This window comes from Eleutherodactylus coqui, chromosome 8, assembly GCF_035609145.1.
Source record: "Eleutherodactylus coqui strain aEleCoq1 chromosome 8, aEleCoq1.hap1, whole genome shotgun sequence".
In the NCBI taxonomy this organism is placed as follows: Eukaryota; Metazoa; Chordata; class Amphibia; order Anura; family Eleutherodactylidae; genus Eleutherodactylus; species Eleutherodactylus coqui.
Genome location: NC_089844.1, coordinates 29,009,808 through 29,264,719, shown reverse-complemented (window position 1 = coordinate 29,264,719; position 254,912 = coordinate 29,009,808). Strand labels below are relative to the sequence as shown.

At 44.3% G+C, this 254,912-nt stretch overlaps 2 protein-coding genes and 2 long non-coding RNA genes across 24 annotated transcripts; 1 reads left to right on the top strand and 3 right to left on the bottom strand.

The window, feature by feature from the left end:
• Positions 1 to 18,622: 18,622 nt before the first annotated feature.
• On the bottom strand, positions 18,623 to 45,791 carry RAB17 (RAB17, member RAS oncogene family). The gene is made up of 5 exons (XM_066577781.1): positions 45,644 to 45,791; positions 42,479 to 42,630; positions 28,012 to 28,137; positions 25,717 to 25,810; positions 18,623 to 18,744 (listed from the first exon to the last, which is right to left on the bottom strand). The coding sequence occupies exons 1-5, from the start codon at positions 45,789 to 45,791 to the stop codon at positions 18,623 to 18,625; spliced, it is 642 nt and encodes a 213-aa protein (XP_066433878.1).
• Positions 45,792 to 52,995: 7,204 nt separating this feature from the next.
• On the bottom strand, positions 52,996 to 75,147 carry LOC136576248 (uncharacterized). Its single transcript, XR_010786324.1, has 3 exons — positions 75,105 to 75,147; positions 54,440 to 54,609; positions 52,996 to 53,055 (listed from the first exon to the last, which is right to left on the bottom strand). It is a non-coding gene; the product is annotated as an uncharacterized lncRNA (long non-coding RNA).
• Positions 73,175 to 194,870, top strand: LRRFIP1 (LRR binding FLII interacting protein 1). Of its 21 annotated transcripts, XM_066575388.1 has the most exons (27): positions 73,175 to 73,777; positions 136,253 to 136,339; positions 142,863 to 142,880; positions 146,797 to 146,844; positions 148,415 to 148,459; positions 154,946 to 154,993; positions 156,191 to 156,247; positions 156,502 to 156,564; positions 158,837 to 158,920; positions 160,466 to 160,510; positions 160,651 to 160,710; positions 162,506 to 162,583; positions 163,491 to 163,595; positions 163,882 to 163,917; positions 165,662 to 165,787; positions 167,846 to 167,917; positions 168,098 to 168,268; positions 169,765 to 169,857; positions 170,135 to 170,227; positions 170,906 to 170,998; positions 173,623 to 173,734; positions 183,586 to 183,635; positions 185,679 to 185,778; positions 186,060 to 186,119; positions 189,949 to 190,028; positions 191,293 to 191,397; positions 193,562 to 194,870. In XM_066575388.1, the coding sequence occupies exons 1-27, from the start codon at positions 73,688 to 73,690 to the stop codon at positions 193,670 to 193,672; spliced, it is 2,130 nt and encodes a 709-aa protein (XP_066431485.1). In that variant the 5' UTR covers positions 73,175 to 73,687; the 3' UTR covers positions 193,673 to 194,870. The 21 variants fall into 21 exon arrangements, with proteins under 21 accessions (XP_066431485.1, XP_066431487.1, XP_066431465.1 ...); XM_066575390.1 differs by lacking the exon at positions 186,060 to 186,119; XM_066575368.1 differs by lacking the exons at positions 183,586 to 183,635; positions 185,679 to 185,778; positions 186,060 to 186,119; ... (1 more) ...; positions 191,293 to 191,397; positions 193,562 to 194,870 and adding an exon at positions 174,526 to 180,283 and having other exon boundaries at positions 73,176 to 73,777.
• A 49,414-nt stretch (positions 194,871 to 244,284) lies between these two features.
• On the bottom strand, positions 244,285 to 250,835 carry LOC136577454 (uncharacterized). The gene is made up of 3 exons (XR_010786476.1): positions 250,768 to 250,835; positions 247,697 to 247,839; positions 244,285 to 244,454 (listed from the first exon to the last, which is right to left on the bottom strand). It is a non-coding gene; the product is annotated as an uncharacterized lncRNA (long non-coding RNA).
• Positions 250,836 to 254,912: the final 4,077 nt, after the last annotated feature.

Here is a 254,912-nt window from a genome sequence, read left to right as displayed (position 1 = left end):
ACTATAACGTATACCTTGACTCATCGCTTAATTTATGCAGTAAATAATTTACAAAACGGCACATTAAGCCATGTTCCCACATTACGGAAATCCCGTGGAATGTCCACAGCGGGACTGCACAGAAATTCGGCGAGATTTCCGCAGCAAAAAGGCAGCTTCAAAATGCCGCGGGTTTGAAGCAGTTGTCCGCCTGCATTCCGCTGTGGCCATCTCTCCCCATAGAGAGGAGAGAGCCCACAGCAGAAACTCGTCCATTTTGCTGCTTAGGCTTGAATTCAAGATTGAACAAAAATTGTGGTGCAATTCGCCCCGTGTGACCCCAGCTTTACTTTACTGGTTGACTCAGTGTATGTTCAGCGTAAATAGATACAAGACACAGAGCGGTCTGCGCTCAGATAGAGAAGAAAAATGAAAACTGACTCCAATCAGAGAAGACGTCACTTGTGATCACTGGAGGTAACTGCACTGTAAACACTATCACTGTGTAGAACTGGTGTCAGACTATTATCTGGTGACTACATCATTTAGAAGTGTAGTGGACTTCAGCCACTATATCTGAGCCTGTCGTGTTATAAACGTTGCCTATAGATATTTTGTTTCCAATGGGGTTTTTTGGAGGTGGGGTAGGGACAAATCATATATCTTAGCATTTGTACTCCTAATTAATCTTTCCAATAGCCTGACACTTAATGGGGCATTTTTATCTTGGCTTTTCATAGCCAAGATGTGAAACTGCTGCTATAGTTACCAGTCACCCAGTCGTCAACTTCGAAAACAGACAAGCACTTCAGGCCAGCACTGTTAGCGTGGTTCCTATTGAGATTACTAGGAGCTAAGGAAACAGCGTAGCACGCTCTAAGAGTAAGGCCTCCCTCACACAGGGCGTTTTATACAGCGATTAGCGCTGCCTTTTCAGCCCAGCGCTAAACGCTGTACAGCACTGCCATTCATTTCAATGGGGCTGCTCACACAGGGCTGAAAACGCAGCGCCTCCCAACGCTGCGCTTTGACAGCGATGCATGTTCTATTTTTGGCCGTTTTCAGCCCTGCGTCACCCATTGAAATGAATGGGCAGCGGTTTTAGCACTGCTGAAAACGCGGCAACACTTGGTGCCGCGTTTTTAGCAGCGTTAACCGCTTGCCGATTTTCGGGGCGAGGGCTTGTAATAGAAGCCCTACCCCGAAAATCTGTCCCAGCTAGGTAGAGAAAGAAAAGAAAGTAATACTCACCTAGCCGCTGCAGTCCGGGTCGTGGCCGCTGCAGTCCGGGTCGCGGCCGCTGGTCTCTGCACCTGATCCGGGTTTCCTCGGCACTGCCAAGTTCTCAAACCTGGCCTCCGGCAATAGACTTGGGAGTGCCGAGGAAACCCGAAACAGCTGCAGAGACCAGCGGCCGCGACCCGGACTGCAGCGGCCGCGACCCGGACTGCAGCGGCCGCGACCCGGACTGCAGCGGCTAGGTGAGTATTGCTTTTTTTTTTCTTTTCAGCATTCTTGGCTGCGTTTTCAGCCGAGCTGAAAACGCAGCCAAAACGCTGGCATAAAGTATGCCAGCGCTGCTGAAACGGGGCGGAATCTGCAGCAAACGCAGCGTTGCAAAACGCTACGTTTCTGCAAACGCCCTGTGTGAGGGAGGCCTTACGGAGACAGCATAATATGCTGATTCTATAGCTCTCATCCACTTCAAAAAGAGCTACGCAAGTAGCACAGGGCTGAAGCAGTCAGGCGGTCAGAAACAGAGGGACGGGTTTTCCCATTTTGGACATGAGAAGCTGATATGGAAATACCCATTTAACCTCTTTTGTGGCACGCCCGGAAAATCTCCAGGGCTTGCTGCACTGACCATGCAGTTAAACTCCGGAAGATTTTCATGGACAGCTCTAGTGCTGAAATGCTGGCCAGGACTCACAGTTATTGTGCCACTGAACACGTTTGCCACTTCAAATTACAGGAAAATCTCCGGGGCTTGCTGCACTGACATGGTAATAATAAACCTGCCAATGAAGGGGTTAAGAGACCCAGCAATGCAGTAGAAAGTTCCAGGCAGAACTGCTGCACCAGGGCCCATGAGCCTTTAACTACACCCATGTTTGCACTTCTTCTCTTTCTGGAATCCACTCCTGATCTTGGTTTTAAAAAAAAAGATCTAAAATACAGTGAATGGGGCCTAAGACATATGCACAGTAGGGATATTTCTGTACGAGTGTCACCCAATAGACTCAATAGGTAGGGCTACTTTTCCATGGCCTACCCTGTAGATGCTATGGTAATGATGAGTGAATGTGAGGCATAGCGTGTAGTTACATAATACATACACAGGAGGCAGAGTTGTTTTGATAACAAACCACACCACATCAGGCTAAGGCTGGGCTCACACGGGCGGATTTGTATTTCGCGCGGATGATCCGAGGTAAAACGCAGGCATTGAAAGGCATGCATTTTTAATTTTTCGTTCACACTTGTGGATACAAATTGCATATTCCGTGAGCGGATGAAAAATCCCAGCATGCTTTATTTTACCAAGGAATCTGCGTGGTTGGCCTCCATTGATGTCAATGGAAGCCGTCCGACCTGCAGCCCATATGTACTTAACATTGCGTATGGGCTGTAGGTACTCATATCATCACTAAGCGACGGCGTGGGAAATACAAATAAATAAAAAACTGCACAGCGCATGACCGCCTGCGAGCCTCGGGGGTCATCCGCAGTACAGTTATTGGAGGCACGCAGGGTCAGCGGCCGCGCTCAGTGGGCTTCCTGTATGCGTAATCCGACCCGATCCAGCCCAAGAGACTTCACAGTATTGTATGTTTAGATGGTCTTACCATACCACAAATCCTTCACCTTCATACACAACTCCTCAATCTACAGGATCTGCAGTTAACATTTTAGCAAATGCAGTGAAGGGTCCAGCGCATAACCTTCAATAAGATTATAGGGTTCCCTGTTTACGTAAATGTCCTTTAGTAGCTCTGCTTAGTTTGCAAAGTACAGAGGCATAGTGGTATTTTATGACATGGTCCTTAGCGTACATCTGTTGTAAGGACAATAGACTGTAAGCTCCTATGAGTCAACTATTGAGTCTTGTTAAGTAATAATAATACCGAGGCATAGCCAGGCTTTCCTGCACCCAAGGCAACTATGCCCCATGGCATCCACTACCCCCATTTGAACTCATCTCCGCTTACTGTGTTCCTTTCAATCACCAATTAATATAAAGTAACTTAAACTGTAACATACTTTTTTTTAGCAAGTCACAGAACATAAGAGTGCTGGTTAAATCGCTACATTTACCGCTAAAATATAACTTATTCATATTTTCAAAAAAATAAAATAAAAGCTCTAAATCAGGGTAATAATCAAAAATCTGATAGAAACCCTTAGCGCATCCTAGTACTACCCAGCCTAATTGGAGCACCTGTCCCAAAAAGGGCAAACCTGACTTCTTCCTGCCCTATGGTAATACTGCATACTGTATAAAATAGTATAGTATGAAGTATTTGACATTCAGGTGGGGTGGGATAAAGAGCCAATCAAGCCATCCTAAATAAAAAAAACAGCACCATATGACTAAGCAAGGAGTACGCCAACTATGAGTAAATGACACCTATGCCAATTAACTGAGTACCACCAAAGATATAGGCTAGGACACATATTGGACGGCCAACAATTGCTGCCTTGCCACACTACATTGGAATATAATGAAAGTGAATACCGCAACATTGTAATTCGCAAGTTGCCACTCCCTGACAAGCGCAAGATGTCCAAACTTGCTGGACTTCATATGATTGTAGAATCTTGGTAAATGATGTTCCAACATAGCACAGCAATACTGCAAACTTTGGCCGTACGATGCGTGTTATGGCCAAAGTTACCATGTAGCACTAGTGATATTGGTGACACCCCTAACAATAAAGAGGGGTGACACAAACTAACAGAGGGCCACCAAATGACAACATGTAATTAAAGGATAAAAAAGGCAAGCAACAATAGTTAGGCATTATCACTCATAACACCGTTGAGTAGGATTTCCACAGTGTAGAAACAACCTGACAAGCTGTTCCTTCCTCCTCCTGTCCATCTAGCACCAAGTGACAAAAGGAAGAGATAGCTTTGTGCTATCAGATTGAGAGGGCAGGAGGAAGCTTGAGCCACATCCCCTCTCTTGAGCCCTGCACAGCACCACTGCCTGCTTCTGTGGCTGTAGTGTCAGTGGGGCAGAAATCTTCTGTAGCTAGATACTCCTGCTATTGGTTGATATGGCAGTGGTCCACCAAGCAATTGTTGACTAGCATCACTGTATGACCGGCATGCCTACAAAACAGTAATTAGTAAGTGTGCATTGAGGATATTAGGCATGCTGGCTATGTAGTGGGCAACTGCCTTATCAGCTAGCATAGTAATCTGCACCTGGGGCACATGCCCCGCCTGCCCCCACCCTTCCTATCTATGCCATTGTAGAATAATAGTGGTCCTTTGTTATACTAGCTGTTGGTAATAAATACTTTTCCACAAAGATTTTCCAAATAAAACCATTTATGTTGTTTTCTAAACTCATGTTTATACAACCCGAGTAACGGAAACTAATGTAATGCTGCACAATTGGAAATGACTGCTTTCTTTGTAGACTTGTAATGCAAGTGGTTTCTCAAGGGTCTTTTTTAGGTTTACATCCTTTTTTGAAACCTTGTTAAAAATTTACTTCCTAACAGCAACATCACTATACAACCCTTCAAGTACATTTTGAAAGGCAATGCTGTTGGAAGGATATACAGGGATACAATATATGTACGTACCGTAGGTGCAAATGAGCTCATAAGGAGGTGTAACGAACATCTTAAATGCTCATTAATACCATGAGATGAGAAAAGACTTGGCCTTTCCCTTTCTTTATTAAGAACTAAATGGAACTTGAAAAGATAAGAGTCACATGTGAGTCATTAAAAGCCACTGCTTGAGTTGGTTAAAAAGAAATTAACATAATGGATTTCAGGGGCTAGGTATATGAGTGGAGGATGCAAGTACTGATAGAGGGGCAAGGGGCTGCTACTGACGTCAAGCCACGGACAGCTAATATAACCAGATTGTGAGGGGAGCAGGCACAGGACTACAGCCGGGGAGCGATTCCCCTGCCACGAAAAACTGTGAGTACAATGTCTAACCACTTACTATTACCTGCTTTATATAAGGTGAACATACAGCAACATACACTTTTACCTATACCAAGATTCAACACCCCAGGAGCTAGACATTCTGCTAATTAGCAACACTGGGATAAAGATTAGCCTTTAAACTAGCTTCCTTACTATTATTTTCATTCAGTGCATTTAACCACTGAGCCAGTTCTGCCCAATGTGTGATTAATAGGAAATGATCACTGAGTAATATGTTGCAAAAGTGGGTCCAACTGATGATAGTCATTGTGCATGGCACATGGCATTGGAATGTGAAGTCACTTGAAATCTCCTTCCCATGCTAAGCTGTGAACCACCAATGTTAATGTGCAGATGCATATGTTGTAAGTTCATGTACGCATTCGTAGAGTGCTGCATGGTCTACTATGTGTGTTATATGGTTGTGACCAGTTGACGAAAAATGTTTACTCCAGTGGGAAAGCCATATTAAGAAATAACATACATAAACAGGACTCATTTATATAAACTGATACAAAGTTAATATTTGTATACTGAAATCCAGAAGAGAATCCATATGAGTTCCATCATTGTCTTCCCCTTACAGACTGCCTTATGCCCTGCTGCTCTTCACCGGCAGTCAGTGGGTTCAAGAAACCTAGAATGAAACTGGTGTGTGCTTCTATCTCCTGCTTGTTGCTGCTGTGCTTGGCCATACCTGAGACTCAAAGCCGAGTACTACAGCCAGCCCTAGAGATTCGGAGTGAGTACTCATGATAAAAGGAGTAACATGTAACAAATACTATTATGCTACTATACCTATTGTATCTGTTTATGACACAAGCAATTTGCTACAAAGCTCTTTTTCTGAACTTGCACTTGTCTACTATGATGGCAATGATGATTAATGGTGATTACTGTGTGCCAGCAAGTTGATTTTGCCACTTAGCAAGCGTACAAATGAGGCTTTTTCCAGAGCACCCCATTTCTTGCTTGGTTTTTCTGGATTTTCTTAATGGCATGTCTATTATTTTTGCTGCTTTCCTCCTACTCGTCTTACGTTCTTCCAAGAAAAACTGACTTTTCCATTATGTCATTTTCACATTTGTCCAAATGAAGATCATTTCAAGGTTATTTGCACTTTAACTGGAAGGCTCAGCTTTGATTAGTCAAGATACCACTTGCTAACAAGAAAGTGCAGACGCAACAATAGTTTTCCTGTTCCTCTTTATTTGGGTTTCGAAGCATAAAGAGTTACTGTATATGTAATACTATAACATATTGGGCTGAGTTTTGTTCATATAGACAAACTGTTACATTTGAGGATATTTGATGGGGATAAGTTTCCCCGTGACTTTTTTTATATTGCTTGCTACATTTCACTATTACCCTGTTTCCCCGAAAATAAGTCTGGGTCTTATATTAATTTTTGCTCCAAAAAAATTTAACTTTTTTACATGTATAGCTGCCTGGACACTATTTAAATTGACTTTTTTAAGTAACTGTGACTAGGACTTATTTTGGAGTAGGACTTATATTTCAAGCTTCCTCAAAAATCCTGAAAAATCAAGCTGCATGCTCAAAAATCCTGAAAAACCATGTTAAGGCTTATTTTCTGGGTAGGTCTTATTTTCAGGGGGATTGGGTATCTAAATTAAAAATCAGTATTTTCCAAATATATATCTTAATTAAATGTTGAAGATTTGTCCTTTTGCCCGCCTCTCACAGGACACCATATAGCAAGGTGGTTAAATGTTTATTTTTACTTGATCCACAGTCATTAGAGTAAATGTGGTTATACAATTTTGAAATTTTAGAAAATTAAAATGAAGAAAAGACAACAACTTTTATTTTTACTGCCACTGTACATTAAATGAAACTACAAAAAAAATCATATACCAGCAATATAAAAATCATACAATGTTTGGGTAGATCATTACCAGTATATTAATCAGTATTTTGTTTTAATGTTATACAGTATATTAAAGGGGTTTTTCATGATTTTTTTTTAAACAGCAGGCAATTGGAAAAAAAATATAAAACAGCCCATTGTCATCAGCTCTAGACCCCTGCCCTTCCTGCGCTGCATAGCCTGTTCTCCCCACCTGCTGTGTTTCTACCTTGCATTTGGTGATATTCTGTATACAGACTGACTGCTGCAGCCCAACGCTGTGCATTGGCTGCAGCAGTATACAGAACGTCACCGACTACAAAATATAAACAGAGCCAGTGGGGAGAAAGGGAAATGCAATGCAGGAATGTCGAGTTCTAGAGCCAGCGAGTATATGTTCTTTTATTAATTATCCCCATAGCCTGCAGTTTGAAAAACAGAAACATCACAGAACTCTCCTTTTAGGGTGTGTTCACACATAGCTGATTTGCTTTGGATTTTGTTGCTGATCCGCAGCAGATTTCAACTCTTCAATTAAATTCAAATTGCAGGGATAAAATTTGCTGCAGATCTGCACCAAAATCCAGAACCAAGTGTACACGCAACGGGAGCTAAAATGTGTTCAAGTGATGCAAGATGTAAAATAGATCCATTTCTAATGTACTTCTGTTTTTAATACAGAGCACCTTACTTGTCATTTTTCTCTTGGTTGTGATTGATAACGTAAACCTATGATAATCAATTGGTCATGCAGGTGCATTGTGGTTCTTCTCATCATCCTGCTTTCCGGTGTCACTGCACATGCCAGATACTACTATCATAGGGGGAAACTGTGGGTATCATGTGACAACATGGTGTCACATGACCACAGACCTAAGGAATCCTGGGGGGCTGCATCACTGAAAATAAGTGGATTACACATGGGAAGTGAAAAGGACTAAAGAATGTTTATTAACCCCTTGAGTGGCGGGTTTCCTACCACCCTGTCGTGCCCACCAGGGCAGGTATTTTAAAATGGTCTAATCATTGAATTTCAACTAATTTTGCAGTTGCGTCTCAAGAGCCATAACTTTTTCATTTTTCCATTGACACGGCCATATAAGGGCTTGTTTTTTGCGGGACAAGTTGTGATTTTTTAAACAGGGGGGAGGAAAAAAAGAAATGGGGAAAAAAGAAAAAAAGGGGCCATGTCATTAAGGGGTTAAATAATGTATTAACTTCCTTCTCTGGGTCATTACGACGCATAGATACCACATGTGTGATTGTATTTTTGATTTTTTACAAAGTAAAGGGAGACAAGTGTTTTTATTATTTTTTTTATAAATTTTTTACTTTTTTTTTTTTTTATTTTTATTTTTTTTGTCCCTTTAGGGGACTTCCACAGGGACCCATCAGGACCCCTGATCACATTCCAGGGGTCCGATGGTGACAGCCCTTTACATGCTGCAGTGACAGCCCTTTACATGCTGCAGTCACATAGACTGCAGCATGTAAAGGGTTAACACAGCAGAGATCGGAGGTTTTCTCTGATCTCTGCTGTAAGAGCTAGTACCTAGCTGTCCTCTGACAGCCAACAACCAGCTCTCCCTGCCACAGAGACCATCGGCTTGCTTCTGACAAGCCGATGGTCTCTATGGCAACCTGTAAACAAACCAGTGCAGGAGGTTGCCGGCAGATCGGCAATATCTTCTGCTGGTTTTTCAAAGCCCTTGCACTACTCTGTGTGGGTCTGTGCAGGCAGAGCACACTGTCACAGCTTGTGGCATTGTGCTCTGCAGCTAACATAGTGATACATAGCCCGGAAATCTTCCGGGCTATGTTGCTATGAGCAGTGGAGCTCGTCCCGGAAAATTTCCGGGCGTGCCACTCAAGGGGTTAAATAAGAAAAATGGACTATTAGGCTCATTTTAAGACGAACAGGTGGGCTGCATCACTTTATCATTATTGCAATAAATGGAAAACCCCATTTAACCCCTTCATGACGCAGCCCTTTTTTTCCCCATTTTCTTTTTTTCTTCCCCTCCCTTAAAAAAATCGTAACTCCTTTATTTATCCATCGACGTCGCTGTATGAGGTCTTGTTTTTTACAGGACGAGTTGTATTGTTCAATGGTGCTATTTATTGTACCATATAATGTACTGAAAAACTTTTTTAAAATTCTAAGTGGAGTAAAATGAAGAAAAAGCGATATACCGCCATCTTTCAGTGCGTTTTGTTTCTACGGCGCACAAACTGCAACAAAAAAGACATGATAACTTTATTCTATGGGTCAGTACGATTACTACAATACCAAACTTGTATAGTTTTTTTTTACTACACTACTCTTTTTTTTTTCAAAGACATTTAATTTTTTTCAATTATTTTCTGCCGCCATCTTCTGCGCGCAATAACTTTTTTATTTTTCCGTTGACGTAGTTCAATGATGGCTCATTTTTAGCGGGATGTCCTGAAGTTTCCATTAGTACTAATTCAGAATACGTACGACTTTTTGATTGCTTTTTATTGCGTTTTATCTGGGAAACAGGGTGACTGAAAAAGTGCCTTTCTGGCATTTTCTATTTTTTTTTCAGACGACATTCACAGTGTGGGGTAAATAATGAACTACTTTGATAGATCTGACTTTTACGGACGCGGCGATACCAAATATGTATTTTTATTTTATTATTTAGACTTTTTAATTATAGATATGGCAAAAGGGGGGTGATTTAAACTTTTTTTTTTTTTTTTTTTTATAATTAAAAAAACTTTATTGCTCTTTTTTTCACTTTACTTTTAAGTCCCCCTGGGGGACTACAATATGCGATACTTTGATCGCTCCTGCAGTATGACATAATGCTGTAGCATTACGTCATACTGCATTCTGACAGGTAGCCTATCAAGCCACCCCATGGGGATGGCTTGATAGGCAGTCTCTCAAGGCAGCTTTGGGCCTTTCAGAAGGCCCCCAGCAGCCATAACACCTGCACGCCTTCCCCGATTTCACAGCGGGGAGGGATCGTTTGGGGGCTTTAAATGCCGCTGTCAGAATTGATCGCGGGTGTCAGCTGTAGCTCCGCGACCTTTCTGCATACATACCCCAACACTCCAGGACGTAAATGTACATCCTGGAGCGGGAAGGGGTTAAAGGGGTTTTCCTGGAATTTATTATTGATGACCTATCCTTAAGATAGATGATCAATAGTTGATTGGCTGGATCCGCCACCTAGGAACCTCACTAATCATCTGATCCTCTGACCCGCTGTCAGTGCAACAGGGCAGACGTTTGCATTGGAGCTGAAGCCGGGAGTGTATTAAAAGGCATCACTCCCATTGAAATCACTGCACTGACAGTGAGCTGGTGGGTCAGCTGAAGATAGGTCATCAATTTCGCCCAAAAAACCTTTAATGTGATGTAATTTGTTCATATTGACAAAAAGGATAAGCTGACAGAAAAACAATTTAACAATAATTTACTGGAATGCTTGGTTACATTTAACCATTTTCAATCCACTGTCTGACGTCTTCAGACATTCTGATTGAAGGCTGTACAGCTCCAATGTCGGAAGACCTCCGGCAGGGTATTCTTTCTGCATATTACTAGCTGCTCTGTTGTCGGGGGCCTGTTCAGCATGTCCCATACTGCAGTGCTGGCTCCAGCCAGCAGATGGCGCCATTGTATAGTGGCAGAAAGAGAAAAAACCCTAGAATACCTTGAATTTAAAATTGGATTGCAAAGGGTTAATTATTACTGCAAATATTGGTATTATTCCAGTGCATCCTATGAGAGAGAGACCCATACACCACACCATCACTACAAACAGTCTTGGTATCACCAAAAGGGCAACAGCTGTAGCAACCAGCTAAAACTACGCTTTTCTTCCTCCCCAATACAAAAGAGAAGCCATAGACGCCAGTAAGAAGTAGACCACTTCTCCTTCCCTCAGAGAAGCCTTAGACGCCAGTATAAAGAAATATCCTTTTCTGCGCCACAAACAAATCGTGGCCTCAAGAAGCCCCCCCCACACACACACACACACACACACACACACCTTCTCTATTACATGGGCAGCTACAAACCCCATAACAAAATACCTGTTCACCTATGGTAGTCTAGTGCCGCATTAACTGCAATAAAAGCATGTCTTCAAATGAACCAGTATACACTATATATTAACCTAAGTGTAAGGGCTGCAATATTACTTATAGCTTCATTGGCCTTTTGTTTTATTTCTGACTAGCTTACCCGTCAAGCGTTGCTGCGAAGACAGACAGACATACATTCATTCGTTTTTATATATCTAGATAACAACCAATCACAGCGCAGCTTTCATGTTACCTCAGTGGTATAATATATAACAACCAATCACAGCGCAGCTTTCATGTGACCTTAGCAGTATAAAATATAACAACCAATCACAGCGTGGCTTTCATGTTACCTGAGCAGTAAGAGAAATAACAACCAATCACAGCGCAACTTTTATTCTGCCTGAGCAATATAAAAAATAGCAACCAATCACAGCGCAGCTTTCATGTTACCTCTGCGGTATTATATATAGCAACCAATCACAGCACAGCTTTCATGTTACCTTAGTGGTATAATATATAACAACGAATCGCAGCACAGCTTTCATGCAACCTCAGTAGTATAAGAAGTAGCCACCAATCACAGCACAGCTTTCATGTTACCTCAGCAGTATAAGAAATAGCAACCAATCACAGCACAGCTTTCATGTTACCTCAGCAGTATAAGAAATAGTAACCAATCACAGCACAGCTTTTATTTTACCTCAGCATTCTCAATATCCAGCAATTGTCTTGCGAAACGTTCGGCGGATGCATCATTTTCTGGTTGAACACTCATCCCGTTGCTCGTAATGCCTTTTGCTTTCGTGCTTGAGATGGAAATCGAACGATCTTTGTCTGGGGGGCATAACTGTCGACGATGCTCGCACGCGCGCCACCTATCATAGGATAGTTGTACTATGCCGGTAATCTTCCCAGGAGTGTACTCAGCAACTTCCCAAAGTCTCATGGTGATTGGATGAATGGTGTAGTAATGCATAAGGGACAGACAGACATTCATTTATATATATCAGGAAGTGAGAGAATTAGATTCCGTACGTAAAATTTGGACGCTAATTGTTTTGCGCTTAGAATTGAATAATCGAGTTGGGACCCATTAGTTTTTCCTATTTATGACATAATCAATGCTCGTGCCAAATTTCAAGTTTCTATGACATTGGGAAGCGAGAAAATTAGATTCCGTACGTAAAATTTGGACGCTAATTCTTTTGCGCATAGAATTATTTAATGGAGTTGGGACCCATTAGCTTTTCCTATTTATGACATAATCAATGCCCATGCCAAATTTCAAGTTTCTATGTGAGAAAATTACATTCCGTACGTAAAATTTGGACGCTAATTGCTTGGCGCATAGAATTGAATAACGGAGTTGGGACTGATTTGCTTTTTCTATTTATGACATAATCAATGCTCGTGCCAAATTTCAAGTTTCTATGACATTGGGAAGCGAGAAAATTAGATTCCGTACGTAAAATTTGGACGCTAATTGTTTGGCGCTTCGAATTGAATAATCGAGTTGGGACCCATTAGCTTTTCCTATTTATGACATAATCTATGCTCGTGCCAATGATGGAAATCGAACGATCTACGTGTGGGGGGGCCTAACTGTCGGCAACCCATGCAGTACTGGCTTTAGCCAGCATATAGCGCTGTTGTGTAACGGCAGAAAAAGAGTAAGCCCCCTAGGAAAACCAGGATACAAATTGGATTGGAAAGGGTTAATACAAATTTGTATAAGGTTATTCTCCAGGGTTTTTTATTCATTCATGGCTATGATACTATTAGCAGAGCAGCACATAGGTGAGCGTTCAGCGTGCCGAGACCAAGAAGCTATTACTTCATAATTTGTAACTAAATTTCATTCCATTTTTCCTAGGTCTGTTCCCTAAAATGTCAACAGCAGCACAGAGGAGAAGTGGTAGGTCTATCCATACATAGCTATGTGTTTATATAGCGGACTGTCAGACTCATTGAAATGAATGCAGCAGTGCCGCGCATGCGTAGCCAGGGCTCCATTCCTTGTAACATCATTGTAACAAGAAAAGGGAGATAAGGGTTTCCCTGTTCTCAGGATTGGTGCGGTGAGATCCCCACTGACCAGACTTTTATCACCTATCTTATGGACGAGACAACCTCTTTAAACATGTATGACCAATATGAACAACTGTAACAGACAAGATGGACTAGAATGTGTATGGTTGCGACTGCTAAACAATCATTCATCATACGATCAAGCAGAAGGCAGCATCCCTGTTCATCACTTCTACATCGGAAGAGAGTTAGGGCACGTTCACGGTGTTGTAGTTTCCATTCTAGTACTCTATTAACCCTTTGCAATCCAATTTTGGATTCAGGGTTTCCTAGGGGGTCTTTCTCTTTCTACCATTATACAATGGCTCCATCTGCTGGCTAAAGCCAGTACTGCGGTTTGGGACATGCTGGAGAGGCCCCCAACAACAGAGCGGCCAGTAATATGCAGTAAGAATACTCTGCCGGACGTCTTCCGACATTGGAGTAGTACAGCCTTCAATCAGAATGTCTGAAGACGTCAGGCAGTGGATTGGAAAGGGTTAGGGGAGCAGGAAAATGGAATATCCCCTGGCCGAATGGATCCATCTTATGGCAAAATCAAACAGACCCTATAGGTTATATATGGTATCCATTCAGTTGCCGTTATGGTGTCTGGTATTTTCCAGGATGAAATAGCACTGCATGCTATTTTGTCCTGGGTTTTAATGGACAATGCAGATTTGCATTGGAGGCAGATGGAAAAATGTAAAAAGTTGCAAATTTTTGTGCCGGTATACCATGCACCAAAATTTGTAACTTTTTCACACTAGAAAACTGGTGCAAGTGGCTTAAAAATAAATTCATCTCATTAGTTCTGACAATGTGAAAGCAATGAAGAAGGGGTAAGAAATGCTTGTTCTGTGACTGAAGAGAAGGGTATGTGGGCCTGTAAGCAATACAGAGGCAAGTATGCAATGGCCTGGAGGTGTAATGAAACCTTAGTGTAAAAGAGGCAACATGCAGGGACTTTTTAAAGCCAATATCACAACACCACCAAATTTAGCACAAAACATCTGAGTGGTGCAAGCAACACTCACAGTCGTAGATAGAGTATCTGCAGTATAACAAACGGTTAATCTGGGTAAAATATGGCATTATCTGGACGTTTTTTGCATTACAAAGGCACCGTTTGGCACTACATGGGCAGAATTAGGCTCTATGTGTGCATAGTTCTGTTCCTGTGAAAATGGTTTGGCTTGGGCAAAATATGGGTGTATGTTGGCAAAGTCCAACATATCACTTTCTGTACAGTTTGTGGAACTATATGACAATTATAAGGCTCAAAGTAGACAAAGTATTCACTTTCTGAGTATTGTTTAGACCTATGTGGGCAAAGTATTGCACTATTCAGGTATACTGTGTATTTATGCAGTAACCTAGTTCTGTATGGCACTAATCGGACTCTTTCTGAGAAGAGATGACTAAACTAAACCTGTAGAACTCAAATTCGAATCAAATTTTACTTAAAGTTTAGTTCAAACCAAACCAAAAGTTCATAAACCCCCCTAAAACTATTATTGAACACTGTCTAAGAGCCATGGTGGTGGAGGTCGTTCAATGAATGTAGCTGAAATTGGAAAACTCCATGCATATGTTGAACATAGAACTCCAACACTGTAACTACTCCAACACTAACTACTCAACAAACATGTTTCTTCTATCTCTGGAGTAAGTGAAGGATAAAAACAAGAGGAAGAAATACAAAGAGAACATACGAATTCCATGCAGATGTTGGCCTTGGTCAGATTTGAACCTGGAAGACCAGCGTTGCTAAACAATACTGCTAACCATTGAACCATCCTACCACTTCTTCGTTGTTCCTCTGCTGCAGGAGGAGAATAAGAACAAGAAAAAACACAAACACAGCGAAAACATACAAACCCCATGCAGATGTTGTCCTTGGTCAGATTTGAACCTAGGACGCAAGCACTGCAAGACAACAATGCTAATCATAGAGCTTCATTCATTGAAGGATCACCATCACTCTGTGACAGTGTTTAATAGTAGTTTTCACGATTTTTTTAAATGAACTTTTGGTTCAAAGTAATTCGGATAGAACCAAACTTTTTGACAAAACTCAACTAACCAGCTGAACTGAACTCTGAAACGTTCGCTCATGTCTATTTCTGAGCAATATGTTCCTCACAGCCTTTGTATGGCACTGTGTAGGTGGAACGTGAACATACTGTACATAATATATGTGTTACTAAGGCAAAAGCCAAAGTTTAGAGAGAACTTGCCACCAAGTTCATGCTGTTCTAAGTTCATAATGCCTGTGGTTTGGACAGGTACTCAAATTGCAAGCATGTACTGTAATGTGAGTACCTAGACTGACAGGTGACAGCCGGAAAAACGCATACATGCCTGAAATGCATATGCTTGTGGTTTGGAAACCATGAACCTGGTGATAGATTCTCTTTAAATGATCTTCCTTCTTTCCAATGTAGGAGGTATGTCCTACTTGATCATAAATAGTAATGCAGGCATCACTAAAATGGGAGCGTTGGTACTATCACTCATATGTGGGCACTTATTACAACTGACAAGTGCATGATCCATGTATTTGCATCTGCCGACATGACTGTGTATGATGTGATCTCCTTCCACAAAATCCTGCTGTTTGCCATTATCGTTGCATATGTAATTGCCGCTCTTTCTAAATTTTCCATTGTTACTCCCATCACTGTTATTGTATTATCAAAGATACTTTACCCATTATACAACTTACTAAATGCATTATTTGCTCTTCCTATTTTCTTGCCACAGATCCTGATATTGACCCATCATGGTACACTGGCCGTGGGATCCGTCCTGTGGGCCGGTTTGGTAGGAGAGGCACTACCTGGGAAGACACTCAGAAGTCTATGTACAGACCATTAGGGCAGATGTGTATTCCAATAAAAGACAGCACTGAGCTGAATGATGACATCTAAACCTGCATGTTTGGTGTGAAATCATCTTTTGCCTACGTACTGCATATATTTAATAGATAAACAGCCAGAGACATCGACAAAATGGAAGTATATATCCATATTTGGGTAAATGTACGTATTGTATCGGTGATACAGTGTACATACATGGTCTCATGGGTTATATAGTCTTCCCGCCTGTGCTTGTGGTAGGCGGGCTTTTGTAGCGTTCATCATCTCAGGATCTTCCTCATACAGTATATGTGCTACACACTACTATAGAGTTATCAGCGAAAGTTGATTTGAGAAGATGGACAGTTCCTCGTAGGAAAGCCACATGCCTAGCAAGGAAAAGCCCCAATGTCACCAACTTGCATTATACCTTTACCCAGTTTTAAGCAATCATGTGAATAATTGAGCAAACATAAGGTTCTGAGTCGTTGGCTCTGAAGATGGATCCATCGTAGCTGACATTATTAATTACCAAACAGATCCCAATAAATTCTGATACATCTCATTATCAGGTTTCGGTCAGGGTCTCAGTAGTTTTGATGGTGTTGCAGACTATGGATATTATACCTGTCGTCTAAAAATGCAGGAACCCCCAAAAACACACAGAGTAATGAAAATATGAACAGAAGCCTCAGTTGAGGTCTGTTGTAGCACTGATCTCTCAGATTCAATATTATGTGTTTAATCTGTTTATTAACTTTCATATAAAAACAGTACAGTTAGAGACATATAATGACATACGTATTGGCTATTACATTAAAGTGCGCTCCACAGAATATTTTGGACAAAAAATCTAAACCAGATAAGATAAGGGTAGAGACTTTCCAAGTCCAGTAGAGTCTGTCGAAATGAGACTTTCCAGCAAGTAGACTCAATTATATAAGTGACATTGCGACTGCTGCTCAATCGTCTTGTAACAAAGTGTTTGTGGACGTACCCTTATAATAAACCTCATCATGAAAAGTTTTGCTTCCTATAACCTGGTGAGACACCAGGACCTACAAGCATAACATTGTTATAACAAAGGGGAAGAATAAAGCAAGACTAAAGGCCCATTTACACTGAGCAATGATCGCTCAAAAATTGCTAAAAAGCGATCGTTTGATCGATAGTTGTTATGTCTAAACACATGGCCATCGTGCACTTTTCATGCACTGCTAGCTGATCTTTAAATTCAGCTCAACCTAAAAATCGCTGTGCGGTCTTATCAGCAGTTCTCCATGGGGAGTGCTGATAGCATTGTTTCCCGTTAGAGAACAAAGGAGCTGAAAGCAGATGAGAGCCCTTGTGCTGTTAACTGCATTTAGCTAAAGGCTTCATTTGCCTGCTAATAAGCTATTAAGTAGCTGAGTAGCTACTTAATAGTTCATGCAAAATTATCGCTCAAAGCTGTTACTCAAACTGTCCTTTGAGCGATCTTTGAGTGATTATCGCTCTGTGTAAATGGGCCTTAAGGAAGTTAACCTTTAAGAAATTCAAGTAGAATAGTAAGGAAAGAAACAAAATGCTAAATAATTAGATAACTGCATAAAAATGTACTATATTAAATTTATTTATTTTCCAAAAAGGAAATAAATAGGTAAATAACAAATTTCAAGTAGGTATGGAGTGGGTGGAGATTTATTAATATGGATGTACCATAGTTAGAGATAAACGAGTACCAAAATGCTCGGGTGCTCGTTATTCGAGTTGAGCTTTTCGTAATATTCGAGAGCTCTATTTGAGTTACAAATCCCATTGAAGTCAATGAGGGACCCGAGCAAGCCATGTACTGCTGTGGACGTGCGCACACTTGCACGTCGCAGCAGGAAGTTGTAATGCGGGGAGGGGTCGAACTCAGCGTGGCACTCGTTCGAGTATTAAGCTCGGACAAGCATGTTCACTAGAGATGAGCGAACGTGTTCGGCTCCGCCCCTTTTCGCCCGAACACCGAACTTTGCGAGCAATTCCGTGCTCGGGCGAAAAAAGTTCGGGGGTCGCCGTGGCAGCGCGGGGGGGTGCGGCGGGGAGTGGGGGGGAGAGGGAGAGAGAGAGGGCTCCCCCCTGTTCCCCGCTGCTGCCGCCCGCGCCGCCGCGCCTCTCCCCGCCCCCCGGCGCCCCCCGAATCTTTACGCGCGGACACTGAGGTCCTCGGTAAAGCCGGTGTCCGGGTGCGTAAGTGTTCGTTAAGAACACGTTCGCTCATCTCTAATGTTCACTCAACTCTAGCCATAGTCTTTTCCCTTCATTTTCTATTTTTTCACATTTATGAAAACTGTAAAAATAAATGCATTCTTTTTTCCTTTCAAAATGGAATATTTTTTACCAACCAAAATAAAAGCACATTACTATAAAAGACAAGTGTTAATAGAATTATGCGTTCTCTGTTGACGTAGTCTATGTTGTTGTGTTGCTCCCATTTCTCCATTCTTTAGTCTAGTTAATTGACATTATAAGTAGAATCTATTATTCCCTAGAAAGGACATTTAATACTCTACTAATATTACCTGTATTCTATATACCAATACGAGTAGAGATACCACCCAAATGTTGCCTCTACTGCACCTTTATTGGTAATCGCAGCACCTTTGCCTTACACTGGGGGGATGTGTTTCTTCAGGGGTGATATGGGAGTCCCGCTTTTGTTGCTCGTCCTTATTTTGTTTTTTCAAAGTCAGCAGTTTCCTGGCTGCGGATAGATAAAACAGGAGCTGGATGGGTAAGATTTACAGGAAGCATCAGACCATTAAATATAAATGTGCATTAAGTGGTAACTATTTGGAACACAGTGAAGAGTGAAGGATGTGCCTGGTGTGTAAAGTATGAAGAGTTCCTGTGCAGGAGATATAGAACGTGGAGAAGACAATGACGGATCTGAAGATTCTCCCTGTGGAATGCAATGTATCATTTATCTTCTCTCTGTCTCCATTATACACCACAGTGATTGCTGCCCTATGTTCTGTTTATTGTTAATACGACACTAGAGATGAGCGAGCATACTCGCTAAGGACAATTACTCGATCGAGCATTGTCCTTAGTGAGCATCTCCCTGCTCGGAAGAAAAGATTCAGCTGCCGACGCGGGTGAGAGGTGAGTTGCAGTTGTGAGCAGTGGTGAGCGGGGGCGGGGGGGGGGGGGGGGCGAGAGAGATCTCGCCCGCTGCCGGCAGCCTAATCTTTTCTTCCGAGCGGGCAGGTACTCGCTAAGGGCAATGCTCGATCGAGTAATTGCCCTTAGCGAGTATGCTCGCTCATCTCTATACAACATGATACACATTTGCGTATATATTGATAAAGTGTTGCGGTAAATACATGGATACATTCTACACCGCCACACTGTCCCACTCTAAATAGGATGCAGATACATCACATTAATTACACAGTATTGAATATATATATATATATAATATATATATGCATGTGTTGAAATCCATAAGAAAAGAAATAATGTAGAGGTTAGTTAGCTCCATGAGTCGCCATCTTTCTGGGTAATAGGGGTGGCATGTGCATGAATTTACCCCAACGCAAAGGGTCTTCTTTTCTAGACTATCTTCAGCTAGTTTTATTCGCAGCACTTCACATAATAGTGTAAAGTAAAATAGATTGTAGGCCCGCCTGGCCACTCACTAAACATTTAATGTCCCTCTCTTAGAGCTCCTGCACACTTGCGTTTTTCTTGTGCGTTTTTTCACGCGATATCACTGCGGTTTTTTACGCGATTGTCAATGGGACTTTCTAATGTTAAAAGCACATCGCAAGTTGGTGCTTTACAACATTGGCCATTTATTTTTCTGCTTGTTCAAAAGAGCTTGAACAACACATTTTGAGACTCCGGTCAGCTTTGAAATCAGGAGATACCTTGGTGATGCAGTATAAATACCTTGTGTCTTGTTGCTGTGCTCAGTCTTGCCATGGTATATGACCTGTGATAGGAAACTGTCTTCCACAACCTCACCTTTCCAGCAGAATGTGACTGTTTCTCACTCAGTTTTAACCCTCCTAATCCTTAATTATATTTCAACCTACAAATAAAAATTATGATGCCCTTGGCTCTTTGGTATAATTGTATAATCATACACTTGACTATTCTAATAGAAAATCCCTGTCTTTCAGCGTGTGTACCTAGAAGCATTGATGGTTTTGAAAGCAAAGACTGGTCACACCAAATATTGCTTTGATGTTTTTGTTCATTCACTTATGTTAATTGACAAAAATAAACTATTAACAGTTATATTTTTGAAAATGTTCTAATTTTACAGCATCTCTTCCGTATCTGCCTAAAACTTTAGCACAATAGTGTATTTTTGGGTTGTAGAAGGAAACCTAGCTACTTTTATTAGAGGCATGGGGAAAACAAACACTTCGTAAGGGCTCAGTCAAATGGGCGTATTTTTTGTCGTGAAATGAACGCAAAACGCATGAGTTGAAAATTCATGTGACCAAAGTGGGCGGCACGGTCAAAAAAAAAAAAAAAAAAAAAATGCACTTGGGTGTATTTAAAATTCGTGCATAAAGTGTGGTGCCATCGCTATTCCCTGCTGCGACTGTGACAGCTACAGCAGGGGATTCCTTGGATGTGAAACTCCTGGATGCTGTCACATCCAGGGGTTTCACCTTCTAGTCAATGGGGCCGGTGGCAACAGTGGCGGCCCAATTGAGAACATACAGAGAAGATCATGATCCTCTGCCACAGCTGTGACAGCTGTGGCAGAGGGTTTCTTCATCTCCGCGGGGAGTCCCCTCATCAGTGTTAAGGGACAAGGAGACTCCCTGTGGAGACAAAGAAATCCCCTGCCACCCCTGTCACCAGCTGTGGCAGAGGATCTCAATGCTATCCCACTAAATTTAGCTACAGCCAGCTCCATTGAAAGCAATGAGATTCTGGCAACCCCCCATTGATTTTCAGGGGAGGGCTTGAAATATAAGCCCTTCCCTGAAAATAAGCCCTTGGTGAAAGAAAAAAAAAATTGCATACATCACCTAGCGGCACTGTCCAAGGTCCAATGCATCTTCTTTCTTTGAAGACAGCATTGTACTAAAGCATTTTCTTCTGGCAAGGGATTTAAAAATCCCGGCCAGAAGAAAACTCTGCCTCAGATTGGCTGGGCGCTGTGACCGCCATTGAATGACAACTGAGCACTGCTTGTAATTGGTCCCTGCGCTCAGCCAATCAAAGGCAGAACTCAGCCATTTATTGAATTCAATGAATGGCTGAGCGCTGCCTCTGATTGGCTGAGCACAGGGACCAATCACAGGCAGCGCTCAGCTGTAGCTCCATTGAATTCAATAGGATAGTATTGCGATCCTCTGCCACAGCTAGTGACAGCTCAGGGGACTCGCCGTGGAGATGAAGAAATCTTCTGCCACAGCTGTGGCACAGGATCACGATCTTCTCTGTATATGGTCAATGGGGCCGCTGCTGCTGTCGCCGACCCCACTGACCACAAGGTGAAGCCTCTGGATGTGACATCATCCGGGGGTTCACATCCAAAGAATCCTGATGCCACTGATAGTTGTGTTTTGCAATTCGCAGTCCTATTTTTTACCGGTGCAAATTTTTTCCGCAAGTAAAAAGAAAAAAAATGTGACCGCTGCCATTGAAAAAAAAATATGAATCGCAAACGCAAAAAACATGCGCAGTGAAAAACGCAGGTCTGACTGAGCCCTAAGTAGGGGTTCCAATTCTAGTAACAAAGCTAACTAGTGAACAACAATGCTGCCCCAATTTTTAATCAGCTGGGGAAAAAAATTATACTAATTGTATTACACTGTTCACTCAAGTACTGTATATTGTAGCAAGGGGGGGGGGGGTAGGTTCACTTGCCTCGGGATCGCTGACCTCTCGTATCAGAAATGGCGCACCACACGGGTAAACACGGCTCAGGAATAGCGTATCTCTTTGTCTGGCTCTTGCTAGCGTTTATTTCACAGCATGTCACAGCATAGCACTTCACATCATGTCCATAAGCACCCCAACTTGGGGGGGATTCCAGGGGAGTCATCACTGTCGGACTCTTGCCTTTTCAGGCCACCAGCCTGCAGCACCTTCCTATGCTGCGCTGGTCCTCTCTCTTTGATAGGAACTGGCTTTTCATCTGGTTCCTGCTCCACCCCTTGGTTAACCCTCGTACCAGAAGTCCTTTCTCTGGGCCTCTACAGGCCCTTCTGTGTACTCCATTACTACATACCCCCCACCCCCCTTCAATTCTTCTACTTGCTGTTCCAAGGCTTTAGTAGACTTTTCTACCTCGGAATCTGACTTTTGCATGGTAGTATTCAGTTCACTGATGAGTTGGTCCTTGGAGCCAGCATCCCTGTGATCGGCTTCTACCATCTGGACCACATGTTTCTTCACCTTCTGGGTTTGCTTTTTGAGGTCATTATACTCTTGCTGCTGTTCTTCCCAGATTTCTGCTGCCACTTCTGAAACCTTTTCAGCTTCAGTAGTCTCACTTTCTGCCTTCTCCTTGGCCTCTTGTACTTCAGAGGTCTGTTCAGTGTGCATCTTTTGCTCAGCTTTCCCCTTAATGACTTTTCTTTGTTTACAGATGGGATTTCTTTCCTCCAGACCGTCCAAGTCTTTACAAACTGTTCACCTGGAGTGCCCACGTCACCTTCACATAATTTGGTATGTTTCACCACTTGCGTCTTGTTTTTACAATTCTTCAGTCCTGCCACCGGTTGTTGGACCACGCCCTTGCATTCTCTTTGTACCAGAGCTTGCTTTCCAGCATCATTATTGCAGCTTTGGCCTCCTGGCCGTTTGAACACTGCCCACCGCACAGCCGCACACAAGGCCTCCTGGCCCTTTAAACGCTGCATACAGCAGGTATTGCACACTCGGCCTCCTGGCCCTTTAAACGCTGTGCACCGCAGGACTGCTCCCAGCAGACATCCGCCTTTTGCTCCTGCTGCTTTGTGCGCCACTCTAGATCATGCCGGCGCATCCTCCACCATATGTAGCAACGCTGTCTGCACACTGTCACTTTCAGTGACTTTTACTTGTAGCTCTTGGAGCTGCATTTCCACTGTATTTCTCTTGCACTCATATGCACACTTGTCTTCCAACAACCCCTTCACCTTTTGGGTAAGCTCAAGACACTCACTTTTTAATGTTTCTTTCACTTTTTCAGTTTGCTTCAACTGCTTGGACAGTTTCCCCACAACTACAGCATTACTCCGTTCCAGCTCCTGGATCTGGGTTCCATGTACTTCAGCTTTCTCCTCCAAGCTCATCTGTAGCTGGGACACCAGTCTCTCATGCAGTGCTTCCTGGTTTTCCTTGTTACCCAGTAAGTCTTTCAAGATCTCTGCTTGCTTCTCTGCCTGACTGGAAGCAGCTTTCTCTATTTCCAGCTCTTCCTTGAGCTGACTTATGTGGCACTCCAAGTCACCATTTTTCTTGGCCAACTGCATTTTCAACTCTGCAACCTGATTCTGCAGACCTGTAGTTTGATTTGCATCTGTAGAAGCTCTTTCTAACTCGCAACATGTCATCTCCAACTCTTGGGTTTTCATTTGCAGTTTCTTACAGTCCTGTTTATACTGTGCCTCCAGACATACTCTGCAATCAGCCTCATCTCTGGCTACATCTCTTCATGGACTGTTGAAAGATATCCCTCCAACTTCTTTTTCTCACTTCTCATTTCTTCTAAGCTCTGTTCACACTGAACATTCGTCTGTTCCAGCAACACCCGGTGATCAGCTCCCTCCTTAGCCAATCTCTCAAGATGCTCGTTCTCCTTTAACAGAGCTGCACTCTTTGCTTTCAGCTGCTCAACTTCTTGAAGAATACTTTCTTTTTCTTTTAGGAATTTGTCTGTCTGCTCCTCTGTTAACCGCCTTTGCCTCTTGGCCTCTTCTCCAAGCAGACACAAGATAGTCCTTTCTTTCTCAAACTGTGCGTTAAGTCTTTCATTAGCAGTTTGAGTTGCTTCTTCCAGAAACTGCATATACACTTGCATTGGTGCAAATCCCTCCTGAATTTTAACCAAGCGTTCTCTTGCTGTCTCACCCTGAATCTCAGGATCTGCACTGACAACCTCACTTGTCTCCCTAGTAGCATTGGTTTTCTTCTTTTTTCTCTTTGCAAGTTTAGTACGATCTATCCTTTCTCTCTCTAAAGGCCTAGTACTACTAACTTCAGCATTTCTAGTCCTACACGCACTATCTTCACTCTTCCTTCCCTCTCTCACTAGAGGTATACTTGCACAGGCTCATGGGCGTTGGCTGCACTCATTGCACCCTGTTCACATCCTGACTTCATTTGGGAAACATATTTACACATATTAGGCACAGAATACATCCCACCATCCCCCACAGATGACATGCCGGGGTTAATGGACTTTTCTTGCACCACCCGGTCAGCAACACAGTTGTCAGACAACTCTTTCTTAAATGTCCGTGCACACTGTGCGGCTTTCATGGTATCATCATGCAACATATTATCCACAATACAGTCAAGTCCATATCACACAGAACGCACAGTCTTTTTAGTAGTCTCACCACTCCATGGAACGTGATCACATTCCTTTGGCGGGGACACCTCCCGTTGTGCCCTCAAAGCGCTGTAGTCAGCCTCCAACACCGAACAGTGGGGTTTTTCTGCCCACTTTGCCACTGGACACCCGTACATACAGAATTCCATCTAAAACCCCCCCCAGCATGGCTCTTTCTGGTTGCCTCCTGCACCGCCCGCCATCTTGATTGTACAGTCCATAATAAACACACAAGTTCACTAACTTGCCTTGTAGAGGTTCTCTGTTGCCCTACAAGGCAACCGCAGCTTCAGCCTCCTGGCCCTTTAACCGCAGCTTCGGCCTCCTGGCCCTTTGAACACTGCCCACGCACAGCCGCACACACGGCTTCCTGGCCCTTTAAACGCTGCATACAGCAGGTATCGCACACTCGGCCTCCTGGGCCTTTAAACACTGTGTACCGCAGGACTGCTCCCAGCAGACATCTGCCTGTTGCTCCTGCCGCTTTGTGCGCCACTCTAGATCATGCCAGCGCATCCTCCACCATATGTAGCAAGGGGGGGTTCACTTGCCTCAGGATCGCTGACCTCTCATATCAGAAATAGCGCACCACACAGGTAAACACGGCTCAGGAATAGCGTATCTCTTTGTCTGGCTCCTGCCAGCGTTTATTTCACAGCACGTCACAGCATAGCACATCACATAATGTCCATAAGCACCCCAACTTGGGTGGGAGTCCAGGGGCGTCATCCCTGTCAGACTCTTGCCTTTTCAGGCCACCAGCCTGCAGCACCTTCCTATGCTGCGCTGGTCCTCTCTCTTTGGTAGGAACTGGCTTTTTATCTGGTTCCTGCTCCACCCCTTGGTTAACCCTCGCACCAGAAATCCTGTTCTGGCCCTCAACAGGCCCTTCTATGTACTGCATTACTACAATATTAAAGGGCATTTGCACCTGAAATTTCTATTTGAGCATGTATAAAGTAGATGGGAAGTTGAAGCAGTTCGTGATACATTTGTTAACCTAGAAGTATTGTCATTTGAGCTGGTCATTTTTCTAAAGGTGACAATAGGAAGGGCAGCTCTCTTGGTTGCCCTCTTTGGAGGCTATATTTTATTTTCATCATACTATGTATGGCAGGTTCTCCTTTTAATGGTAACACTTGTATATGATATAGGTAGACTCACCCACTGATTCAAAAACCTCTTTCACGCCATCTCCTGTTTTAGCTGAAGTTTCCATAAACAGAAGTTGTTTCTGTTCAGCAAACTCTTGTGCATCCTGAGAATAAAGTAATTAATTGGAGTCAGTGATGAACAAGTTACACGATTTCTGCAATAGATTAGAACTTGACAATTGTGTCAGATATCTGCTTTGGATTGATATCTTCATTTCGTTTGTGAATACCTTCAGCCTGAACCTACAGACAGTCCATAGGCGTACCTTGAGCATGTAAGTACAGTTTTTATGTGACTGTGGCACATAAATGGCAGTGATGTTTTGCCTGAAGGTGTCATAGTCAAATTTTATGATCATTTGAATTTTTACACAGCAAGAGCCTTTGTGTATCTCCAGCCCGGTGCATCTACACTCTGTGTACGTGGTAAAGAAAACAGGGGAACTAATATTCTCTACAAAATTTCTACTCACACCCTTTACCACCACTATAATGCTTGACCTACACAAAATGATGTAGATTCAGATTAGTCATTCCGGTAACTCTCGAAAGAGCGGTCCGGAAATATGGTTTTCATCCATTATAATACCTGAAAGTCCAAGCCTCTTTTCATAGGTCCGTTAATCGCATTCGCTTAGATGCAGCATCTACTCAAAAAAATAATAATAATACTTCCAGATGTGAGCAAAACTTAAAGCTGCCCATACACATAGTATAAGACTCAGTGGCCGATTTTTGCTATTTTGAATGACTATCATTTAAAATTTATATGCAAAAGATCTTTTGCAATGGCAGATGGCAGTGACCTGTTGTGTTGTGTTATTTTTTTCTTAGCTACTTTGGACCAGCTCGCTCCGTTTTTTTTTTCTTTTTTTAACTTTGTAACTCATTGGCCAGTTAAGTCTGGCATGTTGCTGGTGGGATTATTAGTGCAAACTATCCCACAGATGATTGATTGTTTATTCTGCCAATTAAAATCTTGTGTGAATGGGCAGCTTAATCCAGCATTCCCAAGTTATCCTATCAAGAAATGTGGAAATTGCTGTCAAACTGTCCAATGGGTAGATCATCTTTCAGACTCATCTGGGCTCTTTTCCCTTCTTCAGTATATTCAAACATGCCCATAATGATGTTGACTGATGTCTCCTACCACTGGACATGCCGTATATTCCAGATTACTCCTGTGCTGCACTTGGGGATTTAAAGCACAAACTTGACATAATTGGAGAAGATGAACTGAAGGAGGTGTGTAACCTCGCATACGCGGTGTAGGCACAGTCTATTTGTAATGCACAACATGTCTTGCAGTAAGTGAGCTAGATATCAATCAACATCATGATGGACGTGTTTGAAAAAGAAAGGGGAGAGAGTCCAGTCGACTTCAGGATATAAACCGGCAACTGGATAGTTTAACAGCAATTTGCATACCGTGCAGGAAGTACTGAAAAGTAAATGTTTTTGGATTGGAAAAAAAAATGGACAGTTAGTTTAATCTGTAAATCCCACGTTTTATGATGGAATTACTTGGGAATGTTAGATTAAGTTGTCAGGCTTCCGGTAACAGAGTGGAAACGCTCTGTGTGTGTAATACCGCCACCTCCTGCCTGTATTTGTTATGTACAGCTAATATATAACAAGTGCAGTATCAACGACTCAACCAAGGATGTAAATCCCATGACACTACACAATGACAAAGGACAAAACCATACCAGATTATTAAGAGCTCACTCAATGTGCCCAACAAACTCATATTTCATATTACAACTTGGTTCCCCAGCTGTAAACCAACGCTTGTGGCTGCAGGTTATACTCTCTATTTGTAAAACTAAATAACCTGTAGAAATTCTTCATAATATCAAGATTTTTTAAAATCTCTAAATGCTGTAAAAAAAATTGGGAGGGTTGGTTGGATTTAGCATAAAATGATTTGTATGGGATGGTTGGGTACAAGTGCGGGCTCCGAGTCAGGTCAGGGCAATGTACTATGGTTTGTTTTATGAAAACTGAAAAAGCAAATATAGTTTATTGAAAAAAAAACAAGAAAATTGCTCTTTGGAACTATTGCCCATTAATTGCCAGTGAATACCAACTAACATGCTCCATGCCCAAACAGGAGAAATGCCCCAAGCATGTACAGGTACACCGTACAAAGAAATCTTTAATTAATTGAAGTCAATCTGGTATTTCAGCATGTTCTCCTTCACACCACCAATGGTAGCATTTTAAAATCATTAGCAAACCTATATTAGATATTACAGTTATATTACAGGATGCTGATCACAGCTCTTTGGTCGGTATACTGTACCTCTCTTGACACCTTTCTATCATCTTGCAGATCACTTTTATTTCCTACCAGAGCAATAACCATCTCTTCACTGGGGACATATTTCTGAAGCTCCCGAAGCCAAAACTGAGCTCTGATGAAAGTCTCCTGACACCAGAGGAGAATGAATGTTAGTAACAATTACAAAATTATATAAACAGAGAATAGATGTTCACCCCAAAAACTTTACTAATATAATTCATGAGGCCCAAGGCAACTGTCATACAGGACGCAATATTCCGCAACAGCAATGTGGAATATGCCCTCCTGCAGAATATTCAGTCCCAAAATCCCAGTAATGTGCAGATTTTGATGTAGGATTGAAAATAGCAGAATCCAGCAATTCCTCATCAAAATCTGCAGTTAGCAGAGCGGATTTTGGTGCCAGTTTGAGGAACAGCATATTCTGCAACTCTGTTGCGGAATATTCCGTTCCTGAGAGGTCAATCATGGCAGACCAATTTGATCAGCTTCTGCGATGAAGTAAGCTCTAGGCTGTACCAGGGAGAGTCTATTGATCTCGTATATCTGGACTTCTCTAAGTATTTGACACCGTGCCACATAATAGGTTAATATATAAAATGAGGCCGCTCGTATCGGGTGAAAACGTGTGTATCTGGGTAAAGAATTGGCTCAGAGATAGAAAGCAGAGGGTGGTAATAAATGGTTCGTACTCTGATTGGGCCACCGTCGCTGGCGGGGTGCCACAGGGTTCAGTATTAGGTCCCATTCTGTTCAATATATTTATCAATGACCCAATAGAGGGGCTGCACAGCAAAATATCAATATTTGCAGATAATGCAAAATTATATAAGACAATTAATACAACGGAGGACAATGTGCGGCTACAAACGGACCTGGATAAGCTGGGGGCTTGGGCAGAAAAAATGGCAAATGATGTTCAATATTAATAAATGTAAGGTTATGCACATGGGCAACAAAAATGGATGTTACCAATATACACTAAATGGGGTACTGCTAGGGAAAAGTGAGATGGAAAAAGACCTGGGGGAACTAGTTGACTGTAAACTTAACTGGAGCAATCAATGCCAATCAGCTGCTGCAAAAGCAAATAAAGTCTTGGGATGCATTAAAAGAGGTATAGGGGCGAGGGACGAGAACATTATCCTCCCATTATATAAGGCACGTGTCAGGCCTCACATGGAATACTGCGCACAGTTCTGGTCACCGGTGCTCAGGAAAAACATTGCAGTGCTTGAGGGGGTTCAAAGAAGAGCAACTAAACTAATGCATGGAATGAAGGGACTGGAATACCCAGAGAGGCTATCAAAATTGGGACTATTTAGTCTAGAAAAAAGAAGGCTAAGGGGTGATCAAATAACCATGTATAAATACATGAGGGGACGATACAAGGATCTCTCCCATGATCTGTTTATACCCAGGACTGCAACGGTAACAAGAGGGCATCCGCTACATCTAGAAGAAAGCAGGTTCCATCACCAACACAGAAAAGGGTTCTTCTTTACTGTAAGAGCAGTGAGACTGTGGAACTCTCTGCCTGAGGATGTGGTGATGGCAAAATCCATAGAGGAGTTTAAGAGGGGACTAGATGTCTTTCTAGAGCGAAAGGATATTACAGGATATAGGACATTAGGTGACCATTGGGTTATTGATCTCAAATGTTGATCTAGGGTGTACTCTGGCTGCCATTATGGAGTTAGGAGGGAAATTTTTTCCTCAATAGAAGCTAAATGGCTCTTTGGGGTTTTTTCTTTGCCTCCCTTTGGACCAACAATCTGTTGTAAAAATGTTGGCAATAAATTGTTTTACTACTTTTCACATTGGTCTTCTCCGATATGTGTTTATTCTGTTTACAATTCTGTGTTGTGCTAGACTATCCCCTTTAACATATATGCTTTTAACTTTGAGATCTTCCTTGGTGTGCTTACTGCTATGGAGAACCCAGTGGTGGAAATGGGGAAAGGAGCGTGATGTCTGCCACAAAATTATGAGGAGCAGCCAGCCTTGGACGGGTTTTTGTGGGCACTAACCACTGCATGCCAGACACCCCAAAAGACCTGTCCTTTTGGAAATTCTCTGACCCAATCAGCTATTAGCCTACCTACAGTAAATATATGGCGCTTGTTCCTGGCTTTAACCCCAGCTGATAATAAAAATACGGCGGGGATTAAAGTCTCTGCTTCTGTAATCAATTAGAAGCAGGACAAGTTGTCAGCTGTTACTCACAGCTGATAACCCGGGGGAGAAGGCAGGAGGGGTTTTTAACCCTTTCTGCCTCCTCCTTTCTTTAGTACACATCACTCAATGAGTGATATGTACTAAAAAGTGAAACTATAACTTCCACCTTTCAGCAGAGGTGCAGGGTCGTAGCAGACCCTGATCAGCTCTGCCAGTGACTATTGTCACTACAGGGAATGTTATTCCTTGTAACTGTGGCTTCTATGGATGCCCCAGCTACAGTGGGAAAGTGTCAAATAAAAGAAATTTAAAAACCTTTGAATGTCCCCCAAAGGTCTTATATGACGTCATGGGTGACATAGTAAAAAAAGTAATTAAGTACATAAATAAAACAAAATTACAGAATAAAACAACAATATATACATAAAAAAGAAAATAACCCAAAGCCGACGTCAACCAAAACAGTCGCTATAAGAGCCCTGCAATCCAAAACCATACATATTATATCTCAAAATTAAAATTGAAACAAAATGAGGAACCCGTTCCCATACTTTATTTTAGCATAAATATACTAAGCTAAAAAAAAAATTTTTTAGCTTTCTACCGCCGATAAAACTAAAAAACGCTGAAAAAAAGTAAATGAAAATGAAATTTAAAAAATAGTCCTATATGTCACGGGAAAAAAAAACGCAGCAAAAATAATTTTAGTAGCTAAAAGGAGAAAAAATAGGGAAGTAAAACCACTACGTGGCTAAAATCCCTAAAAAGTACCTGGTCTTTAAGGGGTTAATCACAATTTGGCCCTTATCAAAGTTGTTTGGATCGTGACATTTCCATTTTTCTTGTTTCCAGCACATCAACTTCAAGAACAGACTGTTAATTTGCCTGCCTAAGGGCTCAGTCAGACGGGCATTTTTTGATGCGTATGTTACTTGCCTTTGTAATCCGCATCTATTAGAACCAATGCTTCAATGGCAGCGGTCACATGCCTGATTTTTACCTGCGCACAAAAATTTGCAGCGGTAAATATAGGGCAGCGGATTTTAAAACACAAATAACTGCAGTATTCCGTATTTTTTGGATGTGCAACTCTTGGATGCTGTCACATCCAGGGGTTTCACCTTGTGGTCAAAGGGGCTGGCGTCAGCAGCGGCGTCTCCACTGACATACAGAGAAGATCGCGATCCTCTGCCACATCTGTCAAAGCTGTGGCCGAGGATTTCTTCATTTCCACGTGGAGCCCCTCATCACTGAACACTGTGACAGCATTGACAGCGGTTGAAGAGGACCGCAATGCTATCCCACAGCCGGCTATCGCTACAGCCGGCTCCATTGAAAGCAGTGAGATGCTGGCAGCCCACGCAGTGATTTTCAGGAAGGGCTTTAAATATAAACCCTTCCCTGAAAATCATCCCTAGAATGTGTAAAAAATAAAAAAATATATATAGTCACCTCTCCGCCGGTACTGGGGCTCAGGCACATCTAGCCGCTTCTTCTCCTGAACTGCTATGAAGTGCTTTCAGCAGGCAGGGATTTAAAATCCTCACCTGCTGAAAGGGCTGCCTCTGATTGGCCGAGTAGTGTGACCAATCAGAGCCATCACTCAGCCATTGAATAACAGCTGAGCACTGCCTGTGATTGGTCCCTGCGCTCAGCCAATCAGAGGCAGCACTCAGCCATTCATTGAATTCATCCATTCATTGATCAATAAATGGCTGTGCGCTGCCTGTGATTGGCTGAGCGTTCAGCTAATCAGCACAGCCCTTTCAGTAGGCGGGATTTTAAAATTTTGGCCTGCTGAAGAAGCTTCACAGCAGTGCCGGGGAGCCAGCTAGAGGACGCGCCTGAGCGGTGGAAAGGTGAGTATATATATATATATATATATTCTCACCAGCTGAGGATAATTTTCAGGGAAGGGCTAATATTTCAAGCCCTTTCCCGAAAATCATCACCGCGGAGGTTGCCTGCAACCCACTGCTTTCAATGGGGATGCAGCAGCTGTGATGTAGTCCCTATGTTTTCAATGGGGCTGGCGCTGCTGCCACTGGCCCCATTGTAAACACTGAGTGATATCGCAGATTTTCTTTCTACGCTGCAAGGCTGCAGTGAAAAAACACAAATGAGTATGAAACCATTGAAAATCGTTGGTTTCATAATTATAATCATCGCTCTTGCATCGCAGGAAAAAATATCGCTAGTGGGTAAGCATCTCTAAGATGAGAGATAAGCTTCAAGTTTTCCAATACCAGTTCAATGCCATCTTATATTCAATATGATAATAGAATAGATAACCACATTATTCAACTAGATAACCACATTATTTTCCATTTCACATCTTCCTTACAGTTGAGTGATGGCAAAGGTCTTAATTTGTACTGAAAACACTTGTTAGGGGTTTATTTAAAGGACAATAATCAAAGGAATTATATTTAAAGCTCTGGCAGGGCTGGCGTGGCTTGCCCTAATCTTACAAAGGATCCACAGTTCTAACTATAGTCTTGATGTAATGCAGTGAATTTAGCCAGCGCTCTCCACACTTACAGGGGATTCATGATATTCCTTCTCTGTGCTAATATTATACTATTCTCAATATGACATTATTAAATTAGGAATGTCGGCCTTAGAGAATTGTGTTGGTTTAGACTCAGCCACTATCTCAGCCTATCTGCACATATTGCTAACAAACAGTCATTAGTCTAAAGTTCTTCCAGCAAATGATTTCTATCAAAATGATTCTTTGTGGGGGGCGTGGCTTGGATATGGAAGCGTGAGCACCCTCTGCCTTAAGCTCCCGCCGATTCCGATAAAAAAACCCCGCTTAAATGAGCATACAGCAGCCTAAAGCCCCTACCTCCACAGCGATGGGACGCAGGAGAGCCTCTAGCCGCTCGGCGGCACCTCCAGAAACCGGACTGGCAGGTATCCAGCGCTTCCTCCGGGTCTCCAGCGCGGCAGACGCCGGTCCCAAAATGGCGCCGGACCGCATGTGCAGCTCCCCCTCATCCCCTACCAGCGGCAAACAGGCGCGCAGCACAGCAAGCCGCGCCGGGGATCGCCGACACTCCAACTCAGCGGAGGAAGAGGGAGAAGAAACAGCGCACAGCAGAGCACCAGTGCCGGCAGACAAGGTGATTCCACACCAACACGCAGGGTCCCTGGGAGGGGGGGAGAGCAGAGAGGAGAGCGATTTGCCCTCCAGCCCAGACAGTGAGCCTGCACATAAGAAGAGCACGAGCGCTGTGAGTGACAGAGCCCCTGCACCACAGACACCTTTATATGAAGGGGACAATATATCTGCTCACCATATACAGGGCCAGGACAGCAGACCCAGAGAGAGCCCAGACCCCAGCAAGCAACGCACTACACATGCCTGGTTCTCCACTAATGTGAACATGCCTGAAAGCAGCTACTTTCAAGAGGGGAACCACAACAGCACACTAATGAGGGGACAGGCTGACAAGCATAAAAAGCTTCCCACACCACAAAGACAGAGGACCCCTGACGATTGGGGCCAGGGCCCATCAGAAACCAGCAGCCGCTACCAGGCTGGGGGCCAAAAAGAGAAGGCCAGCCACAATTCCTCACCTGACCATGACCCTCCAGATGACCCAACACAGGAAGACGCATGGGATTGGAGGGAGCATTTAAGATCACTACCCACAAAAAGTGACTTCCACAGGCTAGAGAACTCCCATAAACAAGCCTTAACTCTAATACAACAAGAGCTGAAGCATGTTGGCCATAGGCTCCAAACAGTGGAGGAATCTCAGGAAGAAGTGTTTACGTTGCTAGACGCTCACAGCCAAGTCATCAAAGCCCAGTCTCTACAACTGACAGACATCCTTACACACCTAGACGACTTGGAGAACAGGCATCGACGCAACAACATCCGCCTACGAGGCCTGTCTGAGGAAGTGATGCCCCCGCAACTGGAAAACTGGGCACGCAACATGTTCAGCTCTCTCCTGCAACGCGATCGATCCAATCCGGTAGAGATAGACCGCATCCACAGAAGCTTGGGGCCCAGACCAGAAGACCCAGGAAAGCCGCGAGACGTGATATGCCGGATCCATTTTTATAAGGACAAAGAGGCGATCATGAAAGAAGCTCGAGACAACAATCCAGCCCTGAGCCATAACGGGTCCCCCATAACAATCTTCCCGGATCTCGCCCGGCGCACATTACAACTCCGAAGAGCAGTGAGACCACTTCTAAATGCGCTACGAGAACGCAACATCCTATACAGATGGGGCTATCCTTTCCAATTGACAGCTACCAAGAATGGCAAATCAGCAACATTTAGAAGCCCAGCGGACTTGCCAAAATTCCTGGGAACTCTGGAACTCCCCATGGTGTCAATACCTGACTGGCCCACACTACCAACGCTACCAGTCACAGCGCCAGGGAGACATGGCAAGAGGCTCATCCAGAAAAAAGAAGGGGCAGGGGTCGCCCTGGAACCACCCCTCCTACCTGATACAATAAGGACGTACGCCACAGAGGCAGTCATTACGTTAAACCAGGGAGTTACCCTGCTCGTTGTGGTCCACACTCGGAAAGGCTAAGGAAGAAACAAGCTACTGAGTCCGACCAAGCCACGAGAAGGCTGTTTAAAGTTTTGAACGTTATCTTAACAAAAAGTTGCGGGTTCTACATAGATCCCCCATAAGGGGATCCCCATTTCTAAGTTTATACGGTGGAAGAAGCGGGAGGCTTGCGCTCGAGTCTCCACCCACCTCCCCTAGTAGGCTAGACGCCACTAAGTGCCGTCTAATCTCTGGTTCACACCAGACGAATACCTACACACGAGAATCTGGGACACTTTTCCCAGATTGGCAGATTCCTACAAATCTGCCACCCTTCCAACCCCCCTATGTTCACCCTCTTCTTCTCTCCCTCAACCCTCCCACCGGCGGTGGCCAAAACTAAAAATTTTCCAACATGACGAACACATCCTTCTGCACTTTCAACGCTAGAGGACTAAACTGCCCCTCTAAGAGAGGACAGATCCTTGCCCACATGCGCAAAAAACGTATCCTAATAGCCATGTTCCAAGAAACCCATTTCAAAACCGGCAATGTGCCGAAATGCAACAACAGATCTTATACCCAGTGGTACCACAGCACCCACCCCGATAAAAAAACATGTGGCGTCTCCATAACCATACACAAAAACCTCCCCTACAACCTCCTCGCTACCGAGGTTGACCCGGAGGGCAGGTATCTCTTCCTAAAAATAGAACTAGGAGCGAAAGTAATTACATTAGCTAATGTTTATTTCCCTAATTCAGGTCAAACAGCATTCGGGATTTGAGTCCTGGGAGAACTAGCTCGATTTGCCTCAGGAACCGCGATTATCCTCGGAGGGGACCTAAACGTATGCATGGACCCACGTCTTGACTCGTCGTCAGGTAAGTCTGGCGTCTCCCTGGCGGCTACACGTAGACTACGGAAACAGCTGACTGCCCTTAAACTCGTTGATCTCTGGAGGACTTTGCATCCGGAGATCAAGGACTTTAGCCACTACTCCTCCGCACATAACAGCTATAGTAGACTAGATTATTTATACGTCTCACATGCTCTCCTAGACCTAGCGCCCACAAGCTCGATTGGTAGGATTGTATGGTCGGACCACACACCGGTATATGGGGCTCTAGAGAAGAGTGACATAGGAAACTTACAACGCTACTGGCGCCTGAATGATAATCTTCTTGGAGATTCATGCTGCCTAAATGAAGTACGTCAGGTTATCAAAGATTTTATAGAAATACACAAGACAGACGAAACAGCCCCACCTATTAAATGGGAGGCCCTGAAATGTGTCATCCGGGGGATCTTTATTTCACACGGCACCAGACTTAAAAGAGAGAGAGCTGGTAAACTAACAGATCTTTTAACAAAGCTAGACATTGCAGAGCAAGCTAATAAAACTAAAGCAACACCACCCCTAGGCACAGAGATCTCACTGTTACGCCATCAAATCCTAGCCTTGATGGACCAGACCTCCCTATGCGCCAGAGATAAACTGAGAGGGGGATACTATGAATACGGGAATAAGTGCAGCGCCTGGCTGGCGAGAGCGCTTAACCCGCAGGAATCACATTCATACATTTTTGCGCTTACCTCTCCTGAGGGAAAGAAAGTCCATACAAGCACAGAAATAACTGAGTGTTTTCACAGATATTATAAGGACCTTTATAACATAGGAGAGGGCGGGAAGACCCACGAGAAACCCGGAGACGCGGGTATGGCTGCGTACTTGGATGAGTATGCCCCAGACCCCGTCCCCAGCGAGGAGTCGGAGAAACTGGAAGTCGACATAACGGAGCAGGAAATATTGGAGGGAATACAGAGTCTCAAAATCGGTAAAAGCCCAGGACCCGACGGGTTCACACCCAGATTTTATAAAACCTTTGGGGACCTGCTGGCTCCCCTAATCACCCAATCATTTAATGCAATCTCCAGGTCCTCCCCGTTCCCACCCCAAGCACTACAAGCAACCATAATGATGATACCGAAACCAGGCAAAGATCCACTTCAATGTGGAAGCTATCGGCCCATATCGCTCCTAAATGTGGATACAAAAATTTTCGCCAAAATAATTGCCACGCGACTACAACCCCTCGTGCCAGGGCTGATACATGGAGACCAGGTGGGGTTTGTCCCGGGCCGCGAGGCAAGGGACAACACCATACGAACGCTGTCACTGGTTGGAAGAGCCCAACGTGAGGGGACACCCCTATGCCTTCTCTCGATCGACGCAGAGAAGGCATTCGATAGGGTGGATTGGGGTTTTTTAGCGGCCACCCTCTACGTGCTAGTCATGGAATCCCTCGCAAACGCGATAAGACAAAACACAGGCATAAGAGGATATCAAACCCCAAATTCCGAACACAAAATTGCATCATTTGCGGACGATTTGCTTATATACCTGACCGACCCCAAAAATAGTATACCAATCATACTACAAGAGTTCAAAAAATACAGCCAGTTTAGCAATTTTAAAATAAACATACACAAGTCGGAAATTCTAAATATAACCATACCTGCCTCAGAAACCACCAGACTAAAATCTACCTTCCCGCTGAGATGGAAAGAGGACCATATTAAATACCTTGGAGTCCATATCCCCTCCAAATTAGACAATCTATTTAACCTCAACCACGAAGCCCTCTGCGCATCGCTGGAGAGGGATCTGGGGAGGTGGAGATCACTAAACCTGTCATGGTTTGGCAGGATCAACACGATTAAAATGAACGTCCTCCCCAGGTTCCTCTACCTGTTTCAGACTCTGCCGATCCAGGTCCCAAAAAGCTTTTTCACAAGACTGAGAAGGGCACTGACGAGGTCTGTTTGGAGTAATTCCAGAGCTAGGTTAAGCTACAAAATCCTAATACAAAAAAAGACAATGGGGGGAATGGGACTCCCTGATCTCACAAAATATCATAAAGCAGCAATAAGTAAGTGTGTGCTTGATATAATGCTACGGAGAGATTCAAAACGCTGGGTGGAACTTGAACAGGACTCAACCCTATTTAAAGCACAGGGAGTGTTCTGGCTGAAAGGGAAGCTAGGAAGAAGAGGGATCACAGTATCACCATTCCTGGATACAATATTAAAACAATGGGATAGCTTCGCAGCTAGATCAGGGCTGGTATCAATACCCGGCCCCTGGACACCGATAGTAGGTAATCCAGGCTTCCCGCTGGGAACACGGGGTTTGCCACTCCTGGAAAGGTTGGAGATGCCGGTTCCTAGACTCCGAGACGTAACGAAAGAGGGTAGGATCAAATCAATAGAAGAGATAGGAGGAGAAGGAGCCCTGGTAGCCGGTGCGTGGTTCCAACACATGCAACTAAACCATTTCATCCAAACGCAAGGTCAGGCTTCAGAGTTAACGCAGCAACCCACACCATTTGAAGAGCTATGTGCGGAGTCTCCTGACAGGAGAGGTGAAATCTCCGTGGTCTACGACATGCTGATAACTGGGGAGGCGCGAGACACTGAGATGAGATTCAAAAAAGGCTGGGAAAGGGATCTGGGACGACACCTGGAGGAAAATGACTGGGCCAAATCGATAACTATGACTCATAAAATGTCGATCTCCGGTAAATACCAAGAGCTAAACTATAAAATTCTATCTAGGTGGTACCGAACCCCGGAACGCCTGGCTAAAATGTACCCCAACACCAGTAGTAGCTGTTGGAGATGTTCGGACAGCCTAGGGTCGATGATCCACATATGGTGGGCTTGCCCAAGGGTCTCCCCGTTATGGAAGGAGATAAACGCCCTATACAACTCTCTCACCCGGGGAAAAATATCCCTCACCCCGGAGATCGCCCTTCTTTCCATTCTACCAGGCTCTATAAAATCAAACAAGAAGGGAGTACTCAGATTCTTCCTATTGGCTGTAAGACAGGTGATACCCCAGTTATGGAACTCCACAGAACCCCCTACACGCCTGATGTGGGTAAAAGCCATGGACGATATCATGCACATGGAAGAACTGAGGGCTAGAGACGACTCTAAATACTCCGAACACTACGCCACATGGCCGACTTGGATAAGCTTCCGCTCATCCCCCAAATTCAGCCCATGGGTAACGAACGGTGTGTTCCAACCTTAAACATTAACAATAAATGCTAACATGACAGTTGACATCTGCACCTGGAAGGCCGCCGCCGGCTGGTCATGCCCCTGCCCATTCTGACCCACATAGGGCCGCAAACGAACCCCCCCCCCCTCTACCTCCCCGATAACCCCCTCTGTACCCATCTTTTTCTCTCACCCAATGTTGTTCTCACCTTATTTTTTTCCCTTTCATTATTTGCAAGGTTGGCGCTGGAGCTGGAAGCCCGACGCCAAGTATATAGCTGGAGTTGGGAGGCTCACCCTCCCCACCCAGAAACCTAAGCCCATTAAATTCTAGGTTATTTGGTTACATTATATTAATAAATGTTAAGTAAGAAGGCACATATATCTGACTTGGGTACACCTAAGGAAGAATCTAGATAAATAATTAAAGGAGAAAATACAGATGTTGAGGGACTTCCGACAATACTGTATTGCGCCAATGATAGTTTTTATTAATATTTTCTTTTCTTTCTTTCTCTGTTTGTTTGTTGTCTAATGAGAAATTCCAATGCAAATATGACTGACTGTATACCTTACTGATTTTCAATAAAATATATATTGAACATAAAATGATTCTTTGTCAACTGAAATGTAACAAATGATTGTTTTGGGCATCACAAGGAAAGACTAGAAGCAATGGGATGAAAATGAAAGGGAGGAGAGACAAATTACATATTAGACAGTGAGGGGGATCAATGAGGGGAACAGGTTACCACAGGAGGTGGTGAGTTCTCCTTCAATGGAAGTGTTCAAACAGAGGCTGGATTTTGTAAATCTTCTAATCAATTTTGTCAGCTGCAATTTTCTGATCAGTAAATGTATATGATGCAGTTTACTGCTGATCAGTGATATTTATGGTTCATGGGAATGCAGAGCTTGAAAACATCAGGATTTCACATCTTTCCAGCCGGGATCAGTGCCAGAACAGAACATACTGTATATTCCTGTGACTTACTAATAGCATGCTGCTCCTTATGGCCAACAAATAAGTATACAGTATCTGGTAACAGGTTATAAGAAGAACATCTCTCAGTTTATATTCTCTAGTTCTACCTTTGAGTTTTGTCATCATGTCTTAATATTTAAAACCTGCATTAATAGTTGGGGGGTGACGTCAGAGGGTCACATGACCAATGTTATGTGACACGTTACACAGTAAACTGATCGCTCTCCCGGTGAGCCTCACCCACAAACAATGCACACTGTAAAAACTGAGAATTGTTACATCCATATAAATAAAATTACATAAAACTGTTTAAATCTAAACATACATCGATACAAGTACAGAAGCAAAATACATCAAGACCAATAAAATGTATATGTCTGAATGACATCAGAGCCAATAAGATACAGCCAAAGAGACATAGAAGTTAGTGCTGAGCGACCATACTCGCTAAGGGCAATTGCTCGAGCGAGCATTGCCCTTAGCAAGTACCTGCCCGCTCGAGAGAAAAGGTTTGGGTGCCGGCGGCGCACAGGGAGCTGCGGGGGAGAGCGGGGAGGAACGGAGGGGAGATCTGTCTCTCCCTCTCTCCCCCCGCTCCCCCCTGCTGACTGCGGTAACTCACCGCTCCCCCGCGCCGGCACCCGAACCTTGTCTCTTCAGCGGGCAGGTACTCGCTAAGGGCAATGCTCGCTCATCTCTAATAGAAGTACATACAAAGAAGATCATATATATACTCCCATCAAGCAGATTCCTGTTAGTTGCCCAGTAGGTTCCATTGGTTTAAAGGGTGAATCATTCTAGATTTTCAAGCTGGGTATAGTATCTTCAAATGGTTTGATTTAGTGCACTATGAGATTTTTTTACAGGTTTTCTGGACCACATGTATATTTTATGTATTTGTTTTCAATGCATTTATTATTTATAGGTATTTACTATTGTTATTACTGTCAATATTTTATTATCAGTAATATTATAATAGGTATATACCAGCTCTGCTACATTCCTCACGCTTTTTTAATCCCTTTCATACACACACACATTTTATATATATATATATATATATATATATATATATATATATATATATATATATATATATATAAACACATACACTTCCCATACCACTGCGAGTTAAATTATTAACAGGCAAATTAACTAATATGTAACTTATTATCAGGTTTCCACATAATATTTATGTACTTTATTTTTCCACCTACTTGGCTTGTTTATCATACCTATCAATAATGAATTAAATATACGGCTTACATCACCTTCCAATATTATAATTTTATAGCGCGTCCTATCTGCTCATCTGAACGGACATGCAAAATTTCTATATTTTCAATAGACGCAGATTACAGCGTATCATCTGCACGGATGACGGTCGTGGATTCTGCAATTGAAATCCAGTCTTGTGAAGCCGGCCTCACTGCAAGACTATTGAGTTTACTGACATTGATCGTGTGATCCTTCTCACGTCACCCGCCGGGTATTACCGCAGGTTGTGCTCTCAGGCCTTAGTCACACGGGCGTTTTTTCACGCAATTTGCGGATCGCATGACGGATGCGCATCCGCAAATCGCGTGACCGGTGCGCGCAAGTCGCCCGCAAATCGCCCGAAAATCTGCTCCTAGCCGCGTTTCATTAGAAACGGGCCGGAGCTGTCCAGCGCATTGCATTCAATGGAGACGGCAATAGAGCCGGCTCCATTTAAAGCAATGCGCTGCGGGCGAGCCCGGGATGAATTGTCGGGAAGGGCTTAAATATATAAGCCCTTCCCTGCAATTCATCCTAAAATGTGTAAAAATAAAAAATATATATATACTCACCTTCTCCCGGCAGCCGGAGCTCCGCGCGGCCGTCCTGCAGTGGGTGTGAAGGGGGTGTGAGTCAGACCTGCCCCCTGATTGGCTCAGCGCTGAGCCAATCAGAGGCATGTCTCACTCACACCCATTCATGAATTCATGAATGGATGTGAGTCAGACCTGCCCCTGATTGGCTCAGCGCTGAGAGGCAGCAGTCACTCACCCATTCATGAATTCATGAATGGGTGTGTGAGTGAAACCTGCCTCTGATTGGTCAGGGCTGTGACCAATCAGAGGCAGATCATTCAGCAGGCGGGGATTTTAAAGCCCCGCCGGCTGAATAGTGCCGAGAAGCAGTTCAGGAGAACTGACAGCGGCCGCGGCTGGACTCCGGCTGCAGCGGAAAGGTGAGTATACAATTTTTTTTTATTTTAACACATTTTAGGATGAATTGCAGGGAAGGGCTTATATATTTAAGCCCTTCCCGACAATTCACCCCGCGCACGCCGGCAGCCCATTGCTTTCAATGGAGCGGCTGTATTGCCGGCTCCATTGAATTCAATGGGCAAACATCGTTCTTCTCAGTCACAGCTGTTACAGCTGTGGCAGAGAAGAATGATTTGTCTTCTATATGTTCTCAATGGGGTCGGCGCTGCTGCCGCCGGCCCCATTGAGCGCATATAGAGAAGAGAACAGGAATCGCAGATCGCAGATAGGTGCGATCTGCGATTTCTGTTCTATAATTTATCGGACGAGCGCATAAAAAGCGCTCATGTGTCCGATACCATTGCAAAGCAATGGTTTTATAAAATCGCTGGACGCATGCGCATGCGCAAATCGCGGCTTAAAACGCCCGTCTGACTAAGGCCTCAGGCTGCATATTGTGAAAGGCCAGATGCATTTACCTTGGAAGTGATGTCATAAACCAGCAAGGCAGCACTAGCATCATGATAGTAAAGATGGCACACACTCAGGTATCTCTCCTGGCCAGCAGTGTCCCAGATCTCAAAGTCCAGATTTCTGTCTTGTAGATATACCGTTTGGGAGAAAAAGGCACCTGCCACACACAGATGGAAAAAACACACATAGAGGACCATGATCGTATGCGCATATCAGAAAAACGACATATCATTATTGAAAGTAAGATTGTAAGTAACAAGTCTGCAAACAGTAGAATACTATTCTGCACTCATTGGAATGTGGATTGTACAATAATGATAGGTAGTGACTTCACTGGGATATTGCTAGGAATAATGCCCAAAAAGTAGAATTCCAGACATGTTACTGTATTTGGTGCTGCAGCTCCCATAAAATTATAGTATAGTGCTAGTATGTGATACCAGACACAATGCCCAAGTAGTAGCACCACCATAGTTTACTCCAAAACCAGTGTGGGGATCAGCAGGAGTCCCTCCAGCTTCCAAAGAAATCATGGTTACATTCTTTGTATTCCAACCAAAAGTCCACTATTTAACACTTTGCAATCCAATTTGGGGTTCTGGGTTTTCTAGGGAATTTTCTCTTTCTGCCATTATACAATGGAGAGCCAGTACTGCAGTATCAGAACATGCTGGAGAGGCCTCCGACAACAGAGCGGCCAGTAATCTACAGTAAGAATACCCTGCCGGATGTCTTCTGACATAGGAGCTGTACAGCCTTCAATTAGAATGTCTTTAGACGTCAGACAATGGATTGGAAAGGGTTAATGGGACTGTGTGGATGTATGTATTTTACTCATTTATATAGTGAATACATATTCCACAGCCCTGTACATGCCTTGATATTAAATTTTATTCCAATTGGGGCTGACAATGTAAATGTACCTATTTGCATGTTTTGAAGTATGGGAGGAGAGCATGCAAACTCCATGCAGATGCTGTCCTTAATCAGATTTGAAGCCAGGTCCTAGCACTGCAAGGCAACAATGCTAACTACCGAGGCACCATGCATAACTAACAACCATGGAAAATGTTAGCTTTCACTGCAATGGCTAGAAAAGGAATATGTCACCAGGTTTTCCCCTTGTGATCCGTCAGTAGCTCAATATCAGTCAATAATAAGGCTTTTTAAACATGTCTTTTATTAAGCATTAGCCCTATATACCTGGGTCGAAGTACTTTTTAAAAGTCTTGCCCCATATGTGAATTACCTCCATGGGCGTACCTAGACCGTTCCAGTCACACAGGTTCTCTATTGTAAACCCAACTCTCCTTTCTTGGATTTATGTGGATCATGTGCAAACGTCATTTATAAACAGCTCCAGATCTGACACTTGCGCTGCGCATCCTGGTAGCAGCAAATATGCACTTAGTATTGGCCCTGCTGTGGGCAGACATGCCAGCTCTCACTGCATATGTGCCACTACCAGGATGAGCAACACAAGCTTCAGATCTGCAGTGGCTTGGGTATGTCATAGGCTTGTCACCAGGAGTGTAACTGAAGGCTCAGGGGCCCAGGTGCAAGAGTTCAACATAACTCATTTCCTGGGCTACCTAAATATTTGTTTCAAGTGTGCCCTTGTATGCGCATGTGATACGCAGTAATTCGCAGGTAATCAAATACATTGCCATAAGCAATTCCGCTCAAATTTGTGAGTAGCAATTGCTTAATACACGAGCGCAAAAAAAAATGCAGCATGTTCTATTTTGCGGCGTATTACACGTGAGAGAGCCCATTGTTCTGTATAGGCGCATAATCAACGCTGCCAACAATTATATTGGGTATGGGTGGCATGTATATGCACTGTTGCGAATAAACGGCATGGGCCATATGCGGCGATAGGGCAGGTTACTGGCTGCTCCAGAGTGGTAAAACGCTGCGTGACCCGCACCGGATTTGTGAGCTTGGCATTAGGCTGTGTTTTTGTTTGTTGTTGCATTTTTGAACCACAATTAAAAAAAAAAAAGAACTGCATGCGGTATTAAAAAACCACATACATTTTTAAGAAACTGCACACACTACTAAAAACCGCATGTGGATTTAAACAATAAATGCATGCAAGCTTTTGATGTATTTTTTTATTGTGTGCAAAGTGTACAATCAAATACAGGAGATACCCAATATATACCAGCATGTTCTATATCACTATACACAGGGAGATGTATATACATCTCCTGTATAAAGTGATATTGACCATGTCGGTGTAAGGACGGTCTCACATCTAATAATAATAATAATCTTTATTTGTATAGCGCCAACATATTCCGCAGCGCTTACAAAAACAGGGGGATACAGAAAGACAAAAGAATAAAATTACAGAACCACGGTTACATAGTAATCAGTTGATTGAAACAATAGGGGTGAGGGTCCTGCTCCAACGAGCTTACATACTACAGGTAATGGGGTGATACAGAAGGTAAAGGGGCTGGAAATGTGCACTGTATGGGGAGGTGGAGAGTGAGGGATTCTATAAGCATAGACAATGGTCAGACATTAAGCCATGTGGTGGCTGAATCGGTGTGACTGCCGGGGGTGGTTGATGGCAGCTAGCAGGGTTGCAGTCACTAGGACAGGGACCACGTTATCAGGCGGAGTACAGAGGGGTTTGGTTTAGGAGATGTGCTATGCCTCCTTAAAGAGGTGCATTTTTAGAGCACGCCTGAAGTTTTGTGAATCAGGGATTGCGCGGATAGTTTTGGGTAGCACATTACAGAGGACTGGTACTGCTCTGGAGAAGTCTTGGAGACGGGAATGAGAGGTTGGTATTAAAGTGGTACTCAGTCTGATTTCAGACCTCTAGTCGGAGGTTCCGTCACAGATCTGCCTCAAAATACCAGAAGAAAAAGCCTGCTCTCAAGCCCCCTAAAGGCATTTTTCGGTACTGCCTTCCTTCTATATATAAAAAGATGCAACAAAAACAACTTCTGGTCTGGGACAATACAAAAAATATTGCTATAATTGTAACATGAAAATTGTGATCTCCAAAATATACAGCATTTAAAGTGCCCTTCTTATTCCAATTTACACTATACATTTATTAATTACAAGCATAACACAAATTGATTTTGCCACTTTCATTCTACTTTCTTCCTAACATAGGATCATTTGTGGTAAATATTGGGGTAACTTACATCCATTGGTAGAGATGGTTTCCCGAAAATCATCTCTTATATACCTGAGAACCAGGCTTGATTTTCCCACATTAGTGCTCCCCAATAATACCAGTTTGAAGGCATTAGATGTCTGTCTCTTAGAGGTTGACTCCAGGGCCGGCTCCATCCCTATATGACACAGCAAGCGCAGAGTCAAATATACTATATAGCACAGTGTCCTGCTACTTTCTTTGACCCCCACTTGTTGTGCAGGCCACTACCTGATACTACAATTTGAAATGGCTATAAAAAAAGAGAAAAATATCAACATTTAAAAATAAAATAAAGTTTATAAAGAGGTTTTATGTACAAGCATTAATAAGATTAAAGCAATTGTCCAGCTATGAACGTAAAAATATTAACTTAGTACCTAAAGGTAATGCTTACACATTGTTTATTTGCATTGGATCTTGCCCCTTTGCTGCTAATGAACTCAGCTCTACTAGAGCAGAGCTGTAACATGTGACTATAGTTTATCTGCAGTGTCTACAGGGAGTCTGCAGTAGTCTGAGACACATCCCCTGTCTCCTTATTGGTTGAGGGAGACACACCCCCTGTCTCATCATTCATTCAAGCTGCGGCTTTCTCATTTTCCCTGCAGTTCTGTACCTTATATAATTATATCTATATAATCACAGTCTCACCAGTAAATCAATCCATATAGAGTACAGACTGGCAATCATTAGAGAAGAATATCAGGAGGCTGGAATACATAGAATGAGGCAACTGATCCTTAGTAAATGAGAGCCTGGCGAATGACATATGTAGCACCTAGACTTATTATTATAAAATATGTAACCATTTAAACTGGTTGTCTGGCTACCGGACTACATCCCTTTTATATGGCTGCCTGTCATAAAATAACAAACTGAGCTATACTTACCCCTCTGTCACTGGAATCCAACTCTGCAGCCCTGCTGTGGTCCCTGCTTGTTGTGACAGCTGGCATTAAAGGGGTACAGGTAGTAAGAGGTTACAGTGTCACCTCTCGTTCTCCTCACAACCTGAGTGCCATGATGCCAGGAGTTCGGGAACGTGACGCTGCATCCTCTGATTGGCTGCAGCGGTCACCTCACTTCCGGTGAGGTCAGTTGCCATAATAACCCTAGCAGGGCTACAGTCCTAGACACCAGCAGATGCAGAGGAGTAAGTATATCTCAGTTTATTATTTTAATGCAGGCAGCCCTATTGAAGGGATGCTGTCCGTTAACCTGACAACCCCTTTAACAGTTTATAAGGCCTCGTTTACACGGATGAAGAAATTGCGCAAGATTTGTGCATTGCAAGATGCACAAATCTCGCATGAATATGAACGCCATTCTTTTGAACGGGGTCATATACACAAGATATATTGTTCCCTGCACCGCATCACGGTGCGCAAAAAGTCCATTGCATGTCCTAAGTTTTCCCGTTCCACGTAACGCATCGCCCACTGTTTTCAACGGGACTGTAAAACACATTACATGGTGCACAATGTGCACGCGAGACGTCGTTGACAGAAAAACGCCTTGCATCCGCAGGTACCTCGCATGTTCACGAGTGCAATATCAAGCGGAGTTTCACATCCCGTTATCGCGCTCAGCCGTGTGCAGATAGCCTGAGACAGCAATTCTGTAGATTTCAGCAAACTTTAACTTGACGTTTTCAATAGCTTTTGTTGTGCTGGATCTGTAGAAAAACATTATCCATGCAGTTTCTATTATCAAGTGCAAATACTACATATTCTCCACATTCAAGCCCTGTTGGTGCCCACAAATAGAAGACGATGATTTTTCTGTTTGATTAACCCCGAGTCACTGACCTTCAGGAAATGACAAGAAGTACTTGCTAAATTTTCAGCACTGGGCGTACAGTTGTTAATATGGACCACATTAATACGCCTTTATAACCCATGTAATATGTATGTAGGGTTAGTATATACATCATCTGGGAAGATCTGAATGACTGACTAGTTTGAAATAAAGTGAGAACACGGAGCTAGTAGCTCTATAAAGAGAGCTGAGTGTCCGCCGTGGCAGAATCTTCGGATTATTATTTTACTGGCGATGAGCCACACCTTAGTGTGTTGTATATATATCATACTAGAAGTATCTGTACAAGAATGATACAAAGTGGAGCACTGACCTTATATAAAGTCACTTGTCTTTGCACATGATTTATAGACTTGACATGTTCTAGTGCTTCTAAGATCTGTACTTGATTGTCAGCTCACCTGTGCCAGGGACCCGCTGCCCTCAGTGCTTTGTGTGGTGGAACAGGCGATGACGCTGAGTAAACTCATTGAGGATCCTCCGGAAGCTGACAGGTACAGTATAAAGTCCAAAGAGGGAGGAACAAAGAAACTACAGGTGGATTATCACCTTTTATTTGCCAATATTTCTCCATAATGAAACAAGCTGTATAGCCCCTTTCCAAAGCACTGTTCTAAGGCTTGGTGCACACTAGCTGCAACTAGGAGATGTGCCCAAGGGACTCAAGTGCAAATCGCATCGAAGAGACTGGTCTCATATACACAGACACAGCTCATACAATAGGCCATGACATGGGATTTTTTTGCACAGACCATGTAAAAAAACATCTATGTGTATAGCCTCATAGACTATAATGGGACCGTGTGCTATCAATGGAATTACACGGGCAGCACACGGCCCCAAAATACCCTAATGTGAAACTCGAACTGATATCGCACTCAGGAACATGCGATTTACCTGCGGATGCAAGATGTTTTTATGTCAAACACACCTCCAATCACATCAGTGCAGTTGAGATCCTCCGGCGCAGCTTACAACCGCATTGGCAAGTATTTCTTATTGTTTTCAATGGGAAACCTCGCATCACAATTGTTTGCACATCGCATTAAAAATAATGGGTGAGGCATTTCGAGGTAACGTCAAAAGATAGGACATGCTGTGATTTTTCCCCTGCATTGCGATGTATATGATGTCATTCAAAACAATAAGGGTTTATATTTGTGCAAATTTCGCGCAATTTTATCAGTCATGTGAAGGCGGCCTAAGGCTTCTTTCACACACACACACTTTTATGATGTTTATTTACACAAAGAAACACGTGTAAAAAAAATAGTTTGTTTTTTTTATTGGTACGTGCTTTTTTAACTGTTGTTTTTGAGAGGTACTTTTTTTTATTCACACATTTTAACCAGCCAATTTTTTTCTGCCATTTTCAATTACATCCTGCTGCAGTGGGGTTTTTTTTGCAAAAAAGGGTAAGAAAAACGCCACAAGAGCTGCTGTGTTTTTTCTAAAAACGTCATATGTAAAACCTAAAATGACTTCCATTTTACCCCCCTATTTTTCTAACTGTCTTTATATTGTATGACCGTGTGTTTAGTGCAATAAAATATATTTCTGTTTTAGGAATTTATTGTGGTCATTCTATATACACGGGGTCTTGTAAATGCTATACATGCTATTTATTTTGGTTCTTGGAATTACCATTTGGGATGCCTGAAGATTGTAGGTGTTAACCCTTTCCAATCCAATTTGTATCCTGGTTTTCCTAGGGGGCCTACTCTTTTTCTGCTGTTATACAACAACGCTATATGCTGGCTAAAGCCAGTACTGCATGAGGTGACATGTTGGATAGGCTCCGGCAGCAGAAAGGCTGGCAATATACAGTAAGAGAACCCTGACGGACATCTTCCAACATCAGAGTTGTACAGCCTTAAATCATATTTGTCTTTAGATGTAAGACAGTGGATTGGAGAGGGTTAATACTGGTACCTTGTTTGATAAATGTTGTATAGTGTAATACGCTGTTACATGGTACAAGACACTTCAACGTGCTGTACTTCTTTTATTATATCATACCTGAGGAAGTTTTCATGATCATGTATCTGTCTTCTATGTCTCAGCTGAAAAAACGAACGATTGTGCAGACTGTACATTTTTGGAGGAAAAGAAAAAATATAGGTCCACAAAGGTACATTTGTAATGTTCTCAAGACTGCTTGGGATAGCCCTCCAAATCTTAGTAGGGGCTGGTCAATCTCCAGGTTGTTAGGCTGAAGCTCTTGAGATGAGTGCAGAGCTGAGTGTCCTGGGACACCAGGTTCTGCATTGGGAGAAGCCTCCAGTATTGATCTCGACTCATGTATAAGAGCTGGATGTACAATGATCTCTTTAAACAGAAAAGTATGATGGCTCACATGACCACTAGAGGGAAGATGTAGGCCAGCCTGAACCTCTATGGAATGGACAGAGCATCTACTGCAAAACGATTGTCTTCCTGGTATAAAGAGCAAAATGTCTTCAACTTGGCAATGAAGAATGTCACCTTGAGATCTATCTCTGGCATAACCCATCTGAGTGTGATCTGATGAAAAATTACTGGATTCAGTGGCCATTCTCCTGCCACTATGCGTGGCCTTGGCTCAGCTGATCCTCCACTGCATTCAGATTGCCACAAATATGTCCTGTTGATAGAAGGGTTAGATTCACCCTGGCCTAAGCAAAAATCCTGTCCGCTTCTTTCAGAAAGGAACAAAAATGAGTGTCACCCTGTTTGCTAATGTAACAAACTATGGTCATGTTGTCTATTCATATCCTTACTGCTTTGCCCTCGATCTGGTGAGAGAAATGAAGAAGCACCAGATGAACTGCTCTGAGCTCTCTCGGATTCGAGAAGCTTCGGTGATCCTGGATTGTCCAAGAACTCTAGACTAGCGCTTCTTCCAGATGTTCCTCCCAACCTGACTGGGATGTGTTTGTGGTTAACAGGTTCCAATGACGGTGAACCCTAGACCTCCCGACCTTCACATAGCTCACATAGCTATACAGTTAGGGCCAGAAATATTTGGACAGTAACACAATTTTCGCGAGTTGGGCTCTGCATGCCACCGCATTGGATTTGAAATGAAGCCTCTACAACAGAATTCAAGTGCAGATTGTAACGTTTAATTTAAAGGGTTGAACAAAAATATCTGATAGAAAATGTAGGAATTGTACACATTTCTTTACAAACACTCCACATTTTAGGAGCTCAAAAGTAATTGGACAAATAAACATAACCCAAACAAAATATTTTTTTTTCAATATTTTGTTGCGAATCCTTTGGAGGCAATCACTGCCTTAAGTCTGGAACCCATGGACATCACCAAACGCTGGGTTTCCTCCTTCTTAATGCTTTGCCAGGCCTTTACAGCCGCAGCCTTCAGGTCTTGCTTGTTTGTGGGTCTTTCCGTCTGAAGTCTGGATTTGAGCAAGTGAAATGCATGCTCAATTGGGTTAAGATCTGGTGATTGACTTGGCCATTGCAGAATGTTCCACTTTTTTGCACTCATGAACTCCTGGGTAGTTTTGGCTGTATGCTTGGGGTCATTGTCCATCTGTACTGTGAAGCGCCGTCCGATCAACTTTGCAGCATTTGGCTGAATCTGGGCTGAAAGTATATCCCGGTACACTTCAGAATTCATCCGGCTACTCTTGTCTGCTGTTATGTCATCAATAAACACAAGTGACCCAGTGCCATTGAAAGCCATGCATGCCCATGCCATCACGTTGCCTCCACCATGTTTTACAGAGGATGTGGTGTGCCTTGGATCATGTGCCGTTCCCTTTCTTCTCCAAACTTTTTTCTTCCCATCATTCTGGTACAGGTTGATCTTTGTCTCATCTGTCCATAGAATACTTTTCCAGAACTGGGCTGGCTTCTTGAGGTGTTTTTCGGCAAATTTAACTCTGGCCTGTCTATTTTTGGAATTGATGAATGGTTTGCATCTAGATGTGAACCCTTTGTATTTACTTTCATGGAGTCTTCTCTTTACTGTTGACTTAGAGACAGATACACCTACTTCCCTGAGAGTGTTCTGGACTTCAGTTGATGTTGTGAACGGGTTCTTCTTCACCAAAGAAAGTATGCGGCGATCATCCACCACCGTTGTCTTCCGTGGACGCCCAGGCCTTTTTGAGTTCCCAAGCTCACCAGTGAATTCCTTTTTTCTCAGAATGTACCCGACTGTTGATTTTGCTACTCCAAGCATGTCTGCTATCTCTCTGATGGATTTTTTCTTTTTTTTCAGCCTCAGGATGTTCTGCTTCACCTCAATTGAGAGTTCCTTTGACCGCATGTTGTCTGGTCACAGCAACAGCTTTCAAATCCAAAACCACACACCTGGAATCAACCCCAGACCTTTTAACTACTTAATTGATTACAGGTTAACGAGGGAGACGCCTTCTGAGTTAATTGCAGCCCTTAGAGTCCATTGTTCAATTACGTTTGGTCCCTTGAAAAAGAGGAGGCTATGCATTACAGAGCTATGATTCCTAAACCCTTTCTCCGATTTGGATGTGGAAACTCTCATATTGCAGCTGGGAGTGTGCACTTTCAGCCCATATTATATATATAATTGTATTTCTGAACATGTTTTTGTAAACAGCTAAAATAACAAAACTTGTGTCACTGTCCAAATATTTCTGGCCCTAACTGTATATATAATTATATACAGGAGATATCCAGGTTATACCAGCATGGTCCATATCACTATATAAAGGATGTATAACTTTAGAATCATAGAATGGTAGAGTTGGAAGGGACCTCCAGGGTCAGTTGGTCCAACACCCTGCTCAGTGCAGGATTCACTAAGTCATCCCAGACAGATACTTGTCCAGCCTTTGTTTGAACACTTCCATTGAAGGAGAACTCACCACCTCCCATGGTAACCTGTTCCACTCATTGATCACCCTCACTGTCAGAAAATGTTTTCTAATATCTAATCTGTGTCTCCTCCCTTTCAGTTTCATCCCATTGCTTCTAGTCTTTCCTTATGCAAATGAGAATAGGGCTGATCCCTCTGCACTGTTACAGCCCTTTAGATATTTGTAGACCGCTATTAAGTCTCCTCTCAGCCTTCTTTTTTGCAAGCTAAACATTTCCAGACACCATCAGACCTAACTACTTCCTCAAGATCCAGATGGAAATATGTCTTGGAACCAACAAAAATTTTGAATCTGACCTTATCCTGGTGTTCCTTGCTGGTGTAAGGTAAATTTTCATACAGAGCAAGTCTATTATGTAGATTAGGAATTTCCTCCTGACCTCTTCCAAATCATAATCCAGCCTAGATCTTACAGAAAAGAGACTGCTAGATGCAAATGATCTGCTAGGCATTGAACTTAGTTGACACTTATTTGCCAGTCATCTAGGTATGGTATATTAGTTAGGCCTTTGATTCTTAGTGCAGCTACTACTGCGAAAATTACCTTTGTAAACACAAATGGAGCTGAAGATATCTCGAACGGGAGAGCCATGAATTGGTAATGTTCTACTACCACTGTGATCCTGATGGCAATCCTGAGATAATGTCTGTGACAGCTGGATGCTGGAATGTGAAAATAGGCATCTTTGAGGTCTTGGATAACCATGAAGTCTCGTCTGTTAGGATGGAGGAAACAAACAAAATCATCTTTGACTGATGTGGCAATCGAGAAATCCTAATCTAAACCTCCAGTCTCCCATCTGTTTCCAAATTTAAAAAAAACATGTGAATAGATGCCAATCCTCTTACTTGGCATGGAAAGAGGTCTAATGCCCCTTTGATAATATACTGTTTGATGGATTCCTCCACCTCTTGTTTCTCTGAAGAGAGAGGATCTGTTTGCATGTACTTGTCTTTTGATTCTTGGATAAAGTCCAAGAATATTCTCTGGATAATGACTAGGACCCAGGGGTCCTGTATCTTCTGCTGCCAGATGTAAAAAAATGCTGTAAATAGCCTCCTACTGGAAATTGGGCGACTGGCTGGGTAGTCGTTGTACTTCTGGCATAAGAATTCCACCTTCTCCTCCTTATCTGCTTTACAGGCATGATCTGCACCTCTTCTTTGACCAGAGCCTCGAGGAAATAAGATCTCAATTGCTGAGACTTCTGTTGGGATTTTCCTCTCCTTGATGCTCTGCCCTGGTTACAAAACAATTGAGGTAGAGACTTTCCTTTCTTATCTGAAAGTCCCTCCATAATCCTATCAAACACAGATCCAACAAGCTTACCAGGTTCATAAGGAAGACCACAAAAATGAAATTTCAAACAGCTGTCTACCTTCCATGGTTTAAGCCACAGAGCTCTTATAACTGCTGCGGCCAATGCCATAGATCCGGCTGAGAATCTTGCTTGCTGAGAAGATGCATCACATAGATAATCTGCCACCAAAGTAAGCTCCTTAAAGGATTTTAGCATTTTGTCCCTTGGAACGCCTGAATCTATATCTTCCTGTAGTTGTCTTAGATTTCTACGAAGGTTATGCACTAAATCGTTAGATGCTACCATTATTGCACATTGGGTGGATGCTGAAGTATAGTTTCTCCTGAGCGCACATTCTGCACGACAGTCGATAGGATCCTGAAGATCAGATTAATCATCTGCTGGAACTACTGTGGGCCTTGATAGTTTGGTTATTGCCATAACCACCGTAGAAGGTGGACCCAAGTTATTAAACTATTTTCTTCTAGCGTAAACATTTATTAGATACCACAGAAGCCTTCTCTGGATCTATCATCACTGTTCTTTAAAGCTTTGTCGACTTTTAAAGCCCTAGAGCCCCTAGAGGTGCATCCTGTGGATTGCCATCATTAACAATCAGGTTGTAGGGTCTGGAGGACTTAATAAGTTTATTTATTTTCTCTACGGGGAAATATGAATTGCTAATATTCTTGTCCTACTACTCATTAGATGAAGACGATTTTTTAGGGTTGATGTAAAATTGACTCCTTCAGCACTTTCATAGAGTCTTGGACAAAGTCCCTGACGCAAATAACCACACCTTGTATTGTGGGCTCATCCAATGAATCTTTGAGGCATCAGTTTCGGCAACGATTTAATTCATAGTCATCTGGAAGTGGGGTATCACAATCCCGACTAGCAAGAGGTCTCCGTTTTGATGTGGTTTTCCGGGCATCCTGATCCATTTCACCAGATCCTTTGCTAGACATCCTGAAAAGGATAATAATGTATATTATTTCATAAAGGAGAGAAAGGGAAATAAGAAAAAACATGCCTCACTTGAAATAAATCTATGGAAACTAAGCCTTAAAGTATAGAAATTCTCGAAATGCTCAAAAGTTTAAAAGATAGCTGCTCTAAAGGGAAAAAGGGACTGAGAAGGGCTACTTAAATAGCCCGCCTACCGGAAGTGACCAGGTAATCCTTCCCACAATGCTAATACTCTCTTTCTCTGAGCCCCCTCTGATTGCATAATTAAAACAGCTAGAAAGCTGCAATTCTGGCATGTTTTTTAATCTTACTTTTAACGGCATTCACTGCATAGCATAAATGATATGTTAAATTAAATCTCCGAGCGTGCTCATTTATGTCAATACCGAATTTAAATAGTTTTTTTGCATGTTTCTCACACTTTGTTTACGTATCTTTTGTTTATTGCTGTATTTAAAGACACCTAGCTTTTTTCTTTTTTGTCAACAGTGCTGTGTAATTTATTTTTGGGGGGATGAAGTGTACATTTTAATGGTACCATTTGCTGTACCATGCGATGTTTTGATCACTTCTTATTCCGTTTTTGGTAAGGCAAGATAGGTAGGCAAAATTAGCTATTTTTACCATGTATTTGTTGTTTTTTTTCATGACGTGCACTGTGCCTATTAAATAACAAACATTTTTTCTCTGGGTCATTAGGATTCCAGTGATACCACAAGTGTGTTTTTTTTAAAGTACATTTTTATTGTTATTATTTTTTTCTCATTTTTTAAACATTTTATTTTTGCCCACTGTGGGACTTGATTATCACATTTTATCATTTTTCAAATATACTTTAGTATAGCAGTGTGTCAGAAAGCCTATGAAGTTCAGCTGTAGGCTACCTCAAAGGCCATCATAGCTGGCAGACCCAGAGGTCATAGGAGCTGCTGGGTGAGACAGACAGCCCTCTCCCTTTGTAAGCATTTAAATGCTGCAGTCACACTGAACGTGGCATGTAAAGGGTTAAACAGCCGAACACCCGCTCTCCCTGGCACGGGAGACCAGAATCAGGAGACTGATGCAGCTGCTGTCAAAAGATGGCGCATCAGAATTAAGTTTTTTAACTCACATAGTAAGTTCAATAAGTTTGTTAAAAAAGGGCTAAGAAGTGGAGAACGTTTTTTATAGTAGAGAAGACGGAAACCATCATGGCCAGAGGCTTTACATGTCTTTGATAGCATTATGAACCTCAAGAGCAGAAATATCAGCCTCCATGGCATCCAAGCCTGAGAGCGTTATTTTGGGAAAAGATAATTGCGCAAACACACATTCTGCTTTCAAAGAGTCAAAAGGGGGTGAGGCAGAGTGCAACTGAGAGAGGATATTCTGGGAGTGGGATGTAATATTCTGGAGGTCAGCTGTGATTATGTCGGATGGAGTTCTAAGTTTAATAGGGGTGTGGTGTGAAGTATTTATTTTTAATTTATGAGCTAATAGAGTCCCCGATTTATTGCACTGTGAGTAAAATTTCTGTTTAGACCATTGCAGTTTGTGCTCCATATGGACTATCAAAAGGATATTTAGCTCCATTCTAGTGCTGTCGACTCTAGATTTATAGGGTTTCAATATTGTTTGCATTCCCTCTCCAACAAGTTCCGGGGTCTGATAGAGTTCCATAAATCTTCATTCTCTAGTTCATTTTTTTATTGAGCCCAACTGGATTGGTTTTCCACGCATGGGGACTTTATAGACCTTCCAAAGGGTAACACTGGGGAACAAAATTTTTGTTGCATCCATTAAAACACTTGTACTTACTTAATTTGAGTGTGCTGATCTCAAATATGTAATTAGTTTTTCTCTGTAAGCTACAATTCAAGATTTTAGGTTTTAAACTTAATGTAAAATTTTTTAACATTTAGTTTAACATAATGAAGTAGAATATCTTCTTGGGCATCATCCTGGTGAGAATATAATAATTTATATAATGCAGTAAATGCACTCATACACTAAAACATATGGTTGCATCAGAATTTGTCTACCATTTTGGAATAGAACAAATTAAAAGACTTATTTTAAACATAAAATTTGCGCAAAACTCATTTAGATTCTATTCATCGTCTTTAGATCTGCTCATCACTAACAGCTCCAAGGTTTTCAGGAAACTTATCAAAGTGACTGTTCAGGAAGTGAATCTTAACACTCATGTTACATCTAATGTCGCGGAAAGCCAACAGCATCATCCTTTGAACCAGAAGTTCATAGTTTTCTGCTTTTTTGTTGCCAAGGAATTTCTTTGTAACTGCCACAAAAGACAGCCATGCTGCTTTCTCCTCCTTATTCATCTTCCTGGCAAATTCTTCGTCACATATGAGGGTTCGAATTTGAGGTCCATCGAACGCACCTGCTTTTATCTTCTCAAAAGACAAGCAGGAAAAGCATAAACAATATGTTGAAAGCACTCACTTTCTCTATTCAAAGCCTTAACAAACTGCTTCATTAAGCCAAGTTTGATGTGAAGCAGGAGGGGGTGGGAAATGATCCTGTCTGGACTAACTACTATAGGTTCATTCACAATATCTGGCATCCCTACTTCCAGAGCTTCACCTTTCGGCCACTCCTTATGTGTCCAGTGTTTCTCCCGAGCTCGGCTGTCCCACAAACACAGAAAGCAAGGATACTTCATGAAACCTCTTTGTTGTCCAAGGAAGAAATTCACCATTTTAAGATCCACACAAATGATCCCGTTATGCTCCTGATACTTCAGTAAGTCGAGGACAATTTTTATGTCATTATAATCTTCTCGCAGATGAACTGAATGGCCAATTGGAACCGTTGTATAAACATTCCCGTTGTTTAAGAGAACACATTTCAGACTCCGTTTAGAGCTATCAAGAAATAGCCGCCATTCTGTTGGACTGTAAGTGGTAACACCTAACTGGCCAAGAAGACTACTGATATCATGACAGTAAACAAAGTGTTGCTCTTCAGAAAAGAAGTCCACAAAAATTTGTTCGTGCTTCCTGAAATGGGATACTTTAGCTGACCGGTGAAGTACATTCTTTTCATGAAGCCTAGAGGCTAATAACTCAGCAGCTTTATTTGATAGATCCAAATCCCTTACTAAATCATTCAATTCTGGTTGGCTAAACTGCTGAGGGGTTAATTACTGCTTAGCATCAGAAGAAGATCCTTCAGATTCCTCATGCATCTTAACAAATACACTTGATCACCATGTTCACTCTCTACATCCACAGAAGTTACAAAACCCTTGAAAACTGGAACTGGGAGTGTCGTATTGCTGAAGGAATATGAGGAAAATATTCCAAGCTACGTCCCGCCCCCTCCCATTGCTAGCTGCGGACAAGGGGCAGGGAGGGGGTGGGAGCTTAGCTCTGCCCCTGTCCCCTCCCATTGCAAACAGCCAGAGGGAAGGAGAGAGGAAGAGAGCCAGCGAGGGGGATGTAAGACATTACGGTTTTGGCGTATATGCGCTGGGCTCAGGCCGTCTGAAAGGGTGCACAAACGTTCGATTTGTGCGCCAGTTCATGAGTTTTTATGGGCACATTTGATTTTCAGAATCCATGCATCAGATCTGCAATTCAAGCTACCCATAGGGAAGCATTGGGCGTCTGCACTTCATTTACCACCTGTGGATTTGTTTTTATTTGATTTGCGGATCACACGTGGATGTGCTTTATTCATCTCTATGGGAGCTGACGATCTGCAGTGCATGCGCAAATACATTTACGGATTCACTGCAGATTTGAAGGGTAAAATCAATTAGGCTGGAGGGTGGGGTTGCAGATTTTTTCCACGCGGATGATCCGCAATGCATCCGAGTACATCTGGGTGGAAAAAAACGCCATCTGAAAACTCCAGCAAGCAATAAAAAAAATCAATTTAATGATGACTTGCAGTACATTCGCTGTAGAAATCCGCATGAAAAATCCAGTTGTGCCGTGGATATTAGGCCTAAGGCCGGGGTTCACACAAGCGTATTTGTGCATCAGCGCTGCATATTTGCGGAATGAACAATGCTTTTTTGCAATGGCATCAACATATATTTTGCTGTTTTTTCTGCACACAAAGCATGTGCGTTTGCACGTGCCTTACCAAAAAAGTACAGATGCTCCCAGTCAATGACATAGTTAATTAGTCTAACAAGTTTAAGATGTGTTCTTTTTCCTGTACAATTCCTCAGTGTTTCCTTCCATTTTTTTCTGTACGACTGAAATGCGCAGGAAAATACACGCATTTGAACAAACCCATTAAAATCAATGGGCTCTGCTGACTACATATTGCACAAATTTTGCCAACAATAAATTAATCTCATATAAATCTATTATCGTTTATGAACTGTTCACAAATACATGTACAGTTGACAATAGAGATGAGCGAGCACACTCGCCCGAGCTTGATGCTCGTTCGAGTATTAGGGTACTCAAGATGCTCGTTACTCGAGACGAACACCCCGCGGAACTCGAGTCAATTGCATTTCCCTTCCCCGCAAGTTTAGCACCATTTTCTAGCCAATAGACATGCAGGGAAGGCATGACCCGGGAAGGGCAGACCCACCTATGCTGTAGCCCCCATCCCAATAACGACACAACAACTTTCTTTGGATGAATTGCCCACAGCAGCCAGTTTATTACTAACAATAAACAACATTAAAATTATAATTACCCAGGAACAATTACGGGGGAGGGTCCTTGGAGCCACAAAATCTGGTGCAACTATACCACTCTGAAAATACTTCGCCCCACAGCCGGACTACAGACTCAAGGGCAACATTAACCGCCCATTGAGTGGCTAACACTCCCATTACTTAAACCGGAGGGAGTCTACTGCCCCCTCCACCAACCAAGTAACTGCACCAGATAGCAACCAATATACTAAGGAGGGAGTCTAAACAGGTGAGCACTTTGCCCTCCCAACTCCCCCCACACACACACACACAATTTCCAACGGCTCCAAGGACCCCCCACCCGCCAATGCAAGCACGGCTTACCCCTAAGCCTGCGCCGCCCCCAACAAAACCAATGCCCTCTCTATCCCCTCCTGAATTCCAACCGCCCAGATATCGATTCCGATATCATTAAGGTGAATACCGTCTCCAGCCCAATAGTTGCCTTCCCCTTTCTCCAACTCAATATGTCTGACACTGACTCCTCCATTCCTTGCCACAAACGCTGACACATGTCTATTAAGCTTCACCCTTGCCCTATTGATTCCTACTAAGGAACGGGCACCCCTCCAACTCTTCCTTGGGGTGATCTCTGACCATACCACCACCATGCGAGGAAACAGGCAATGTAAACGTAAAAAATCGTACTGAATGTCACGACGCAATTCTCGCGCCGGACGATTCCCCAAGTCGTTCCCTCCCACATATAAAACCAAAATATCTGGACTCCTGTCCATTCTGGCGTAAGAGTCCACCTGCCGCAGCACCTGACCCCATTTCATTCCCCTCTCTCCTAACCAACACACTACGACCGCTTCCTAGCTAAACCCCAACTGCCTCCCCATAGGCCGAGCCTTTGCCCTCTCCGCAGCCCAATAAACGTATGAATGACCCATCAGCCAAACCAACGCCGGATCTCTGAGACCTGCAAATGTAATAAAACCACAAATAATTTCCACAAATCACCCGACCAACGGCCAACATAATTTTAAATTATATATACATAATCCTCACACTCACTACCACTTACACCAGATCCGGACGAACATATAACTGAAACCTTCTCGACTCCCATCTCCCAATCCTCTTCACAACCTCTCCAGATAACCCCAACCGTGTCGCTTCCGTTGCAGCCCCTATCCGAAAAGAATGTGATGAATATCCTCCTCCCACTAAACCCAAAGCTGCCACGATTCCCTTTAACACCGCATTAAACTGATAGTACGACAAGAAGGCCCCATTTCTATGACATAAAATTGGTCCCCCAACCCCTTGCCGCAACTCTGCATATTCTTCAAAGCAACGTACTTGACACATCAATGCACCCGGCACCTGCGCCAAACGTACTTCTTTACCTTTACCAGCTTGATCGGTTTTTGACCATCGCACCCAAATGTGCAACACTCTGTCTACTACATTTACGTCCCCAAATTCTAAACCCCCTTTTACCAACTTACTGGGTGACACCAATTCACTCAACCTGAATGCCCCAAAAAATGCCAAAGAAAATGCACAGCGAAACAACCGCACTTCTTAAACATCGGAACAAAAACTCCCCAACTCTGCCCCCATCCTCTCCAACAACTCAAAAGTAATGGGACGCCTCCTATCCTTCTCCCGCTTACCCCTCCGGAACCTTTCAAGGTCTACCGCACCAAAAAGACTTTTGTCAAATCCCGCATCCCCCTAAACTTGAAACCAAAAGCTAACCCTGCCATAAATCTATTTACTCTCACCACTGACCACCGCATAATAGCTACGTTACCCAACCAAGCCAATAGCGCATTAACCTGCTCTTCCTCTGACAATACCTCCCCCAACGTCCCCAACCAACACTGCCACTCCTCCCAAACTGCCAGATACGATGTCCATGTGACCTGCGTCAATGACCTGGAAATCAGCTGCTCCGCCGCACGTCGACCACACTCCATAGTTCTGGTGGACAACGCAGACCCTCCCGTTTCGCTTCCGGCGCCAACTCCCGAAAACGATCCCACTGAAAACGAGAAAGGGAATCTGATATATTGTTGTCCACCCCGGGAACATGGACCGCAACCACCCACGCGTTCAACGACAAACAAAGCAAAACTAACTGGCGTAAAAAATCAACTACTGGCGGCGACCGAGCTGACATGCTATTAATCACTTGTACTACTCCCAGGTTGTCACAGTTAAAACGAACCTTCTTGTTCCTGAACCATTCCCCCCAGACCGACACCGCTACCACAATTGGAAACAGCTCCAGTAGTATCAAATTTTTTACCTCCCCGTATCGCTGCCACTCCTCCGGCCATTGACCGGCACACCATTGCCCCTGAAAAAATGCCCCAAAACCGAACGCCCCTGCCGCATCCGTGAATAACTCGCAGTCAAAATTATCCACTGCCTGTTCAATAAACAACGACCTCCCATTGTATTTTACCAAAAAAGAAGACCACACCCCCAAATCTGCGCGAATCTCTGCTGAGATCCGCACGAAGTGATGACTGGCCTTCACTCCCGCCGTTGCTCCTGCCATTTTTCTGCAAAACACACGCCCCATTGGCATAATCCGACACGCGAAATTTAACTTCCCGAGCAACGACTGTAAAGTTTTTAAGGTAACCTTTTTAGATCGAGACACCGTCTGCACATCTAACCTAAGTGAATTCAATTTATCCTCCGGCAGGCGACATTCCATCCTTTCAGTATCAATCGTGATACCAAGAAAATTCAAACTCGTAACCGGACCCTCAGTCTTTTTAAGCACCAGCGGAACACCAAATTTTTTAGCCACCCACTGCACCGTAGACAAAAGGGCACTGCACACACCTGAACCGGCCGAACCAACACACAAAAAATCGTCCAAGTAATGCAAAATAGATTGCAAACCGGACACGTCCTTAACAACCCACTCCAGGAATGAACTGAATGCCTCAAAAAGGGCGCAAGAAATCGAGCACCCCATTGGCAGGCATTGGTCCACAAAAAGTTTCCCCTCCCAAACACACCCCAATAAATGAACACTATCGGGATGAACCGGGAGCAACCGGAACGCTGATTCAACATCTGTCTTTGCCAGCAGGGCCCCTTTACCGCACCTCTGCACCCATCTCGTGGCTGCGTCAAAAGACGTGTAAACTACCGAACAGAGTTCAGGAGCTATCCCGTCATTCACTGACTCACCTTTTGGAAAAGACAGATGATGAATCAATCGAAACTTTCCCGGTTCCTTCTTCGGAATCACCCCCAATGGAGAGATTACTAAATTGGGCACCGGGGGGGACGAAAACGGCCCCGCCATGCGACCCAACAGCACCTCCTTCTCTAACTTATCTCTAACAACAGACGGAAATTGTAACGCTGAACGCAAATTTTTCGACGCGCAGGGCACCTGATGCGTAGGCGCTGGAATTTTAAAACCTTCAGTAAAACCCTGCAACAACAAGCGGCCCTTTTCTACATCAGGATACCTATTTAAAAAGGGGGCCATCTCGTGAACCTTCGCCGGCGTCCTCCCTTTTCCCGTCTGTCCCACCGGTCTTACCCTTTCTGCGTTTAAAACATTTGGTGGCACCATGGGACGTCCCGCTACATACGGAGCAATTGTGTTTAAAACGACAATTTGCTCCAAATTTACACTGGCCTTCATTATATTGCCAGCAGAATCCCGCCTTTCGCACACCTGACGTCCCGCCACTCGCGGCAGAGCTTCCTCCACTGCTTGCGCCGGATGGACCGGCGCTCCCAGGAAAGGACTGCCCGTACCGCGTTGGAGCCATCACCCTGAGCCACAAGCCAATATCCTTGTGGTCCCACCGAATATTGGGGTGCACCGCTTTGCGCTGACGAAATTGTTCGTCGTAGCGCAACCACGCCTGACCACCGTACGTCCTATAAGCCTCTACGATAGAGTCCATATAGCAGAAAAGGGCCGAACAATTTTCGGGCGCCTTCTCTCCAATGACCCCGGCTAAAATAGCAAACGCTTGCAACCAATTTGCAAACGTTTGCGGAATAAGTCTCCACCGCTTCTTCTCTTCCTCCTCTTTTTTTGACTCCGTTCGCTTACCTTTTTCTAGATTAAATTTCTCCAGAGGTAGCAATGAAAAGATCTCGACGTATTCGTCTTTCCAGATCTTTTCACGCACCTCTTTTTTCAAATGGGCCCCCAACGGACCCTCGAAGCAGACATAAACTACCCCTTTGGCCCTGTCATCTAACCTGACTGCTTCCCCATCCTTCTCCATCTGCACTGCCACTGTAACCCCCCCCCCCCCGACGCGGTGACCCACAGATGTACCCGGGCCGTCTCCCACACCCGACGCACTTCCGCTCCTTACCGGAACCCAAGCCGACAGTGGAGTTGGGGTTAATAAACCCGAATCTCTGTCCCTGTCACAATGCTGCAGCAACTCACGTACCGTCCCTAACAACTCCCTCAATTCACCCCCAAATTCACCACCTCCAGCAACACTCACACCCCCCTTTCATCCACAGCCACACAATCACGTAAAGCATTAGACATATAAGACATGACTCTATTCTCACCAGGCCGCATGGTCGCTGTGTCACCACCAGCCGGATCCACGGACGTCATCGCCTCGTCGTCACTCCCCGATTCTTCAACTTCTCCTTCTTCCAGTCGCCGTCCCTCCAGCTCGACTGCCGCACTTCCACTGGTCCCGGCTTGTTGCTCCCGACCTGGAACAAACACCGCTGACCGGACTCTGTGTGAGCTGCTCCCGCTAGCGCCCTCCGCATTCTGTCGCAGACTGTCAGAAGATTGTTGCCCCTTCCTGAGCTGCCTGGTCCGACCCCTGGCCGGTACTTCACCACGCAGGGCCACCGTAGAGAGGCTCCTCCTCCCCCTGCTCCCATCGCTGGTTCCAGCCCCCACGGCCGTTCTTCTCCTCTCCGGATGCTTCCCAGAGGCTCCCCCAGCCGGTACATCACTAGGGGAGACCTCTATTCTCTCCTGCTGCCCGATGACGTCCGATGCTGCAGGCCCCACCCCCCAACCGGAGCGAGAGCCCCTGCTCACCGTGCCCGCCGGCCGCCGAACTGGATTCCTCCTGACCTGCTGCTCTCTGCCCTGAGCCTTAGGGAGAGAACCGCAGCCCCGAGGGTCCCCGGAGGGGCTCCGCAGCCGCCGGCGAGTTGGAGGGGTGACCTCATCCTCCCTCAGACTAGACGGAGGTCTGGCCCGCCAAGACCTCCTCTCCTGTACCGCTGAAACCGCCACACCACTGCTCGTCCCTAACATTTCGGCCACCTGTTCTTGCAGCCAGTCCTGACCGTGGATGCTGGCTGCTGCCCTAAGCTCCTGCAAAAGTTTTTCAATTCCCGACATGGTAAGTGTCACTCTCACTACTCTCACTTTCTATCTCTAAGATGGCGCTACCTCGCACCCCTTCCCTTATATATCCCCCCGCCTCCTAAATTTTCTACCTATCACCGTCATACCCCCCTAATTCCAGAACATTCTCTACCCTCCCCTAACTCTAGTTAACCCTTTCCTACCTCCTCACTTCCATAGGTGACCTGCCCCCCCCCCCGTGTCATGCCCGACATCCGCTCTAAGGGTCCCTTGTTCCCTTCGCTACTGCCTTAACCTTTACCACTTCCTGCTGTGATGTGCCAGCCCTCTGCCTGCCAACAGCAGTGAGTGGCTGGGCTGATCAGGTGACGCCAAGTACTTAAAGTGATCCCGCCCGCAGCTCGCCTCAGACGCATGCTGGCAGAGGTTAGGGAAAGTGCTGCTGCTGATATAGGGAAAGTGTTAGAGTAGGATCCTGTGTGCAAGAACCCCAACAGTCCTTCTTAGGGCTACTCCTCATCATGTGCATTACAGTTGTGGCTGGCTGAGAGCAGTAGTGAACCAATTTTTTTTTAAGCATCTAGGGATGTGCGGGCCATTTCAGCTATACAGTTCTGTGTGCGCAGTGCATTACACAGAGTTTAGGGACAGAGCTGCTTATATAGGGAAGGTTTTACAGTCGTGATCCTCTCTACAAGAACCCCAATGGTCCTTGGGGCTACTTCTCACCGTTTGCTGTGGCTAGCTGGGAGCAGTAGTGCTCCAATTTTTTTATTACGCACCTAGGCCTGTTCCCAGCCTTTCACTTATAGCATTCTCAGCCTGCAGTGCATTACACCGAGGTCTCACTGTGAAACAGCACTCTAATATTTCCTAGGCTACTGCAAAGTATTTCAGTTATACCATTTTCAGTCTGCAGTGCATTAGACAGAGGTCTCACCGCGAAACACTACTCTAATATTTCCTGGGCCACCGCAAACTATTTCAGCTCTGCCACTGTGCAAAGCGTCTCAGAATACCCTTTCCTTAGGGGAGTTGAGATAGCCGCAGTTACCAGCACTATTCACTGGCTTTAGAGTCTTCTCCCACTCCATACAGCCTCTTTTAACTACAAGTCTCTGTGAGCGATAAATTACCCCTAAGTATCAGCGTAAGACAGCGGGTTAATTTTTTCAAGTCACAGCATAGAGCCTCCGCTATCTGCAAGTCTCTGTGTGCGGTGAATTAGCCACAGTTGTCAGCGCTGTCCAGTGGGGTAATGGATTTGGGCCCTGCTCTCTCCTTCATCCACCATGATGAGGAGTAGGGGTAAGGGTCGAGGACGTGGACACAGACGCGGGGGCGCGGGCGTTCAAGCGAGGGTGTGGGCTCAGGCCGAGTTCCTGGGCGGGGTGAATCACAGATGGCTGCTGAGGAATTAGGAGTGTCAGGGAAATTTCTGCGTACAGCACCAATCAGGCCCACCCCAATGCCCCGCGGTAAAGAAGAGACACCACACACGGAGGTCTGGTATAGTTCCTCACATGGGGACATAACTGCGCACTTTATTACAGATTACAAAGGGTCTTATACCCTTTGGTCTCATCACTAGGAATGGGTAATGGTCTCATTGGCTCAAATTCACCGCATAGCCATATATATAAAGTCCGGATTTCCGGCTGAGGCACTGATAGTCATATACGTAGTTAAACAGTCGTTATCTTGATACGGCGCCTCTGGGAAAACAGCCAAGCACGCGGCCTTCGTGTTCGGTTCTGTATCATCTCTGAATTTCTGGACACATCTCTCTCAGCCTTGCAAACTTTTGGAATATCTGATGTAAGGCGACATATAAGTTTTTCTCATTTTAGCTTTGAATAGAACTTGCATACAGGTATAAAAGCATAAAAAACATATGGCAATATATACATATACCCTCACAGGAGAGAGGCAAGTTTCTGGGCTCCCCAGATTCATATCACAATTAGTGGGTCCGCGTGGTAGACCTTTATTATAAACAGAGCAGTGTGAGCAGGTCCTGTCGTGGATGGCAGAAAATGCGTCCAGCAATGTATTGACCACCCAGTCTACTACGCAGTCCACTACTCCCGGCCTAGGGACTGCAACTCTAAATCTTCTGGCTGCTCCTCCTTCCTCCCAGCCTCCTCACTCCATGAAAATTACATATTTTGAGCAGGCAGACTCCCAGGAACTGTTCTCGGGTCCCTGCCCTGAGAGGGAAAAATCGGTTCCTCTCTCACCTGAGGAGTTTGTCGTGACTGATGCCCAACCTTTGAAAAGTTCCCGGAGTCCAGGTGATGAGGCTGGGGACTTCCGGCAACTGTCTCAAGAGCTTTTCGTGGATGAGGATGATGAGACACAGTTGTCTGTGAGTGAGGTAGTAGTTAGGGCAGTAAGTCCGAGGGGGGAGCGCACAGAGGATTCGGAGGAAGAGCTGCTGGACGATGAGGTGACTGACCCCACCTGGTTGGCTAAGCCTACTGAGGACAGGGCTTCAGAGGGGGAGGCAAATGCAGCAGCAGGACAGGTTGGAAGAGGCAATGGAGTGGTCAGGGGTAGAGTCAGGACCAGAACGAAGAATCCCCCAACTGTTTCCCAAACCATCCCCTCGCGCCAAGCCTCCGTGCAGAGGGCTAGGTGTTCAAAGGTGTGGATGTTTTTTAGTGAGCGGACGACCGACGAACTGTGGTGTGCAACCTGTGTCGCACCAAGATCAGCCAGGGAGCCACCACTACCAGCCCGACCAACACCAGCATGCGCAGGCATATGATGGCCAAGCACCCCACAAGGTGGGACGAAGGCCATTCACCACCTCCGGGTCACACCACTCCCTCTTCCCCTGTGCCGCAACCTGCCACACAGATTCAATCCCCCTCCCAGGACGCAGGCACGAGCGCCTCCCAGCCTGCACCCACACCCTCACCTCCACAGTCCTCCACTCCATCCAGTAATGTCTCAGCTCAGCGTTCAGCTGTCGCTAACACAAACATTGGAGCGAAAGCGGAAAAATGCCGCCACCTACCCGCATGCACAAGCTTTAAACGTGTACATTGCCAAATTAATCAGCCTGGAGATGCTGCCGTACAGGCTTGTGAAAACGGAAGCTTTCAAAAACATGATGGTGGCAGTGGTCCCGCGCTATTCGGTCCCCAGTCGCCACTATTTTTCCCGGTGTGCCGTCCCCGCCCTACACCAGCACGTCTCCTGCAACATAAATCATGCCCTCACCAACACGGTTACTGTAAAGGTCCACTTAACCACGGACACGTGGACAAGTACTGGAGGGCAGGGATACTATATCTCCCTGACGGCACATTGGGTGAACTTGGTGGAGGCTGGGACCGAGTCAAAGCCTGGGACCGCTCACGTCCTACCCACACCCAGAATAGCAGGTCCTACCTCGGTGCTGGTATGTGCACGTTTTATGCCACCTCCTCTAACCCCCCCCCCCCCCCCTCCTCCGCCACCTCTACCTCTCAATTAAGAAGTGTGAGCACTTCGCCAGCAGTCAGTAGCATGTGGCGCGGCAGCACAGCGGTGGGCAAGCGTCAGCAAGCCGTGCTGAAACTAATCAGCTTAGGTGACAAGAGGCACACGGCCCCCGAGCTGTTGCAGGGTCTGACAGAGCAGACCGACCTCTGGCTTTCGCCGCTGAGCCTCCAACCGGGCATGGTTGTGTGTGACAACAACCATAACCTGGTGGTGGCTTTGCAGCTCGCAGCTTCACACACATAGCATGCCTGGCCCACGTTTTCAATCTAGTGTTTCAGCGGTGTCTGAAAAACTATCCTCACTTGTCTGACCTGCTTGGCAAGGTGCACTGCGTCTGCGCACATTTCCGCAAGTCCACCATGGATGCTGCGACCCTTAGGAACCTGCAACATCGGTTTCAGCTGCCAGAGCACTGACTGCTGTGCGACATGCCCCCACGCTGGAATTCTATGCTGCACATGTAGGCCAGGCTGTACGAGCAGCGTAGAGCAATAGTGGAATACCAGTTGCAACATGTGCGGCGGAGTGGTAGTCAGCCTCCACAATTCTTTACTGAGGAGTGGGCATGGATTGTAGACATCTGCCAAGTCCTCAGAAACTTTCAGGAGTCTACCCAAATGGTGAGCGGCGATGCAGCCATCATTAGCGTTACTATCCTGCTGCTGTGCCTGCTGAGAAGTTCGCTGCTAAGCATAAAGGGCGACGTTTTATGGTTGGAACAGGAGACGGGGGATGACAGTATGTCGCTTGATAGCCAGACCATCCTAATGTCTATATCTCAGTGCGTTTTGGAGGAGGAGGAGGAGGAGGGGGAGGGGAGTGGGAGGAGGAAGAGCAGGGGGAAGAGACTGCTGGACACACTACAGAGGGTACCCATGCTGCTTGCCTCTCATCAGTTTAGCGTGTATGGGCTGAAGAGGAGGAACCTGAAAGTCATCCTCCTAGTGAGGACAGCGATGTGTTGTGTACTGGAACCCTGGCACACATGGCTGACTTCATGTTAGGCTGCCTTTCCCATGACCCTTGCGTTAGACGCATTCTGGCCAACACAGATTACTGGGTGTACACTCTTCTCAACCCACGGTATAAGGAGAACCTTTCCACTCTCATTCCAAAAGAGGAAAGGGGTACGAGAGTGATGCAATACCACCGGGCCCTGGTGGAAAAAGTAATGCTAAAGTTCCCATCTGACAGCACTAGTGGCAGAAGACGCAGTTCAGAGGGCACACTAGCAGGGGCGGAGCGGGGATCAGGCAGCATGTCCAGCGCAGGCAGGGGAACACTCTCCAAGGCCTTTGCCAGTTTTATGGCTCCCCAGCAAGACTGTGTCTCCACTCCCCAGTCAAGGCTGAGTCGGAGGGAGCACTGTAAAAAGATGATGAGGGAGTACATAGCCGATCGTACCACCATCCTCCGTGATGCCTCTGCTCCATACAACTATTGGGTGTCAAAGCTGGACACGTGGCACGAACTTGCGCTGTATACCCTGGAGGTGCTGGGCTGCCCTGCCGCTAGCGTCTTGTCAGAGAAGGTGTTTAGTGCAGCTGGGGGAATCATCACAGATAAGTGTACGTGCCTGTCAACTGCCAGCGCCGACATGCTTACATTCATAAAGATGAACAGAGGCTGGATTTACCGAGACTTCTCTTCTCCATAGGCGGAAAGCAGCAGAACCTAATGATTCTTTTCACTGCAACAGGAGAAAAATGCATCCTCTATCACCACAAAAAAGGGGGAAATAGCTTTGCCAATCACTCTCGGATATTATTACTCCTCCTACTCCTCCTCCTAAAACAGCATGTCATCATGCTGAATTGCCAATTTTTCTGTGGCCCAAAAGGCTCTGTTTAAATTTTTTTTAACAATTTTGAAAAGTTTTAAAAGTTTTTATGCTTTAACTGAAACCAATTTTTTCAGAGGGCTGCCTCCAGGCTCTGTTACAAATTAAGCAACAGCGAGCTGTATATTTAAACAATGTTTATGGGTTTCACCTGCCCTCGCGGTTGGGCAATTTTTCAAGGATACACTTGTACACTTGGTACATCAATTTTTCAGGCCCTTGCCTATACTGTTATCTAACTAATTTTTCCGGCCTTCGCCTACACTCTTGGTAACCACATTTTTTTCAGGTGTTGGCCTATACTCCTGCTACAGAAATGCTACTGCGGTCCGCCTCTACTCTTGCTACAGAAATGTTACTGGGGTCCGCCTATACTCTTGCTACAGAAATGTTACTGGGGTCCACCTGTACTCTTGCTACAGAAATGTTACTGGGGTCCGCCTATACTCATGCAACAGAAAGGTTTGAGGGGTTCGCCTATACACTTGCAACAGAAAAGTTTCATTGGTCTGCCTATACTGTGGGTGCACAAAGGTTTCCCATTGCGGTGTTCAGCTGCCTGAGACATACACAAAATGAAGTGTGTGGGGACACATGGATTTCCCATAGCTATGTAACTCACAGAACCTTGGGTCACACAAGGTGGAGGCTGGGACCAAGCCTGACCCAGGGCCCACTCACGTACTTCCCACACAGAGTATTGCGTGTCCTACCTCGGTCATGGTTTCTCAGCCTTATTATGTCACCTACTCCTCCTGCTTGGGGTCTGGGGATTAGCGCTGGGCAACATGTATTTTCTCTCGTGTTACCACAGCTATCTGAGACAATGGTTTGGGCCAAACAAAAGGAGCGTTACTGCATTGCGTTGTTTTACCTGTATGGCAGAAATACACTGACTGACTTGGCTAGGGTGCAGACGGCTTTCCTTTTGCGGTGTTTTACCTATCTGGCACAAATACATTGAATAACTAGGGCAGAAGTGTTGGCCGAGGTCCTGGGCGGGGTGATATTCTGCCATGTTTGGGCACTCTCTTTTCTTCATGTTTAATACTGTCTTTGAGTTTCATGGGCTCGCCTATACTGTGGGTGCACAAAGGCTTCTCCATTCCGTTGTTCAGCTATCTGACACATACAAAGAATGAATTGGGCAGAAATGTGGGCCAAGGCGGAGGTCCTTGGTGGGGTGAAACTCTGCCATGTTCTGATTTCTTCATGTGTAATACTGTCTTTGAGTTTCATGTGCTCGCCTATGCTGTGGGTGCACAAGGTTTTCCCATTGACACCTACACATAATGAATTGTGTGAGGACACATGGATTTCCCATTGCTATGTAACTCGCGGCACCTTGGGTCACACAAGGTGGAGGCTGTGACCGAGCCTGACCCTGGGCCCGCTCACGTGCTTCCCTCACAGAGTATTGCAGGTACTACCTTGGTCATGGTTTCTCGGGCTTATTATGCAACCTCCTCCTCCTGCTTGGGGCCGGGGATCAGCGTAAACACAGTTATCCGAGATACTGGATTGGAGCATTCACAGGAAGCGTTAGTGATTTCATGAGACTTTCACAGGGTCACTGTATACCTGTGGTGGCTACTTTTGCGACACCTCCTGCTTCATACCAATCTTTGGTGTTAGTATGTGCTGCTGCATTGTGGAGATGTGTAGAAGTCCTGGCACCTGTGTTCCCTTTATGCCCACGTTTGCGGCTCCTGACAATTTTGTGACGGAGGTGGCACAGGATTGGAATGATGATCGTACGTCAATTTATCATCAATTGTCATCAGCATTGTGGGCTATCGCCCCCCCCCCTTTCAAAGAGGGTCGCTGCCTGGCCGTGCCAACCCTCTGCAGTGTGTGTCTCCAGCTCCTCCTCATCGCAGACGCACTTATAAATCGACATGAGGGTGGTGTGGCTATGCAGCCAGCGTGAGGCATGAGGGCAGCTGAAGGCTGCGCAGGGACACTTTTGTGTGCGCTATGGACACAGGGTCGTGTGGAGGGTTGGACACCAATGCCAGCATGTAACCCGGGAGAAGAGGCAGCGGTGTCACCCGCAGGCGGTGATTGTCCTTGGTTGGAGCAAGTGTGGTGCTTAGCTAAGATGTGCCAGCGCGTGTGCCTTGCTAATGAGGGTCTGTCCCAGGTAAATAGTTAGGGGGGGTGACCGCCAGGCTCTTGCCCCCATTTTGGCTTAATAGTGGGACCTGAGAGACTCAGATGCAGCCATACATGCTGGCTCTGCCATTCCCTATCCGTTCTGTGGTGTTTCCATGACTTTCTAAGGTTTTCCAGTGTTTCACAAATCATCCCCTATGCGGAGCATCGGTCATATACAAAAATGCTCGAGTCGCCCATTGACTTCAATGGGGTTCGTTACTCGAAACGAGCTCCAGAGCATTACGAAAAGTTTGACTCGAGTACCGAGCACCCGAGCATTTTGGTGCTCGCTCATCTCTAGTTGACAACCCTGCTACTATTTCTAGCCAGTAGTATTATATTATTTAATATTATCTTGAGAGAGTATACATATATATATATATATATATATATATATATATATATATATATATATATATATATATATATATACGCACACACACACATATATATATATATATACACATACACACATATATTGATTTCATAGACTCTGCAATATCCTTATAGTTTATATGACAGCGATGAACATCATTCTCATTAAATGCACCATAATGCACTATAACACATTTGCAATAGGGATCACAGAGGTTACAATTAGCCCACAAGCCAGTGGGGCCAAAGGGTTCGCTGTGGGATAAAAGAACAGTAATAATATTATCAGAGTGCGGGAATGGGCCGGCATCTCATGCCAATTGTACAGTACAACTATCTAACCACCTTAGATTTCACTCTAGTTACATAAATATATACAGGGCTTTATAGGCTATAATATTGAACCAGAATTCATAAATATATAACTATATAGACTATAATGTTGTATAACTAGAATAAATGCATAACTATATAGATCCGTCTTTCCATAAGGTTGCATATCACATCATTGGCAAGTGCTGGGAACAAGAACGAATTTGCAGTAGCGATGAAGGAGCTTCAAGGTCTCTGCAGACATACGTGTGTCTACATGTAATACATAAAAATGAATGAATGAATGAAGTGCCCAATGGATAAAGTCAGATTGTTTGTATACTGTATGAATCCTCCCCCTCCACTCCCTCTGATGTCAGCTGCAGAGCTTAGGGGGGAGAGACAGAGGAGGTGAGAGAAAGAGGAGGGAGAGAAAGGAGGGAAGAACGCTGCATAGAGGAAGAACATCTGACCCATTTCCTTTTCCAATCTCCGTGCTAGAAACAGTAGCAGAAGAGGGATACTGTAACAAGAGGGGGTTATATTTGGTGTAATTAGGAGATATGACAGGCAGGTATCTGCATACAGAGGTAAGCGAACACTAATCAGCAGGATCAGTAGAGGACACACTGAGACAAGGACAAGAGAGGCACATGTGTTCTGTATGATGAGACACGTATTGGTGTAAGGACCCAGAAGGGTATATGGTGGGATTCCACATTCCAAAGAAAAGGAGACACTGACGCATCCGCCGCTACCGGGGTATAACCATCAGAAGATAGGAAACATAGACATCCAAAGGTGGTCACATTCTAAACCTGGGAGGCCGGCTCTGCAATGCTATAATAGGCAGCTGAAGGTCTACCTGGAGGAGGCTGCATGTGGAATTCGGATTGATCTCTTCTACTTTTCCAAACACTGATACCTCCAAGACGAAATGGGTACACAGGGCCCAGGAAGGAAAAGACACCCCAACAGGGAAAAACTGTCTGCTGAGGACTATGCCTTAAATCAGATCGCTCGAGAGGTGAGTGAAGGCTACTTTTGGAGAGTATAATGATTTAATAATAGATATGCGGTATGTTTAGAAATATTGGACAGCGCTATGTAATACGTTCATACTGTACTCTGAAAATGCTAAGAATGACCGATGCGATATTCGAAATACCTTCAAAGGGTCCTCAGCTCTTTTCACCGGTAATACTATATAACTAATCAGCTACTGCTAGGCCACTTTCACTTAGTGGTATTCTGTATCAGCGAAAACCAGGAGTGGAATATAAACAGAATTTTGGACCCTCTTCTGGTTTCGGCTTACAAACACTGATGCAAAATACTGAGCCGAATACTAACACTTGAAAGTCTGACAACATCTAACTTTATTTAGAGCCTGAGATAATGTATACTATGGAATGTTATGTAATATATGAGGAGCGTTTTTCCAAAAGGAGACAAGTTGATTTTTAAGGATTTTGCAGCTTATGATACGGTACAAATCCCTTTGCTTCTGTCTACGAGGCGATCTTTAAGCAAAGTGAGTTGTTTCACATTTTAGAACAATTTTATTTAAAGGGAACCTGTCCCCAGGCATACGTACCATAAACCAAATTATGGTGCTCGTACAACAGGTTCCCTGGAGTCCAGGGAGATATTTTTTATACTTTCCCGGCTCCCTGATCCAACGCTGTCACCCTCAAAAGTCAGCGCAGATCATGCAACTGGACCGCTGGCTGCACGCCGTACGCATGCACTCCCAGAGCAATCAATGGGAGTGGAAGCACAGCATACAGCCAGAGGTCCAGCTGCACAGTCAGCACTGACTTTCGGGGATGACAGTGGTGGATAGGGGAGCTGGGTAAGTATAAGAAATACCACCCTGGCCTCCAGGGAAACTGCAATATGAGTATCATAATTTAGTTTATGGTGCTCATACCTGGCAATGGGTTTCCTTTAATGCTGTCAGAAACAGTTCAACAAGAAGCTCAAAAACATTTTGACACAAAATAATACAGCAATGGCCAGGACTAGATTTTCAGCAACCACTTAAAATACCCCTCATATGGTCCCAGTACAATAATCCTTTAAAAAGTTTTTTTAAACTCTTTTCAAATATTATTATTTTTTTAATTTTCCTTGTGACTTGAGTCATATTGGTAAAACACCCCACACATTTTATATATATATATATATATATATATATATATATATATATATATATATATATATATATATATATATATATATATACTATTATTTGGTAAGCATGGGGTTACAGAAGCATATACAAGAAATGTGTGAGCCCCTGGAGAGCTCTCCTTTCTTTCCTTGTCACATGTCCAAAGCCAGACTCTTACATGGATCTCTCAGCTGTCGTGTCACCTGGTGCTGTTGTCAGGCACTGAGATGCCCTAAGCCTTCTGTCCCCATTAATAAAGCCAAGTTAACCATTTGTTTGCTTAGTGCTACTGCAAAGTATCCAAATAGGGTATGACATAAGAGACTCCAGGATTAGCCTGATCAGATGGATTCCGCTGTAGCAAAGTTGTTTTACCTTGAGAAATGGACATGAGTTAAAAAAACAACAAAAGTTTACAGAACATGACGGCTATGGGGTAGTGAACTTTGAGCAGCGTTATATAAGGCCTTGTACATCAGTATTTAGGAGTTCCGTTCGGGGAGCAGATAAACGACACCCCTGGCTGAAGGGTTCCGTCTTATGACAGAATTGAACGGTGCAGAACAGGCCCCTATTGACTATAAAGGGGTCCGTTCGTTTTCTGGCCAGCAGACCGGCATTTGGCCGAAATTTACAGGATGAAGTAGTACAGCTTGCTGAAAACAGGAAATACGTGACGGAAGTACCGAACGGAACCTCCGACGCTGATGTGATCGAACCATAAATAATAAAATAATAGCTTTTTAAAAATTGCTGTAGTATCCATGAGTAATGCTCTAGGTCCACAACATCTCCTTCTTTGTCACACTCCGTATATAAATATACATTTATAGTAAGACTGGAGATCAAGCTGTAATCTAGTGCAGAGATCTAGGTTTTATCGGGGGTAGCCCGGAGTGCTTCCTGCTGAGACATTGCCTAAAATAGCCTTGTCTGTAAAGCCAGCTCTGGGTCAGGGCAGATGGCACATGAGCATCTTGCTATAGAGTCTGATCTGCATCATCAATCTGATTTAGTAGGTCTGACAACTTAACTAACTATAGCTGCGTCGTATACAGCTGCTACAACATGGAATTAAGACCTATGATCTAATGTTATTCCATCCAGCAGCAGTGTTTCCATGCGGTGTTTGATTCACTTTCCTGGTTGAGCATTTTAGGGTTGCTCGTAGGTTGCAGTGACATCTCTGCAAGTCTTTTTTCACTGGGAGGTAAAAAATGTAATAAATATACAATATGGATTGAATAAAACTACAATTAGGAAGATGCCAGTCCCATAACCCTGTCTTGAGTCATGGGAAATATGGTATTTCCGGTCTGAAATAATTCCAACTCGTCAGGATAATGTTAGCTAACGATTTATCGGGTTATGAGTTTATACTTTGTAGTAAATCTGCTATAGGTGGGAATGTCTAGTCATTTTGCACAGTCTTGTTTAGATGTCTAGCTGATAATGTGCGTGATTACTGTATGATTGCAATGTCCTCTAGTCATTGTATCTTATCTGTTTCTATTGGACAGGTAGCCTTGATTCACATATAAAATGACTGCGAGGACTTTACTAAGTGGCTTATTCTACCCACTGGATCCTTGCAAATGAGTGATGGAATAATCTTCCACAATACCATCTATTGGAATGGTAGCTGCACTATGAGGCAGTATCCGACCATTTCACAGGCCTTGTAAGATAAATAGGGTTGTAAACCAAACCAGGATATTAATGCATATACAGCTCTTTTGGGGATTGGTCATGTTGCAAGGCCTGTTAGAAGCTTGAATATTGTCTCAGGGTAACTACCATTCCAATAGGTGGCGCTGTGTAGACTTATTTCATCACTTATTTGCATGTGTTTTTTCTAGTGAGCATTGCATGGCCCATATAAGACTCTTTACACCCTATTGGCTCTCTACAAGGGAAACACCACTATCCCCGACATCCATCGGACCCTCAAAGGGTTGGAGCTGAAACCTGTTTTCTGCGGATTCTCTGTTGAAGTACCTAAGATATACACTCTTTGTAGTAAAAAATTAAGCACCTAGAAGTTGTCGTTTTGTTGCAAAACCCATCATGCAGTTGCATCTCAGGCAGATATGCAAATGATTAGGCCTCATGTCCACGGGCAAATTAACAATTTAAATCCGCAGTGTTTCTCCCGCGCGCGGATCCGCGCCCGAAAGGGATGCATTAGACACCCGCAGGTAGTTAAATACCTGCGGATGTCATTTTTCCCGTCAGGCGCGGGCCCCGTGTGCAGGAAAAAATCCGGACATGCTCCATTTAGGTACGGGTCTCCCGCGGGGACGGCTCCCGCAGACTTCTATTGAAGCCTATGGAAGCCGACCGGATCCGCAGGAGACCCGCGCCTGAATTAAACTCACCTGCTCCGGGCGATGCAGGTCTTCCTTCCTTCGCAGCCAGAAACTTCTTTCTTCGGCCCGGCGGATGTGCCCGGCGCATGCGCGCGGCACGCAGCCGGCGTGCCGAGCACATCCGCCGGGCCGAAGAAAGAAGATCCGGCCGTGAAGGAAGGAAGACACGCACGGTCTGCTGCGGGTAAGTTTATTCTTATTTTCAGCCCTCATGTCTGCGGGGCAGGAGGGACCCGCTGCGGATTCTCCATGGAGAATCCGTAGCGGGCCTGATTTTTCCCGTGGACATGAGGCCTTAGAGTAGTAGTGTGATTAGATGAACAGTCTTGCCACCTGAGGCCCTAAAAGCGGTCCACCCTTGGCCTATAAAAAGGCTCTCAGAGGCTCCTTGTGTGTAGCGGACCTCTTCTTCCGCTTGTGTGGAGCTTGCTGACCACTAGACGTGCCTTTATGATGGAATCCAAGAGCTTTTGCCCAGTTAACAAAATTTGAGAGGGGGTGCAATTTTGGAATGCAGGCAGTGATCACTAGAATACACCAGGGTCAGAGTGGAAGCCGCTGCTCTGACCCCTGTGAAGCAGCCAGTGCTCGTAATTGCAGGCACAGCTCTCAATGAAATCAATGGGACCCCAGTCTCCAATTAGAGGTGCAGTTCTCATTAATTTCAACAAGATCTGTGCCTGCAATTATGAGCGCTGGCCCCTGAATAGGTGTCAGAGCAGAGACTTCCACTATGACCCCAGTGTATCCCTATTATTACTGGGGTCAATATAGGGAACAGTATTACTCATGGGGCCACTATGGTGTACATGGTTACTACTGGGATCACTATGGGGGTCACTATCACTACTGAGGCCACTATGGAGGTCACTGTTACTACTGCCGCCACTATGGAGGCAAAATTACAACCGGGGCCACTATGGGGGTTACTATTACTACTGGGACCACTATGGGGGCACTATTACTACTGGGACCACTATGGGGGCACTATTACTACTGGGACCACTATGGGGGCACTATTACTACTGGGACCACTATGGGGGCACTATTACTACTGGGGTCACTATGAGTGTCACTGTTACTACTCATTCCCATGGGTTTAAATGCATCTCGGTTCTGCAAATATGTTGCAAATTTGAACGACCAAAAATGCTTATGAATGCGTTTTTTTTGCCTGCTATGGTGTATTTTTTGTGTGCAGATTTACTGCGTATTTGCACATTAAAAAAAGAAGGCTTGCTAAAATGGTGCGCAAATACGCAGGTTTCCTGCATATTCACTGTGTATTTGCACAGGGCCCTTACTTCAATGGCCTATTGTGGTGTGTACTACATAACAAAATAGGTCATGCAGCATATTTATGAAAAAATATGCTCATGTGAACGAACCCATTGAAACAAATAGGTTCTATTCATTGCGTGTAACGCGCACCCCAAATTGTGCATGTAATACACTGCGCAAATACGCTCAGGAGAATGAGCTTTTACTATAAAATTATAATTGACCATTTGAAGGCAGCCATAAGGCTGATGTGGCCTTCGGGTAAAAATAGTTTGACACCCCTAATCTAGAGGCTCAGTTACAGGAAATGTATCACATCTTGTATCCAAGCTAGAGGCAGTACAACAGGGTACAAGGGCCTCCATGCCCGCCTGTATCACATATTGTATCCAAGCTAGAGGCGGTACAACAGGGTACAAGGGCCTCCATGCCTGCCTGTATCACATATTGTATCCAAGCTAGAGGTGGTACAACAGGGCACAAGAGCCTCCATGCCCGCCGTTATCACATCTTGTATCCAAGCTAGAGGCAGTACAACAGGGTACTAGAGCCTCCATGCCCGCCGTTATCACATCTTGTATCCAAGCTACAGGCTGTACAGCAGGGTACTAGAGCCTCTATGCTCTCCCGTATCACATCTTGTACCCAAGCTAGAAGCTGTACAGCAGGGTACTAGAGCCTCCATGCTCGCCTGTAGCACATCTTGTATCCAACCTAGAGGCGGTACAACAGGGTACTAGAGCCTCCATGCCTGTCTGTATCTAGGGTTGCCACCTTTGTCATGAAAAAATACCGGCCATGGTTAAAAAGGTGTGTGGCTTATCACGGGGCAAAAATTTCATTCTGCGCATGTGCGATGGCCATGGACAGGGGGCCATAAAGGATCACACATTGGCTCCTGATAGGGTGAAGGGAGAAAGGTAGTAGCAGCGCATTGTGCATACATGTTTCCCAGCTCTGCAGAGTTACCCTTTGGGTTACTATAGTAGGTAGCCGTACATTATTACCTGTAAATGCTGCCATGTTAGTGGTGTAACATGGCAGCATTAGGATGTCATAATATAAGCCTAACTACTATAGTAACCCGGAGATCAAGGCTGCAGAGCTGGGAAACAGGTATGCACATGCTGCAGCGTGTGTTCTCCGTGTGGGCCGGCATTTCAGTCAACAGTGAGAGGTGCACGGTTGCTCACCTCTCCATTCCGGCCGCAACCTCCGTCGCCGCCTCAGGGTTCCATCAGTCGACTGAGACTCTCTCTCTCACGGTCACCTCACCATAACAACCACGAGTCCAGTCCACCCGCCGTCCACGACACCACCAGACTCACGCGCCCCGCTCCGGAGTCCTGCGCCAGCACCGCCCGCGGAGTCACGAGTTCGCCGCACACACACGCGGGCTGCTGGCTGCTGCCTGCCTGTCTCTCTGCTTCGCGCGCTAAAGTCGGAGGCTGAAGCGCATGCGCGAGAGTGTGTACTCTTGCGGACATCCAGCAGGGGCGCGTCATCAGCATGGACTGCTGCCCTAGCCCTGCATGATCCCTGCAGACTATACAGGCCGGTATTTTGTTGCAGCCTGCTGCAGTCCCCGGAGCCCGACAAAAATAATGGCCTGAATATAAAAAAACGGCAGCACCGGCCTGGGCGGTAAAAATACCGGCCAGGCCAGTGATCTACCGGTCGGGTGGCAACCCTATCTGTATCACATCTTGTATCCAAGCAAGAGGTGGCCCAACAGGGTACCAGAGCCTCTTTGCCCACATGGGCATAGCTATTATTACTCTAATCTAAATGAATATAAGAATTCCTAGTAATAAATGCCCAGCATTTCATGTGCTTGTTCCCATACGGTGCATTTGTATAGTGCCACTACCTATAGGGGAGATTACCTCCATAACAGCATCTAGTGGAGTAAGTCATAATTGTTCTGCTAGATTCATACAGAAAAATAGGAATCTATATATCTCCATATGAAATCAGATGTATATGAAAGTACAGTACAGCCCCTAGAAGGCCATAGGCTCGTATTATGGCTCTTGGAGGTTTGTAGAGAATGGTAATAAGCAGGGGTGTAACTATAGGAGATGCAGGGGATGTGGTTGCACCTGGGCCTAGGAGCCTTAGGGGACCCAATAGGCCTCTCTTCTTCATATAGGGAACCCAGTACTATGAATAAAGCATTATAGTTGATGGCCCTGTTACAGGTTTTGCATCGGGGTCCAGGAGCTTCAAGTTACGCCTTTGGTAATACGTTTGTGTTTATGGCCTCTTTTACATGTGAAATAATCAAGAGTAGCTATGCAAATATTGTTCATAGTCGATAAAGACTCATACATTTAAGTGATATGCTATGCATGCCTTTAAATAATGTTATTCTGCTTTTTAGCTATAAACAGAAGTCTTAATGAGCAGCACACTATCTTGGTGGTTTCTTATTAGTTGTAACTTTGCATAGATGGGGCTTACAAGGTGCTTGGAGAATCTAAGGTGTACGGCCTTCTTAAGTATCTAAGGCCTCCTTCCCACGAGCGTGACGGGCTCCGCAGCGTAATATTCCGCTGTGAAGCCCGTCACGGCGCCCCCCAGAGCCCCTATACTTACCTGCGGGAGATAGCGTGAAATCGCTTCCCCGCCCACCACCGCCGCGTCACCGCTCGTCACCGCTCGTCACCGCCCACCGCTCTCGCGTCACCAGCCGTGTCACGTGACGCGGCCGGACCGCGTCATTTGGCGTCATATGACGCTCGGCGGTGGGCGGGAAAGCGTTTTTTCACGCTATCTCCCGCTGGTTACAGCGGGAGATAGCGTGAATGGACGGCTTCCATTGACTGCAATGGAAGCCGTCAGTGCGTACAGCCCGTCCTCACCCGCAGAAAATAGAGCATGCTGCGGGTGAGGACGGGAGAAATCGCGGTGCGTAATTCCGCGGTGGAATTACGCATCGTGAGCATGGAGCTATTAGGTTCAATAGAACCTAATAGCTGCGGGCAACGCAGCGGATTTTCGCCGCGAATTACGCGGCGGAAATCCGTTCGTGGGAAGGAGGCCTAAGAAGCACAGCTTTCAAAAGTTTTTCTAGTTCTAAAAGTTGCTGGAGACTGAATCAGCAACTAAATCCTATATATGCACCTTCATATCTATTCTGCAGCTCAGACTGGCCATTTACACTAGTGAATATGGTAGATTTCTAGCCCTGCCAGCTTGAAGACCTCTTGGACTAATATGGTAAATGAGTAGAGGCTGGACATTGAGCTATGCATGGTATGTACTGATAGGGACAGCTGGGCTTCTCTGTCAGTGTGCCCCAAGTGACTGAGCTCTAGTTCCAGGCTCTCCAGGCTCACTGCTAACTTTTATAAATGGAATACATTTTCTTTTCTTGTTGTCTAAAAAGTGTTACATTTTGACAAATGATATTTGATAATCATGAAGCGTAGTTCTTTCATTATCCCCCACTTTTTCTGCTTTCTGATTTGTATGTGATAGTTGCATGTATTGCAATGTCTTCTGGGTAAGGCAGTTACTTCCACAGCAGGGATCGGCAACTAGTGACATTCTAAAACTTTCAGGATTCTATATTCCTATCATGGGTTATGCACAACAGCAGTGGTTAATGAAGCGATTGCAAGAGTTTCGTGAAACTCCCAAACCACAGCTTCTAAGTAGACTGGTGTCAGCTTTATATATGACTTGTTGGCCAATTTTGATATTTTCAATAGTATTGATTCAAACTGACAATAGTCTGGCATCTAGAGGATTATTTCACACATATTCGTGTATTTAAGGCCAGGCTCACACAAACGGGTTAGATTCCGCAAGTGTATATCTGCAGTGGAAGAGCTGCGTATGACCGCCGAAGCGAATTGAGTATGGTCACGTATACGATTTTCTGTGCGGATGTACAGCATTTTATCCGCGCAAAAGAACGACTGCAAGAAGGGAATGACATCAGAAAGTTGCCTGACCCCCTGGAAACGCCCTTGTATCACTCAGGTGACATTCTCTTGTGCTATCATGGTGAAAGCTGTTCTGAGAGCAGCACCTTGAGAACAGGATACAGCTCTCTTGGCTTGGCTGATTTATACTACTTTTTTGGAATTAGTACCGTGTTCCCTCGAATATAAGACCCTGTCTTATATAAATTTTGCCACAAAAGATGCACAAGGTCTTATTTTCGGGCATATCTTATTAATACTACCTAGCAGGCATGGTCCGGGTCCATCCCGCTGGTCTCCACAGTTTGTAGCTCCGCTGGGCTTCCTGCACTCCTCAGCCACGGACAGAACATCACTTCCTGGTTGCGGCTTTCATAAATCCCGCCTCCAAGAAAAAATGGCTCTTACTGGCCAGCGTGTGCTGCTCTCAGTCTATCACAGCCGCCATATTGGTTCAGTGAGCGCTGCATTGATTGGCTGAGAGTAGGTGTACTGCGCATGACCACCTGCGTGAGTATGCTGGCATGCGCAGTACAATTTTGCCACCGTATGCAGGGTCATGGCTTCCCTCACACAGGTGTTTGCAGAAACACTGCATTTACTGCGGTTTCAGGAGCGCTGTCATACGTTTCTGATAACATTTTGGCTGCGTTTGAATGGCTGAGATTGGTTCATTAAAGGGGTTGTCCTGCGGCAGCAAGTGGGGTTATACACTTCTGTATGGCCATATTAATGCACTTTGTAATATACATCGTGCATTAAATATGAGCCATACAGAAGTTATACACTTACCCCCTCCGGTGCTGGCATCCCCGTCTCCATGGCGACGACTGAAGCCTTCTTCTCTGGTCACCGCAACAGTCGCGCTTGCGCAGAGAAGACTTCTCTTCTGTAAGCTCTGGGCTCACGAGCTGCATCTTGGCCCCTCCCCCTTCTCAGCATCATCGCGTAGCTCCGCCCCGTCACATGGTGCCGATCAGCCAATGGGGTGGCTGTAATCGGCAGTGGAATGCAGACAGCAGAAGAACATCCACAGTGCACCATGGGAGAAGACCCGCGGTGCACTGTGGGAGAAGACCAGCGGCAGCCATCTTGGACAGAAGATTTTTTAAAGTAGCTGAACGGGGATTCAGGTAAGGGAATTTTTTTTTTTTACTAACACATGGCAGCGTTTTTCCTTTACAGGTACTGGGGGACTGGGCAAAAAAAAATTTTTAGCTTTCGGCGCGGGACAACCCCTTTAAGTGCTGGTGTTATGATCGTGTGGGCAAAACTAAGCACGGGGGCCCACATGATCGTACCCAAAGAGTGAGTAGTAGTAGTATGCCCGCACACAGGGACACAGGAGATTCACATGGAATCCAGACAACTGACCCTGTGCTACAAGGGGGATGACAGTGGCCCTACCCAAGCGGGGACATCACCCCAATAAGAGGGCGGCACAGCAGTCTCCGGAACTGGGCCCTAGCTGATCCTAGGAGCCACAGAACAGCAGATATACACATGCCACATGACAGGGACAGAACAACAGGATTCACAGAGCCAGAAAACACAGCATACAGCAGCAAAAATGCAACCACTAGTAACTGATAAGCTGAATGTAAATACCAGGTATTAGTTGACAATTTGTACAAAACGTGGAAGCTAGCGGGCCAACTTCACAGCTCCTGGTTATATCACTAGTCCCTACACTAACCAGGAGTCCAGCAGAACTGGACAGAGTTCACACAGAACGCTGCAACAGGACAGGACACAGATAGCAGGTCACACCGCAAGCTAACACAAAACTGACAGAATTTAAACGTACAAACGGACATGAACCAGCAAGACACAGATCACACAGAAAGCTTGCAACAGGACAAAACAGAGCATAGGGCACACAGCCACACAGAAAGCTTGCAACAGGACAGAACAGAGCACAGGGCACACAGCCACAGGCAAGCTTGCAACAGGACAGAACAGAGCACAGGGCACACAGCCAGCTGCAACAGGAACAGGACAGAGCACAGATCACACAGCAGACTACAACATATAGTGAAAACCAGACAGACTCCACCCAGAGCTAGCATGCACACAGATGGAACTCACAGCAAGTCTATGTGTCCTCATATCGGGGGGAATAGACAGTCAGACACAAGCTGACATAGGGAACCATGTCAAGTTACACCAACTAACACACAGAACAGACAGTCAGCTACACAAACTGACATAGGGAACCGTGTCAAGTTACACCAACTTACACACAGAGCAGACAGTCAGCTACACAAGCTGACATAGGGAACTGTGTTAAGTTACACCAACTGACACACAGATCAGACAGTCAGCTACACAAGCTGACATACAGAGTAAGACATAAGACATTTGGAGGCTGCACCTGTAAAGGGGGAAGGTAGGGGAACTGCATATGCAGCAGACTAGGACTACAGGTGTCCAAACCGTGTAGGGGAAGCAGAGAGACACAATCAGACCTACTTGCAAACACAGTTCAGAGTGGGACCAAATTACACATACCTGATAACAAGTTACAGAACACAGAAGTAACATGACTGCTCACCCTGGGACCAGCCACAGACTGGCAGGAGCAGGGTTTATATGTGAGCACAGACCCAGGAGATTGGCTAGCAGGAAGTACCACACCCATGCAGCTAAATCAATTAACCCTGTGAGGGCTGTGCTGCTAGGAAGCATAGAACTACAGATCCCAGCAGCACACGTCACAGTTGGATCTTATTGGCTGAGCCAGTGCTCACGAACCAATCAGAGCAATCTCTTGCTGGAGGTGGGATTTTCAATCTCTGTTACCAGCAATAGATGCTCTGTCAGCCCTTACAAGAACATGGGAAGCCTGCAGAAGCACTGGAGAGCAGCGGGATGTTCTCGGACGGCGCCTGCCAGGTGAGTATTGCTATTTTTCCCTCACAAAGTGCAGCTAGGGCATTTAGCGCTATCAAAACGTGGTGCCAAGTTGTGCCATGTTTTCAGCAGAGCTAAAAATGTTTCTCATTCATTTCAATGGGCGACGCACAGCGTTTAAAAATGCTGAAATGCCCAAAAATAGAACATGCACCGCTCGAAAATTGTTACGCTTTCGAGCTACTGACAGCGGCTGTGTGAGCAGTCCCATTGAAAACAATGGGAGCGTTGTACTGAGAGCGCCGCACTAATCACGGTGAAAAGCCCTTGTGTGAGAGGGGCTTAAGGCTGAATCTGAAACTCACATTTTGACTAGTCTGTGCAATGCATACATTAAAGCTTGGTTGTGTCATGTAGACAATATTTTCGTTCTGTCAAGAGGTCAGGAAGTAAATTGTATGAGTTTGAGGAATATCTGAATAATCACCATAATCTATAATGGTTCTCCATGAAAAACATGGATTGTGTACATTTTTTGGCTTTAACGAGACTCTAATGGGTGAATTGTTAGGCACCTCATTATGTAGTAAGTCTACACATAAGAATAATCTGTTATGAAGAGTTTTCATGCTCCACAGACTTTTAGGGGGTTTCCTAAAAGTTGGTTTACAAATGTAAGGCGAATTGGTAATAGTGATGAGGAATATCAAGTCAATATGAAATATTGGAGGGGGAGAAGATAATCATAGTTAATGTGAATGGTGAATCCTGTGTTATCCCATACATGGGAATAGAATTAGTGTTAAAGTTCACTTTACAAGTGTGAAATTATGGTGTACATGTTAAAATACCCATGTGGCAAAGTGTAGAAGCAGCTAGTTGCAGTAAAGATGTATTTGAGAACCCAAAGAAGTTTTGAGAAACAATGGTTGTCTGTCATTGTAATGCGAATGGACATAAACTATTTGACCTCAGATGGATGCTATTAGAGGAAGTGAATGAAACAGATGAAGACAGAGTTATTGGTGATTAATTTACTACGACGACAGGTGTTTCATTTTTAAAGCATACCTGGGTTTTTAAAAAAGTTTCAAATGCAGCCTAGGTCTGTACTAGTGTAGTATGTCTCCACCAGAAAACATGGGTTGGCCGAGCTGAGCTACAGATAACGCCCAGGTCATGCCCACAGCTGCCGATTGGCTCCCGCACACACGCCTTCACAGAGTTCCACACCCACACCTGAGCAAGCTCCGAGCTAAGCATCTACCCCTAGGTCCTGTATGATCTGCAGAGCATCCCCTGTGGACAGCATGAAGAGGAGACTACAGCCTGGAGAGGGCGGCGTGGCATGGACGGTGACAGCGGGGCTGGCGGGAGACAGGAGGAGCGGAGATGTGTGAGCTGTCAGGGGCATGGCCGGTACATGAGTCAATGGGGATATGTGTACGAGATGTATGGACGTGTGCGTGGGAAACTAGGAAGGTATGTTTGCGGGAGCCAATTGGCATTTGTGGGTGTTACCTGTAACTCAACCCGGCCAACCCATGTTTTCCGGTGGAGACATACTACATTAGTACCGCCCAGGTCTTCATTATACACCGATTTTCTGCTGTTTGCACCCAGTTTGAACTCTATCAATTCAGTTATCCAAATAGATATTCCTATGTTTCTGCTGCCCTGCTGTTTACAATCCACTTACAGGTATGCGTGAGTGTGTTGGAAGTGTCCGAAGCAGCCATTCTGCCAGTACTGTACTGGGTGGGACTTCCCTCTCCACACACTTCCCATGCTGCCTTGTATAGCTCTGCTCCATTCAGCTACAAGGCAGTACCTGAATGCCCACGGGAATGAAGAACACATCTGCTGCATGCGGTAGATGTTTCCTTCATCCCCGCTAGTTAAAAGAATTCCCTGCTGCTACATCTGCCACATCTGTGACAGATGCAGCAGAGAAATTCCTCAATTCTTTACCGCAGCTGTCACACATGTCAGCTGCAGTAGAGGATTCTGCTGCCAATTGATTTCAGGGAAGGGCTTTAAATATAAGCCCTTCCTTGAAAAATCAAGTAAAAGTGCTGTTAAAAACAAAACAAAAAAAACATACTTACCTCCCTTCGGCTGCACGGGCTCGGCCGCGTCTTCTCCTGGCTGTCCCCGGCTCTCTAGTGCTGATTTGGAATCCCCGCTTGCTGAAAGAGCTGTTTGTGATTGGCTGACATGCTCAGCCAATTACAGGCAGCTCTCGCCGAATGAATGCCGTCCATTGAAAACAATGCACGGACCTGCATTCACGTGTGTTTTTGCACGTACATGGGTGCGCACCTACGTACACGCAAAAACACGCTTGTGTGAAGCCACCCATAGACTGTTAGATGAGCATTAGTTGTGTGAGAAGTTAGTGTCCAATTAAGTCATGAACAGAATAAATGAAAACTTCAGATTTAATGTAGCCTTCGGAATGCTAGTTATGTAGCATATTGTAACTTATAGTTTGTTACTATGTTTCTTTTTTAGAGCATTAGTGGAGCCCTTTCAGTTTGACTATTTGAATTGTAGAGAGAAAAATGTTGGAACTATTTTTCAACATACTTTTCTACAAGATGATTACCAAAAATGAATGTTCATATAATGACTAATAGAATGAATGGTCGTATAACATGGGCAGTAGAAATGAATGTTCATTCAATATACTTTGATTATGCAGGTCTTCAGAGTCATGTGACTTAGTGTATTAATGACAACATACTTACATGAGAAAAGGGTGGTCCACTGAAATGTTATACGTGTGCAGACACTTGTTTCCCTCCATATACTATATAGATTTCAGCATTCTACACAGATTCTCATCATCCTGAATGGTTTGACAGCTGTCATCAGTGGACGGTATTCACATTGGGAGTGAGGTTTTGCCTTGTATACACTAGCTGGCAGAAAGATCTTTCATTCATTCAGAATTTTCTTTTGAAAGAACATTCGTAGAAAGAGCGTTTGGCCTTTGCCCGGTGTCACTGAAAACATATGGCAAGTTCAAAAAATTGTAATAGCCCATGTGGGCTAAAATTGTTTGTTTCAATGGTTGTTCAATGATAAACCTACTTCTGTCTAATGTGTATGGCCGTCTTAAGTTTAAAGGTGTCGACTGCCTTGGAAATCCCTTTTACATTAGAAAAGCCCCTAAAAATAAACTCATTACAATTTTTACCTCTGCTCGGACCTCCAGTCTGCAGTGCTCGTATTTGTTCCATTGAAAAAAAAGGAAACTTAAAGGGTTTTCCTTTGAAATACTATTGATGACCTATCCTTAGGATAGGTCATCAATAGCTGATTGGTCGGGGTCCCGAGTGGTGGACCCTGGGCCGATCAACTATTTATGACCTATCCTGATGATAGGTCATCAATAGTATTTCCATGGAAATTGCTTGTAACACAACAGAAACAAACTGAAAGCTTTCTAGTTTTTCCAAAACACATTTGTTACGTTCGTGTGGACAACTAAGCACTGGGCCTATACAAACGTGACCCAAAAACATGGGTTAGGGGACAACTGACCCTGTGCTGCAGGGAAGATGACTTGGCCCTAGCTACAAGCAGGACGATCTCCTCAATAAAGGCAGCCCCACGCTGGAACCTCTGCCCTGCTCTCCCTGAAAGAGTGATACTTGCAACCAGGCGAAACTGACACAATAAATACACAAACTCACTTACCACACAACCTCACACGCTACAGCAGATGGTAAAGCTGAATATAAAAGCGAGGGAGTATTTTGAACATTTTCCAATGAACTTAAGGTGCAAGGCCCCGACAAGGCTCCTTGTGTCTTGCAGTCCCTACTCTAGTAAGACACTAAACAGGCAGCACAGGACACTACACACACAGCAATCTGCAAGCTGACCAGACACTACTTACACAGCAAGCTGCAAACTGACCAGCCACTACTCACACAGCAGACAAGACTGAGGAAATACAGCTTCCTCATTGCAAAGGGGCTGGGATATATATCTAGACCCAGAACCAGAGGATTGGCTGACCAGAACCACCACACCCAGCCAGCTCAATTAACCCTCACCTGTGCATGTTTGCTCCTGGAACCATGTAGAACAACAAACTCCAGCAGCACAACTTAATACTATTGAAATCAATGGGGATAAAAAGAATTGTTTCATTCTGTTTCTCTGCACTAGAAATGGAACAGAGATGTAAAGGCTGAATGCAGCCTCAGCGCAGGTGTGAAGGAGCCCATATCTGGCAATGTATTATATTCTCCTACAGTTCCACCATATGAAATCAATCAACACGCATGCCAGGTATCCGTTGCTCATTGTAGCTGCTTTCTGCTTCAGCTTATGGTGATTATGAATTTCCCAATAGGATATTTGAAAATTGTTTTTCGAAGACAAACAGCCCCTTAAGCCAGGTCCGCTTACTTTATTGTATCATGCTTTCCAGATCTAATTTGAATACACCATTATTTTATGGATCAATCTCTCCATCTTTCATGGGAATAGCCAGTGATGAATGTGCAAATGGAGCATGCAAACTAAGTCAATTTCAGTTTTCTAGTATTGCAGCTGTTTGAACCTTGACCAGAACCGAAATAATATTTGAAATGCTTTATTTTTAGATGCAGCGTACATTGCAGTATAGCAATGTACGATATTAAACACGCTTCCCTTATTTACATAATACAAACATAATTACACAATCAACCTCATTAAATCCATTATGTCTTCCGATATAGCTCTCCGTAGAATTCACTTTCACTACTGTCAACATGATGATAACGGGATATTCTGCTCATGCATAATGCAACAATTCTAGTACATATTGACCATACTGCAGCATTTTGCTATCTGTGGCAGGTATAGTATACTCATGTTCTAAGCAGAAAATTCAATTTAGTTTTAAGTAAATTTACCCATAATCCCCATCATCCCAATCCTCCCTACCTAATCTAAATGAATTAATCTGAAACTAATCAAATAGTTCTATTGAAAGGGGTTTCCTGGCATTAGCATTTATCACCTATCCACAGAGTAAGGCCTCCTGCACACGACAGAGTTGGTTCCGACATGCGAATTCCTACCCTGTGCCCGGCCGGTCACCCGCTTACCTGTCCGCATTCTTCTTTATCTGTACCGTGGAAGCGGCGAGCTGGTGCGCATGCACAGTACAGATAATGCCGTGCCGTTGCTGGGCAATGACGCGGACCCCGCAGCCTTTCTGCAATGATGATTGCGGAACGGCCATGGCATGGATGACTTTCATTGACTTTAATGGAAGCCATCCAGGTAAAAATCGCATAGAAATGGAGCATACTGCGATTTTTCTGCCATGAGTGAAAATTACAGCTGATTTCAGCTCATGTGCAGGAAGCAGCAGTTATCCATAGGAGGCTATGGGCAGTATCCACCATCCCCAGATTCTGCAAATCAGATCCGCCCATGTGCAGGAGCTCTAAGTGATGAGAATTCTCGCAGTGGGATGCGGACCCATGCCCCTGCAGAGACCAGCGGCTCACCCGCTCCCGGCATCTTCCGTCTCCTGCTATGCGCCGGCGCATGCGTAGAGCGGAGCCGGCCCGTCACTACTAACATTTCTATAGAAATAGAACATGCCGTGATTTTTTTCCGTGTGTGTTTTCACACGGACAAATCGTGGCCGTCTGCATAGGATTGCGTTTTGTAATGCAATCCTATACAGGTGGGCACGGGCGGAAATTCTGCGGGAAATCCCGCCGAGGAATTTCCGCCCGTGTGCAGGGGGCCTAATAGTCAGTGGCACCAAAATTTGAACCCCCACTATTCATTGATGGAACAGAAGCTTGTATGTTTAACCAGCACTTCATTGAGAAATCTTCCTTACTGCGGAGGCTGCAGTGAAGAGAAAAAGGGGACACGGAATCCCCATTTTTATGAGCATGAGTCCTAGTGGTAGAGCCTTCAGCCATCAGACATTTATCACCAATCCTGTGAACAGGTGAATAATGTTAAAGGAATATCCGGGGAGTAATCTATTGATGACCTATCCTCAAGGGTGCAGGTCCATAGCTTGGGCTCCCCGCCAATCAACTGATTGGTGAGTGCCGCTGTCACTTTAGTCCATACCAGGCACAGCACCATACATTATATAGCAGCTCTACCTGGTATTGCAGCTCAGTCCCATTCATTGCAATGGCACTGAGCTGCTCTCAGGACATGTGACATCACTTGCCTCTTTAATCAGCTGATTGGTGGGGATCCTGAGTGGCTGACCCCCGCCGATCAACTATTGATCACCTATCCCGAGGATATCAATTATTTACTACTGGAAAACAACTTTAATCATTAGAAACCCCCCACCCCCACCCCACCTTGTTGATCCAGAGGAAGGCAAAAAAAAGCCCAGATTATCATCTTTTTTAAAAATTTAACTCTATAATGCCCCACAACAGTGTTGGATAAAGGTACATGTTGTTACTTTTTTTGGTTTGTAGCTAAATGAATCACTATGTCTGGAACTTTACTGTAAAAGGACTTATTCTAAGAATATCCAATTCTCCCTTCCTTTCCAAATCCTGTCTTAGACTTATAAGTTGAAATTTCCTAAAAACAAAACAAAATGCGCTAGTTAGTTACATAAGGTCTTGTCTCGTTCCTTATCAGCATTACCATAAAAAAGAAATAAAAAAATAATAAAAGAGCCAAAATACCGGCTGATGTTCTGCAGACACAGCCAGTTCATTTAGCATGAATAGGCAAAATAATAAATTGTTCAGATCATACGTTCCACAGATTTAGAAAGGATGCCTACATTCTTACATCCAAGCCTATGAGTTAGATCTGTCCGCAGAAGTTATGGGGGCTTTACACTATAAAAAAAAGTTGTGTCCATAGACAAGCTCTGTGATTTCAAGGGAGTTTTTAGAAAACGGAAAGCTTGCACTCCACTGTTCTCTATGGCAATGTGTGCACACGGACTGGTGGACTGAACAAAAAGAGTCATACTGATAGATGGAGTGCTGACTTTCCAGGATGACAGCGCGTATATAGATTACACCCCCGTACTCTACAAGACCTATCCTATAAGCACCATAACTTAGTTTATGGTGCTTATAGGAGGTTCATATTGTAAGTTTAGGGAGACAGCACTTTGCTAATCCATGTGGTCCCACAGCACTCCTCTACCGGGACATACAGTACCCGTCAAAAGTTTGGACACACCTTTTCATTGCATGGTTTTTCTTTTTTTCTATAATGTAAATTCATATTGAAGACTTGAAAACTATGAAGGAACACATAAGTAGTAAGCAAAAAAGTGTTAAACCAAGATATGTTTTATATTTTAGATTCTTCAGAATCACCCTCATTACATTGATGACAGCTTTGCACACTGTTGGCGTTCTCTTAACCCCTTAAGGACACGGCCTATTTTGGGCTTAAGGACGCAACGATTTTTGGCAGATTTTCTTCTCCATTTTTCAAAAGTCATAACTTTTTTATTTTTCGGTATAAGGGCTTGACTTTTGCGTGGCGAACTGTAGTTTTTAATCGGTGCCCTTTTTGGGTACATTGACTATATTGTAAAACTTTTATTATTTTTTTATGATAACAAGGAGAGAAAACGCATCAATTCTGCCATAGATTATTTTTTTACAGCGTTAATCATGCAGCATAAATGACACAATCCTTTTTTTCTGCGGGTCGGTACGGTTACAACGATACTAAAAATCTTACTTTTTTTTTGTAGGTTTTTCCACTTTTCTGCAATATAAACCCTTTTTTTGGAAATCTTTTTTTTTCTAAATTGCTGCATTCAAAGTCCTGTAACTTTTTTATTTTTCTATGTACAGAGCTCTATGAGGGCTTGTTATTTGTGCGACGAACTGTAGTTTATATTGGTACTATTTTGCGGTACATATTGATTTTTTGATCACTTTTATTGCGTTTGCCTCACTTTTTTAGAGTTTTTTTAAACGCTTTTTTCCCTGCACAGTCAAAAGCATGTGCAGCTTATTTTACACGTTGTTACGGATGCGATAATACCAAATTTGTGGGGTTTAAATTTTTTTTACCTTTTTCTATGCTAATACGAGAAAAAGCATTAAAAAAGGGTTTTTTTACTTTTTTTTACATTTTTCTTTTTTATTTATTTTCATTTTCTTTTTTTTACACAATTTGTGTCCCTCTGGGGCACTTACAGTATAGCACTGATGATCGCTGTGATAAGGCATGGCAGGGCAGGGAAGGAGTTAACAGCGGGGGGGCGCATCTTCGATTTACCTCCGCTGTTGCAGTGGGAGGCCGGCTATGACTGACAGCCGACTCCCGCTGCGGGATAGCGTGAGATCATAAGTGATCTCGCGCTATCCCACAGCGGGAGCCGGCTGTCAGTCATAAGTGATCTCGCGCTATTCCCAGGACGTAAGTTTACGCCCTGGAGCGGGAAGCGGTTAATCAGCTTCATGAGGCAGTCACCTGGAATGGTTTTCCAACAGTTTTGAAGGAGTTCCCAGAGGTGCTGAGCACTCGTTGGTTGCTTTTCCTTTACTCTGTGATCCAACTCATCTCAAATCATCCCAATTGTGTTTAGGTCAGGTGATTGTGGAGGCCATGTCATCTGATGCAGCACTCCATCACTCTCCTCCTTGGTCAGATAGCCCTCACATAGCCTGGAGGTGTTGTTGGGGTCATTGGCCTGCTGAGTTTACAAATTATTACACAGATATACAAGGTTTGGTTGTTTTGAAATGAAGAGGTGTATCGTAATGGATTTTTTCCGCAGATTCTGAAAATATCCTTCAAAATTCCGTATCACATCAGCTTTTTTCACAAATTACGAAAATGTGAAAATTACAAAAAATGTAATTTTTTAATGACATTCATGTATGACAACGTTTGTAACCTGTGAAAATGCAAACATACCTAACATTTACCACTTGGCTCCCCTTGAAAGTTCCTCTTTTTGGATGTTCGTCCATACGGTCTCTTTTCAACATCCAATAGTAGTCGGCCATCATACGTGCAGTCCACTTTCCCTGATATCTCTTTTCCATCACTTTAATATCCTGATGAAAGCGCTCGCCATGTTCTTCCGTAAAATCACCAAGATTGTCAGGAAAGTATGTTAAAATCAATGAAAGCCGTGCCTGCAATTACAAGCGCCGGCCACCTCACAGAGGTCGGAGCAGAGACTTCCGCTGATTCCACTCCGACCCCTGTGTAATTGCAGCACTGTCAGCAGGCGCACAATCAGCTGATCAGTCTGGGTCTGGGTCCCGAGCAGCAGACCCCAGTTGATCAACTATTCATGATCTATCTTGAGGATAGGTCATCAATACTATTCTCCCTGGAAAACCCCTTTAACACTTGGGTTTCCTTTCCCGGGGTGGCCCTAGTGAGAGCCAGTTTCATTAAATTGTTTGATGGTTTTCATGACTCCACTTGAGGATACCTTCTAAGTTCTTGAAATATTGCGGATACACTGACATTCATGTCGTAAAGTAATAATGGACTGTCGTTTCTCCATACTTGCTTGACTGGCTCTTGGCATAATATGGATTAGAACAGTAGTCGAATAGGGCTAAACACTGTATAGAATTGTCTACCAACTCTACCTCTGCACAAAACAACTGATAGTCTCAAGGCTCTTTCCCACAAGTGTAGGCGTTTTTACGTGCGCCCACCAGCGCCAAAAAAAGCCGAGAACAGGTGCACAAATCCAATGTTTATGCACCCAGTCAGACGGCATGGGTCTTAGTTCATATACGCCGAGGCCGCAATGCCGTTGCCTCCTCTTCCCTCCCCCTCGCCGGCTCACCTCCTCTCTCCTTCCCTCCCTCTATTTGCAATGGGAGTGGGTGGGGCAGGGGTGGAGCTAAGCAGACACCCTTCCCGCCCCTTGTCCACAGCCAGCAATCGGAGGGGGTGGAGTGGGGCCGAGCTTAGCTCCCTCCCCTTCCCCTCCCTTTGCAAACAGGGGAAGGAGAGAGGAGGTGAGAAGGGGGAGGGAGTTTAGCAGCCACGCTGCTTAACTCCTTCCCACCTCCCTTCTGCGGCCACTGACATTGACTCCCATAAGAGCCTATGCAGTGGGCGACTTATTCCGGGCACAAAGATAGTTCCAGGACAATCTTTACTGCCCAATGTAAAAGCGCTGGATGCTATATTGGCCGGCCGGGCGCTTTTATGCCACAGGAATACGCCTGTGTGATCTGATGCATTGTTATCCAAAGCATCAGATGGTAACGTTTATTGGTGGGCTGCGAATTTCACACAAGCGTATATCGGCCACCGTTTTGACGGCTGGCCGATATGCGCTCATTTGAGTAAGCGCTCAAACACATTAAGAAGGCTTAATAAATTCCACAAATTAACTCTTGACAAGGCATATCTGTTAAGTGAAAATTAATTGATAATTAATTGTGTATCTCAGGAAGCCAGTTGAGAGAAAGCCAAGAGTGTAAAGCTGTCATCACATCAAAAGGGACTACTTTGAAAACTCTAAATATAAAACATATTCTGCTTCGTTTAACCCCTTAGGACATGGGCTATTTCGGCCTTAAGGACATGGGCTAATTTTTCTAATCTGACATCTGTCACTTTATATGGTAATAAGTTCTGAATTTTTTTACTTACCGACGCGATTCTGAGATTGTTTTTTCAGGACATATTGTAGTTTATGTTAGTGGTAAATTTTCATCAAAATCTAAATTTACTGCAAGTTTGGAGGCGAGAATCGTGAGCAAGTTTTGTGCGTATAAAAATTGCATGAATATGAACTCCATTCTTTTGAATGGACTTATTCACTTGAACCATTTTTTTTTCTTCCTTGCAACAATGCTGCGAGAACGAAAATTGCAACATGTTCTATCCTCTAGCATTCCGTTGGAACGCCTCACCCATTGTTTCCAATGGGACCTTAAAAGACATTGCATGGCACTCGCATGCCGTGCAATGTGTATGCGAGTGTGATGTTTCCCATTGATTTCAATGAGAGCCGTACCAGCAGTTACAAGTGCCAGCCACCACACGGAGGTCAGCGGGGAGGCTTCTGCTCCGACCTCTGTGTTATTGCGGTGCTGCCACCATGCACCCGCACAGCTGATCAGTCAGGGTCCCGAGTGACGAACCCCAGCCGATCAACGACTGATGATCTATCCTGATGATAGGTCATCAATAGTATTTCCCTGGAAACCCCTTTAACACTAGATGCTGTGACCTACAGAGGGCTGTGCGGGCGTCATAGAGACACTGATGAAGTGAAATACATTTGCAGAGAGGAATGATCCAAAATTCCTCTTTAATGTTGTGCAAAACTGGGGTGGAGGTCAATACTGCTAAGAGGGGATCTACAAGTTATTAAAATCAAGGGTTCATTTACTTTTTGTCCCTGCACTGTGGATGTTTGCTTAATACAAGATATGAATAGTAAAACTGTGTGTTATTACATTGTAATTTTGATTCAGAAAAACAATTAGACCTCATTTTCTTAATAAGCAATACAGAAATCTAGGTAATTCCAAAAGGGTTCACTTACTTTTTCTTGCAACTTTATGAACATATAATGCTCTGTGAGAACTACAGATGTGTAATTAGGGCTTGTGCACACTACCACAATGTGAGTCCATGTGAAAGCAGTAGTAGATCCCATTATGGGTTATCCCTTTTAGGGCTCTTTCACACGAGTGTATATCGGACCGCCGTCTTCACGGTCCGCCAATATACGCTATGACATGATGCTTTGGATTCCACAACATAAAAGCGCCAGCCGGCCAGTATAGCGCCCGGCATTTTTACGTCGGGCCCAAAAAAATAATCCTGGAGCTATCTTTTGGGCCAGAATACATCAGCCACTACATGGGCTCCTATGGGAACCAAGAAAGCGGCCGGAGAAGAGAGATGGGAGGGAGTTTAGCAGAGTGACTGCTAAAATCCCTCCGTCTTCTGTCCTCCCCTGCCCTACAGCTGATTGCAATGGGAGGGGGCAGGATGGGGGCGGGGCTAAGCACTGCCCTGTTTCGCCTGCTTCTCATTGCAAACAGCCAGCGGGGAGGAGAGAGGAGGTGAGCTGGCGAGGGGGAGGGAAGGAGAAGAGGCAACGGCATGACAGCCTCGGCGCATATACCCCGGAGCCCAATGCCGTCTGAATGGACGCACAAATGTTAGATTTGTGCTCCCATTCACATATTTCTACGCCTCAGATCGTAGTGTATATCGGCCAGCCGTGAAAACAGCGGTTGATATATGCTTTGTGTGAAAGGGGCCTTAGGCTGGTAAAAAGTGTCTTCTGGTCGCATTTATGCATCTGTAATATGAATGAGTGTTCCTGCCTAATCGCAGGTCTCCTGAACTCATAGATTCCTATGATGGTCAGAGTCCTGGTCAGAAGACTAACAACCAGGTAGAAACACTCATCCGTATTACAGACACATAAATGTGGCCGGATTGCGCTTGTCTGTCACTGACTTTAATGGATCCCTTTCTTAGCACCAAATATACAGCTCCTCCATAGACCTGCATTATAGCTGCATGCATGAGTGCTTATACTTTCATGCTTTTTACTATCCACTCCTTGCTGGCTTAACCCTTTCCAATCCACTGTCTGACGTCTATAGACATTGTGATTTAAGGCTGCGCAGCTCCGATGTTGGAAGACGTCCGTCAGGGTTCTCTTACTGTATATTGCCAGCCTCTCTGCTGTTGAAGCCTAACCAACATGTCCCCTCATGCAGTACTGGCTTTAGCCAGCATATAGCGCCATAGTATAACGGCAGAAAAAGAGTAAGCCCCCTAGGAGAACCAGAATGCAAATTGGACCAGAAAGGGTTAAATAATTCATGTACCAACTGCAGAAAATCTCCATCCACTGTGTGCATAAGGTCTTATTCTTATTTGTCTGCTTGTATTTAGTATAGTTTAGAATAGCTCTGTATACACAGAGTCTAGCGGAGTATATACAGCACTGCACAAAGGCTGCATGGCTACAGTAGTCAATGTAAGGGATTCTGCTGTGTGCATGAACCCTTTAATTGAACATGTAGTATAGACATAAGATATCTAGGTTTACTGAATATGGACAAATTAGCATATTGTATATACTGGCTATAGTGAACCCAGGGATATACTAATGGCACAGTCCTGTGAGAAGCAATTAGCTGATTTGCACCTGAGAAACACTTTATAGCATAACAGCTGTTGACCTCAAACTGTATAAGTAACCTGATTCTTTGAACTGCATGAAAACCTGTCCTTGAGTGTTGGCATCAACCGTGATGTCATAAGGAGATTGTCTTGCACCGAGGAACGCAGCCTCATAGTACAAGACTGTAAACCAGACTGCTTTTTATGTCCAGGAAAAAAGGCAACATAAGGTTGGAAACACAATACTTCTAAACAGGCTTGTGACAAACGTATTCACACACCACACACATGAATGACGACTCTGTAAGTGCATGCAGAACATCTAGTGGTTTTATCTAGAACCTTCAAGTGTACAAATAATAATAATAATCTTTATTTGTATAGCGCCAACATATTCCACAGCGCTTACATAGACAGGGGGAATACAGAAGGACAAAAATACACAAATTACAGATGCACGTTTATATGTAGTAAATAATCAATTTAAGGAAACAGTAGGGGTGAGGGTCGAACTCCAACGAGCTTACATACTACAAATAATGGGGTGATACAGAAGGTAAAGGGGCTGGAGATGTGCCCGGTATGGTGAGGTGGAGAGTGAGGGATGCTATACACAGACAATGGTCAGACATTAACCCCTTAATGACGCGGCCCTTTTTCTTTTTCCATTTTTGTTTCCCCCCCCCCCTTTAAAAAAATCGTAACTCCTTTATTTATCCATCAACGTCGCTGTATGAGGGCTTGTTTTTTGTGGGATGAGTTGTATTTTTCAATGGTGCTATTTAAAGTACCATATAATGTACTGAAAAACTTTTACAAAATTCTAAGTGGAATAAAATGAAAAAAAAACGACATTTCACATCTTTTAGTGCGTCTTGTTTCTACGGTGCACAAACGGCAACAAAAACGACATGATAACTTTCTTCTATGGGTCGGTACGATTACTACAATACCAAACTTGTACAGTTTTTTTTTTACTATACTCCTCTTTTTTTTTTTCAAAGACATTAAATTTTTTTCAATTATTTTCTGCAGTCATTTTGTGCGCGCGATAACTTTTTTATTTTTCCGTCGACGTAGTTGAGTAATTGCGTAATGTCCTGTAGTTTCTTATAGTACCAATTTGGAATACATACAACTTTTTGATCGCTTTTTATTGCGTTTTTTCTGGGAGAGAGGGTAACTAAAAAAGTGCATTTCTGGCGTTCTTTATTTTTTTTTTCGCACAACTTTCACCGTGCGGGAAAAATAATGCACTACTTTGATAGTTCGGACTTCTACGGACGCAGCAATACTAAATACATATTTTTAATTTATTATTTAGATTTTTTAATAATAGATATGGCAAAAGGGGGGTGATTTAAACTTTTACAACTTTTTTTTTTTAATTAAAAAAAACTTTATTTATTTATTTTTTTTACATTACTTTGAAGTCCCCCTGGGGGACTTTAAGATGCAATGCTTTGATCGCTCCTGCAGTATGACGTAATGCTATAAGCATTACGTCATACTGCTTTTTGACAGGCAGTCTATCAAGCCACCCCACGGGGATGGCTTCATAGGCAGTCTGTTAAGGCAGCCGGGGGCCTTTCATTAGGCCCCCGGCTGCCATGACATCTGCATAGCTCCCCCGATCTCACCGCGGTGGGGCCGTGCGGAACCCCCAAACATCGTTCGGGGCATCTAAATGGGTAATAGCCGCAATCGGCCGCGCGGCCGCGATCGGCTATTGCCCGTGGGTGTCATGTGGCATACAGAGGGGTTTGGTTTAGGGAATGCGGTATGCCTCCCTGAAGAGGTGCGTTTTTAGAGCACGCCTGAAGTTCTGCGAGTCCTGGATTGCTCAGGTAGCCTTTGGTAGTGCGTTCTAGAGGACCGGTGCTGCTCTGGAGAAGTCTTTGAGGCAGGAATGAGAGGTTCGAATTAAAGGGGACTCAGTCGGATTACATTAACAAAGCGAATGGAGCGGGCTGCGTGATGGTTTGAGATGAGCGAGGCAATGTAGGGTGGCGCGACTCTGTGGAGACCTTTATGGATGAACGTCGTGTGTTTAAGAGTTCAAATACAATGATTGCTTATTTAAAGGGGCCTGTCTATGATATAACATATCAGAAAAATGTTATATATTGACACAATAGAAAAAAGGAAATTTAGAGAAGTTACTTTATGGTCAGCATCCAGATGCTGATTATAAAATTAGATACAGATTGGCCAAATCTGACACTTCGGGTAGGAACAGCCAGTCATCTAACTTGTGTGGCAGTTTTCAGAAGTTGATTTTCAGCTGGTTGATCTTTTTGATCCCAGGACATAAGCCACTCAGGAGGTGTCTGGCAGTGGCTTTCTCACCCCACTACATATATAACACCTGTGAGTGTGTATGGGGGTGTCATATTTAGGGAGGGGTTCAGGAGTGGTAGCTGTTGGTCAAATGAGCATTCGACCGACAACTATCTAATGTGTATGAGCAGCAAAAGGCTGCAAACTACAGTCAATATTCTGTTTCCCCCACTTGCAGTGGAAAGCTAGCTTGTACATGGGGTCACTCTCCATTATGCCAAATCGAAAATAAGGTGAAGTCTTACAGGGTATACAAGCCCCTCGTTATAGCTGTATAATTATCACACAGTCCCAACTAGCATTAAAAAAAACACAGAAAAGTGCATACTGGCATACTGTGTCGCCAATGAAGCATACATAAGAATGATAGAGCAGGATTACCTCGCACTGGAACCTACACCTAAATCACCCTGTTGCATCGGAAATCAAGGATATAAAAGAGAGTGAAAAAGTACCCAGATAGAACCCAAGATGAGGATCTGGTCCAACCAACATTCAATAGTTAATGTTTCCCGGAAGAAAAAAGATAAAATATCAATGGCAAATGTTATTAAAGAGTCAGTAACATGCCTACAGATTTTCAACATATAGCGATATTGGGGGAAAAAACTATATTTCATAATTATATTTTCATAGCTAAACTATACCCACAGTGGTGACTAAATACTATGTGGAAAGACTCACATCTCTTCAATGAGGAGGGGGAAGCTCCATTGAATGGGTATGATACACATGCACCAGTGAATTAATATCACCGCTCAATACGCAAGCCACCAGTGTCCCCATTGGTTGGAGATACGGTACCTGTAGCAGAATACAATGCTTGATAAAGACCCGAGCACAGGGTCGATACGTGGCTGCTTGCTTCCTCATGCTATTCCAATAAAGAAGAGGATTTTTAATGAATGCTGCCTGGTTCTTCTCCTTTTCTGCATTAATGACCAACGGTGGACCCGGGGAGTCGGGACCCTAACTGGGCTATTGCATAGTGCCTTGCACCAGCGGTGTGACTGAACTTTTGGAGTGCTGCTGTGACTCTTTTTCTTCTTGCAGAATACAATGCTGTAATTGTGTGCATGCGTGAGAATGCATGCATACAAAGGTCCCATTCGAGGAAACACCAGTGCATGCATTCTCATGCTGTTAGGGAAATCATGGATCTGATGTTAAAACTTGATGACATTGTGGTGGATGACCAAATGCTTCTGTGTAGTATCAATGTGGAGGCCCTGTATAGCTCCATTCCGCATGAATGTGGAATTGAGGCAGTGGATTATGTCCTTAAAACACAGAGTATACATCTTAAAGTGCATAATGAATTTGTTTTGAGACTCCTTTGGTTTGTCTTAACCCATAATTATTTTATCTTCGATTTAGGGGTCTACCAGCAGTTCAAGGGAAAACTGGTGGCACCCACTTATGCTACTTTGCTCCTAGGCTGGAGGGTAGATCGGATGGCTTGAGAAGAAGAATGAGGGAGAGGGGATATTCCAACACAGTTTTAGACAGATGTCTCTAAGTTTCCATTAGAACAGGATAGACATACACCCATAAACCACAAAATAAGGAGAAAGAGGACCTCAGGTTCAGATTATTGGGAATTTTGATACAGCAGCAAATTCATGAAATAATTGGAAAAATTTGGCCTATTCTTAAAACAGTTACTCCGATGATAGGGCTTGTATACCCAATTGTCACAGCTCTGTGCATTATAATATAATAATGCACCAACTAAGTCTAAAACACAGGTCCAAAACACAAATATGAATAACATCCTTTATTACACAATATCACAATAAAACAGGCATGAAAGACATACATGAAAGGGAAAGGCAGTGTCTATACAAGCCGCCATACATGGGCACAAATACATCCGGTCATAACGGTATTCGAATAGACAAGTATATTTGTCCTTGTAAGGCCACACAAACAGATTTGAATTGCCGGATCCGCATTTGCCCCCCCCCCCCCCCCCACCCGTTCAGACGATCTGCTGTAATATTCGCCCATTGGAAGGCATTAACTTCCACAGCTTCAAGCAGACGTGTGGATGGAGCGGATGGGCTCCATTGATCTCTATAGAAGCGTCGAATCGCAGTGCATCCACAATGACATTGTGGATGGACGCCACTTCTGTGCAGACAGGCTACATTGATCTCTAGGTAAGCGTTTGAATCGCAGTGCATCCATAATTATAATGCGAATGGCACAAAGATTTTTTTTTTTCGTGTGAATGATACATTGTGCATGCGTGTGGAAAAACAATTGCATCTGCGATAGTCCACAACCACTCGCAATTCATTTCCGCGATGAATTGCAGGCTTTCCGCAGCGGAAATCCGCTTGCCAAATCCGACCTGTCCGTGTGCAGGCAGTTTAAGTCACACAGTGTGCTGAATATCAGTACAGATACCGTCAATGTACCGCTATCCTTATAGCAGATCTAGTAATAGGAGATGATATACCTACATTACCTTTGAAGGGGGACAGGGACAAAAAAATTAGACAGAAATTGAATGGATGTGTAGATCCATGCAAACTGTAGTGTACCATTTTTGTAGATCATCTTTTCCACAGTGAATCAGTTCTGTATCCTTTTTTACTGCATTATACCCTATTACGTTCGATACACATATAGTATTTGTCACGGCTTGTTGGTCGCGACAGCATCGTGGGATGGTGGCCTTGACGCAGGCCAAGACCTGTCAAGCTTTTATGCAGGACAAGGGTAAATGCACCATGTGCAGAGACTGCTTTCTTTCCTGCATAGATGCATGCTGGATTAGTCATGTCTGAGAAGAGTGGAGGTGTGCTTCTCTAATTGCTGTGCTAGTCCTCAGGTGTGGAGTAGTTGTATATTCTCACCCCTCCTTGTGCTCAGTGCTGCTTAGTCCGTTCCATAGTGGAGTAATAATAATAATAAACTTTATTTGTATAGCGCCAACATATTCCGCAGCGCTTACTTGGACTTTGGAGCTCTTCTGTGCTGGGCTTATTGCTACTTGCAGATAAGTTGTTGCTGGTTCCTTTTCAGTTATATTTCTGTTTCATTTCTGTATTTCTTTGCTGTTTGGTTCATCTCTCCAGGGCGCTCTATAAGGACAGTCAGGGCCCCGGATGAAGACCATGGGGCCACCTCTATCAAGGCGATTACTACGCTTCTAGGCAGGGACCCTTCACCCCCTGCTAGGTTAGGGCCAGGCTTCCTTCTCCCTGGAGTGGTGTTACTATTCAGCATAGCGTGGTGTACGTCTATTTCCAGTTGTGCGTATGTTCTCTTACACCATGCTGAGCGTAGTACTGCGGAATAAGTTGGCGCTATACAAATAAAGATTATTATTATTATTTTGTGTTGCACGGTCTTTTCTTAGTGGTTTACGTACTCCTGTTGTGGTGCGCACTGTTCTACAGTGCATAGTAGTATCAACTGCAGTAGTTGTGAACGTCACCCTGCGTCTGTGCTGAGCGTTGTGATTGTAATCCGCATGGACATGACAGTATTTAAATTAATTCCCCACCTAGTGGTATAAATGACATTTTCACAGGTTTTGTTGGAATTTTTGTCTATACAGATAGTTCCCGACTTGCGAACATTCGAGTTACGAATTTCGCTAGATACGAACTATCTGTTCTGCACAGTATGATGTAATGCTATGGCATTACATCGTACTGTGCAGGGACCGGACAAGCTTCTATCAAGCCTGATAGAAGCCTGTCCGGTCACATCGCGGTTGCTGGGCAGCCGGGGGCCTTCTGAAAGGCCCTAGGGCTGTCTATGCAGAGCGCCTAGCAAGCCGTGCGCTTGATGGGCACTCTGCATATGCAGCCCTGGGGCCTTTCAGGAGGTCCCCGGCTGCCTAGCAACCACACAGCGTCCCGCGATCTCATCGTGGGACGCTGTACGGGCCCCCTGAACGTCGGGTGCAGGCTGTTTCCTACAGCGGGCACCCGGCGGCAGCAGTTCCGACGAGCCGCGCCGCTCGGCGGAACTGTTAACACTTTAAATACCGCTGTCAGAGCGGTATTTAAAGTGTTAACAGTTCCGACAAGCGGCGCGGCTCGTCGGAACTGCTGCCACCGGGTGCCCGCTGTAAGAACAGCCTGCACCCGACGTTGTATGGAGCGGGATCCACCCGCGATCCCCTCCATACTACCATTTGTTCGACTTGCGAACAAAACGGACTTGCGAACGGGCTCCCGGAACGGAACCTGTTCGCAAGTCCGGGAGCACCTGTATAAATATAGGTACCTGAGAGGTTAATACTGCGGTAACTTATTTGCACATATGGGGTCCGATTTGTAGACTAGGAATAGTTTTGGTAATGATATGAGATTACATTAGTGATAAAATACATCTAAAATGGTTTGTATACTCATTGGGATCACGTTGTGTATCTTGTAGCTCTTTTGGAGGACATGAGTTGATGTGCTACTTATTCACCTTGGAAATTACATGGGCTGGTTGGCATTATGCGCCTACAAACCTGTGATTACAGTAACTCCTTTATGTTCACTTGAGCTCGCATACGCAGTTGGTTTGTGAGAACGCACACGCTGGTGTCCCCGGATGGCACCTTTGTACGTATGTGCTGGATCATGTTGTTGCATTCGAATGGCAGGTATCTCAGGTGAGCACCACAATTTAAGTAGGAAGGACGCATTATGGGTTTGGCTCAACCACATGTGATATACGTTCTGAGTGGTGACATCGATCCATTGGTGCATACTATGGATCATACCCCTCCTCATTGAACGAATGTGAATCTTTCCATGCATGTATTTTTTGGTCTACTATTCACATGAAAGGTTAACATTTGTATAATTTTTATCTGTTTGACACGTGCCCATTATGAAATGCCATTTTATTTCTAATTTCTATTGGTTGTATAAACCATTAACCCTTTGCAATCCAATTTTGAATTCAGGGTTTCCTAGGGGGCTTTCTCTTTCTGCCATTATACAATGGCGCCATCTGCTGGCTAGAGCCAGTACTGTGGTATGGGACATGCCGGAGAGGCCCCCAACAACAGAGCGGCCAGTAATATACAGTAAGAATACCCTGATGGATGTCTTCCGACATTGGAGCTGTACAGCCTTCAATCAGAAGACAGCAGACAGTGGATTGGAAAGGGTTAATAGCCTGCATAATGGTTGGTTACCTATACCAAATGCTAATGGATTTATATCAAACTGAGGGTATCTGCTCTCATATTTAGTTATTACGGACGTGTAATATTCAAGCTGCTATTATACTTGTGAAGTGAGATATTGGTTTATTAAACCATAAGTGAGCATATCATGTTTATATAATTGTATGTGTTTGACCTGTAACCTGTTTTTGATAGTTTTTAAGAATTGAAGATTTGGCTTGTTGGGCTGTGAGTATAGTAGTAAGGATTTAGCCAAGTAGTTTCATATTTATTTTCTGACGCCAGTTATCATAACATACAGGTGACCGTTACACCCGGTCTGTTGGGTCCCTGCTGAGCCCTCATATTTGGAAGGCTGAAATGTGTAGGATTGTATATGTAATCTGTAGGATCTTTAATAACATTTGACATAGAAAAAATATCAATTTCCTTTTTTCTTCCAGAAAGATTAACTATTGAATTTTGGTTGGAGCAGATCCTCACTTTGGCTTCTATATAGGTGCTTTTTTATACTCTTTTTCTCCCCTTATAATAAGGGAGAAACAAAGTGATTTAGGTCTAGATTCCAATGCAGGGTTGTCCTTGTCAGGATGGTTACCCTGGTGTATTGTTTTCATTATAAAGGTTAGGATATAATAGGGCAGCATAGGCTTTTGAATTAACAAAATAGAAGTTATATTTTATTGGTGACACAGTATGCTTCTTTCTGTGATTTGTTTTTTTAATGAAAAAAATTTAGAAACAGACAGATGGTTGATTTGACATTTATAGCATATCCGATGATATATGTGGTAGGAATGACCCTTTAATAGTTGCTGCTGATGCTTAGCCCATAACTTGCTGCATATTAATTGTTCATACAATATATATTTAAAGGGGTTTTATTGGACTTTACTAATGATGACCTATCCTCAGGATTAATAATTGTTTGGTGTGGGTCTGCTGCTCTAGGATCTGCCATCAATCAGCTGATTGAAGGAGGCGAGGTGCTGATTGACAGTGATCCCGAGCAGCGGACCTTTGCTGGTCAACTATTGATGACCTATCCTGAGGAGAGGTCTTCAACAGTTGAGTGCTGGAAAACCCCTTTAATAACTTAAATTAGGGTTTATATCCTTAACATTGCTGCCTATCAAAGTAAATATATCAGAACATAAAAAACACATTTACTTTATTCCCTTGGGCTGCCAGTATATGCAGTGGTAATGTGCTGCATGGCCAAGAATCGCATGCAGAATCCTCACTTATTTTCTAGCCACGTGTTTGCACAATTGGAGCCCATGGTTTTAATCTGTTTCACCTTTACAAGCAAACAAATAAGCTAAAAATAAATAAAAAGGAATCAAACTGCAAAACCATGTAAGAACGAAACACCATTCAGCTGCGTGGCTCGTGTACCCAAACACGCAATCATACTCTAAAATCACTGAGAACCACGTTAACTTTAGCAAAGATACAATCCATACGGGATACAATGCTACATTACACGGCTGACTGCATATCAAACAGTCAACAGGGGGTGCTAGAGTGTCACCGTGCAAATATCATCAATCCAAAGTACATGTTATTTGCAAAACACTATATGTGCCTGTGCTATAACAGTTGTCCTTTGCTGGATGTGAATAAACTACTTGACTGTTTACATACAGATGTTTGCAGAAACCTTGAGCTAGATGGTGATATTGGAAGGCTCGCTGCGCACACAAGTTGCACTGTTTCTGAACAAACATTCCTCACCGAAACCTTCATGTGGATTTGTTTTGGTTTTAGATGCAGATTTCACTCATTAACCCTTTCCAATCCACTGTCTGACGACATACTGATTGAAGCCTGTACAGCTCCGATGTCGGAAGACGTCCGGCAGGGTATTCTTACTGTATATTACTGGCCGCACTGTTGTCAGGGGCCTCTCCAGCATGTCCCATACCGCAGTATGCTTTCTGCCATTGTATAATGGCAGAAAGAGAAAGACCCCTAGGAAACCTTGAATCCAAAATTGGATTGCAAAGGGTTAAATTGAAATGAATGAAATCTGCGGTGATGCATCATTAACAAGTAGAGCATGGTGCGGACTTGGAAGTCAACAAGAAGACTTTTGAATGTCATTTGCTAAGAATAAAACCACTAACACGGGCTGTGCTTAGTTGCAGAATTTTGGTGTGGATTCCCCAAGCAAAGTTCCGTAACTAGTTGTGAGAAACCGGTCGGACAGGCTTTTTAGGATAAGTATCGGGAATATTAACAGTCAAAAGTGATTTGCCCTGGGGAGGGATTTCATAAACATGTCTTTTCTTAGCTCCTGCTTCCTTACTTCTAATGTTCAGAGAGTCGCTCAGAAAAGTTGTTGAAGGATACAAACCACAGCCGTTTGCATTTACACAGAGCGATAAATGATCATTAGGCCACTTGCACACGTACGCTTTTTACCGTGATTACTGCGATGTTTTGAACGCCACTGTACCTAGCTCCCATTGATTTCAATGGGGCCTTGCAGAACTGCGCTGTCTGCTCTATTTATGCGCGTTTTTGCACTTTTTAACGCACCTCATTACCCATCACTGTATAGTGCGTTCAAAAACGCTGATAGAAATCGTGACATTTTGCCAATGCCGTGTGTGAGAGTGGCATTAGTTGTATGCCGATATAGCATTCATAGAACGCAAATTCATTTGCAAGTCATTCAAATACAAAAGACTGTGACTTTACAACTGACGACTTTTGATTAATCAGCGACTATTTTTGGTAAGCTGAAAAAAGCGAGTTGTAACTTATGGCTTGTCACCCTGTCCGTGGCCATGTTTACACTAAACAACTATCATTGGAATTCATTCTTCCACGTGAGTCTTTGGCTGATGGTCATCCTGCGTAAACATACCTTTACTTACAGTGACTAGGTTGGCAAGAAGAAGAACAGAGATGAAAGAGAGTGTGACAGCAGGATGAGACTACACTGGGCTTGTCTGCAGTCTGTTACCACACAGGTCTACATCAGAGGTGCAGACACAAAACCATGGTAATTGTAATCAAGAGGATTGGCAAACTGGCTTCGGATTTTATGTTCATTGCAATAGAGCAAATAAAATGGGTACAAAGAGGAACATCCATTAGTAATATATACTCACTGCAAAAATCTGCAGCCTATTCTGTATCTCCATCTCACAAGTTTATGAAAAAAGTCTATCTTGTTGTCTTACTGTTTATGTATCTCTGGTTCACATCTATAGGAGTCATGAAACATGGCACAGATTGGTCGTATGTTTCAATGAAAACCCAGCCACCTCTCAGAGCCTGCGGCAGGCAGAGACGGGGTGAGGCGGGACGGGATCAGGGGTCCAGATCAGAACACCCCATTATTATAGTATATTTATTACCTGTGATCTATTTTGCACCGTTCCTTTGGTAAACCTCCAGAATACTTCTGAATAAACCGACAACTGGATGTTACCGTTCCCCACATTCACAGATTCAGTGTGCACACAAGCGCTATGCTACATTTTGCTATATTAACATGTTTCCACAAAAATAAGACACTGTCTAATATTAATTTTTGCCCCAAAAAAGGCACAGTGTCCTTTTTTCAGAGGGGGGCCTTATACAGTCGGCGCTCGATGAGCCAATCACAGCTACTCAGTGAATGACATCACTGAATGGCTGTGATTGGCTGTTCGAGCGCTGGCTGTGATTGGCTGCTGACGCTCAATGAGCCAATCACAGCGCTTGCTTTGCTGGAGGCGGGGTATTCAAAGCCCCGTCACCAGAAAAAGCTGAGATGGCACGCAGGGAGGACTCTGCAGTTTGCTGCAGCACCGCCTGAGGCCATCAGGACGCTGCGGACCAGGTGAATATTGATTTGGGGGGGAAGGCAGGTTATCTAGGTCTTATTTTCAGGGGAGGCCTTATATTTCAAGCCTCCCCCGAAAACCGGGGTAGGTCTTACTATCGCAATAGGACCTACTTTTGGGGAAACACGGTAATAAGGAAAATCAATACCACAGATACTAAGAATAAATGATACATTTTCTGCGTATTATCTTTATACTCATCACTAGTAGTACGGTAAGGCCGCATTCCCATCTGCAATGGAGACTCCGTCACAAAATCCCAAACAAAAGAGTGCATCATGCTGTGCCATTTCATCTGCGAAATTTCAGGTGGCGTGCTGGCAGCTGGATAGACCCCATTATTAGTTATGGGGGTCCGCCTGGCGCCGCTTGGGTCTCGCACGTGCCAATTCCAGCACTTCCAGTATTCTCATTGTTCAGCTCCAGGGACAACAATCACAGTGCCGTTTCCCATTACTTCCATGCCTTGCACATGAAATACTTCCTAGACAGGTTTTATCATTTTCATCTGAATGCCAGGCAGTCCAACAGAGGTTAAATCTGTCCAAGTGACGGGCAACATCTAGTTAAAGCTTCATGACTATTTCCAGGATAATTTGTCCCTTGCAGTGCTGGCGGCTCAGAGCTGTGATCTCTTTAATGTTTAGCAGCAGTTCCTCACTTGGCCTTATACGGTCACACACATGACATCATGCGAAGCAACTATGGAAACACAGTGTGACCTCACGCACAACAAAAATGTTCTTTTCTCAGTGCCCAAATGCAACAAAAACGTGAGATTCACAAAGAACAATTGGCATAGACAAAATAGTTCAATGAATAGTCTGTAACTTATACATGAAAGTACATGGCTGACATCTTTAGTATCAGTTCACATGTGCAAACTATTTTGTCTGTAGTCACTCCTCCTCCAATTTGGTTTGAGGTGTGTGGCTGCAATTTAGTCTGCACTGAACAAATTGCTGCCCCATATGACAATCTGGCATTCGGCATGCTATCAGGGAACGTGGTGATAGAGCCTACCCTGCAATGTATCAGGGGATGCATACTTGGCTTTCTTTCCTGTGAGTTGTATCATATACAGGGGTGCCTAATCTGCAATACATTTATCATAGAAAGATCACAATACTTGACATTTTTCCAGTGATTCTTCCACATTTTCCTGTACATGATGTGAACAACACTGTGGGCACCAGGTAACTGATAGGCAACCAACGATTCAGGAAAAATGTGTGTTGGAGATGACAGCTTGTAAAGGCCAGCACAGGGTACTGCTGTTACGAAGCCTCACCTGCAAATAGATGGCACTACATTTTGATTTTGGGATAGAACCACCTCTCCTTCATTGCTCCTGATCATAAATTCATAGCTAAAGGCTCAGGGGCCCGAGTGCAAAGGTTCAGCTCGTGCCCTCCTCCCTGTACCCGTAACCATACCTAAACCGTGCTGTGTACAGCTGCAAAATGTAGTGGTCCAGAGATAGTGGGGCCCCTCCATAAGGTTCTATGTCTGTCTCCTGTCAATGTCTTGTCAGTGTCTTGTTTGTGGAAGGCATTTGATCTATGTATATTGGATGCTTGCAGGGTTGAAAGTGTTAATGTCTGGAATGTTCTGTCCTGTCTGGAAAATGTATTGTTCATGGTCACGTGATGTTGTATGATATATGTGTTTGCAAGAAAGCAATGGGGTGGACACAACCAGAGTCAGCCACACAGACACTGCAGAGATCGGTCTATGTGTGGGACATGGGAGAGGCCGACTGACTTCCCTGTGCTGAGCCTGGGCCTGTCTGACCCAGGAGGCCTCATCACTTCTGCTAAACGCCGGAAGAAGGACCAACCGCGAGACAGTGAAAAGAGACAGTGTCTGTTTGCAGGTGGAGAAAGAGAGTGTTTGCCAGGAAAGAAAGTTCGCTGATAACTTAGACTGTGAATGATCCGAATATCCCGAGAATCCTCCCTGCTACACCACTGCAATTTATTACTATGAAAAAGACTGTTTAATTGGTTCCAAGTTCAGATGTGTCAGTAAACGAACAGAATCGACCGTTTTTTGGTTCTTGTTCAGAAAGTTGCCCTGTGTGTGGACTACTTTAGAGGACGGTACAGTGGCGTCACGAGTGACAATTGGACTTAAGGTAACCCCAGTTACAACCCCCTTGATCTCCCCCAACAGTAACGTGGTCGGGTCCCAAGCTACCCCCAGGGGAGGAGATGGTAGAGCCCCGTGACAAGGCCTTTCTCTACACCGCTGTCTCCTCGGCTGTGAGCCCGCTCCTCGGATGCTGCACAAAACAAATTTACACACATGATCTAGCTCCTTGGCATTAGCTTTCCAAACATTACTCATTTCCTGGACTACTTGGAAATTTGTTTGCAGCCCTTAGGCCATGCTCACAAAAGCACTTCTTACTGCGATTACCGCAGCGTTTAAAATGCTCTGGTAATAGCGGTATAACACTCCCATTGATTTCAATGTGGCCTAAGGCCGGTTTCACACAGCCAAGAAGGTGTATTCGGGGCATTTAACGCTTTGTAGTATTGATGACCTAGGTCTTCAACAGTTCATCGGCAGGGGTCCGTCTCTCATGGCCCCCCAGTGATCAGCTGATCTCAGCCCCGCACTCACTACAGTGGGCCAGATGTTAAAAGATCCATCCGCATTGGGGCAGGGCCAGAAGTGTAATAGAAGACCTAGCTCCTGTTGAACTTCCGTCACACTTTTGGCTCTGACCCCAATGTGGACGGAGCTGTCAACATCTGTCCCGCTGTGATGAGTGCGGGGGCTGAGATCAGCTGATTGTTAGGGGTCCTGAGCGGGGTTAAATGCCCAGTATGCTCACTTAAAAATCACAATGGATGGAAATAAGTAACTGTTGTGTAGGAGTTCTACTTATATTTTGTTTCTGGTGATTTCACTCCTTATGATACAGTATGAAACCTTTTGCTTCTGCTTATATGTCTACGAGGTGACCACGTCTCATATGGTCCTGGTACAATAATACTTAATATAGTTTTTAAAAACTTTTTAACAATATTATATTTATATTTTCTTTAGATTTCCTCTAAAACAATTCCTTATGACTTGACTCATTTGGAAAAATGCTCCTCATATATCCTTTACATGGGATATGTGTAGGAATCTACTCTCCTTCTCCTCCTGCCTCTTTCCCAGCCTTCTTGTCAAGCGGCATATATAAAAATAGCCTGGGTGTGTCTGTGGGAGTTCTCAGTAGACCTCTGCCAGTCTCCGACTCTTATAAATAGAATTCTTGGGCTTCCGCATACTGGCATCCAGTAGTGAGGCCTGCAGAGTGCAGGATATGAATCATATGTGAGGTTCCACTGAGAATGTTCAATAGTAGCAATTACCGTGTCACTGGCTGAAATGGTCCGAAATCCCATCATTATCAGTCAAAGGCCGCTTTCGCAATGCCGAGAAAATTGCGCCAGATTTGTGCATTACTAGACACACAAATCTCACATGAATTTGAATGGGGTCATACTCATATACATGAGCGATTTTTTTTTGTGGCATGCCCTATCTTGGGCGTTCCTTTGTTTTCAATGGGGCCAGCAAAAGCATCGCACAGCATGCAAGTGCGATGCGAGGTTTCCCATTAAAAAGAATAGGAAACACTTGCCGATCTGTTAGCTGCGCCAGAGGATCGCTGATGTGATGTGAATGCCTCGCATAAGCAGGGAAATTGCACATTGCTAAGCCATGAAACTCGGCCTGATATCGTACTCACCCATACCCCATTTGCGGACAAGAGAAACTGATATAAAATAGATCAATCCCCCCCACAGATTTTAATGTGGTTTTAAAAAAAACGTAAGGGCTTCTGTTTGCTTCCATTTCGTTAAGTTTCCATTTTTTTATACAGAAAAATAGCGCTGCAGATTGCGTCGTTTTCCCATTTAAAAAAAACCCAAAAAAACAGAAACCTATTAGAGGGCAAGCAAACCGAAGCCTTTCCGTGTTTTTTTTTGAAACCCCATTGAAGTCAGAGACGGAAACCCTGAACAGAGCGCTAATGCAGGTGTGAAAGCAGCCTTAACGAAACGCTCCGATCCAATTACTAATACTGCTACAACTAAAAAACGTAATCGCTGTTTAGAACAGAAACCTCATTGTTGGGTGCAGACGTTCCTCCTGCTACGATAGGAATGATCTTTTTGATGAAAGAAGCCAAGTAGCATCAGATTAAATTATGAAAATGTATCTTACATAAACTTACCCATAAAGCTCCATATCTATAGAGATGCTTGTGTTCATGGCGTCCATACTGCAGCCTGTATGACATACTTTTATTAACCAGCAGAACCTATTTATTATCTGCATCCAGAATAAAACAATGGAGGGAAGATGAACTAAAAGTGTAAATGTGCCCTTTTAGTGGATGATGTTGGCTGTGTGCAGCCAGGCAAGGTACCAAGCTTTTGGTCTATCTCCCTTACCCTATGACATCAAGGCTCTGGACCTCTGCTGGACACAATCCAGGGTGCCATATGAGGTAGGAATCCCACTCAGCTCCCAGGGACAAGCTCCTGAATGAAGAAGTGCCAGGGTCAGCCACATGACGGCCGCCGGGGTCTGTAGAGCCGCACATTTCTGAAGTCATTGAACGGTGATTGCAAAGCACTTCGGCAAGTCTTAGAAGTGCGTGATATGCATTGCAACAGGATATTGTCTGACCGTCACCTCCCAGGCTGATACTTGCGCTCATTTTACCCTGAACGATTATTGTTCGGTCAACTATAATCAGTCAGTGTAAATGCATCGGCTGAATAACAGATTTTACAGTGTAAACAGGTCACTTACGAACGACCGCCTGCTTATGGTGAATGAAGGCGGGAGGGCCGGAACGATCCCCGATCCTCCTTCTCCAGTCAGCTATGCTTGCCTTGTGTAAAAGCGCCTTTAGGCTTCTTTCACACGAGCGGATATCGGCCGTCCGATATATGGTATGTTGGGAGAGGAAAATCTGGTGAACAGGCTGCAAATCAAACATTTGTGCGCCTGTTCATATGGCCTGGCGAGGCCGGTGCAAATGTCCCGAGCTCACCAGGCCCTTGCCCATTTCCCCTCTGCCTTGTGCAGGTTCACCTCTCGTTCCTCCCCGCTCGTTCTGTGCAATGGGGGACAGGGGCGGAGCTAAGCGGCAGTCCGCCCCACCTTGTCCCATTGATGGAAGAACGAGCGGGGAGGAACGAGAGGTGAGCCTGCACGGGGGGGGGGGATAGGAGAACAGAGGGACCCACCCTAAAAGATAGTTCCAGGACTATCTTTTGGGCCCGACGTAAAAACGCCCGGTGGTATATTGGCTTGGCCGGGCGTTTTTACGTCTCAGAAATACGGCCATATGATCTGGTGCATTGGAATCCAATGCATCAGATCACAGCTCATATCAGCCGGCCGATATGCGCTCATGTGAAAGAAGCCTAAGGCTAGATTAACATGGGCAAGTGCAATATCAATATTGACCTTGTCGACCTGCATTTTTCACACCGATGCAAGGCGTTTTTTTATTCAAAAATGCCGTGCATCACTTCTGTGAAATTTTGATCCTCAGGTGTGTCTTTCACGTTCGTCAGAGGATCACAAGTGTTTCCCATTCATTTCAATGGAAAACCACATCGCAGTCACATGCGTATCGCACAGCATGCAAATGCCATGTCTTTTAAGGTCGCAAAACAATGGGTGAGGTGTTGGGCGGGAACGCCCAACGATAGAATAAGCTCATGAAAAGGTCCATTCAAAAGAATGGAATTCAACTTCGTACGAGTTTTGTGCATCTCCCAGTAAGATTCTCGCCTGTGTGAATAAGCCCTTACCCTTAGAATCTTGAAAAGAGTCTGGAAAATGAGGTGTGGTTAAAAGGAGTTGCATGAGGGTTCTTTCCCACGAGAGTATATCGGCCCGCCGTTTTCACCGACGGCCGATATACTCTATGATCTGATGCATTAAATTCCAATACATCAGATCACGTGGTCGTATTCCCGCGACATAAAAGCACCCTGTCGACCAATATAGCGCCTGGTGTTTTTACGTCGGGCCGAAAAGATAGTTCTGGAACTATCTTTTGGGCCGGTGTAGTGTCCCAGAACATAATTGTCATACGTGTTCTGTCTTATGTGGGTGCACTGTGCAAAATTATCATGTCCATTTTCTGTATGTGTGTTGCACAGCTGCAGCGTCTGAAGAGTTAACTCCCTTAAAATCATTGTCTGTCAGCTCTGCTGCTGAATATAACCTTCTCAGGCCTCCTTCACATGGGCGACACGGCATCGCCGCGAGAAAATAGCAGCGATATCGCATCGCTAGTCCGTGCGATATCGCCGCATCTTCTCGTTCAATCACAGCCATTCATCGAGCACTGCTGTGATTGGTTAAGTGTCAGCCAATCACAGCCAGTGCTTCCAGGAGGTGGGGATTTTCCAATCCCTGGCCAGAAGATGAAGAAGAGAAACAGTGCCAGGACCAGGGGAGAAGCTTTGCGGCGGCGTCTAATGTGATGTATGTGGGGTTTTTTTTAAAAAAAAAGCTAGGGCTTAGATTTGGCTTTGACAATAGGATTTCCTACGGTCAAAGCTGCATCGGACCGCACGAAAATCGCGTTTTCATGCGATGCAATGCAACAGAGAGGAAGGCTCTGTAGGGAAACATGGACTACAAAACCTCACGAGTCACGGGCATATCGACGGACCCACAAGGTTTTTGTGTCAGGTTGTTGCATGCTACAAAACATCGCATGTGTGAAGGAAACCATAGGAAAGCATGGGCTGCACATACATGTGACTTGTCGCCCGTGTGAAGGAGGCCTTACTATGTTATGTGGTACAAGTGAGGTGTTAAATGTGAGTGTCTGAGTGCGTGAAGGGGTCTTCTTCAGTCTGTGTTAGAGTAGGGTTCCATCTTACCTACTACCAGGGATCTAACAAAGAGCCACAAGGAAGCACCTTTAGCTTCCATGTTGGTGAAGCTGGAGAAAGAGGAATGACTACCTGCAGCGTTTAGAGTATGGATGTAATCGGTGAGTCCATTCCAGAGTGAGAAAGTGAGCGCACAACCCCTAACATGCTATTTCATGCAACCAGGTACCCGGTCACACTACAAGCATTATTTTTTCCTGTGTGGCCGTCTGCCAATAGGATCACCACACAGAGGTACGTGATTGTGACACCCACGCGGAGAATGTGCGGGGTGCATCTAGCCTAAGCCTTCTTCTAAGTGATTTCTTGCCAGAGAGTATGTGGAGAGATTCTGGTCTTTCTTTACCTCCTCCGGAGTATATTTAATGTCCATGACCGGTGACATATAGATAACGTGGACTATAGGGCCGTATTGTTGCTGTGTAATTTTTCCTCCCAACCACTGAGCTTTTGCCTGTAACTGCTTCCATGAATGATACCTGTAATTACCTGTTTGCGAAGTTTGTCTAAGTAAATGTTTTACCAGGCCTTAACTGTCCCTGAGGACCCGGGGTACGATACACTTGTCCAGTGTTTATTACTCCGCCGCATAGAATAATGGTGTGGGAACAGTAGCGTCACGGCGTGATATACAAATATACTTCCATAAGCATTCCCCCTGGTGTAACCACTTGGCTATACCGTGACAAGGACTACTCCTCCAGCCTTATGCACAGTAAGTGTGTGTATTTGGTGTGTTACAATTTTTGGCGTCTCTCACAGGAGACCACATTGGAATACATTGGACGCTTCATGGGGTCCTGCCGGAGAAGGTGGGAGGGATTTTAGCAGCGTGACTACTAAACTTCTCCCTCTTCTCTCCTCCCCACCGACTGATTGCAAAGGTAGGGAGTGGGACGGGGGCGGAGCTAAGCATTCTGAATACAACCTAGATTGGTGTAGAATAATTAGTCTTTTGTAAATTCCACCCATATCTAGTATGGCATGAGGTGCACAGATACATTAGGCGCCATGCGCCACTTTGATGCTTGCGACAAGGTAAACAAAATTTTTGATTTGCAGTGTCTTTCGAACAACAATTTTCTGTCATTAACTCCTTCATACCTTCACAGGACTGTCAATTCTGACTGTGGCATTTAAATGGCCTGATCGGAGGTCCTGAACGGCCCCTTTGTAATGAGACTGCAAGGTGAAGTTTGGGTGGCAAGGCAGCAAGGGCTTTCTTAAAGGGGTTGTCCCGCGCCGAAACGGGTTTTTTTTTTTTTTTTTAACCCCCCCCCCCCCCGTTCGGCGCGAGACAACCCCGATGCAGGGGTTAAAAAAACAACCCGCACAGCGCTTACCTGAATCCCGGCGGTCCGGCGTCTTCATACTTACCTGCTGAAGATGGCCGCCGGGATCCTCTGTCTCCGTGGACCGCAGGGCTTCTGTGCGGTCCATTGCCGATTCCAGCCTCCTGATTGGCTGGAATCGGCACGTGACGGGGCGGAGCTACACGGAGTCGGCATTCTACACGAGCGGCCCCATAGAAGACTGCAGAAGACCCGGACTGCGCAAGCGCGGCTAATTTGGCCATCGGAGGGCGAAAATTAGTCGGCTCCATGGGAACGAGGACGCCAGCAACGGAGCAGGTAAGTATAAAACTTTTTATAACTTCTGTATGGCTCATAATTAATGCACAATGTACATTACAAAGTGCATTATTATGGCCATACAGAAGTGTATAGACCCACTTGCTGCCGCGGGACAACCCCTTTAAGGCTCCCATATTGTACCATTTCAGTCCACTTAGGCTGCCTGTCCACGGGCGTAGCGATATTCCGTGGCAGATCTCTGCCGCGGGAGCCGCTGCCCAGGAGTGGGTGAGAGCTGACTCCCCCGGCCTTAAGCACAGTACGTGTGTGTATTTGGTGCTTTACAATTTTCGGCGTCTCTCACGGCAGACCACATTGGAATACGTCGGACGCTTCATGGACTCCTACGGGAGCCAATGACAGCGGCCGGAGAACGGAGGTGGGAGGGAGTTTAGAGGCGTGACTCCTAAATTCCCTCCCTCTTCTCTCCTCCTGTCTGACAGATAGGTTCACCGTGGAAATGGGAAGCGTCGAAGCACATCGCATTGTCTGCACCTTACACGCTGTGCAATGTTTTTCCTGGACCTGTTGAGAACAATGGGTGATGCGTTCTGAGGAAATGCTCAAAGATAGGACATGCTGCAATTTTTTCCCGCACTGCGTTGCAATGTGGGGGGGAAATCGCTCATGTGTATTACCCTATTCAAGAGAATTCATATTTTTGCGAGATTTTCTCGGCTGTGTGAATGCAGTCTTAGGGCCTTTACCCACTACCATTTTTTTTTTGCTGCAATTTCGCTGCATTTGTTTTTCAAATCTCAATGGGACTTTCTAATGTTACATCTGCATCGCACAAGAACACAAGTTAGCACTAATTTGCAATTTGTGTGCGATGCGAATTTAACATCAGAAAGTCCCATTGACATTTGGAAGAAAAAAACGCAGCGAAAAAAAACCTAATGGGTAAAAGCCCGAAGGGTGCTTTCATAAGGGCCAGAAGCAGCACACAAGGTGAACTGCTAGTCGCAGGAAATTCTGCACCAAAATCTACAGTCTACCTGTGGATCTAGAGTGGAGTTGAAAATAGCCTAAATCTGCCTGCTATGCCCCATTAAACTCCTGCAGATTTTGGTGCAGAATTCCTGCAGCAGCAGAAAAAGCTGCGGATTCGGGTGAACCCTGCGGGTTAATTCTGGCTCATGTGAAGGCAACCTTAGAAATTTTTTAACGTTTTTAAGTATGTGGTACATTATTGCAACCCTCCGATCCTGGACAAACAAAGATGGCCACACCAGCTTCTCGGACTACATGAAACACACTGTGTATTAGTAGGTACCAGTAGTCTAAGACACTACATCTTCTTTAATTGGCCAGTGCGCCCATGTGATCAGTGCCGGCCAGTCAGAGCAGCATGCAGTGTCTGAGACTACTGATACATACTAATACACAGTGTGCTTCATGTAGTCAGAGAAGCTGGTGCGGCCATCTTTGTTTGTCAAGACCTGGGGGTCGATTCAGATGGTACCATTGGAAAATACAACTTGTCCTGCAAAAACAAAAGCCGATACGACGACATAAAAATAAAAAAAGTTATGTTTAGTTTTTAAATGAGAAGCAAAAAATGAGAATAAAATGACCAGGTCACAAAAGAGACTGCTGCCATCTTTTTGCCCCCTCTCTGAGGGCAGGACAAAGCAGTGCTGGTCACGCTGGTCAGTGCTGTCTGCTGTGGGGATCTGGGCAGTAGTTTTGGAGGAATGTGCTTTTTATCAGCAGCAGCACATGTATTAGAGCAGGGGTCCCCAACCGCCGGGCCGCGGACCGGGGCCGGGCCGTTGGGTGTTTAGCGCCGGTCCGCGGCACCGCCGGGAACTTTTACTCTAAACACAAGGCCCGCGGGCCGAATCCGGCCCGCTGCCTTGTGCTATGTGGCCCGCGGCGTGCCGACGCCGCTCACCACCGAAGCGATTACCAGCGGGGGCGCCGCAGCTCCCCGCTGGTAATCGCGCTGATGCCGGCGCACAGACTGACGTCTGTGCAGCCAGGATACTCTTCCCCGAGTCCCCTGCTCATTAGTTCCGCAGGAGAGGACTCGGGGAGGAAGCGTTCCGGGCTGACGTCAGGGCAAGCAGACAGAGAGCGACAGCAGGGAGGAGGTAAGTATATGGGTTGGGGGGCTACTTATTACAGGGGAAGGGGCTGCCAATTACTGGGAGGGCTGGTTATTACAGGGGAAGGGGCTGTCTATTACTGGGGGGGGGGGGGGGGGCTACTTACTACTGGGGGACCTGCTTATTACTGGGGGGTTGCTTACTGGGGGGGGGGGGTGCTTATTACTGGGGGGGAGGGCTACTTATTACAGGGGAAGGGGCTGCCGATTACTGGGGGGGGGGCTGCCTATTACGGGGGGGGGGCTGCCTATTACTGGGGGGGGGGGACCTGCTTATTACTGGAGGGGTTGCTTACTGGGGGGGCTGCTTATTACAGGGGAAGGGGCTGCCTATTACTGGGGGGGGGGGCTATTACTGGCTGGGGGGACCTGCTTATTACTGGGGGGGCTGCTTATTACTGGGGGGGTGTTCTTATTACAGGGGAATGGGGTTGCTTATTACTGGGGGGGTGTTCTTATTACAGGGGAATGGGGTTGCTTATTACTGGGGGGGCTGGTTATTACTGGGGGGGACCTGGTTATTACTGGGGGGGGACCTGCTTATTACTGGGGGGGGACCTGCTTATTACTGGGGGGGGGGGATTGCTTACGGGGGGGGGCTGCTTATTACTGGGGAAGGGGCTGCTTATTACTGGAGAGGCTGCCTATTACTGGGGAGGCTGCCTATTACTGGGGGGGGGGCTGCCGCCTAGTACTTGGGGGGGGGGGCGCTGCCTATTACTGGGGGTGGGGCGCTGCCTATTACTGGGGGGGGGGGGACCTGCTTATTACTGGGGGGACCTGCTTATTACTGGGGGGGGGGCTGCTTATTACTGGGAGGGGACCTGCTTATTACTGGGGGGGGGACCTGCTTATTACAGGGGGAGGGGCTGCTAATTACTGAGAGGTGGGGGCTGTCTATTACTGAGGGATGGGGGCTGTCTATTACTGGGGGGGGGAGATAAATTATATGCTGCCCTATGTGTGTGCTGGGGGGGGGGGGGAGATTATACACTGCCCTATGTGTGTACTGCCAGGACATTCTAATGTCATAACTAAATAAGAATGCACTAAACTCCAACCCCCTTCATAACCCCGCCCCCTATAACCAAAACCCCGCCCATGTCCCGCCCAACCCTGCCGGGCCTTGTAAAAATGGTTTTGCTTGAAGCCGGTCCCTGGTGCCAAAAAGGTTGGGGACCACTGTATTAGAGAGTAGTCCTGAATATTCATGAGCTGCGGCTAGCTCCGCCCACCCCACTGTATAACAGATGCCTGCTCTGAGAGAACTGCCAATCATTGGCTGGTGGGTGTGGCTAACCTGCAGCTCATGAATATGCATGACTGGTTCCGTGCTGCTACTAATAAGTGCAAGTGTCTCTAAACTCCTGCACAGATCCACCGGGCAGACATAACCGTGTACTCAGGGTGACGGCACTACTATACGGTGCGCTCAGCGGCGGCTGTACAACCCGGGCGGCAGAGTCCCCATTGGGGAGGGGGTCAGAAATGTAACAACATTCACCAAATGTGCACAAAGTCTTCACAACGGCGCCCAGAAACACCTAGAATCCCGCGGGGCTCCCAGCGGCGGAGGACGGGCGGGCTGCGGCCAGCAGGTGAATCCGCCAGGACAGCCGCGACTACTTCCCGTGCACGGCAGGTTGTCAGTGTCCGCCGGGAGGTGTGATGTAAGGGGCGGCGCTGAGTCACACGGAGGAAACTGCCGCCCGTCTACAGTTCCTGCACCTCCCTGAGCTGGCGGCCGGGCCGCTACTTGTTACCTGCCCGCCGGGGACACAACAGCCGGCCCTCCCGGCAGCCGCTCGTCACACGGAGACCAGCCGGGTGTGAATGAGAGTGAGCGCGGCGGCAGCAGCAGGACGTAGACATGCAGGGTATCTCCGACTGCCTCAGCCCGGAGGCGCAGAACGTGGTAAGAGCCGCCTGCCGGCCGTTGTCTGCTAGCTCTTGTGTCAGGGAGTCGGGGACTGTAGCCTAGCAGCCCCAAGAGCTGGCACTCATCCGTCCTGAGTGTCCTGCATGAGCGGACCCCCTAGGGGGCGCACTGTTATAATTCTGCGCCCTGTACAGGTTTTCTTGATTTAAAAAAAAAAAAAAAAACTCCAAAAACTGAAAAAAAGTTAACTTTTTCAGCCTTCTGGGGTGCAGAGCTGACACTCTAGTGGTCTTTGTTTACTAATGGCCGGCACATGACGCACTATTGAGGATGTGGCCGCTGAGGGGTGACGCCAATGTTACAGGATCACTGAGGCCGCGGTGATCACGTGCCAACCATTTGTGAACAAGGTTTGGGATGCCAAGTGGGGTGTCAGTGGGATCCGCAGAGGTAAGTAGTGTATGGATTCATGTTTTGTTTTTTTTTTAACCCTTTTAACGACCTTCGGATAGTGTTTTAATGGCGGACATTAAAGGGTGGTTGATCTTCCCACTTCAGAAGATGCAGTGTTAGGTGTGCTAGTGCCCCACTGCATGTGTGACTACTGCCTTGGGCATAGTGACTGGAGATCAATGATGAGTTTGGCTGCAGGACATGGAAATTAACGGACCAAAATTCACTTGTCGTTGTGTGGATTTTGATTTTTTTTTTTTTTTCGGCATGGAAATCCTCAGCGGCAGATTCAGGAGTGTGAAGGCATCCTGAAGTGGTTTTTCCATCTTGGTCAAACATGGGGGGGGGGGGGGGAGAGCGCAGATTAGGAGGTGGCCGTGGTGATGGAAGCCACTGAGCTTGGTGAGGCTGTACTATTTCTTTGACTCTTATAGAAGTTAATGAGAGTTCCGCAAACCACAAAGCCCACTAGGCTGTCTTAGTAAGTCTGACCACTGCCGGCCACCTCGTATACCTGGGCCAGGTGTGGTGGGAGCTCAAGTTGGGTGCAGGTCCCAGAGGTGAACATGAAGGTCTGAGATGGGAATACACATTGAATGTTGAAAAGATGTGCGGTATTACATGGTGCCATGAGTGACTTTGACCGCGGGGCACATTGTTGGTGCCCTGAGGTGTGGTGCCAGTATTTCTGAAACGGTCACATTTGTTGGCTGTTCATGAAGCTCAGTGCACCAAGAATGGTTGAAACGGGGAAAGACAGGCCATGTCTGGGTTGATCCTAGAGGCGAACGTAGGGTGGACCCTTTGGTATCTCAGCAACATCATGCCACAGTGGAACTGACCAGCTCTACAATAGTGGTCATGGAGCTCAGATCACTAGAAGGTGGTTGGAGGAACACAATAATGACTTTTTCACACTGCCTTGGCCCCCAAACTCAGCGGACTGTAACCCCATTGAACATGTTTGGGATATGCTGGAAAGGGCCATGAGATCTGCTCCCACTTATCCGCACCAACTGATGGAGCTGCTGCCGTGGGCATGGGTTGAGTATGGAGGATGTTCACCAGCTTGTGGAATCCGTTCCCCAATGTCTGAAAGCTGTGATCACGTATAAAGGTGGTCCGCCCCGTTATTGAGCAGGTGGTCTTAACGCAGTGATCTTTCAGGGTATATGGAAATGTTTAATACAATCTGCTCCATTTTCTCAGACAACCCCCACAGTTTATAACCTTACTTTCCTGCCGTCTTGTGATCTTGGCACTTTCATCATCCTGTTTCCTTAACGTCTCTTTGGACCGTTTCCCTGCTCCACGTGGGCAGCTGTATAAGCACTCTTTGCTGGGGGCTGCAATGTGTCTTCATACAGGTGGCTGGGTGCATTGTTGCGGCGCCGCTCAACCGTCCTGCTCTGGGGAAGCCCCGTGGCCTCCTCGCGATGGGGGATCGGTTGTATTTTGTAGCACTGGATATATCGCCCAACTTGGCAAAAAAGGAAACCTCTGTTACTGCTGGAGTGTCATACTAGAACGTCAGTAGTTTCATACTTCTCGTGGTTTCTACTGTATGAATAGGGGCTTCACAGCCCTGATAGTTTGTGTAACGGGAAGTCCTGCCTGCAGTAATGTGTTTGTGCAGGATAAGAGGCAACTGTTTCTGTTCTGTAGCTTTCTGCGTGATATATCTTAGGCCGGGCTCACACGAGCACGTGGCAAGTATACAGTGACACGCGTACTTGCTGCAGGTCGCCAATCTCGGCATGTATGCGCGCTAATGCTGCAATCTTTTTTTTGCGTGTGTAATACGCGTGCAAAAATAAAAACCGCTGTTGTTGAGTGGCCCAATGGGCTAATGGCGTCGCATGCCATGTACGGGAAAATTGTGTGCATGACGCACATTGAGAATACGCTGGTGGGAGAACGGCCTTAGGCTGGGTTCACACAGGGCGGATTTGCCACGGAAATTCTGTCCAGAATTTCGCCGTGGCAAATCCGCCTGTGGCCGCTAATCCCAGGATTAGCCAGCCAAGTGGACGAGATTTCTCAGAAATTTCGTTCACACGGGACGGCCAATCCGCTGCGGTTAATCCAGCCTAAACCGCGGCGCGGCTTTGCCGACCGCAGCCTGTTCAGTCTTTTTTCTTTCCGCTGCGGCCGCGCTCTCCTCTATGGGAGCGCCGGCCGCAGCGGAAGGACGAGCGGCGCTTCTCCCGGCGGAAATCTCGCGGTTTTTGCTGCGGTCAAACCACGAGATTTCCGTCGGGAATCCGCCCAGTGGGAACCCAGCCTTAGAACGTACAATAAGTGTGTCTTTCATACAAGAGATTATTTTCAGATGTTTACTAGCAATGTTTGTTTTGCTGAGAGTTTTATTATGCTGCAAGGTTCCTCGCCCATTTAGCCCACAGACACTCCTGTGATTATTACTACCCACTATTTATATAACCCCTGTGTATGCCACAGCTACGTTTGTAATCACACACTCCGTAGCTGCTCTCACATACGGTAGCTCATGCAGAACACAATGTATAGATGTTCTCTTCCAGAATACCGCTGTACTGAGACAAGTGTAGCAGTAACAGGAGTTCCCATGCCAATGTGCCCGCCTCAGCGGTACCCATACAATTGGGTCAGCCCACAGTACACCAAATACATAGCCTGCCTATGGCTCTAGTCACATGACGTCTTCCCATCCAGCACTGGTTTCTTACTGGCTTTGTCTTCTATGCAGAGAACTACATAGGAAGGGAACCTGGATGGAAGCACAGGGTTCAATATGAGTCTCGGCTTCACGTAGTTTCCAGCTGTGACCCAAGGATGGCGCTTTTCTATCCAGTGAGAGGGACGGCTCTGTCAGTGCTCTGCCCCTGTGCATAGAAGACTGATAGCCAGGATGGGAAGGCATGAAAAGGGCTTATCTTATCCATGGTCCTCTACTGCTCTATAGATCGTAAACAGGGACTATGTGGTCAGCTGCCACGTAACTGTAACTATCACTTCCAGTGCAGACTCTGTTTAGGGTCCTTATACACAGGATGATTGTCAGGTGCTTAAAGGGGTATCCCAGTTGAGTAAACCCCTGTCAATGGGTCTCCCATGCACTTAAAAAATAATCAGCAGTTGCTTACTGCTCCCTGCTACCCCATTCATTCTCTGCTGATGGCTCTTCTCCCTATGATGTCAGTTTGCATGCTGAGCTATCTACTAACAAGCTGCAGCAGCCAATCGCAGCACTCGGCGATTTGGCGCTGTCATTGGCTGCTACAGCAGGTTTACAGGACGTCACAGCTGCCTGTAAACAGACAGCAGAGACCAAAGCTGGCAGTGGGGAATGAACTAAGAGGTTAGTAACTATTGTTTTTTTTTTGTTTTTTTTTTAGTACATTGGGGGATCAGGTGACAAGGGTTTCCTTAACTTGGACAACCCCCTTTAATGACTATCATCTCAGTGATTATCCCTCCTATGCTGTCACACAGGAGAGATAATCATTTAGTGAATGGTGGCTGAGCGGGCCGGAGATCGCAGTCATTCATAGATGGAACAACTGCCTGTTAGACAGGCAGATCATTGTTTGGTTGTGATGCCTGCCTAAACTGAACAACGAATGATAGTTCATCTACTTATCGTTAGTCGTTCAGTTGCCAGTAGTGTTCACACTGAACCAGTTTCCCATGATCCAGCGATAAAGTAAATGAGAACTGTGGGTTGTAAAAGGCCCTCAGAGAGAAGCCAGGAGCTGTCGGAGGATGTGATGGGGTCCAGGGCAGCACCATATAGTTCAGCATACAGTAGCAGAATCCTCAGCACTTTTTTGGCTACCCAGCCCCATTCCAAAAGTGACTTGGAAGAGCCCTATACACTAACTACGTACAGCTCATGAAATGTCCTTATATTGTGGCCCGTTGGAGTGCTGCTGTAAGTCCACCAGTTGTACAGCCTGACGTCTCAGCACAATGCCGTGTGTAATCTGTCTCCCAGCTGTACCCGTCTGGGTGGAGTACTGTTGGCAGTGGTTTTTAGTCTTTGCTTCTATAAAATGACTGAATCACTGTAGACTCATGGAAAGACTGTTATTACTTGGTATTTATAATTATGTGTCTAATGGGAGAGTAACGCGCTGCATTGTATCTGTCAGCTGCTATAATGTATCCTATAGACAGCTGCTCAGTCATAATAGTTGTCGGTCAGGTTCGTACAGGTTTTTGCTGCCTCTATGGCCACTTGTCCTTGTCCTGCACAGGTGTATGTGTTCTAGGTTTGCATTAAAATGGCAAAAATATCATCTTGGGGTGGTGTCACAGATGCGCCTGTACCCCCGGCCGTTCTATGGCAGGTGCGCCTGTACCCCCGGCCGTTCTATGGCAGGTGCGCCTGTACCCCTACTGGAAGAAGAAGCGCTGCATGCAGCACTTTTTCTTCCGTCCAGAAGCTGGGGGGAAAGCGGGTGGACCCCATTATGGTCAATGGGGTCCGTCTCATGCTTTTTGTATTTGGCCAGAGATGAAACCATTCGGCCGTGGGGACTCCCCTGTCCTGCTCCCTGAATATAGCAGGATAAGGGAATCCTCAGTGCAGATGTGAAGCACCCTTAGTTTAAGTTGCTATTTTTTAGGTTGGTCCACACGGGGCTGATCTGCAGTGGGCAATCTGCAGCAGATGAGCAGTGGAAAGCGGTATCTATGTGCAGAATTCACCCCTCATTGAGAAGAGGTGAATTCTGCAGCAGAAACGGAGATAAAAGTAACATGCTGTGGAACTGAATTCCGCACGGCAAGTCAATTTCCGCATGGGTTTAATTCACATTATTACCACAGCTTGTGAACTATATTCTCAAAATCTGATCCACTTTGCTGCTACTGTAAATGTCGCTGACTTTTCGTGCGGAGGGTCTGCAGATATTTTGCTCCATCTGACCCCCCCCCCCCTCCCCTTCCCATAATCTGTAGTACAAGTAAATGCAACAATTTGTGTTGTGTTGTTTTTGCCACAAATTTTGCAATTTCAGCAAAACCACAACATTGCCTGAGAGTGATTGAGGTTGCTCTATATAATGACATGCTGTGTGCTCTTTATATAATGAAAGGTTATGTGAGATATATAATATAACACACGCTCTGGCCTTGATTAGTCAAGGCATTTACACCAGATTTCCAGTGTTGAAAAATTCACAAATTTTATTGTACAATTTTTTTTTTTTTTTTTTCCCCATGCAAAAATTGCAACTGTTTAGGTTTTCATGCCACACTTGTCACTTTTCTAAAGAGTGGGCAGGGCTTGGTGAAGAAGTGGTCGCCTGCAACACAACATGTTTGCCATGAATTATTTTTTGTTTGTTTACAATATATAATTTGATGGAATGGCCTATGTGCTATACCGATTGGACACAGACCAAAAAGATTCATTTGGCCTTTGTGTGAATTCAGCCCTTAGGGTTATGTTCACAAAGCAGAATGTTGTCACATAATCTGCGCCAATTCCACATCTCTGTAGTACGAATTACAATGGGCTCTGTAGTCTATATGACAAATCTGCTTGTGGAAAGAGGGGCATTTGACTTCTTGATGCGGATTTGACACGTTTTGAACTCCGCGGTAATCTGTGTATAACACTCCCATTGATTTCAGTGGGGCCTTGCAGACCTGTTCTCCATCACGGCATTTTCAAGCGCCGTCTGCTCTATTTTGCCGCTTGGGGTATTAGAAAACCACTGTTGGATCGCAGCAAAACAGTGTTTTGCAGATGCTATGTGTGAGAGTGGCCTAAAATGAAGTCCACATTAATCTGTATGTAACATGGATTTTGGTGCGGATTTGCACCAAAATCTGATACTTGTGAACATCATCCTACAGAGCCAATTCTGCTTTTAAATTTGCTATAAATACTATTGTGTCTAGTGGAGACATGACTGATATCGCTGCCAGAATCGCAGTGCACCCCAAGCCTAAATGTGTGTGCCACCACTTGTTTCACCAGCTTAGGCCCCATTTCTGCTTGTGCGAGGCTTCTTTCACACGGGCAACAGCGATATTGCTGTTGCAAAATCACGGCGATATCACAGCTGTGCTCCCGTGATTTTTTTAGCGCTAATGATATGTTTTTTTCTTGTGAGAAATTGTGCAGCACTTTGCTGCCACCAGCAATAAAATTGTGCGAGAAATCTGTGCGACTTTATTGTGGGAAGGTCAAGCCCTTCCCCTAAAATAAGCCCTGGCTGCATTCCCAGGAGGAATAAATACATAGCAGGCTTGGTCTGGGTCCTCCTGCTGCTGTCCGGAGTTCGGTTGTGCGTCCCGCAGTCCTAGTTCACCCACAGAAGTTTATTCCTAGTTGTGGGATTCAAAAATCCCGCCTCCAGGAAGAGATGGCTATGATTGGTTCATCCAGCGCTACTCAGCCAATCATAGCCATCGCTTCCTGGATGCGGGATTTTTGAATCCCACAACCAGGAAGTGATCTTCTGTGGGCGAACGAGGACTGCAGGACCCCCTAGCAGAGCTCCAGAGAGCAGCGGGAGGACCGCACCAAGCCTGCTAGGTAAGTATTTGTTTTTTTCCCCCCTCTGGGAATACAGGTAGGGAAATGCATTGCACATAAATTGCTAGTTCGTGAGATACGATAAAGGAGGCTCCATGGGAGAACATTGGCAACAAAAAATCGCAAATCACTCAAATTTTGAGCATGCCGTGATTTTTTTTCTCGCAACATAGCATCAGAGAAAAGATTGTGAATGTGAAGGAACCCATTGCAAAGCATAGGCTTCACATGTATAAGATTTGTAGTGTTGTCGCAGCACGAGACAATCGTGCAGTTTTTGTCGCCCGTGTGAAAGCGGCCTGAAGGCCTTCTTGTGATTTCTGTTGTTTGGCTTCGTTTCCAGAGCTGAACAGTAAAAATGTCTGAACCGCCTGGTCTAGCATATTGGAGCCAAATGGTGCTAGTTGGACCCCATTGACTATTAATGAGTCGTCTAGTTGTTGGAAAGAAATACTATTCAGCCATTTCTTCATTAAAGGGGTTTTTGGGGACTTATAAAAAAAAAAAAAAACCTAGCAGGAAATTAAATAAATTATTAATGTATCCGGTAGCTGGTCATGAAGTGTCCTGGAAGCTCCCACAGCGGTCACATGTAATGAATGGCCTGTGACCACTGCGGAGCTGCTGGAGCTGCGGGGCATGTTCATGTGTGAGTAATGGATGGTTTATTTTATTCTACCCCCTGCACCTAACCAGTCTTTTACAAGTCCCAGAAAAGCCCTATTAATTCTGTTTCTGAGCACGCTGGACTACCACCAATATGTCTGCTGTTACACCGCCATCCGAGGTTACCGCTCAGTAGTGAATCTGCCTGGTATACATCCCTGCTCTTGTGGGTGAGCGCACTGTCCGGTCTAGCTGGGTGACAGCCCCTGTTGGCGATGTACTGAGACTATTACCCAACTTTCCCAGAAAGTTATAACTGGGTAGCTGAAGAGTTGCGATCATGGGACAGGCATGCAGTATATATGACTGTGAAGCAAGGTGTAGAAAGCTACGGTATTCCTGCCCGTCTACTTGCATTACTGCTGTGGGGTTTCCACAGTTATTCTGAGGTTTCCGGTGTTTAGTAAAATGTGTTACATTAGTTGTCTTCCTTCCTATGGGTGCTGTGAGCTCTCGGGGGCGTCTCCATCGCACGTCTTCCTTCTCTGTTCTACCTTGTAGAGGAATCCATTGTATGGCCTGTGAAAGGCTGATTCAGTGAATGAATGTAAGGCAGCGAGCTCAAACTTCTTTTCGTCTTACAATACAAACGCCATTTTGAGTTCACCCATTAGAGTTCTGTGCTGCAAACTGAAACTTACCACAACTACCGGGAGAACTTTTTGTCATAGGAATTAACCCTTTCCAATCCACTGTCTGACGTCTAAAGACATTCTGATTGAAGGCTGTACAGCCCTGATGTCAGAAGACGTTCGGGGTATTCTTACTATATATTACTGGCCACTCTGTCGGGGGACCTCTCTAGCATGTCAGATACCACAGTACTGGCTCTAGCCAGCAGATGGCGCCATTTTATAATGACAGAATGAGAAAGCCCCCTAGGAAACCCTGAATCCAGAATTGGATTGCAAAGGGTTAAACATTTGTTCTTCATAAGAGCATGAAGTCCCAGCGTGTCACCTGCTATCATTTGGGCACTGCCCATGTGTTCTGTCCTTGGGTGATTACACATGAGTGAGTCAAAATGACCCACACAACTACAAACCTAATTTTTTCTAAGTTTCCCTTTAAAACGGACACAAAAATAGCTGCAGGTAATACACTCTCCTTCCGTCCGGACCAGGGACAGAATTTAGTTCTGAATCTGGAGGGTCGCTCTAACAGCTTTATAGGTAAAGACCATACTTATCAAAGAATTCTGAGGTGTCATATTTTAAAAAAAGCGGTGCAGCAGACTTAAAAATTCATGAAAGTTCTGTCCAGTCCGAAGTGTATTTGTTTAAATGAGAACTTGATTGGCTGCATAGCTCGGCTCATGAGCTGCACTCTGAGATGCATTACCCTTGGTCTGCATTCCAGCGATGGCACACGTGGTGCTCTGACGTGGTCACATAGTTTACGCTACTTTCACTTTGAAGTCCAGCAGCCGTACCGGGCACCGGCAGAGGATGATATCCTTAACCTTAGTGCTCATCCTGTATTAATGAGTATTGCATTAGATGTTCCCTTATTGATTTACCCATCCTGAGGAAGGGGATTGCGTGTTTCATACTCCTCAAAATGCGTTGGGGGGAGTATTGTCAGTATTAGAATATGTCTACAAGTTATGGACGGAGTCCTGAGGATATCTGCTAATATATCTGGGATTTATAGGGGATGAACGGCTTTGACCAGTCCCAACTCCCCAAGTATGTCTTCTTAATACAATCGCATATATATATATATATATATATATATATATATATATATATATAAATATGACCCAAGTCCTGACTGTCGTCTTTCTCCTATTTTTCTGCATTGGGCCTCCTGCACACGGTCAGATTTGCATTGCGAAATCCGGAGCGGGATTCCGGCTCTGGATCCTGCAGCAAATCCAGCCCATAGCATGCTATGAAAAAAAATGTGATTTCCAGCCTACGAGCAGAAAATCAATTGCTATTACCCCCCCCCCCCCTCCCCCCACACACACACACCTAAGAAAATCGCAACGTGCCACGATTTTGTGCGGGCTACGCACGGCCGGCTTCCATTGAAGTCAATGGACCGTCATTGCAGAATGACCGCAGGAGCAACATTATCGCCATAGTGACAGTGCGGCATCCTATTAACGGCCCATATGCCGACCGGCCCTTCGGCCCGGGACATATTTTCAGCAGAGGAGGCCGTGTTGTTGCCATAGCGACGGCACCGTATCCTCTGAACTGCGCATGTGCCGGCTGGCACGTTCGCAGCGTAAAAAACCGGTGGAGTGGTAAGCTGGGGTCACCGGCCAGGCATCGGGTCGAACTCTGCTGCGGGAATCCCGCATGTTGGGTCCGACCCGCCCACGTGCAGGCGGCCTTACAGATGAAGAGGTTGTGTGATTGAGCAGGAGTAGCGAGAGGAAAGGGCCTTTTACACGCAAGATACATTGGAATGATTATGCAAACAGTGGTGACTTGGGATGCTTTTGCATAGGACCACGTGTTAGGTGCAGATGCCGACCGGCCGTCTCAGCCATGGTGCTTTTACGCAGGAACGATCATCACTAGTCAATGGAGGCGGAGGGTCTGGGGATTGTTCCCACCCATCTCTATGTTCCAATGAGTGATCAAAACTGCTGAATAACCGCTCCTCTAGTCAACCCTTCTGCTACTTCTTTCTATTGGGCAGATCATACCCCCCTGGTTATACTAAATGATGCGGCGGCAGAAGAACAATGATTTTCAATTCTGTCCAACCCACCCAATCTAACGATTATTTGCACAATAATTCCTGCATGTAAAGGGGCTGTTGGTTATCAGCCGACTGCTTTCTAGTGTGTACGGCGAGCTTTAGCGTATGTCTACATGGGGCGCGTGCCCTGCAGAATTTACAAGCGCACAATCCCCAGCATTTACAGTAGTAGCAAAGTGGATGGAAGGTAATCAGATTTCAGGTACTAGTGTAATGTGTCTCCACCAGCAAAATGGGTGCTGCAGAATAGGTTGGGTGCCCTTAGTTACACGTCACGCCCACAACTGCCGATTTGGCGGAGTGACACTTTGAGGACCGATGCAGCTGGCTGGTCCGGCTACTCGTTCTCTGCCGTGCTGACAGCGCCAAACAGAAAAGCATACAGCTGGAAGCTGCTGCAGCAGTGCCAGCACGAAACCCTAAAATACACCACTGCACACTGCTCTAGCAGTCCAGCTGTGGACGCTGCTGCTACTGTAACTCCTGAGCGGATCCCGGCTGCAGCTTCAGAGCGGCAAGCTTCTGTAAGCAGATGCCTCCGCCGACAGATTTCATCCATAAGCTGTGCGAAAAATCCACTTAGAATTTGCAGTGAAATTGACCCATGGTACGATTTTAATCCACAGCCTGTTAATTTAGGCTGCAGCTTTCACCTCCCCGTTAGGATGTGTAGTGTGAAAAATATGCAACAAAAAGCTCATCCTTTTTTTGCTTTTTTAAAAAAAATGTTTTCCTGCTATCAAAAATCTGCCTCCCAGTGCGGAGATACCCGAAGTCTGGTGCCTCTACGGTAGACGGGTGCTTGGCACACCGCACAAGCGGACTTGTCCAACAAACAACAATGTGATGATAATGGGTTCAGCACTGCAGATCCACAAGTGTAAAGTTACCGGTCAGCCTTCTACCGCTGGGTCCGTGTTTAATGCTTGCGTAAGGCTGGATTTATGAAGGAAAACCTCCATTGTGGGGATGTTGTGAGCCCTTCAGTATGTAATGCTATTAGCAAATCAAAGCCAACTGCTGCAGATTTAGTTCAAGAATAGTTTCCTTGTTGGAAGAAGTTGTAGGCGGGGGGTCTTCCTATGTGTGTGTGATTGTCTTTGGGCTCTGTGAGGGGTCTTCTCCATTAATATCGCTCTTATATAATAAGTTGTTTTAAATTCCGGCATAATATTGGGATATGTGGGATGCCTTACATTGTGCTCTGTTCCCTTTTACGCAGGATGTCTATTAGAGATGAGCGAGCACGCTCGGATAAAGCAGTTGCTCAAGCGAGCATCGATCTTCTCGAGTAACTGCTTACTGGTCTGAGCGTGCTCGGGGGGCGGCAGGGGTGAGCGGCGGGCGGAGAGTGAGAGAGATCATATACCAGTGTTGTCATATTCTCTAGGACACTACCAAACTTCAGTGCTGCACTACTTGCACAAGGCTTTTACTATTCCCAGCCCTACACAGACTGCAGTATGGGGTTTCTAGTATAGACAATTATTATAATCCAGGTCTCCATGTTCATGGGGCCATACATCGCATGTCTTAACCCCAGGACTAGTGAGGAGCAGAATTTTGAAAAGTTCGGTTCAGACAATTTGCCAAACTTTTTTTAAAAAGTTTGGTTTATTCCAAATTGGCTTAAACCGAACTGTAAATAAACCCCTAAGGCTGGGTTCACACGGGAAAGATTTCCAGTGGAAATCTCGCGGATTTGCCGCACCGAAAATCCACGAGTTTTCCGCTGGAAAACCACAGTTGCATGTTTTGGAGCGGCTCCGCCGCCTGCATTTCCGCTGTGGCCCTCTCTTCCCATAGAGAGGATAGAGGCCGCGGCAGAAAAAAAAAATTAACATTCTGTGTCTTTAATTTCCACGCAGTTTGGCCGCAGCGTGCTGATGAGATTTTTGCAAACTCTTGTCCACTTTGCTGGCTAATCCCGGGATCAGGAGCTGTGTGCGGACAATCCGCACGGAAATTCCACAGCAAAACCGTCCCATGTGACCCCAGCCAGAAACTGGGGTATAACCGTGTTTTATACAGGGTTTTTATGCCTCTTTGGCTTGTTTTCTACACGACTGAGAATATTGTGCACATTTTGTGCATTGCGAGACTCACAAAACACGTGCAGACATGACTCCATTTTTTTTAATGGTGTCATACGTATGAGTGATGTTGCCTGAAAATCGCTTTGCATCTGCAGGTAAAACGCAGGTTGCCGAGCGCAATATCGGGCTACGTTTCTTGGCCCGGTCTGGTGCTCGCCTGTGTGGAGGTAGCCTTAGGGCTCATTCATATGGCCATATTGTCACTGCATATTACGCTCGTATTTCCCTGTGTAATATGCTGTGAATGGAGTCAATGGACTTTCATTTTATCCATGCAGACCACCGCGTGGGCACTTGGTATCGATACGTAGGAGAAATAAATCACAGGATGCTCCATGTCACTGTGTATTATACGCCGCCCTATGTATTATACGCCGCCAGTATGATATGCTGTCCATTTGCATGCTTTGCGTATGGGCAGCATTTCCCTAAGCAATTAAGAAAATAATTTTAAAATCACACTGCGCATATCCGTGATCGGGCATGCTCTGCGCCATATGCAGACCATGTGCGGTCTCTGCTGGCAGAGCGTATGGGCTGTAATGTGTGCAACGCTGTGCAAGATCTGCAGCGTTGTACGTATATGCCCATGAGAATGCGCTCTCGGACAGCGTTGTACACCAGCGTTCAGGACTAGCGCTGTGTGAACCGAAGCAGTAGAACTTTGTTAAAAGCTCGGGTCGGATTACCACTGAACAAAACCTTCCACAAATTTTGAGCCTAAATAGGGTTTTACTGGTTCAACACTAGAACCCACAACACCTTTCTTTGGCCGACTGCGCACGAACGTAATTTGTGTGCCGCCCGCATGGGAGAGTTGCGCGGCACGCAGCAAGTACACGATGACATTGGATACTTGCTGCTGGCTGCCAGTTGCCATACACTATCTTGACTTGTATGTGTGCATAATATGTTGCTAAGATGGTGCATGCTGTGATCTTTTTTGTGTACGCAATATGCGCGATTGGCAGCACGGGAGTCTATAGCAAATCAGTACAGCGTATTCCACGTGTGGAATACATTGTACCAACGCGGTCATGTGAAGGAGCCTTTACAAAAATAGAGCTGATCACCCAAATCCCCACCAACTGCCCCTATTTCCGTATTGATTATATGTGTATGCTGGCTGTGTTTTATCCATTTGTGTACGTAGTTTACATTGTTTTTGTGTTGCTGCTCAATAACTGCGTGTTTTATGCTTAGTGGTTTATGAATGTATTTCTTATAATGCTGCTCTATACAGAGGCAACATAGTTGAATAAGTTTGATAGGAGATGAAATGGAAGCGAGATGAGCGAGATGAACAGTAAGCGAACTGCTCTTACTACAGAGACTTTTCTCATATGTAAAGGGATTCGGAAGCTACAAGATACATTGTATACAATGGCTTAAGTCTGATTATGTTCTTGTTTCCACAGGCAGAGGCGCGATTGGCGGCCAAGCGGGCAGCACGAGCTGAAGCCCGAGAGATTCGTATGAAGGAATTGGAAAGGCAGCAGAAGGAGGTAATGTATCACCATATAATCATCACTGGGCTGTAGGCTAATCTAGTCTAACAAGTATAGATTACATTACTATTGCTGTAGCGCACTTACAATTATCGGTCTCATTGAATAGGCCATGCTGGCATCTAAAGCCTGGTTTAGACAACGATCATCTCTCAAAAAATATCTTTTGAGCGATAATCGTTGTATGCCTTTACAGCGCAAGGTGATCGCTCAAAGTTGAGTGATCACCTTGCGCTCCGAGCGGGAGATGCGTCCAGCTGTTCTCTGCTCAGAGCGCCCAGCTGTTATACCGCTGAGCGCTCGGAGCGGGGGATGCAGAAGACAAGCGGGGCTGCTTGTCTTCTGCATTCAGCTGTTCTCTGCTCGTAGCGCCCGGCTGTTAAACATTTGAGTGCTCCGAGCGGGGTACGCTGAACAGCCTACGTTCACGGAGCGCTCAGCTGGTATACAGCTGTGCGCTCTGTGTGGAGTATGAAGAACATAGCTGGACCGCTTTGTTCAAGGAGTGGGATACAGCTGAAACAATAGTATCAGCTGTATCCCGCTGTGAATTCCTGATATGGTTGATCGTTCTGATTGACGGCTTTTGAGCGATAATCATTGTCAATTTACCCATTTTAGGCCATGGGGCATAAACTTATTTGGAGAACAGTGGTGATCCTTGCTAAACACTGTTCTTTGTTGAACGTGGTTTCTGATGAAATGCACTATGGTCTAAGTGACTGACATGAACTATGTATCACAAGGACATCGGCTAGCTATGAATGCAGCAGCTAGGAATGCATGAGTCAGTTCAGAGAGTTGCCCTGAGATTAATGTCCTGTGTGACGGGTGCACCTGTCATGTTCTGTGGAGGTACAGTAGTGAAGCCATGAACCACCACATTGCCGATTGCTTAAAGGGAAGCTATCACCAGCTAGAAACACCAGAAACTAAGTTACGGTGCTTATAGGTTAGGTGATGTGGAGTCCAGGGAGCCTCTTTTCATATGAGCCCCGTTCCTACGAAGTCGGCGCGCGCACAGCAATCATGACTCTTTTCAGAAGGAAGCGCACGGACATTCCTATTCATCTCTATGGAAGCTTCAAGTTAGTTGCATTACTATCTGGGAGCATGTGGTTGGCAATCGGCATGGTTAATTTCCAGGACCTGAGAATGTTTTATGCATTGTTACAGCTGATCATTCTCCAATTAGACCGAGTGATCTGTTGTGGAAGCTGGAATGTTGTATTTCAACAACATGCCCTATGCATGCTGTGCGCAATTATGCATCATTAGGATAAGACGCTATACCAGCTTGGATTACCCAGTGCCGTCCACATGAGCAGCATGTAGTGTCTTGGAATTGTGATGCATACTATGCACAGAGGGCATCAGGTAGTTGAAGTGATGCGGCCATCCTTGTTTCTCCTGCCCGGAGGGTCGCTGTATGTTTTGTGCTCAAGAACTTTTCCAAGGCACACCGGACTCTGAACAGCGTATATCTCTGTATAACACATTCACCCTGAAAGCCTTTTACTCTCTGTAAGGATACGTTCACATGTAGCAAAAGATAATGCAGCAGAAAATCAGCATCGAAAATATAACAAAAACGGGTAAAAATCCACACAATAGGTTTGGTCTTTCATGCAGACCCGCATCAGATTTCACCCTTTCAGTTAAAGGGTAAGGATTTGCGTCAGAACGGCAAAGACTTTGAAGCGGTTTTGTGTCCCGGGTTAGATGTGGATTTGATGGGATTTTTCCATGCTAGGCTGTGTGCACATACCCTTAACCCTTTCCAATCCAATTTGTATCCTTTTTTCCTAGGGGGCTTACTCTTTTTCTGCTGTTATACAACAGCGCTATCTGCTGGCTAAAGCCAGTACTGCATGAGGTGACACATTGAATAGGCTCCGACAGCAGAGAGGCTGGCAATATACAGTAAGAGAACCCCGACGGACGTCTTCTAACATCGGAGCTGTACCGCCTTAAATCATAATGTCTTTAGAGGTCAGACAGTGGATTGGAAAGGGTTAAGCCTCATGTCCACGGGGAAATTCAGGCCTGCACGGATTCTCCATGCTGAATCCTGCATCAGGTCCTTCCTTTCCGCAGACATGAGGCCAGAAAATCAATTATACTTGCCTCTCCGGATGCTGTGGGTCTCCCCTACATCATGGCTGGATCTTCTTTCTTCGGTCCGGCGGCAAAAACAGCTGCGGGTGTGCCACAGGACCACACAGCTTCCATAGGCTTGAATAAAAGCCACAGGAGCTGTCCGTGTGTGAAAACGGCACGAAATGGAGCATGCTACGGGTGGTTTCCCGCCCCTGCGGTTCGCACCAGGGAAAAATAACATGACAACCGCAGGTATTTAATTACCTGCGGGTGTCCAATGATTCCCTATGGGTGCGGATCACGCGTGTGGGAGACCCGCACAGATTTAATAATTAGATTTTGCCCGTGGACATTTGGCCTTGACATTTCCGCCGGTGTGTAATTTTCACCCTTACAGTAGCAATGTGTACATAGGAATCTGTAGGCTAGAGATGATCATTGACTTCTATGGGAAAATGTTCTGTCCAGAGAAAGGGAGGAGGTGAGCTGTGCCCAATTCCTATTTTGAATGGTGAACCTTGTGTTCTCTATATATTGGTGTTACTTTCATTGTATTATCTGTGATGATGAGGCGAGTACTGAAATGTGACCTCTACAGAACAGGAAGCATCTGGGTATTATGAGGGGGTCACCGTAAAGACTGCAGCATTTCAAGATTTTTATTTTTACAGATGGAGACTTTAAAAATAGGGGTAAATAAGCAAACCCCACCACATCTTATTCTTTTTTCAACTTTTACTTAAAAACTTAAATTGGAAATGCATACCTATACACAAATGTCATCAATTGTGCCCAGTCCTGGCATTAAAAAAGTGGCAATTTTTTCTCCGGCCACTTCCCCAGCGGTCGACTCGAATAACATTCACATCTAACAAAGCCAAACACCGTTTTATAGTGGAGTTTTGGCAGATCACGGACTACACAAATAGCTAATGTCAACAACTGGCTCTACGCCTTCTTCCATTATTGCCGTAATGCGAAAATCTTCTAGAACACTTTATAAATACCGTCTGCTTGACATATTTCAACACTTCATGACGTTGATGGCAAATACTGGTATGTGGCTGGTTTACGTTTACTTGCCTCTTCAGAAGTAGCACTTTACCTTGTACAGCCTACAAGAATCGCCACTAATTGGAAGGGACAAGAAAGAAGGTTTCTAGCTGACATTAAAGGGGGGTTTCCATGGCACAAAGTGGGCATTATTAACTCGGGATAGGTGGTGATTGACTAGCGCCACAATACACAGGCGTGGGAGTGGAAGTCGACGCCCCCACCCCATGTAGTGGCCGGCACTGGTAATTGTAGGTGCAACTCATTAAAGTCCATGACAGCCGTGCCTGCAATTCCAAGTGCCGGCCTTTACACAGGGGACAGAGCCAACTACTTCCGCTCCGTACCCCTATGTATTGTGGTGCTGGCAGCTGGCGCCCAATCAGCTCGGGTCTCCAGCCAATTAACTATTGATGACCTATCCTCATTTGTGGAAAGACCCTTTAAAGGAAATGAGATAGATGTTTTAACTTACTAAGACATTATTTCATATACTTGACATTGAGCTTAGGGCAGCATGTCAAAACCCAACGCAGCAATTACTATAGACAACTGCTCCATTCTTGTGACTACTTGTTATGGGGCTCTCCTAATATTGAAAGAGCGTGCTCCATAAAGGTTAGGCCCATTGAAAAGGGAGGGGAACATTAGTCCTGGTGGTAATGACAAACTGTAAAGGGCACCTCCTCTGGGAATTGCCTTACCACATCATCTGCACCAACTCAAGTAGGATCCATTGAGAGTCCAATAAATGCCCATGACATGCCACCCGATGGTATTGGCGTAGGTCGGGTCACTAGAAAGCTTGAGGTCTTGGGCTTTTTTGAGCTGTGAACTCCAGACAACTCTGCAAGTGACGTAAAGAGATTCCAAAAGGGCGCGGCGCTCTGACAGATGCAGTGAAAAAAGATCATGTTAGCCGTGAGTGGACATCGACTCCAATTATTTTCCAACACCCACGTACAATCCGTGGGAAGATGGCGCTGACAGATGCAAGAGCGAAACAGGATAGCAGCTCTTCAATCATTACAAAAATGTGTGGTATGTGTAGCTTTATTCAGGATGGTCCCCACCTCTACCCACGGGTTTATAGTGGCCTTGCTGGCTCATTCTCTGCATAGTGTTGATCATTTTGAGCAAGCATGAATGCTGTAGACATGGGTGAATTCACTAGTGCTATTGTTACAACCAAGTCAGGGGAAAAACAATCCATTGGAATATTCTGTAGCGGGAATAGTTTATGCCCTATGGCTGAATACTTTGGCTGAGCCGCAGTAGGAGAATCTAGTATAGACTACCGCTTCCATGTACTCACACAGCAATTATACTTCTTCCTCTCGCGACTCCAGCAGAATCCCTGTGCAAACACCCAGAAATGGCGGAGAGTAACGCAGCGTTTTAGATGTAGCGATTACCATTCAAACTAGCGAGAGCCAACGATAACCGTTCGGCTTAAATGCGCGTCAACAACCGAATGAGAATCTTTTGGTTCGTCATTCAGTTTGTTATTGCAGGGATTAAGCACTCCCCGTTCGTACAAATGTGAAACGCTGAATGAGAAGTGGGCGATACTTAGCCATGATCTAAACGGGATGAACGAGTTAGCGGTGACGTCACTCGCTCGGTCAAATGATAATAGGCTCGTCTAAAAGTGGGCTAACCTGCCTATCTTCTGTCTTGAGATCAAGGGCTGCTCTTTCACCATGCCATACAGGAAGGACTCGTGTCCACGGGCGTATAGGTAGAACGCTGCCGGTGTTCTGCAGCATTTTACTGGTGATTGTGATACCGGCACTTCCGGTAGAGAGCTGGCGGAGGCTGCGTATTGGCAGCAAAAAAAAATAAATTCCCTGCTCTGCTTCATACTGGGGTTGCATATGAATCGCTGCCCATGGGCAATGTGTTACATATGGACAGTAGTGTATACGCTGCCCATAGAAAAGAATAGGGCTCACGCTGCATAGTACGCTGAGAAGTGGAGCACGCTGCAATCTATTTCTTGCACGTATCTACACGCACATACGCATGGATCCATGAAAGTCCGCTTACTTTCATTGACTCCATTCACATGAATGCTTAATACATGGTGAAAACAATGTCGTGAACACGAGTCAACAAGATTGGCGCTTATTTGTCTGGCCTTTGAATAGGCAGATTCATCATACCTTAAGCCGGGCTCACATGACCGTGTTCTACAACGCTGTGTAAAAATCGCGGTGTTTTACTTGCGTCGAAAAAAGCGTATAACCGCATACTGTGGTGCGTATACCTGTACATGTACAGCGAATATTACATGCGCTGTCCTGAATTGGCTTCCTGGTTTAGTGTTTTGTTTTTCTTAACGTCTCGTCTCTTAGAAACATGCGTATAAAAAAAAAAGCCATACATTCGTGATGTAATTGTGTATTCACTGTGTTCCGAACACACCCATGGATAACAAGCGGGCTGTACGCGCAAAATACACGGTAAAATAAAACCTGCTTTTTCTTTTTTTTTTGCACATGTAACAGATGCAGTACATATACACAAGTGAGTAGAGCAACGAAAAACAATGCACATTCATTGCGTATTATGCACACGTACAAATACACTTGTGTGTGCCCAGCCTTACTGTTGCATCGCTGTCGTCAGCGCATACCTCGTTCACATGAGATGTGCTGCTGACAACGTGGTTTGGTCTTTTTTTGTTCCCCCCCCCCCCCCCCCCCCCCCCGCCCACGCAATTAAGCGTTTGTTCATTCGTCGGGTGGTCATTGGGCTGTGTAAAGGCCCTTAAATGTGTCGTCCTGCTACATTGTGTGGATGAGATCACCTGCTCTGAAGCAGTCATATTGCCGAGTGTTTTCACGTAATTAAGTTTACTCCGAAGCAGAACTGTAACCTGCCCGTGGCGGTGCGGCGCCCCCTGCTCGCCCTCGCAGAGCTCTGGTTACTTGTAACAGGAGTTGTCAGCAGCCTGTGTGCCTCTTCTCAAATCACAGACATAGGGGTATACTCTAGGTTTGTCACGTGCCAGCCTGACCTAAATTGTACTCCACCAGCTAGGAGGCCGCACACCTCCTCCTGCCTCTGGCTGGCATATAAATGTCTGCGGGCTCCTAGGACAGCCGGAGCCGGTCTTCAAGGAGAAGCCACATTTGCATCATACAATCCAAGAATGTGGCTTTATCGGACCTGAGAAGCCTTGTTAACCCTTCTCATCCCATGGAACCGTTGTTACACCGTGTTAGCTTAACCTTACATTAATGGCCAGGTGTCGTATCCGCTGTCTGCACTTTCTCTTTTCACTGTTCTGCCTTGTTTCTGCTTACTATTTTTCTCCTTTGTTCTGACTGTCACATTCTCTTTATTTTTTCCTCTTTTGCAGATTTACCAGGTTCAGAAGGTAATGTCAATGTGTGTGATCCCTTGCATGATCTCTTGTAACTAGACTGCGTGTTTGTGTGTAACTAGCATTATAGGGGCATTCCGGGCTCGTACAGCTATTCTCTAGATGGGTCATCCGTAGTCAGCCCATGTGGATGTGCCGCTCAGGATCCGGATCGGCCTGCTGTCAGTGCATCAATGGTCAGGAGAGGAAGTGAAATAATTTCAATGGGAGTGAAGCCGTGCTCTCACTTCCTCCCCTGATCACCGATGACTACACCAGGGCCCAGCCGGACAATCAGCTGATCGACGTGGATGAACTACTGATGACCTAGCAATTGAATAGGTTATTAGTTTTAAAAGTCCAGAATACCTTTTAAAGTGGTTCTGCCAAGATTTAAAGCAATCCCTTATCCACAAGATGGTTATTTCCTATCCGATGAATGGGGGTCCGACATAAGACCCTAACCAATTACCATAATGGGGGTCCCATGTGTCAATGCAGTGGAGGTTGAGCATGCGTACTGTTCATTTCAGTGGGACTGCCAAAGACCTCTGCTTCATCCGCCTTCAGGACCCCTGTTTTGTTAATCTCTTGAGTCCCTCTGGCCGAATTTCAGCAGATCAGTTAGGCCTCATGTCCACGGCAAAAATGCAATTTTTAAAAACCGCGCAGATCTCCCACAGGTGTCATCCTTGCCCATAGGGAATCATTGGGCACCCACAGGTAATTATCAGTGTGTCATTTTTCCCAGTGCGCGGATCGCACGTGCGGGAAAGCAATCGCAGTATGCTCCATTTTTGTGCTGTTTTCCCGCATGGACTGCTCCTGCGTCCGTGCCGCGGAACAGCAGGAGTTTAAAAAAATAAATAAATAAAAAGACGGTACAGCGCATGCACATCCACCGTACAGAAGAAAGAAGTTCCAGCTGCCATGGAGGAGAGCCCTGCAGCGTCTGGACAGGTGAGTAGGATTCTGTATGTGGAAACCGTGCTGGCCCGTGGACATGGGGCCTTACGCCTCATGTCCACTTGCATGCACGGATTCCACTGCTTAATCCCGCAGTGAAATCCGTGTGGCCATGGAGAGGGAAAAATACATTTTCTTACCTCTCTGGACACTGCAGGTCTCCGCTCCGTCGCGGCCAGATCTTCTTTTCTTCTGCCTGGTGGATGTGCTCGGCACCCTGACAGCTTGCCGCACGCATGTGCCGTGCACACTTCGTTCTCTAAAATCTAAGGCACAGCACAAAAACAGCTGCCGGTGTGCCGTGGGTACGGACGGTTTCCATTGACTTCAATGGAAGCCACGGGAGATCCGCAGGAAAATGGAGCATGCTGCGATTTCTTCCCATGCATGTGACATGCACGCCGGGAAGAAATCACATCCGCATGCTTTTAGCTACTCTAGGGATGCTAATGCTTCCCTAGGAGCAGCAAGACGCATGGATCTACCATGCGGGGGCCATGTGCGGATTTTATAAGGCCTCATGTCCACTAGAAAAATACGATCTGTGCGGATGCACTGCGGGTCACCATTTGCTGTGGGGGTTGTTTTTGGGGGGGGGGAAAGGGTTCGGGGTGCAAAATCCGCAAATCGAATTAAATTACATCCGCGGGTGTTCAATTCAAATTTTTTTTTACACTGGATGGCCAACTATTCCCCATGGGCAAATTTGACTGTGGATCTCGCCTGCGGAAGAACATGCGGATTTGGTAATTCTATTTTTCTAGTGAACATGAGGCCTTAGTTATTTCTGAAATCCGCACATGATTTTTGGTGTAGAAATACAGAAAATCTCCTTTAATTATGGTTTAAGCTGGTTTTAGCCATTGCTTTCCTGTTGTGAAATTTTAGTTGCAGAATCCACATCAAAATTCTGCAATGAAGTACAGAACAGTGTTAGTAAATGGGGTTTTAACTACTCTATTTACTCACAGAAGAAAAAAACCGAACATTCTCTGTTGTGGCTATGCCACGGACTTGTACACTGAAATAAATAAAATCTGTAGTAGAACTATAGGTTATTTTATAACATTGCAAGCAGGTAAACTTTTTCCCCATAACTGGATAACCCCTCAAATGCTTTTTTTATTGCCTTTTTACAACATTGAGGTCACTCACTTCATTTCAAAGTTCTGGGCACCTACTTTCAGCCCATAAACTTATCTTGTAGGGCTAAAGGTAGGTGACAGACTTCCTTTACGGCCTACGGGTAGGAAATGACATACAATTACAAGCTATGCAGTCTTCACTAGGGATGAGCGAGCATACTCGCTAAGGGCAATTACTCGATCGAGCATTGTCCTTAGCGAGTATCTCCCCGCTCGGCAGAGAAGGTTCAGCTGCTGGTGCGGGTGACAGGTGAGTTGCGGCCATGAGCCGGGGGGAGCGGGGGAGAGAGAGAGCTCCCCTCCGTTCCTCCCCGCTCTCCCCCGCCGCTCCCCGCCCGCTGCGAGTATGCTCGCTCATCTCTAGTCTTCACCCATTATATTGCAAATTTTAGGCTGGGTGGCAAGTGCATAGCACCGGCCTTATGGTCGAAGCCCATCTTATTCATTTTATCCCTGCATTCCATAACAGAAGTACTGAGCTTGGTTCGTGTGCTTTGTTTAAACACAGCATATTTATAAGGCAACTTTTATAACCTAGCAGGAAGATGAAATGCAGCATCCGTCCAATGATTGGAACAAGCAGCGCCAGACTGACCCATTGACTATAATGAGGTCCATCTGGCTTCCATCCTGCCCTCCAGGAGTTTGTGCTGAACCTGCTCCCGAAACTCCAAATGGAGCCTCCAACGCAGATATGACCTGAGCCTAAGATACAGAGTCTCAGATCTAGGACTCGTTTATATAATGTAGTCACCAAATAGTAGTCAGGTACCCGTTCTTCGCAGAAATAATGTTTACACTGCATTTATTTCCAGTGATCACAGGTGACATTTTCTGATTGACGTCTGTTTTCACTCTTCTCTATCTGGTCCCAGACCGCCATGAAGACTACTTACAGCCATGACTTGTCTCTGCACACTCTTCCTATCCTCTGCTACCCCACTGACACTGTCAATGCCTCACCACAGTACTAGTGGCCTCTTTTGTGCCCCATAAAACAATAATGCTCTAAAACGGTCACCACAAGAAATAATGCCTCCCTAATAATATTTTACTTTGTTCCTTCCCATATAATAATTCCACTTTGTGTCCCCAGTTACAGGGTAATAGTGCCCGCTTCATGCACTGGAAAACTAATAATATCCCCACAGTCATAGGGCATAATTTGTGTCACTCACATATAGTGCTCCCCTCCGATGCCCCCCTGAAAACTCGGTCAGTTGCACAACGACAACCCCCGCTCCGTGTGTAGCCCAAGTCCTGACGTGTCCTCCCTGTCTTCTGTATACGCTGTACTGAGATTGTAGGAGGCGGGCTATAGAAGGAGCTACGGCCTGCTGTAATGGGGCAGCTGCTGGAGTACATGTGACTGTCCAGCAGGGTTAAGATGGAGGACTATTTGGGCGGCCGCTCATACTGCCCCTTTTATAATCTGCCATTTAGTGGGATTTATATGCCAATTTAGTTATTTGTGCACAACACAATGGTGGGCTACATCACAAGTGTATGTGAATGATAACGATACAAGTTCCCTACAAGCCAAGCATGTAAAGGTGGATATACAGTTTCACTGCTACACTGTTCTGTACTGTCAAATAGATCTACCAGCATCTTACATTTTTGTTTTACATTGAAAGACTGATGCAAATCCATGGGTGTATATCTGTACACAGAAGACATATGAACCTGTCCGAAGGGCAAAAACCAGATCTGTCAGATGTCTGCCAAACGTCTCCAACTGTATATTAACTAAAGAACTTAACTGTCTGCTGAGTAGCTCTCATACTGATCTGTCTTCTCTTTTTCTCTTCTTTCTTCAGAAATATTATGGTTTGGACACCAAGTGGGGTGACATTGAGCAGTGGATGGTAGGAGTTTCTCAGTGTAGCCCTCCCTTATGTTCATGTTATTGGCTCATATTTACAAAAGGTCTTATTCCAGTTTTTGGCTTAAAAAGTTGCAAAAAGTTACTTTCCTTTTTGTGCCAGCCCCACCTCTGTTCCAAAAGATGAGCGTGGCTTAATCCGAGGGGCATGGCCACCCTAGACCGACAGATTTATGTTTAACTCTCGCCAGAAACTGGCATAAATTATACCATAATCACAATCCTAGTTTTTCACAGTGCGGTTCTATCTTTCCTTGCATTTTTTTTTAAAGCCGACGTTGGGAGCAGGGTCATCTGCGTTGGTCTGTGTCCCACAATCTGTAGTGCAGAGTAAATACATAGCGACTGACAACTGATGCTTTCCACTCATGTTTACATTTTTGTGACGGGTATTGTGTTTTTTCTACTTGTTACATGCTTTGCAGAAGTAACCAACGAGCACTATGTAGGAAATGGAGGAATAGACAGTGCTGTTGCGAGACGCATCAATATGTACCCCATTCTTTTGAATGAGGTCATGCACATAAGCGATGTCCTTTTCTTGGGCATGCCCTCGCATCGCCCATTGTCTTCAATGGGGCCAGCGGCAGCATCACACCGCATGCTAGGTGAGTGCGACGCGAGGTTTTCCATTGAAAGCAATGGGAAACACTTCATGATCCTCCACTGCTGCCGACATCTGTGACGGAGGATCACTACTTCCCCGAAGTGATGCAAGGTGGTTTTGATACAAAAACGCTTCGCATCTGCAGTAAAAAAAACCATGTTGAGCACGATATTGGGCCGAGTTTCACGGCTCGATATCGCACTCGCCCGCGTGAAGCCGGCCTTATGAAACAAAAAAAGGAAAAGAAATTCTGTGCAAAATGGAGTTAAAAAAAAAAAAAAGCCCTATCTGTCGCGTAAAGAAAAAATAACAGCAAAAATAACTTTGGCAGCCAAAGGGGAAAAAAATGGAGCCATTAACCATTACATGCATGTAATCATAACACTCGGGTCGTAAAGGCGTTGAAGGTAGTGTGCATCATCACGGCTAAAATTCAAGATACTTTACAATTTGAGAATACCGCCTTATTCTGTCCAGTTCTTGCCATTCCTCCTTCCAGTGAATGTGGTTTTCCCTATAGTGTGTAAATGGAAGGGCATGCTGCCCATAAAGTGAGAATTTCATGGTCCTTATACCGTGTTTTTCACGACTCCAAATGTCTGTTAAAAGCTCGTTAGTTTTTTTTTTTGTTGTTGTTTCTGGTTGACTTGGAGAGCAGCAACAAATCTAAGACGTTTGGTTATGTTTCCATCTGTGTGTGATAGGAACTATAGTGCTGCATTCTGTTAAAACAAGCCTCAGGCAGATGAGAATGAGCCCTAAACCGTGAGAGGCTTTAGAAGTGCCTGTGATTCCCTTTAGCCACTTTTCCTTGTGCTTTTCCTTGTTTACCTCCTGTGTTCTTGTATCCTTTTCTTGTGCCCTCTTGTATCGTCAATGTCCCGCTTCTGCTCCTTGATCTTTGCTGCTTCATGTTTTTCTCTTGTTCCCCCCGCTGCGTTTCCAGGAAGACAGTGAGCGGTACTCCCACCGACCACGGAGAAATCTCCAGGTCAGTTTATCACCCAGCGCAACTCATGCTTCACTTAAGGACTACTTCCGGATCAGGTGTTAATCTGAAAATTACAGGAATAATCGTGTCCTCAGCAGATCTAGAAGAATGTGTAATAGTGGATAATAAGTGCTGCTGCCCAGTCATCCATCAAAAGAATAACTACATTTCTGTCACACGCGTCACCTTACTGACTCATCCTATCGGCATCTTAAAAGGGATTACCGATTTTCTTTTTACTCCTAACAGTAACATGGTTGTAAGTCAGTTCAGCCTGTTCTCCTGCAATGACTTGATTAATAACTCTGAGGCTGGTGAGGCACGAGCGTATTCTGCCGCATTTATGCGTATGTGATACAGACAAGTGTCCCGGCCTGACCATGGATCAGGAGAATCGCGGCTAGGTCGGGACACTGGTCCGTATTACGGACGCATAAATACGGCCTTAATGTGCCTGTGAGTCACCGGTCTAATAGTAGAAAATGTTTTAAAACGTATAAGTTAACTTTTTCTTAAAACTGTACAATGTGTAGACTAAATGTCGCTTCTGGAATACATTTTATAAATGGGTATTGCATTTCTTTATTAAATGTTTTTTTTTTTTTCGCCCCAGGATTATACATTAATGGGTCACCTGCATGCGATTATTGGCGGTCCCACCTCTGGAGTCCCCACACATGAGCATAAATAGGAGCAGCAGCACTTGCTTTAACACTTTACGATCCAATTTGTTTTTTGGTTTTCCTAGTTAGCTTACGCTTTTTCTGCAGTTATACAACGGCGCTATATGCTGGCTAAAGCCAGTACTGCATGACGTGACACGTTGTATAGGCTCCGACAGCAGAGAGGCTGGCAATATACAGTAAGAGAACCCAATGCATGTCTTCCAACATCGGAGCTGTGCAGCCTTAAATTATAATGTCTTCAGATGTCAGACAGTGGATTGGAAAGGGTTAACCCAATAGTCTCTCTAATGAAATACCTGATCTATAACCATATTCCATGTGCATACTGCATTGACTGGTACTGCAGCTCAGCCCGTTTAACCCCTTAGTGACCAAGCCTGTTTGCGCCTTAATGACCAGGCCAAATTTTGCAAATCTGACACGTGTCACTTTAACATGGAAAAACACCAGAAAGGTTTTGCATATCCAAGCGATTCTGACATTGTTTTTTCGCCACGTTGTACTTTATTTAGGCGGAAAAAAAAAGACCGATAGAATTTGTGTTTATTTATTCAAAGCGCCAAAATTGGGAAAATTTTGAAAAAATCGTCTTTTTCACATTTCCAACTGCAATATCTCAAATATGTGCAAACATAATATAGAAATTTTTGCTAAGATATATATTTCCATCCGTTTACTTTATTTTGGGCGCACATTGGAAAAATCTTTCGTTTTTTTTTTAACCATTTAGGAGACGTACAAATTTAACATTTCATCATTTTGAGGAACACTGTTTTCCTACACCAAGCCAAGATTGGAAAGGCTCAAAGGAGTCAAAATGATAGATACCCCCACAAATGACCCAATTTTAAAAACGACACCCCTTAACGTATTCACTGAGGGGTGTCATGAGTATTTTAACCCCACAGGTTTTTTTTTAGGAGCCAATGCAATGTAGAGGAGAAAAACTAAAATTTCATATTTTTGCAAATATGTCATTTTAAAGACAGGACTTTTTTCTATAGTACACATGAAAATGAGGCGTTGCACCCCAAAATGGATACCCCTGTTTGTCCTGTGCTCAGGAACATACCCATTGTGGCCCTAATCTTACGTTTGGATGCACAATGGGGCCCAAAATGAAAGGAGCAATCGGTGGCTTTCGGAACAGAAATTTTGCTTGAAGGAGATTTAGTCCCCATTGCCCACTTGTAGAGCCCTTGAGTGACCAAAACGATGGAGAACCCCCACAAGTGACCCCATTTTGAAAAGTAGACCCCTTATCGAATTTATCTAGGGGTAGAATGACTTTTTTGACTTCACAGTTTTTGAATGAATCTAAGCCAAGCAGAAGGAAAAAATTATGATTTTCATTTTTTTGGCAATTGTGTCAATTTAAAAACAGTTTTTTTTGTACAGTGTACATAGGAATGAAGACGTTCACACCAAAATGGATACCCCTGTTTGTCCCGTGTTCAGAAACATACCCATTGTGGCCCTAATCTACTTAAAGGAAACATGGCTAGGCCTATAATGGAAGGAGCACCCGTTGGATTTCAGGGTACAACGGAATAAATTCCTGGCCCCATTGCCCACTTATAGAGCCATTGAGCGGCCAAAACGATAGAGAACCCCCACAAATGACCCCATTTTGAAAACTAGACCCCATAACGAAGTCATCTAGGGGTGTATTGCGTATTTTGACCCCACAGTATTTGAATGAATCTAAGCAAACAAGAAGGGAAAAATTACGATTTTCATTTTTTTGTCAATTTTGTCAATTTAAAAACAGTTTTTTTGTACAGTGTACATAGGAATGAAGACTTTCACCCCAAAATGGATCCCCCCGTTTGTCCCGTGTTCAGAAACATACCCATTGTGGCCCTAAACTACTTACAGGACACATGGCTAGGCCCATAATGGAGAGAATGCCCGCTGGATTTCAGGGTACAACTGAATAAATTCAAGGCCCCATTGCCCACTTATACGGGAAAAAAATTGACTAAAAATAACCCCCACCCCCGTCATCCCCATTTTTTGGCATTCTCTAAATATTAGATAAAGGTAATAATATAAACTGCGTTTTATGTCCGAAGACGGGTAATTACGGAGGCTGGTTGGGTTAGGCACATGGGGCAAGAAAACCGGGTATCCCCCCTCCTCTCATGCTTTTTGGGGGGTATTTTGTGACCTCAGCGGCAGGGATGGGGTGTAAAAAGTGGCGTTCTGTGAGTCTCCGTAAGCTTGCTGAGGTGCGGCGGTCTCACACAGAAGACGCTCAACAAGCTGCTCCTGGAACTGCAGGAAGGCAAGCTTTCCTGGGGCTTCTTGTAAAATACGTATCACAGGTAGCGGTCTGAATAACGCCGGGCTCACACGGACGTAGGTGGAATCCGCTTGCGGAGGCCCGCAGCGGATCCCAGCTGTGAGCCGGCAGTGACCCTGCGTACGTACCCCATGTAATGTACTGCGCATAACTGCCTATTCACACAGGCGGTCATTCGCAGTACACCTTTTTTGTTTGTATTTCCCGCACCGTCGCTTAGCGATGACGCGGGTACCCGCAGCCCGTATACAACGTAGTTGCGTATGGGCTGCGGGTATATCCGTGACCATGGAGCACAATGGGCTCTATGTTGTGGATATCCGCGGTAAAATAGAACCTGCTGCGTTCTCTTTTCTGCGAGTGGATTACGCAATTCCAACCCACTAATGTGAGCGGAATTGTGTAATCCAATGCGATTGATCTGCGTATTACCGCGGATCAGCACATGTGGAATCTGTAATTCCTATCCGGTCATGTGAGAGCAACCTATGTTAGATCGCTACTTTTTTATTACGTGACCGGGGACCGCTCAATGAGGCCACCCGTCACTGCTCCAGGCTCTCGGCGACCATTGGTCGCTGGGAGCAAGGAGATTTTAAGTTTCCTGTGCTCCCCGACTCCTGCGCATGTGTCCGGTGTTTTGCCGGCGGTCGCATGCGCAGAATCCGGGTAAGTTCACGGATGAGGATCGCGTTGGGGTGCAAATACAGAGGCCTCCGGTAAAAAGTTTTATCTCTTCTCACTGATCGCATCGGCGAGGGGAGATGAAAATATATTTTTTTTTTTAACTTTTACGTGATCGCCATTATCCATTGGATAACGGCGAACACGTGATCAGGAACCGCTTACCGCGGCCCCCCGTGACATCTCCAGGCTCTTGGCTAAGTTTTGTAGCCAGGAGCAGGGAGATTTTAAGTTATCGCTTTGGCAACGGCCGCGTGCGCAGAAGCTGTGGTAAGGTCTGCGGATACATCTGGGGGCCTTAGGTACGTAATTTCATCCTCCCTCACGGATATGATCCGTGAGGGGAGATGAAATGTAAGCGTTTTAAACTTTTTTTTTACTTTTTAAACTTTTTTTTTTTTTACACTTTTTTTTAAATTACTTTTTAAACTTTTTTTTTTTTTTTACTTTAAATGATCACTGCTATTCATTGGATAACAGTGATCATCTTTGCAGAAGACATCCCTCTGCTCTTGGCTACACATGGCAGCCTGGAGCAGAGGGATTTTAAATTTCCCGGGTCCTGAGCCTCTCTGTGCACGCGCCCGATGTCAATCATCGGGTGCGCATGCGCAGAAGGGGACTCGGGTCCCGGAAGACCGGGACACCGCTGAGGACCGGGGGTGAGTATTTTCACCTCCCCTCATGGATCGGATCCATGAGGGGAGGTGAAATTAACTTTGTTTACTTTTTAAAAACTTTTTGCGATCGCAAACGCGGGTCCGGGGACAGCTTGCCGCGGTCCCCGGGGACATCCCCTACCTTCAGGAACCAGGAGATTTTAAACTCCCCGGGGCTCCCATTCTTCTGCGCATGCACGTGACGTAATTCGTAATTCCATTGGATAGCGCCGATCGCAATGCCGGGGGTGGGGGGGGAGAGTCCCCGCAGCCCAGGATGACAGCTCCATGCTGTCTGCTACCTGCGGGCACCAACAGCATGGAGCTGTCACGTCCAGAGCCCATGGGGCTTTATTCTCTGCAGGACGCATGTTTTTACGTCCTCAGAGAATAAAGCCCACTTGAGCAGGACGTAAAAAAACTATGGGCTGGTCGTTAAGGGGTTAAGGAGAACCTGCACTTTCACCTTCGGAACACTTCTGCTCAGTTGGCCGTTTTGCTCCATGTAGCACTTATATAGCACTATATGGGGTCCTCTTCAGCTGCTGTAAGGAGCCGATAACGGATGACTGAGCAGAAGTGTTCTGAAGGTGAAAGTGCAGGTTCTCAAGTACCAGAACTGGACTTTCCACATGAATGCTCGGCCTTGCTGAGTGTTTATGTGGTTGAATGGAGAGAGGTGGGACAGGCCACTGCCAGACTATTGGGATTGCAGTTAATCTCACAGAGACCAAAAGGATGGGGCAAATTGTAATCCAGCTGTCCAATCCTTATCTTCCACCAAACTCATCAGGCTGGGGGCTTAGAGGCCCACATACACATTAGATGATCAACCCATATACGTGTAATGTGGATAGCAGGCTTAACTCTCTGGGAGGGGATCTGCATTGCTGCTGCTCATTTTTTGCTCTGAGTGCTAATTTTTACTTTTAAGTGGACTGTTGCTGGGGAATAGGGTCCCAGAATTGGTAATGAGATGAGGGCAGAGATGGAAACTACTGTCCTTAACTCTGTGGACACCCACTTTATCATACTTCTTGCATCATTGTTATAGTAGTAGAAAAAATGCTGTATGAAAATGCTGTATGCATCTTACAGATGTTCAAAGTGGGGGCCGATGGTATCACTAGACCACCTCAAACAGCAGATATGCAAGGTTGCATCTGCACCAAGCTGGACTACTGATATGACCTATGCCGTGTCACCAACAGCGCCAATAAGGGAGATGGAATAAAACCTCTACAGTGCCACTTTTTGGAAGGCAGCATTCCTTCAAGCCAAAGCCAGACTCCATGTACAGACAGCTGTTTCAGGGTTTTTGGCCTTCATCAATCAGTGTACAGTAGGAGTCTGGCTTTGCTAGTGAGAGGCCTGGGACTGGGGTTAGAAACGCTATCTTTTCTCCTTAGGGAGAGCACCTAGACGGTGAGTGAGGAGACTGAAGTGGCCATGCACGCTCCTCTGGGTAATATGCAAATAAGTGAGATGGAATTAAACCTCCACAGTGCCACCTTTTGGAAGGCAGCTTTCCTTCAAGCCAGTCAGACTTTTTATACAAGCCTTGTAACAATGACTGGGAATTAAAAGCTCAGGCCTCTCACTAGCAAAGCCAGACTCCTACTGTACACTGATGAAGGGCAAACACCCTGAAACAGCTGTATGTACATGGAGTCTGGCTTTGCTTTTAATTCCCGGTCATTATTACAAGGCTTGTATAAAAAGTCTGACTTTGGCTTGAAGGAATGCTGCCTTTCAAAAGGTGGCACTGTAGAGGTTTTATTCCATCTCCCTTATTTGCATATTACCTAGAGGAGCGTGCATGGCCATTTGAGTCTCCTCACTCAGTCTAGGTGGTCTCCCTAAGGAGAAAAGGTAGCATTTCTGACAAACAGCGCCCACATCCTACATCTGTCAGGTATATTAAAAACTTGTCATTCTGACTGTTGTCAATTCATGTATGAATAAAGCACCACGCTTCTTGAATGCCGCTGGTATATTCCATATGCTGACGCAGGTGAACAATCAATTAGTAATGACCCTGGTTTACTACGGAGATAAAAGGGAACAGAAAATACCGTTTTCTTTAGCTATTTCTGTACTTTCCTTGTCATCTCTTGTTTGTTTCATATTTCTCCTTTTACCTTTTTTGAAGGCTTCTGATGAAGATGACATGTCTGTGACCAGCAGGAGCAGTCTGAGGGTCAGTAACCTTTGCTCTACCTGACCTTGCTTGCTACAACATACAGAGTGCCTAAACCTCAGCTGCATTGCATTTGCACGTGTCTGTGTGCGTCCAGCCTACGGTATAGTACGCTGCTCTGTGCAGCAAAAATGCTGAAAAATAATGGACACCTGGTCAACCAGAACCCAAAGTGGGCGCAGTTTGACTTTAAAAGCCTATAAATCCTTCCAGGGTTCAGTCTAAATGCTGTTTTTGGCGATTCAGATGGAACCCTTGGATGTAAAGACCTGGGCACTCAGTGAAGCCCGATGTGAGTCCGGCTTTAGTGTGTTGTAGTGATCCCTTTATCTAACGTGCCCTACATACAGTGTATTCTATATGACTGTGCAGTATTACTTTAATTACTGATTAAGACTAAACTAGACTACAATTATGTTTGACGATGGCCCCAACAGTACCGGCACACCCTGTGCTAATCCAAGCGGAGCGCTCGTTTATCATGTGTCATCTGCATTGTACAGAGAGTCACGAGATATGTGAAGTTATGTGACTTTAGTGATTAAAACTGACCACGGTGCAATCGCCATAACAGATTAATATACATGTCACCCTGCTATGACTGATTAATAGCATTTTCTAAGTATTTTCATACGATTTCCTGAAGCCATGGGAGTGTCTCATTACCACTGGGTTTATGGGGAGCTTCAAATTCCTGTTTGTGCAGACCTGACGTTCGGCTATTGGTTGCCTTGGGCTAGAATCATGCATGCGTTTTTTTGTGGCAGTCTTTGAGCTAAACATGTAAGTGGAGACAGGCAGACTCTCCCACATTAAAAAAAAAAGTACAAATTTCCTGCATTTCCTGCAGGTTATTGTCAGAAATGGCCCAGATCTAAAAGCGGTGATTCTTTAATATTGTTCTTTTGCGGGAGATGTAAAGGCACACAATTCCTTAATACTTCAGAGCTGCAGCATGTCCCTGTAATGTATGACTATGCTTGCTCTTGGCCTTGGCTCGTACAGGAGGTTGGCAAAATCCTCCTACCTCCCCTATAGTGTGTGCTTATTGCTGTTATATGGGTTTAGTCCTCTTCTAGAACTCTGCACGGTCCCCTGATAAGTTGGTATGCCCCCTCGTCTTGCTGTGTAGTTGTATTGTGTGTGTGGCCGGCCAACGATTCTATCACTCAGCCCTACTTTCTCTCTTCCTAACAGACCAATGGTTACGAGGATGAATTGCTTGGAGCAACTCAGTATAGGAAATCCAGCAGGGTCAGTGGAGAGCTGAAGGTTTGCATGTGGCAGCCAGACAAGCTGGGCATTTGCTCAGCTACATTGAGTATGGTGAAATCCAAAATCGGCAGTTTTTTGTTTTTGAGGCTTTTGTAACCCTTTAAAAAATGCCAATTACGGGTCATTACATGAGCAGTAGTAAATATTGGCCACAGCCACTTTTGTCTTGTGGCCACAACTCCTCCTCCATATGTTGGCTAATGTGAGTTGTGGTCTCTTTGCTTCACCTCCAGAGCTCAACAGGCAGCGGAGATGCCGCTCTGTCCCCCCGGGGACCCCCCAGGGATGAGGCGATGGTTGGTACTTGATCTGAAGCTGTGTGTGGAGCTGCTTGTGCTTGCACAGCCCATAACCAACAGCTTATTAATATGTTTGTGCAGTCCAGGGGGTGGGGGACATTGTATTAATAGCTGACCCTTGGTGTTCGCTGCTGTAATCTCCATTGATCTTGCTTACTCTATGTAACAATACTATTACCGTGAAGGCCAGCTAGTTATAGAACTGTTTGCCGTAGTTTATTTCCCAGGCTGTCCTATTGATGAGGACTGTATACATACTTTATAATTATTCCATCCCATTCTGCAGGTGGAGGAATGGCAGAACTAGATGGACTGCCAATCCTTCTAGTCCAGCTGTTACTGAAGAGACACGGACACATATGGCTAATTGCTAAAATTCCAAATACTGCAATGTCTGTAGAGAGAGGGTGTCTCTTACTTTAGCCTCATATATCCTCTGGCACGTTTTTCTGCTGTAACACCATTTTTTTCCTATTTTTGCATTTATTGATAAATTTATTCCCAAAATGTATACATAATAGTCTGTCAGTTCATTCATTTATACAGAAATTAATAGTTTTTGTCTTAATAGTTTTCGTCTATGCCTGTTTTCAAACTGATGACCGTTCTTGTCCAGGCAATGCAGATAACGTGAAGCGGTGGAATTGCAAACATCACAAAACATTTCATTTGGTTTTTGCACATGTTCAATAGCTGCCCGTTGACTGTAAACTTTAAGTTTAGTGGTGCGAGGTCTAGTGAATGTAGGGGTACTCTACTGCATGCAATCCATCTGTTTGGCAGAAGGTAGACCCTTACGTCATGATGGAAGTGTGTGGGGGTGCTTGTTACAAATGAAACCCCTCATCCTTGAATGCGTGACATGACAGATTGCTGCCACAAGTTCAAGTAAATGGGGCCAGTCACAGTAGCGTCAAAAGAAAATGGTCCTTAAACTCTTCGATTATCCGCACCATTCTGGAATGGCCCTTTTACATGGGCCGATAGTTGGGTAAACGACTGCATGAGCGCTGATGTCACCGCTAAGTTCGTCAGCGCTCGTGCAGGGCATTTACATTGACAGACTTCACCGCTGGATCTCGGGCTTCTTGCTTAGCGCCTTACCTTCTACGTAAAGCGCCGAGCAGAGAGTATTTACATAGAATGACCAGCCTGCGATCCGGTGATAGTTTTTTTTTTTGTTTTGTTTTGTTTTTTTTATTGCTGACTTTTAGTCGTATTAAAAACCATGAGCGAAAAGTGAGCACTTTTTGCGCATTTACACTGCACGAGTATTGCTCAAATTTGTTCATTCCTATTTGTATGTTTGTATTGACGGCTTTAGTTGGGTTTCTGACAGCAATTTTGGTATTTAGTAGAAATAGCAGTCTGTAATGACCCATTTAGATATGAGAATCGCTCAGTTGTCTTTTGGGCGATTCTCGTTGCGTCTAAATACAGACATCGTGCAGATTTCATGCACAAGGCGTTGATCGCTCACTTCAAGTTTTTTTGAATTAAGCGATCAGCTATTATCAGCACAGCCGGCTGCGCTGATAAGATTCTCTGTGCCTGTTTCCTGCTGTGAGTTCACAGCAGGGCACTGGCTGTAAGCATGCAGAACAATACGGCTGTTATGCAAAACAGCTGTATTGTTCTATTAGCGGCCATAGCTGTGTCCCCCACCAACTGCAGAACTGTATAGTAGCTACTTAGCCACTATAATGTATGCAAAAATGATCACTCAAAACTGTCACTCACTGTTGTTTGAGTTATCATCTGTCAGTGTAAATGGGGTCTAATACTTGTCTTGCTGTCAGAAACGCAAGGACCTCAGCAGGCCCTATTAAAGTCAATAGATTCAAGTCTGTGTCTCTTTCAGTCCAAAAAATGGATCTGCCGTAGCATCATGGCTTCCCTTGTAAAAGAAGCCATAATGCCAGTGTGAATGGAGTCCAAGATGCTGAATGAACCATGAATGCAAGAAGTTTTTGAATAAAGTCTTTCAAGCACATGAAAGCTCCCAAAGAGCTGTGCGCCAGAGATTCTACATGCATTGAATGTTGAGGGGCTGCATAGATTTACTGATGCAATAAAGGCGCTAATGACATTCGTTAGTGACCTATACTGGACAATGGTTTCACATTCTTGTCATTTCCTTACACTATAGGCACTTGCATACATGAACTGTTTTGTGATCCGGTGCATGTCGGTGTGCCCCAACGCTGTCTCTGTGCTATTGTCTGTAAGCTCCTTCCATCCTTCACCCTTTTCCTGTCTCCCTGTATAGAGCGCTTATTACTCTGACCTCAGCCTGGCCAGCGCTCCGCTCACAGCCAAGTCTCAGCAGCAGTCTGCACACAATGGAAGCCGGGTCTGTGCCTCTTCGCTCCCTTCTCCTCACTGTTTCACTAGTTACTATCTGGGTAGAGTTGTGTGCAGTGGTGTAATCCGCTACAAGGCGTCATTTTATTCTTGTGGCATGTTTATAGTACATGGATTGAGCAACAACTTGGACACTTTTGCAACCCTTTTTTTCTGTCTCCATGGTTATAGACTACAATCAAACCCTGTGTAGTCTGACCTTGGAGCCAGATTCTGTTCCCTCTGTATTCTGTTTCTTGCTCTTATTCTTCTGGACCCAATTGTAGTGTATTGGGTTAGTGAGACTATTTTCATAATTTCACCTCTGCTCATCACATCTTGCTGTATTTTGTTTCACATCCATTGTGAATTGTAGACTCAAGGAATTGAACAAACAAAAATGTATTAACCCCTACGTTAAAAAAATAAAAAAAGTTCTAATCCCTAAATGGTTATCTACCAACATCAGCAACATGTGATCACGGCAGGCCATCACTGACTCCCTTCAGCGGATCACTGTACTAGTTGTAAACTGTTGATAGCGTAACTGCAGGATAGGTCATCAATAGTAGATCAACGGGATTCCATTGCCAAGAACTCACACCAATCGGCTGCTCGCTGCACTTGTGTATTTGTGCACTGAGCTGATTTATGCAGGGAGCAGACAGCTCTGTTCCCATTGCAGTGGCCAGGCTTGGTATTGCAGGCCTAGCACTTCAATGTGAGCTAGGTCTGCATTAGCAAGACTGGCCACTGTAATGGAAATGGAGCTTTCTGCTTCCTGCTGATATGGGCTCAGCACACCGCTGATAGGGAGGAGGAGTCCTAGGCAGAATTCCCCTGCTGATCGATTATTGATGGCATATCTTGCTGATGGGCCATCAGTAAGTGGACAACCCCTTTAACTTTCTGTATTCTATCTGTAACAGCCTCTTGCCGTTGCATTGAACTGAACAGAGGGCCATAGATACCAGTGGATCCTCTGGGGTTCCAGGTGTTGCATATGGACAATTAAACCCTGCACAATACACCCATCTGAATGAAGCTCTAAACTGGATTTATACAAGTGCAGATTCCTTTCACTGAAGGCTTCAATCAGATGGGCTTATTCTGCCTGTATTTAACTGTATGTATTCCATCTGTCAGGCCCAGAGCCCCTGAAATTATATCAAATCATACAGTGTGATTGGGATCTTATAGCACTGTGTGTTCAGTAGAACCAAGCGGTGTCTGGGTGTGTAGGGACAGTTATACGCCTAACTTGGCTTGACTTTCTGTATTCCCTTCAGGCTAGTCTGTCCTTTCTGGAGCTGATATGCATTTCTTAGTTTTTTTGCAGCCCAAGTTAGGGAATATATTAGGTAGTTATACTGGCTATGCCTCACTGGTAAAATCTGTATGGCACCTCTTCAGTTATACATTATCATGTAATGGAGGTCGTATTTTTCACAACGCCACGGGCATATAAACCTTACATTGCGAATCATCCTGCCGATTGACAAAAGTATGGTATTTGCTACTTTGTGGCTCTCACTCTCCTCCTCTCTGTTTCCAGCCATCACTATTGAACTGCAACTCTCTACCTTCCAGATCACAGCGGGTGGGTCACTTCTCCGTCAGTCCTCCTTTATTCTTAATTTTATCTTCTATTATCCTGTATAACCTTTTGTTTCCTTCTGTATCTGTTTTATCATTCTGCTGTAGCTGACTGTCTGCTTTCTGTCTTCTCCCTGCTGCTAGGGCTCTCTGTATGATGAGGGTGTCACCAGTGGTAGCCGGCGGTCTTCGAGTTCACGACCTGTGAGATTATTTTCCTTTCTTGGATTTCTCCTATACAATAATCAGTATATGACATGGCTCACTTTTGATGTACCGTATATACTCGAGTATTAGCCGACCCGAGTATAAGCCGAGACGATAAGTTTCACCCCTAAAAACTTGGAAAACTTATTGACTCGAGTATAAGCCGAGCTATACTCGAGTATATACTAGGTAAAAAAAAAAAAACCTCCATACTCTCCTCCCAGCCGGCATCTGTGTTCGTGCGACAAGCAGCTTGAATTCTCCCCGCTGTCATCCTCTCTGCTTGGCTCTGTCAGTGCTGTGTAAGTAAGCACTGTGATTGGATTGAGCAGCAGCCAATCACAGCTGGCGCTAGATCCAATCGCAGTGCTTACTTACACAGCACTAATGGCAGGGGATTTGAAAGCCGAGCAGGGAGATGACAGCGTGGAGAATTCTGAAGCAGCTTGATTGGCTGTAAATGATTGGGTACTGGCTGTGATTGGCTGACGATCGATTCAATCACAGCTCTTACACAGCGCTGACAGCGGGGGATGACAGAGCCGAGCAAAGAGAATGTCGGGGGATGACAGCGGAGAGAATTCAAGCAGCCTGCCACACCGCTGCTGGAGACACAGATGCCAGCTGAGAGGCGAGTATGGAGGTGCTTTTTTGTGTGTTGTTTAAGCCTTGCCTGAATCGGGTATAAGCCGAGGGGGGCTTTTTCAGCACAAAAAAATGTGCTTAAAAGCTAAGCTTCTACTCGAGTATATACAGTGTGTCTTTTTGTTGATTTCTGAGTATGTGGGATTTTGAAGGAGTTTCTAGGTATAGTGAAAAAAGGAGGGAAGGAGCTACAAATCCTCTTAGTCAGCCACTACCAATACTAGCTCCCAAAGTGTCAATGTCTAACCAAACATTTGAGTGGGTCACCCCAAAAAGAGTTGAGCCAAAACTGTGATTTAGAAACCAATTGGCCCAGAACGTTAATATAATGTGTAGCATCAGAAGTAGAAGACTGAGCAGAAGTAACTTTGAGTAGTTCTAGCAGCCGTTCTTGTGTTAACATTTAACTTTGGTGTTTCTTTCTGAAGGCTCTTTACAAGTGAGTCACATTTATATGTCCCTTCAATAATATAATATTTCATAATCCTGCAACTATTGTTGCTAGATTAAAGGAATGTGAATGAACTGTAGGCACTTGTTTGCACGGAGCATTAGTGTACATGTACCATTAGTGGATTAGCATAATCCTGCCGCTAAAAGAAAGACTAAACTCATAGTCTTTAATGAAAAGGAAGTTCTGAAAAATGTCCGCCTGTATTAACGCTACAGGTCATTTTAATACATAAACCCTTTTCTGATCTACAGCACCCTTATGGCACTTTACATCCTAGAACCTAATGAGCCTCTCTATAGGTCTTGCATTAGGCTGGTAAACACATAGCTTAACCGGCCATTGCTGCCCTAATACACATCACGTCAGCGAGCATTGCAATAAGAGGAATGTTAATCTAAGCTGTATTCCTCAGAAGCTTTTGCCCACTTGATTGGTTTTTCCAGGGCGCTTTACTTGTCACGGCAGAACTAGTGGCACCGACCTGTGAATGGAGAACAGGCTAAGACTTGGTGGTCAGGTAAATGGGGCGGCCTTGTATTGTTCTGCTGCATAAGAGGGCATCATCTTGCTCCTTTCCACAGGTGCTTAGTCTGTCATAGACCTCTATGTTCACATTCACTACATCTTGTCATTCTTCTCTGCTTTTAATCTGTGATTTTCCTGCACCTTTGCTTTCACTTCTGTCTATGGAAGCCCTCGGAGTACAGTTGTTACCTGGGCTCTGGATCTCGTGCCTCCTCTCGTGCCAGCTCAGCCCGTGCCAGCCCAGTGGTGAGGACTACTTTCCTTCCTTCCTTCTTAATGCCTTTTTGCCAAGACTTTTATGTAAGATGATGATCACATTTATGTTGAGTTCTTCTGTTGACTTTCAGTTCAGGAAAAGTCAGGAATGAGATGGAAGCCGTCCTCGAGACGCTTCCTGGAACTGATTGCTTTGTGGCAAGATATAGATATATTCTCTAATGGTTAGGCTACATAAATAAGAGGCTATATTTTTGCCATACGTTTGTAGTGCTGCATTTATAGAACACCTTCCAATGTGTAGTTACCGTGTTTCCCCGAAAATAAGACAGTGTCTTATATTAATTTTTGTTCAAAAAGGTTTAACTTTTTTACATGTATAGCTGCCTGGACACTGTTTAAATTGACTTTTTAAATTAACTGTTAGCAGGGCTTAATTTTGGAGTAGGACTTATATTTCAAGGATCCTCAAAAAGCCTGAAAAATCATTTTACATCCTCAAAAATTCTGGAAAATCATGCTATGTCTTATTTTCAGGGTATGTCTTATTTTCAGGGAAACAGGGTAGGAGCAAACCTTGTGTATATGAAGGAGATAAAACTAGCCGTGACGAGTGTGGAAGGCTTAGCATGTTACATTATGTTCTTGCTACAAGGAAATTGTTGTGGTTTTTTTTTTTTTTTTGCATTGTGTCTTATATATTTTTTATCATTATACGGGTTGGCCTACCAACATTTATCGCTTATCCGCAGGATGTGGCGAATGTTATTGGTGGGCCAACCTCTTAAAGACAAAATACTAAAAACCTATTTGACACTTGAGTTGAGCCATAAGTCTGGATGGTCAAGATGGTGTTTTTATTCTTTGTTTGCATATTTACATCTGATTATCATTCTTTACAATATGATTTCAAAGCACTAATTTCTACTTTAATCAGTCTGCGGAACCGACAGGCCCGCCTTTATTTCGCCGTGGGTCCGCCAGTGCCAGTGTCCATTCACAGAGTTATCTTGAAGATATGTCTGTTCCTTCAGTGAACCGAGTGAGTGCGTGTGAGCGTGAAATGCGTTGTGTGCCACTCACTTATGTACGTTTTGTAACACCGCATTTGTGTAGAGAACCAAGTGGCTAAACCTAAACGTTCTTGTTGGTGAAAGTAATTTCAGAACCGGTTCCGTTTTATTAATTCATGTATATTATTGCTTTGATCAACCATAACAGGACCGTGAATGCTTTGCTTCTGCTTAATTAATACATCCAGTATCAAAAGCTTTTTGTCCAAATTTCAATTTCTGCATTTTTCTTTTTTTCTTCTTCTAATGATACAGGTTGAAGAAAGGCCGGACAAAGACTTTGCAGAGAAGGTAAGTTGTTTTTCTTTCTCTTAAGACCACATGTAGGTCCATTTCTGCCCTCTACTATAAATGTGGCTGTTCTAAGCTGGTCTCGCACAAGCGGATTTGAATTGCGGACTCAGAGATCGCCGTCCGCACGTATGAGATATGGTAATACGCGGTCCATCAAATGCTTTGACTTTCATGGCTTCACTCATGGGCAGGAATTGCAAATTTCGTGAGTAGAAGAAAAATTGCGCAATGCTCTTATTTACCCCGGATTGCGAGAATATGATCTCTGGATGCATTTGGTCTGCAGTGCATATGCAATTACATTGTGTATGGAGGCGGATTCGTATGCATATTGCTAGGATATCAGATAACAAATGGTATGAAGAAAGTAGGAATTTGTGGGCAGACAATGCAGGACAGCGTCTGGGGTGCAAAACAGCCGAGCAGTGCTGGGCGACCCCCGATATATTTATTAATGACCTGATAGGCTTGCACAGTAAAATATTTGCAGATGACACAAAACTATATAAAGAAGTGAACACGAGAGAGGACGCAAGGAGATTGCAAGAGGATCTGGATAAATTGGGGGCAGAAAAGTGGCAAACGAGGATTAACACAGATGAATGTAAAGCTATGCACATGGGCAGAGGAAATCCATGTCACCATTATACAAAAAATGGGAAACCATTGAGAAACACTGACATGGGAAAGGACTTGAGGATTTTAATTAACTTTAAGCTTAACTGGAGCAACCAGTGTCAGGCAGCTGCTGCCAAGGCAAATAGGATCATGGGGTGCATCTAAAGAGGTCTAGGGGCACATGTGAAGAACATTGTCCTTCCTCTTTACTGGTCAGACCACACATGGAATATTGTGTCCAGTTTTTGGGACTAGCACTCAAGAAGGATATTTCAGAGCTTGAGCGGGTACAAAGGTGGGCAGCTAAAGTAATTAACGGAATGGGCGGACTACAATACCGAGAGGTTATCAAAATTGGCATTATTTAGTTTAGAAAAAAGACAGCTGAAGTGCGGCCTAGTAACTATATATAAATATATCAGCATGCACCATGTCACTGTTCATATTCAGTGGGACTGTGGAACATAGAGTACAAGCTTTTGGCTATTTCTGGCAGTCCCATTGAAATTAATCAAATGCTGAATGGCAGGGAATGCAATCGGCAAGAGAGGGGGGCACAGGACCCCCATCCTTGGGGGGGGGGGGCATTGGAAGGGGTCTCGGTGGTGAGACTTCAATGATCAAACTTCTATCCACAAGATAGGTGATAAGTCCATCTTGGGAATACCTCTTAGAGGGGTTGTATGAAAGTCTTAATTTATTCCCTATCCATAGGATATGGGATAACTTTGTGATCAGTGGGGGTCTGACTGCTGGAACCCGCACTGATCATCAGAAATGGGTCCTGATGGTCCCTACATGAATGGAGTGTGGAACTTGCATGCCGCTGCTCTGTTCATTTCCGTGATGGTGCAGAAGACTGCACACCGCTTATACTCAGCAATTTCTGGCACTGCCACTGAAATGAATGGAGCAGTGAAGCACATGCATGGCCACCACTGCATTCATTACTCAATGCTTCGTCCCTGTACTCTCTGGATTGGTGGGGTCTGGACCCTCGCCTATTGAAGTAACTTAAGATTTTGGTACCTCTTTAAAGCTTCATTGGCTTATTAATGTTGTGTCCTGTTTTGTAGCTACTTTATAGTATTAAATGAACAATTCGGCTTACCTTCTGTTCCAGAGTGGCCGACCGGTCTCGAGCTTGTCTGCAGCAACTCTTGCTTCATTGGGTGGGACGTCCTCACGTAGGGGAAGTGGGGACACCTCCATATCCATTGATACAGAAGCATCGATGAGAGAAATAAAGGTGAGAGTGCAAACACAGCACCTTAAGAATCTGTCGGGAATATCTATCTTAGAGTCGTACTGCAAGTCAGCGCTGTAATGCATACTCCAATTCTTTGCACTGTCTGTTCTGGGTGGCCACACGCAGATTTGCCCCATTGACTCAGACTAAATTCATGTCTGCAGCAGAGCCCATAGCCTCAGGGTTAGGCCTGTGTAACACGAACGTATGCGTATATATGTGCGCATCTGTGCCACGTTTTTGTGTGTATTTGGGGGCGCAACCGTGTTTTTTGTTTTTTTTTAACTGCATAATTTGCGTGCGCAAAAAAAAAGCACTGATGATCTGGCATTAAAATAGCCAATTAGTTTGACTTCAAGATGTGTTCTTTTCCTGTGCAAATACAGAGGAAAATGGAGCTCACTGAATTTTTTTTAAATGACACAATTACGCACGCAAAATATGCGCCTTGTTAACTAACCCATTGACATCAATGGGGTATATTTTCTACGTATGGAGTGCGCAAAATTTTCATGTGTGACACAGGCCTAATGCCAGGGATTGAACGGTCAGACCCACGCAGACCAAAAATATAAAGGAGCTGCATAAATAATTTTTAAAAAATGACCTTTCCGAGAGCTGCTGTACTGAGCACTGCTGCTCATTTGTTCTTAATATTGGTTGGGTCCCAGCAGTTGAACTCGCATGGATCAGACATTGATGGCAATCAGTGTTATGTCTTGGTTACGTCTGTTGGGGAGATCAAAACACTAACATGTTTCCGATACCTTTGCTAATTGTGCTTTCAGGAGTTGAAGACAGTGTGGAGCCCAATGTGCAGCAGTATTAGCTAGTTACCCTATATACTCGAGTATAAGCAGAGTATTTCAGTGCACTGGGAAGGGTTTTAAAAACAAACAAAAAAAAACCTCCATACTCCCCTCCCAGCCGGCATCTGTGTCCCCGGTGGTGGTGCGGCAAGCTGCTTGAATTCCTGTGTTCCAGTGGCGGTACAGCAAGCTGCGTGAATTCTCCCCGCACTGTCATTCCCCGCCGCCAGGCTGTGATTGGCTGTGAATGATCCGAGCGCTGGATGTGATTGTCTGGCGCTCGATCCAATCACAGCGCTTACTTCTACAGCGCTGACAGTGGGGGATTTGAAAGCCGAGCAGGAAGATGACAGCGGGAGAATTCTAAAGCAGCTCCTGTCATGTTTCTGCTCGACTGTGTAAAGTAAGTGATTGGATCAAGCGCCGGCTGTGATTGGCTGGTGCTTGATCTAATCACATCACTTACTTGCAAAGCGCTGACAGATGACAGAGCAGAGAGGACCGCACAGATGCATGCTGGGAGGGGAGTATGGAGGGTTTTTTTTTCTTTTTTACCCAGTATATACTAAAGTATAGCTCGGCTTATACTCTAGTCAATACGTTTTCCCAGTTTTTTGTGGTAAAAATTATTGACTCGGCTAATACTCAAGTAGATACGGTACATTCATTTGTTTGTGCTGCTTTTATGATATAGTGGTGTGCATTACATTTGCAACGAAGAAAGGGTGTGTAGAGGCTCCTAATAGCAAAATTCAATTTAATTTAATTTGGATTGGGGATATTCCCTTTTATAATGGGACCGATTGCTGCTTACATGATTGTAGCCATATGTCGTAGTATCATCCGTTTCTTACTGATTGTATATTTGTGACAGTTTTCATCTTTTTCATAAAACCGTATTTGGAACGCATCTTGGCCAGAAATCCTATCCCTTTCTTTCTGAAGTCTTTGTAACCACAGCAAATGTAAAGGTTAGGAGTATTTGAAATGTTCTCATTTGGTCTTGATGTCATTCAGGATTAGGGAGTGCCTGGACGATGTAGGTCTTCTGTGCTGGCTGAGTCGTCTTCCATCTGTGCACAGCTGTTTTACCCCCAATCTGCTAATCTTTCTGCCACTGGTTGAAGATATGTGACGTTCTACTTAATCCCCAGTAGGATCGCCACATCATACCAGACGTGTGCTTTCTATTTTGTTTCGTACTTTTGTCTCTTGCTTTATTCCTATGCGTTCTTTGTCCTTCTGTCAGGAGATCAGTGAGTTAAAGGAGCAGATTGAGGATGTAGAAGGCAAATACATGCAAGGGCTGAAGGAGATGAAGGTACTAGTCCGTGTGATACTAATCTTTGACAGGGCATGAAAGACATATGGTGTGCTGCCAAAGCCAGCTATTAAACCCTCACTTGATATTAGTGGACTACTAATTGGTTTTTACTAATACCAACAAGTATTTTATTTTACATTTTCACAGCTTTTTTGCTATATTTCTATTGTCTTTTAGGACTCTTTAGCAGAAGTGGAGGAGAAGTATAAAAGGTCTATGGTGACAAATGCCCAGTTGGACAACGAGAAAACATCCTTACAGTATCAAGTAGACACCGTGCGAGAAATTCTGCTGGAGCTGGAAGAAGAACTGGCCGAGTCCAGGCGTCAGTATGAGGACAAACAGAAAGTGAGTCACGGGACCTAATTTCTAAGTCTATTTTGGGGTAGACGGCCTTTATAATGAGAGATGTTTCTGTCATCGGCTGATCTAGCTACCGACACCTCTAGCAAACTGCTAGATAGAATTGGCTGCAGTAGAAGTGATGTAATCACAAATGTATAGACTGTCCGCCTTTGCTGTATACAGTTTGACTGCGTTCATTCATTACTTCGTGTACTTTGGAACTAGGTTGAATACATTGCTACATAGTTGCATGTAACTGCATATCCCAACCCATGAACGATTGCAACATACACTATTATATACAAACCATATAAAGATAGGCATCTACAGTAAATACTTCTTGCAATTACCTAATGCCATCAGTCATTGTTTTGCAAGTGAACTCGTTTTTTCAGAATCCGTGTCTGAAACAAGACAAGCCAAACCTTCTCCTAGTATACAAAGATAATAAAAAAAAAAACTAAATCTGAGTACGCTATATTAAAACGCAACATAATTCTAATAAACCCTCCAAGGGCTTATTCACACAGACACGATTCACATCCGTCTGCTGTCCATGTGTTCAGCAGGAGTCACACCGACCCATAATGACCAATAAGGCTATTCACACTTGCAATGGTCAGCATGAAAAAAATTGCGCTATTCTTGTCAGTTTTCACAGACAACAATAGCCCATTCCATGAAAATGTCATCTGTGTTTTTTGCATCCAATTTTTGTATTTGGTCTTATTTTATTTTTGTTTCACTCCTAACAGACACTTCCATGGGAATAAGCCCTAAAGAATATTTACTAGCCTTGTCATTAAAACGCTAGATAATTATCAAGGACTAGTAGAACGTCTGTCCCAGGACTGATAGAGAGAGAGATTATCTATAGGACGGATGCACACACAGGAAAATGATTTAGTGGAATTTAGAAATAATAGTTATAATACAAATTTGCCTACTATTGTGAATACACAAAATCCCCAGAGCAAACAATCGTGAAGGTCCCTTCGTTGTCTCATTCTCTCTGCTTGCTCAGAGCTTCTCTTAGCTATGATTATATTCGAGAATTTACCATGATTTCACAGGACGTAAGTTTGGAATCTGTTAAGTTCAGATGTTGCCACTTTGTAAAGCCGTCGTTGTTTTGCGCCACTTGTGTGCATGGAGCTGATGTGAGGCATGAAGCTTGTTGTAGACGCTACGGTGGTGATTGAGTGTGAGGTGTAGCATGAAGACAGTAGGTTTGATAACAAACTGCACCGCATCAGGCAGAGATCTACGTACAGTATATCAGATAACGTATGGCTAAGAAGCTTTTCAGCTGCCCTAGGTTTTAGAAAAGTAGTTGTCACTTTTTTTTTACCAGGATCGTATTGATCACAAATGGTGAAATGACTTGCATATTGTAATTCTGCTGAGGGTTCCTGTTAGCGCAAGGATTACAAGTCCTATACAGGTTCATTTTTGGTTGCTATGTGTCTTAATGCTTTTTTTTTTTTTTATTTTGGCAGGAGTGTGAGCGACAGAAACACGAGCAGGGTGTCCTCCGTTTTCAACTGGCAGAGATGAAAGAGGCTTTGGAGCAAAGGGAGGCTCTGATGACGGTGAGGAAGGAGAGACTGATTCATCTGGTTAACGTACCACATGTCTTATTACTCTTCTGGTCAAGTTTTGTTTTCTTGAAACTGTTGTAGTTGTAGAATTACAACTTCTGTGGAGATGGGATCATGGCCCTAGATCTACATTATGAGTGTCTTAGCTTCTTAATCTGTTGATTCTTGCTGCTTTTCTGTCTTGCTCCGCTTTTCCTTCTTGATCTCTTTTGAATTTTCTATCTTTTTTTTTTGTCTTTTTTTTCTGCTGCCCTTTGCTGATAATTAGGAAATTCGCCAACTTCAACAGAAACAAGAAGTCAATGACCGTGAGATCTGCGACCTCAAGGAAACCATAGAGTGGAAGGATAAAAAAATAGGGGTATGAATCCTTGTTAAGGATTTCTGTTAGCTGTTTCTGAGCAGCTGCGACAAGAACAGGGAAATTACTTAAAAGTTAATGGGTATAAAAAGACCAAGCATGCAATGTATATGGCCTATGGCTTCAAAAGATCAAGGGGCTGCGTTCATACAGGAGTTAAGCTAACTCTCCCCACCCCAAGACATCCTTTTGTGGCAGAGTTTTCTGATCTAGTTTTTGCCAATAGTGGAGCTATATTAGGCCTGCGAGAATACAGCGTTACTGTATATAAGACCTGGTGGGTATTCATATCTGTCATGAAGCATGCATTGGAGATTTAGACCCTGTACTAGTAAATTGGAACAGTCAGAACTAGATAACTGGAAATAATTCAATGCCTTGACCTGCACACAAAATATACTAAAGCAAATCTACTTTATTGTAGTTTGCCTTATATAACAAGCAAACGACGTCCACATAATTTAGGCCGCCTGCAAATGCTCCGCAATGCTAATCCACCCATGTGCAGTCGGCCTAAATGCCTAAAATGCTCTTAGTTCCTAATATCAAATATGTAATACCGTATCACTAAACCTTGCATACCAATCTGCATGACTTTTTACATCCCCCCCCCCCTGTATTTCTGCCACCTTCAATATCATCTTGCCTCTTCTTTCTTTCTTCATTCTGGAAGTGCAGGCTCTAGAGAGACAAAAAGAGTTTTTTGATCCAGTTCGAAGTGAGCGTGATACCCTAAGGGAAGAAGTGACCCACTTAAGGGAGGTGTTAAAGGTACAATGGATGTAGTTTTAATCTGTGTTATTGTGTGTATGTATATACTATTGTGATGAGTCCATGCTCTATAAAGAAGACCATCTGTCAATGACGACCGCTAAAGTTTGTTGAGGATATCCTCTATTGCTGATGTCGTTAGAAAATCGCCTACTGTTTAAATCAGGTTTTTTATTAAACTTTTATGCTTTTGGTGCATTTTTTAAGTTTTCTATGTCCTTGTGTATCAAAAAGAAATCCAATTATTTTGCAGTTTTCACACTGACCACTAAACCTAATAAACGGAGACTTCCTGTTTTGTGTAGAGAACGTTTCAGTAATGTAAACCAACAGAATCCAGTTTATTCTGTTGCTTTGCTTTGCTGAGAGGAGAGCCCTCCTACCTACTGTTTGGTGTATTTCAGCTTGCTACAAGGTCTTTGACATTACTGGTCCAGAATACTTTTCAGCAGTCATCTCATTGTCCCCACAGACAGGATTACAATCAAAGGTAACAATTATATATAGATCAGACGGGCTCCACCATTCACAGTAGGTGATGGTCACAGCTCACCTCTCCGCCCCCCTGCGCAATGTCCTCTGCACATATCACTGGTCATGCCTAGAACAATCTCCCATAGATGTCACTGTCCCCCATTCTGTTGTCCATTGGGTCTATAGTCCAATGCTGTAGAGAAGAAGTCTTAGAATGTTATTAGTACTCTTGCGCACGGGCAGATTTGTGCATGCATTACGCTGAAAATAGAACGCATTGCTTGTAATGGGCTTGTTCACATGCACATATTTTTCCTGTAAATTTCAGTCGCATAAATCCCTCCCTCCCTCCACAGCATGCTCTATTCTACTGCGCATTTGTACACTAAACGTCCCCCAAAAAGTCCATGGGGATGTGCATATGCGCATGCAATTCAGTAGGAGATGCATGAAAACACTGCATAAAATTACCGAGGTAAAAAAACACATCTGGAACTCAGACTAATTAGCCACTTCATAATGTAAAAAGAAAAGAAATGGTCGGCTCGCCACCTCTATAATGGGAAAATCCAGAGTCAAGCGTGCATATATGTACAGAGCATAAAATACAGCCTTAAGGCCTCATGTCCACGGGGAAAATCAGGCCCGCTACGGATTCTCCATGGAGAATCTGCAGCGGGTCCCTCCTGCCCCGCGGACATGAGCGCTGAAAATAAGAATAAATCAGAATAAACTTACCTCCCGCCCGCTCCGGATCCTTTCTTCGCTGCCGCGTCATCTTCTCTGCGTCGCGGCCGGATCTTCTTTCTTCGGCCCGGCGGATGCACAGGATGACGTCGGTGACGTGCCCCGCGCATGCGCCGGCCCGAAGCAAAATGATCCGGCCGCGACTGAGAGAAGATGGCGCCGCGGCGAAGAGAAGAAACGGAGCGGGTGAGTAAAATCTGATTTTTGTCTCCCGCGGATCCGGACGGCTTCCATAGGCTTCAATAGAAACCTACGGGAGCCGTCCCCGCGGGAGACCCGCACGAAAATGGAGCATGGCCCAGATTTTTTCATGCTCCATTTTTTTTTTTAAATCACTTTTATTGACCATCCGCGGGTATTTATCTACCCTATGGGATGCGGATCCGCGGGCAGGAGAAGAGGTAAAATCCGCTGCGGATTTTAATTCTTCTTTTGCCCGTGGACATGAGGCCTAAGTCTTGAATGGCAATTGTAGACCTCAAGCACGATAAGGTGTCAGCTCTACCCAGGCTTGGTGGGCAGAGTGAAAACTGCAAGATTTTAGGATTTCTTTTAATATACATAGTGACTGACATGTAGAAATATAATTTATAAAAAAATAAAAATAAAATATATATATATATTTTTTTTCATGTGTAGATTTACAGTTGACTAGGATACAGGACCACCTACTCTATAATTTTCATCTCCTGATTTGAATAAAATATATATGTAATATATATAATTTTTTTTTTTTTTTTTTTTTTTAATCTGGGGATGCAAAGAATAGTGCACGGCCCTGTATCCGAGTCAACAATACGACAGTGGAAACCTCTCCTGTGAAGTTCGTATTGCAGAAGAGTCTTATCACATTTTACCATTACACAAGCTACAGGAATTGCATCAGCAATAATTTAAAATTTCTGAAAGCCATGCAGACCATTATATGAGAGGGACGAGAAGTAGTCAGAATCCAGGAAAACACGGGCTGCTTCTATGTATCATACGGATCATAATACTGAATTCTGATAAGAGATGACCTTTAACAAGAAATGGCCTGTGCTGTCATACTTTACAGCCTCGCTAATAAATATCAAAAGTTGATGAAATAATTTAAACTTTGGCTGCTTAACAATACATGAGAAACTTAAGTTGAAACAAAAGGAAATAGACAAATGGCTAAATCTATTGTATGCAAAGTAAGAGGCGATTTCTGTTGCTGTGTAGCAGTTTATATTGCTAATGCTGATACAATTCCTAATGTTCAAGCGACCTGATTTCTGTTAACTGTACCTTTTTTAGAATGGCTTGCAGATGCTTGTGTTAATTCGTATCCACTATTGGAAAGGCATTCTCACTAACAGTATTCAAGAGATGATTTACTATTCCTTCAGCTGATGCATAGTTAATTCTCTTCCATTTAGAAACATGGAATCGTGCTGGACTCAAACGGTACCATGAATGGGGACGCTTCAGTAGAACACCATGTCAATTCTGATGGTCCACCAGATCCTCCAGTCCGGGCAGTGTCAATGGGTAAGTGATTGTCTGAGCTATTCTCGCTCTGTTGAATCTCTCTGGCAACAAACTCTGAGCTGTGTAACTTTCCACTAACCCTGCATGCTGTGCTTTATGTAACTTCTGCAGCCTGTTACCTTGTAAGGGTATTCTTCATCCAAAACAGCCTCCCTCTTCCAAAGTCAAATTAGACGGCTGTATAAAGACAAGCTAGACTATAAAACAAGTATCAGATGTAGACTGAAACAGCTGCTCACACTTGGATCGAGCTGCGTTTATCTGGTAATTATTAGTTATTTGTGGTTTGTAGCAATTCGTATTCTGCACATGAAACAATTTGCAAAAAGTCTTGTGTGTGATGAGGCATGGGCTATCTGACAGTTTTTAATCTTTGGCATTGGCTGTAGAGAATCTAGCCCTGGCTAATTTGTTCTAATCCCCCATGAACATCTAGATACACTATTCTGGAGGCAGAAGATTACCACATTTGTATTTCACAGATCTTGCTGATGTAGCCATAAAGTCTACTGTAAACTTGCCAGTTTGGCAGCGAACCGAACCCTTCCACAGTAGACGGAAGCATCTCTTTTTTGGCTTTTCAGGATGTAAAGAATCCGCTTTGCTGTATGTTTCTTCTCTTCAGCAACCATCCCGGCTTCGAGCGGTGGGTTCTATTTCTCTGCACTATCCAACCTGTTGCTTTTCTATCTAATCTTGAGCAGAACACATTCCCTCTTTCTCTGACCTCTGCTGGGGATGTGGTTTTAGAAAATTAGTGGATTCTTCATTTATGTCCATGGTTTTTGTAGGAAAGACAGAAGGAACAGTGGAAGAAAAGGAGACCATGTCAGGGGTGGGTCAGTGTCCATCTCCTAAGACTGAGCAAGATAGACAGGAAACTGCTCATGATGATCGGAAAGAAATTCCGTTGCATGCGGAGGGTGGAGATGAAACAAGTGAGCCCAATGAGAAGGAGACTAGCAACACCATTGTGGAAATGGGCGACGTAAGAGAAGATAAGCAGGAGATGTCACAGACTGAAGTTTTAGAGAATGTTTCAGAAGTGGATGGTGAGACCACATTTAATCAGAATGATGTAAGTCCATCCGGAAGTGAAATCTTCCAGGATGCAATAGATTTTACTGATGAGTCTCCCAGTGCAGGCTCTTTGAGCGATTGTGAAAAAGAGGAACCTAAAAGCTGCCGGGATGAGATTCTCACTACAGCAGATGATACATGTAATATGGGGGGCTTTCCAAAGGAAGGACCTGAAACTCCAAGTGACCATCCTCTTGCCATCTGTAGCAATGATGATAAAGTTTTAGAGGGTGAACAGGAGAGGGATAAAGCAAGCAGCAGTCATGAAGATATTGGTACAGAATTGCCAGAAAAGCCAACTAGTGATAAAAATGTAGATCTGGAACATGAAGTACCAGTTGAAGAGGAGATCAAGCCTCAGCAGTCTCAACTGGAAGAATCTGGGTCACAGGCTATTGAGAGTCAAGATAAAAATGATGGAATCTTGTCTACTGCTGGCGATAATGATCAGAGTAAGATTGTTTCTGCACCTGAACAGTCATCACATGATACAGTATTAACAAGTAATGAATTAGTTGCACAGGTAGAAGGTGATGGTGACAAAATATCAGACGTTTCAGAGTCTTCCATTGCTCCTAAAAGGAGTAGCATTACCAAGGATGAGCCTATAAAAGAATGCAGAATTCCAGAGGAGGTTAGTAGTCAAAACGAGCATAAACCTGTTCCAGAGGAAGAAGGACCAGGGGCTATTTCTTTGGAGAGTGAAGATCTTAAAGCAGCGGACCAAAGGGAAGGCGACCTATTGTCGCATGTCACAGTTTGTGAAAGCGTCCAGAATGCAGATGATACAATGACAAATGAAGTTGAAAGCCCAAAAGAGATTGCGGCACCTGACGTTTTCAGTAGTGAAGGAGAATCCACACAAGAGGGTGAAGAAACAGATGACGACGACGACGACGATGATCATGGGACCATGCGAAGTGAAAAGTACACAGGAGAGAGTGAAATGCCACATGCACCATTAGGATCATCAGTGGACAGGCAGTCTTTGGAAGATATTCGGATGGAAGAGTCTGGAGATAAGAGTCCTAAGAAAGGAAAGGGCAAAAATAAAGAAGACTGTGTTGCTTCCTGATAGTTCTGTTTTTAAGATGTCCCTGTGGCACTGCTGAATGTTACTGAAAATGTCTGCTTTTGCACTAGTACTACTATCGATTTGCTTCTAAAGGGGCTGTACATCTGGTTATGGAAATACAAGCTGAAGGTTTACCGCACAGTATACCTTGCTGATTCTTCTTGTATGCTCCAGGTTTTACAGTAGTGTTTTGGGGGGTGAATTTTAACTCTAGAATAAGGCTTGGTAACATTTTTTTTTTCTGGGCCTTCACCAGCCCAAACATGCTCACAGTTGGCTGATGTCCATGCCAAAATTGAAAATGGATCTAACATTTTGTTTCTGTACCCAGTGTAACATTAAAACCTGAACAGCGTAAGTGAGGCCAGCCTCGCCGTTTAGAACCACTGCCGTAGAGGGGCAGTTGCTGCAGGCAAGATTTACTATGTAGACAAGTATAATAGAACTCGTTCTCACGGTGCCTGTACACGGGTTGCATTTGCACTTCCTCTGCCACCTATGATAGATGGACATACTACTATTTTACTCATGCGTTCTAGAATTATTTAGTTTGCCCCACCAGACATGTACTTCCGGGTGAAAATCTCAGAACCTTTATATCTTTTATAACCTAATTTATTCAAGTGCCCATACTTACAGCACTGTACCTTTTTAAGAGAGATGTTTTTATTTCTAGAAGCTTGTTCTGTTCCTACTTTTCCACCAAAATTGTAGTAAAATAAATTTTAGAGATGTCATATTTTGTAACGGGAAATGTTATTTATTTATCTTGTCACTGGAGTTGCGTGATGATCTCACATTCCATGCAAAATCTTTGTATGCTCAAGAAAGTAATGAGGAAAGCCTTCCTTTTTGTATGTGTGCGTCCTGTACTGGTTTGTTTGCATAAATGGGTGTAGTGCTTCCTGGTGGAATGAAGTTGAAGTATTAGAAATATTATGCCTAGACACCATTTTAGATGGATATACTGGATGGCTCCATCTTGGAAGAAATTAGGTTAATTACACAGAGTGCCCTTTTAGTTGTGGGGAGTATCTGATAGCAGACAGGGTTATCGGACAATTACATGGGACGATTGTTGCTCAAAAGTCGTTCAAACCAATTTGAGCAAAGAAATCGCTCGCTATTCGTTCATAAGTAGTTATCGCTGACTTTCAGCATAAAAACTATTCCGTGTAAATGCTCCCCCTACTCAGAGCTTCACATAGAAGGTAAAAGCGTTGACTGCGAAGCCCGCAATCCAGCGGTGAAGTCTATTAGTCTAAACGCTCTGCACGAGCGCTAACGAGCTTAGTGGTGATGCCAGCGCTCATGCAGTCATTTAGCCGACTGTCGGCCCGTGGAAAAGGGCCATTACAGAGAAATGGTAGGTAGTTTACTATTGACAATTTTGATTTTAAAGGTGGAGTTAGGGCTCCTTTACACTCGCGATTTCGCTGCGATAAAATCGTGGCAAAATCGTAATTTTGCTCATGAGATGTATGAGCGTCAGCGAAGTTGTTTTTTTTTTTTTTTTCTTGCAAAAACATTGCTGCTGCTTGCAATTTTTCTCGCTCTGTTTGCCACGTGATGAACAATAGGAATTTCTAGTGCATCGCAAGTTCATGGCATGTGATGCGATAAAAAGGAGACTCTGTAGGGAAACATGGGAGATTTAAAAAAAAATAATTAAACGCAAAAAGATGGGACATGCTGCGTGGTTTGTTTTTTTTCTTTTTTATTGTCTCATTGGCTTCATAATTCAGCGTTTCACTTACACTCGCATCGCACGAAAATCACGTAATTTTTTTGCACGTAGGAAGGCAGCCTCACTCTGACAGCTTAAAGGTGCTTCTAGACAGAACAATTAACATTCAAAAAAATCATTCAAATGAGCGAAAGTGATCGATGACTGTTCAGTCTAAGCACTGGCCAACGTGGAACAAGAATTATTCGCTTTTCATTCGTCGTTCAGTTTCTGCAGGCATAAAAATCATCGGTGGCTCGTTCACTTGTCATTCCATTTAAACACTTCTCATTCAGTGTTTCACATAGTGAATGTGACACACTGAACGAGACGTGAACTATTTCCGTTGAACTAGTTAACAATGAATTTGCGCTAAACAGGCTGTACAAGGGCGAACAAGCTGATTGATATAATTTAGATGGGACGACAGTTGTCTAAACAACTGCACAAGCGCTGACCTCACTGATCAGGTCGTTGGCGCTCATGTAGAGCGGTTAGATGGGCAGAGAATACCACTGAAGTTCTGAGCGAGAAGTGTTTACACACAGCAAGAAGCCAGCAATCCAGTGATGGTTTTTATGCTGATTGAAAGTCAGCAATAACGAATAGTAAACCATGTTTTTGCAATTCTACAGGACGATTATCGCTCATTTTCCTTCGTTTGAACGAATTTTGAGCGAATCCTCGGCCCTTTAACTGCGTTTTCAGATAACTATTCAGAATAAGCTGTCGTGTGTACATAAAGAATTGCACACTTTCTGGCTATTATATGACCTCTATCCTGCATTGTTCCCCAGTGCAAGGTGTATATCTCATTATCCATCGTCTCAGGACTGGTGGGAGGAGCTGCTGCTGCTGCTGCTGTGCTATTTGTGCTGTGTTCTCTACACTGTACACAGAGAACTACGCAGATCCTGCTTTCTAAATGACACACACACACATACCCCTCATCAGGCTGGAGTGTAAAGAAAGATTTAGCATCGTGTATGTGTGTCAGCAGCAGAAGATTTAACCCTTAGCTCTACTTTCAGCTCTCTGTGTGAGTGTCTCTCCTTCCCCCTGCTCTGTGCTCTCTGCATACAGTTCAGTGAGCACTGATTATTCACCCCTGCTCTAGTCCTAGTATCCTCATAAATAAAGAGCTAGCCGACAGCGGACAATAATCTTAAAGGGGTTGTCCCGAGGCAGCAAGTGGGTCTCTACACTTCTGCATGGCCATAATAATGCACTTTGTAATGTACATTGTGCATTAATTATGAGCCATGCAGAAGTTATAAAAAGTTTTATACTTACCTGTTCCGTTGCTGGCGTCCTCGTCTCCATGGTGCCGACTAATTTTCGCCCTCCGATGGCCAAATTAGCCGCGCTTGCGCAGTCCGGGTCTTCTCCTCTTCTCTATGGGGCTCCGTGTAGCTCCGTGTAGCTCCGCCCCGTCACGTGCCGATTCCAGCCAATCAGGAGGCTGGAATCGGCAGTGGACCGCACAGAAGAGCTGCGGTCCACGGAGGAAGAGGCCATCTTCAGCGGTGAGTAGAGAAGTCACCGGAGCGCGGGGATTCAGGTAAGCGCTCCGGTGAGCTTTCTTTACCTCCCTGCATCGGGGTTGTCTCGCGCCGAACGGGGAGGGGGTTGAAAAAAAAAAAAACCCGTTTCGGCGCGGGACAACCCCTTTAAGGGGAAAGTAGCCAGCAGTTAAGAGGAAGTTTTCAGCACAAAAAGCATCATTTTAGGTAAAGTACATAGCAGTTTTGCTAATTATCACACTGGCTATCATAGAGGCACAAATTGCTTGAGACATTAGTGCCCATTTATGAGTTGTTGTATATCCGCCACTTACCTACTACAAACTGCTATTTTATCATATATTGTAACAATTTCAATATCTGTCAGCTAAATATTGTACAACCTATATTAAATTTGAGTAGCAATCACACAGTCTGCACGTTTGTCACATGTAGAAGTTGAACTTGATACAAGTAGCATTTACCCAGTCTTGTAGATTTTTAGAAAGCAAATTCGAAAACTGATCTACGTTTTATGGGATTATAGCTGCAAATGTAATCTATAGTAGAATGAGGGCAGTGTGCTACTTTTCACTGCCTAAAATCTGGAAAGATTGCTGGAAATGTCTTGAACTGGATTAATCTAGGTGCAAAAAGTACATTTTTGTTCCAGGAGTTGTGGGGTCATGTAAACTTACGTTCTAAATACTAAAGTGTTGGGTCTATTCCAAGAGGAAAACCATTACTTTGGTTGCTTTATGGCATTGAATGCTGTTTCAGAAGTGCTACGATGCCATCATGTGGCAGATCCTGGTCAGTGTATTACCTGTACAACCTGAAGCTTTTAGAAGGATCTACTACACCTTGGTTATCATACAGAAGTGTAAATATTTTTGTAATGTCATATATGTCATGCACTGTGTGGTCGCTACTTGATGGTTTACTATACATTTGGGCCGTGTGAGACACATTAGCATTGTGTGAGCCAACATTCTAGGATAAACCAGCTTTGCTTTCAGATACACAACAGGTAGAAATAAGAAAATACTGTCTGTTCTAGATAGATAAATTTCCTGCTGATAGTGATAAATGGATACAATGTAAACGCAATGAGGGAAGAAAGTGAACTGTATATTACGGAAATAAATTTTATTATGTAAACAGAATGTATCCTGATTTATTTACAGTAAGAGTGATTTTCTAAGAATGGTGGAATTGGCTTCTTTGATGTAAAATATAATATGTTTGGAATAACATATCAGGCATTCCCTAACCGACATGAATATTGTGTGCATCTAAAGAGGTAGTGTAGCCTCAGCTTATAAAGGTTACTCTATAGTAAAAATGTACCGTTCTTATGATATTTCACTTATTTAATGGAAGCCTTTGTTATAGAAGATGAGACTTTTGTCCGGTGATGGTTCATGCATGGTGCTTCAGTTTTTTGTTTTTGCTTTTGAAAACGGGAAAACACACTCCTAAAAAATGCATGCCTTTTACAGAAAACTGCCAGGAATTTTGTGCTTTGTTTTGGCTGGGTAGTTCGTACAGGTACAGCAAACTAAGATCACGTACTTCACTTTTACAAACTGTATTGCTGGAAATGGCAATGTAAAACTACAGCATTTCGTGGTAAAATGAGTGCAGTTTTTAAGATGTTTTTTGTGTATTTCAAAAGCAATTAAAAAAACTGGAAAAAAATGAGCAGTTTTTTTTTTTTTGGTACTGAATCATGCACCCATATGATTCGCAGGATTTCATTGTCTCAAAGTAAACCTTTACGTTTCGCCGTACAATGACTACAAGCGGAGATGTTGAAAACACTGGGAGAACGTACAAACTGCATGCAGGTCTTGTCCTTGGTGGGATTTGAACCCTGTACATATATTAGTACATTGCATAAATTCTCATTATGCAAGAAGTAACCCTTATTTGTTTAAATGGGAAATCACCTTTTAAAGTAGTTTGCAGCGCAATGGTTAAAAAAAATTAGGGGAAGGGTAATGAGTCATTTTAAACAGAATATAAAGGTTTAACAGTATTTGACATGTCCAGGTTTTACTCAAATAAATAAATTCTACACTTTCTGAACTGCAAAAAAAGCAGAACGACCAGCCAGATTGTGTGTTTCAGGGACCCTTTCTTTAGCAAATTCTGGTTAGAAAAATAAAACTGAACAACCCTAAGTTTTGAAAAACTGCACCACAATCTTCAGCTAGAAAACTCAAAGGTCGCCTGCCCACGGCAGAGCCAGATTCCGCATGTGGGCACCCACAGCAGAATCCCACCCTGCCCGCGACAAGAGGACATTACTTACTCATCCGGATCCTCTGTGTGGCTGTGCGGCGGTCTTCCATCTTCTCCTCTCCGGATGTGGCCTGGCTTGCTGCCACACATGTGCAGGGGAGTGTTTTTTTTTTTTGTTTTTTGTTTTTTTAAATCTGCTTTCCCGCAGGATCCGCGGCCCGTCTGCAATGTCATCTGCGGGCGGGTGGGCTGCGGATCGGACGGCTTCCATTGAATTCAATGGAAGCCGTCTGTGCGGGACCCGTCGCAAAATGGAGCATGCTGCGATTTTGTTTTCTGGACCAAAAGGTCCGCAAATCAAATCCACATGCTTAAGTTCAGCTAGAGGCACCCATGATTGTCTCTTGGTGGCCCGAACTGCGGATCGTCCACATGGGTGCCCCGCATGGATTCCGCTATTCAATTCTGCCCGTGGACATTGGGCCTTAGAAGTAGTCAGTCTGTTACATAACCAGAGGTAAAGCTAAATATGTACCCTTCAAATGTCTTTTATAAGGGTATGTTCACATGCTGGAACTCACTGTGGGAAAATTCCATGTGAATTCCACCTCTGAAAATCCACATAAAACCCCACTTCTTCTCTTGGACAGTTTTTCATGCAGGTCTGCATACAGAATTTGCCCGGTCAGTAGGCAAAATCTGCATGTCGAATTTTGATGCAGAAAATCTAGCCTCAGTGTGTTTCCGCATCAAGAAGTGACATGTCCGGTACATTCCCTTTTTTTTTTTTTCTTTTTGTTTCTGAGCATGTTTTAGGGTGTGACCATATCTTATAGGGTGGTGTCTGCCATTGCTGTGTACAAAACTTAAACGGAACTTGGCCTAAGGGCTAAAACATACAGGCACCAATTTCATCTATCTTTTATATTACATGCAGACCGACAAATATTACATAGATGTAATAGTAAAGAATAGGAAAATGCATGCAAGATCATTTTAATGTCCGATTCATCTGTCATACTTTTGCACATGGATACAGATTTGCAGTTTGGTACCAGATCCATTGTTAGTGCATGTTGGCATATTGCATCACATTACATGGACAATCTGCTTTCATGTGGTTTAATTGCAGTTGCAAGCAATTAATGGTATACCAGCATGCAAATATTGTCCTAATAACCTGACAGTGCATGTGAAGATCTTACACCATATGTATTATAATGTGCATATCCTAACCTTGTGTCTGAGTGTACAAGTCCATAGATATTGCACATCTGTTACGTATCTGCGAGATGCTTAATAGTATACATTAGTTTCAGTCTCGCCATAACTACCCACTTTTGGAAATGAAGCTAGCCCGGTGATGAGCTGATTGCCACAGTCTGTCTTCTGAAAAACCCATGCATCAGGATAAGTTGCAACGGGCCAAATATTTCCTCAGTGACGACCGCTACATTTAGTATTTACGTGACTGCCATTAAAAGTTCTAAGTGACTTTTGTCTCTATTAGGAAAGTCATTTACGAGTTTGTTCGTATTTCCCTAGTAGGGTACATCAGAATCCCCTTAATCATACAACACATTTTGTCGATTTCTCTAGTGTTGACTATATGATGGAAGGAAACAATCTTCCATGTACAAACTGGTAAAAATGGGGATTTCCACTGGGTAGGATATATCAGGTTTGTCATAGCCATGTGTAAATTGGTGGAAGAGCCTATTCAGGACCAACAACTTCACCGGTGTCAATCTACACAAAGGTTTATTGCCATGTTCTACACATTAAATGGGTTTTCTGAGACTATTCTCAGGATAGTTCATCGAATCATTGGCGGTCCACCTCTCATCACTCTCGCAATCAGGTCCCTGAATGGGCCACAGTGCTTCACATTTTGTAGCGGCTGTGTTGTCTGTTCCTGCTTATTCACTTGAATGCGACTGAGCTGCACTGCCAGACACTACACAATGTATGGTATATAATGAACGAAACGCAAGGCTGACGGGATGGCCTCTTCAGGCAGCTGATTGGTGGGGGGGGGGGCTGGAATTTGGACCCCCACCGCACTGATATCAATGGCCTATCTTGAGCTAGAAGTTTTGGAAAACCCCTTTAATAACTTAGATGCTTTTTCTGTCAGTTGTTACATTTTCCTTCTTCTTTCATTCTCCTGGATTTGTTCCCTTCTGTCTTTTGACTTATTTTCTAAACTTTCTTCTCAAAGAGCTCAGGTTAAAGAAGCTAATGGATGAGAGAGAATCCTTCCTGGAGCAGGTAATGAAAGACTGTTCTGGAATGTGTTCAGTGTCGCCTGTTCAGAAGTGTTTATAATAAAGGAATTATCTGTGTGTCTCCGCTCAGCACCTTGCCGGGACTAGGGGTTATATGTTAATAGAATTGAAACCTTTTTCTAAAGTAGTAGACGACTTAGTTTTTTTTTTTAGGTTCATTTTAGACTACTTAAATGTTTTTAGTAGAATAATCCAATTATTGCCACCTATTCTGCCGATAAGTAATGCATTCCACTGGGTGTTTGACTGCCGGCACCTTCAGAGATCACAAGAACTACACGCCTGCGGCCACTAGTAGATCAAACAGCAGTGTGCATGCATGACCACCACTCCATTCACTATGGATATAGCCAAGGGATACGCTCAGCTATCACTCTCTGGCTTCTTTTTTTCACGGCCGGCGATATACGCTATGTTGGGAGAACTAAAACTGGTGAACAGGCACAAAAAACAAGCGTTTGTGCTCCTGTTCAGACGGCATGGGTCCCGGCGCATATATGCCAAAACTACCATGCTGTCGCCCCTTTTCCCTCCCTCCCCATCGCTGGCTCATCTATCCTCTCCTCCCCGCTTGTTCTTTGCAATGAGAGGGGGTCAAGCTAAGTGCTGTCCATCCTGCCGCCTCCCATTGATGGCTATGGACAAGGGGCAGGGAGAGGGTGAAAGCTTAGCTCCGCCCACATCCTGCCCCTTGTCCATGGCCAGCAATGGTAGGAGGTGGGACGGGCTGCCACTTAGCTCTGCCTCCATCCCGCCCCTCCCATTGCAGAGAGCCAACGGGGAGGAGAGGACAGGTGAGCCTGCACGCGGGGAGAAGAGCAGAAGGAGGGACTTTAGCAGCCACGCTGCTAAACTCCCTCCCACCTGCGGCTGCTGCCATGGGCTCCCATAGGAGCCCATGCAGCGTCCAACGTATTCCGGCCCAAAAAATAGTTCCAGGACTATCTCTTGGGCCCAACGTGACATCACCGGGTGACATCATTGAATGGCTGTGATTGGCTAACACACGTGCGCCTTCAGCCAATCACAGTATTAGCTTTCTGGAGGAGGGGATTTCAAACCCTGCGTCCAGAAAGCAATACTCTGCCGGGGACCAGGAGGGAGCGACAGCCTGCAGCAGCGCCACAGAACGCCGGGGGAGAGGAGTACTGATTTTTTTTTTTTTGACAGGAGGAGAGAAGTCTTCTAACTGATCGCACATTTATTCACGCGATCGCGAATTTAACGCGCAATCGCGCCAAATAAATCGGGTCCGCCCGTTAAATTCGCAATCGCGCTAAATATGGCGATCAGAATGAATTTTCGCCACATTCGCTTTATAAGACGCAGGAACTTCCCCCTCCCCCCCCGCTTTGGAGGCAGAAAAAGTGCGTCTTATAAAGCGAAAAATACGGTAGTTGCCCACAATTAGTTTTGTACAACTGTATTAGAATTGCTACCCCCTCCCCCTGCAGAGATGGACACCGTATACGGTCGTCTGAATAAGCCCTCAGACACACATTACACTTCACACAGGAAAGTCAAGTACTAGCAAACACTAAAAATCGCTTGCAATGGGAATAAAACTTCTATTTAAAATTTTGTAAAAAAAACTAGACTGTGCATGTCCGACGGCGAGACGCCGCGTCCAACCGCAGTACAGAGAATGAAGGAAGAAGACAAACGTCTTTATCCCTACTTGAGTATACAATTGTGAAAACATTGGGGCAAACTTCTCAAACTTGTCTGATACTTGCAGTGCAAGCTCCAACTAGACCGTCTTAAAGTGCACCAGTCTATCACAGTGGCTAATAGTGGGTGATGAATCTAGCGTATCTTTAAACACAAAGGGCCCTTTTACACGGAATGATTAGTCAGATTCTCACTAGATCGTGCAAATCTAAACAATCATCGTCAACCCTGGCAGTGACTGATAACGTGGTGTGGCTACTTTGCTGTTTTGCCATAGGTGCTTATTTTGAGATCTGTTGGATATTGTGCAGGGCAATGGCCAATATGCCAATCCTGAAATATTGTCTTGTCTCAGATTAAGAAGCTCAAAGGCCAGCTGGAAGACAAAAGCCTCAGGAACAGAAGCCCGGAAAATCCAGACAATGACAACATGGAGAATGGCACTGATGTGCAAAGTGAGCAGGGTTTAACCTACTTTATGTGTATACATGTATCCCTGGGATAGTGTGTGTTCACTATGGAGTACATTAACACACTGCATGGTTTATATGCAGCTTTGGAGCGAGCTGTGGTGTCCTTCACTTTAGAACTTACACTTTAGAATTAATTTATAATGGAACTTATGGTTTCCTTACAACCGTCAGACTACAGGCTGTTTTACGATAGGCCTTCACCATGACCCGGTGGATATTATATATATCATTCAAATTATAAACTCCTACTCCCGTTATTGTAGATGTATGTAGATCTACACAGCTGTCCAGATCCAAGGAGACCCTGACACCTTCATTTCAAGGTACCTTTTTGACAGGTTTGTTTTAAAACGTGCTAATCTTAATTACCTTCTATTGATCTGTATATTTTCTATTATCTGATACCAGTTAAAGGGGACCTCCCACCAGGCTCATGCTGCCTGAACCCAAGACACGTATGTACACTGTACCCATGTATGCATTGTACTGAAATGCTGCAGGGTTTTACAATAAACATACTTTGAAGTGAAACTCAGAAGGGGGCTCTGAGTCAGGGAGGGGGTGCCATGTTGGCCTCTCCCTATCCGCATCATATAGGTTGGCAGCTCTCTACTTGTTCGTGTAGAAAGAGAGTGCTGACATTCATGGCACCGCCTAATGATGCACAGTGCCCTTCTGAGTCTAAAGACATACATGGGCACAGTGCATATACTGTACCTGTCCCGGGTCCATGCTGTCCATGGTTTGAGTAGCATGAACCTGGAGACGGGTTCCCTTTAAAGATTTCCAGGATTAGAAAAATATGGCTGCTTTCTTCCAGAAACCATGCCATTCCTGTCCATGGGTTGTCTTTAGAGATGAGCGAGCATGCTCGGATAAGGCAGTTACTCGAGCGAGCATTGCTCTTCTTGAGTAACTGCATTTTTGTCCGAGCAGGCTCGGGGGTGGGGGGGGGGGGGGTGGCAGGGAGAGAGTGAGCTGTCTCTGTCTGTCTCGCTCTCTCTCTCCCACCCCCCCACCCCCCAACCTGCTCAGACGAGAATGCAGTTACTCAAGAAGAAGAGCGATGCTCGCTGGAGTAGCTGCCTTATCCGAGTGTGCTCGCTCATTTCTAGTTGTCTTATATTGTAGTTTGGTTTTCTTGAAGTGAATAGAGCTTATTTGTAATACCACACAAAGGTTATAGATGGGACAGCCACTACTTATCCTAGACCACCCTTCTAACCAAATCCAGTGACCGGAAAAGGAATAAGACAGCGCTAAAAAATGTTGTTAGAGGGAATGTAAATAGGAACATAGTTATGTTAGGGTGCATTCACACAGCTTGCTTTATTTATGGTCTGGTTTTTATTGGCTTTAAAGGGGCTTTCCATGACTATAATAATGACTTCCCCTCAAGATAGAACAGAAGGGGGGATGCCAGCAGCACAATCACTTAAGCCGTCTCCAGCAATGCAGTAAAGATGCAGCAGAACCCGAGTCCAAGGTACAGGCAATGAAGGAAGGCTGTGACAGCAGAAGGACTGCAAAAGACAATGATTTCTTCTTTATTGTATCCAGACGAGCAAATAACAGCAATGTTTCGACGCTTTTGAGTCTTTATTAACCCTCTCCAATCCACTATCTGACTTCTGAAGACATTATGATTTCAGGCTGTACGGCTCCAATGTTGGAAGACGTCCGTCGGGGTTCTCTTACTGTATATTGCTAGCCTCTCTGCTGTCGGAGCCTATCCAACGTGTCACCTCATGCAGTACTGGCTTTAGCCAGCATATAGCGCCGTTGTATAACAGCAGAAAAAGAGAAAGCCCCCTAGGAAAACCAGGATACACATTGGATTGGAAAGGGTTAAGCTTAAGACAAGAGACGAACGTTGCTGTTATTTGCTCGTCTGGATGGAATAAAGAAGAAATCATAGCCTTTTGCAGTACTTGATGCTGTCATGTCCTTTTTTTATCCTCAAGATCAGTGATCCAGATCAGATCTGTGGGGGGTCTAATGCCCGGTATCCCTGCCATTCAGTTGTTTGGCAGAGCTAGCACAGCTCTGTGCATTTTGCAGCGTCCTGGAACAGTATTACAAGCTCAGAACCGTTCAGCGGCTCTGGCAACACTGCTTACTGCTGGGGAACCCGAGCCCCCTGTTCTGGTATTGATAGGTCATTAACCTAATCCAGAAAAATCCCTTTAAGGTGTCATGCACACGAGCGGATTGGAATTGCGGAATCTGCTGTGCAAGTCGCCCATCGGAAAGCGTCCACAGCTCATGCACACATGCGGATTTGATTTGCAGATTCCGCAAGCAGAACAAAAATCGCAGCATGCTCCCTTTTAGCACAGACAGGCCCCATTAATCTCTATGGAAGCATTCGATCCGCAATCGCATCACAGATTTGTCGGTAGATACTTCTCAGGTTGCCTGGAGACCAGGCATGTGGGAGAAGGCACCATCGGGCTTGGGAATTGTTTTTTTTTTCTTTCCCCATGCGGGCAATCTGCCGTGCATCTGTATACATTTGCGTGGAAAAACCATTGAATCCACGACTGCCCGCAAGCATTTTAAATTACTTTCCGCAAGGAACTCCGCATTTGATCTATATTTGCGGACCATAATACAGAGCTAATATACATCTACGTATCCACATGGCTGTATTTTTCACTGCTGTGTTAAACAGGAGCAGCTTTGGAGTCCTACACAGCGTGCTAGATAAATGAAATTATTCCGACCTCAGCTGCTGCCCAAATGCACAGCTCCTGGTACAGTTAAAAAGCCGTACAGAGCGCACAGTACCGTTTTGTGGAGAGGTGCTACTAGACAAGCAATGAGTGCTCGCACTTCAGAGATTTCGGTGTTTTACGAGAAATTCCCATTCTGATTAGATTTTCAATCAAACATGGTGCAGACAGAGGCAGTGTCTGTGGCATTGGATAGTGAATGTTATTTTAAGTTACAATGGTCCAAGAAAGACAACGTGTGTTGAAAATATAACAACTAAAGCATACTTTTACACAGATCAACTATCACCTAAAAAATAGCTAAAACTGAATTTGACTGGTGGTCGTCCCATGTAAAAGTGGGAGCTGACGGTACGGAGCAAGAAATCGATTAGTCTTTGTTTTAGGGTACTGAAATGAAGCGACTAATAACTGAACAGCTTTTAAGTGACTGCCCTTCACAGTGAATGAAGTAGAGTAGCTGGAAGAGATCTCTGGCGTGCTCCACCTCATTCCCTGAGCGGCTATTATTGGGCGTTTAAGGGCCCACAACAGTCGTTTTGTCTAAAAGTACCTTAACCCTTTGCAATCCAATTTTGGATTTAGGGTTTCCTAGGGGGCTTTCTCTTTCTGCCATTTTTTACAATGGCGCCATCTGCGGGCTAGAGGCAGTACTGCACTATGTGACATGTCCCAGAGGCCCCCAACAACAGAGCGACCAGTAATATACAGTAAGAATACCCTGCCGGACGTCTTTTGACATCAGAGCTGTACAGCCTTCAATCAGAATGTTGGAAGACGTCAGACAGTGGATTGGAAAGGGTTAAGACTGTCGTAACTTCAGGGATTACTATTATATTACATCACTTTAAAGTGATTGTTTTGAAAACCTGTTGTGAAGCCATTGATCAACTGATTTTGAAAGGGTGAATAAGAAGGGACGTTTCACACGAGCGGAATTTTCTGCATTTTGCACAGCAAGTCGCAATAAATTCTGCCCCAAATTCCATACAGCTTTTGTGCGCTTTATGTGGAATGAAGACGGCTTAATTGAGCTTCGGATTTTAATGCACAATTTTTCTGCATCCCGGTGGAAATATTCCTCTCGTGTGAAAAGGCCCTTATATTGCTTGTCTTCCTTATTTGGTGAAGGGTAATTGGCAGGGGTGAGGGGGCAGGTTGTGGCTTTCACTATTAGTTCTACAAGTGCACAACTTCTCAAATAAGTTTCGTGCCTGTGCCATAAAATAGATGGTACGGGAAAATCCCTGATTTCATAATCCCTGATGTGCATTAGTGTAGCCTGTAGAAAGTAAGTGAATTGTGTGTCTAAACTCTATTCCTATCTTTCAGTATCTAACATTACTCCATAGGGGCCAGATAATCTAGATGATGTAATTGTTGACCTAATTTTTTTTTCTCTCACTTTTTTCTGTAGGAGATACCAGTAGGCAAATTACTGATCTCAAGTTTAAACTCACCAAATCCACACAAGAGATTACCGCCCTAGAACAGAATGTGAGTCCTTAAGCAAATTACACGGAACATGGCTGTAACATTCACTTCTCTTAGATTGCATTCACACTGCTGATTGTGATATCGGCCTAAGAAACCGACAGAGATCGCACTCCTTGACCTGCGATTTTTTTTTTTTGATTTTTTTTTTTTTTTATGCGTTTTGCAAGAAAAAATGCAATGCTGCAGTTGTGATTTTCACAGGAAATTTTTGCATGCATGAAAGTTACGTTGTTTCCATATTAAAGACAGAAAAATTGCATTGCAGTCGCATGAAACTTACGGTGTAATTTGTTCCCCTGCCATAGGATATAAGACATGCAGTGGTCGGTCTGAGAAAAATCACTCGTGAAATAAAAAGTTTGAAATACATGTGTTCTTTCCATGCGAGTTCTGTTCATATTGCAGTCGAATGGAACTTGGGCGTGAAAGCCATGTGAATGCACCATTACCAAGCTGTAACAGAACATGTGATCTTAACGTATGCCGATTTCAGGCATATGGACCTTTATAGAGGGGTGTTTCTCAGAGACCCATTGCAAACCGTGGGTCTAGATCTGGCAGACTGCCTTCCTTATTATACTACATCTTCCCTCCTGCAGAGTAAGGCCTCATGTCGGAATTCCGTAGCGGGAGACCATTTGCGGGGGGTTGCGGATGTAATGGTTTTTCCATGTGGAAGCACTACGGATCATCCGTGCAGAAAAAAAAAATCTGCAACCCTACCTCCCAGGCTTTTCTCTACCCCCCTAATTGATTTTAACCTTCAGATCTGCAGTGCATCTGCAATTGTATGTGCGGATGCACTGCGGCTCGTTTGCACCCATCGGCTTCCATTGAGCACGTCCGCACTGAAATAGAGTATGCTGCGATTTGTTTTTCGCACCAAAAGGTCCACAAATTAAATCTGCATGCTTAAATTCAGTTGCGGATGCCAAGGCTTCCCTATGGGTACTTTGAATTGCGGATCTTCCGCGCGCGTGACCTGTGCAGATTCCGCAAATCAAATCTGCCCGTGGACATGAGGCCTAAATCTACTGTTAGCTGAAGCTTTGCTCAGCAACATCAGCTGATCGGGGGTTAGAAGCAGGACCTTCAGAAATGTGGTGGTCATGCCAGTTTTTCAAATAGAAGGGGTTGTCATGGTGGGACAGCACTCATCTGCGGTTATCAGATGACTATATGTACAGTGTAATTCGTCAGCTTTTTTTCCTAGTTTTGCTTTGTCTTATTATGGAAATGTTTTGTGATTTGCTGTCATTTGCAGATTATCCGACTGGAGAGTCAGCTTACACGGTTCAAGTCCTCAGCAGAAAATGCCGAGAAAGTAGAGGATGAATTGAAATCTGATAAACGAAGACTCCAGCGAGAGGTAAATTCTGGCTGTCTGCAGTTTACTAATGCAGTATAAGTATGTTCACATCCAGGGTGTCCTTCATCTTTACTTGATGGTAAAACTTTATGGTGAAAACAGATACATTATGGAACTTGAGTAAACCCCATCAGTAAGTCAGTGGTGTCCATCCTGGCACTGATCCAGCACGGTGTTGTGGTTTTAGTTTAAAATGGAACCACAATGCGGATGTGGACAGAAGTTTACTAATGCAAATATGGTAGACTTCAAAGGGTCTTTAGGCTACATGCACATGTGCCCAAACTTGCACAAAGCCAATGTGAGTGAACTCCATTCTTCTGAATGGAGTCCTATACATGTGCGATGTTTTCCCTTACAGCAATGCTGCGAGGTAAAAAATCACTGCATGTCCTATATTTTTTTCGCGTTCCTCTGAATGCATTGCCCACTGTTTTCAATGGGACCTTAATGACATTGAATGGCATTCGTATGCGAGAGCGATGTGATGTTTCCCATTGAAATCAATCGGAAACACTTGTGATCCTGTATTGTGCGTGAAAAGTGGAATTTCACATATGTAATGTGTTTTTACATGAAAAACTCCCTGCATCTGCAGGTAAAAAGCACGTTGACAAGCACGATATCTGGCTGTGTGAATGTAGCCTTAAGGCCCTTTTACACACAAGTTATCGCTCAAAAGCCATCTTTTGAGCAATAATTGCCCCTCAGGACGATAAGATAAGAGGGACCACACGCTGTGTTCTGCGCAGCAGCGCTGATAACAGCTGTTAAAGAAAGTTAACAGCTGCTGTCCCACTGGAGAACAATAGCAATGTATTTAGAGAACAGACCACCCACTGTTCTGTAAATACATGCAATGAAGTACTAAAGGGCTGATTTAGCCCATTAATACCAATGCAAAATGATCGCTCAGAACTGTCAGTTTCTGATGAATTTTGAGCGATCTGTGTGTGTAAATGCACCTTCAGGTTCCCTTTTTAAAACTATACTCTTCCATTAGGGTATGTTCACACAGGTGGAATACATGTCTGATTGTTCTGAATAGATTTCTACTGCAGCTGTGCATTTGCGTGGTCACAGATTTAGTCCTTTTCAGTGGGAAAATACATGTGCACATTTCCCGGTGTGGAAGTGAGCTGTCACTAATATTCCCCCCCCCCCCCCCCCCCACACACCTTTTAAAGTATGATATGGACTCCCATTGACAGCAGTGGGGCACTTTGGCGATGCGGATTTGCAAATATTCCACTGCAGAATTTCACCATGTGAACATACCCTTACAATTGTATATGGTTGAAAATGCTCATTTTAGTAGAAATTTATATATTATTTTGTCCCCATTTTAATGCAGTTTTAAACCATGTTGCTGGCACCTAACAATGAAGTTCTATGTGTAAACGGAACACACTGAAATTAATTTCACTCGCATTTAACATATGGCTAGTATAATATGATGTGAATGGTAAAAATCACATCTGTACAGCCCTGTTGATGCAATGAAAAATATTTAAGAAATATGCCATATAGATGCCCTATGTGAACAGTTATCTGCTCCTTTATGAGGAGAGAAGGAGGGGGTGACTAGAAGTATTTTGTCTGGGGAGGAAAGGATTAAACATCCGCCATATTTATGCATGCACCAGAGCGCACACATATATACAATGCCCACTAAAGTGCCAGCTGCAGGGCTGCCATAATGGCACCAATGACTTGCATCTTCTCTTACCTGGGGCCATTGGCAAAGTGAGCAGAACATACTTTTTGCTGTGCAGGTGGCAAGGAAGAGTTGAACTACCAATGTGGTAATGATATAGGTCATGGGGCTATGGTGGGTCTGCCTGACTGCTCTTGGTTTTGAGGGAAGAACAGCTTGAGCCAGGACACAGACCCTGAATCTGGGTGGTTTTAACCCTGCAGCATTGCACATGTACCAGGATACACACAGTGCTGTTGCTTAATATTGAGTGAAGAGTGTGCCTATATATATTGTGAAGTCTTCCAGGCACACCAAGCATATCGAGGAACCGAGATGTTACCCATTCTGCCTCTTATTAGTTTTTGAGCATTCTTATTTGTACTTGTAGTAGTAAGTGAATGGAGATTTTGGCTATTCATGTTTCTTTTCGGTCTTCATTGTCCCCTTTTGTTCCCTTGTTCATAGCTACGTGCAGCCTTGGATAAAATTGAGGAGCTTGAAGTAGGCAACAGTCATTTGGTCAAACGGCTGGAGAAGATGAAGGCTAACCGAAGCGCCATCTTGTCTCAGCAATAAACCCTTCTCATACGGTGGTCTATGAACTGTGAGCATACAGAGAGGGAGCGCAGGGTGTGCCATTAGCCCAGGCTTCTGTTCCTACTGAGGTATCAAAAACCGACGGTATGTGCTTGTAGCCAAGATGCACAACAGAGGTGTCTTTTTTTTTTTTTTTTGCCAATACATCATCTCTTGGATCTTTTCCCTCCTTGGGGAGGGGGATAAAAATAAAAAATAACATCTTGGAGGTTGGTGATGGTGTGGGTCTCCTTTTACACCCCCTGGAAAGGAGCACACAAGTTGCTGAAGTGGGGAACTCCATCAGCAGAAGTCTCGTCACCCACTGAAAATGGGAGCTGTGTCCTGTAAATATAAGTTTGCAATGAGTTCTGTCCTACAAAGCAGAAATCCTGTTACTAACCTTCAGCATCTTCCCAAACTGGCTACTACCTGTCCTTAATATTTAAGCCACTCAGAGGTAAGAAAATTAGTTGGACAGCATATATTTGTGAACCTTGATCACTGAAGCAACGGTGAAGTTTGCTGCTCTGACAAAAGCACAATATTACTTGGGTAAAACTTTATTGGATCCTGGTACAGAGCACAGCTGTGCTATACAGAGGCAAAAGTGCTGTCATCTGCATGTCTGCTGCCTGTTTCACTCTGTAATCCCAGAAGAATCCGCTATTGAATCCCTCATTGCTGGAGAGAAGCGGGTAACGTGCCTCCTGGTTAGCCTGAAGGACTCTAGAATGGACCCGTGACACCAAGCGGAGACCCCAGCATCTCTTGTCTTGCAATGATCTCATGCTGATTGAATGCACTGTTATCTAAACTCTTTAAGATGCCCTTACCTGCATTGAGCCTTTTCTCAGACACTTGGAATGTTTTTGCCTATTTTTGGGTGGCCCTCACAACGATCTTGCAGAAGAATGGAAGTCCATCCAAAGATTTCTGAATGTGATTTGTGTTTGTACAAGTGTGTGATTACTTTTTCTGAACTCACAAGCCATTGGAACACAAGACTTATGTGATATGATGTGTGCATTCCTAATGCCATACATTTTGAGGAAAGTGGCCTTACTTGACTTGTGCTGGACCTTACATAACGGAGTATGAAGCTACGTACCTATCACATCTTCACTGGAGTTTTCTCTTTCAGGTTTAATAATTTAAAAAAAAAGTTTCGCTGAATAAAGAGGCTGAAACCTTATAATTGCATATTTTCTTTTAATTGATATTGAAAATATATGCTAGGAATGGGACCGAAAAAAAGTTTCTGGAAAGGCTTTCATGACTTGTGTGAATCTGTTCTTGGCCCTACATCTACACAACACTAGCCTTTTGCTTCTAGAAGGCTGCTTCCTTTCAAAGTCTCCTAGATAAGCTGAGAAGTAGAGCAGGCAAAATATTCTATATGTAAGGCAACGGTCACACCACTGTTTGCCAGAGTTAAAGGCACTGGGTTAACTACCACTATAGAGGCTGATACGGGACCTGGTCTGCTTCCCAAGTCACTCTGATCTTCCCCCAGTATGTCTTGGGCTAAGAGATCATTGCTTAAGGCCTAATGTCCACAGGTGGATTTGATTTGCGGAATCCATGTGTAGCACCCACAAATAAAGCCGCCCATTGGGCGTCTGCACTATATCTAACACCTGCAGATTTGTTTTAATTTGATGTGCGGATGTCACATGCGGATAATAAATTGCAGCATGCTCCATTTTACTGCGGATCATGCACAGTCGTGCTCCATTCATCTCTATAGGAGCTTACGATCCGCAGTGCATCCATAAATAAGTTTGCAGATCCACTGCGGATTTGAAGGTTTAAATCAATTCGGGAAGTGGGGAAGAGGCTGGGCGGTGGGGTTACGGATGATCTGCAGTGCAGCCGCGTACATTTGCATGGAAAAAAAACCCACAATCTGCAATCTCCTGCAAGCAATAAAAATCTATTTAATGATGACCTGCAGTTGCATGTGCTGCAGAAATCCATGCGGGTTGTCTACCTGAGGCCTAAGCCTTTCAGGGCCATAAGTGATAAAATTGAATTTGTGGGCAGTTTACAACTATGGGGTAAATGTGTACCTTGGTCCTCAAAGGGTTAAACGGCCATGACAGCAAAAACACATTTTTCCTTGCCTGCTGCTCCCACCTAATTGCCTGTCACATTTAGAAGGTGTCCTGTGTATTACAGGTACTTGCATGCTGTGCAGCCACCTCTCTGATGCTTATCAGCCACCATCTTGAGTGAGAGATTTTGGTTTTGCAATCACATGATGTATCAGTACAGTATTAGTTAAGGCTATACCATTTTTGCCTGCAGGGGTGACAGTTTAATGATCACCTTTTTATATTCACCTACATAAGCTACAGACGGTAAGTATATACAGTCAGGAGGATGAGCTATGATCTCCTCTATTATAGCTGTGTGATCATCAGTAAGGCCCAATGTCCATGGGTGGATTTCATTTGCAGAACTCACGCATCAAGCCGCCCCTAGGGAAACATGGTCATCTGCAAATTAAATAAAGCATTCCAATTTCAGTTGCAGACCTTTTTGTTCTGCAAACAAATCGCAGCATGCTCTGTCAGTGTGGATCTGAACTGGATAATATTTTCCTCCAGCAGGTTTCAGGGTATTCTGTAGCTTCCAAATTGTATAGTGTGCACACATCATCGACCAGATCAGACACAAGTGCGGGTCTAAGCTGAGTCTTCTCTACAATGTGTAGAACCTCAGGCTTTATTGTAACACATGATACCTGCCCTTTTATGGGCGTGCAACAGATTACATCAGTAACATATAGGATTCTCATTTGTCAGATCATATAGAATCACCCACCTCCTTCAAGTCTAGTGTAGTGTGGACTTTGTCCCCTCAGCATGCGGTCAACCTTAAGGAATTCCTGTGTACGTGACAAGTCATTGTTTAAGTAGTTTCTGTGTGGGGGCAGGGCTGGGGAAACATCCAAGATGAACACAAGCAATACATATAGCACTGTGATTTAACTCTTTCCTTATGCAGCAGAACTCCACATTTGGCTGAAGTCACAAAACACACATCTTTCACCATGGCATTGTCCAGCAACTACGATAATGAAATTATGCAGCCATTAGCCTCCAAGAGTTAGTCACTACAGCTGTGTAATACTTCCAGTTCATTACAGATCAATAGACATTTTACGCTTAATAATCATCATGTCTATCACAATCCCCCCTTAAAATGTCTATCCTCTAACTCTTCCCGTCAAAATTTCAGTTGTCTGCACATAAGCCTATAACTGGAGCGCGTTAAAGGTTCGATTTAGGGTCTTCAAGGGGGTGTAGGACTTGTCCCCTCCTTCTGGGGATGCATCCAGCAAGCTCATTGTGGGAGCGGCTTTTCCAGCATCAGTTTCACAGGTCTCTCTGTCACAGGAGATACAGCAGACTAGAACGGAAAAGATAATCAGTTCACATACAACAGCAACGCCCATCTGTGCCAGAATCCTTTACTATCCGCTCATCCAGGGCGAGTACTGGTCCCAAAGGTTAGCTCTTTTTAGTTAGTGCGGTCAGCTTCTTAATGGCAACTGCGTCTTTACCCACGGGTCACATCTTGTCTGGGATGTAGGTACAAGTCTCCCCTTTTTAGCTAAAATCATATCTAAGGCCATTCTATTTTGAAAAGTCATAGTCGAGCTAGGTCCTGTTGGTCGACTAGTCCCTATAAGGCATTTCTAGTGTAATTTATAAACCGCTGCTAATTATAATAAACATAATTAATCCAGTCAACATTTTGTTTACCATAATGATCAGAAAAATGGACTTGAATCTAGCTTTAACTTGGTCTCTAATTGTTAAAACTCGTCAGGTACCCCCCTTGGCTGTCCCATGATGTCAATGTACACGTGTAGATCAAAACTACCACCAGGAGTCTCTCTTCTCGCTCTAGTATAATGTTACAATACTAGTAGTGTGCACAGGAACGCACGGTGTGGGACTCCCTGATCTTCACCCACACCAATGTCCCTCCTGGAGATAGCCCTGAAGGTGGACAGGTCCAGGCCGCCAACACTAACCCTACACTACCTAGTGACAAGACTGGAAGGAACTGCCGTACCTATGCAGAAAACAAGAATAGACCAACATGACAGGATAACCACAGAACATAGACAGAGTTGGATCGAGATAAAGTAACTATTGGGGGTAACCTCATTATCCTCAATGCTGTCTGACAGGATGCGGAGGAACATAAGGGCTTTACTAAGGCACACTCCCCTGCCCAATTACCTTCCAGGCGGGTCCTCTACCTCATGTCTCCACAAAGCCAGTAAACATCTCCTAAGGACTGGACCTAATTCTACCTCCATTCCCCTCCTATCGTACCGTAGGAGGTGCAATACCCATTAGTGAGTTCCCCAAAAATCTCCCTCCACCCTGCCCATTTGCCTGGCAGGTGTAGTTTCCAGGGTAGTCAGTAATACTCTCTCCGGTGCAAAACACTTAAGTAGTTATAGAGTATTCCTTCTTCCACTTTTCACGGACAGTGTAATTAGCGGAAATGCTCGTGAAGAGACTAAGAAACCACTCTTCAGCATCTACAAGGAGATTTAGGGGGGACCATCCCCGAGTGTGGTCGGGCACTACCGCACACGCAACAGTTAGACTTGTTGCTCCTGTTAGTATTGTACCTCATCAACTCCAACCAGAGATTCTGGTCAGAGTAACCAGTCGCTACTGTCAAGGGGTCCTCAAAGGTAGGGTCGGCTATGATCATCATGTTCGTCAAGGTCTTTATCTTACGGCGGAGGGGGTTAATTATGGGCACAGGACTAAGTGAAGGCTTCCTTTCGGGTGCATCTACCATATCCCTTATTTTAAACTTCCCTAAGGGATCTGTCCTCCCGTACCGGTATGTCGCCAAACTGTAAGTCCCCTGGGCTTCGATTTTCCATGGTTAGTGTAAAAACCGCATTAAAACCAAGCAACATACTAAGTTCAGCCTTCCAATACCTGCTGTCCTTATTATTCTTAAGAAGGGTTATATGACTAATTAGGGATTTCCTGCTCTTATCTTGCTTATTTAAGGCACTTCGCGGTTTATAGGACCAGTCTGTTCCTGCGTTCCATTCCACTAATCCCCAATAACAGCAGTCTTCTCCCCAGACATTATCAGTGGCGCGAACATATTGTATTCCCCGGGTATATAAGTCATATAACCAGCTGGACTGGGCTAGATCTGGTCCGCGGTGGGATCTTGCGCCTAGACACGGGACCACAGTACAATAGTCGAAGGAATATGCGGCTACTTGTGTGTTGGACGAGTTATACCAGAAGGTAACCATACCCACATTTTCTTCCGACTAAGGATTCCAGTTGCCACCCTCCTCTCTCACTAGCCCTAACCAGAGTAATGTCCTTGGCACAACTAAGACTGGTCTCCCGGATCTGAAGCTTTCTCACAGTATGAAGCATGGATCCATGTAAGTCTTTCGGCTAGTTTCACAGCAGTGGCAGTAGTCAGAAGAACCTGGTAGGGACCATCAAATCGGGGCTCAAGAGGGTGCTTCCTGAGGAACTTCTTGACGCACACCCAATCCCCAGGCTGCAAGATATGTGTCCCAGTGTCTGCCTCTGAGTCTGGAAGAGAACACCTGTGCAGTCTGATGACAGTCTTTTCAAAGTGGCGTCATTTTTAAGTATCTTGCATTTTAGCGTGCCACTAAGTCTCTCCACCTTTCCCCTACTCTAAGGGTGGTAGAGTGTGTAAAAGGCCTGGGATACACCCAGAGCAGACATGACATGTTACATTCACCTGCGAAGTTTGTACCTCTGTCTGACTCTGAATCACTTCTGGTACCCCATATTCACAGTCTACCTCATTCATGAGCTTCTTTGCGGTTACTTACTTGTTTGCCTTGGTAACAGGGTCGGCCTCCAACCTACAAAGACATCAACAACAGCAAGCATATATTCATACTTCCCAACAAGTGGGAGCTGAATGTAGTCAATTTGCAATCCCTGAAATGGGTAGAGTGGTCCCGGCAAGTGTGATGTGGCAAATTTACTTTTGCCCTGGCTCACTTATGGCATAGATCATGCTAAACTGGACAAATGATGCAGCAGCTACAGAGAACCCAGAAGTCGCCCGTCCTCTTTCAAGCGTGGACGTCATTGCTGCTTTACTAGGTGGGTCTTTCCGTGCGTCAGCTGGGCCATCATGGGATACAGGAACTGTGGTAGGCAAGTGCTGTTGACTGTTCACCATACGCTGTCCTGTTTCTGCTGCTCCCATGTTAGTCCATTTATCCTTTCCTTGCTGGCTTGTAACTGTAAAGTCTTTTTATCATATCAAAATCCAAATTTTGTCAATGTCCAAAGTTTTTGCCACTGACTCATGCTGTGAGTATCTTTTCTTCTTTCTTCCACGGCTTGAGGGCCGCTGCCTTTGCTGTGCTGTCGGCGAGGGTGTCGTCTCTCACATCTCCAGTGTAGGAATCGGTGCGAACTCTCAACTTTGTCAGGTAGAAGTAGGGCCTCCATGAGACTCTGCACCGCTGCACCATTCTCAATTGGTTGTCCTGCTAAGGTAAAAAACTGTCTGGCCTTCCATATTGGGCCGTAATCATGAGCTATGCCAAATGCATACCAGGAGTCAGTGTAAAGGATTGCCGTCTTACCTCTCACCACTCTACTCGCCTCAGTGAGGGCCTTCAGTTCTGCTTCTTGTGCTGAGACATGCGGAGGCAGAGCTTCTGCTTCTAGGACATCTTGTTGTGTGACCACTGCATATCCGATGTGGAGTCATCAATCCTCACCCTGGTACCATCTGCAAAAAGCTCAACATCTGCATTGTCAACAGAGGTTCCAGTAACTGTTTGCATACCTGCAGTTTCTTACTGTATTAGTACTAAATAATCATTTTGGTGTTCTATTTCACATGGATCAGAATCTTGTAGCACAGAATCATTTATTTCCTTTTTATTTTATTTATTATTTATTTTTATTTATTTTTATTTTTTTTTTAAACCCAATAGCTGATCTACAACATCTAGATCATCTATGACCCAGATCACCTATGCCTCCCCCCTTTTGAACCGGAATACTCAATGGAAAAAGAGTAATCGCGTTCAAACTAGTACAACGTTGAAAAAGGAAACCAAGAGGCACAAAAACAAGCACTTTGTAGGTCAAGGTGACATTGTATGCAGCGAAGTCTGAGCGAAAATATCCTTTAGATTTTCTTTTTTTTTTTCAGGTCGCAGTTAGCATTTCTAACACAAGGGGGCGCAACACAAGCAAAATTTACGGTCACCCAGTGTAATAGTATTTCAGAGAATTTCATCGTTTAACTTTCACTCTCCTGTCGGAATATAATTATAGCTTCAGTGTAGACTGACACTAGAATATACAAAGACATAAGGAATAAAGCTAAAGAATACGGATGAATTGACATCCTTCTCTGAGCAATTCAGTCCCTCTTTCTCACGTAAAAACCAAAATTACTTCATTAAATTGCGTGAAAAAGTTTGCTGGGTGACTATAGGGAAATTATTCCAGCTGTAGGAGCCTTCCTTAACATCATCTGTCTGAGCATCCATTGGAGAAGCAGGCAGTGGAAAAAAGAGCCCCTGGGAACACACCATGAGAGGGCGTCCCCTGCCCATGGCTCCCTGGCCTCTGTCCCCCATGCATCAACTCCAATCTTCTATACACTATAAACCAGCTTAGTCGACTACTATGTCCTAAGCTGCATCTTCACAAAGAACAAAGGTTTGTTTCCCTGAACTTATCACACATCCAAGGTGGCCACATTTTGGAGTGTAACAAAGTCTGGTCAAACAAGACCTTACTTCAGACAATCATGATGTTAGCACTGGATACAGTGGCATTGGGGAATGTAGGCCTCCCGAGTGCAGCAATATGGCCGCCAGAGGCAGAAAGGGGCGGGGCTACAAATCTCCCAGGTGAGGCAAGATGGCCGCTGGAGGAGGAAGGGGCGGGGCTTAGTCCTATACCGGATTGGAATGGCCGGAAGTAACATCACACACCCTGAAAGTGAGCACATGGGGGGGAAGTAATTTCAGGGTAGGGGCAGGGCTCACCACACTTGCTGCAGAGTCACACTATGTGGGGGTTTTAAAACATTGCATGTGCGGCCGCCATTATAGGGAGGGGCTGTAGTAAACACAAAGGCATTACATTGTTCATAATACAGGCAATACACATCCCCCACTCCTAGCAATCTAAAACACCTTTCCTGTCTGCTGGGCTTCCTGCTCATCTTCTGAAAACATTCTGCAGTCTATCTTACAATATTCATTTCTTTCAAAAACTTTCCTGATCCTTTTCATTGTAAAACATTTCTACATGTTTTGCATATTCCAAAACATCCTGCACTGATCCCGTATTCTATTCTGCCTGCTTATTCTATCCTATTTGAAATTTCTGGACACAGTAAAACTCCTTTACCAAATTCCACCCATCTCTTCTTATATCCCTCGTAAATCACAATGCACATTAACACTATAAAGACAAGACAAAGGGAACAGACGGCTTAACTGGGAAATGCTCTCAGTGGCTTAACTTCAGTCCACTCTCTTATCAGTAACCCTTCCCCCCCAATAATCAACACTGCACATACTTTAAACAAGACCTCTGACTACACACAAAGACTGACGATTATTTTCAATGACCAAGAGCTCTGGAGCTATCCAGCGTATACCTTTTCACATATGAGAACATAACACGCAGGTAAATACGCCTTTTTTAAACCCTGCGTATCCCGCCTTACGTATGAGAGCACATAACACGCTCGATCATACTGGTGAATACGCGTATTTTAAAACTACCTGACCTCACACTATTGGAATATGCGTCCCTCTGGCGCGTGCCCTCAAAGCGTATAGGAACACCGACTATGTCCTGCTATACACTCAAGTCCGCCTGTCTACGCACATTAACCCTCACAGAATTTGTCTCTTGGTCTTGTATACACAATCTGTAACCGTCGCAGACACAACATACCCAGCATACAGAATACCCCTAGGCAGGCTACATGGTGATTTTCGGGTAGACAGAACTATATTACCTGCCTTTCGGTGATTTATTACTCTGGCTGTAGAGGCAGACAGATAAACCGATGAGCTTGAGGAAGGTCTGTTGACCGAAACGTTGCTTGTTTGTTATGGGGTAAATAAACGCATTTGTATTTTTCCATACCTTGGATTGCTGCCAGTCATTCTAATTACATGGACTGCATTTTTTGAGCTTATCTGGTTTGGGCTCTGATACTGGCGTTTGCACTTTTTACTTGCCTGGCTTTACTTGAAGGATTGCTGCAGTGCTGCTGGGAACTTCATTGTTTTTCCTAGATAAACCGACAGAAGTCATCACACGGGTAGATTTACATAAAGCAATCTTACTGTGTTCTGTAGATTTTCGGGACCATGAGTTCTGCGTGTTATCTGCCAGTCTCTGTATCTTTCCAGAATAAAAAAATCACACATCTACCCGCCCACCAATCAGGAACGCCAAATTGAACTGGATAATATTTTCCTCCAGCAGATTTCAGGGTATTCTGTAGCTTCCAAATTGTATAGTGTGCACACATCATCGACCAGATCAGACACAAGTGCGGGTCTAAGCTGAGTCTTCTCTACAATATGTAGAGCCTCAGGCTTTATTGTAACACATGATACCTGCCCTTTTATGGGCGTGCAACAGATTACATCAGTAACATATAGGATTCTCATTTGTCAGATCATATAGAATCCCCCACCTCCCTCAAGTCTAGTGTAGTGTGGACTTTGTCCCCTCAGCATGCGGTCAACCTTAAGGAATTTCTGTGTACGTGACAAGTCATTGTTTAGGTAGTTTCTGTGTGGGGGCAGGGCTGGGGAAACATCCAAGATGAACACAAGCAATACATATAGCACTGTGATTTAACTCTTTCCTTATGCAGCAGAACTCCACATTTGGCTGAAGTCACAAAACACACATCTTTCACCATGCCATCGTCCAGCAACTACCATAATGAAATTATGCAGCCATTAGCCTCCAAGAGTTAAAGTCACTACAGCTGTGTAATACTTCCAGTTCATTACAGATCAATAGACATTTTACGCTGACTAATCATCATGTCTATCACAGATCCAGCATGGACTGCTTCCATTGAATTACATTGCAGGTGGATCGTGGATTCCACGGGAAAGCAGGACTTAAAAAAATGCTTTAAAAAATAAAGTACTGCGCATGCGTGCCAGCCGTGGCACAGCAGATCAGGAAATGGAAGACCTGGACAGGTAACGCAGTGTACTTGGCACGTGTGCGGGATCCAGTCCGCCCATGGACATTGGGCCCTGCTGTAGCAGGAATGCCTGGATCATCTTATATGGAAAAAGAAAATGTTAAATATTTTCTGTGCTACAATGGTGTTGGTAGCTGTATTTAATAAAGTGAGTTACTTCAGAGGCGGCCATTGGCCCATAGCTCTCCTCACATATCCAAGTTTACTTTACAAAAATAATCTCCATTGGAATGTTTATACTATCCAGTACAAGGTCGCCTTCCCTCAAGAAGGAATATAATGAAGTGCAAGTACTCACACACTCTATATCAGGTAAGTACACTCCTACAGCAATAGACAAACACAAAATATCTTCACGTCAGCAGCCTCAATAACTGTAATAGACAACCAACATTGAACTAGTGTGCTCATGTAATGGCCCAAAGTCTATATTTCTGGGCCCTCCATAATTGTCATAGATGTCATATATTTAGTGTAGATGCACTGTGCAAGCTGTCTAATGTCTTGTTATGTGTATTGCACAGCTGCAGTATGTGAGAGGTTATTGTCTGAATGTAGCTGGGACATGTCTGGAAAAGTATCAATTTATGTCCTGTCCTGTATGTTAGACCCCATAAATGTGAGTGTCTGAGAGCGGGAAATGGTCTTTAATCATCTTCTACGGTTGCGAGTGGAGCGCCGACCACTGGGGATACCTTCAACCCTCATGGTGAAGTGATAGAGGGAGAAGTATCCTGAGGCCTTCCATTCTAGGTACCACCTCTAAGGAGTTAGAAGTGGAGAGTCCGCCGTGCAGAGCTGCTTGCAAAATACTGAGTGAGTGTCTGTGGAGTGTTCCCCTTCCAGGAGCGGCACCTTACAGATAACATGGACTGTAAGGCCTCATGTCCACTAGAAAAATACAATCCCCGCAGATTCCGCGCGGATTTGCGTTAAATGGTATTTTTTCTTGTATGTGGATATCCCCACCTATGGATAGCAATGTGGCCGATCTGCGCAGAATCCGCACTAAAATGGAGCATGCTGCATTTTTTTTCCCGCGCGTTAAAAACGCAAATCGATTAAAATGCCATTTGTGGGCGCAGATTTCAATTTAATTGAGTGCAGATGGCCAATCATATTCCTATGGGCAAAATTTCACCCGCAGAATCCGCAATTCGATTTTGCTAGTGGACATGAGGCCTAAGACCGGTGTCATCCTGTGTTTCTTTCCTGACCTCACATTCTTTGTCTTTCCTGCACTGGTGTGTATAATGTTGTGTGATAGACATGATGATTAGTCAGTGTAAAATGTCTATCGATTTGTACTAAACTAGATGTATTACGCAGCTGTAGTGACTTTAACTCTTAGAGGCTAATGACTGCATAATTTCATTATAGTGTTAGCGCAAAATTCGCTATTTTCGATATACCGTGCGTTTCCAAATTAAATAATATGTGTACAGGCCTGGAGAGCCTTCAAAGACCACAAGCCTACATCATGTGTTCCCAAAAGAGTCTCCTTTATTAAGCGCGCGTAAAACTTAAATAAGTTTCAACACAGGAAGTGAAGTAATTTAGGAATACAGTTACAGTAGTTAGCGAGCCTATTGGTCGTTCTCAGAGGGAGGTATTTGTGAGGTAGCTTGTGATGTCATCCATCTGGGAGGAACTTCAGTGAGCACGCTCAGTTCATTCTTGAATTTGGTCTCATGAGGAGAACATCCTGTTTCTCCTCTCTGCTGTCCAAGACAAAGCACTCCTAGATAGGTTTGGCCAGTTAGAACTGGTTTAACCAGTATTTGGGACAATAGGCACTGCTCCTTAAATTCTTGTGGAGGTGGGGGGGTGATGTTTCTTCCCCCAGAGGTTTAAACCATTATAGACAAAATACAGTATATTCACAGTTGACAAAAATACAGAAAATACATATAGGATATCTCCCACAATTCCCTCCTTTGTTGTGCGTATTTTCATTCTCCTGGATGGTTTTTCCTTCCTATTTGTGTTCTCGGGCCTTTCCCTACGGCCTACAGGGGACCCTAGCTGTCACCTTCCTTATCCCTGCCTACTGCTGGGTGATATCCAGGATAAGGAAAATACCTCACAACACGTTACAGTTTCCCAACGGTATTCTAGGTAGATGGCTCCTGAAAGATTGATCTTTATTCCACGTTTTCTGCATAAGCCACCTTGTTCATAGTTTAGATGACATACAACATGTTGAATGTGACTGGCTTTCCAAGGTGTGATCTCAGGTTATATTGTTTGTTACATGTTAACATTGGTCTGATTACACAATATGGCTGAAACATTGGTACACTTACTGCTACCTTATTGTATCTATTGACATTTTTCTGATCTTTGACACATTACCAGGGGCGTAACTATAGAAGATACAGAGGATGCAGTTGCACCCGGGCCCAGGAGCCTTTTGGGGGCCCATAAGGCCTCTCTTCTCCATATAGGGAACCCAGTACTATGAGTAAAGCATTATAGTTCAGGGTCCAGTTCCAAGTTTTTCATCGTGACCCGGGAGCTTCAAGTTACGCTTCTACACATTACATATGAAACATTATAACCCTCTTCATAGGATGTACGTCTTCTGTTACCCTTATGAGGAAGAAGAGAAATGACAGCCCAATGACCGCAAGGGTCCTACATATAACAAAGGATTATGGGCCACATTTGTCTCCTTCCTTGATTATCTTTATTCAATGTCTGACATGAACCCAAATTAGCTTTCTTCATGTTTCACTGAGATTGTAGTGGTTAACAGCACTTGAAAGGGTTCATTGTATCTTGATTTTAAGCTCTTCCTTGCGTCTTTTTAGGACAACTAAACCACCTGAAAGCAAACTATGCGACTCGAGCTGAAAACAAGGAGAATACACATTTATGAGTGACAGTTGATATAACTCCTGATGTAAGGCACTCACATGGGAGGTGAGGCCCTCCTTTTTGGCCTGGAATAAGCATAGGCCTATTACAGCAGCATTACCAAACAAAACCTTCAGTGGGACTCAACTTAGTCTTATATTCAGGCGTGGCTCTGACCAAGTAGATGACTAATAAAATGTTTACCTCGATTATTTACTATGACTTCTGGTGTATCCAAATATTCAAAATTACTTTCATAAAACATATTCTTAGGTCATATTTTTGGCGTGTTAAAAAAAATATTTTTATTTTATTTTTTTTTTTATTTCTCAAGCCATGCCTCCAAATAACATGAAAAAAAAAGGTCTATGCAAACCAACAACTCCAAACACCTACCTTTGGTAGATGTATGCTATCATTCTGCAGTCACTGATACAGATAGTCTGGCTCGCACCGAGAAGGTACCTTGACCAATTGGCCTGGATTGTAACAGGCGCATATCATGCATCCCTGTACAAACCCTATTGCAGCAGTGTTGAACCCTGGGGTAAGCCAAGCAGAAGACACCATACCACACGTTACCTCCTTGGATGAATGGGTTAGCTCAGGGATCAGGTGTGACATCATGGAGTACAGCGTGCAGGGGAGGCACAGGCATTTACCTTTCTGCCAGACCCCAGTAGCATTCCGCTCGCTTTTCCACTCCTCCTTTTTCTTCTTTTGAGGCCTGTTCCTGTAATTCAAGCAACAGAGAAATATCTACACCTGTTTCAGGTGCAAGCAGGTTACCAGCCATTACCTCATTCAAGGGAAGTCAGGCTGCTCTGGTGCCTGCTCTCTGGTTCCTTCCAGCCTCAGTGGTTGTCTCTTTGGCATAAGCCTGGACTCTGATGATAAGTCACCTGTGCGGAAAGAGCTAAAAACTTGTAGAACAAAGACACTGCTTCTGCGTTCTGGATTGGCTTACTCAAGGACCCCATGAAACTTCCACTGTGCCATATAAGATGTGAAATCGTGTACGATTCCAAATGTGTACCTTGAGTCGGTGCAGACACAAACAGTCTTACCTGCAGCCAGCTTACATAGTTCAGTGAGCGCCATCACCTCTATTTCCTAAGTAACTGAGTGTCTCAGGAGGAAAAGAGTGGTTTTTGTACAATTACCTCTTTCTGTCGGTTACCACTGCATAGCCTGTTTTGCTTGTCCATTTCCACAATATTTGGAACCATCTATGGGTAAAACTCAAGATTTACATTAATCATGGCAGTTACAACATTATTGTTAGGACCCCTAGTTTCTCTTTTCATTTGTGTTTCTACAATCATACAATCATGTGCTTGCTATGTAATGTCATGGTCTGCGCCTGCCGCCCCTCCTCTCAACCTTCTAAATTCAGTAAAAGATATGAAACGTCATTTGGAACTATACCCCTCTTGATTGGGATATGTGAGGCTGCTAGCAGGGCAGTCTCATACATAGTTAGTCTGGAAGCTGAAAGATGTTTAGTTTGCACTCTATACAGTATTTTTATGACCACTTGAGGGAGCATGACGTTAAGGGGCCCCCCACCATCTCTGGTACCTGCACTAAAACATACTGCAAACAGCAGAGGAAATATTGTTATTACAATCTGCAACCATGACAACTACACCAATGATGGTTAACTACTGGTTTACTAAGGGACTAGTTAGTATCCCTGATAGCATTTGGGATATACTCCATTTCTGGCATCAAAAATTTACTACTTTTTCTTTTTTTCAAATGTAAGACTCTTCACGTAAAATACTGTTGTTAATTGAAAATGAGATACACTCTAAAATAGAACGTTTGCTATTAATTTGACTAAAGTACTTATCAGATGTCTCAAGTACACAATTACCTCATTTTAGTATCTTAATTCAATAATATTCAAATTAACACGACTCAATATTTTTAAATTCTCCACATACTCCAAGAACCTATATATATATATATATATATATACACACTGTGGCAATCCTGGACTATTATCTCACACAACTACCCTCAGGAATAAAATTAGATGCCCCTCCTTTGGTCACCTACATTTGTTCAAGTGAGAGACTTAACATGGAGTCTAAGAGTGACCTTCCCTCTATACATTACCACAATATACATATCTATACCAACATCCACTTAAATGGAGACACACTTCTCTCCTAGGCTGGTTTGTGTTGAGGGTGGAGCAAAACCTCTTCCTATTGTTCTTCCCTCCCATCTCCTTACATCACCTAGCTCCACCCCCTGTGGTCTGGCTCAGCGTTTGGTCTTTTTTGCCTCATTTCATTTCTAGCCACCGGACAGTACACACCATATAACACAATCTAACTCTCATACGGGCCCTTCCATTTATACACACAAATTCACACTCACTGGGGTTTTCATTCACTCATACACAGACTGATACTTATCATCTCATGTGAAGTAGAAACTGGGATTGTATTTACTGTTCATAGAACTTCCCATATTGAACAAAGTATATATATAAGAAAACTCTTATGTACCGCGGTTTTTACATATTTTGTTCAGAATAGGCTATCCAATGACAAACACAATACAACTTATGCCCATTTCCACCCACATACTTATATTCACCACTCCAGATAGCAACCATTATCACCGTTCATTGTTAAACCTTCTACCTTTTCTTAACTCATTGACTTGCTTTTTCCTTCACCCATTTTTGTGTGTCCAGTTGTGTTTACAAACATCATCTCATTGAATTTGCTTGCGAGTCTTTGATTTTTCCCCACACCTCACGACGCAGGTTTGGCTTATCTCACTAATAAGCACTTACAGTTTCGACCCTGCTCTTTTATGTCGTAATTAGAAAAATCCTATTATTATTGAGATTCTCTCATCCCACATCTCGTAGCACAAACTTTTACTTTTGGCACTAGTCCTCAAAAAATTCGTTGGGCCCACTACAATTGGATAGGTATCTCGGCCGGCTCACTCTTCCATCAGACAGGCCTCTCTGCTGTCTGGTACCAATTACTCCAAGCCAAAATCCTTTGAGTTGATGTATGCTAGCATGGCAAATGAAAGCATTCCATGTGTACCCCTCCCCCCACATAACAAAGGGAGACCTCTTCAGCCACATGTTGCACAATGGAAACTCTCTGACCGCATGGACACTCTACTGTTTTTAACCAGAATCACTACTATAACCTTCAGCTAAAATTGCTTATATCAACTTTCCTTTTTACTTTCTTTTTAACAAGTTATTCTACTTTCTTTGTTCCTTATTAACTTGCACAGTCTGTTCACACCATTCACTACTACAGAGACAATACAAAACCCCCCCATAGCTCACACCTTCTTACACTCAGGACATTACTTCACAGACAACATTAAAACCACACAGTATATCTACTTGATTGTTCTTTTGATACAGACTTATCATATTTCAACTCACCCGGCCTGGGGCGGATCATAGCAGAGAGGGAGAGATGGTACAGGTATAAGAATAGCTTATTACCTTGTTTGAGCTCATTATCTGTCCGTCTCTGCTTCGAAGTCCCCTTGTGTCCGGATAACGATGAAATATCTTCATATCTCTGTATCTTCATTATCCCAGCGGTGCCTCCAAATTTGTTAGCGCAAAATTCGCTATTTTCGATATACCGTGCGTTTCCAAATTAAATAATATGTGTACAGGCCTGGAGAGCCTTCAAAGACCACAAGCCTACATCATGTGTTCCCAAAAGAGTCTCCTTTATTAAGCGCGCGTAAAACTTAAATAAGTTTCAACACAGGAAGTGAAGTAATTTAGGAATACAGTTACAGTAGTTAGCGAGCCTATTGGTCGTTCTCAGAGGGAGGTATTTGTGAGGTAGCTTGTGATGTCATCCATCTGGGAGGAACTTCAGTGAGCACGCTCAGTTCATTCTTGAATTTGGTCTCATGAGGAGAACATCCTGTTTCTCCTCTCTGCTGTCCAAGACAAAGCACTCCTAGATAGGTTTGGCCAGTTAGAACTGGTTTAACCAGTATTTGGGACAATAGGCACTGCTCCTTAAATTCTTGTGGAGGTGGGGGGGTGATGTTTCTTCCCCCAGAGGTTTAAACCATTATAGACAAAATACAGTATATTCACAGTTGACAAAAATACAGAAAATACATATAGGATATCTCCCACAATAGTAATTGCTGGACAATGGCATGGTGAAAGATGTGTGTTTCATAACTTCAGCCTAATGTGGATCTCTGCTGCATAAGGAAAGAGTTAAATCACAGTACTATATGTTTTGCTTGTGTTCATCTTGGATGTTTCCCCAGCCCTGCTCCCACACAGAAACTTCTTAAATAACACAGAGACCTCTCAAACAATAACTTGTCACGTACACAGAAATTCCTTCAGCTAGGACAATGTCCAAGCTACATTGGACTTGAGAGAGGTGTGGGGAGGGGGAGGCGGGGATTCTATATGATCCGACAAATGAGAATCCTATATGTTACTGATGTAATCTGTTGCACGCCCATAAAAAGGCAGTTATCATGTGTTACAATAAAAGCCTGAGACTCTACACATTTGGGTAGAGACTCTCCCAGTTTTAGACCAGCACTTGTGTCTGATCTGGTCGATGATGTGTGCACACTATACAATTTGGAAGCTACAGAATACCCTGAAGCCTGCTGGAGGAAAATATGATCCAGTTCAATTTGGTGTCCCTGTGGTGGGCGGGTAGGTGTGTGATTCTTTTTATTCTGGAAAGATACAGAGACAGGCAGATAACACGCAGAACTCATGGGCCCGAAAATCTACAGAACACGGTAAGATTGCTTTATGTTAATCTATCTCCGTGATGACTTCTGTCGGTTTATCTGTCTGCCTCTACAGCCAGAGTAATAAATCACCGAAAGGCAGGTAATATAGTTCTGTCTACCCGAAAACCACCGTTTTAACCTGCCTAAGGGGTATTCTGTATGCTGGGTATGATATGTCTGAGACGGTTAAAGATTGTGTATACAAGACCAAGAGACAAATTCTGTGAGGGTTAATGTGTCAGAAGGGCGGACTTGGCTGTTTAAGTCTGAGGGAGCACGTCAGAGACACTTACTCCTAGGTAACTAGTGTGAGGTTAGGAAATTTTATGATACGCGTATGCACCTGTATGATTGAGCATGTTATGTTCTCATATGTGGAAAGGTATATACGCGGGAATTATAGCCGTGGTGTGACGGCTGAAGTCTCCAGATATTGTTGAGGTCTTGGTCATTGAAAATAATCGTCAGTCTCTGTGTATAGCTAAATGTCCTGTCCAGACTGTGTGCAGGGAGTGCTGTTGGGGATTACTAGTAGAGGGTGGGTTGTTGCAAAAGTAGGTGAGATATATACCTTGAGGCGTTGTGGGTATTCTCCAGTAATCCCGTCTGTTCGGTATTATAGAATTAATGTGCAGTGTTTATTATTGGGGGAGGGTTACTGATAAGAGAGTGGACTGAAGTTAAGCCACTGAAAACATTTCCTAGTTGAACCGTTTGTTCCCTTTGCCTATAGTGTTAATGCGCACTGTGATGTACGAGGGATATAAGAGAAGAGGTGGAATTTGGTAAAGGAGTCTTATTGTGTTCAGAAATTTCAAATAGGATAGAATAAGCAGGCAGAATAGAATACTGGATCAGTGCAGGATGTTTTGGAATATGCAAAACATGTAGAAATGTTTTACAAAGAAAAGGATCAGGAAAAGTTGCCGAAAGAAATGTCGGATTATGGACAGATAAGCAGAAAGAAAGGTGTTTTTTAGATTGCTAGGAGAAGGTATAATGTAGGAAAGAGATTCAAGATGAGAAAGTGTAGTGGGGGATGTGTATTGCCTGTATCGTGCCTTTGTGTTGACTACAGCCCCTCCCTATAACGGCGGCCACACTTGCGATGTTTAAAACCCCACCCTGAAATTACCCCCCCCCCCATGTGCTCACTTTCAAGGTGTGTGATGTTACTTCCGGTCATTCCAATCCGGGATAGGACTAAGCCCCGCCCCTTGCTCCTCCAGCAGCCATCTTGCCTCACCTGGGAGATTTGTAGCCCCGCCCCTTTCTGCCTCTGGCAGCCATTTTGCTGCACTTGGGAGGCCTACATTCCCCAATGCCACTGTATCCAGTGCTAACCTCATGATTGTCTGAAGTAAGGTTTTGTTTGACCGGACTTTGTTACACTCCAAGATGTGGCCACTTTGGATGTGTAATAAGTTCAGGGAAACAAACCTTTGTGAAGATACAGCTTGGGACATAGTAGATGACTAAGCTGGTTTATAGTGTATGGAAGATTGGAGTTGATGCATGGGGGACAGAGGCCAGGAATCCATGACAGGGGACGCCCTCTCATGGTGTGTTCCCAGGGGCTCTGTTTTCCACTGCCCGCTTCTCCAATGGATGCTCAGACAAATGATGTTACGGAAGGCTCCTACAGATGGAATAATTTCCCTATAGTCACCCAGCAAACTTTTTTACGCAATTTGATGAAGTAATTTTACTTTTTATGTGAGAAAGAGGGACTGAATTGCCCAGAGTAGGATGTTAATTTATCCGTATTCTTTAGTTTTTTCCTTAAGTCTTTTGTATATTCTAGTGCCAGTCTACACTGAAGCTATAATTATATTCCGACAGGAGAGTGAAAGTTAAACGCTGGACATTCCCTGAAATACTATTACACTGGGTGACGTAAAATTTTACTTGTGTTGCGCCCCCTTGTGTTAAAAAATGCTAACTGCGACCTGAAAAAAAAAAAATCTAAAGGATATTTTCGCTCAGGCTTCGCTGCATACAATGTCACCTTGACCTACAAAGTGCTTGTTTTTGTGCCTCTTGGTTTCCTTTTTCAACGTTGTACTAGTTTGAACATGATTACTCTTTTTCCATTGAGTATTCCGGTTCAAAAGGGGGGAGGCATAGGTGATCTGGGTCATAGATGATCTAGGTGTTGTAGATCAGCTATTGGGTTTAAAAAATAAATAAATAAATGATTTTGTGCTACAAGATTCCAAGATGCCATGTGAAATAGAACATCAACACGATTATTTAGTACTAATACAGTAAGAAACTGCAGGTATGCAAACAGTTACCGGAACCTCTGTTGATAATGTATATGTTGAGCTTTTTGCAGATGGTACCAGGGTGAGGATTGACGACTGCACATCGGATATGCAGTGGTCACACAACAAGATGTCCTAGAAGCAGAAGCTCTGCCTCCGCATGTCTCAGCACAAGAATCGGAACTGAAGGCCCTCACTGAGGCGAGTAGAGTGGCGAGAGGTAAGACGGCAATCCTTTACACTGACTCCTGGTATGCATTTGGCATAGCTCATGATTATGGCCCATTATGGAAGGCCAGACAGTTTTTTAGCTTAGCAGGACAACCAATTGAGAATGGTGCAGCGGTGCAGAGTCTCATGGAGGCCCTACTTCTACCTGACAAAGTTGAGAGTTCGCACCGATTCCTACACTGGAGAAGCGAGAGACGACACCCTCGCCGACAGCACAGTAAAGGCAGCGGCCCTCAAGCCATGGAAGAAAGAAGAAAAGATACTGACACCATGAGTCAGTGGTAAAAACTTTGGACATTGACAAAAACTTGGACTTTGATATGCTAAAGACTTTTACAGTTACAAGCCAGCAAGGAAGGAAAGAATAAATGGACTAATATGGGAACAGCAGAAACAGGACAGCGTATGGTGAACAGTCAACAGCACTTGCCTACCACAGTTCCTGTATCCCATGATGGCCCAGCTGATGGACGGAAAGACCCACCTAGTAAAGCAGCAATGATGACGACGCTTGAAAGAGGACGGGCGACTTCTGGGTTCTCTGTAGCTGCTGCATCATTTGTCCAGTTTAGCATGATCTATGCCATAGGTGAGTCAGGGAAGAAGTAAATTTGCCACATCACACTTGCCGGGACTACTCTACCCATTTCAGGGATTGCAAATTGACTACGTTCAGCTCCCACTTGTTGGGAAGTATGAATATGTGCTTGTTGTTGTTGATGTCTTTGCAGGTTGGAGGCCGACCCTGTTACCAAGGCAAACAAGTAGGTAACCGCAAAGAAGCTCATGAATGAGGTAAACTGTGAATATGGGGTACCAGAAGTGATTCAGAGTCAGACAGAGGTACAAACTTCGCAGGTGAATGTAACATGTCATGTCTGCTCTGGGTGTATCCCAGGCCTTTTACATACTCTACCACCTTTAGAGTAGTGGAAAGGTGGAGAGACTTAGTGGCACGCTAAAAAGTAAGATACTTGCAAATGACGCCACTCTGAAAAGACTGTCATCCAATAGCCCTATTCAGTGCTAGATATGAACCCAGGGGGGATCATGCATTATCTCCCTACGAGATTGTTTGGGCTAGCCCCAAGGCTAGGTTGCTACTATCCTCAGTAGTTACAATTACAATCTGATGTGTTGACTAAGTATGTGATTTCCGTTGTTAAAGCACTAACCAAAGCCTATGCACAGGTGTTCTCTTCCAGACTCAGAGGCAGACACTGGGACACATATCTTGCAGCCTGGGGATTGGGTGTGTGTCAAGAAGTTCCTCAGGAAGCACTCTCTTTAGCCCCGATTTGATGGTCCCTACCAGGTGCTTCTGACTACTGCCACAGCTGTGAAACTAGCCGAAAGACTTACATGGATCCATGCTTCATACTGTGAGAAAGCTTCAGATCCGGGAGACCAGTCTTAGTTGTGCCAAGGACATTACTCTGGTTAGGGCTAGTGAGAGAGGAGGGTGGCAACTGGAATCCTTAGTCAGAAGAATATGAGGGTATGGTTACCTTCTGGTATAACTCGTCCAACACTCAAGTAGCTGCATATTCCTTCGACTATTGTACTGTGGTCCCATGTCTAGGCGCAAGATCCCACCGCGGACCAGATGTAGCCCAGTCCAGTTGGTTATATGACTTATATACCCGGGGAATACAATATGTTTGCGCCACTGATAAGGTCTGGGGAGAAGACTGCCGTTATTGGGGATTAGCGGGATGGAACACAGGAACAGACTGGTCCTACAAACTGAAGTGCCTAAAATAAGAAAGATAAGAGCGGGAAATCCCTAATTAGTCATGTAACCCTCCTTGAGAATAATAAAGACAGTGTTACGGCACTCTGCCCCCCGAGCGCCAAGTGGGATGCCCTGATCTTCCCGCACCCCACTGTCCCTGCCTACTTGCCTCGGCCCTGGCTAACCCCAGGCGGACAACTGGACGGCGGTCCCTGCACTGGCTAGGGACCTGGCGGCTGACAAGCAGGAAACTACCTAATGGGGGGAACAGAGTGCCGACAGAGGAGGCAGGTGTAACAGACCAAACAAACTGACAAGGCTGGAGATGGAGCTCACAGGCAACTGGCAGAGTGCTGGATAGCAACTAGTGCTGACTGGGCCAGACTAGATTAGAGGCAAACAGAACCAACAAAAACAGACTGAGTAATAGGGGACCAGAGGGAGCTGACCGAACACTAGGGACTGACTGAGGAGAACCGCAGACAGACTGGCTAGGTGCATGCAGAACCAATAACTGGCAATGAGCTCAGTTCACCGCCAGTCTTTTAACCACAAGGTTCCGCCCAGGGGCGGAGAGTGGGAGGAGGCAACTCCACCCACTGCTGTATAAGAAGCACAGAGGAGTGCGGGCGGCACCCTACGGGCGGGCACGCCCACGCCGCCGCCCACTGGCCAACCCAAGCTGCTGGGATGACCTCGACACAGGGCTCCAGGCTGCTGGAGCCGACGCCGGAGCGACGCGCGCCGACCGCGGGACCCCATGCCGCACTGTATGGTAACAGACAGCAGGTATTGGAGGGCTGAACTTAGTATGTTGCTTGGTTTTAATACGGTTTTTACACTAACCATAGGAAATCCAAGCCCGGGGGACGGGGGGACTTACAGTTTGGGGACATACCGGTACGGGAGGACAGATCCCTTAGGGGAGTTTAAAATAAGGGATATGGTAGATGCACCCGAAAGGAAGCCTTCACTTAGTCCCGTGCCCATAATTAACCCCCTCCGCTGTAAGATAAAGACCTTGACGAACATGATGATCATAGCCGACCCTACCTTTTGAGGACACCTTGACAGTAGCGACTGGCTACTCTGACCAGAATCTCTGGTTGGAGTTGATGAGGTACAATGCTAACGGGAGCAACAAGTCTAACTGTTGCGTGTGCGGTAGTGCCCGACTACACTCGGGGATGGTCCCCCCTAAATCTCCCTGTAGATGCTGAAGAGTGGTTTCTTAGTCTCTTCACGAGCATTTCCGCTAATTACACTGTCCGTGAGAAGTGGAAGAAGGAATACTCTATAACTACTTAAGTGTTTTGCACCGGAGAGAGTATTACTGACTACCCTGGAAACTACACCTGCCAGGCAAATGGGCAGGGTGGAGGGAGATTTTTGGGGAACTCACTAACAGGTATTGCTCCTCCTACGGTACAATAGGAGGGGAATGGATGCAGAATCAGGTCCAGTCCTCAGGAGACGTTTACTGGCTTTGTGGAGACATGAGGTAGAGGACCCGCCTGGAGGGTAATTGGACAGGGGAGTGTGCCTTAGTAAAGCCCTTATGTTCCTCCACATCCTGTCAGACAGCATTGAGGATAATGAGGTTACCCCCAATAGTTAATTTATCTCGATCCAACTCTGTCTATGTTTTGTGTTTATCCTGTCATGTTGGTGTATCCTTGTTTTCCGCATAGGTACGGCGGTTCCTTCCAGTCTTGTCACTAGGTAGTGTAGGGTCAGTGTCGGCGGCCTGGACGTGTCCACCATCTGGGCTATCTCCAGGAGGGACATTGGTGTGGGTGAAGATTAGGGAGTCCCAGGCCGTGCGTACCTGTGCACACTACTAGTATTGTAACATTATAGTAGAGCAAGAAGAGAGACTCCTGGTGGTAGTTTTGATCTACACGTGTACATTGACGTCATAGGATAGCCAAGGGGGGTACCTGATGAGTTTTAAAAATTAGAGACCAAGTTAAAACTAGATTCGAGTCCATTTTCCTGATCATTATGGTAAAATAAACGTTGACTGGATTAATTATGTTTATTATAATTAGCAGCAGTTTATAAATTATACTAGAGACGCCTTATAGGGACTAGTCGACCAATAGGACCTACCTCGACTATGACTTTTCAAAATAGAATGGCCTTAGATATGATTTTAGCTAAAAAGGGGAGTGTCTGTAAGATGATAGGGGAGACTTGTTGTACCTACATCCCAGACGACACGTGACCCGCAGGTAAAGACGCAGTTGCCATTAAAGAAGCTGACCGCACTAACTAAAAAGAGCTAACCTTTGGGACCAGTACTCGCCATGGATGAGCGGGTGGTAAAGGATCCTGGCACAGACGGGCGTCGCTGTTTTATGTGAACTGATTATCTTTTTCGTTCTAGTCTGCTGTGTTATCCCCTGTGTCAGAGAGAAATGTGAAACGGATGCTGGAAAAGCCACTCCCTCCATGAGTTTGCTGGATGCATCCCCAGAAGGAGTGGATAAGTGCTACACCCCCTCGAAGACCCTAAATCGAACCTTCAACGAGCTCCGATTATAGGCTCACGCGCAGAGAACTGTGAAAATTAGATGGAGAGTTAGAGGATAGACATTTTAAGGGGGGATTGTGATAGACATGATGATTAGTCAGTGTAAAATGTCTATCGATTTGTACTAAACTAGATGTATTACGCAGCTGTAGTGACTTTAACTCTTAGAGGCTAATGACTGCATAATTTCATTATAGTAATTGCTGGACAATGGCATGGTGAAAGATGTGTGTTTTATAACTTCAGCCTAATGTGGAACTCTGCTGCATAAGGAAAGAGTTAAATCACAGTACTATATGTTTTGCTTGTGTTCATCTTGGATGTTTCCCCAGCCCTGCCCCCACACAGAAACTTCTTAAATAACACAGAGACCTCTCAAACAATAACTTGTCACGTACACAGAAATTCCTTCAGCTAGGACAATGTCCAAGCTACATTGGACTTGAGAGAGGTGTGGGGAGGGGGAGGCGGGGATTCTATATGATCCGACAAATGAGAATCCTATATGTTACTGATGTAATCTGTTGCACGCCCATAAAAAGGCGGTTATCATGTGTTACAATAAAAGCCTGAGACTCTACACATTTGGGTAGAGACTCTCCCAGTTTTAGACCAGCACTTGTGTCTGATCTGGTCGATGATGTGTGCACACTATACAATTTGGAAGCTACAGAATACCCTGAAGCCTGCTGGAGGAAAATATGATCCAGTTCAGTTGTACTCTGACAAGCTTCAAGTAAAGTCTTCCGGTAAGTGCCTGTTCCCAGTGACTGAGGTACTTAAGTTAATTGTGTGTGTGGGCTTCCTTCATTTCTCCGCCAATGGTCATTCCGGCGAGTTGTGATAGACATGATGATTAGACAGTGTAAAATGTATATTGATTTGTACTAAACTAGATGTATTACGCAGCTGTAGTGACTTTAACTCTTAGAGGCTAATGACTGCATAATTTCATTATAGTAATTGCCGGACAATGGCATGGTGAAAAGATGTGTGTTTTGTGACTTCAGCCTAATGTGGAACTCTGCTGCATAAGGAAAGAGTTAAATCACAGTGTTATATGTTATTGCTTGTGTTCATCTTGAGTGTTTTCTCAGTTCTTCCCCATCCCCCACACAGAATCTTCTTCAACAAAGAGATACTTACTTTCAGTTTCAGTTTTGAGCACATGTTTGTAAGACAAAGACTTGCTTATACATTGGACTTGAGAGAAGGTGGGCAGGAAGGAGGGGGGATTCTATATGATCCGACAAATGAGAATCCTATATGTTACTGATGTAATCTGTTGCATGCCCATTAAAGGGCAGGTGTTATGCTTTACAATAAAAGGGGCTGTCTGGGTGTTTCTGCCCAGAGAGCCATTTTGGATATGAGACTGATAGCTTGTGTCTGATCTGGTCGATGATGTGTGCACACTATACAATTTGGAAGCTACAAAATACCCCGAAACCTCCTGGAGAAAACCAATGTCCAGCTCAGAGTAAGGATTGGTGGCGTCACGCGTGACAAGTCTACAGTCCACTACACGTATGCAGGTAATTGCTGTCCCAGCGTTGATTGGAATAGGCCTAGCGGTACTTTTAAGCCGAGGTTGTGTGCGTCCCTCTGGAGAGGAATCTGGTACTCTTACAAGTGCCAACGCTACTCTCCCAGCACCTCAGCGTAAGCCTCATGTCCCTGGAATGATTCACACAACCACTATCTGCACACCAGTAGCACCAATTACATACCCTGTGCCATGAGGATATGAAGAATGGCAGGTGCTTAAACACCTTGATGTGCATTTCGCTTCCCAAAGCTTCTCAGGAGGTTCCCAAACTCAAAAACAGAGACTTTTCAGGGTTTCTTCACATGGGCAGATTTGCCACGGATTTTCCGTGTGGACTGTCTGCACAAAAAAACTGCAACATTTACAGTAGCGGCCATCTAAATGAGATATTCAAAATCTTGTCCTTGTGCGGCTTGGAAAATCCAACCAAAATCTGTGTGGAAAATAATGTGTCTGATGCAATTTAAATCCGTGGCTTGTCAATTAATTGTAGCAGATTTGTAGTGTGGATTCAGCATCATAATCTGCACTAAAATCCACACCAACTGTAACTGTGAACCCTGGGGTCCCTGCTGCTGTGTGGCGGAGACACTAACAGAGAAGGAGACTGTATTAAGGTGCTGCCGAGAGCCCGTACCACATACACAGTGCCCGCGGTCCCCTGTGACATGGGCCTGCAGCTCACACATGTGCCCTCTCTTCCAGCTGGCGGGGCGAAGTTGCGGTGAGTGGTGCTACAGCGGGGAGGAGAGTGTCACCGGCGGGGTGTGCACCATGGACGGACACACCGCCGTTTGGAAGAGGTGCCGTGGAGGATCACAATGGGAACCAACACCAGTAGGGCAGCAGAGGTGTTAGTGCGTCAATGGAGCGGGGAGGACAGTAACACTGTGGCCGGCTGCAGAGCACAGAAAACGTTGAAAGCTCAGGGTGCCGTTAACAGCGTGGTATCAAGGCTTGACCTGCCAGTGGGCAGATCTCCACCCATATTTCTGGTGGAGACAAGATGCATCAGTACCACACCCATGTAAGGCAGCCCTAAGGCTGACCACATGGTGAGCACGATATGGGGCTGTGAATCTCGCTCCCAAATTGCGCTTCCCACCATGTGAATTCCCCAAGGATGCAAGGCATTTTCATGTGAAAACAGCCTCGCATCACTTGGGGGATGCAGGAGTCTTCGGCCGTGGCTGTCACAGCTGCGGCAGAGGACTGCTGAGTGCTCCCATTGCTTTCAACAGGGCTGGCACTGCTTCCGCTGGCCCCATAGAGAACAATGGGGCTACGATGCGAGATCAAGTAGCCAGATGGAACAATTTGTGCTGCAATTTGTTTCTCGCATCGTGGTGCCATGCAGGGGGAAAAAAATCACTTGATTTTTTTTTTGCCAGATTTGTGCAACTCACAATGCCCAAATCTCACGTGATTTTCTCGGCTGTGTGAAGCCGGCCTCAGGGTATGTTGTCTGTGTAAGACACTGTGCTAAAACCTGTTGCTTTTCATTGGGCCATTCACACAGTGTGTCCCGCTTTGGTGAGTAATACACACATTATTGGCTAAATTACGGAGTAAATACACGTTACCTGCGTAATACACAGCCTACATACCCCTGTGTGAGTGAGCCCTTACGCCGAAGTCACATGAGCGTATGTGGATTTACACGGGTATTTGTGTGCGGAACGGTGTCTTTCATGCAAGTTTTTTTTTTCTTTTTGCATGACGAAATTGCGTAAGCCACAATGGGCGTATAAACCATTGAAATCAATGGGGTTTTTGTCCTTTTTTGTGTATTGTATGCCCAAATTTTTAGTGCACAAATACATTCGTGTGAGCCCGGCCTTCTAGTCGGACTTTGGTTCCCCCCCGTCCGCCCTCCATCTTCACTGACTTTTCCAAGAAAGCCAGACCGGCCCACCAATCGAACATGACTTTAATAAGGCTGGATTCACTCGGCTGTATCTGCGCAGCATGTTGTGCGCAAGATTGGTGCGTGTAATATACAGAGAATAGAACCCATTGACTTCAATGGCTTCACTCATGTCGGGATTTTGGGTGCGCAAAAAGAAATACGTGATATGCTCTATTTTCTACGCATTTTCTATTTTCTTTCTATTGCAATCCATGAGCTTGCTTTACTGCGCTGTCACTATAGGTACAAAATCGGAGATTTTGTGCTTATACGTGTGCGCTAATGTGTGGTGAATTTCCGTAAGCAAAATAAACCCGAGCAGACCCAACATGTAGGTGTAAGCGCGTGTCGGCCGTGTGAACATGTTTTGTTTGTGCGGCCAAATTGCGCTTACGCCCGTGTAAATCCGACCTGAAGCAGTAAAGCTGCTTTCACAATTGCGGCAGTGCCGTTTTTCTGCTCCATTATGGGAGCAGTAGGGGAATCCCCCGGACTAACAGATCTGTTTTAGGACAGAGCTGAATGGACCCCATTGACTATGATGGAGTCGCTTTGGTTTCCACTCAGCTGCCCAACATTTTACCAGATGGAAACGTCCTGCCTGCAGCACTTTATCGTCTGCCATTTTCTTCTGGCACGGCGACAGAGCCGAACGCTGAGGTGAGACTAAATTGCGCAATTTTAGTCTTTCAAGATTTCATATCTTGAGACTTTAAAAATCTTATGCTTCAAGACTGTCTGAAGCTGCAAATGTACAACACCTGCATGAAGATGGAGGGCGGAAGGGCTTGTGTTTAAGGGTCCCCATTAATGATAGTGGTCTTACAACTGCACAATCACGGTTCAGGGCCTGGTATGTCACTAAGCCCACTACTAGTCACACATAAGCTCTCAAGCCCCCAAGTTTCTCCTGATATAGCTATTGTGAGATGATAGCGCAGCCGCCTGCGGCCGGGAACAGGCTGGCTACAGTCTCCCGCCATTGTATGTGCAGCTCTACGCATGCGCTGTTTGATGAAAGGACAAAACGGCCAGGTAGCGACCCTACTTCCCGCCAATATCTGAGGCGACGGAGACGCTTAGAAGCCCGCGCTCGGCGCTGATTGGCGGAGCGGCTCTGCTGCTTCTCCTGGGCGGACCAATAGGGGAGTTTCTTGCTGCCGCGCGTGAGGCGTGGCCTCCGTTAGTGCGGTGCTCTGGCGCAGCTTGCGAGGAGGCGTCTCACTGTAGTCCGGGCACTGACCGCCGGGAGCAGGTAGGTGCCATTACTGTAGCATCAGGCTTCACTAGGTGTATGACCTGTAAGTGGCCGGAATGTGACCCCCGCCTGCTGTACTGGGACCTATGGGAAGTCATCGGCCTACACTTGTAAAATGTGCTCTGGGCCTGTTCACACGGCGTTTATCCTGTCAGCGCCGCCCTGACATGTTAGTGACCTGAATGTGGGCTCATTACACTGGTGTGTCCATGAACTGGATGTTAGAAGGCAAAGCTCACCCTGAAGTGATGCAGAGAACACGGGTCTTATTTGCACGTCATTGTGGTCTTTTTTTCTATTGCATGTTGCTAGGTGATGGTGAAAAAACAAGTGACGCCAATAGTACTTGTATACGGCAAAAAGCAAAAAATGTAAGTGTGAAAAATGATATATAGGCGCAAATAAATTTGTGTCTAAGGCCGGGTTCCCCTCTGCGCATGCTGCGCTTTTTCTTCTGTCTAAAAGCTGGCGAATGCCATTGTAGTCAGTGAGGTCCGTTCGTTGCTGTTCGCTTCCATTTCTGGGATGTGAGTTAAAGGGGTTGTCTTGCGAAAGCAAGTGGGGTCATACACTTCTGTATGGCCATATTAATGCACTTTGTAATATACATCGTGCATTAACTATGAGCCATACAGAAGTTATTCACTTCCTTCCCTGCGCTGGCGTCCCCGTCTCCATGGCTCCGTGTAACTTCAGCGTCCAATCGCCCGATTAGACGCGCTTGCGCAGAAGGGTCTTCTGCCTGCGGCGTTCTGCCCCCCCCCCCCCCCCTCTACGCGTCATCGCGTAGCTCCGCCCCGTCACGTGTGCCGATTCCAGCCTCCTGATTGGCTGGAATCGGCACACGTGGTGGGGCGGAGCCAGAACGCCGCTCGTGCCAGACCGAGCCGAAGGCAGAAGACCCTTCTGCGCAAGCGCGTCTAATCGGGCGATTAGACGCTGAAATTAGACGGAGCCATGGAGACGGGGACGCCAGTGCAGGAAAGGTAAGTGAATAACTTCTGTATGGCTCATATTTAATGCCCGATGTATATTACAAAGTGCATTAATATGGCCATACAGAAGTGTATAACCCCACTTGCTGCCGCTAGACAACCCCTTTAACTCTGCAGTAGGATTACAGCCACAATCCCGCTCTTGTAAAGAGGGTCTCAGTTTGTGAACGGTCTTGTAGCTAGCACCATGCAATGTGGGAACTACTGCCCTCCTTGCTGTACATGTACAGTACCTGTTGGGAAGGGGTTAAAGGGGCAGTCCACCAACCAGAAGTGGTATTTATTGAACTACTCAGTTTCCCCCCAAATAAGACTTACCCTGAAAATAAGCCCTAGCATAATTTTTGGGGAGGCTTAAAGGGGTTGTCCCGCGAAAGCAAGTGGGGTTAAGCACTTCTGTATAGCCATATTAAAGGGGTTGTCTTGCGGCAGCAAGTGGGGTTATACACTTCTGTATGGCCATATTAATGCACTTTGTAATGTACATCGTGCATTAAATATGAGCCATACAGAAGTTATTCACTTACCTGCTCCGTTGCTAGCGTCCCCGTCGCCATGGATCCGTCTAATTCTGATGTCTTCTTGCTTTTTTAGACGCGCTTGCGCTGTGCGGTCTTCTTCCTGGTGAATGGGGCCGCTCGTGCCGGAGAGCTGGTCCTCGTAGCTCCGCCCCGTCACATGTGCCGATTCCAGCCAATCAGGAGGCTGGAATTGGCAATGGACCGCACAGAGCCCACGGTGCACCATGGGAGAAGACCTGCGGTGCATCGTGGGTGAAGATCCCAGCGGCCATCTTGGTGAAGGAAGAAGAAGGAAGATGTCGCACAGCGGGGATTTGGGTAAGTAATATATATATATATATATATATATATATTTTTTTTTTTTAACACATCCTTTGGGGTTGTCCTGCGCCGAACGGGGGGCCTATGGAAAAAAAAAAACCTGTTTCGGCACGAGACAACCCCTTTAATGCACTTTGTAATATACATCGTGCATTAAATATTGGCCATACAGAAGTTATACACTTACCCCCTCCAATGTTGGCGTCCCCGTCTCCATGGCGCCGACCGAAGCCGCCTTCTGCCTGGATTAGACGCGCTTGCGCAGTCTGCCCTCTTCTGTCCGGCTCCGTCGTGCTCGCTCCGCAGAGGTCTTCTGTGCATGCGCAGAAGCCCTGTGCGGCGCGAGCACACCGGAGCGGCCCCTTCAGCAGGACAGAAGAAGCAGACTGCGCAAGCGCGTCTAATCCAGGCAGAAGAAGGTTTCGGTCGGCGCCATGGAGACGGGGACGCCAACATCGGAGGGGGTAAGTGTATAACTTCTGTATGGCCAATATTTAATGCACGATGTATATTACAAAGTGCATTAATATGGCCATACAGAAGTGCTTAACCCCACTTGCTTTCGCGGGACAACCCCTTTAAAATATAAACCCTGCCCCCAAAATAAGCCCTAGCTACAGTTTAAAAAAAAGTCAATAGGAATGCATTGGTGTGTGTGAAAAAAGGCCATAAAATCACAATTGCTGCATTTTTACAGTGCTTTTCCAGGTCAGCCAAGTCACTTACCCAACATGCTCGATCCAGGTGTTCCCCACTGCTTTTTAGAGCCTTGACACAGTTCCCACAGTACTTGGCCCCGACTCAGCCAACTCATAAATCCCAGCTTAACGATACAATGGCTGTGATTGGTTCTTCGAGCGCCGTGGCTCAGCCAATCAATGCAGCACTCAAAGAATCAATCACAGCCATCACATCGTTGAGGCGGGATTTATGAATCCCATAACCAGGAAGTGAGCCTGTGTGTCGGACGAGGACTATGAGAAACACGTCGGAGCTTTGGAAAGCGGTGGGAAGGACCTGGACCGAACCTGCTGTGAAAGTAAAATAAGACCTTTCCCGACAATAAGTCCTAGCGCCTCTTTTGGGGTCAAAAGTTAATCTTAAGACCCTGTCTTATTTTTGGGGGAAACACGGTAGTAATGTTAGCACTAACAGTTTTAATATGCTTACTATTAAAGAGATGGAAAATAGATCCATAAACAAGTCGGCTTCTTCAACTAAACGTATTTATTCCAAGGTTTAAAAAAAAACCCCAAAAACGGACCGACATCGCATTAAACGCGTTTCGACTAAACAAATAGCCTTTCTACCCAGCTGTTGAGAGAGGCTTATTTAGCTGAAATGTGTTCAACACGATGTCTGTCCATTTTTTAACCTTGGAATAATAAAGTGGAAGTTTGGTTGTAGAAGTAGACTTTTGGATCTCTCTTCCTTATGCCTTTAACCCTGCTTAGAGCTGGTGGATCATCAGGTCAGAGCTCCAACCTCTCCTAGCATACAGCTGGGACACTGAGTAGGTGAGCCATACACACATTATATTGTTTTACTATTAAACAGATGGCCAGATCTGCTGGAAGGTCACTTGTCTGAGCCAGGATTTCCAAATCCTGCTGAAATCATGTACATGCCTCTGCAGCTCACACTTGTGTTCCCAGTAGATGGGGATCTTTTATTGATCCATTCACATTAGCGTGTAGATGCCCGTGCATGCACAGTGCACTCGCTGCCTTACACGGCGCCAGTTGGTTCGTACAGGCTGGTAAAACGCTGTGACCCAGGCAGCCTTTTATGCATACGGTTGTATGAAGGAGTCCTTTCTGTATGACAGGATGTATTTTGTTTCGTGCAATTTTTTTTGATACACCAGAGCCCCGGTGGGTTTTTGTTTCAGTGACTCATAAAGTGCTATAAACTACTTTATGGTTCGTTCACATGTGGCAGATTTTGATGTGGATCTGTAACAGTTTTTATTCAACTGAAGGGATGAGGTCTGCTGCAGATCTGCATCAAAATCTGCAACAATAGTGTGGATTTTGAGTAAGGCCCGATGTCCTCTTGCACGCATGGATTCCACTGCTGAATCCCGCAGCAGAATCCCTGCGTGCCCGCAGACATGGAGAGGAAAAGACAGTTTATCTCTCCGGATCCAGCGCGGGTTTCCTCCGCGGCTGGAGCTTTTCTTAAGCACAGCGGATATGTCTGGGCACACCAGCCGATGCGCATGCACAGTGCTTTTTTTTTTTCTTCCTCCAAATCTCCTTTCCCGCAGATCCAAAGTGTGTCCACAGTGACAGCTGCGGGCGGTCATCTGATCGGACGGCTTTCATTGATTTCAAGGGAAGCCGTCCGCAGGAAAATAAATAATTTCTCCCTGGGTATGCGTTTCGCACGCTGGGAAAAAATCACATCCACATGTTTTTTTCTGTCCTGCAGATGCGAATGCATCCCTATGGGCAGCTTGATTTGTGGATCTCCTGTGTGGATTTCGCAAATCAAATCCACCCACGGACATTAGGGCCTTAGTGTTATTTGTACAGCTTTTCTGAAGTGGAAAATCTAAGTGTGATTGTACCCTTAAAGGGGGTTGTCTCGAGAAAGCAAGTGGGGGTAAGCACTTCTGTATGGCCATATTAATGCACTTTGTAATATACATCGTGCATTAAATATGAGCCATACAGAAGTTATTCACTCACTTGTCTCCGTCCTCGCGCAATCTCTGCGTCCCCGTCGCCATGGTGCCGTCTAATTTCTTCCTCAGCAGTCTGTTTTAGACGCGCTTGCGCAGACTGTCCTCTCCCTGCTGTGAACGAGCCGCTCCAGCGTGCCCGCGCGATACAGCTCGTCTGCGCATGCGCAGACGAGCTATCACTGCACGGGAGCGGCGTTTCATTCAGTACAAGTGCACGCCTCCACCGATGACATCAGTCACCTGCTCACGTGGCCGGCGTCTCGGGAGCGCGCATGAAAGCCTCCTGGAAGCGCGGTGCACGGTGGAACGCACCCTGGGACATCACAGGCGCCATCTTGGAAGAAGAACTTTATAAGTTAGTCTTTCTTCAAAACGGTAAGTAGGAAAGCGGTTTATAACCGCTTTAAAGGGCTGCTTTATGCCGGGGGGTGACAGGGGGAATGGGCTAATAGAAAATTTTGAGGTTTTGGCTCGGGACAACCCCTTTAATGCGCTTTAGAAACCATCTACAGGTACTTCATCAACTCCTAATTTTCACTGTAATGCAGGAGTTATGCTACACTGTGGACATTGTATGCCAGTACCTTTTGCCTATTCTACTCTTGGGTATTCTGTGACCTCTCCAGTCCTCCCTTCCCAGAATGCAGCTAGATCAGTGTTTTTCCAATGGTCACTATCCAGGTGAGTGTATCTTTTATATCTCCTCTCCAGAGTAAGTTTTTACATTTTTAATTTTCACTCCTAGATTTGCTGTGAACAAACACTTGCATTCAGATTGTGTTAGAACTCTTTAACGGGCTATTCTGGGACTTCTACCTCTTGTACTATTAATGTCCTTTCCTCAGGGTAGATCATCAATAGGAGATTAGCAGGGGTCCTCCTCTTGGGACTCCCTTGGCCATCAGCTAACCTCAGCCCCGCATTCATTGCAGCATAGAGAGGGGTTGACATCTCCGTCCCCATTGTGGTCAGAGCTGGAAGTGTAGTCACAGGCATAGCTCCCATGGATTTAAATGAGAGCTATGTCTTCTGTTACACTTTTGGCTCCGATGCCATATTCACTTGAATTTTTCCAACCTGAAATCAGGACTGTGAGGGCTGAAGAATCTTCCACTCTGATGTAACAAATGACAAAGCATGTATACCAGTGGATTAACATGGTTAAAACATGGGTGCTATAGAAAAAGGGTATACAACCTCATGGATGACGGGGCGACCTACTACTGTATACAATCACATATTTATTGAAAATGTTCACATGTTCATTGAAAAATCCTTGCCCTCTGGAAGCGCTGGCTGTGATTGGCTAAGCGTCAGCCAATCACAGTCAGCGCTTCCAGGAGGCTGGGATTTTTCAAACCCCGTCCAGAAAAGACTATCATTAGTGCTGGGACCCAGGGAGAAGATGTGGTGGACCAGCAATGCTATATCGCTGTGATTTTTCTCGCGACGATGCCGTGTTGCATATGTGAACGAGGCCTAAACATGAGCTATGAATGTTTCGAATCTGGATGGTCAATTGTAAAAGCCCTGTATAGTCAAAGGGGTCCTTTTGGCACTGTTCGGCTCCCTCGTATGACAAATCTGTTTGACCAGGGGTTGTCGCTTTCCTGCTCCATAAATGGGGCAGAAAAGCATAATCTCCTAGCATTAATGTGAACAAGCCCTAAAATTGTGTTTACATTGATCCATTTTGGACTTGAGCCAATTAAGAGAAAATTGTGCCACAATCAATTTGGAATGCTGTAACCAAACGATTTTTGGTATTTTTTCGTTGCCGTATAAGGGCTTGTTTTTTGCGTTGCGAACTGTAGTTTTTATTGATACCATTTTTAGTTACATTGACTACATTGTAAAAAATTTTTTTTTTTTTATGATCGTAGGGAGAGAACGCATCAAATCTGCCATAGATTTTTTTTTTTTTTTTTAAAGCATTAATTATGCAGCATAAATGACACTACATTTTTCTCTTCTGCGGGACGGTACGGTTACAACGATACCAAAATTCTTACTTTTTTTTTTTTTGGTTTTTCCACAATAAAAACACTTTTTTTGGAAATTATTTTTTTCTAAACTCACTGCATTCAAAGCGCTATAGCTTTTTTTATTTTTCCATGGACGGAGCTTTCTGAGGACTTATTTTTTGCGAGACGAGCTGTAGTTTTTATTGGTAACATTTTGGGGTACACACGTTTTTTTTGATCATTTTTATTGCGTTTTTTGGAAGGCAGAAATTAGCATTTTGCCTGAATTTTTAGCATTTTTTTAAAAACTTTTTGCCGTGCAGGATGAACAGCATGTTCAATTTATTGTACACGTCGTTACGGACGCGTCGATACCAAGTATGTGGGATTTGTAATTTTTTTATGATTATATGAGAATAAGCATAAATGGGTTTTAACTTTTTTTTCCATTTTATTTTTTGTACTTTATTTTTCTCTTCTTTTTACACAATCTGTGTCCCTCTGAGGGACTATTACTACAGCACTAATGATCGCTGCGATAAGGCATGGCAGGACTTCTCTCCTGCCATGCCTTTTCGCTTATTACAGCGATCTTAGGCAATGGCAATACAGGACGCTGTTATCTGGCGTCCTGTTGCCATAGCAACCAGCCAGGCTCTCGCGATACGATCGCGAGAGCCGGCTGGAGTCACAGAGGGAGAGCGCTCCCTCTGTGAACCCTTTCCCTGCCACGATCTACTTAGATCGCGGCAGGGAAGGGGTTAACAGTGGGAAGTGGGGGAGCGGGGGCGCATCTCCGATGCCCCCCGATGTCGCAGCGGGACGCCGGCTACTAGTGACAGCCAGCTCCCGCTGCGGGATAACAGATCTCGCGCTATCCCTATGATGTAAGGGTACGTCATTTTGCGGGAAGTACCCCGCTCCTATGACGTACCCTTACGTCATGGGGCGGGAAGGGGTTAAAGGGTTATTTTCATGTCAGACCATCTTGACTGAAATGGGATTACCATTCTGTAGACTGCAGCCAAATACGACCAAGCTACAGAAACTGACAAACTGATGCTCTCTTTGGTGCCCTCCGTAGAAATTAATGAAAGTTAGAGAAACCGCCGATCTGATATTGATGGCCCATCTTGATGATTGCTCTTCAATGTTTTAGGCCCAGCAAATCCCTTTAACAATTCTATACGGGTAGAATCTGCTGCTGCGGTTACATTCTGTATATACACTATCACTGGCCTCAGCAGTGTACAGTTTGAGACCATCAAGGCCAGTGATTGACCCAAGGAGCTGGTCGTGTGTGTATACTGAATGTCACTGCTGTAGCCAATGTAAATGCCGAATGGTAGGCTTCAGAGCTGTGTGAGCATAGCCTTAGTCATACTAGCGTTTTTGTCTATGTTTAGTGTTCCGTCTTGAGAGCAGCTAAGAGGAAAGAGAAGGCTTCAGTTTGTGTCCATTGACACACATTGAAATTAAAGACCTTCAGTTTTCATGCATTTTGCACTTTTGCTTCAGTTCAGAAAATTAAATAAGAATATAAAACTTACAAACTGCTGCATTTTTTTTATTTTTTTTTAAAGCTTCAGTTGAAAAAACGGAACCAAAACGGATTGTAATATGCAAAGTTATCTATTTGCTTCAATTTTCGTTTTCATTTTTTTTCTGTTTAGCTGCTCCCACAACGGAACAGCTCAATAGAAACGAAAAGCGCTAGTGTGAACATGGCTTCACCTTAGTTTTAACCATTACATGCCCCTTGCCATGTTTTTTTCTACAACGTGGATACGCCCTTTTAATAATACGTAGTATATTTGTAACAAATATGCCCAGGTGATGTACAGCAATGAGACTATATTAGATCTAGGTCGTCACACAGCAGAATTTAGGACGTGTTTTTGTATCCGAATTTGTAAGCCAAAAATAGGAATTGGTCCAAAATCTGGACAATGCCTAGACCCTACTACTGTAGTTTTCTCTATTTTTGTGTTTTGCTTTTTGGCTTGCAAATTATAGCCATATGAAGGTGGCCTTTTGGAATTAATATGCAGACCATAGAAATATGAACAACCAACAATTTTACGCTTGGTATGTCTGCTTATCTCAACCTTTTTTTTTTTTTTTTCTTGAGGCAATGTAAGTGAGAAAAAGTGTTATGAGTGCAGACTGAGGAAGAAAGAATCACTTAACAGGTAAGTATTTGTTCTCTGTCTAAAGTGGTTGTCTGTCTTTTCTAGACACCCTCTTTTCTTGTGTCATCTTGTGTAAAACGCCCCTGTCGAGTGCAGAGTTTCCAATGGTCGTCCCTGTGTTTAGCGTGCCTGCGCTTTTACACAAGAACAATCCTCACTCATTGAATAGAGGGAAAGTGAGTCCGAGATTGTTCTGGCCCATTCGCCTTTATTCACAGTAAACAAGCAGTCGTTCATAGATGGGGCAACCTGTTTACATGGGCCGATCGTTGTTCAGTTTTTATGCGTGCATAAGCTGAACGACAAACGATAAGCAAATGAATTATCGCTCGTTAGTCTGTTCGTGTATTACACTGAACATTCAGATTCTCCCTTGATTGTGAGTCTGAAAAGGGCCTTTACTGAGAACCTGCTTGCCATTTTACCTGATTGCTGTGGAACCCTCGCCAGCTCGCTACTATGGCTGTGAGGAAGCTGCACATTTCTCCTGCTTCTGCAGCAAAAAATGAGATTTCACATGGTATCCAGTAAAATGAATAAGTGACTTGGTAATATATAGTCACCCAGAGTCCTCCACAACATGAATGGCATATAAGCAAATACAACGTGGTGAATTTCATTTGTTTTTTCCATACAAGGTTTTTTATTTTTTATTTTTTTATTTCCCTCTGCGTGCTGGTGTTTTTAACTTTGCACATTTTTTATTTCAGACTTTTTATTCCCTATGGAGAGGTCCTAGTACACACCCAAAATGAGGAAAAAGACCATAAACTGCACTGCTCTTAAGTGCGTTTCATATTTCCCTATTGATGTACAGTTGAATGGCTGTGACTAGAGATGAGCGAGTATACTCGCTAAGGCACATTACTCGAGCGAGTAGTGCCTTAGCAGAGTATCTCCCCGCTCGTCTCTAAAGATTCTGGGGTGGGGGAGAGTGGGGAGGAACAGAGGGGAGATCCCTCTCTCCCCCATCCTGCTCCCTGCCGCAACTCACCTGTCACCGGTGCCGGCCCCCGAATCTTTAGAGACGAGCGGGGAGATACTCTGCTAAGGCACTACTCGCTCGAGTAATGTGCCTTAGCAAGTATACTCGCTCATTTCTAGATGTGATGTAATTTGCATGAAACATATTTTCCCTTAATTTATTTTTTTTTAAAACTGTCAACCCATCCTAGCGGGTACCTCCAATAAAGTTGCATGTCTCCTGCTAAAAATTTAAGTGGCGGTGTGCGAGAAGATACTTTAGTAGATTGTTTTACCCTTGGGTAAGAGTAGGCTACCTTACCAAATCTACAAACCCAACTTGATTTAAAAAATGCTGTCTGCATTTTTGCATAGGAACACTGTCCATCTTGAAATGGGTCGATGTTTTATGCTTGCAGGCAGTTGTATGAGTTGGTAAAAAAAACATGGTTCTGTCGAAGTTGATGGAAAGGAGACTCTAGGTTGGTATATGCTACTTGCTGCTGAAGACAGAAGATATATTAAAGGTGCGTTTTACGTAAGCTTTTCTTGCAAGTGAAAAGAAAACTTTCTTAAGGATATGTGCACACTACGGAATCCGACAAGGATGTTTCCATTCTCATTCACCCATTCTACCTCTAAAAACTGCGGCAGACATCCATGGCTATGCTACATATTTCTACTGCAGATCCACGTGTGTAATTTCTAATGTGATACCATGCGGATATGTATGAAGAGGCATCACTTCATATGGATCTATGTGCAATTGCGTTGAAAATTCCACACACAGATTTAGCCCGTTCACAGGTATGGATCCGCGGTATAGCCATGGATCTGTGCTTTTTTTTTTTTAAGATGTACATTCTAAGGTCATGAAAGATTCTTGGACATTTGAATTAAAATTTTGGCCCCCTTTTAACTGAGGCTGACATATTACACTACTTCCAGAGAAGAACTTATCTGGGTCTGCCTGGACTGCAACACCAAGTGGCATTACTTCTTTCTGATCACTGAATACATGATGAGTCAGTGAACAGAATAGCCAAGGCACTAATTTATCATCTCTTCTCTCCCACATTATTTACGTGCAGCTGCATACTCTGCGGAGGCTATAAGGTACTTTTACACAGGAGTGGATAGGTCATAGGATGCAGCGCATTTGCGGATATTTTTGTGTTCTGCAGAGCATCTTGCAAAATTTTTGCTCCCCCAGCCCCCGCAAACGTTAATTGCAGAGTTATATTTCCTGTATGTTAGGAAGCTGCGACAACAAATCGCCAAGGCATCCTTAATTTCGCGATTGAAAGCTTTTCCACGGAGGAATTTAATTTAGCGTTTTTTTCAGTAAAGTTGTGTGGATTTTAACAGGTGCAGAATTCAAGCCTCATGGGGATACCATTGTGACAAAGAAATGTCTGAGCAGACTAATTCTGTCCCCTGTGAAAGCACCCTTAAACTTCTTTGTGTTGTCGTATGTAGACCAGCCCAACGTCTGAAGATGACGGGTGGCCCACAAGGAGTTAAAGGGAACCTGTCATGTCCTACAAGCACATAAAGTAAGTTATAGTGCTTATAGGCCCGTCAATGTGGGTGTGCTTTTTATACTTGCCTGGTTCCTTGTTCCGGAGTTCTCACACCTGGGAGACTATGCTCGTTCTGTCAGTGTGACCTTTTTTTTTTTTTTTTTTTTTTTCTGTTTTTCTTCAATCAGTGTAATCTCCCATAGAGAACAGTATGTGCATACGCATTGACTGAAGGAAAGAATTGTGCTCAGAGTGCTGACTTCCAGGGTGATGACATGAAAATGAGGCACTGGGTAAGTATAAAAAGGCTCAACACCCCCTTGGACTCCACGTGTCCTATAAGTACCATAGGGAAAATTTACAAAGTCTGGCATAACAGACTTGGTACAGTCTCTCCAGCGCACCATGCGTCTTCTCAGAAGTGTGTGCTAGGTCCAACCTGGCGTACGTTTATGGTATAATCTTATGCAGGTTTCTGGCGTATAATTTACATAAAGCTGTTGGTCTCGGGCGGTCATACGCCTTCTGAAATCCCCACCCACTGTTTTTTTTTTTTAAGTGAAGGGGCTGGTACAGCGCAAGTTAAAATTGCTAATTTTTGTGAAAATATATACTTGTGCATAAAATTGCTACTTTTTTTTTTACACCAAAAACTTGACTTAAAAAAAGTTTAATGTGCTTCCATAACTTGGTTTATGATGCTTTTAGGGTGTGACAGGTTCCGTTTAAGATGTATATTAAAAGATCATTGTTTGTCTTGTTTTTAATGCCAATTTTCTGAATTTCTTATTTACAGAATATGGTCATATATCTGAATTAATTAAAGAAAATCCATATGTGTTAATGGTTGATAATTGGTTGCGGCTGAAGAGTAAGTAGAACCATGCACTCTATTTTCATGTGTTTCTGCAGTTGTTGGATTCCCATTTCTATGATATGGAGCTCTAAATCACTGCTTTGCATACAATTGTCTCTATGAAAAGTGGGTGCCCCTTGCTGAAGACTGCAGATGTTTTGTCGATGTTTTTATGGATTCCAACCCAAAATCTGGATCAGAATCTGCATCTTTTTACTATCAAATTGAGTTCATACCGTGCAGGTTGGAAATCTGTGCTGCAAGGAAAATACATCCTTAATACTGACATGAAATCCACGTAAAAGAACAAAAATGCTTTAGCCATATTGAATAGGACTAACCCACGCACTCTTTCAAATGCACCTATACAAAGCAATAGGGCACTTGCACACGTAATACACTAAAATAGAACATGCTGCGTTTTTTACGCTTGTAACATGCGCAATAAATATACAAAAGTGTGACTGGAGCATTGAAAATCAACTGAATTTCATTGACCTTATTTACTGCATATAATACACAATGCAAATACTCGTGTGAGCCTGGCCTTAGGCTGGCTTCGAACAACTAGATTTGAATTGCGGAATCTACGATCATCACCTGTGTGAATGATGCTTGGTAATCTGCATCTATTGAAAAGATAGAAGTTTCACGTATCCTCTCAGATGAGCGGATAGTAATTGCATTTTCTTCTAGCAGATTTAAAATCGCAGCATGTTCTATTTTTGTGCAGTAACAATGCGGACGGCCTCCATTGAAATAAATGGAGCCTTCCGACCTGCAGCCCATTTGCATTTGTCATTGCGAATGGGCCGCGGGTACCTGCTGGGTGTGTGACACAGCCTTTTACTACTATGGAGTCTGTGGTGATTTGGCCTATCGCTGCTTATGGTGGACAGGTGAGATATTCTATAATGTGCAGTGTGACTTTTTTTTCAATTCCCCACCCTGTCGCTTCATCCCATATGCATTGTAATTGCGTATGTACAGCATTGATAGAGCCCATTGCTCTCCAACTGCAATCGTGCGTAATACGCAGCAAAATGGAACCTGCTGCTTTTTTTTTTTTTTTTTTTCAATGTAGCTGCCCCAACAGGATAAAGCGCCAGTCTTAAGATGGATAACAGGAAAGTGTATATATGGGAGGTGGAGAGAAAGGGAGGGGCATCAAGGACGAAACTACAACGCCTTCCTCTACCCCAAGGCTAGGTACACATCCGGGCAGATCTGGTATGAGATCACGGGCGAAATTGTGTGGCATGCTGAATGGGCCCCATTATAGTCAAATTGGGTTAGTTCCAGCACTTCAGGTTTTTCTGTTTGTGAATGGAAACCGGTGACCGCTGTGTGACCCTAGCATAATTTTATTACATTTGTTTTACTGTGCAGGTTACACATTATATTCACAGTGAAGAAAAATGTGCATAATACACAACCATCGCTCTTAATTTACGGTAGAATGTGACAAAATAAAAGCTCTAGTAAGATCATAGTTCAACACCAGCATTTTAGGAGGACAGGGTTGAGTAGAGTACATATCCAGTAAATGGAGTAAAATATAAGCTTACACCATGAGGTTATAGCTCTGTCTCGCTTGTGACACGGGAAGGATCTGATTAGTTATGTCATCAGAGGGGGCTGGCTGTTCTGCTCATCTTAATGACAGGCACAGAATACATACCGTGTCGCCCCGGTGTCAGTACTAGGCCAGGAGTTGAGGTTCCAATACCACAGGTCCAGGTAAGGATTTGGCCTCCCTGGACAAACCCTTTTAATTGATATCGTATCAGGATACTCGCTTTCTGGAATGAGGCATGCAGCGACTACCCAGTTTTCTCAACTGGAGGTAATAGAAAAATGCTGTATGTAGAATATCACCACCCTTTTTTCATGAGAATGGAAGATCTGCTGTTTGGACAGGTCATTCACAGTAGATTATTTTAGGCAAACGTCCTGGAGACAGACTCTTATGGTTCCCTTTTAAACTCAAACTTTCCATCTTTAGGCCTCATGTCCACGGGCACGAACGTATTCTGAGTGTGGAATCCCGCAGCGGATTCCACCCGTTCCCGTAGACATGAGGCAAAAAGGACATTGGCTCACCTCTCCGAACACGGCATGTGTCTCCTCCGTCGCGGCTGGATCTCCTTTGAACATAGGAGAAAGCAAATTATAATATGTTTTTAAAAGGGTTGTGTCAAGAACAGCTTTCATTCTTTATCCATAAGATAGATGTTAAGTCTGCTCGGAGGGGGTTCTCGCCACTGAAAACGCCACCAATCCTGAGAATGTGGGTGGCAGTGACGTCAGAATAAATGGAACTGTGGATGCATTCCTTTCAATGGGGTTGACAGAAATAGCAGAGTACAAATGCTTGGCTGTTTCCGGCAGTCCCATTAAAAATTGAGCAGTTTTACGGATGCTCCATTTAATAACCTCACTGCATGGGGGACGACAAGCCCACAGTGAACAGGACGGGGACACGAGACCCCACTTCCCTCCATTCTTGGGATTGCTTGCATTCTCTGTATATTTTCCCAGATATATGCTCAGCAGCACAGTGCAAGTTGGATTCAGAAGAAAGCTTAGCACATAACATTTTATTCAGTACAGGGCAGCTTTAAAATCTTAGGTTGGTCCTATCGATATCTTCTGACTGACTCCTAACCCCAACAGTCAAGTTAAAATTGGAGAGACCCTTCCGAAAATGTCATGATTTTTATTTTTTTTTTAAATTCATTTATCTTGCAGAGTTTAAATTTCTCATGTAAATGTATTTGATTCACATGGGCGTATTTCGGTCGGAAATATGTAGCCTATTCATAGACCGAAATGTGAATTCCCTGTGTTTTTCTGCTATCAGTGGTTTTCTTACCTGCGTTTAAGAAAAAAATGCTATAAATTTTATTGATTTCTTGCTTAAATACACAGTTTTCCTGCGTATATATGCAAGCCCCTAAATTTCAGTGCATTGTGCACACCACAATATGGCTGTGTGCTTTTTATTTTTATTTATTTTTTGTGGGACAGCTTGTAGGTTTTATTGGTACCATTTTGAGGTATTTTTCAATACTTTAGGCCTTGTGTACGGGGAAAAAAATGTTTAACTTGTTTTTAAAGAAAAATAAATATTGGATGCCGTAGTCTGTGTAAAGGTGTCATTTTCACCTTTTTAACCCCTTAATGACATGGCCTATTTTGGCGTTGAGGACCAAGCGATTTTTTTGGTATTTTTCCATCTCCATTTTTCAAAAGCCATAACTTTTTTATTTTTCCGTGGACGCGGCCGTGTAAGGGCTTGTTTTTTGAGTGGCGATCTGTAGTTTTTATCGGTGCCACTTTTGGGTATATAGACAATATCGTAAATTTTTTTTTTTTTTTTTTTTTTTAATGATAACAGGGAGAGAAAACGCATCAATTCTGCCATAGATTTTTTTTTTTTTTTTTTTACAGCGTTAATCATGCAGCATAAATGACACACTAAAATTTTTCTGCGGGTCGGTACGGTAACAACGATACCAAAATTGTTATATTTTTTTTTTAGGTTTTTACACTTTTTTGCAATAAAACCCCCTTTTTTTGGAAATCTTTTTTTTTTCTCTATAGCTGCATTCAAAGTCCTGTAACTTTTTTATTTTTCTATGTACGGAGCTCTTTAAGGGCTTATTTTTTGCGAGACGAGCTGTAGTTTTTATTGGTACCATTTTGGGAAATGTACGGCTTTTTTGATCACTTTTATTGCATTTTTTGTGAGGCAAAATGCTAAAAATTAGCATTTTGCCTCTGTTTTTTAGCGGTTTTTTTTACGCTTTTTGTCGTACAAAATAAAAAGCGTGTTCAACTTTTTGTACACGTCGTTACGGACGCGTCAATACCCAATATGTGGGGGTTTTAGTTTTTTTTCCCTTTTTTTATGCTAATATTAGAAAAAGCATAAAAAAGGGGTTTTTTTACATTTTTTTTTTTTTACAGCTTTCTTTTCTTTTTTTTTATACTATTTGAGTCCCTCTGAGGGACTTACATCACTGTGCCTATGATCGCTGTCATAAGGCATGGCAGAGCTACTGCTCTGCCATGCCTTATCGCTTGTACAGCGATTATAGGCACAGGCAATACAGGACGCCAGTGTCTGGCGTCCTGTTGCCATGGTGACAGGCCGGGCTCTCGCGATAACATCGCGAGTTCCGGCCGGAGACACACAGGGATCGCGATCCCTCTGTGAACTCTTTCCCTGCCGCGATCTACTTAGATCGCGGCAGGGAAGGGGTTAACAGCGGCGGGCGCATCTCCGATGTCCCCCCGCTGTTGGAGCGGGACGCCGGCTGTGACTGACAGCCGGCTCCCGCTGCGGGATAGCGCGGGATCACATGTGATCCCGTGCTATCTCCAGGACGTACCAGGTACGTCATGTTGCGGGAAGTACCAGGCTGCCATGACGTACCAGGTACGTCCAGGAGCGGGAAGGAGTTAAGGAAAACCCATATCTGACAATTCTGATTGAGGTGGGTGTGACATGCACAAAAATTAATGTCCTACTTCCACTAGGGCAGGGAGATATACAGAATTGCAGATCTTCTCTTCTGTCACTGATTTCTTATCTGCCTTCCTCTGCACACAGCCACTAAAGCTGGCAGCTGTAAATTCAGTATTCCCGATTGTACTTTCAACTGCTGGAGCTGTGGTTACGAACATGCAAAGAATCTTTGCTTTAAAATGACACCAAAAGAATGTTTGTAGCCCTGATAGAACCGGAGCTACAGCCGTTCAACGTAGAACAAGCTCTGTCATAAACCATTCGTTCTGCAAGAAAAGGACATTGCAGAGCTCTCAAACTGCTGGGGGTAAAGTAGCTCAATTTTTTTTTTCAGCCAAAGTTCATGAAATTGGCTTCCTAGTTAACATTGTCTTGTCACTTGTCTGTGCTGTTTAGTACAGAGCTTCCTTAAATTACTAGATTAATTTTTTTCCAGTACAATCAATGTGAATTGAAAATATTGTAACTTGACTCAATGGAATCACTGTGGCAGTACAGTCCTTTTTAAATCTATAAAGTCTCTCACCGAAAAGAACCCACTGATACTAAAACTTAAAGGGGTTGTCCCGCGAAACAAAGTTGGGGTATACACTTCTGTATGGCCATATTAATGCACTTTGTAATGTACATTGTGCATTAATTATGAGCCATACAAAAGTTATTCACTTACCTGTTCCGTTGCTAGCGTCCTCGTCTCCATGGTGCCGTCTAATTTTTAGCGTCTAATCGCCCGATTAGACGCGCTTGCGCAGTCCGGTCTTCTCCCTTCTGAATGGGGCCGCTCGTGCCAGAGAGCTGCTCCTCGTAGCTCCGCCCCGTCACGTGTGCCGATTCCAGCCAATCAGGAGGCTGGAATCGGCAATGGACCGCACAGAAGACCTGCGGTCCACCGAGGGTGAAGATCCCGGCGGCCATCTTCGCAAGGTAAGTAAGAAGTCACCGGAGCGCGGGGATTCGGGTAAGTACTATCCGTTTTGTTTTGTTTTTTAAACCCCTGCATCGGGTTTGTCCCGCGCCGAACTATTGAAAAAAAAAACAACCCGTTTCGGCGCGGGACAACCCCTTTAATGATGCAGCCACCCCGTCCCCTTTTTGTTTTCCCTTTTCATCTTTTCTCTCACCCCCCCCCCCCCCCCCCTCCCTTTTATGAGGGCTTGTTGTTTGCGTAACGAGTTGCATTTTTCAATGGTGCTATTTAAAATACTGTATAATGTACTGAAAAACTTTTACAAAATTCTAAGTGGAGTAAAACGAATTTAAAAAACGACATTTCACCGTCTTTTAGTGCGTTTTGTTTCTATGACACACAAACTGAAACAAAAATGACATGATAACTTTATTCTATGGGTCAGTACAATTGCTATAACAAACTTGTATAGTTGTTTTTTTTTTTTTTGTTTTTTTTTGCTATACTAGTATCTTTTCAGACACTTAATTTTTTTTAAATTTCAGCTGCATTTTCTGCGCGCAATAACTTTTATTTTTCCGTCTACGTCGTCGAGCAAGGGCTCATTTTCTGCAGGATGTCCTGTAGTTTACGATCGTACCAATTCAGAATACATGTAACTTTTTGATTGCTTTGTATTGTGTTTTTTCTGGGATACAGGGTGACTGAAAGTGCATTTCTGGCATTCTTTATATTTTTTTTTCGGATTTTTTTTTTAATATGATTTAGAATTTTTTATTATAGATATGGTTAAAAAAGGGTGATTTTAAACTTTTATTACTTTTTTTTTTTTTTTTTTAAAGCTAAAAAAGTAGCGAAAAAGAAAAAAACATTACAATTTGGTATGGGCATAATCGTACTGGCCTGTCGAATTACTTTAATACATTATTTATACTGCTCAGAGAATGCAGTGGAAAATAAAAAAATAAATGCCAGAATTATAGATTTTGTTAATCTTGCCCCTAGAAAAAATGCAATAAAAAGCGATCAAAATTTTACATGTTCTTAAAAATTAGATAAATGAAGACTAGAGTTCATCAAATGTATACGGCTCTTGGTATGCGGCGACACAAAAGCAAACCTTTAAGAAAAAAAATAAAACTGTATAAACTTGGTATCACCGGGATTGTGTTGACTCTGAGAATAATGTTATCACATTCTGACCGCCGTAAAAATGAAATCCAAAAAACAAATGTCAGAATTTCTTTTTTTTCCCCTAATCTCCCTTCATTTTTTTTACAAAAGTTATGCAATACATTATATATACATACAAAAATTATGCCATTAAAAAGTACAACTTGTCCCGCAAAAAACAAGCCCTCCTATGGCTGGGTCAATGGAAAAATAGAAAAAGTTATGGCTCTTGGAAAGCAAATAGAAATTTAGTTGAAATTAAATGATTGGCTCATTTAAACAACCTGCCCTGGTGGGTCTGACAGGGTGGTAAGAAACCCACCACTGAAGGGGTTAAGGGATCGCTGTATTAAAACTGATTGGTGGAAAGGTATAATGACAATACATGTGAAAAGCACTTTTGGGGCATTATGAAAATGAAAAATATCCTTTTTTAAATAGTTTTATGTAGTTACTAATTTGCTCACTTGTTAATTATTGTGTCTCCAAAAATCAGGTGAAACTATTGAAATACTTGACAGCTCGAGTGAAAGCTATTTCTCTATGGAAAAGTCCCAACGTTTTGGAAATCCTTCTAGTACAAGCTTCACACACAATTATTGCAACAGGATGCTGCAGAGCTCTGGACCTGTAGAGGTCAACCCTCTGAGTGATACTCCCAAGTTTGCAAGGCCCAATGACTGCAAGAAAAGAGACTTTAATCCAGGGAATTCAACTTTGCAGGCTTGTGATGAAAAATCATTGCATTTGGAAATTTGGGACACCTCAACAGTTGAAGAACATGGAATGCTATTTGATACTGAGAATATTAAGGAGACTGCAGCTCCTGATCTTCAATTGAATGTTCCAAATAATCAGGAGACTGCTCAGGAACTTGCATATGTTAAATCATGCTTACCAAGTTCCACAAAAGGACTAATAGCCAGGAAACCGTTAGTTTGTGATTACCAAGCATTGTCTGAAGAGACTTCTGAATGTGATGTGTCTTGTCATATGCAACTTAAAACTGATAAGAATTTTAAGGATCAATCACCTGCATTTTCCAAGAGTCGTGAAAACTCTGAAAGTATTGAAAGAACTAGCCTGATCAAAAGCCAAGATAACAGTTTAAACTTTGAGGAATCTGGAAGGGTTGTGGCACAGGATGAAAGGAAGAATACGCTGCAATGGCTTAAATGCTCAGATGTTGATGATCCCTTAGATCATGATTCTTCTATAGATGATGAAACTTTCTTTTCTGTTAAAAGTGGCAGTTTTTACAGTCGGTCCAGTTCACCATTTTCCCTGGATGACCATACAGACGTAGAGGAGTATGCTTTTGAAGAGGCACTTGAAGACCTGTCCAGTTTTTCATTGTACAGACAATCTCCTAATGCTCAGATTGTTCCTTGTGCTGATCTTCAGTTTCCGTTGGGGAAACCATCCTCTGTGATCAAGAATGTGAAATATTCAATGAATGAACAAATAACTTTAGAAGGGAAAAGTTCTATATATAATAAATCCAAGCAAAGAAATATGTCTTGCGGTAATGATCTTTCATGGGTCTCAGTGCTTTATAATGACAAAGAAACTCAGACCAAAGAAAAGAGCACGCAAGATTCTGGAGTAAATACAAACCCAATAGAGGGTGGATTATTTCCATGTGTTCAGGTAAGCACCTACAGGGATTCTGCAGGATATTAATCGAACATCTGTGCTTTAATAAATGTTAAAGGGGTTGTCCCGCGGCAGCAAGTGGGTCTATACACTTCTGTATGGCCATATTAATGCACTTTGTAATGTACATTGTGCATTAATTATGAGCCATACAGAAGTTATAAAAAATTTTTTACTTACCTGCTCCGTTGCTAGCGTCCTCGTTCCCATGGAGCCGACAAATTTTCGCCCTCCGATGGCCAAATTAGCCGCGCTTGCGCAGTCCGGGTCTTCTGCTCTCTTCAATGGAGCCGCTCGTGCAGAATGCCGGCTCCGTGTAGCTCCGCCCCGTCACGTGCCGATTCCAGCCAATCAGGAGGCTGGAATCGGCAATGGACCGCACAGAAGAGCTGCGGTCCACGGAGGGAGCAGACCCCGGCGGCCATCTTCAGCAGGTAAGTATGAAGACGCCGGACCGCCGGGATTCAGGTAAGCGCTGAGCGGTTTGTTTTTTTAACCCCTGCAGCGGGGTTGTCTCGCGCCGAACGGGGGGGGGGGGGTTAAAAAAAAAAAAAAAGCCCCGTTTCGGCGCCGGACAACCCCTTTAATTTTAGCTTAAAGTTGTTCTCCGGGACTAAATAATTGATCTATCAGAATAGGTCATCAGTAGTTAATCGATGGGGTCTGCCGCTTAGGATCCCTTCCAATCAGCTGATTGAAGAGGCCATGGCGGTCTGGTATGCCATGTTTTAATAGCTTGGTACTAAGAGTACCCACTGAATATTTGCCCCCTTCCTGATTTAAAAACTCAAGGCTGGTGCATTCATGCGAAGAATCACACTGACACGCAGTTCAGCTAAGTGCCGCTTCCTTTATTGTAACAGGCTGCATGAGGTTATATAGACAGTATGCATAGTTCACACGTCCTGAGGTGCCAGTCTGTCGCTGATTGATTATTGCCTTATATAGGTTTCTTCCTCCAGGAACTCGACGTCATCCTCTTGGAATCCTGGACGAGTGAGGCGCCATCTTGAGTAAACTGTTAGAAGCACAGTGGGAGGGAGAGCGATTTGGTCAGCATTCCAGCAGGCAGCGTATGCTAGCAAGTGTAGAAAAAGCACATATTTCAATAGGCATTTTACATAGTTTATTACAATGTCACATGGCCTGAGAACAGCTAAGATTGAGCTACTATGCAATGTGCTTTACTTGTATAGATTGAAATGGATGCACTACTTAGCTGAGTGCTGCTGTAACTTCAATTAACTGATTAGCAAGGCTCTGCTGCTTGGTATCCCTGCCAATCCGCTATCGATGATCCAGCCTGATGGACGGAGCCATCAGTAACTTAGTCCCAAAAAAACCCTTAAGGACCAGGCTGTTTTGTACCTTAAGGACCAGACACTTTTTAGGGATTTTACCCATGTGGTTTTACTGCCCTGTTTTTTGCCTACAGCTACCCAAATTATTTTTGCAGCTTTTTTTTCGTTCCATGACATATAGGGTTATTTTTTAAATATCTTTTTCAATGACTTTTTTTCGCGTTTTAATGGGAGTAAAAAGCTTAAAAAATTTTTTATTTTTTTTTAGCATTTAAGGCTCCCACCCACTGGCGATATTTTCTGTCTTGCGCTGCAAGAGCACGAGAAAACTCTCGCAGCACAAGAAAGAGGCCAGTATAGAAGCGGCATATTCGCAAGATGTTTCAATGGGGCCCGCGACAGCAGCGCTAGCCCTATTGAAAGCATAGGGAGAATGCCGCGGACTGCTGTCACAGGGAACACGGGGATGAAGGAATCCTCTGCCACAGCTGTCCCCGGCATTCTAGCCCATTGCTTTCAATGGGATTGGCACTGCTAAGATATAGGCTGCGTGTGGTTGGCTGAGCGCTCAGCCAATAGCTAAGCAGTAGCTGCTATTGGCTGAGCTATCAGCCAATCTGCACAGCCCTTTCAGGAGGCGGGGATTTTTAAATCCCCCGACTGCTGAAAGAGCTTCATAGCAGTGCCGGGGAGCCAGCAGGAGGACGCGGCTGAGTGCAGGAGAGGTGAGTATATAAAAAAAAATTTTCACCCTTTTTTTGCAGATTATTGGGGAAGGGCTTATATTTCAAGCCCTTCCCCGATTATCATTCCGCGGGGATTGGCAGAAAGCAGTGCTTTCAATGGGATCTGCTGCTTTCAATGGGATCGGCAGCAGATCCCATTGAAAGTAATGGAATAGAATGCCGGGGACTGCTGTTACAGCTGTTTTCAATGGGGCTAGTGCTGCTGCCGCTGGCCCTATTGAAAAGACCGGCTTTATGTCGGCGTGGTGCAGATTTTTTTTTTTTTTCCCCCTCGCACTGCGATGCGAGACTTTTAACTTTAGAATCGCATCGCAGTGGAGAAAATATCGCCAGTGGGTGGGAGCCCTTATAGTGTGTGGTTTTTTTTTTTGTTTTTTTTTTTGTTTAAATTAGTATATTTACGCTAAAGTAAAGTTAGGGAATGGGTTCATTTTGTTTCGGACGTTTTGATATATAATGTGTGGTTTTGGATTATAGGGCGGCTGCGGCAACGGTTTCGGTTGGTGTCTGCTTTGGGTTAATTTCTTTATGTATAAGTTTTTATTTTATTCTGTAACTGTTTTACTTATCTGTTTTTTTTTTTTTGTTGTTTTTTTTTTTTTTACTATATATGTTCCCTATGATGTTAAAAAATATTCACATGTTTTAGTTTTTTTGTATTTTACACTTTTGTGAGGTACTGAGGGGCGTGATAGTGGATGGTCGTTAAATCGCCCCTAGGTTCCATTATTATGCCTAGTGGGGCTGGAGGAAGTCCATGTCCCGCTGTTAGAGACATGAAAATCCAGGAGTGCAATGTAATCTCCAGCAAGTAGTTGCTGGAGATCTTTTCTTTAAAAGACTTTGGGCCTGGATTTTTGGAATGGATGACAGGTTGGTAGTGGGGCCATCCATTCCACTTCCTCCACTCCAGGTTATTTGCAAGGTCACGAGATAAAGCTGAAGTCTATATTTAAAACTGAGCCTAAAGACTGTTTAGTTTTTATATTTTAGTATACAAAGATCTTTTTTTGAAACTTAAACTGTTTTTACTTACTAGGCTTCAGCACTTAAAGATGCAGGTGGCATGAAGAATGTGGAAGAATCCAAGGGGTATGTATCATGCCAATGAATCATAGAGGGTAACTGTGGTCATTTTAGAATCTTTGGGCTTGTGGCTATTCACACCGGCATATATTTTCTGTCTATGTTGATTCACGGACCCATTGAATTAAATTGGTGTTTTGAGACATGCATATTTTTTTTTCTTCATTAAAGAAGGGAAAAACTAAATATTGAAAATTGATGTTAGATGCGTAGTCATGGTAGTTTTTATGCATATTGCCAAGAGAAAAAAGTGCTATTAACTTGGGGATTTTTTGTTTAATTTTTGGACTTGTGAAAAATGCAGGGAATATGGATGCAATGCGTATGCCCACTGAAACCGCTTGTGTGTACACACACTGAAAATGTTGTGTTTTTTTTTTTGGTTTTGTTTTTGTTTTTTGTTTTACGCCTGTGAATGAGGCCTTATGTGCTGTGCACAGACCTTGTACAGCAGTGGACTGAGGCTATACAGTATCATCTTAATATTTAATGGCTAAGATGAGAAACCCATGTTCGCATCTTCTGAAATATCTGGCCTGATGGTCAGACACTGGCTGGGAGTTTCTCATCTCTGTCATGAAATGCTGAGATGGGACAACCCTTTTAACTTAACATTGCCCATGGAATAAAAGTATATTTAACCAATCTTATAATTCTTCTATAGTTTATGGCTATCTACTTTTTAGCTATTAACTTGTAATAAAGTTTTTTTGTAAAAAGGATATAAGCTGAATCTGTTTTCTCTTAAAACTAGAGCGAGCTCATCATCTCTGTCTTCAGAAGTGCTTCTTCAGAGGGCAGTGAAGGCTGAACTTCAGCTTGTTGACGTGCAGCGCTGGCTATGTTGGCAAATGTGCTGGAAATCTCAGCAGCAGGCCATAGAGAAGCAATCATTCTTTAACTTGAATAAAGAACCTTCTGAACAGCCATCATCTATATCAAATATCAATCTCTCATCGGCTCTTGCCAAGGTGGAAGAGAAGTATCAGGAAATGAGGGCAAAAATTCAGTCTGGTACTCCCCTGGATGCACTAATTCCACTCACTGGTCAAGTAAGTGACAGTATGTTTATACTACACGTGTCTAAGGCCTCATATCCACGGGCCCGCATTGTTTTCCCGTGCAGAATCCTGCAGCAGATTCCACTGGGCCCGCAGACATAAGGCCAAAAAATACATAATACTCACCTGACCAGATGCAGCGGGGCTCTCCTTGGTCACCGCCAGAGCTCCTTTCTTCTTATGCGCCGTGCCGTCTTATTTTTTATTTTACTTATTTAAACTCCTGCTTTCCTGTGGATCCAGATGGCTTTCGTTGGCTTCAATGGTCTCTGCAAGAAAACCGCACAAAAATGGAGCATGCTGGGGTTGTTTTCCCACATGTGTGATTTGCACGCCGGGGGGAAAATGACATCCGCAGGTATTTAATTACCTGCGGGTGCCCAGCGATTCCCTATGGGTGCGGATCCCATGAGCGAGAAACCTACATGGTTTTTAAAATTCCATTTTTGCCGTGGAGGGAGGAGTTTCAAGAGGCCTAAAGGAGTTTCCAGGATTAGAAAAACTATTGACGTTAAAATGATGAACTGCATTGCAATATGTGGACAGGTGTTGGGCTGTTTTTGTAAGATGATTATTAATCCTAAAAAAAACTCTTTAGGGCCACTTTAAAATAAAAAATCTTGTTATTTGTATAGCGCCAACTTATTCCGCAGCGGTTTCAGGTAATATTTATTACCCCCCCCCACCAAGCTGGGTTCTCATTCAGCCAAGCGTGGATTAGCTCCATATTTGGTTTCTATTTTGCCTATTTTAATACAGAGCTAATGTAAATCTATGCATCTATACGCAATATCTTAATTTCCTTGGTCGTTTTTTTTAAACTCAACTCCATATTCCTTCTATTTTTTTAATTAAGCAAATATGGATCAGAATTTGGCCAGTAGAAAATATAATTATAAAAAGGCAAAAATAGATGAAATACTGATGACCTACAATTGTAATGTCATCTGTAAACAAGTCTAATACAGATACATATTATAGATGTGTTAAATAACGCTTCTGGACCCAACCATAAGGAAATGTCATTAGAAAAAGACCTGTTGTATAAATGAAAATTTTGTTAGCTATATTTAAGAACTTTTAGTGATTTTATTTTTCGAGTGTCCCAGTCTATATTAAAAAAACTAAATAAAATCTAAAGTTCCTGCAGTTATCACATTGACAACTAAGGCTCCTTTTACACGGAGCGAGATGTCGTTTGCACAAGTTTGCTTTCAAATGCAGTGAGTTTAAAAATGCAGATTGTTTGAATTTTTTTCTTTCACATGATCATTCAGTGATTCAGGGCACTGAGCACTAAGCCAGTGAATGTGAGCGACAAAATGATCGCTGTTTAAATCTAACTGCTTGCGAACCAGCAATTTATTATTTTTTTGCCTGCATAAAATCATTGACTGAACGAATCATTGGTAAAGTGTTGGTCGTGTTTACACTGAGCAATTACGGTATCTTCCAAATCTAAAAAACATTTTTTCTGCTTAAAAAGGCCCATACTCTTATAGTCTGACACTACTTCTTCGTAGAGAACCTTTCAGTAGTCTCATTTACATGACATGCAGGATTACAATGAAAGGTGTCACCTATGTGTAGCTCACATAAAATTCACCATTCACAGCAGGTCATGGCTGCTTACCTCCTTCCCCTCCCTGCAAAATGATCTCATCACAGGTCACAGCATGCCTAGAACTTTTTTTTTTTCTGTAGGAATCAGTGAGGCAGTTCCTGTCCATTGTTTAAATAGCTAAATGAGTTCTGCTGTTAAATGCCTCTCGGGCAAGACAGCAGCCCCTATAGTCATGTAAAGAAGATAGAATAAAAAAATGTAGTTATAAATTATTTTTTTACTACCTGGTTTTAATTAGTAAAAAATATTACAGGTGATTAAATTTCCTTTTAATGTGCAAGTGAAATAGATTCTACAGCAAGAATATTTAACCCTAAACTGCTCCATAGAATGAGCAGACTTCAATTTCTATTGTGCCCTCACTGTAATTATATGCCTACTGATTTTTTTGGCATATGATTTTGGGGGTACCCTTTTAAGAAAAAAGAAAAAAAATTGAGTCAGATAATTGGTCTGATCTTGCTTGGAGATTCCAGTTCTTGAACATTTTAGTTTACTTATTTGGAAAATTGGACAATGAGCAGTGGCAACACTACCACCATGTTTTTATTAAAGAAACCTTAAGTTTTGCTAGGGAAGGTATTATGATGCTATGGATTGACACCCATCACCAATAAAGGATTGTTTATAAGAATCAAAAATTCCTTGATAAATGTGCTTATATATGGGGTGGCTGGTGTGCATCTTCTCTAACCCTGCACTCCTAATATTAGCCCTTTTCCCTATGGTGGGTGTGACATAGGATCCTGATATTATTGTTGCTACGACTGTATGCTGCACACTGTTCGTATAGTGTGACACTGACAATTGTATATTACAGATTTTGTATGTGGTGTTGCTTACTACGATTTTTTCCATATTGGATTTATTCACCATTTTTTTGTTCCAAATTCAATAAAACAAAATTTAAAAAATTATAGTAACAGGAGAGAGTTGCGGTTTCCAACTAACCTTTTTCCAATTACAAATCTTCGGAGTACAAGGAATAACCTCTGAAAGAACTTCATAAACATATAAAGAAACTAGCTGCTTAGGGCTGAGGATGAGGAACGTTTTATAAACTTAGATCTAAGCACTATCTCCAAGGCAAGATAAAAATAGGGTTTATAGCGTTAAAGCTGTAAGATCATTTGAGGCCCTGTTCACACGGTGGAAAATATAACATAAATATGTTGTGAAATCCATGCTCCATTGGATTTAATGGAAAATGGTGTATACGGCACAGATATTTCTACATGTGAATTTCAAATCCTCATGAGGTAAAGTGACATGTCACTTCTTGATGTGGATCCTGTGTCTAGAAATCTGCATGTGGATTTTGGCATTGATGTTTTATTGTAGACTCAATGATATATAGTCAAATTTAATGTTTTTTGTTTTGCCCAGATAATTGTTAGTGCGCTAACCTGAATTATTTCTATTTTTGATTCTAGCTTACTACGGTTGACCCTTCTACTGAGTAAGTAAATACAAAATTGTGTGTATATACAGTGTTTCCCTGAAAATAAGACCCAGTTTTATATTCTTTTTTGCTCCAAAAGCATTTGTCTTGTGTGGTATGTCTTATACTTACCTAGCAGGCGCTGTCCCGAGTCTTTCCCGCTGGTCTCTGGAGTTCTGGCATGCTTGCTTGCAGTCCTCATAAACCCTGCCTCCAGGAAGCTATGGCTTTGATTTGGGGTTCTCAAGTGCCGCGCCTCAGCCAATCAATGCATCGCTTGAAGAACAAATCACAGTGGAAACAGGCTGAACTGGATGGACACTCGGCAAGCACTTTGGTGTACACTGAGCAGCATGCCCAGACTCGTATGCAGTACTCTGAGCTCTCAGTCTGTGCAGTAATTGCACAAGCTCGACCTTGGATAAATAGAACTACTGGAGGTTGTCCTCAGTAGTTCTAAAGCCTGGTTTAGACACAACGATTATCGCTCAAAAGATGTCTTGAGCGATAATCGTTGTGTGCCTTTAAGCGCAAGGTGATCGCTCAAACGTTGAGCAATCACTTTGCACTCCGAGCGGGGGGTGCAGAAGACAAGCTGGGGCGCTTGTCTTCTGCATCCAGCTATCCTGGCTCGGAGCGCCCCGCTGTTATACAGCGGAGCGCTCCGAGCGGGGTGTGCAGAACACATCTGGACCGCTATCCTCTTCATACCCTGCCTGTATTCTGGGAGCGGGATACAGCTGAAACAATAGTATCAGCTGTATCCCGCTGTGAATTCCTGATAACTGATCTTTCAGAATGCTGAAAGATGAGCAACTGCTTAATGAAAACTCACGATGTCAGTGCAGTTAGACACGATTATCGCTCAAAATATGGCTTTTGAGCGATAATCGTTGTCTAAAAGGGCCTTAAGGTATAAACATCTGTTTTTGCTTAGAATGACTTTTGGATTATTGTGGAAAACCACTTTGTGAAAAATGAATATACTTTCAGTCTTAATTTGCGAATGGAATTTGAGACCATGTTTGTCATTTTGGGAAACCCCTTAAAATGTAAGTTTCTGTGTTTACTGTGAACCAGACTGATTTTTTTACATCAGGTTTTGCTGCACTGCTACAAGTAGTTTATCTCTGCATACAAAACTTCACAAACTTGCATTCACAGATTGTTGCGATGAACTGACTTCTGCAGCAACCAATATGATTGGCACATTCACAGAATACAAAAGATTATTTCTGTTTACTAGCTAGTTGCAGGGAATTTGGCTTCTGAGTCAGGGAAGGTCATATAGTTAATGCAGTTCTCCATTGTGATGTTACTTGGCAGTAAACAAAAAGATCACTCAAATATAAAATTACGTTGCTGAAACATAGGCTAAGGGTTTGTTCACGTGTTGCTGATTTACTGTGGCTTTTGTCATGTATTTTGGTGCAGATCTGCAGTACACTTCACCCTTTCAATTGAATTCACATTAGAGGGGTGAAATCTGTTGCAGATCTGCACCAAAATCCGCAGCACTGACAGCGGGTGCCCAAGCAGCGCCGTTGGCGATTCACCTACTCATGACCTGTCCTGAGGATAGGTCCCCAATAGTATTTTAACTGGAAAACCCTTTTAATGTTGCATTAAAGTCTCAAATATTGTGGCAATTGACTTCATAGTTTTTATTCATATATAATTTTTTTTTTTCCCCCCTTTAAATAGTAACTTGCTGAAGGACACGAGTCAACACAGCAGGAGGCAGAATGTTTCTGATGTTCCAGCTGAGGATTCTAGGGGAACCAAACCTATGAAAAATGTATGTACTTTACTTGTTCTTGTCTAATAAATATACTGTAAATATTTGTTCCTTTCTTTTCCTCCTGACTTGCTTTTACTCTTAGGATCTGGAAGCGACATTCTTGTCATGTCTGGATAAATGCAAGCCGACACAAAATGGTGGGTCTAATATAACTATTTATAAATTACATATACAAATCGCTTGTAGATACATACTCATAATTTGTGAATCATTTGTCAATCTGTTTTCTTTTTTAATCTCTTCCCGCAGCATGCTTCCTATGCATTTTTCCAGCCCCATTTTTTTTCAAAAACTCATAACTTTCAAATTTTTCCAGCAACCTATCTGAAAGTTGCATTTTCAGTTGTGCCATTTTAAGAGTCATTTTATGCTACAGAGGATTAAAACTTATATGGAGGGGGTCATTTTGCCTTCACTTCCCTACACAGGTGGCCAAGCCAGCACCTCGCTGGGGAGGTAGGACCTCAGTGCATTAGGCTGATTTACCTTAGTGTCTCGGGTGATTACTTCTGATGGTGGAGTTTCCAGTGTACTTGCCCTGCCACACTATTTCGACTTTGAAAGAGGATAAAAAAAAATATATTCAGGAGATTTGGATGATTTGATCAAAGGTGTTAAAAAATCCATGAACATAGAATGTATACAAGCATCTAGGCCAATTTAAGGATGAGATGTCTGGGTCGACAACTTGGTGGAATACACTTTTTTTTTTTTCTTTTCCTGTAATAGAAACACTCAGATCTTATAAACGCAAAGTGGGAAGAAGCAGAGAGGAAGTTGCTTATGTCTAGAGAATTCAAAGGCAGTTTGCTATTTGATCAAAAGGATACTAAGGATTGGGATGATACTCCAAAAATTGATATACCAGTCGTGTTCACAAAAGTATAGTTGGCTTTTTTTTTAAGTTGCCACCTTGTTTAAATATCCAGGGGATCATATGACAGTTTACATAAAGTCTAAGAATCATTCTCAACTATAATCCAGTACAATGTAGCAGCCACTTCGCTTCGATTGCTAGATCTAAATATTTCTTTGGCTTAGTCTACTCCCTAGAGGTACGTCTAGAGAATAGATTCTAGAATTTTTATACCTTTTAAAACTCTGCCTCAGCTGAAACAGATTTGAGTCTAAAAATGGTGCTCTCACTAATTGTACCAGAAGAACATTGTGGCTGAGATTTTGGACGGGGGTATACCCTATTCAAGAACAAACTTTGCTCTATTCCTTTTTCAGGCTGTTATGTTTTTGGGCCAATCCTGGAAAAATATTAGCAAAAGCCGGCAGTTGAGAAAAAAGGGTTTCCTGAAGAAAAGCCAAAAAATAATTTTCCCTTCGACAGCATACATCTGGAGGTTGCTTACCTGCTGACCTGATGGGACAGGAAAAGGCAGAGCATAAAAGAAACCTCCCCTCCACCAAACACCAGTGCTTTTCCTGTGTCTTCAGGACAGAAGCGGCAGAGCTCCAGCGGTGCTGTCCCATGCCGGAGGTTCCAGGGCTTACCGGTGAGCGGTGGCATCTCTCCTGGCAGCCCCGGTTGCCCCAGTGGGAAGTACCTCATCTGGGAGCTAACCGGGGACTGCGTGGGCCTGGGTCCAAGTACGGGCTTTCCGGCACCACTGCTGCCGTCATTTAGGCGGCGGCCGCCATCTCTGGGTCCAGGGCCGAGCAGCAGCATTCCTCAAGGGGGCGTGGCCTCAGCAGAGCACCGGGAGTGACGCGGTGACAGCAGACGCTCCGCAAGGGGGCGTGACCTATCGGAAAGTGGGCGTGGGCTGGCGCCGAATTCAATTTTTAAAGCTCCTCTGCACCAGGGAAGCAGCTGGTGTTTCTTCACGCCGGGAAAGCGATCCTAAGTACAGGAGTTGATCCCACAAGCGCAGGATGTCGGCCAGAGAGGACCCAGAGAATCTCCAAACTGTAAGTGGTCCAGTGGGCCAACCTACAGACACCTGCACTACATACACTTCCTTACTAACAGAGTTCTCCCTTGTCATTTCAGGACAGGAATACTCAAAAACCTAGGGAGGCTAGGAGGAGGAGTAAAAAGTGTCCAGTGTGCTTGGCCAAACTCGACGACTCCTACACTAAAACATTATGTGCCGTTCTGCAGGAGGAAAAATCTTCCCTTTTATGTCCGAAATTCAGTCGGTCGTCCGGGAAGAAGTTCAGTCCTCCCTCTCGGACCTCCAACCTGGGCCCTCGGGGGTTACATGAAGGTCTGCTCCAGCTGTGTCAGAGTCTGACTCTGACATGGTGGAAGATTTGGAGTTTGATAATCTTGGAAGTGTTGCAGGAGGAGAAAAAGTACCTTTTTTCCACCGCTGACATGGATCAACTTTTAAAAGCTGTACGTAGAACCATGCAGGTGGAGGAAGATGTGCAGCAACCCCGCACGGCGCAAGACAATATGTTTGCGGGATTGCTTCTACAACGGAAATCTTCGTTTCCTGTAAATGCCACACTCAAACAACTA

Bases quoted from the DNA above. Each gene is read 5' to 3' on its own strand.
- RAB17 (XM_066577781.1), bottom strand. From the start codon at position 45,791: ATGGAGCCGGCCCTGGAGTCAACCTCTAAGAGACAGACATCTAATGCC. The intron at 42,631-45,643 runs GTAAGTTACCCC...TGTGTGTGGCAG, and splicing joins AACCATCTCTACCAATGGAT to GTGCCTTTTTCTCCCAAACG. The intron at 28,138-42,478 runs GTAAATGCATCT...CTCTGGTGTCAG, and splicing joins TTTATGACATCACTTCCAAG to GAGACTTTCATCAGAGCTCA.
- LRRFIP1 (XM_066575368.1), top strand. From the start codon at position 73,688: ATGGGTACACAGGGCCCAGGAAGGAAAAGACACCCCAACAGGGAAAAA. The intron at 73,778-136,252 runs GTGAGTGAAGGC...TTGTTTCCACAG, and splicing joins TAAATCAGATCGCTCGAGAG to GCAGAGGCGCGATTGGCGGC. The intron at 169,858-170,134 runs GTGAGGAAGGAG...GCTGATAATTAG, and splicing joins AAAGGGAGGCTCTGATGACG to GAAATTCGCCAACTTCAACA.